The sequence below is a fragment of the Passer domesticus genome, chromosome 5 (genome assembly GCF_036417665.1).
Source record: "Passer domesticus isolate bPasDom1 chromosome 5, bPasDom1.hap1, whole genome shotgun sequence".
Lineage (NCBI taxonomy): Eukaryota > Metazoa > Chordata > Aves > Passeriformes > Passeridae > Passer > Passer domesticus.
Genome location: NC_087478.1, coordinates 73,415,107 through 73,703,464, shown reverse-complemented (window position 1 = coordinate 73,703,464; position 288,358 = coordinate 73,415,107). Strand labels below are relative to the sequence as shown.

The window sequence follows — 288,358 nt, the reverse complement described above, 5'->3', positions numbered from 1 at the left end:
CAGTGGTTCCAGGCAGCTATTTTTCCTGAATTCCCTGTAGTGGATTCTTTTTCTCTAGGCAGGAAACTCTAACAACTCTAGGTGAATGGGCCAAAGGAAAGCAGTGGTTTTGTACACTTCCCTAACATTCATGTGGCTTGGGCTGTTCCAGAGGCTTGGAAGTCTTGCTTGGGGACTCTGAAACTTGCATTTTCAGAGTACTCAACAGACATTTTGGATAGATGACAACTGCCTCTTTTCCCTGAAGTCCTTCATTATAACTTTTCCATTAATATTTACTTTTTCCAGTCACCACATCTCACTGAAGGGTTGGGAATTTTCATTCACTGCTAAAGCTGTCAGTCAAAATTGCTGGTTTTCTGGGCTGGTTGTTTTTTTGTTGGAGTTTTTATTTTTTTTTAGATTTTCTCGATACACAGAATTAAAGAATTAAAGTTCGTGACACAGTTCACATCATTCAAACACTTTTTTTTTAAATCTATTGTCTTTCTTGTGTGCAGTGTCTCCAGTACTGACATCTCCCCTTGAGGCAGTCAGATCTTTTTTACCTCACCTTCATTCTTTTTCATTGTTTCTTGCCTTCCACATCAAATTAGAGATCATTGTCTTCATTTTCATACCCCTATGGCAGGTAAGTGCTAACACACATAAACCTGGGGTGAAGCACCAAACACCACCAGCATGTTGGAAAGGAAGATCCTGGAGTAGTGGGACAGAGCAAAATGAACAAGAAGTCTTGGAAACTCTTCTTCAATACATCTGAATGTTATTCCAGCGTTCCCTCTCCTAATGTAAAATGTAATACATTTTTTTCCCAGGTTCTGTCTTCATTCCTTCTGTCCTGCAAGCAACATTTCTTCCTTAAGGAACTGGTGATTTAAAGAAAATATGTTCTGAGAATTAAATTTTTAAGGTTACCAGCCAATTAAGGATGCCTTCAGGCTTTCTCTATTTTTTATTTATTGAGCTGTGGTGGCCTGAACAGTATTGGTCTCAGTTCAATTTAAGATCATTTAAAAAATGAGAAGAAGAACACTGAGGACTGGGCCTTCAAATAAACCAGAAACCTTTTCTTTCTCTGTAAAAAGTAAGAGCAATTTAGAAGTCTCAATTCACGAAACCTTTCAAAAACTGTGACTAACACACCAAAATTATTAGCCTTAGTTTTGTCACGTTGCTTCACTCAAGTGCACTTGTATATGTCAGCTGGCTCAGTGTAACCTGTCTGGATCATGACCAGAAATCATTTGGGCACAACAGTCAAGTCTGTTTGGGAGGTGACCCCACCTTTGTTGAATGTGCTAATCCCTGAAAGGCCAGAGGATTGTGTAAAAGACTGGAAAATCAAAGATCATCATAAGACCAGTTCACAAAAGTTACATTTTCATTGTCCAAGAAAGGATTTATCTTCTCTCTGAACATTATTCCAGTGCAGATGTGTGGGAATACTTAAGCCACATGTAGCATCTGGTGAAAATAAAGATTTATTTTGGCTGAACTGGCTGTAGTAGCAGATAGAGATCCGGCTTTGAACTAGATCTTAGTTCATAGCCTGCTGCTGCCTTGGGATTAATTTCAGAATTTCTGTTTGTTTTTATTATGGAGAAATTACTTGCAGCTGATTTTTTAATGTCTTTGCATTCTTCAAACAGGCAAGCTACTGAAAAGAGATGGGAAAGTCAGAAAAGACTGGAAGTGACAGTAACTTCAGATGTTAACTCATCTCATGGAGACCAGTGATGAATGGTGTCCTGCAAGGGGTGGTACTGGGCTGAGACTGTTCCACAGCTCTGTCAGTGACGTGGACAATGGGATCAGTGCACCCCCAGCACCTTCTCTGAGGACACCAAGCTGTGTGGTGCAGTTGGCACGTTGGAGGGAAGGGATGGATCCAGAGGGACCTGGACAGGCAGGAGATGTGGGTCTGTGTGAACCTCCTGCAGTTCAACAAAGTGAAATTCAAGATCCTACACCTGTGTCAGGGTAATCCCCAACACACTGACAGGCTGGGCAAAGGCGTGAAGGAGAGCAGCCCTGGCAGAAGGACTTAGGGATGATGGTTGATGGAAAGCTCAGACCAGAAATCAACTGTGTCCTGGGCTGAGCCCCCAGCATGGGCAGTAGGGGAGGGGAAGGAGGGATTCTGCCCCTCTGCCCTGCTCAGGTGAGACCACCCCCAACCCTGCAGAGCTGCCTCCAGCTCTGGGCCCAGCACAGGAAGGACATGGAGCTGCTGGAGCCAGGCCAGAGCAGGGACACCAAGGGGATCAGAGGGATGGAACAGCTCTGCTGGGAGGAAAGGCTGAGGGAATTGGGATTGTTCAGCCTGGAGAAGAGAAGTCTCCAGGGGAACTTCATAGCAGCCTTCCAGTATCTGAAGAGGACCTATAGGGAAGCTGGAAAGGGACTCTTCATCAAGAACTGCAGAGGTAGAACGAGGAGTAATGGATGCAAGATGAAAGGGGGGGAATTTAGGTTGAGTATTAGAAGTAAGTTCTTTACTGTGAGGTTGGTGAGGCACTGGAACAGGCTGCCCAGGGAGGCTGTGGGTGTCCCACCCCTGGCAGGGTTGAAAGTCAGGTTAGCTAAAGCCTTGAGCAGCCTGGTTTGTGGGAGGTGTCCTTGTCTGTGGCAGAGAGGGCTGGGTTTAGGTGGTCTTTAAGGCCCCTTCCATTCACTAACATTCTGTGACATCACCTACAACATTTTTGTGTCAGTTTTAAGAAAGGGAGGGTAGTCCTAATCTTGCAGAAGCTTGTGTTGTCTTGACAGGAGCTGGGGTTCTGTGCATTTATTCTCACCATGCCGTTCCTTCACCAGAGAATGTTGTCTTGATTTCAGGACGTGTTTGGACTGCACCACTGCTCTCTGCTCAGTAGTGTCACTGACACTGCACAAACACATTTTCAGTCTGTGTCTCAATGTATTTTGATGTGACTCTCCTTCTCCAGGATAATGTTTGGACTTCTGGACCTTTTTTGCCTGACTTTAGGATGCAAAGTGAACACTTACAGAGGCAGAGAGATGGGCAGTGAGAGATCTAGTGTTGCCATTGATTGTTGCTGCTTTATTTCTGTTTTGAAGGTGTTTTGCTTTCAGTAGTGACAAGGAAAACACAGTGGGTGGTGGAGGAGGTTAGCAGGAGGATTTTGCACATAGAGGAGGGGAGCAGAGCAGACCTCCTTTGTTGGCACAATTCAGACTGGACAAGTTTCAGTGATGGAGAGTGAGACTTAAAATAGACTCTGGTTCTCATGCAAATGGGGCTGTAGTAGCCCAAGAACCTCTGCAGCACCTAGAATCATAGAACAGAGTATCCTGAGTTAGAAGGGACCCACAAGGATCACTGTAGTCCAGCTGCACAGCACAGCCACAAGAATCCCACCCATTTCTTACTCTGTGATATTGTTTGTTGTCTCTTCTGTGACTTTCCTGCACCTTGTAGACAAAGCTACAAAGGAAAAATACAATCTCCAAGTGCAATCCAGCAATGTTCCCTGTCCCCATTTGAAGTTTCCCTACTCCCAAATAATCCAATGCACATCACTGGATTAAAAAAAGCCCCAAGCGGACAAGCTGTGAGAATGCCTTTGCATCTTGGACACAGACAGTCACAGCTTCTGCTTCTCAAGGCTACTGTCTTCCCAACACATCTTCTGTCATGCAAGGAAAACAAGATTGACTACTGGCACAGAAAAAAAAGGAAATAAGTTTGCCTTTTCTCCACTGGAAGAAGGAGCTTGTGGGTGGACAGATGAGGTGGGAAATTAAAGTTATTTCTATGTCTTCACTCCATGTACAATATTCACACTGCAGTTGTTTTTATTCTGTTACTCAGGTCAAAGATTTCAAAGCTGTTTATTATGCATCCATTTCACAGCAGAATCTCTTCAGATCTAACAAACCGAGTATTTGTCACCGCTTGACCTCTTAAGCAAACTGCAGCATCCTGCAGAGAGGTGGTACTCACCACTAACATTAATGCCCAGGGATGTTATTAAGACAACAAAGCTTCCTGTTGGTTCCTTCTCTTGATTAAAATGTAGTATTTCAAGTACTGACCACAATTTACAACATCTTCTAAGCAAAGAGTCCAAGATGCTACCATTTTAATTGTAATTTGTCTACTTAGAGCTGACCCAAAGTTTTAATTGAACTAGGTTTGAAATTTCAGATATAATTTTCTGTAGTGCCCACTGAGCCCATTTCTCCACTGGAAAAGTAAAAAAAAAAAAAAAAAAAAAGTACAGAAAGAATCCTTTAAGATTTATCTGCCCTTATGCCAACAGTAACAGTTTGCTTCTCCAGTTCATCTCAGAGCCTACACCAGGTGATTTCACATGGAGGTATGTATCATGGAGTGCTACAGCACCCCTCTGAAGGAAAGGCAACATGGGAAAGGCCATGCAACCCACAACTGCTTTTTTTAAACCATTTTACATACTCCATTTAGTTCCACAGCCAAAAGGAAGTGAATCTGCAGAGACATCAGTCAACTCAATACTTCAAGAAGTAAGTGAACACTTATCCTTCTGAAAAAAATATAACATCTTTTACACCTGAAGCCACCCAGCACAGACTCAAGTCTCTTCTAAGGACTTATGAACCTGGTTTCTACTTTGTATTACCTTCAAATAATTGAGAAAAGTCTGTTTCTTGCCCCAGCTGAACTCTTAGCCCTGGGATTTTACCAGTCCATGCAGCCTCAGCCACCCTGTAACATACTTCACTTTTGACATGAATACAGCAATGTTGTGACTTGGGGGCTACACACAGATGTGACAAAGTTGTCTGATCCTTTCCAGGGCATATGTTCTGAGGGGACAGAAAGGGTAAATGGATTTATGTGGAAAAGTGTGAGATAATGGGGATATATTCAGGCCGTCATTTTAGAAAATCATCTTGAAATGCAAAAACTAGACTTGGTCTTGTTAGAGAACTGACCTGCCTGTCCATTGCTCCTGACTTGGCATCTTTCATCAATAATGTATTAATAGCACACTAAAATTAAAAATACTTTAAAGAAAGAAACTGGAAACGAAAGGGAAACAAGGCTTTCTGCTATTTACATGGCACTGTAGAGACAGACAAGGTGAAGAACTTTGGAGGAGGTCAGGTTTTAGAAGGTGTGGGAGGAATGGATTCTGTTTTGCCACTTTATATTGCTGGCTGCTTTGCTGCCTACAAATTACATCTAGATGGAGAGCAGCTTAAGTTCAAAAAGGCAGCAAGGTGCCTTATGTTATTTAAATCTAAGTATGCAAAATAAGACATCTACCATGTTCTTTTTCCCACTGAAAGAACTCTCACTAACAATTATTCAAAGCAACCAAACATACAAAATATTCCCTTCTCAGACTTAAAATCACAGCAGTTCATAATTTTTAAAACCAAGTAAAAAAACATCTAAGGGACTTGACAATTTACTTTTTTGTTCTCACTCCTAAAATGCTGAATCCATTTCAATCCCAGCTGGGGACAAGGACAGCCAACAACAACACATCACTCCTAGCAGGATACCTTTTTAGGTCCTCTTCTGGGATGCATCAAATGTTGATGACCAAATTATGACCCTTTCCACCTCCCTTACTGAAAGCATAGCATTTTTGCCAACAGTCATGAGCCAAGGTTTTGAAAAATATGAGGCACAGGACTATGCCTCAGTTATTAAAGCAGCTTCTCCACTATCAGGCAGGTAGGTTCTTAAGCAGTTTCATGTGATTCAAAGCTGTCAGGTACCTGTCATCTTAAAGATGATATAATATTAAAGATATGACTTAGGTAGTGGTACAGGTTGAGCACCTTGGTGACACCATCCTTCTCTCTGAAAACTTCAGGCTGGTGGCCTGAGCTCTGACACCCTTGACTTCTCTTACAGAAAGGTAGTGGCTTTTTTAAATAAGTGCCTCCTGTTTTCAACAACATTTTATCTGTGCAGGAGGTGCAGTGTAAAATTTTAATGTTATTATGGCACAGAGAGAATCTGGAGCAATCCTGTCTACTTTCCAAAATCATGGTGTGTGCTCGTGGCTTATCCAGTGATACACTTGATATTCCCTGAAGGAAAATGAGAGAGTGTGTGTCACTAAGGCTCATATAATTTGTACTGAGCCATTGGGATCTATTTCATTCTATTCTCCTAAGTGGGCAAACAGTGATAATGAACGACCTGACAAAGATTCATAGGTAGAGCTTAAGAACCATTGAAATAATTGTTTCAACAACTTTACAGTTTATTCAAGGCTTTCAGCCTTCCTTGTTCTGCAGAATTGTTTATGGGAGAAAACTTCCTCATGAGGTTAGGATCAAATTCTGCAGTAGCTGCTCCAGAAAAATCATCAAACTTTCTTCGCCCTTCTATTTTCAAAAATAGGCTGGACTAAGGAGCAGGACAGAGGTGGAAGGGTGCAACACAAACCTTCCTGAAAAGTAAGGTACATTGGGGGTTTTTTTCTACAGTCTTCATTCTCCCACTTATTCTGCTCCAGTCAGTTGTGAGAACATCTGTAAATCTAGATTTGTCTTCTCAAAAATTGATTAAGAAGCTGTATTGGGAACCTGATATGTGATCACTGAAAGAGACCTTTGAAGCACCTCAGAGGAATGCATTTTGATCATGGGGAAAAACCTGGAGTCCAGTAAAGTCCAGCAAAGTCCAGCAGCCTCTTGACAACTATCGTTAATACAACTTCACAGTGCTGACATCTCAATACACCTTTCCTTTACTTTAGACTTTCCCAGAACAGAACACAGAAGAAAAGCGCTCTCTACCCTTTGTACCTTTTGCAAGAGCTGCATAGGAAGAAAATGAAACAAATGAATGTTTAGTGTCTGGATAGTGCAAACATTATTTTTTACCAAGATATTAGTGTAGGCTGCTTTTTTCACTTTTGACCACATCTGCATCTGAGCAAAACCAGTAATGATGACAGCAAAATTTGATCAGCCACCATCATGAGGTGAAGTTCCTCGAATGACATGGATGTTTTGGCTACCAAAAAGTTACTGATTAAAATGACTCATTAATGAGGCACAGAATCATTCAAAGGATTTTGGAGTTATTCTTGATGAAATGGTTAATGATATTTTTTCTCCCTCAGCTGCTCTGTAAAAGCTCTTGGGAATCCTGAAACTTAAAATCTGTGTCTTATTTATAAATATTTTTATTTCAGTGGGGCATACGCACTGCTCCAGAAATAGTGAGTTGTTCCCAGCTGCTGTGCTCTCGTAACACTGTTCATGTGTGCTGCAGTAGAAGATCAGTTTGCTTTAGGGACTGGTTACATGTGCTGAGATACATGACACATTGGCTGGCACTGGTTTTGATTTTAAAATCATAACAGAGAAACCACTAACAACCTTTAGCAATGTCTCAACTATTAAGGCTGCATAATAAGGAATTACAGAAAATTTGTAAACTACACAAAACCCCAGTAAAATGTCAAAATTTATTACAGCTGTGGGACGAGGAGCCAACTAGTTGAACTGAAGAGACTTAAATTAACATGTTTTAATTAAGTTTAGATAAACTAATGACTTAAAAGCAGAAATCTATGATAATAATCCAATAAACTATCTGAAATAAATGTTGGCACAACCACCTTAAAGATCTTTTTTTTTTCCTTAGCATCATTATCATTAGCATAAAATATTGTGTTAAGAAATCTGAATAGAAAGTGCAAGAATGCATGGATAATATCTTAGTCTTTCCATTGGAGGGAGACTCACAATTCACAGGAGAAATAAATTGCCCAACAACATCCCTCATGACGCAGTTGAAAAATCAATGCCTGATTGATTACCCTGTCAATCAGATGTCCATCACTGGGTCATCAAACCAGCTTCTTTACCAGGCACTGAACTGCTTTCTTCAAACAGATTTATTTAAAATAATTTGACACCTCCTATCCCTGTGGTGTGTGTCCTCCTTTTGAGTGTGGTGTGTGGTTCTTTGCTTTGCATGGTCGGACAAAATTGCTTCTTTAACACATCCAGAGATGGCAGATTGAGATTGATCTTGTTTTACTTCACTACACTGAAGAGGATTAAAAAGAGTGAAAAAACTGGACTGAGCTACCGTCATCTTGAGTTCTGCTGCAGAGAAATATAATACCAGATCCTTTTATGAGAATGTATGTCAGATTCAAGAAACTCAACACACAGGCTGTGGCCTAAAACTAGTGTAGTCTGCTGTAACCGGGGGATAAACACAGCATAGAGCAGTGGATCCATCCTGTTTTTGGAGGATTTTATGGAAAACTATGGCACATTCCATTCCTTTCTGTAGGAGCTCACACAGACATAAGTAGTGATTATCTTCTTTGGACAGCTGAGCTACTTGACTCATGAAGTAAAAATTTCTGTGGCCCCCCTCCCACCCTTGTCTCATCCTCTCTTCTACTTCACTTCCCCATTTTCAAAATGGCATGTTGAACCACCTTCTGAAATGAAAGATACCTCTTATGAAAGACAGCAAAAGCAGGAAAGAGCCCTGCAGAATCAGGCATACAGTAAAGTATTCCAGGCTGCTGTTGACCAATTCATTTTGTTTGCTTAGAAGGTGGTGCAAACATTTGTAAGCTTTTCCTCAGGTGCAATCAGAAGGAAAATAACTATTCACTCAAAATCTGATTAAGGATATAAAGTCATCCAGTCATCCCACGCTAGACTGACTCAGCCTGGTCTGTAAAATCCATGTAAGAGCTTAAGGAAGCCACAGACTTACTAACACCCTAGTCTAACAGCTTTATCTAAAGAGAATGTAGTTTTGGTTTTCTAAAGCTGTTTCATCTTTTTTTCCTATTCCCTGTGAAGTATGAATTTCAGAGGAGAAGGCATTTCAGGGTAAGTGCTTGATCTAAAGGCCAGATCTAAAAGGCATTTAGCCCCCTAACATGATTTTGAGTAGTTTATTTCCACTGGGAAATTACTGTTCTACATGCTCTGAGTGGCATGCCAGTAAGAATACCAGTAGGAGAATTTCAAGTGACTTTTGTATGCACAGTTAGAACCTTGTATTGTTGTTTGTGGTTTTTGTTTTTTTGTTTTTTGCAAAGCCAATCTTCAGTAGTCAGCTTCCTTTTCTCCTAATCTGCAGCTGCTTCACTGACTATCCATCATCTTTATTACAGTGTCATTTCTCTACGTCATTCTCTTACACTAATCAGAAGCAGACCAAGTGGGAAAGAAATTACTCCACAGGGACGAGGTCTGGTGCTGTAAATGATACGCTGAACAAGACTGGAATTCAATGCAAGAGGCACTAGGCTTGTTTACACATGTTGAACTGATATCTTTTATCTGTGGGACACAGCGCAGCTCTTTGTTGCGGTCATTTGTGGCCATCCTCCAGCACCGCTCTGCAGCAAGCCTGTAAGCAGTGAACAGCCCCACTGCTGCCACTATTGTCATTAAGTAGCATAAAACAAATCACCCACCATGGCGTGGTGCTGAACTGGAGCCCAGCAGCCTGGAAACAGAAGCTGGTGTGTAAGCAGTAGGACTAATGAAACCTAAAGATTCTTTTTAATACATACCCAGTTATGCTCTATATCCTCACACTGTAGGAACCTTCCCCACTGCCCGGAAGAACTCTCCCAAAAGTGACAGTAACTCCTTCCACCTTTCCCAAACCACCCAATCCCACCTCATCTTCATCCCTTTTCACCTCCTGCATGCTTTTGGGAGCCTTGCCACCTCAGCAGGAGACGGGCAGTACAGTGAGAGTGCCATACTATGCCTTTCCTTGTCATTTGACTGACTGCTATTTCTTATTTGTGACATTCAACAGAGGCAGTGAGTGAAGGTTGAGTCCACCCTTTAGGGTTCTGTCAGGGAGTCTTTCTTTCTCCTGTCCCCAAAATATAAACTTTTTTTTCCCCCAAGTAATAACAGCTTATTCTTCCATTATGTCTATAATGAGACCATTATCACTGTCAGGTTTACTTGATGGATTCAGACCTGGGGTTCAAAGGTTGTCAAAAAGATAGTCCAAAAGGTATGATGGGTAAAGAAGTCTGTTTCCTTAGAAAACCAGGTTAGTTTATATTCTTAAGGTAAGACAGCCTTCACTGTAGTTGCTCCACCACTTTTGTGTTCAGAGCAAACTTTGTCACCTTATCAAATGCCTATCTTGCAAGACAGATGTTATTAATTAAGTGCTTGAGATATGTCACCACTCTGAGCAGCAATACTTGGAATCAGGAGAATTTTAAGAACACCATTTCTTCACTTTCAAGGTGTTGGTAAATGCAAGATCAGCATGACCCAGACAGAAAATTACTAAGGAACAAAAAGAAAAACCAATAAGGTTAAGGAAGTCAACTAAAAAGAAGTTATAACAAATATAAACAGACTAACAACCTTGAAAAAAAGAGAATAATTCTTTAGATTGTGGTTTCTCCTTGAGCCATTAACAGTCATCTGTCAGGTTTTAAGAATTAATTAGAATATTAAAAATAAGTAGGAGCTTAATATATATAAACACCAAATATGGTCTTCGTGGTTTGAATGAAACTGCACACCAAATAAAACGACAATGTTTTCAGCAGGACCCTCCAGTGTCTAAATGGAAGATATTCTGTGTAAACTCCAGACAGTATCAGAATTTTTATATCCTTATCAATGACTGGGTGACTTCAAAAGGGCAGCAGTGGTTATTCTAAACTCCCAGTCAAAAATGTAAACAAAGGTATGTAATTATATGCAATTATGCAAGTCTAATTTATATAGTTATAAACACACATATAAACACAGATAGAATACATAATCAAACATAATATGCAATGCTGCTGAAAGGCAGGCTGTGATCTGTGAATTAATTATGTGTGTTTTGCCACCCACTACAGATGCCAAACTTTTGAAGTCTTTTCACATACTAAGGCCTTAATTTTTCAGTAACTACCCAGCTGTTAAATGCTGATATTGCATTCATAAAGTCCACAGGACATTTGGATTGTTGATGCAGTTCAGAAGTTTAGTCCTGAAAAGCTGGATGCATTGGCAGTGATATCACCAAGATGTTGTCACTTAGTCACAAGGCTCCGATTCTGTCAGTCAGTTGCCGAGGATAACTCCTTATAAATAGGAAGATATTGGAAGGAGAAAAGAACTCAGAAACAAAAAGTGCACCGCTTTTCAAGTTGCCTGATGTCACAGTTTTTTCCTTGGGTATGAGTCCCATTCAAGATCATGTTGGGCACTTTGTCCAAAGCTATAAGGAAAGATACAGTTTGCCATTCTTTTCCAGGAGCAAAAGTAGAGAAGGAAGTTATGAGTAAAGAGAAACTCATAAAACACCTGCTGAGGGAAGGAGGCTGAGCAGCACCATGCCCTGAAGCCTGGGAGGCAGGACATTAGTCTTCTCATAGTGAAGAGAAAAGGAAATTACAGGTGTGAAGCTCAATAAAGAGAACCAAGAAAATAAGGGAGGATTTGCCTTCCTCCCATTTAGGTGATTCTCTCTTATTTGCATCAGAATCTGGGTAGATTTCTAGAAATCTCCAAACCCATTTTATTCCTAAACTTTGCCATCCTGGAGCACAGATTTTTAGTATTGATCCCGACACATATTGTTCTGAACTATCTAAAATATATTTAAAAGCTTAATTAAGATTTTCTTATCTTTCAAAATGGAAAACTTAATTTCTCTTTCATAATGGAGCTGAACAAAATCCCCATGATACCAGAAGCCAGTGTAGTGTTGCTTGACACTTTTGCTCCAGTACAATAGTGCTCGCTCCAAATTTTGTGAGTCCACAACACACTGAAGGACCAGGCCACCTGCATGGTTCCCCTTTTCCTAGCAAAACTAGGCTGTCTATGAAGCCCACATGTTTTCTTAATGGTGACTGTCCAGCAGCACAACAAACTTGCCCTCTTCTCCTCCGCACTTCCATTGCTGAATTCCTACTGAGTGACTCGCCTGAAGTGCTGCGAGTGCACGTCAGTCCTTGTGCTGCGGCTGCCAAGGAGCCTGAGAATGGTGCTTGTGGTTTCTGTAACGTGGACACCTGCCCCATAAAGTCTGGCCTGAGACCACCAGCTAATCCTGTGCTGGCCACCTGACAGAAACACACAGCCATTCACCCTCTTTTCAGAGCGTGTGCATGTGTGTGTCCGTGTGTGCATGTGAAAGGACATATTTCTTCTCTTTTATTGGTCTTTTTTGCACCTGCTGCCAGATAAACAGCATGGGTTAATAGTCTGCTTCATGCCTGACATAATTTTGGGTTTATTAACTTGCCATTCTTTTTACTCTTGATAGAACCTGACAGGCAAGCAGACAAATACCTAAATTAACTTAGCTCCCAACAGGCACCTAGACAGGCCAAGAATAACAGAGATAAAATGGAGGGGTTGAGGATGACTATGGAGTCAAAAAGGAGGGAGGGGGGGAGAGCATGAGAGAAGGGGAAAAAATGAACTTTGGACCAGAAAATTAAAAAAAAATTATTCAAAGCATAACAACATGAGAGAAGGCTGCCAGAAAAACCTCATCTGTGTGAGGAGGGCAGTGCATACTCAGTGGGAAAAATTCAGACACACATTTGCCTCTGGGACAACATAGATTTAATCGCAAGACAACTTCGTAAATGGAAATGAATGCAATGACCTCAGCTCAGGTCGCAAGAGAGTAGGAGCCCACCAGGTTATGAAACTACTGCAGAAATTAGCCATGTTTGGCAGCATGAGCTTTTGGGAGAGAACCAAGGATGAGCAAGTTCTGAGGATTTGATTTCTTTTCAAAGGAGGGTGGTCTTTCCATTTCAGGGTCAGCAGCAGGACAGTGCAGTGGGTGTAGAGGTGGAAAGGGAAGCACACAATTTGGCTGACTGTCACGACCTCTGGATAATGGGAGATTTAACTTTCCATGTCTCAACACTCCCCGAATCTTCCCACACAGGCCAAATCACCAAAATAATAGATGGAGGAAAATCTTGCTGGTGGGGGAAGGTACATAATAGGCATGTTATGACACTATTCCTTGTCACATGCCCTGTCACAACAGACACAAGCTATTAAAGTCTGTAGTACAAGGTGGGGGACTGCTGTTCACAACTGAAGCTGTATAGAGATAACATGTCAGACTGGAAGTACTTGGAGTGTGTGGGAAGAGGGTGCAGTGAGATTTGGTTAGGCTTGTAAAGAACAGCGAGTTATGTCTGGAGCAAAGGGGTGTGTGCACATGCACACGTACTTGGAGCCACAAGTTGTGTTTCAAATCCATCACAACTGCTTTGCAGTAATCATTACGACTCCATCCCATGACCTTTCATGATAAGGCAAGGCAAAAGCAGTGAGGGAAAGCAAAATCCACTGCACAGCCATCACTACAGGGTATGTGTGCCTACATCTAAAGTAAACAGAATGAAAAGCTTGTCATGCCGATCAGAAGCAAAACTCCCCCAAAAGCTCACAGAGGTTTGTCAAACAGGTTCAACACCGGGATGAAAAGAAGGCTTCAGAACTGTTCTCTTTTGCTTCACAAAAATTGTAATTTGGTAAGGTGGATAGTGAAAAGCAATAAACTTTAAAAATGCAGATAAATATATATCTGGAACATATATCTGGTGGTGGAATTCTACTTCTATGGAGAATAAGAGAAAAATGTCCTGGCCAAGCTTGTGAGTTTGCATTTGCAGGAATTGTATAAAGTACTGCCACTTTAAATGTTTTCTCAGGAGAAGTAAATATTTAATGTTATACTTAAATATCCTAAGTAATTACCCCTGTTCCTCTCAAAAAGTGCCCCACGGGGTGTCTCAAGACTGTTTCTTTCTGATAGACAGTAGCTCTGCAGAGAGGCAGCTCATGCTGACATCCTGTTTCAGGATCTGCCAGTGAGCTGAAGGGTGGAGCATGATTGCTACAGCAACAGCACGTCCAGCTGCAAATGTACGTGCTGCCATGAGTTTAAGCAGAGGACACATAGGTAGGCAAAAATACCTGTGGTGATAAATTACGCATGAAAAAATAAGTGGCCTCCTTCCTGCGGATGCTATCAAACTTACTTTGCCTGTGCCAGGGGCATATCGGGTATTTTAACATGCACAGAAGCACAAACTTACCAGTTGGATGCATGGTGCTTGGCCTTGGTTACTTGCTGAAGCGTGGAACCAGTCTTAAAAGACTTCATTGTGCTGTGTCAATGTTTCATGTCCCTCGAACTGAAGAAGTGGTATCACTGTTAAGGTAGAGTTTATAAGTAAGGCATTTCCAAAAAGTACTAATCTGTTTTGCACTGACTGCATTTTTGGGCTGGTGTTTTGCCCCATCTTTTCCCTCCTTCTTTCCCTACTAAAGAAATAAAAAGAAAAACAAACTTTTAGCTCTACGCTTTTCAAACTGGTTCAGAGTACTGAACTACAAGAAAACCAACAATGTTAGATGTCAGCATGGCTGGAATGATAGAATGGAATCCATATTTTAGAGTATTTGTTTGCTTGCCTTCTGTCTCCCCATTCCTGGGACATGGCTGTGCCTCAGAAATAGGTTGCCCATTGGTACCATGTGGTTATTTCCTATTCCAAGCACTGTGCTCACGATATATCTCCTTCTAATTCCACTGTGACTTACAAAGAGACAAATAAATTATTGCCCCTCAAGAGAATTCCTCTCAAATTTTCTACCAATTAAGCTCAAAGCTTGCTTGGGCAGGTCTTTGAGAGTTTAATTTTTGCAGTGTAAGAAATGATGCAGTGCAAACAGAACCATTTAATGCTTATGATGAAGTACCCACTACTCTATATCTTTGTTTTGATTTAAAGAGCTCTAAATAATCTAGGATGTGTACAATGCAGGGGGGTTGGCGAATTTCACTTCATTCTTTAACAGACAAATTTCTTCCTTATCCCCCTGGATATGAAGGAGGCATCAATAAAGTATCTGCTTTTCATTAGGTTCACCATAATATATAGAAGATTGGGGGGAAAAAGCTGATAATATGTTGCTTATTATATCAAAGGATTTAAAACTGTTGTGTTTTTATTGTTTATATATGGATAAATAATTATTCAGAAAGAAAACACATTTCATAGCAGCAATACATCCAGCTCCTAAAACAAGAGGACTGGATAGATAATAAATGCAGGTTTAGGTTTTAACTTCTGATCTAGACAAGAGATAAGGAAATCACATGTTTCATCCTGATGTTCCCTAATTCCTTCACTTTTCTTTCAGAGGAGGAATCAAAGAAAACCATGTTTTAGGGAATGAGGCTTAGTGGGCCTGATATAGCCCTTGTTGTATCATGACATTTGCTCCGGATTTTAAAGACCATGAAAATTTCTTTAGAGTGATCATTGACTGGTAATGAGCTTGGCTTGGCTAAGAAATAGAGTCCAGCTGGTCAACCAGATGAGGTTTGGCCATTCAGGCATTGTCATCCTAAGGTGTTGGATCAAAGTGAGCCATGCAGCAAAGCTTTGTGCATATCCAGGTTCCTACAACAGCTTGTTGTAGACAAGGACCTAAGGTCCTGTCAGGTATTGTTTTGTTTATTGGATAGTAGAAGACAGTGCTCTTGGCACTGTAGGAATAAGGAGACATTCATTCCCCTTGCCCTCCCCAAATCCATCATCTGGGTCTGGTGTAAAGTTCCTAGGAAATTACCCCAGTATGACTGGAGACTGAATGTGCCTTCCCTAAAAAAGCCAATGGACACACAAACGAGGAATAAGGTTTGGCTTTTTTGTTTTTCTTATTTCTGCAACTGATATATTAAAATGTTTTGAGCAAAGCTGTGAATAGAGGTAAAGCCTATATTAAATCTGACTCTGTATCTTAGACTGAAGTGTCATCTTTTCTGCTGCTCACCTCACTAAAACTTCTGCCCCACACTTAACAGCCACCTCAGCCATGCCCTGAAAACTACTTACCCCTAAATCAGGACAAATCTGTCTGAGTTTTGGCTTGACCTCAAGGATTCTCAGTGTCAAGTTGGGGCAGTTGTTTTGCCATCAAGCATATCTGTAGAAGCATATCTAGTTTTCATCCTCAACAACATTTACCTTCACACTTGATTAAAACTATTATGTTTTAATCACTGAAACATTCAGGCTCTACTGAGCCTCTTCTGCATTTTATAGATGTGGTTGGCTGAATTTACCAGTTCAGGACACAGTCTACTAACACAGCAATAAAAACCTGTGTAAGAAGGACACCAGCATAATTTCTCAGTTATTTCCATTAATTTACAAGAGTTTTGCTCCAGATATTGACTTGCTCTGTTTCAATATAGACACAAAGCAAGTGAAACTTGGGACATAAAACACCTTTCTCCCCATACCTGCTGAGTTAGAGTTTAGTCCTGGACCATTCAGGCAGCCAGGGTATCACCCAGATTTTAAATTTTCCATGACTGTTCCATCTGGAGAAAAGATGGAAACTTCTGTAACTGAAGGAGACAAACCTATGCAATGTTCTACTTTGTAATTCTACTGACTGATCCTTCACTTGCCTTTGGTCTAGTTTTCATTGTCTTATTGGCAAAAGACAATAAAAATTTCATTATTTTCTGTGACATTGTAAAATAGAGGAAAAACATGACAGATAAAGCACTGTTTAGGCAGGAAGAATGAAGTATAACTTCTATATGTTTAAAATATGTGTGTGAGCTCTTATGTGTGAAGGTGTAGAAAAGACAGCATAACACCCAGAATGGCTAGAGAAAGCATCAATTACTGTATGTATGAATATGCAAAAAGTTTTAAACATCTCATGGTAGAACAATGAGATGCAAATACGCTCAACCATTTCTCACTTTTTTTCCCTGTCATCTACCTCCCCAAATTTTATGTATTTTGCATGCTGTAGGAAAAGACATCTTTTTTCCTCTTCCTTCCTTCACTCAGTGCTCACTTCCATCAGGGTGCCTGGGGAGCTGTGGTGCATCACTGTCACTTCTGCTGGCAGTCTCTGCAGGACAAGCTGAGAGCTCCTGCATTCCCCACTGCCTCTGGCTCAGGAAACCTCTGTGCCACAAACTGCTGGAGATTTGGGAGGGTGTTCTGAGGAAGTGCCACTGCTTTGAGCTACTTCACTTTACTTGAGTTTCTTTACTTTTCTTTCTAGCATCCAGAGTGAACTGCTGGCTGAGACAAAGATAGGGAGCCAGCTGGCTGAGCTGCTGTGCCTGCTCTATTGTTCATCAAAATTCACAGAAACTCTTGGTTTATTTGATATTGCATAGGGTAATGAACAAAGGGGTAGACCACCCTGGCCATCAACATATCCAGGGGTATGCATCCATGAAAAAGGACAGACATGCTTTCTGCTTGTCCCCCGAAACCATCACTGTAGAGGGACTAATAAAGGGACAACAGCAGCCATAACAGCTTGGCTGCCCAGCTGAAAAGGGGCTGTGGCACAGATAGATGGATTGCAAAACCCTGGGGCAAGCAGAAAAGCAATCATGCAAGGCACTTACTCCATGTCTTATGCATGTTTGAAAACATTTAGGTCACAGAGCCTTTTTTGTGTGAGGTAAGAGATGGATGCTGGCCAGTGTTTTTCCATAGATGGATTGACAGGCAAATATGCCATGTGTAAAGGCTGGATGATGAAGCAAACCTGGTTGATGTAGCAATTGCACAACTGCAGGACAGTAGTCTGACTGTGAGAAAGAAAGAGACCTTGAATCTGTTTGTTTCAATGTGTGTCTCCATAATTATAATAAAGGCTGTATAAGAAAATCAGGCAATCTATTTAAACTGCCTTCATTCTGTACATTTAGTAATACTTTTGTCCAGAGTCATTTGTAAATGTCATTTTAGTGGCAACAATATTTTCCTTATTTCTCATCAGTCATTCCCAGCTGAATTTAGTCTTACTACTCCACAATGTAAGCCCTTTAAGTAATTTCTTTCTCTTCTAGTGCTTATATTTTTCAAGCTTCTGTAGGGTCTTACTTTTTTTTTCCCCTGGACCCCCTCCTTCCTCTGATCTACTTATTACCAAGCCAAATTGCAAACAAATGGTTGGTTGAATCCCTAAAGCAAGTTATGACAGACATGCATAAAACAAACACACGTACACACACCCTGAACTGCCCAGAGCATAGACAGCATGCAGCCAAGGCTCAGCAATTAGTGCTTCCCACTGCTCCAAACTTTGACACATAATAAGATTCTGTGACCTAGCTGGGAGTGTCTTGCTAATCCCAGAAATTTTTTTGTCTTTAAGTTGCAAAAATGCAAGAAGCTGCCACATCTCCAGGCTGTATTAAAATCTGGAGGAAACTAAGTAAGTAAGTAAGTAAGTAAGTAAGTAAGTAAGTAAGTAAGTAAGTAACTAACTAACTAACTAACTAACTAACTAACTAACAAAAACAAACAAACCAACAAAAAAAAAAGCCAAAAAAAAAAAACCACCACACACCAAAACGACAATAACAACAACAAAAAAAAAAATAAAAAGGAGAAAAAAACCCAACAAACAAAAAACTCTTAAAACTATTTTAAAAATATGTGTTTTGAATCTCACTGGGTCTGATTATTTCTTTGAGCAAGGAGTCAGATCTATGAAGTTTGGCAGAGATGTTTTAGACTTAGTATTTTCTAGAGATTTTTTAAATCAGTATTGCTGACACTGAAAAATGCAGGCACAGAGATACACATACACAAAGGTTTTTAAAGGTTCTGCTTCTTTGACAAATACAATGTCAGGAAAGAACTGGTTGTGGACTTGGGACACTTTTCTTTGCCTTGTTCTGCTTAATATTTTCTTCAAAATGGTAGTCAATTAATTTCAAGACAAATTGGGGGGGGTATCGTACAAAGTCACATAAATGTTGGCCAAGAAACATTTTCAAAGATGCCCATCTATCTAAATTTCAAAGCTGAGCACTTCTTAAAGATCCTATGCAAAATATGGTCTGAATGTCTTTTGGGAGCACTCTCCTTTCTCCCAAATAGAAAATAGGAATCATAAATTCTTTATTCAGAGTGTGGGAAGGGTGATGCAGAAATTAAATGAGAAAAGTGACTGAGAAAAAGAACAGCTTCTAATAAAGAACTGTTATGGAGAGATCTTTATCAAAAGTATTCTCTGTCATATTGGGACATCACAGAGTGCTCTTAATATTTTCTCTTTTCATCTCCATACAGTTATGACAATGCGTTCATCTTTTTTACTAAAAAGTCTTTCACTTCTTCAGCTGCAAGAATAAATCATGTGACAACAAAGGCCACCAGTGAAATCTGTGTACAGTGATGTATATGATGTGATGCTTTGCTGAGTCAGAAGTCTATGGGGAAGTGGCTTTGGGGCCATGTTTGTGAAATGAAAAAGCATTTCTACCCAAGGCCATTCTTTCTCTATGAACTGGAATTCATAGAATCCTCAAAGAACCACAGAATGGGTTGGGTTGGAAGGGAGCTTGAAGATCATCCAGTCCCACCTCCTGCAGGGACACCTTCCACAATCCCAGGCTGCTCCAAGCCCTGTCCAGCCTGGCTTTGGGCACTTCCAGGGATGGGGCAGCCAGAGTTTCTCTGGGCACCCTGTGCCAGGCCCTCACCCCCTCACAGGGAAGAATTTCTTCTTGATATCCAACCTAAACCTAATAACTGTCTGGTTGAAGCCATTCTCCCTTGTCCTACATCTGTATTGAACATCCCTGCTTGATATTTTTTCTATTCATGAAACAATTTCCCTTCCTCTTTTCTGGGTCCAGCAAGGTAGCTATCCCTGTTCAAATACAAAATCAGGTTCACCTCAAACCTTTTATCCACCATGGAAAATGATCCCTAGAAGAATTAAACTACCTTAAAATTGCTGGATTGTTAAATTTCTGTGTTTGGACCTGGCTGGCTGAGTACTGTCCTCAGGACCACCACTAGCAGTAACAGAGAACACAACTTTGTGCTTTCTTAGTAGCAAGACCTTTTAATTAATAGTATTTAGCTTCTAGGTTAAAAGGAGGTTCTAGATTTCAAATTCTCACACCAAAGAGATAAAGCGTGGAAGCAACAGGAATAAAACTGCTGAGTGAAGGAGGTGTCTGAAGAAAGAGTCAGTGTCTGCCTGATGTGGTGTTGTTGATTCTGTGTTGCTGTGTCCTACAGAAAGTTTCTAAGGTAAACATGGCCCTGGCAAGGTTTATCAGCAAAAGTGCCATCAAACACCACTTGGTGTGAATTTACCCACAGGCACTGTGGGTAATTCTTGCTCAGAACTTGCTCTTGAACCATAATGTTTGCTCTGCAGCATGACCCAATGCTTTGTGCACTCTCAGGGCCCTCTGATGTGAATGTGTCTTGCCCAAGGCTCAATCTGCCCGTGCCTGCCCAAATATACATGCTGGAGATGTATGCAATCGTAGTTGCATGTATGCTCAGAGAGCCCCTTGCTAGAAATAACCCCTCTCTTGTGAAAAGTGGGATAAAAGAGAATTTTTGTTGTTGTTGTTTTTGCAGAAAAAATTAAGATGTTTTCAGCAAACATTCCTGAAGTCTTTGTTGAGTTACTTTTTCAAAGAAATGTATTTTAAAAATATTATTGCGACTTTATGATCAACACTTTTATTTACTTGACATGAAGTTTTCCTTAAAATGGCTTGGGTGGAAAATATGTGATTTGTTCCACTCCCTGGAGGTAAAGTCCTGTGAAAATACTGACTGATCATCTGCTGTCTCCATCACCAGACCAAAAAAATCCTATGATCAGAATTCTCCTTTTTTTCTCCCTCTATGCATTCTTTCAAATATTCTATCAAGACCTAAAAAAGAGCTGATGAAAATATAACATTTCTTTAGACCTTATAGAAAATGGGATTTTGTTTAAAAAAAAATGAAAAAATATCAGTCTTAGTTTCTCTGGAACTAAAAACTATTACTTACATAGTCTTTTACAAGTATGAAATTGGCCTGCACAGTCTTTCAAAATTACCAAATCAAACTGGGGCAAAATTTACATGGAAAGTTTGAGATCTGAGCATAGCTGTTGACAAGAAAAGTTGAAGTCATAACAGCATTAAAGGTAATGGGAATTCTGCCACTAACTTCCCACAGTTTGAATTTAAGTTTTCTGCCCAGCAGCACTACTTCTTTTTACAGACTCCATGGGCCCTTTTTGACTGGCACCCACAAATCTGCTGCTCTGTTCTTCCCCTTTTCTCCTACATCTGCAGTGTCACAGAATAATCTCTAAAGAGAAGCAGTAGGTAAACACAATAGTTTAAAATGAATCTTGTTTTGTTAAATATAACAGCTAAAGAGAACATCTGCTCTGGTCAAGTTCTAACTCATTATTTTATTATTTTTCAGATGCTCATACATCTATTTTCTGAAATTGAAATTTTCAAAACTTTTACTCATGCCATAAAGAAATGTGGGTTTTTTTCCCTCATTCTTGAGTTCTCTCACACACACGCACGAAAAGGATAAAAAAAAAAGATTATCCTTTCACTGTGAAGAAGTTTGAGAGTAGTTGGAGCACAAATCTTCAAGGTATGTTACTTTATAAAGTCAAGCTTTATAAATAATGCCAAGTTTGAGATAATAGTTCAGTTATTATTAAATTAAGAGATTTAACTACCTACATGCATAGAGTAAGACATTTCTGTTCTTTATCCTTGATGCACTTTCTGAGGATTTTAATTAAATGGTACAAGCATTGAAGATTTTGTTGATTTTGTTTCTTCACATGACTGTGCAGTAATTAAGACTACTCTTTCCATACCATCTTATTTTTAAATCCCACTAACACTGATGAGCCAGATAGGTCTTCAAGTTGTCCAGTTCAGTTGTTTTTGAGTTTTAGCTTTCTAAATGAGCCCATAGCAGCCACAGCAAAGGAACCCACCATAAGGATACATGGATACCTGCAAAGCAAACACAGACTGGGAGTCTCACTCGGTCTCTGAGCTGCAGTTGTTCTTGTGTGCTAGAGCCTCCCACAGCTGCTTCCAAAAATTTCACACTGATGCTTTGTGGCCGTGGAGTGTCCTCACATGCTCCTTTCCAGGGAAGATGTCACAAAAGCAGTAATTAACAATCAGATTGAACACTTAATGATTTTCCAGATTTTTTGCCAGTCAAGTCAAGAACCAAGGAGCACTGTTTTAGTAATTCCTGCAGTTTCATCCCTGGGTATGCCTTCAGGTCTCCCTAAGGCATGGATATCACCTTTGTCCAACAGAAGCAGTTATTACATTTATGAATTCTATTTGAGCTGTACAGCTCAGGGAATATGCCCAGGTAGTTTGGCTTTTGTTCTTTACTGCCACAGTGCCTCAGGAGTGCTGTCCAAAAGTGAACTTATTGTGCACACAGGTGGATGCCTTGTTTTTCAGAGAACAGTCACAGGCATAGAAAGGCACAGAAGACAGGAAAATATTTGGCGTGAGGCTCGTCTCCAAACACATGGAGAGGACTGCATTCTAGGGCTATTTGTATCTTCTCTTCCAGTTTGTGTATCTGTTCTGTAAAGTCTTCCATCATTTGCCTAATCCCCAGAGAATGACTTTACCTGCAGCACTACCTTCCTTATATCTCCTTGACACTCACAAGTGGCATAGCATGGGATATCTGAGTTCTCTCATGACCATACTTTTCAAAGAAAACCTTCCCTGTCCTGCTTCGCCCTCATTAAAAAAAAAAACAAAAAAACTACAACCAACAACAACAAGAACAAAACCTGCCATTTCTTCTTTTTTTTGTAACTTATCGTTCATTTCTTAACCCAAGAGATATCAGAAATGGTTCTTTTTCCCATGATATTACTTAATTTTAGTTTATAATCTTAAGTGTGAGTTATCTATAATTTCTATGTGTGTCTATAGTTTCACATATGTAATTTCTATTAACTTGTTCTATTTCATTACAAAGATAAAACAGCTTTCTGTATAAACCATAAAAAAAATTATTTGCAGATTCCTGGTTAATTCTGGCTGTGAACAATTTGTCTGATGAATGTGAATCTTTGAGAGTCAAATCTCTTTGAGTTCTATTGTCTTTCTCCAAATACTGATCATTGCCTTGGAGTATTATGTGTGTCACAGATCTGTTTACTGATTTTTGTGACTTCTGACAAGCTCTGCAAGATATTCTGACATAAATCCCTGTTTCAACACTCCCCCAGGCCCATTTTTTACAGCTCTGGAGCTTTCCTTAGAGGAGTGAAACAACAAGTTTTATAGTTTTGTTTTTAAACCTTTTTGATTGTCCTACCCTTTCTCATGTTTTAATACCCTTCTGTAATGAAATAGCCAGAAACTGCTGAAAACAGCAAGCACATGAAAACAATCACTTTAAAAAATCAGATTATCATCTGGGGGTGTTCCTGATGTTGATGTCTTTTGTTCACATATACAGACTAATGTGCTGTTCCAAATATTATCTGTTGTTCTCCATACACCTAGGGAAGTTTGGCTTGACCAGAGTTGCTCTGCTTTGCAATTACTCTGTTAATTTTGCTGGTGATATTATACATTTTACACAGCATTGAGATGTTTTTCAAGTGCTATCTTACTGGCAGCACAAAATAAAAAATTCAGGTAGACTCTGAAAAAAATGTGGATCCCTGTGGCTGCTTTCTTGAATGGTGAATGTTGGAGGTTATAGCAGCAACCTTGAGAAACTGTAAGAAGTGAATGTTGAGAAGTTTTAAAAAGAGTAGAATTGCATTCCATGGTCTCTGAGATGCCTGTAGCAGAATTAAAACTGGGGAGATTTCCAAAATGTTTGGGTAGATTTTTCAAGACGCAGAATTGACATGACTGAAATTGAGAAACAGGAGATTTTAGCCTTTGCAGAGTCCATTCTGTGTCATCCCTCATTGCTTCAGCTGCCAGGAAAAGGACAGATAGGGATGAGTCACTGTCACTCTCCAGCAGAGCACTTGCCATGCCAATTATGACTTTCCAGAGCTCAATTTGGAGGCCAAAGGAACTAACAAAGAGCTCTCCTGCCTTTGCTCTGCTCTCACTTCAGACAAACCACCATGAAATCAATAAATGGAAACAGTTTGGTGACTTCCACGCTAAACAGCTTTAGGAGAATAAACAATTTTGTTCTGCCTTTAGAGCAGCTTGAAGTGGTGTATTAAAGAGGCTGCTCTTGGGTGATTTCACCCCCTTGGGTGTATGTATCATAACATGAGAAGCTCACATATTCTGTAAAGAAAATAATGAAAATAATGAAACAAGCCTTAGTCCCACTGACTGGCTCTATGCAGGACAGAAGTTCAGGCTTCATGCAAGCTTTAAAAATACTGTAGGAATAATTTCTTTTACCATTTGGGGAGAGAGGGAGGTGAGGAAAGATGAGTTTAAATATATAATTTAAACAGCTTCCAAGAAGAAATGGAGCCTTTCAGTGATGTTTGAGATGGAACTGCTTTTTTAATGCTATACTGGCATAGCAGTAATGGAAAATATGCCTCAGTGGAAAAAAAAAAAAGAAGGAGGTTTCATCATTAAAGGTGTGGCAAAAGGTTTTGTAAATTAAATCATAAATCAGTCAACTTTTAGTTCAATTAGCCCAGCCAAAAATACTCCTATTAAAAAAAGTCACTTCAGAGTTTAAGGAAAGCCATAAATCATTGCCTAATCACAGTTTTTAGTACCTTAGAATAAAGTACCCTCCCAGTACTGCCCACCATGCTGGCGTGTGAGTGGAGTTAATAGGGAGCTTGCCAAAAGTTTTGAAGTGAAAACCATAGGGGTTTTACTCTTTCATTCAAAAAGCACATTAGAGACCTTGGCTATAAATCTTAGCATGACCTGTGGCACTGTTTAATCAATTTACTTCATGCCCTCAAGGGAGATGGTGTATGTCTTAGCCTGTGGTCCCTTTCTGAACATACACAGCAGACCCCACCACCTCCCGACAAATCCAACTGCTAATTATTGAACAAATTCACTCTAGTGTTTTAATTAAAGCAGTATTTCTTATTCTAATTTGTGACACTGTGTCAGGTTACTCAGGGCTCTGTTTATAGTGTAGGGAACATGTGGAACAAGTCAAGATGTCACGGCAGGCGGCGAGCTCTAAGAAATAGAAGTTGGCTTCCTATCCATTTTGCAGTAATGTTGTGTACTATGGACACCAGCCTCGTGCATCTGATTCAGGGTAAAACTTACATGCCATTTTTCAGAGAAAATCATCCACCTGAGGTGGAATCTGGGAAGAGAACAATGGATGCATGCCAGATAACCTAAAACATCCTTTTTCTGAATCCACCTGATCCAGAGAGCAGGAAGTCATAGAAACACTGCAGAAAAAGTGACTCTGCTGTATCCTGGACCTCTGACTAGTGACAGAGAGGAGCATTCGGAGCCTCTGCTAGCACTGAGTGTCAGCTGCTCATGCAGGGAAGGAAGACTGACACAGCTAGAGCTACTCCTCATCCTCACAGCACCCAACAATTACCAGCTGCTCATTATCACCCAGCAATAAACTGCTGCTCTGCAGTCACTGCACAGCTGAACCGTGGTCATGTCCACTCCAGCCTAGCACAGATGAAGGATGAGCAAGGATTGGAGTCACATCATGGTGTCTACACAGCTGAGATTTTCCTCAGCATTCCATACAGGGTTTATCCCAGCCTTCTCCAGGTGAATAGATTTGTAATCAGGCTGACTTGAGGGTTTTTTTAAATGAGCTGTTCCTGTCTTTTCTCAGAATTGTAACGAGCAAAGTCTCTTTTTGTCACAAGCCTTGGGAACTGAAAGCATGTGTGTAATCCCATCATCCTGTTCTAAAGTTAGAGGGTGTTCCTGATGGCAGCAAAGATCCACTGTTCCTTACTACTTTCACAGCAAACATGAATAATTATCTACCTCTAAACCATCAAGAGATTTAGCTGATATTCATCTGAGCTCAGCAATTTTATAGGTTGAATGTGTTTAGGGGAAAAGAAGCTCTTCAAAAAACTGTCTCAAATTTGGTCTCAAAATTTTATGACTGTCTGCAACTTTGATTTTCCTCTGAAAGCCAAATATTTCTGACAACCCTCCCCCCACCAAAAAAACCAACCCCCCCCAAAAAAATCAAACAAACAAAAAAAAAAAAAACCAAACAAACAACAAAACAACATAACATCTATTCCATTTGCAACTGGGCAAAAAATACCTAAGGCCAGCCTAAATGTTTTCAAGACTAGTCATTATGATTCACTTAATACATGGCAATTCTGACTATTGTACATTTCCTATATCTAGCTATCTAATTTCCTTCAGGAAACCTGTAGTTAGTTGTAAACAGAACAAATCTAAGGCCTCAGTCTATATATTTTAAGCTTCATATTGAGTGACATTTTGTGGCCTCTTGCTGGCTGAAGATCCATGACTTATTATCTGTGGAAAGTCCAACAAACTCCTTCTGACTTTAACAACCACTAATCTTCAAAGCCCTCCATTGTTCAATATTCCCACAGGGCACAGAGCACTGTGGTCAGGACAAGCTCTGTGCTAGCAGAGGAGACTGCAAAGTTATTGTTTGGTTTTGGTTTAATTCCTCTTCTAACTTGTACGGTTTTCAGCATGCAGCCTGCTTTTTTTTCTCAGCTCTAGGGCTGGGTTTTCTTTTAGTCATTAATAACTTAATTCAGTTTTCCCCATTTTTCTTATACTTTTCCCTCTTTATGATACCATTGCCTGCTTCAAAGGGAATTGAATTTCTCTCATGGCATGTTTCTACTGTTGGATTTCTTTCACAGTATATTTTTTAAAGTTTATCAGCTCTGAATTTTTATTCTTTACAGCGGTTTGAAAAATGTATTTGCTGCTCGTGAAACGTACCAGACCATGACAGCACCAGAGACAGACATTTTCTCTTTCTGCTACCCTTAATGTACCTATTTGAACTCTACAGCACAAGGCACTTATAGAAACTTTTCCATCTTCACAAGTATCTCAAATAACATATAATCTTCCATGTGATAAAAAAAAATAAATGTATTTTACCTTCATGAAGAGAGTGTCTTGATTAAAGACAAAGCAACATTCAAAGCCTGTGTATGATCATTAAAGTTTTGCTAATGCTCTCTCAGGAGAGGCAATGAAGCAGAAAGGAAAGAATTTAAATGGGAAAAGAGAGGCTATATCCACTTTTCTGGCAGCAAAGGGGGGACCATTGCTGTAGCCACAAAGTGCAGTCAAAAGGATTTGTCTTGTCTTCTCAGGTAGGCATAGAGGACAGGACTAGATATGCTTTGCCTAGTAAACAGCTCTTGTCATTTTTCCACGTGTAATTTGGAAGAACTTGCTCCAGTAAGTTCTTAAAGCCATGATTACAGATCTCAGGGACCAGGCTGAGAGAACTCAAGGAGAAAATAGAACAAAGGGCCATGAGCAGTGGAACACAGCATGCTTGTGTTTGGAGACCCTGTGTCATTTTTCTGGCCAACACATTCTCCTTGTACCTAGTGTGTCATTGCTCAGCAGAAAGAGTTTTCCTTTCAGGGGGCTCAGACCACCCAGATGTTTAGGAAAGTACCTTGGGATACATGGCCACCTCAGGCTGAACAGGAGATTCCCTGCTGCTGCTGCTGAGAATTTAGTTCATACTCATAAAAGGGTCTCCAGGCAGCCAAGATGGGGAGACAGCCTTTCCAGGAGTTTCTTAGGACTCTCTTGTATAATTCCAGTTTCTGCTTACATACCACTGGTGAGTAAAGAGAAGCTGTTAAATTTTTCCTCCTGTGTGTGAGCAATAAAACCTCCTGATTTGCCTTGAAGCCCCTCAAATTGACTCCCCAACACTGCCAGGGGATCCCAGATAAACCTGCACTCTGCCTGCTTGAAAGCCAGCAGCAGCTTCAAGCATTGCAGGGCTTCCCAAGTCTGTGCGGTCACCCCATTCATTACTCATGAAAGAGACAGTGAAAGACCCAAATCTCAGTGGACCCTCTCATCTTTACTTTGTTTGTTTGCTCTGCCACAACACAAGCAGTCGCCCAGGCAGTCTCAGAGGAGCCCATGGCTCTTAAGACCAGGTTTTCTAGAAAGAGCATTCAACTTCTGGGTTTCCATGAGCCTTGGTTTTGAATTAGCTCAGCCAAAAAATTTTATCCCCTCCACCACTCCTTCTTTCTTAGCATGAAATCTAGAAGAGGCAAAATAAAAGTGTCTCCGTTTATTTGTTTAATACATAAAAATAATAATCTATACATAAATGAAAATGAAAGGTACTTCCTGTAAGTTTCTGAAAGCTCCCAAAATTTGTCTCAGGACTCAAACAAAATTAATACTGTTATGTAGCCATAGTTTCCATGAAAGTATCTGTACCTGGGTGTCTGTACAAGTAAAATTGTGCAAATAACTACAGGCTCTTTTCTGGCCAAAATCCTTAAACATCTCAACAAATGTGAACTCCTTTTCTTACTGGAAACATGGCAATAACCTTCTCTGTTTTTCTCAAAGAGCTCTTCAAAGCAGTGCTGATGCAGGGGGAAGTGTGATGTTTCATTAGCGTTCTGTGACTGTCGTGGTGTCTTCGGCGCAGCAGCCAGCTGCCTCTGCTCAGTTATCCCAGGCACAGACTCACGTGCATCGTGGCTTTCCCAGGCTGGGCCATCTGGCAGGGTTGGCTGCCAAGCAGAGGGAGTGGTGGGACAGGACAAATGTCTCTGGCTCAGACTTTTCATTGCAGGGTCCAATTAATTCAAGATTTCCTTCTCCTGGGTGCAATAGATTATCAGTGGAGATGATGCAAAGTAACTTGTAGCTCGTTGTTTTATCTCTGCCACAGAGCAGCAATGCCCTGTGTTGGGATGGGTCATCCACGGGAGAAGGAATAGCTCAAATTGCCAGAGCTTATGCCCAGGGGAATTTTCTGTCAGTGTCCAGAGACAGATGGGATAGTAAATTACTACAGAATGACATGAACTGCTCAAGATTTACAAAGAGCCTGTGGCTCCCAGAATATTGAAAAAGCAGCAGCACAGCAGTGTAGCTAGTGATGAGTTGCTCTAGAATGTGCTTTCTACTGAAAGTCCTGACAGGTGCTTGTTCTGCAGCCACTGTCCCCTGAAACTCCTGTCCCTCATCTGAACTACCATGGTCCCTCATTGTCAAATGACTTCACATCAGATAGAGTGAAAGCACATCAGTTTTCCAGGGTGCTCTCCTCTACTCAGAGAATACTGTGTATTCCTGCTCCCAGTCTTCCCCAGGATCATGCTAATGAGCATCCTGGAAGCCTGATTACTGATTAAGCTTAGCTTTTGTCTTGGGGAAAAAACATGATCTCAGGGCAAAATAAGCAGAAAGGGCAGTTTGTAAAGGTAACTCACCAGAAACAAATAGTGGTGGGTTATGTTTAGTAGGGAAGTTTTGGTGTTGTCACTGATCTTTGAAAGGCTCTTTTGGTAACTTCTGTCACCAGGAGAGTGGCATTTCTTCACTTCTTTTGTACTTCATTTTATAGATATGAGCAAATAAATAAATAAATCTCTCCAGCCAAATAGAAGCTCTTCCTCTCAACTGCTTTCATAAAAAAGTTAAGTAAACAGATGGGCCTCCTAGCATGTCTGAAGGCGATGCTGGATCATATTGCAGGCCATGGCTCTCTCTATCATCCAGCCGGGATTCACAGCTTTGATGTACGGAAGACAGCACTTAAGCTAAATCTCTGGGTAGCCGTGAAATCAAACACAGTTGGCTCAAAAATAGAGGCTGGGCTAACTACTTCCTCTTACACTGTACTGGCAGGTTTACATCCACGAGCCCCTCCTCAGTTCCCTGTGCATCGTCCAGGTCAAGAACATCTGGCAGCATTCACTCCCCAGGAATTAGGAGCTCCAGCCGCGGTGTTCAAAGACAATTACTGCTCCTTTCCAGCTGAGAGATCAACAGATTCTTGTGCAACGCTATCTCTCCCCTTACCACACAAGAAGAAAAAACCTCAGACATCCTAAAAATATCTTTGAAAATCTTTTGGGAAGATCAGGTCTCTTGTGATTCACATTTGAAGGTGCTCTCAGGCAGGCTTCAGGGCATAGATGCAGGAAGGAAGGTGCCACAGCTTGTCATTGCAATTTTCCTTCTAACACTGGAGACAACACAGACACTGGCATCTTTTTCTCACTTGAAGAACTTTCCAACACATAACTCAGTTACCAGGCAGTTATCCTGCAAAGATACTTACAGCAGGATACATAAGTTGAAAGCTAAAGGAAGCAAGAGGGGACACCAAGCTGTGTTCTCTATAGAAAGTGTTATTTTAAAAGAACAAAACATAAGCTAATTTTTTTTTCTGTCTTGCAACAGGAAGTTTCTGGTTTTGTCTGTTGGCAACTTATTATTCCAAGTACAAGACAGTCTTCCTTGGGGTATATCTTTTAGATGGAGTGGTTGGGCAACAGAAAGGAGAACTGCCTCTTTTCCTTGCCCTGACTGCTGGACAAGAGAGAAATTGGGAATATTGCTCCTTCCCTGGGAGAATCGGAACAAATAAATCCTGGGGTAGGGAGACAGCAAACATCAACTGTGAGTCAGGGAGAAAATCATGGCTTGCTGAGGAGAGCAGGCAGCAGGCACAAAGCCAGGCCTCCCAGGTGATGGGAAGAGAGGAGCTGTTCCCAGGGACCCAGAGAAGCCTGTACAGAGCTGTTATATCCCAGGAAGCACGTGGTGAACATCAAAATCCTGACATGCTATGAGCTAACCTGAGCAAAATTATCACTTCCTCCAATGGGCAGGGAGATTATTGTCAAATTCCTCTATTTTCATATTTGTTAACCTGAACACCTTCATTCTCTCTGTTGTAAAAAGCATTCCCTGCAATTTAGGTTCTCATAAACCTAGCTCTGGAGTTTTGGAATTCCTTTTGGTGTTCTAGGGGAATTCTTGCTATAAGGAAAATATACAAGCAAGTCTTCCTCAAACTTCTGTCTGCCTCAAGGTTCTGTAATAACCATTTTAATTCCAATCTTGGTCAGGCCTAAGTCTAAAGTAAAAGATTGTGGTATTTTTTACTAAAAGAGTGGGAAGAAATTGCTGTCTTCCAAAAACACATCAGCAAAAATATATGGCACTTTATATCTTAGCTTCAATTCCTTCTCCTTTTACAAAAGTTGTCCTGAAAATTCACTTCTCAGCTTTTAACTGTTCAAAGAGAAGTCTCTGGTGTAGACCATTCCTGAAGTTGGTAAATAGTGCTCTACAAAGATATGGAAAGTATTTATCTCTTTTATTTTTAATGTAAATTTGCAAAATTTGGAAATGGTGTGAATGAAATATACATCTAACAACCAAAAAAAAGGAACTGACAAAAAAGTATTTTGCTGCTGACTGAAAAACAAAGAGCCAACAACCCAACTCTCAAAAACCCAAAGAAATAAAACCAAAACCCAAAATGAAACAACGCACACACAGACACACAGAGTGATTTTGTAGCTTTGGCAATAAGAAAATGAGGCTGGCAATAAAGGTTCCTCAGGCCCCATATCTTGTCTCTGGCAGTGGAAATCATTATCCACTTACTAAAAAAAACATATAAGAAACAGGTGCCTATTTCTTCCAGGTGTGATCTTTCCCCTGGTATGCGGTCTCATCTTCTGGAAGCCAGTGATTTGGACAGTTCCAGATCAGAGGATGAATTGCTGGATAAATATCAGATTCATACCGTGGCTTTGTCCCAGAGTTTGTTCTGTTGACATTTTATTCACTGTGATGCCATAATTTGTAAATGAGTGCTACCAAGTAGTGGTGTCTGTTCGGCCATTGAGACACTGGATCAATTTAGAAGGAAATTACTGTATCATAAAAAATTTTTTAAAAAAAGGTATGAGAAAGCTGTCATGCAGATTTGACCTCCAGAAATTATTTTGCCTGATAGATGTGACTGCAACCTCCCTTCCTATTGGTTTCATTATTGTTCTAATCTCAGGTTGCAAATAGGTTCCTGAAATACATCAGCTTGAAGAGCCAGTGAAAGATAACTCTCTGCTGAGAGGAAATACTTCTCTGGCAGGTAAGTCAGTGACAACTGGAAAATATTTCTGAAGTATAATAGATTTGTTCCCCAAATTCCTTGGGAACTTGTAAATATGCTTTGAACACAGGAACCACAGCTATTGGGCAAGAGTATTTCACTTAACAGCAATCAGTGGTTGTGCTTCAGAAAATACAGAACATTCCCATGATGAATCTGTGGAGTGGGAAATAAGCAACTTCTTATTTAGTTTCCTTCTTTTACCACACATGGCCTGAGTTTGTTCTGGGAGGGAAAATGGGACATTCTGGGTACTTAGCTTAAAAAATAAATATAGCCAGTTTTTCTAGCATTTGTCATAAGAATTCTTAAACACATAATTAAACTACTTTTTCCTTTACTATATCTTATTGAACATAAAGACCACCCCAAATTTTGTAGGAATAGCAAAAAACAGATTGCATCTTTCAGCTGCTTTCTGGGTCTGATGCTAAAAAGGGAGATGTAGGTTTTTGTTAAGCATATGTTTGCTAATTACTTTCTTGTTGTTATACTTGAGACAAGAAGGAAGACAAGAAAGTGGGAGATGTGTCAGATGGACTGAAACAAGGAAGTATCAAGTGAAGAAGTGGACACCCACAGTTCCAAGATGAAAAGAAATTAGGTTCTTTTCCTGTTTCTCTGAATTTCAGTAGTAGTGTGAGGTCCTGGATCGACAAGCCCAGAGACTTGGGTCTTCTGTTTAGCCACAGAAACATACTGTGGGTTAACTTTCTGGGGTATTTAAAAAAAAATAAATTAAAAACCCCCAACAAAACAACAAAACAACAAACCAAAAACAAAACAGCCACAACACTAGAAAATTTGAAAATACTGAGCCAGGGGGGAAGGGGGTGAAAGGAGGGATGGAGAAGTAGTTGTGTACCAAAAGATTAACTAGACAGCATGGAACAATGGAAACCAAAGGAGGCAAGAGCAATCCCATGCAGTATTCCCAGCCACAGGATGAGAGAGGAGAGCAGCTGGAGTGTGCTCACCAAGGTGTTGAGCCGGCAGGAGGGCAGCCCGGGCTGCAGGGAGGGAGGGAGGGTGTGCTGCAGGACAGTTTGGGGGTCTCTGCCAGCACTCACTCCAGCGCTGGGTGAGACAGGTAGGACGGAGGCAGGGGGCCTTTTCAGGAGAGTGATTTCACCTGGGGTTTTGTGGGAGAGGGAGGGAGAGCCGGGTTTCTCCCTGCCCTCGGCAGTACTGCACTTTCTCAGCCCAGCTGACAGAAAGGAGCAGTTACACAGGAGACAGGCTGGTCCTTGGAGCAGAGCTACAAGTGATTAATTGTATCAAGAAAAAGAAACAGTGTCTCCTTGCTGAGCTTTGTAACGGGCTTCATATAAATTTGCGTGAAATATTATGTGGGATTACTGCAGCCAGCCAGGAGTTTGGCTGCAGGAGCCAAGAGGAGGATGGGAGCCCGGCCAACAGGAGAAGCAGGAGATGAAGTGGATCGTGTTTGCCAAGGCCAGGAGGACAGCCAAACCAGAGCTACAGTAGCATAGTAATGAGAAATGGGAATTGCATTCAGCATCGGTTCTTCTTCTTATTATGATCGTTAATGCTCTGCATCTAATTGTCCTGCCCTCCTCCCCAGCCTTGCTGCAGACCACAGCAGAATGGGGGACAACAATAGAAGGTAGAGAAAACAGCACAGAGGGGTTTAAACATAATCCTGCTGGGGCCCGCAGCTGGTGCTACATGAAACCATTTACCCCACCCACTGGAGCAGACCAGACGCTGTAACAGATGCTCCCTTCTTGAGCAGCAGAAAGGTGAGCAGGACAGAGGTGACACAAAATGCCATTTCCCAGGTATTTGACTCACAGCAGCGTGTTAAAGATGACTAGGGAGAATTGGGACTTCAGGGTGACATTTGTTTGGTCCTCCTGCTTTCTCCCACTTCTGCACAGTTTGTGCTCACTTTGGTTCCCATCTGGGTTCCCAATCCTCTCCAAAGCAGATCCTGTCCTTCAAAGCTGGAGAGGGCTGCAAGGCCACCTGGACCTCTGGCTCTTGTTCTATGCCTGCACCTGGGGAGATTCTGGTTGATTTAAGCAGAGATGTCTCACCTGGAGCTTTACATCTATGAACATATAATATGTGGCAAAAATTGATCTGCATATGTCACCCTTATTTCCTTTGGGGAAGAGATTGCACTCTCACACGTGAGATTTTCTCGAGAAATCTCGTTTTGGATCCAGACTTGGCATCCTCCATCTATAACAGCCTGAACTCAGCCTCTTCCCCCAGAAATAGTACAGATTTTGAACAACTTTGTGCTTTGGGACTCTTTCTAGGATTCCTGATTCTGTGCAAAAATACCTTGGCCTTCATGAAACCAATAACCGGCCACGAAAGCCCCAAGCACACTTTCCCAACATGCATATTCTCACAGCTGAGCTACACACTGAAGGTGCTCTGCAGGCAGCAGCCCCTCCTGGCAAGCCAAAGGGGAACCTTGTCATTAGCTGTGCCAAATGGAGCGGCACAAAGCCTGTCTCAGCCACACCTCATGCTCTGCCCACCTCTAAGGTCTTCACACCCAAAGATGTGCTGCTTTCCCTTGGGATCAAGACCTTCTTGGCAGGGCTGGGAAGTGGGGCACACTCAAACCATTGTGGAATAACCTACAGTCCCAGTATGTGTGTGCAGACAACCTCCAGCCTGGCTAAGGAAAAGGTGTGTTTTTTTCTCTATTTCCCTCCAGCTGGAATCAAATGTGAAATCTTCTCATAAACGCAAACTGAGAGATTCTTGTTTTCTCAAAGGACACAGGGCAAAGACTTGAATTTCTTCTCCCAGCCAACACTGAGGGAGTTCCCCTCCTGGAGGGAGGGTGCCTGCCAGCCTTGTGGGGTGTCAAAGTGCCTGGAAAAGGGCAGTGCTGACCAGGAGCACCATGTGCCTCTGATTCGGGATTCATCCCTTTGCTCTCCAGCAGACGTCACCACTGCTGCTGCTCCCCATTGTGTCACCTGGTCAGTGTGGCTTCTCACCAGTCCTTACTCGTGAGGAAAGGGACATCTGCTGTGTTGTGCCAATGCTAGTCTTAGCTCTAGGTTTCATTTGAGATTGCCACTGTCCAGAGAAGCTTTGGAAAAGGCCATCATGAGCAGCTTCCATTAAATGGTTCAGGAACTGTTACGTTCCCATGTGCATAGAAATATATGTTAAAAATATCATACATGTAGTCTCACTATGAGACATAAACTAAACACCGTATGTTTAGAAGAAAAACCCACCACTAAAGTAGCTCGTCTTCAAAAAAAAAAAAAAAAAAATTGAAAATGAACTGGTTTGAGGTTAAGTAAAAAGTTTTCCTGTAGAAGTAGACATCCTGAAAGAGTAGAATGTACACAGCTGGAATATCTCTCTTGTTTTGTTTTCATTTCCTTTTGCAGTCTTTTTGTATTTTAACAAGGTCATTTGGGCACTGTGAGCCAATGTTGGCTGTGCATCTATGCTCACTAGACTGCCTGGGGCTCTTCCCTTGCAGAAGTCAGGTCAGTACCAAGCCCTGTGCAGAACCACCCACAACCCCAGAGTGGTAGTTTTGCTTTGTTTTGTTCCTCAAACACTGTCCCTGTCACAGAAAACCATTTCTTAACTTGGTCTGAACTGAGACAGAGTGAAAAGTAAATTGTTTGTTCTTTCCCTTGAGGCTGAGCCCAGAGTTCTGTTTTCTTAAAGTGTTCAAATCAGCTTCAGGTTTTGTGTTGTGGCCAAATACCATGATCTGTGTTTCTCTTTTTCAACAAAAGCAAATTTTTGTTCACTCCTCATACCTCTTACTTCTGCTCAAGATAAATAGATGTATTTCTGTCTGTCAGCTGATGAACTCTGTTTCCATTTCCCTGAGCACCTTCTGAGCAGCCATCCAGCCTTCCTCTCTTTTGTCATCATATTTTGCAATCACATATGTAGGGTGTGAGGCAGAAGCCAGCACCTCTAGGTGACCCAGGTCTTTTATTTCATGGCTGGAATACAAGTAGCAAAGATCAACTCCTGTGTGCATGGTATCCCCTGACTCTTCTAGCTTTGTCCAAGAAGCAAAACCCTTCCAACTGCACCCATGAAGGCACCTTTGCATTTGACTACCAAAAAAAAAAAAAGATTAAGTGATCCTGTTTAGTTGGTTTTGCTGCCTTTTTTCACTCTGCATAGAGTGCCCTGATAAATAAACAGACATGTACAGACTCCACACCCTAGTAGGGAGGAGAGTCTTTACTCCTGGCAGGCAACAGCCTGATACAAGGTGAGATTAAGCAGCAGCAGGAACGCAGCAGAGATGTGATCTGAGCTAGAGAGAATTGGAGTTGAAAGCTGAGAAATAAGCCAGTTTATCTGGGCTCCTCCATAAAAGAGCTGCTGCTGTGACAGATACACAGCCTAATGGCACTTGAAGGGGTTAATACACCTGGAAAGTGAGTTTTCAAATGAACTCCTTTTCCTCTTGGCCTCAGCATAAGGCAGTGCTCTATTAGACTTGACCTGTCTTAATGTGAATTAGCAGCTCAGTGGAACAGGATCCAGAAGCCAGAGTCCCTTCCCTCTTCACATCCATGCATTAATGCAACAAAAGCAAAAAGGTGTCAGGAAGGCTAAGAATAACTGAACAGATCTTGTGCCAATTTGGAATAAAATATAGGACCCTCCAGAAGTGGAAGTAACTTGGTTGCTTCTGAACTCTAGGTGAGGCAGGCATTTTAACTTACCCACCTCCAAACCGCAAAAGAAAATGAAACATGGGCAGATTCAGGTACTGAATTTAAAATAAAAAATAAATAAAATAAAATGAAACTAGTCAGTTCATCATTTTGGTAGGACAAACAAGAGGAAATGCCAAATTATGTCTCTAGAATATAAATTACCTTTTTTCTCCTGAAACAGATCTGCTCAATGCCCTTCAATAAAAGTACTCCCTTGCCCCATTTCCACTGATTTCCTGGGAGGGTTTCCTCACCCATTCCCCTCGTTCAAAATGTTTCATCAATCTTGTCACCTTGGTTCTACCCTGTCTCATGAGGAAATGGATGGAGCCCAGCTAGACACGAAGATGTGCCATCCAGGAAACCAGACCAAAACTGGTATGTTTAAAAACGTGTTTGAAGAGAGCACACAACAACGGGGGGGGACGGGGGGGTGGAAAGGGAGCAAGGGATGTTTTTCAGCCAGTGCTTTACTTCCCCCCTTCTTCTCACAGACACTTGCTGTTGTCCAGCAGCCCAGGGAAATAATTTTGTTGTGTTTTTTTTTTTTTTTGGTGGGGGTAGGAACAAGCAATGACAACCAGATCCTCATGGCACATCTGTCTTTAGGTCCCTATGGGAGCCACAGCTGTGCAAAGAGGGGAGAGCGAGGCAAAAGCAGTAGAAGGGGGTGGTGTCCAACTTCAACTTTCTAGAGATGGAGTTATTTTAAGCAATATCTTTGAAACAAAAACCCGTGTGTTCTCCGTTCTGCAACGCGCTGGGCAAGGCTCAAACACCGGGCTGGGTTGCCCGGGGTCGCGGGCCCCGCCAAAAAAAACAGAGCTCTGAGGTGGGTCTGAGGCAAAGCTGGTCACCGGCGAGGAGCGGTGACGCGGCCAAGCCCAGGGAGCGTGCCCTGCTTGGTAAACAGGGCCCGCAGCGCCTGCGGCCCCTCCGGCATTTCCCTTCCCGCGCGCTCGGCCTGCGCTGCTCCCCACAAATGATCCGCGAGGCGTGGGGAGGGATGGGGGCACACCAGCCCCGTGTGCCTTTCAGCCCGGGCCTGGCTTTGGGTTGTTTTTCAGGTTTCGGTCCGGCCGGGCCCGGCCGGAGGCTGTGCCCGTGAGGGGAGCGTCACGCCGGCCCTCAGGCCCGGCCGGCCTCGGGGAGGCCGTGTCCATCCATGCTTCCCCAGAGGAGCTCCCACCACCACACCTCAGCCCCTGCACCCATAAAATCCCACACGCACTCAAAGGAAAGATTTTATTCACGACTCCACACCAAGCTTGGGTACGGGGGTAAACTTCCTCAAAGGCGGCATGTTGTGAGACAGGGCAGCATTGGTTGAAACACATCCTCAAAAGCCAGGTGTCACTGTTAATTGAGTTTTAAAAGCTGTCTCAGATCAGAAAGGCATTAAAGTCCATTTTCAGGTAGAAATAAACAAGCTGCTTTCCCAAGAAGCTCAAAGCTGTCACATTGGTTTTGTCCAACTGGGAAAATCACTCTCTTCTCCTCACATGAAGGAAAATGGGTACAAGGCAGAAGGATTCCAATCTGCCAGTGGGTTTTGGGGTGTGCTTACAGGCTGTTGAAGTTTTGGGACGCATATGAGAGAGAAGGAGAGACCCAAGGCCATCTTAGAGATATGAGAAAATAATGGCAAAATCATCACCCTATTTTCTTCCCTGTCTGCCTTCTTGGGAGCCAGACAATGACATTTTCATGGGTTGGGAGAACAATCAGAGAGGGAGAGAAGAGATGATCAGTACTTTAAAAATACTGTTAAGTATTTTAAGATACAGATCTCCAAATATGCAGATGCTACAGCAGTTAAGCTTTGTGGAATTTCTTATGGTTAAGGGCTTTTGCATTTGTGAAAATGCACAAATTGAGGAATAAAGACTAATTCAAATGCCCTTTGTTCACTAAATTATTATTTTCCATCTGAATTTGCTGAATGCCAACAACTCATAGTCAGTGGGGAGCAGAGGGTACTCAGCATTCCTGAGAACTAGCCCCAGGATGTATAAGTATTGCATTAAGTCTCCTTAACATTTCACAGATTTGGCTGATTTTCAAGATCTTTAAAGCATGACACCATACATTTGTCCCGTTTTTTTCTCCCTTTGGTGTGGGTGTGTGCCCATGGTGGGAGTGCTGGTATAGGATTTTATCTCAAAAAGCAATCTTTAAATCCAGCCTCTTGTTTTCCCAGGGGTATTTGTTTACATAAAAGGCTTTGTTGTGGCAGCAAGCACTAATGTGTTTGAAAATCTGTCAAGAGCAATTAATTTATCCTCATTGCACCAAGCTGTTGGATAAGTTAGCATTATCCCCATAATGTAGCAAGAAAAGCAAGAAACAGAAATTAACCCATGAGGGGACTAAGGAGACTGTCAGAGAGCCAGAAAAGGAACACAAATCTCAAGAATTAACAGGCTAATGCCTTAACCACATGAATATCCTTTCTAAGGTTTGATTTGTTGCCATATCCTTTTTCTGCTTGATCACTTAGGACAAAATGACCTGTCCCCAGATAACATTTTATATGTTGGAACTAAAAATAGGAATTCTCCTCTCCTACTCTTAAATTGTAGCATTGTAAGTGTACAGCATGGGAACTCGTGGGAAAAGAAAACCAGGGTTCAACAGGAAAAACAGATAAAGACCAAGTGTGGGAGAAGAAGAACACTACGGAGGGAAAGAACCTTTAGCAGAGTGTGCAAGGGATCCACCTCCAAATTCTTCTCACAATTTAAGGCTTTTCTTGCTGCCTCCTTCCATGCTGTTTGGAGAAATAAACATGGTATTGAAGGAGATTTATTTTAATCCTCATAAGTGATGTTCCTGTATGTGCAAAGGTTTGCCATGCTACTCCTTTAATAGGAATTCAGTCACCTAGTGGGAGAGGCACAGACCAAAAGCTGCACAAAACAATCAAATATCCTCCATTCACTTCCTTAGTTTTTTGTCCTTACCTTGAAACATAGCTTTGCATGAGTTTACAAGTGACCACAGAGCTGAAGAAAGCCTGAGGCTGGTGATTTTTCTGCTGTCTTTTTACTACAAAAAATACAAGATTCTTTAAACACAACACAGTCACCTCAAGTTAGTTTTCCAACAGCTTTGCAGTGCCAGTTCCAGACCTGCCAAGTCTCATAATCTCTGGTTGAAGATTCCCTCAGCTGTCTCCTGTCTCACAGTACATCAGTGCAGGGCTGGCACTCCACATAGCATCACATCACAGTTTCTCTTTGGCTCTGGGACCATCTCATGCTGCATGGCACCAAATTGTCTGCCACCCATCCACTCTGGCACCAGGGTTTCCAGATAAGAGGTGATTCATCTACTATGTCCTGCTGAGTTTAGCATCCTATTTTCTTCTGAGGAATCTGCATAGGGAAAAACCCTTTCTGTGCAGGATGTCTTTAGCCATGGCAAGAAAATCCTCTCCTACACCTCTCTTTCTGTTGTGCTTTCACATTGTGGGAACCTGGATAGTGTTTAGCATTGTTTCATTCAGCATTGCTTAGAGCCAGTGCCTGCTTTTGTTAAATAAGAGCTCCACAGAAGAATATATTCAAGCTAGAGTTATGTTCCTTAGAAAAAAATGTAGTTCCAAGTCACTTTGGGTCTTAAGGAAAAAGCTGCAACATGCTTAGGATGAGGGTTCCCAAAAGCCCTTGGCTCTGATAGAAGAGCAGGCAGCAGCTGTCACACATATGCACAAGCTGGACGATGCCTTTATCTGCTCACAGGGCATAAACATGCCACATCTTTGGGAAACTCAGCTCCAGAGCAAACTCCCTGCCATGTGCCTCACACTTCCTCCTTCCTACCACCATGGCTCTGGTGTAAGGTCTTTACAGAGCAGCCCCAGAGAAGCCAGAGACATTCAGCAGCAGTGTATTTTGGGTAGACATTTCTGACTGGTCATGCAACCAAAAGAAGCCAGGTGTTACCTTGATAAGGTCCTGTCTACACAGCCATAGAATCACAGGATCATTTAGGTTTGAAAAGACCTCAAATGTTGAGTTCAACCTTTGACTAAATACCAGCAGCAAGCTACACCAAAGAAGTGAGTCCAGTTGTTTCTTGAGCACCTCTATGGATGGGTTTTTTACAACCTCCCTGGGCAGCCTGTCCAATGTTTTACAACTCTTTCCAGGAAAAAAATATCCCCTGATGTCCAATCTGAACCTCCCCTGGTGCAGCTTGATGCCATTTCCCCTTGTCCTGCTGCTTGTGGTCTGGGAGAAGAGACCAACCTGACCTGGCTGCACTCTCCTCTCAAGAGAGTGAGAAGGTTCCTCCTGAACCTCCTTTTCTCCAGGCTGAGTCCTCCCAACTCCCTCAGCCAGTCCTCAGCAGGCTTGTGCTCCAAATAATTCCTCAGCTCCATTCCCTTCTCTGGACATGCTACAGCCCTCAATGTGCATCTTGCAGTGACGGGCCCAGAACTGGACGCAGGGTTTGAACTGTGGCCTCACCAGTGCCCAGCACAGAAGGACAATCACTGTCCTAGTCCTGCTAGCCACACCATTGCTGATCTAAGCCAGGTGCCATTGACCTTCTTGGCCATCTGACCACACCTGGCTCATCTTCAGCCACTGTTAACCAGCACCTCCAAGGCCTTTCCCACCAGGCACTTTCCAAGCACTCTGCCCCGTCCTGGAGCTGCAGGGGGTTGTTGTGACCAGGGTAGGCAGACAGACTTGGTGCCCTCTGTTTTCAGCATATTGATGACTGGCAGGCAGCACACCCAAGGTGGTACCTGTGCCCTGCAGCATAACTGAGTGCCAAAACTTCTCTTAACATCTGACCATGAGGTACAATTGCTACCTTTGCTCAAGAAAAAACGCTGTCTGTGGTTCTTGGAGGTTATTGCTGTGCTAACAGCTGTGATGTCATGGTTAAGGGTAGCTACAAGATATTTCCGCTTGAAGCCAAAGTGCTAATAAAAGTCTAAGCAGAATTAAATTAAAATGTAATTATAGGGTCCACCTAAGCCTTTAATAGGGATGTCTACATTCATCATTAAATTTAAGATAGACCTTTCTCTACTGTGCAGGAGGGAAATTAAATAGATCATGGAAGGCATTTAGTGTCCTTTGTTAGCACAGGATTTGTTATATTCAGAAATGCAGAAAATGCCTCACTTGGGCTATCAGATTCTAGTTGAATTCTTTTAGCTATGGGAAACAAGTCACTTGATTGTTATGTGTGAATATCCCAAGAAACGGCAAAGATGGGCAGGCCTTGGGATCATGCTGTGCCTGAACACTTTAAAGAGGAACATACATGTAGGTCCATGGTCACTTGGGAGGAGCCCAGCCAAGAACCTTCTGTGTCATTAAAAACAAACCCCCATGAGCTGCAAGCAATCTGAAGGAAGCAGGTAATACTGTCCTTCAGCAGGAACATAGTTAGTAAGATTGGAAAAATAGTGCATAATGAGTTTTTTGTGTCTGGGTGGATAATGAATGCTTTTTTAATGTCTACAGGGCTTTTACAGGTGAAATTTGAGCCAGCATTATGCCAAACCCAGATCAGCTACCCTCTAAAATTGGCTGCAAGGCACAATCATATTCTCTGTTCCTTCTCTCCCCTTTATCTCTTAAAAGGATAATTCCTGACAATTTACGTTAACAGGCAGATGTGGGTAGGGGGGCTTGCTTGCTTGCTTTCTGGAAAGTGCATAAGGTGGGTCTTCCATCTCCTCTAAGGAGCCATTTACTTGCACAAAGGGAGGTAGGATACAAAAGATCCTAATATTCCTTACTCTTTAATCTTCCTAAACAGGCTTAGTGCAGAGCTCAGCCCTTGCTGTGAGAGGCACAGCTCTGTTTTGCAGACTCACTGCTGAGCAGTTGACACCATGGGCAAAGCCAGAGGTGGAAGTGGTGATGTGGGGAAAGAAGTCCAGTGCTTTCCAGTGTCCCATTTCCAGCCAGGGACATTGTCAGTGCTCCTGGCTGATATCACATTCCTGTTGGACATGCAGCCAGGAGCAGTTCCTCCCTGGGACAGTCCCAGAAGAGGCTGCAGGCACAGTCTAGGTGGGAGGACTGCACACCCATGAATTAATGCATCCTGTAGGATATATATGACATTCTAGGCAGTGCTCCTAGTGCTCCCAGGGACTTGCAGGCCCTTTAAAGAACAACCTGGCAAGTACATGTCTGGAGAAGGCACTGCTCTGTTCTTGGTTCCTCTGGGAGAGCATGTGTGAGAGTGTGAAGGAGGTATTTTCTCTTTGCCAGTGAGCAAAGAAACCTCCTAGAAAACGACCCACTCACTGCCAGTGTTTCACAGTGAATGTTACCCACATTACACCTGGCACAGAGGCACAGCCAGCTTGGAAACAGACATTATGAAAGAAAAATAATGGCTCAGCATTTCAGCCCCGGTGGTACAATGGGTTTATTTTCACCGCGCCATGAAACGAACAGGAGAGCTGAGGCTGCTGAGCTGTACTTCTGGACCTGACCTAGTATCACAGAAAGGCTTTGTGCCATGTGCATATGCCAGCTTGACTGGAGCAACTTGGAACCTTCTGCCCTCTGCTGCTTTACCTGCTGCCGACATCAGCACTCACACTCAGTTTTACTCAGTCTCCTCTATACCTCTGCCCTTCCGCTTTTTCATTACAGCAGTAGCCTTCCCTGGCATAACAGCAGATAAAAAAGGGGTGTTTAAGCCTGGATTCTTTCTTTTCTACCAGTAGTTTTTACTTTTGGAAGTCTGTCCCAAAATTCAACCGCAACTTCTCTCTCATCTTTTACCAGAGGGTTTAAGCACCTCAAAGACACATTTATGAGATGGGTGGGTTCTTTTGTCTTTTTCTGGTTTTGAAATATCATTATAAATGGAACAGAGAAAAAGGCTGCTTTGAGACTGCTTCATTAGCAGGAAAATGAGCTGAACTTCTACCTCACATTAAAAAGTGAATATAACTAAGTTACTTTCTTCTTAGATCCTTGTAGGTTTCTGTCTATCAAAGAAATTAAACAGTTGGTAACCTCTGTGTAGGAAAGCCTCAGGCTTCAAAAACCAGGAGTTTTGTTATGCATTGGCAATGTTGAGTGCATCTCTGCACACAAACTAACCCAGGACTTTGACCAACTGTTATTCCAACCACTAATCCTTCACTTTCCTGTCCTAACTAATAAAAATCAGGCAATCCTCAGGCATGTCCACCTCTGGGAAGGATGCTGCCTTTGTGGTCTGAAAGACAGACAATTTTCTGTCAATATGGAAGGCATTTTACATGGATGAAAACACTGTTTCTGATTTCATGTGCCTGGTTCAGGAAGATTTTTGAACCAGGTCCCCCAGACAACCCGAATCACAGCTCAAAATTAATTACCTTCTGAAGTGTGTTATAAGAAATTTTTATTTAACCTCATTTGTCTCGGATCTCTGTGTCTCCCTCCTTGCATAATATGTTTTGGGGTTTTCTTTTATTCCTAGGGTAACCAGGAGATACAGAGCAAGTAAAGGAGCCAGCAAAACAGACAATCTGAAGTATCTGCTAACCTGTTGACTCACCATTTCCTGAATACTATGGTGACTTTAGAAACCAGAGATGGAAAAGCTCCATCACATTATCTTATCTATCCCACTGCCAAAGAAGGTTCAAGCATGGGACGTTATTTGCCAAGCTAATTTTCAGTTTCCACTTCTGAGTTGACCATATCTACATCAGATAGTCTAATGTTGTAAAAGCTAAAACATTTGCTTGGTTCTCCAGAGCCTTGTTTACTAAGTTCTGGGCAGAACTGAGCAGATGGTTGTGAATGATGAGCACTGTTCTTGCAAATAGGTGGTGCCCTGGACAGTGATCACAAAATCACAGAATACTTTGGATCAGATGGAATATTTAAAGGTCAGCTACTCCTCCCTTCCCTGCAATGAGCAGGGACATCTTCACCCACATCAGGTTGCTCAGAGCTCCATCCAACCTGGCCTTGAATTTTTCCAGGGATGAGGCATCCACCACCTCACTGGTTAACTTATTCCAGTGTTACCACCTTCATTGTAAAAGACTTCTTTCTCAAATCTAATCTAAATCACCTTTCTTCAGTTTAAAAACATCCTCCCTTGTCCTGCCTCAAAATACCTCGATAAAACCTTTGTCTCTGTCTTGGTTATAGGCCCCCTTTAAGTACTGAAAGGTGCCCTGGAGCCTTTCCTTCTCCAGGCACAACAATCCCAATTCTCACAGCAGAGCTGCTCCATCCCTCTGATCATCTTGGTGCTCCTCCTCTGGACTGGCTCCATGTCCTTCCTGTGCTGGGCCCTGGGGCTGGAGGCAGCTCTGTAGGGTGGGGGGTGGTCTCACCTGAGCAGGGCAGAGGGGCAGAATCCCCCCCTCCCTCCAGCTGCCCACGCAGGGGGCTCAGCCCACCACAGGGGGGTCCTGGGTCATAGCACACATGGCCAGCAGGGCCAGCTCTCAGCCACCAGCACCTCCAGGTCCTTCTGCCAGGGCTGCTCCATCTGCTCATACCCAGCCTGGATTGATCCCAGGGGTTGTCCTGACCCGGGTGCAGAACCTGCCCTTGTCCTTGTTAAACCTCATGGGATATCCATGGGCCACTTCTCAAGCTTGTCCAGGTCTCTCTGGATGTCTTTCAGGCGTGCCACTGCCCCCTCAGCTCAGTGTCACCTGCAAACCTGCTGGGGGGGCACTTGATATCCCTTTGTCCATGCCATTAAGGGAGACATCAAACAGTACGGTCCCAGTGCCACAGCTGCTACTGGTGAGTTTTACAGATAGCTGGCTGAGTATGAAAGCTGGAAATATTTTGAGAGGAGAAGCGAATAAGACACAAATACAATTTGATGTCTCAGCAGAAGCCAAATATGATGCTATGAGTTTGTGTTCATTTTTTACCAGCTAACCTTTGGGTTAAACCTGTCAGCAATACCATTCAAGTTTCAAAGCAGGGAAGATCACACTGGGAAAACAATTCTGGCTCCAAGGTCTAGAGATATTCAACATAGCGTAATTGTCCACATCATTCACATCAGTTTTGTTACACTTCTGGTGTTTGCCAGCAGGATCCAGGCTTTTCTGCTTGACATAATTTTATTTCACATGAATTTAGAGCTGTTGAAAGGTGCAGGCCTTTCTGTCTTAGATGCTGGCTTCTCTGTATATCTATGAGCTAGACAGCAGCTTGGCAAGTTGGATGTCCTGCTTATCCTGCCAGGACATCCTAGTCCTGAGGACAGAATTCCTTGCCCATGTCATTCACTCTCAAGCCTCCAGGTCAAAGATATGGTTTCACAGATCCTAGATGTAAGGCCCTGGAACAGTCATCTGAACACTTAGTCTTGTCATTTTCCATGCAGTGTTGTAGTGAAATTATAAAGGGGATACGACAACTTCTACACAGGTAGGTAGGCAGGATTTTTCTACCCCTTCCTCAACTCACCATTCCAGGCAGCAACAACAACAATTACAGTATAGTGTAATGATACAACATAAACACTACTGAGAAACTGAATATAAAAGTGATTGGTCATTAAAGGAGATCACCACCAGTTGTAGTCCAGTTTCATTCCAAGAGTGACAATACGCCATCATCAGGTACACCAGGGATGGAGACCTGACCAGGTTTTAGTCCACATAACACCTCCAGGAAGGGCAAAGCTTGTTGGGCATAGTCTGACAGCAAATGTACAGAGAATGTGTGAGAAGCCTTTCCTGGTGCCTTTGCAATTCAGAGGCATCTCAGGGACACATTTCCTCTGCGCTGGCACTTCCAGAGGAGGATGGTCCCCAAGGGAAACCTTAACTGATTACAGCAGATCATAAGGCAAAGCAAATGAGAAATAGGCACTCTTTGAACATCAGAGGTCATTCATAAACAGAACCTCATAAGTCTACCCAAGTCTTCTAAGCATCCCTGGGACAGAGTGTAGAAAGCTCTGGGTGGCCTTTTAAATTCACATAGGGAAAACAATTAACATGAAAAGGTCCCTTGGCAAAAAATAGAACCTTTACCCATCATGGGAAAACCAGAAGTGTTGCTATATAATTAGTTGCTTACCTGCCTGTGTAGAGGTGCTTGAAATGTCCTGCGTTTTTTTTTCAAGACCTGTGTGATTTGCCATTTTCTTACAGGCTGCACATGTAACTCTACTGACTTCAAGAAAAAATTATTCCAAAACATTTCTATGTAGACACTAGAGCAGCCTCAGTCAGAGTCAGGCCTGGTTCTGATGGACACCCAGATTAGGCTGTAGGACATGTGGTTTACACCTCTCTGAAATGGACAATGCAGTCTTAATTCTAGGGGGCAATGGGAACAAAACCAAAACATTATGAATTGACTCTGTAAGTCCCAAAGACTGGTCTTCTTTTTTATGGCAAGAAAAAATTATATCATCTACAGTGTTTCTTTGCCATTCATCTCAGTTTTCTTTTCACCCCTAGCCAGATATTAACATTTTTTTCTTCCTCCTTCTGTTGCATTTTGTTTTCTAGCTATAAATATAAGCTAGTTATATTTTCAGCCACCTGAAAATATAACAATGCTTAAAATAAATGTGCATTTAAATGAACAAACCACTTAAATTCACAAATGTGAATCAAAATATATTGTGTTCACTAACTGTTGTCACAATCCAGGAATAAGAGAGTATCCGGGATGTAAGTGGCTTTCATGCACTGTTTCCAATTTTGCACCAAAGTGAGAAGCTATTTTCACTTACTTGTTTCTGAGCCTGGTCCTGGGCAACAAACTCTGTATGATTTAGGCTTTTGTGCAATGTACTGGACATTTTGATTATGGCAAATTGCAGAGGACATCAGTCCCCCAATAGAAGCAGGTATATTAAACCCTGATAAAGGATCTCTTAGTGAGCAAAGCATCTCCTGCATGGAATTACAGACTGATATTCTGCTGAGTGGATTTTATTATTAAAAATACATGGTAAATCATAGGCCACATATGCTCCTGATTTCACTGATTTTAAAAATAGAAAGGGAAAGCTCCCAGCTGGGGGCACAGCTGCTGCTGAACACTGGTAGAAATCATAGCCAGGAGTGTCACTTGCAAATGCAGCAGCCTGAAACTGAAGCAGTGGGAGAGTTTGGTTTCTCCACAGCCTGCAGCTGAATCTTGGGGGTGGGGTGGGCTTTCTGCTTGAAGGGTCAACTGCTTCTTCTCTAAGGCAGATGCAGACAAGTTGAGCTGTAAGATTCTCAAATAGTGACAGTGCTTAGCCAACACTGTACTTTCAAGAACCTGATGTCATTGTTGCGATCTCTTTTTAAAATCATTCAAGTTTGAGCACTTAAAAAAATGCATCCATATGGATTGTCAGGATAGGGCTGGGATACAGGCTTCATGACACCAGGTACTGGTGAGGAAGAAGGAGGACATCTATTGAGGAGAGCTGATGGCAATTTTCATCATCTACAGAAACAGAGAAGGGAAGAGAAGGGAAGAGAGGAATGGAAAGTGGCTGTGTTGTGCCTTTTGTGCCAGCATCTCCCTCAAGCAATATCCTGATGCCTTTTAGATGGAAGGGTCTGCAGGAAGGAGGATATCATGTGCAGGTTATTGGGCTGGACAGCTGCAGAGATCAAGCATCTCCTCTTCCAGCACTGAGTCATTGCTGCCAACGTGACAGTAGAAAAACCTATCCAGTGCCTGATTGTACTTTATTTGGTTTGTTTAAAATGCACCTAGTTGTAAAGTCTTATAAATATCAGATACAGCTTCTTTCCCATATTCAGTACAAAGCAGAAGGGTTTTTGTAAAAATGGACTTTAAAATGCAAATGTAAACAGTCCTTTGGCTTCTTCCCTTTCAAAAGAAAGAAAGAATGAAACTGTGAAAAGTGGTTTTAGCCTGCTGGTGAGGCTCTCTGCAGGGTCTGTGTAATGAGAGACTCCAAGGAGAGCAGCTGCTGCCTCCTGATCTTTAATGTCTGCAGTACTCTTGACTCGTATAGCAGGGAAAATAAGTAATGCTATCTTGTTTAATCATGCTGTCTTCTACCTTGCTTAGCATTTACTAACTGGACTGGACCACCTAACTTGAAGACCTGCTTTAAAGGCAACCCTTTGATGGAAGAAACCCCAGACTGGGAAATTTTTGAAACAAGGGCACCCTCTAATGGAAATGAGAATGACAGAGCAACCACAAACATTTAAGATAGGGAACATACATTTTCTCTTCTCTGGGTATTTATGCTAAGCTTATGCAAGAATCAATCTCTCTCCTACTATCAAAGGAATAGCTATATATTCTGCCTTTTAAATGTAAAATGAAAAGGTTTTGGGTTTTTTTCATTGCAGATCAAAGCTTACCAAAAAAAAAAAACCAAACATATTTTGCACAGAACCCCTAACAACTTCACCAACCTGAAGACTAAAAAGCATCTTGGCAACTGGTGGTCCAAGCTGTAAATTAACACAGGAGCTCTGGCCACTGAGGCTGAAGACCACCTTGTTTAGATTGCTTCTGTTTACATTAACTATTTTTCCTGCTTCAAACTGCATCAGCAGCAAATGGGTTTTCCCTGAGCTGCTGCTGGTGTTATAAGAGAGCAGTAATTGTTCCACAGCATGGAAGGACACAGTAATTGCTATTCTGTGAGCACTTGTGTCCTGGTGCGACTTTATGATGCTTGTATCTCCATTCATCTGTTTAGCCCAGAAAAAAAGTTTTGCACCTTTTAGACTGGTTCTGAGAGCGAAGTGGGGAGAAGCACACAGTTTGTTTTCAGGAACTGCAGTTATTCCCCTGCATCCTCTCCTGGACTGTGCTGTCTGCAGCACGGACAGACAGCGGGACAGAGCTCTCCTTTGCTTTTGGTTAGTTTTTAGCCAGCTGAGGCAGAGAAGTTCCCTGGATTGTGGTTTTTCTTTTTCTTGGACCTGTTCAAAGCTGCTCTGCCCTGAGCACCAGCAGAGCAGCGGCAGCTCCACCTGTGGCCACCGGGCCGGGCTGGGCCGTGGCATTTCCAGCCCTGAGGGGCTGATCAGAGCCTGAGAGAGCTGAGCCACAGCCCACCCAGGGACTGGCTGGGTTTGGCATCTCTTCAGAATGGCAAGAGTTTTATTGTTTAATATTGTTCAATTTTTTTGTGCTGGTGGTGAATGCTTTGCCTGTTAAATAAACAGTTTTTTCCACTTTTCTCCAAGGAAATCTTTTCCCGAACCAGTTGGGAAGGGGCCGCTTGAATTTGCTTTCTAGAGGAACCTCTTTGGAGGTTTCCTCCCACATTTGCCCTAAATCAGGACAACTTGTCCTTGCACAATTAGGCTTCAGAGTTCTTCCATATGAAGCAGTGTGAGCTGCAATCCAGTGGTGAAGGCTGTGTTAGCAAACCTTCTCTTACCTATCAGCAGAAGTTTTTCACAGAGGGTGAAAAGCAAAATGGGAAGGCTACATTGCACATCCAGGATGATTCTAAATTATTTTGCTGCCTGCCTCTACAAGCAAGTTCTCTCCTGATTCTCATACAGAAGATGAATGACAGTGTCCCTGGAGAGGATTAAATTCCATAAGTGCTTAACCAAGTTTCTTGCCTTAGATTTGCTCCTTCTCATCCTCTGCAGCATCATGTGATTTCAGGGAGTGAACTGAGAGATGAGTTTGTCACAAAGGCTCTGATTTGTATGTTCTAATGGTATCAGAGGACTTCTGGAGGGTGCCACTGTATTTGCTTGCCATTTAATCATCAGCCAATTTCATTTTGCCCTGAGCGCCCACGAGCCTGTGTGATACAAAGGATGTGCAAGCCCTAGGAACCACATCAAACAGGAGAGGGGTGCTCTGTCCAGGCTTGCCGGCTGTACCTACTGAATGAAACACGCTCAAGCATTTCCTGAGAAAGTCTGGTGAGTCAAATCAGGCCAGGAGCACAACCCAGCTGTGTGCATCCTCTGTTTTTCTTGTGTTACTGGTCCATAAAATAACTAACACTGATTGCCTCAGCTTCAAAACTTGCGTGTGTAAATCAATGCTATGTCTGTACCATAGCACCCACATGGCTGTTGACGTAGTATTGTAGTTAAGGCTTCAAAACAGTTTTTATTCCAAGTCCAGTGTTTTCCCTTGCTCCTGAGTTTCTGAAAGGTTCTACTTTCTAGGCTGAAATTTTCCATCACTATGTTCAGCCAATGGCTTCTGGGAGAAAGTCTGAGGAAAATCCATTTTACCATTCTGTGAAACTGGAAAACAAAACAAAACTTCTCTGGAAAATTATTAAGGAATATATTAACTTGCACATCCAGTGAGAAAAACACGAGCAGAAAACACAGCTGGGCTTTGACAAGGAAGCTGATTAGAATATTTTTAAGATGTGATTCCCTGCAGATTTACTCTGATGCATCTCTCCTGATTTCACCCTTTGCTTCTACTGAGTTAGGTGACAATGGAGTTAGATAGCATTTTACCACAGCACTAGAGTTATCTTTTGGAATGTGCTGGAAATGCGAGTGTGTTGCTACTCAGAGGAATGTGAGGGTCACCACTGCGTAAGCAGCACGAACAGTCCCTACCCTGTGGCCTGTTCCATGAGGGGCAGGAGCTGCCCCATGTCAGGACAGACACCACAGCTCTGCTGTACAAGCTGTCCTCTTGCAAATGGCATTGAAATCCTGGAAATCCAGACACAAGGGAAAAAAAAATAATTCACCTTGGGTGAATTATATTCACTGCAGTGTTCTCACACTTGATTAAGTAAATATCATTTGGTATGTACTCCCTCTGTTGACATTTCTTGTACGTGCTTTTATTATTTCTAGTAGTGTGGGACACAAAAGGCAAAGATATATTCCTACAGGATAATACTATTATCAACACATTTCTACAAATCTCAATAACAGGCATACACACATATCCCCTCTTTTTTATCTGTATCTGACTCCAAGCAAAAATTTAATCTTCAGATGCCCCTCAGCATATAGGATGAATTTCTGCCACTTTTGTTTTGCACACAGTGCCTCTCTGGTTAGCCACAAAGCAAGGCCAGCAAGTGGCTGTGGATCAGGTCCTCAGTGAAACTTGACAGGGTAATGCTGATGAATTGCATCAGCTGGAAGTCTGGCTTGCTGGTGTTTGGGAACTGTGGTGAGGGAGGTGACTAATGTGTTGCAGTGTTTTTTAAGCTTTGAGACTGAACATCCTGAGGAAACTCTGATCTCAGAGCAAACCTTAAGGAAGTGCCTTGTGTATGTTGTGGGAGAGGAAGGCTAGGAGGATGGATGAGAAGGAAAGGATTTTTAGGGGATTTCTAATGCTCAAGACTTGGCAGAACCAGACCTTGGGACAAGCTCACATTAATAAATGGAGCTTGTTTTGCTGTGTCTAGAGAAAAACTGACTTAGTGAGAAAAACATTGAAAAGATCTTGTGTTAGAAGTTTTAAGATGTGCTAGAAATTTTCATACAGAAAAAGAAGGGAAAAAAGGGTAGAAGTTCACATTTCCACATCTCTTTTTTCTGCTCTTTATCTTCTAGCCTTTTCCAAAGAAGGCATTTAGTGTTTGCATCTTTGGACTGTAAACTGTTTTATTAAACCAGTGTGAGGTGCTAAACCTTTCTGTGAGGATTCTAGGTCAGAGCCTTTGTCACAGCTGAGCTCTCTTACCCCATGGGTAAACTGAACAGACCAGGGGGTTGTAGCATTCCTGGAACTCCTTCCTGATTCATTCAGCTGCTTCAGAGTGATCCAGATAGGTTAGTCCTGTCTGATAAGAAAACCAGGAAGATAAAGCAATTGCATTTGGTTAAGCTGGAGCAAAGAAATTGCTTCAGCCAGTGAAAGTAAATTAGGCAAATTCATTTTACAGGCCTCCATCATGTGGTTCTTGAAGAATATCATCCAAATTCCAATATTCTTGAAGAATATCAATCCAAATCATCACCAGGAGTTTAAGTTTGGAAATATTAGGAAATTATGAAGTCCAGGGGAACAGGGATATAATGGGACAGACATTGAGGGTGACCTTCAGTGTAACATAACCTGGTCATAGCAGCCACTGTGAGTGGCTCAAAGTACAACTGTTTGTTCCCTGGTATGTGTGAGCCAGACCTCCCTAGTGCTGAAAGGAGGAGGGAAGAGAAATAAAGCCCTTTGCATGCACTGCCAATGTGCTCCTCTCTGGAAACTTTAAACACGGGAGCCCTCCTATGGCAGTTCTTCAGAAGTGTGGGTTTTGTCAGAATGAAAGTGTCACCAGGAAAGTGCTGAAGTACCAGCAGAGAGAAACACAGCTGCAAGAGAAACCTGTGCGTGGTGGGTGTGACTGTGAGCGTACACAACCACTAAATGTCAGTGGGCAAGCCAACCACATGCAGCTTGTGTCGGGCAGATCACAAAACTTAACCTGACCAGCCCAATGACAACCCAGCTAATTAAGCCTAGCCTTGAACACTGAAACTGTTTACACCTGTGAGAGCCTGACAGGCTGCCTGCAAGTACAGAGCCTCTGCTCCTGTTTATTTGGGAGCTTTGATGGTAAGGGGTATCCTCCGTGCAGCCGGAGTGCCAAGGTGAGCCAGCCTGCAGGAGAAGGCTGAATGCAATACACAAAATTCCCTTCTCACAGCAGTGTGGCCTGGAGGTGATGGGTGACATGCAGGATTTATTTAAAGCCTCTAAGAGATACAGATGGCCTGGCTCGGTCTGAAGCCATCCCACACTGCTGGTCATGAGCTTGTAGGTGAGGCTGTGCAAGATCCACCACAGTGGCCATCTGTCCAGCAGGTCCCTGCCACGGGGCATCCATGCAGGGAGGCTCATGTGCTAACAAATGACAAAGGAGAGCAAAAGTCTCTCTGGGGTTCAGGGATCATCACCCACCCACACCCAGCTCACTCAGCACCCGCCAGAGTTACAGCTGGGATAAGTAACTAGGAGGGAGCTGGAGGGTGCTCGTGGGAGTCTCATTCTCTGCTGACCCCACGCTGGCTGTTTCTGTCACAGCCCCTGGTGTTCTGAGCTGCCGTGGGGACTCACAGGCCAGTCCCAGCAGATCACATTTGTCCACAGAGGATGAAAGAAATGCCAAAATAAGGACTCTTTTCTCAGGATTTGTGAGTGGAGGGAGGGCAGGGCTAACCCTTTTGGGAGCATCACACACTTAAAACCACATCAGCTGGTCATAAATTCACTCTTAAAGGGCAGTGGCTTCATGCCTGCCTTGGTATGCACTAATTGCTATAGTGGCTGTACCCTGTTAACAGACACGCTCAAACTGAAAAAGACATTTATTAATTATTGTCACTTCACTAAGAGGAGGATTACACAAGCATTTCCCTGATGTCTGAAGACAGTAAATTTGCATAATTTTGTTCAAAAGTACAAAACTATTGAGCCTTAATTGACAAACAAAAAGCCTTTTGAACAGAAGTAACACACGTTGCCACATACTGCAAATTGTACCCCTGGCTAACCAGCACCTACCCTTATGCAGGTTCCAGACCATGTTCTGAACCTCGCTTGGTTAAACTAGTGCTTAAACAAACTTCAGTTTGCTTATTCAAAGTAGCAGCATCCAAAGACTAAACCTCAGTGTAATTATTGTGTAAGAGGTGGTGTCCAGGAATTTTAATGCAAAGCACCTGCTTTTATCTTATGTGCTAGAATGTAATGCTGGTGTGCAGCACTAGAAGGTAATTAGATTGATTGAACAATTTCTCTAATCTTAGGGGCTATTTTAAAGACTATAGATTTTAATTCAGTCATAAAGAAACATTTTTAGAATATATTTTAATCTCTCTGGACAAATGAATTTTCATATTTGGTAACCATGCAAGTCAGTGATGTTAAGAAGGTCAGCTCTTGTTGGGGATAAACACATGTACAAATATGTTTGTACAGATACATAAATAAAAATTTCTCTAATGCTGTTTCCTTTTAATTATATTTTAATTTCATTTCTTTACATGTCTCTTTGCTGTTATGCTAACCTGTCTGGAAGAGAAGAACACATGGAAAAGGCCCAGGGATCAGTGATGTCAGAGGCTCAGTGAGACCTAACACTTGAGAGCCCAGTACTGGGGAATGACTGACCCACAGTGAGCTAATATGGTAAGTCTTGGTATTTTGAGACTGGCAAGTTAACAGTCACCTACTGTGCAAGCCCAGGACATTTTTTTCCCAAGCAGAATTTCACAGGGCTTCCTATTCTGAATTCACACATGCTAATAATGCAATCTCACGTCTTGTTTGTTGCTCCTGCCTAATTATAAAATATATTTTTTCCTCTCCTAACAGAAGAGGAAGTATAAATATTTTTATAAACATAAATCTTAATTATGGACATGGATATTTATAAAACTAAAGCTCATGCTGCCCTCGTGGAAGGACAATTTTCCATCATAAAACAAGCAGCAAACTAAAGTGGAAGATTGGGATGTGCTGTAACATTACAAAAGTTAAGGAAATCCTTTGAGGACACCACTGATTCTGAATGGGTTTGGCACAAGTCTAAGCAGGAGTGGTCCTGATTCCCTGGTCCAGACAAATTTTTTTCTGGAAAATATTTTTGCTGCATATGCTGGTTTTAAAATTCTTCTTAAACTGATCTTGGGTTTTGGGGGTTTTGTTTGTTGGTTTTGGTCAAGTTTTTGGTCAAGCTTTTTTTGTTTCAAAATTGAATAAAATATAAAAATGAAAAGCACAAGTCTTTAGAAGAGTCTAAGCCAGTTTTCCCTTTCACACAATATGTTGTAGTGATTTACATTTGACAAATGCTCTTTCTTTTATGTTTATACAACATCACCTTCTTCACTGTGTTCATGGATAATTGTAAAATGAAGCCTTGCCTTATAATTTTATCAGGGAATAATTACTTTATTGCTCTACTATAACCAGACATCACCTTGTCAACTGTAGAATAAAACCAGAAAAAGTCATCTGGCTTCCAGGAGAATAAGTTGTGTCACTCATACAAGTATCTTTAATAATATTTACTCAGAAATGTACATACTGGCAAAGAAAAATATAAAATGTTTTCCTTTCTGCATGTTTGTCCCAGCATGAAAATCCCTCTTTAATTACTTGTTACAGCTGCCAGTAAATGGTGGGGAGGGCAGGGGGAGCAGGTACACACAGAAGAGCTATTTTAAGGAGCTAGGAAAGGTTTTCAAGGCTCTTTTCCTATTATTGTTCTGCTGTGATTTTGCTCCTTGAGAGATTTTTTAGGTTGGATGGTCTAGGTTTAGCTCTCTGCTGTTCTGTGTGAGTTGGGTTTGTGCAGAAAGGAAGAGTCTCAGCCCAGCTTTAGCCTTGTGTTTCCTTCTCTTTACCTTCTCCTGGAGGCTCCAGAAGCTTCTCTAGATCTTGCCAGGTCTTTCTCCTACAGCCAGTGCTAAATTACCATGGCTGGGCAGATCCTGCAAAGTCCCTCAGTGCCATCAAAACTGCAGGATCTTTCAGAGTTTCAGTAACACTCTGTTCCCTTTAACGTGGCTTTGACAGGCTGTCGCTTCTTTTTGCACAACCTGTACTTTTAGAAGTAGTTAGGTATTTGTGGGTGTCTGGTGAAGGGATCTCAAAATCCCAGCCAGAATGTAAACAAAATACAGCTCTTCCATAAAATTCAATAAATATTGGCCAATATAAACCTGCAAAAAAAATCAGACTGTGCCACGCAACATTAAACCTCACGAGCTGCTGAAATCCCTCACCTTGAGCCTTTTTTTCAAAAGTACCAAGAAAAGTACAGTCTAATGTACATAAATACACAGGGACCATGTTAGGATGGTATGTAGAGGCTAGTTTGTGTATTTATTTCAGATTTTAGGAAGCAGCTTTTGAATGTCTCTGTGTATTCAGAAGACCCAGTATATAAACTCCAATTCTATTGTCAACAGTATTTTCTTTGGAAAATAAACTGCCTTGGCTAAATTTGGACCTGCTCCCAAATGCAACTTAGTGCTCACTTCCTGATAAATGGCAGTAGAAAATTTAGACCACCTAACATAAGCATTAGCATCTGTGTCCATGTATAGGAGGTATGTATAATAACAGTGGGTGGGTGGACGTCACTCAGTAATCCTGTAGGCCACTTAAATACTAGAATCCACTGTTTATTTATACAGCTCTGAAAGATGGGCCATGTGAAAAATCCAGCTAGGCTATAGAGCTGTGCTGCTCCAGTGGTACTTGCCTAATTCCAGACCAAAAGTATATTTTTCCCCATGGAGGCCTTATAATGTGGTCCATCCAAAATTCCTGCGGGAAGGCCTGCACTTCTGGTGTTTTTTGGTTTTTTGGTTTTTTTTAAGGAGCAGCTTGTGGTGCACAGGTGGGGTCCTAAGCTGGGGGGAAGGTACAAAGATTCAGACAGAGGCAGGGGTAACACCAGGAAAGCTTTAACAGCAGTTACTTGATACTGAAAGGATTACCCACCAGATAATTCTTCTCTGATGCTGAGGAGTTTGCTAGAGTGAAATGTAGGCCAGAAAATCAGAGCTGGAGTTCAAGTCCTCAACCCAAATATAGCTAGTTAATTCACATTGTCTTCAAAATGGAATAATGAGGTGACTAAGTATCACAGATCCATATTTGGGCTCTAATGTTTATTATTTGCATTTCCTTAACCATTGTATCTTTTTTATACCATTTAATTCTAAGAGAATGAAAAGAAAAAAAGCAATTTCATCTCTATTTCTTTTTCTTTTTTCTTTTATCATTCCCTGTTTATGACTAAGCAGACATTTTGTCTGCTTTGTTTTTTTAAGGAAGGGTCCACACATGCAAATTACTTGGGCAGATATTCTTTTCTATTTCTCTGCAGCCAGATTTTTTCTTCCCTTTCTCACAACTTTCTTATGCATTTAAAACAGCAGCAGTGACACAATGCAGGACTCTGCTAAACAAAGGTGAAGATAAAATTCACTGGTGTCTCTGTTCTCACTCATTAATGGTGTTTGGATATGCAAATCAAAGATGACTTCAAGCAAGTGTCTTGAAAATGGTTTAATTCCCTTGAAGTTTTATCATGGCCAACAGGAATTGGGTAAGTTGTGACATTTCCACACACCCTGGACATCAGTCCAAGTTGTTCTAGGTACACTAACAGCCAGGTCCCATGTGTCAAGCAGATCATGCACATGTGGAATTGGGATCACCCTCACCAAAACTAGCTGTGATACACCTTTTAATTTCCAGGGCACAAATGTCTTGAATGCCTTTTAGTGCCTCCAGAATGGAATAAAGGAGAAGGGACCAGAGGAATAAGTGATGGGAGTGATCACCTGGCTCCAGTCTGGGGCAGTAAGTGAAATCAGGAGTCATCTGTCCACATCTCGTCCCCAGTCAGACAAATTTTTCCATACTGCACACTCCTGGGATTCCTTCAGCCTGCTGGCTGTTGTTGCCAGAGTTTTAATTTCTGGGGAAGAGGGTGCTCTGGTCATTGTCTGGTTGATGCCCTTCTTTAGGACAGCAACCCTTTCCCAAGCCATCTTCCATGCAGTGCACAAACCATTGCTTCGTGTTCTGAAAGGCCTTTAGAGATATAAGAAGAAAGTATCAGATGTCAGCATTTAGCTCTTCCTGCTTTGCAGTCCAAAAACTCCAGGGATTTTACAAGTGAACAAGAATAAATGCAATCTGGGAAAGGATGAAATGAGACTGAAACAAGCCAAAGGCTATTTCAGAGACCAAGGAAAATACTATACTGAAGATAATTCCTGACCCTTCTTAACACTGTAATCACCAGCTCTGACAAGTTCTACTGAGGGGTCCAAAGCCACAGACTGGATGGATCCTTCATTTTTGTATTTGCTGCGTTCCCCAGAGTTGGAAGGAAATGATGAATCTGACTCCATGTTCTTAGAAGGCTAATTTATTATTTTATGGTATTATATAATATTAAAGAATACTGAACTATACTAAAAAATACAGAAAGGATAGAGACAGAAAGCTAGAAAGATTATTCATGAAAACTCGTGACTCTTTCCAGAGCCTCAACACAACTTGGCCGTCATTGGCCAATAAGTAAAAACAATTCACATGTTGGATAAACATTCTCCAACCACATTCCAAAGCAGCAAAACACAGGAGAAGCAAATGCGATAATATTGTTTTCCTTTTTCTCTGAAGCTTCTCAGCTTCCCAGGAGAGAAATCCTGGTGAAGGGATTTTTCCAGAAAATATGACAGTGACACTTTGGTGTGGTTGGTCTGAGCTCTTGGATGGAATTGATGGAGGTTCAGCTGATTCCCTGGCCCACTACTGAATGCATAAGGGAAATCAACTGAAGTGACAAAGTAAGTTTTAGCAATACCTCACTAGCCAACATGCCAGTGATGAAAATTTTCAATCAGAGAGCTCATCCATCATCATTCCGAACTGCTGTTCTGTATTTTCCCCTTAAGCTGCTCTGCACTGACATGACTGTGAGATGACTTAAGCTTTCACAAGGAATCAAAAAAATTCCTTGAACCAACACTGCTCATGAAATGGCCGCAGATATTGGTTTTATGATCTGTCAGAAGTTTTTTCCAAAACTAATGGGTCTGGAGGCTGAGGAAGTCACAGAGTTGCAAGACTTGGGGCAAACCAGTCAGGACTAAATGTATCATTTTTGAGTAGGCTTCCTCATCTGTGGTAAAAGAAGCAGCAAGAGCAGTGGCTGAAGAAAACAACGAAAATTGTTTAACCTTCCCACGAGTAAGAAGAACTGTGTGTGTGGTGGCTCTCTGCTGAGGAGCAGAAACTCACTAAAATATTTTGTAAAAAAGAAGGAAAGCTAACTCCTTTTTCTGGAGAAAACTGCAGTTTGGAGGGAGGTTACAATCTAGGTAGAATTGCAGTTGGCAAAAGGCTTTCCTGTGTAGGCATCTTATGGTAAATAACTGAGCCTCAGAAACTTATGGCACTGGTCTTTGAGGAAGATTTGGTGTTCAATTTGGTGTTTTTTGTTTAAAGGACCCTTTCAAACATTCTACAGTTCCTTGCTTCTAAGATTCCTGCTGTCATGGAAGGGGCTTGGCAGCCAGCTGCCTGAATGGCTTTGAGCCCAAGAAATCAAGGAAGGATTTTAATAAGGCCCTGCTCAGAGAAATACATTTATGTATTATTTTTGCCACCTAGTTCTGATTTTATCTGCTTTGCTTCCAATTTTATTTTTTTTTTAAATTCTTTGTTTCAAAGTGAATACAGATGAGCTGCTGAGTTTCAGCTAATTTACTGAAATGTTGAGTGGAGCTGAGAAGCTGTCTGGTGATGATTGCTACAATGAGCTCTTGATGGTACCACATCAGAATGGCTATAAATAAACTCCACACTTGTTTGTCTCTTACATAAACTTTGCCTACCAGCAAGTAAACCTAAATAACACAATGAGAGAACTACTAAGGCTGAGTACCTCTGGAGACTGCCTAATCCAAAGCCTTGCACAAAGCAGGGTCAGCCAGGCCAGGTTGCCAGGAAGATGTTGAATCCTGTTTCGCATATCCCAAGAAAAGAGACTCCATGACCTCTCTGGGAAATCTGTGCCTGTGCTCAATCACTCTTGTAGTAAAAGCACTTTGGTCTTCTGTTGAAATGCATTTTCATTTTTTCTTTTTCTTGCAATTTGTGCTGATTGTCTCCTGCCCATCACTGGGCAGTCCTGAGAAGAGCCTGGTTCTCAGCTGCCTCACCCTTCTGGCAAAACTCCTCCAAATGCAGCCCAGGGAATCTTTGCCCTGTGTGGCTGGAAATGCCCATTGCTCTCATGTTGGTCTTGTTAAGCGTGACCCACAATGGTTTTCTGCAGAGCTGCTGTTCCTGTGAGCAGCCCACAGCCTGAAGTGGTGCCTGGGGGAAGGCAGGGGGTGAGCACAGGAGCTTCTCTGTCCTCCTCTCCCCTTGGAGGTGGCCGGGGAGTTTCCGTGCTCCTCCCTTTTTGGGATGCCCGGGGGTGTCCACCTTCTCTCCCCTATGGGGGAGGCCTGGGTGGTCTCCATCCTCATCAGCCCTATGGGGGACCAGAGAACCTTCATCCACTCTCCTCTTTCGGGTGGCTTGGGGGTTCCCATACTCCTCCTCTTTTGGGGGAGGGATGGAGGGCATCTGCGTTTGTCCTTCACTTTGGCCGGGGGGCAGCGCCGAGAGGTTCTCCATCCTCCTCTCTTTTGGGGGAACCGGGGGCTTCCCTATCCTCACCTCGCCTTTGCAGTTGCCAGGAGGTCTCATCCTCCTCTTGCCTCGGGGGAGGGCTCAGGGGTCTCCCCGCTCCTTTCCCCTATGGGGGACCGGGGCACCTCTGTTCACCACTCCCCTGTGTGGTGGCTGGGGTTGTGTCCGCTCCCAAGGGGAGAGCCGGGGCTTTGCGATTTGTTTGCATTTTCATCACAAATGACTCGTTGGGAGAGCAAATATCAGTCAAAGCACTTGATGTGTTGTGAAGTTTCATTTCTGCCAGTTTTATTTTATCTGGTCCCCGGGGGGGGATGCTCGAGGGGTTTGTGTCCCTCGCGCCCCGGGGGATGCTCGGGGGTTTCTCCATTCTCCTCACCTTTGCCGGGCTGGGGGCGGTCTTGGTCCCTCTCAGCTTTCGGGAGCCCTCTGTGTCCATCCCACTCCAATATGGGGGGGGAGCCGGCGGTGTGTCTGTGCCCATGTGATTTAGGGGGACAGGGAGTAGTCGCTGCCCCCCTTCTGCTTTGGTGGGGAGCTGGCGCGGGTTCTCAGTCCCCCTCCAATTTGGGGGGCCTGGTTCTTTGTCCCCCTCTGATTTATGGGGGCAGCGCGGGCCCAGCCCTCCTCCAATTAGGGGAGCCAGGTTTAGTCTCTGCCCTGTACCGATTTAGTGGGGCCAGCGTGGGCTTTGTTCTCCTCTGATTTTGGGGGACCGGCCCCGGCTCCATCCCCCTCAGATTTGGGGCTGGCTCTTTGTCACCTCCGATTTGCAGGGGGCCGGTGCTGTCCTCACAGCCCCCAGCCATTCTCCGTCCTACTTACCTTTGCTGGGCTGGGGGTAGTCTCTGCCCCCCACCAATTTGGGGGCACTGGCCTGGGCTCCAACTGCTTCAGATTTGGGGTAGCCGGCTCTGCCTCCATCCCCCTGCGATTCTGGGGGGGCCAGCTCTGCCTCCATTCTGTAGCTATGATATTTTATGAAAAATCCTTTCCTAGGATTTTTCCCTCCTAAGGAGCTGGGAGCCCCAGGAAAGAAATGTAAACAGTAACTCTCTGCTGCTGTGGAATGCAACAGGTGCATCTTCCATTGGTCCATGTGGATTGTTTTCACTTGATGACCAATCACAGCCACCTGTGTCGAGGCTGTGAGCAGTCCCAAGATTTTGTTATGCATTGTGTTCTTTTTCTTTCAAGCCTTCTGATGATCTTTTCTCTCTGTTCTTTTAGTATAGATTTTTGTAGTATTTTAATATAATATATATCATAAGATAACAAACCAGCATTCTGAAATTGGAGTCAAGCCTCGCGTCTCTGCACATGGGGAGTTCCCAACACCATTTCCCTGCGACTTTGGCGGGGGTGGCTCTGGCTCCATCTCCCTCCGATTTGGGGTGCGGGCGCAGGTGCCCGGTAGCGGCGGTGGCACCGCTCCCAGCTCCCTCCAAAGCAGCCTTGCCCACCGCCCTAGCCCCGTGCCACAGGCTCCGGCACTGAGAGGTGGGGGCAGCCCCGAGGCTCCAGCGTGGCAAGGCCCAGGGCACGGAGCTCCACGGCTGCGTGCCCGCACTGCTGCTCCGCGCCGAGCCCACATTGAGTCAAAGCCCCCGGCAGCAGCTGGGCAGGAGACTTTGCAAGTGTTATAGGTAAAAAATTGATCCAGCCAATTTAATAAAAATTAAAATAGAGTTTATTCGCGACTGATATACAGTCCCGACAGTCAACAATCAAGGAACAGCACCGACCCCGGGATTGGAGCTGGGTGAACCGGAATCCGAGCTCACTAGCAGCAAATCCCCAGTGTTCACAAAAAGAGCCCAGTAGAGCCGGCTTAAATACAGTTTTTCTAGCCCGAGGCAGAGTCTCTTGTCTTCCATTCAGGACTGTCATCTTTTTTCAGGTTTTCCCATATTCATGTCATTTCTATTCTCTGTGCAAAAGTCCAACAAAGCTCATCCAGGAATTGATGTACTTTTGCTGCCGAGTTCCTGGAATATGTCTTTCAGATGTAAGTATCTGATAGCTCAGATTACCTTGGTCAGACACCTTCACGGGCCATCATCACTGGATGGCTCCTGGTTCATTCCAGAGAGAACACCCATCTCCTGTCTTGGCCAGTCTTTTTCATGTGTTAATTTGGATTCCTTTCCTCTGCTGCCAGCTGTGGTTTCCTCACTCCCTGTAGCAATTCCTTGTCTCTGGCTAGTGTGCCCTTCATGACTTGTTTTATTAGAAATCATACTATATCCTACATAATACTCATACCACATCTCACAGAATACTCATAATGTACAAATTATCAATATACACATACACATAGTCTCAATCAGCACGAATTACCAAAATACACATAACACAAGTGACCAGCCCTCTCTGGCTTCTCTCCCGGAGCGCCAACATCTGATCTGCTGGTGTTTGTCTGTTATAGATGGATAATGAGATGATGGGCTCTCACAATTAAAGGTATGACTATTGTGTGAATATTAAGAAAAGCTTTAGTGATGTATAGTTATGTTATTGTAGTTTAGATGTCCTCTGTTCTCCCCATAGTTCTGTTACAGGTAAAAATCAATCCAGCCAATTTAATAAAAATAAAAATTAATTTATTTTGCGACGAATACACAGTCCCGACAGCCAACAATCGAGGAACAGCACCGACCCTGGGATTGGAGCTGGGTGAACACAGACTCGGCCTGTATCACATCAAATCCCCCACAGTTCACAAATGCAGCTTGGCAGAGTCTGTTCTTATACCCTTTTTCTAGCCTGCAGCAGAGTCTCTTTGTCTCCTTTCAGGGTTCTTCATATTCATGTTGCTTCCGTTCTCTGTCCTGAGCTGGACAAAACTCTTGTCCGGGAACTGATGTGTGTTCATTCTAAGGTTACTGGAATCCAGTATTCAAGTGTATGTCTCTGATGGCTCCATTTATTTGAGATGAACATCTTCATGGTGTTCATCTGGTCATACCAGTGAGGACAACCATCTCCTGTGCCGGCCTAGGTTCTCTCCGTATGCTAATTGCATACCTCCTTCTTGGCTGCCAGCTGTGGTTTTGTCACCCTGAAGCAAATCCCTTTCCCGGCTAGTTTGTTTTAGGATTTTATATTTTAGACATATTTCACACATCTATATATATTCTCTACCAGCACGAATTACCATAATACATATAACAGTTCCCTTTTCCCCCTTCTGTATTGTTGCCATCAGACAGCCAAAGTTGTCTAGGACAGGTAAAAAGAAAGTGTGCACATGTGTCCCTTACTTGGGACAGTTGGGAATGGAAAAGCTTGTCACTTAGGGAGTGCAGCATAGCAACACCTGACCTCCAATTGAGGAATAGTGGATTTGTCTTTACAAACAAGCTGTAGGTCTGCTGATAGATAGAACTACACTGGGAGATAAAAGAAACAATGGGAAGTATTCCACTGATTGATGAATGGAAAAAGACATTTGCTTTTACAAATAAACTTTAGGTTTGCTGATAAATGAAATTAGACATTGAAAGATGAAAGAAACAATGGGGAAGAAAAAAACCCCTAAATTCTGTAAGAATTAAAAATTAAAGGGATAAATAAAGTTATACATTAGAGGGAATTCTTCGGTATCAGGCGTATTGGGAAGTCTGTATCTGTCAAGTACCTAAGCCAATGGGGAAGAGAGAAGGGAAATGCAGCCAGGAAATTGGGATGAAAAGGAGGCTGCGTCCTCCAAAAATTTGAGAGATCCCAGGGGAATGCCCCATGGCCTCTCCTTTTATTCGAATAAAGTCAAAAAGGACTCCTCTGTCTCCTTTTTGGACATAAACCAAAACCACCTCTGGTGTTTGCGGATTAATTTTCCTAACACAATCAAGGTACAAGAAAGAAGTCTCCACCAATAAATGACAAAGAAGAGCTGACTGACAGACTTTGGGAGGGACCGGGGCTGGTTGATACAACCCTCAGGGGTATAAAAGACTGAGCATCCATCTTGAAGATGATCCGGCCATGTGGTGTGCACAATGGGCAGTTCCCAGTGCTACAAATTGTTTTCCTTATGTAGTCCTTTTGTTGTACTTTTGCAAGGTTTAATAAACCTTTTTAAATTTCAAAGTGAGCATTGTTTCTCACTTTGTCTAAGCATCCTGCGGACAGGCCAGCGCTGGAGGAGAACTTGTGCCACCTTTGGGTGTAGGACAAGTGTCTTTGATGCCTGCTGGGGCCTCTGCAGCACCCTGTGTAGAGTCCCACACAGGAGTGAGGACCCAAAAAATAAAACAACAAAAAACCCATTCCAGGGTTTCAAGAGTGGTCCTTGTTAGCAACCTCAACTAAAGAAATATGGTGGGAAAAGGGGTAATCAGAGTGTTCCCTTCAGGCTTTGTCAAGTGTTCTATGCCTTTACTCCAGGATGGTATTTTGTGTCTTCAAGCTCTCCCAGATTGCGTGGCAAGATATATTCCATTTGCCATCTGTATGGCAGTTGTCTTCTGTTAAGTGAGCAATTGTCCTTATCTCTTCCACAACCACTCCTCCCTTGGGGGACACATCTGCTGATAACAGGCCATTGAATATCATTGCATGACTGATAAGAATTACAGCATCCCATTGGAAGATGCTCCGCCCAGAGGGAGGAGCCAAGCATTCTATCCAGACATAATCTGGAATTTCTGGAATACCAGCACAGCTTCTCCACTGGATCTCCCAGAGGAACAGCAGCTGCCTCTTCTTCCACTGGATCTTCAGAGGAAGACTACACCCTTCTACAGGATCCCTGCTCCAACAGAACCACACCTAACACTCCAGGCTGGCTGCAGCCACAGTCCAGCTGGATGCTACCAGCATCCTGACCAACAGGGTGTCAGGTTGTATGTTGACTGTCAGTGTTGTTTTAGTTTACTACATTGTTTATTTTATCCTTTTATTTTCTTCCCTATTAAATAATTGTTATTTCCTGCTCCCATATTTGTTGCCTGAGAACCCCTTAATTTAAATTTGATAGCAATTTGGGGGGAGATGGGTTCACATTCTCAATTTCAGGGGAAGCTCCTGCCTTCCTTAGCAGGCACCTGTCTTTCCAAACCAAGACACAAGCACAGGCTGTAGTACAGGCAGGAGGGGCTTTAACCAGCCAAGAACTGCAACAGTGAAACAGCAGCTGCCCTTTCGCACTGATGGGGCCACTTGGGGTCACCTGAAGTGACACGCAGCCTGTGTGTGCATTCCAAGGGCAAGTGGGTGGCAGGGACAGCAATGTTGCTCCACTGCCAAAGCTGTGAGAGGAACCAGAAGCATCTAAACATCATTTCAGGTCGAGCCCTGATGAACTCTTCCTCTTTCTTTGCCTCAAATGGGCAGCAGGCAAACACAGCATGGTCTGTGTCAATTCAGGGGACAGCAGCATCCAAAGGAGCTGTGTGGGGATGTGCAGGTGCCAAAAGGGACTCTAGGAAGGATGGACACGCTCCAGTGGGCTCAGCCTCCCGTGCTGGGGTGGGGAAAGTGTGTGAGGAGACCACCAGTGTGGAGGAAGGAGCCCCAGAGAAAGTGATCCCTAGGGACTCCAAGGGAAACCCCTGGTGTTGCATCTGCCTTATGTAATGGAGCTATTCTTGATAACTTTGTTGCATCCTGTAGCCCAGAGCTTTAGAACACTGGGTGGAAGGAATGGCATTTCTAGCCAGCTGCCTTCTAGAGACTTTGCTGTTCTAACACACAATCAATGAATGCCCATAGCACCCCCTGAGCAGCAAGGGAGAGCTCTCCCTGCAGCTGTGCACCCCAATACGGTATGCTTTTGTCAGCTCTGAATTTCCCCTTCTCCACCTTCGGGATATGAAAAAATCCTGACTTTGTCTCTTGGGTTTCCTGCTCATTCACAACTGAAAGTTGCAGAGATCCTGGACTTGCTGCCATGGTGTTGGGCCCATTGTGTTCCCCCCCAAAATATCTTCTTCTACCCTAAAAACAACCGCTGGAAATGGAAAGTACAGTAACTGGTCTGGTTACAGGAATGCACCCAGGTGCCAGCTACAAATCTGTGCCACCTTCTGTCTACTGCCCTGATGTAGGAAAAGAGGGTTTGGAAGAAAAAAAAGTGGGGGTTTTTTCATAAATGCAAATGCTCTTTCATTTTTTTTTTTTTTTTTTTAGGAGGGCTGCCAACCTTTTTGTACCCTGAATGGATCTCCAAGACTCTACCTTAAGGCCTGACCCAAGCTGTGATCCTTCCAGCAAGGACCCCACCGTGAGGGGATGGAGAGAGCTCTGTGTGTCAGCCCTGCTCTGGAGGCTGAGCTGGGAGTGATAATTATCCCATTTTTATGTCCTGTGAGCAGTGACTGCCAATTCTCCAAGGGCTGAGACACATTTTCCCCAGGAGCGCGATGTCCATTGTTACCAAGCTTCCATTTTTACAAAGGAAACGTTTTCAGTTCCATTTTCTCCCTGTAGTGGAAGAAGAAAATAATGTACAGTTACAATTGTAAATTAAAAAAAAAAAAAAAAAGCATTTCAGGCAGGTTTGTTAAGTAGAAAATTTTACTCCTCAGGCCATAGCCCGTCTCTTTTTACAAGGTTTCCTTTGAATGCAATGTGGAATTGAGTCAAGTTGGAACTGCTGGATGATGCTTACTGAGCCATAAGTAGCATTTCTTTAGGATGCAACTGCCTCCAGACTGGAGAAAATTGAAAAAATTATAAGTAATTTTTTTTTTTTTTCTCATGTAAGGTATGGAATGCCAGAGAGATGCAAAGAACTGGTAGAAGCAGGGTATGATGTTGGACAACCAGACAAAGAGAATGTGACTCCTCTTCACTGGGCAGCAATAAAAAACAGACTGGAGCTGGTGAAATGAGCTGGGAGTCCCTGTGACGGTAACAATGTACTCTGCCACTGGTACCTATAATGACTTTGTTGCTTTTGTACTTGAAGACAAAGGAATGCGCTGCTTGAGAAGAAAAGGGTAGAATTCAAATTTTAATTACCTTTGTGAAGATGTCACTGAAATTGAAAGTTAGCCCAGCTTCTTTATATATGAAATCATGTAGTACATGAAATCGTGAAATTTTTCTGGGTTTGCTTTTTTTTTTTTAACAAACTGTCCTATTTTAAAAGGAAAGCTGTCTGCTAAGGAAGGTGGGAAAGAGGACCCTACCATCCAAATCATTATAGCTACAAAAATTACGGGCCTTCCAAGCAAAAATGCAGGAAAAGGAGTAACAGTTGTTTGCTATACAATATGTACAGAAGAGAACAGAACAAACAAAAACACAGGAATTTCCCCCCGATGGGCACTGTTTGCCTTTTGGTGCAGTGATGACCGACCCCAGCAGGGGGCGCTGGTGGCTGCGGTGGGGGAGGAGGCGGGGCCAGGGTCCCTGGGGCCAGCAGGGGGCGCTCCCGTGCGCGCTCGGACCCTCACTGAGGGAGCGATGGCGGCTCAGAGAAAAGGGAGCGAAGGGAGTGAAAGGAGCAATTCCACCGGGCACTCGGCTGATGGCAGAGACTGCCCGGCTCCAGGTGGTGCACCAATCACCAGCTCTTCATTCCCGAGCGCCAGGGAGGCTGGCAAAGCAGGCAGATTCAATCACATTGCCCAGTGTAGCAAAGTTCCAAAGCCGAATGCACAACTACACATCCAACTGCCCCGATGCGCTGGTGGAAGGGGAGCAGGCAGTGTTACACCCCAGTTGCTGAATTGCAGGATTGAACCAAGGCTATTTTGCTCTAGGTAGACGCAAAGGAGAAAATCCCAGCCAGATATTCTCAAGAGGTAAAAAGCACACAAAAGTTTGCTGGTGACCTACAGAAAATTAAGGAATGTTGTCAAAAGAGTGAACACAACCTAACATCACTTATCACAGCATAGACTTAGCTCATTGAACATAGAAAACCTTTAAACTCGTTTGATGTTACCTTCTGTGAGAGAGCACAAGAAGAAAGAGAAATCCAGAAAGACAGGAAAGATAAGAAAAACAGACATATATTTACTGAGTCCTGGGTTCCAGTGATGCAAAACTCCAAGATGAAGATAGGAGTAAAGGACCATGTGCTTCCCTCATGGTGACCCTTTGTCCTTGTGGTGACCCTAACATTTTCACCCCATCCTGAGCCTTCCTCCCAGGAGGGACTTCTGGTCTCTTCTGGCCACTCGGGAATGGGGTTAGGCAAAACTCGGGCTGCCTCCAGTGTGCCATGACTGACAGACATTGCGGGGCAGAGCACTACCTCCCCACAGCAAGGTCGGATCCAGCCCTAGCAGACATTCCAAGCCCCTCAGGATGTCTCAAAAAAGATTACCTTTTCCAGTCTCTGACAGGCAGGACCCAACCCCCACAAAGTCTCGGGCAGAGCGTGCCCCTTTTGCATGATGTGCAACTGCCTAGGCAGCCTTTAAAACCACGTGCCCTGAAGCAAAACCCTCTGTCCTCCTCAAGGTTTCCCAGCTGCCAAATCCTAATGACACAGTGATGATCTTTTTGGCACAAAGAGTCATGGGATGGATAGATACTTTATCATTAGGAAACCCCCCCCAAGCCAGTATCCTTCCAGGGAGCTGGAGAAGGTTCTCCCTGAGCCTCCTTTCCCACAGACTGAGCCCTCATCTGCTTCTCATCTGACTTGTGCTCCAGAGCCTGCCCCAGCTCCGTTCCTTTCTTGGGACACACTCCAGCACCTCAAAGTCTTTCTTGTAGTGAGGAAGCCAAAACTGACTCCAGGATTCAAGGCGGGGCCTCAGTGGTGCCCCACCTTGCAGTCACTGCCCTGGCCGTGCTGGCCACAGTAGTACTGATGAAGGCCAGGATGCCATTGGCCTTTTTGGCCACCTGGACACACCTGGGCTCATCTTCGGCAGCTCTTGGCCAGCACCCCTGGGTCTTTTTCTGTGGGGCCACTGGAAATTGCACAGAATGGTCAGAGCAATGTGCAGAGTTTAGTAACAGCCCCACAGGGCCCAGTCCGACTGAGGGACTCTTGGGCCGCTTTGGTAACAAGACAAGTTGGCTCAGTTGCCAGCTTGCCTTGAACAGGAGTTGAAGCCTTTGATCAGGACTGCCGGCACCCTCAGATCAGTGGGCATCTGTAAGGTAGGAAGGATTCCCAGTCCCCAATCCAAGCAGCTGCTCATTCACAAGCACAGCCAGCTGTGTATGCTCTTGCTTCTTGGAAATGTAACCCGCAGCCGTGGGAGCTCATCTCCGAACATGGACATAAGCACTTTCCTAAATGTTCATTGTGGCAGGTTTCTGCAGAACACAAAGCGTTCTTTCTCCAAACAGCTTTGGAAGAACACACAACACGCTGCTGCTTGGCACTCCCCTTCTCAGCAAGAGGTGCTGTCCCATTTTTCAGTCTCACAACTCTCCTGACATCTTCAGCAGCTGCTCCCATAGCCATAGGCTGTAGAGGTAAAAGCCAGCCATGGGCTGCACCTTTCCCCTTGCGCCACATAAACCACCTCAAACTCACTCACTTGTGCAGCTGCCACAGAGCTCTCTGCATCTCGGAGCCTGAAGGAAGAGTGAGAATTTCCACGGAGGGCCGGAGGAGGACTAGCTAGGAGCACACAGAGGTGTCCATGAACTCCTTCCGTACGATTGCTAATGTGAACTCCACAGGCAGGGTAGTGGCAGCCGCCGTCCCCTCGCAGTCTGAAGGCTGCACACAAGCCGGTGCTTTGTGCCTTCGTTCTTCCCTCGGGAGCTGCCGCTCTCTGTCCCCGGGGCCGAAGGAGCGGCCCCTTCTGCACAGCTCTGCGGCGGCAGCGGAGCGCTCCGGGCGCTGCCTCTGCCCAAAGACACCGGCAGCGGCTCTCACCTCCGGAGCGCTCGCAGCCCCGCATTCTGCGTCTCTTGTCCTCTGCATCTTTGCGAAAAGCTTCTCTACTACATCTCACAAGGAAAAACTGTGCCAGGACAGCACAGTTGCCTGAAGCTTGCCCCTGAAACTTGTATTTGCTGCACATTCAAGGGGCACTCCTCTTTCCTAGGCAACCTGCAAACTGCTGTCAGATCGCCCTGCTCTCTGCCCGCTCCTCCCCAGCTCGAATGCCCGCAGGCACATTCCAGCCTCGCAAGAGATCCCGAGAGATGTCACAGTGCATATGCGTAGCACAGACGCTGAAAAGTGGCAAAGCTGAATGCCTTCACTGAGCTTCGGTTCTGGGCACATCTCAGTCATCTCTGGTGTGCGCTATTTCAAACCTCCTTGGTGAAGGAGGACTTTAAGGACACCTTGTGTTTAACAGAAATCTGCAGCAGTCAAGCTGTAATAAAAAGCTTATCTCCATGTTTTGTGATGACATCCCACAGCTGCAAGCGTATTCTCAGCTGACTGCTTGTGAATGAGCTGTTGCTGGACTTCTGCAATTCTGTACACTGCTCACACAAGTCCTGTGCGCTCCTGCTCCATTCTTCACCTTCTGTAATCCGGACAGCTGTGATGCCCAGCAAAGGCATTCAGATTTCCTGCTTTTTAGCGTGTATACTGCACACAACCACTGCGTGCTGTGCAAGGTTTTTTCTCAGCTCAGAGTACAGTTGAGCCTTTTTCTTTTTCCAGAGTCGAAACTGTCCATGTAGCTCTGTTGTAGGGAAAGAAGCCAGAAGAGAAGCACTTTTGCTGGATTAGTTGTTCTCTATTCAAGAGCGATAGAGCACAACATCCACCACAAGCTGGGTGATGAGAAGGGGACATAAGAACATCTTTTGTATTGACATGTGCTTTTCGGTTATCTATAGCTGCATAGCCTTTGCAGCAGTGAAGGTGTAAGAAAGTGCTTATCCCCACATTTTGTGATGAAGTCCCACAGCTACCAGCTTATTCTCACCTGACTCTGTGAACGAGCTCTTCCTCAACTTCTGCAATGAGGTACACTGCGCACAACATCCTGGTCCTCTGCTGCTTCATTCTGTGATCTGCTCAGTGAAGGCATTCATCTTTGCCACTTTTCAGCATCTGTGCTACACGAATGCACTGTGACATTCCTCCAGACCTTTTGTTCTTGTGAGGCTGGTACTTCAAGAAGCAGCGGGCAGAGAGCACTGCGATCTGATGCAGTTTGCAGGTTGTATAGGAAAGAGGAGTGCCCCTTGAATGTGGTGCAAATACAAATTTCCACCAGTTTCAGGGGTATGCTTCAGCCAGGCTTGTTGTCCTGGCACATTTTATCTCTGTGAAATGCTTTCCGATATGATTCAGATGGCAAGAGATGTAGAATACGGGGCTTCATAGTGCTGAGAATGTAAGTGCCTGGCCTGAGTGTCTTTTGGCAGAAGCAGTGCACTAGAGCCCTTCACTGCTGCCACGGTGATCTGTGTGAGAAGCAAATGCCTATTTCCCTCCAGGAGAGTAAAAGCAGGACAGGTTATAAGAGTTGAAGAACGAAGCTGCAGAGCACTGGGCTGGTGGCTGCAGCATACAGGCTGTAAAAGGAGCATGGCTGTTCCTGGCCTACCAACCAAATTCACGGTGGCAGTCATAAGGATTAAAGTTCAGCGAGAGCTACTTGTGCTGCTACCTGTGCCTCTTCCAACCCTTCTGTGGAAAAAACTGTGCTTACCTTTAGGTTCCAAGATCCAGAGAACACAGTGGTAGATGCAGTGGAGAAGGCAAGGACGGAGTGTACTGGTGAGTTTGATGTGGGGCACAGGGAAGGTGCAGCCCACGGCTCACTTTTATTTCTAGAGCCTCTTTCTATGCAAACAGCTGCTGGACGTTTGCAACAAAGACGTGAGAGTGAAAAAGTGACAGCAGGTCTATCTGGGAAAGAAGATACAGAGCATTGTGCACAGTTTAAAAGCTGTTAAGAAAAGGCAGTACTTTGAGAACATCTTCTGTCTTGACACTTCCATCTACGTGATCTCTAGCTGCTTGGACACGACGATAATGAAAGAATGTGAAAATATTTGTGCTGTGAATGTCAGTTTGCACAGGAAAGAGGGTAGGATGGCAAATGCCTTCTGTCCTGGCACATCTGTCAGTCAGAACTGCAGCTGAAAATGCTTCACTGTAACAATAGTCTCTGTCACTTTGAGAGAATGTGCCAATGCTATATATATGTAGTTGAGAAAGAACATGCGAATCACTAGTGTGTTTCATTTAGTTTACAGACTGCAAACTATTACGGCCAGCACTGCCTTTTTGTTGTAGGACTTTTTCTTTGAGAGCAGCTGCTGGACATTTTGGAGTGGTTTGGGATCTTCAAGAGTTAGAGTGCAAGAGTGAGGGAAAGTGCATATCTCCAGGGAGCTGGATGCAGTTCAGTGGGTGAAAATTACCTGTTGAGCAGCTGATGGCACAGAAAACATTCGAAAAGGAAGAGGCTGTGCTGCAATTGCCTTTTATTTTGAAGCTTATAAACTGCACAGCCAATAATTAAATGATTCCTCTTCCTTTTCTGCTACATGCAGGATCACATTCTGTCAGTGCCCAAGAGCCAGGATCCACAGGGGGCCGGGCTAGAAAAGCGCTTGTCTTTTTCTTGGGCACTGTCAGCGCTCATCGAAATAACCACACCACGGCGCTGTCGACTCACAAAAGAAGGGCACGCACCGACCCAGCTCTAAACCACCCCCAGGACACAGCTAAGTCAGAAACGTCCCTGCTCTCAAATCAACTGTGTCAGGACAAAAAGATTTAGCCCATCTTCCCCTTCCAAGTGGGTACTCTTCTTTGCACCACACTGAAAGGTCAACATGAACTCCTCTGCCCTAACAAACTTTTTCAGTCTTGCAGAGTCCAGTAACAAACTTGAAAACATCTGCCAAAAACAGAGCTCGCAAAACTGTCAGTGGAGGAAGCTCTTTGCTGCCTACAATTTTAACTGCAGCCATCAAACCACAAACACACACCGTGCTATCACCACTTTCCTTCTCAGCTCTAGGTACCACCGTAAGTCAGGATCCAAATGGAATGGCATCAGGGACTGCTCACACACTAAAGCTACAAGGGACAAAAACTTGTCCTGCAGAGACCTGGTCTCTGCATTCCCACTGACAGTTCACCAACTCTAACCCAGAGAACTGCCTATTGGGAAAAGCCTTTAAATTCACTGAGACCATTCAAAAGTGCCCATCCAAACTTGCTTTCTTTGCCAAAGAGAGGAACTAGATGCCCATCTCAAAAGAAATGGCATCCCCTCCTCCAAAATCCAAAACATCCAGGGCCTGATCCTATACAAAGGTGTCAGAGCACTGGTATTGGGCACTAGATCCGCTGCACACCAAGACCCAGTGCAGCTGCTTACCTTATTGACCAAAAGAAGTGTGCTGACAGAATTTCAAGAAGGCTGCCTCGAGGAAGTGGAAAACAATGCCAAAAGGATTCTTTCAGGAGGGTGACTGCATTGCAAACATGGATACCGACTCCATGATTTTACAAATTGAGTCAGTGCTTCCAAACCAAATATGCCAGGACAGAAAGTTGCTTCTGCCCTTAAGCTGCATGACACAGCTTCTTATCTGCACCTCCAACACTGGGGGCAAGTTCTTTCCTTCCCATGAGAAAGCATTGCTGTTCTCATTCAGGAACTTACCAAGCAAAAGTTGCATAAAACATCTGGTACTGACTATGTCCAACAATGGCCCCTAAAAGAAAAGGCCTCCAAAGGAATACTAAAATATTGATTAGGAAAAAAAAATTGATTAGGAAAAAAAAAATTCTAATTAATTTTGTAAAATCCATTTTTATATCAATGAAAAACCCTACTGCTCGTTGTATGTCCAAATTTACTTAAAAAGAATGACAAACCTTATTTTGGGATTGTGAAATGAATATTAAGGATAACAGCACCATTTTTTCCCTTACTAGACTAGTCTATACTGACCAGGTGCAGATGAGTCTAGCCAGGATATCACCTTGAGCAAGCCAGGTATACCTAAAGCAGAGCCTAGAAGCAAACTAAGGCCTAATCCTGAGCTTAACTGCAGCTCAGGAGCCAAAGAGCAGGAGGTGTGTGGGTGAAGCACAGACAAGCCTTTCCCAGCTGTTCTCACAGGACCCTGCTCCAGGTTACACAGCTGTGCTGCATCAGAGCATGTATTGAACACTGGCAGCTGAGGCTTTAGAGGAGGGAGGGTGCATGATGAGGGTTACAAAGGTTTTGTAGGGAAGTAAGGTTGCAGACTCCTCAAAGTAGTTATAGCCTTTTTGTGGGTCTGGGATTTTGGTTCTGAAATGTTTCCTTTTTTAAGTTAGGGGATAGTGAGATACACTGGCTGAGGTGCTCCAGCTATGCAGACAAATATGAAATCTCTCTTCTTACTGCTACTATGGGGTGAGTTCAGGAAACTCCAGTGGCTCCATGTACTTTTATCACTGTAAAAGCACCAGGTAACATGAGCAGCTTGGTAAGTGAGCTACTGGTTAATGTAGTGAAAAAGAAATGAAATATTTATTGATCAGGACAAAACTACTTTTTCTCTAGGATGTGTTAGTCTTCTCCACTGCAGTTGGTTTCCTGGTTCTAGAGTACACTAGTTGCAAAACTCCTCTTCAGGTCTTCTCTGTGTCATTAGACCATCCTTTCTGTTCCTGGACCAAATGATTTAACTGTTTCATGTGAAGTGGAGCAGCTTTAACAGGGATGAGTGACAATATCTGTTTTAGAATACTCAAGACTTCCTGTCCAGCTACTCTTCTCATGTGCTTTTAGCTTGGCATTTTTTAGTCATTATAAGAGCCGATTGATTTGACTCTGTTCTATATCTTGGTGTACAAGTGTTTAATCCATAGCTGCTTTGCTACCTTCTTGTATTGGGTGTTTTCTCATCTATGTTGTGTATTCTGAATTATAATATGGATTTGAAGGGTTGAATATAAAGAAGTAGTTTTGAGAATTTTTTTGACAATTCAATCTGTTTGTAGCCAAAAGGTTATGAAAATGCCTATAGGAATGATTATATAACAAAAGCAGACAATAATAAAATTTAAGATAGAGAAATAGACTTTGCATCTGACAAGATGCTGTGTCAGGTGAAATGCTGTCATGCCTGGCTCATTAAATCTACAGGGAAAGAAGGGGGAGTGAATCTTCTGCATTCTCTCAAAAGACAGAAACAAGAAAAAAAGGCTGAAATCTGCTATAATAGTTTTGTAACAAGTGACTCACAAGTTCTCCAGCTACAAGACCTAGACAATTCTAAGGAAATAAATGCTTTGCTGTGAGTTTTTATTAACACTATGCTAATGTACATTCTTTTAAAGAAGCAGCAGAATGCAGTGGATGGTGTAGTGAAAATATCAATCTGAAGAAACTAATGAAGTCTTTCAAAGGATTTGCAGTAGATTTTTAAGAACAAAAGCTTCTATGGTTTCAGATTTTCTGAGTAAGTTATATTTTAAGAATGATGTGTTTTAATAGATTTTGCTGTATTTCTTGAAATAGAATTTCAAAGACTTCCCTTATCTGAATATAGATCTGTCACTAGGTATCCAGATTTTTAAAATGTATAAGTGCTCAATAGGACATCAGAGTCAAATCTTCATCAACACTTCATACTCAGTCTGTACCCAACAATTCCTTGCTGTTAAGTGAGAGCTGCTTAGCCTTAAACAGTTCTAGAAACACTGCCTCTAGTAATTAACTCTTGGCTCAGTCCCAAGGAAACAGAGGCAAAACTTCTGTTGGTTTCAGATGTGCATGATAAAGTCTTATTGATAATACGAACACTTAACCATGTGTGTTACACTGCAATGAGAGATCTCTCATAATATAATGTACTGTTAGGTTATCATATTGATACTGAGTTTTTTCTGAACTCTCAAGTGCATGAGAAGTTTTCTTTATCTTCCAATTTTTATAAGGTTTTCTTCCAATTTTTATAAAGAGCTAGAGAAGGCAAGAAGATACTTTCAATTATTTGCCAAAAATTGATTTCTGTAAGAACTTCTTGAACTGTATACACTAGAAATGAAGGGTAGATTAGGAAGTATGATTCTTCATGTGGGATGAATTATCATTGATTTAAGAATGATGATGTTTCCTGAGAGGCTCATTAAAAATGTTTGTAGTGTTTAATTCATGCAAGATAGACACCAGGAACTTGCCAGGTGGCATAGTGCCACACTGGATGGCTATAATGTTATATTTCTTCTGTGTACAATTCTTAACAGTAAGAAGTTTCTAGAACAAACAGGATTATTAGCTTTATGGTGCGCAGTTCTTCAGGATATTGAGACTTCTTGGATGGGCATCTGCTGCTTAAAATATCAAAAATAAAGGGCAAAGACAAACATTTATTTAATTTTATATCAAACTGTAGAGATCATGAAAACCACTATAAATTAACTGTCTATTTACTCTGTATGAAATGACATAGTCTGAGCCTTTCTTCTGATAAAACTAATTACAGGGTTCAGAAATTACTCAAGACTGCAGACTCAAGCTGAACCAATTTTATCTGAGACATCACTGTAATTGCAGCAGCGAAGTGCCTGCAAATTCATGTTGCTTAGTAACATTATGGACAAAGTTTTGGGGATAGAGTCATCCTTTTACTGGCTTCTCTGTTGGAATGTCATTCACAACTTGCATATCACTATTTTAGCATTATGCCCTGGCAAGACACAGTTTGTGAGTCCTGTGTTCTTGGAGCTTGTGCCTATGAAGACCCCCCTCAGGGAATGAATTTGTGCAGTCAGGAGCTAAAACTCCAAGGAGATTCCTAAGTCAAGTGTATCCATAAATGTTTGCAGGCTCCAGACATGGTGTAATTATGCTAAACTTAGTTACAACCATGGTGCAATGCAATGGAATAGATTTTTAGTAATTTTCTAGTAATTAATTTCTTCCATATTTGTATTTTTTAAATTACTTCCTTTTATCTTCCAATATTTTGGGGTGAAGGATATTCACCTTTTTGCTTCTATGCAAGCTACATTTTGCATAGCAGGATGAATCCTTTATTTGGAGGTCAAGTACAGCTGGCAGAGTTTTCAAGCCATCTCAAGAAAAGTCAGGGCTATATATAAAGTGTTGAGTAATAAGTGACATATGATATGATCACGTCACCTAAATTTGTCTGTGAAGAAAATGATGGCTTTTGATAATTTGAAACCTTAATCTGTGACCTGGTGTAAGTGCTGAATTCCATAATTTTTTTTTTCCATTCTGCCATGTTGGGGATGAATTGTTGGACACATACTGAACCTGGGGATAGAAAACCCTCTGTTCTGGTGTAAGGCAGGATAAAATTGTGTCCTGACTCCTATGAATGTGATGCCCACATTTTGGGACTGCCTTGGCCAAGTCAGGGGTATATCTACATTTCTTTGGGCTGGTGCTTGATGTGTTAAGACCAAATTTCAATTACATGTAGTTAAGAGTGCCTGGTGGATTTGGTTTAGTCCAGGATGTTTTATGAGGGAGTGGTTGAGGATGGTGACAGGTGTTTAGGATGTGCTCCATCTTCCAGACGGTGTGATGGTTTCTTAGTGTGCTTCTTTTCATTTCCTGTCCATTGTGAATTTAAGTAAAGACACACTTGGCTGTTCCTGCTTTGCCAGCATTTTTGTTTTGAGATTTGGTATAAAATAATTCAGGGTTGCTTATTTTTAACCTTGCAGACTCAGAGTCTCCTTTGGACCAGATGCTAGCTAAGTGCTCACCTGTCACATAACGGGTAGCCTGTGCTGTTCTGGATGGTGTTAACAGAGAATAATGATGGGTTCTAACTCCTTTGCTAAGTTTGCTTCTAAGTGAATCTGTAGTTTAAAGCATATCTCGTGTGAAAAGACAGGTGGTCTGTTGCTGTTTTCTGGGGTTTTTTTTTGTTTTTTTTTTTTTTTTGTTTGTTTGTTTTTTGTGTTTTTTTTTTTTTTTTTGTTTTTGGGTTTTTTTTGTTTGTTTGGTTTTTTTTGTTTGTTTTTTGTTTTTTTAAATTGCCATTTAATCTTTTCAATTCACTCTTGGGCTGCAAAGCTAGGAAGTTGGGCAAAAGCAGTTACAGAACTTGCATCCCTATTTAGGATTGCTTGATATTGGTCCCTGGATGGGCCCTTCACTTAAGAGCTGGATTTGATGATCCTTTTTGAGTACCTTTCAATTCAGATTATTCTGTTATTACTGTATCTGTCTGTTGGTTGTGGTTTGTGCTTTGAGGTTTGTTTTTTTTTTTAAGTCTGTACAAACTGTGTACTATTTGAAATTGTATTAAAATATATTGAGAGTTTTGGCAAGTTTTTAGGATGTCTGATGTAGTGGATGGAATAATGTACGAGAATTCACACTCCAGGATGCCTGGCTAGTAAAATTGTGCCACTTCAGTTACCAGGAAATCTCATAAATTGTTTGGATTACACATTTTCTTCTGGGAGGAGGGACAGCTGACAAATGCTCGCCAGGCAGAACTAAATAGTCAGAATCTTCTCTACCCAGCTGTGTTGTGGAAGTGTAACACTGAAAGTATTCAGATCTGCTTTACATTGAAGTTTGCGAGGAACAGTGCAGGCACTAATATTTCTGATTTCAGTTGCTTTATTTCTCTGCTCTCATTTTAACCATGTGTTCATGTGCTTGGCTGATGTGCACTTACATTCTCTATTTTCCATGTCAGATGTGGCAAATTAATTTCAAATGATGTCTTATTATTATTGGAATAGAAGCAAAGAAAGCAAGTAAGTAGTTCAGGCAAAAAATAGTTAGATACTTTTACCAAATAGGTGCAAATGAACACAATTACACTTAAAGTATCAATACCAAAATGGAAAGCATATCAGATAAAAACAGAGGCAAAAATTTTCACATGAAAACATTTGTTAGAAATTACTCTTGCTAAAGGGACTATAAAAGAGTATGGTTTCCAAGAAGACTTGGGTTAATAGCATCTGATGGTTCTGTAAAAAAGCAAAATAATTTTTGCAAACACATTTAGGAAGGCTTACAAAAGCAGGAAATATAATAAAGATAAGGAAAATAACATACCTCAGATTCTTTTAAGGTGGTAAGAGACTGTTCTGTCTTTCTTTATTCTTTCACAGGAGGTTGTTTCTGTGCTGCCTTTGCCAATTCTCTGTCAGTCCAAGGTCATTCACCTCTGTGATAAATAACAATCTGACAGAATGTGTCCAATGGTTTTATTGCTTAGGAAGCTGTTCTCTTTGGAACACTGCACCACAGAAGCTGCAGTAAGACATTGTCAGCTTTCCCTGCAGTGCATTTTAATTTCATTTAATAGTGCTTTAATGAATTGCAGTATCTCTTAGCCTAGTCAGAGGCTTTAGATGAAGGCTGTACAAGCTGATTAGAAATACATCCTCAGTGACTTAAGTGCAGGAGTGTCTTCATTGGCCAAGTGGTTTGAGGTGTTGAGTGCTCTCAGTGATGCTCAGATGTGGGAAGGAGATGGCAGGGCTGAGCAGGCTGCAGGGAGGTTTGTGCGTTTTCCCTGTGTCAACAAAACTTTCAAACCAGAGAAATTAGATGTGGTGCCTGACCTGTCATCTGTAATATACATGAAACACTTAACAGGTTCTCAGAGGTATTTTATGTATGTACGTGCAGAGATCACATGACATCTGCCCTGAGCCTTCAGAAGTGCCACAGGAGCTGGTGTTTGTGAATGAGGATACTGTGTAGCCTCTCTCTGAATTACTGCTGGTCACAAAATTCAGCCAAAAGTGAAACAGTTCCTAAGTATTCCCTTTAGCTTGAAAGAAATCATGCTTATTATCTTCACTGAAGTCTTAGTTAATTCCACAGGCCATTAATAATAGTGGGATGCCAGATATAAATCAGTTTGTGTGGCATGTACATAACAAAACTCATGCCATTTTCCTTTTAGGCCTATGCTCTTTCTTATTCTGTAAGACAGCCCTCTGAGGTTCTTCTTTGGAAGGTAATTTTTCTGTGAAACTCTTTGTGCTGGGTGTGGGGTTTTCTTTTTACTTTTATTAATTGGCAGACATACCTAAACGCCTTTCAGTTTGCACCAAGTATCACAAGTGTGGTCAATGCTGGCAATAAAATGAGGGAAAGTCTGGGTTCTCTTGTGCATTGTGTCATCACAGTCATCTCTAGGATCACTCAGACTCATCTGATTAAAAGGTATTTCATGTAACATTAACCTGCAGGATTGTATTTCATGTTAAGTGCCATTTTAGAAAAGAATTCTTGAAGTTTACATCCTCTACTTCTGCATGTTCTCTACTGGTTAAATAAAAGCTAGTTTAAGTATTGGAAGAAGTGATGTGGACCCCAAATAAAGACAAATTAATTTCCACGTGTGCTCCTTCATACCAGTTTACATTATCACATATTTTCCAGTATTTGAGCCATTACTAGGAGACCAGCAGACACAGGAAAGAACAGAGTTGTCTGAAGTTGAGTTGTTTAACAACTTATTTTTAAACACCATTACCTCATGTTTTACTTCTGTCTCTAGTCTCACTGCTAACACTTAGGGATTAGTTTGATTTGTGAGAATAACTTGCTGGCAAAACACCCCATGGAAGTTGTCTTAGCTAACAGAATTACATATAGAAAACAACTTTTCTTTCTATTTGTATTGCATATATCAACCCTTAGAAAAACATATTGTCTGATATGTAGGGAGAATTATTATTTTTTTTTTAATTGGCTAGTCCTGGTTATCTGGGGACCTAAACTGCTTGCAGCAAAGATGGGATTTCTACCACCAATAATAGTTTGCACATCTAAGGTTCTGTCTTGCACATGCTTGCAGATGAAACAGAAGTATTAGCATTCTAGTCTGATAATATAAAAAAGAAATTAACGTGAAGATTTAAAGCCTTGAGGTTTCAAGGGATGACTGAGTGCTACAGAACACTGTACTGTCTTTTTCCAGATTTCTATTAGACTTTTCTAACCTTAATGTGGGTGTCATAATGAGGGAACATAAATCCCTGTCTCTGCAGTAGCCTCTTACTGCTTATGGCACAACAAACACCACCTGTGTCAACACATTGACTGCTGGAAATATCTTCTTCGTTACTACTCCTTGTATCATTCAGAGGAGTTCTTGTAATTCTTCCTTGAGAATGCCTCACCTACCAAAGTGGTTATTGTTCACAGTATTTATAATCTTAGGACTTGGAGACCAGGCTAAGCAGTGCTCAGGAGAACAATGAGACTTTTCTATTAATTTCAATTGAATTGCATATGGGATTAATTAACACATAGGCTGGATTAAAAAAGCTGTCCAGTTATTATACATTTTTGTTTTGCGGAAGGTGATGAAGAGTTGGGCTAAATACCCAACTCTACCTACAATACCCAAGAATACTGCAATACTCTAGAAATATGCCATAAATTCAAAATTATTTTTACCAAACTAACTTCACAGATGACTTAATTTTTTTTTTTTGTAGTTGTACATCAAAAATCTGATGCTGAAAGTTAAATGGGAGTTTTCATTTTTTCTGCTGCAAAAAATATTCTTACACTAGGAACATCAAAGAAGGCAAGCACCAGATTATAGTAATTCTCTAGGATGTTGTTTTTCATCTCACCTTCTCTGTTTTCTAAATATTGATGATCTTGTTCTCTCCTTGTTCCCAGAATTTATTGTGATGGATTTGTAGCGATGCTTACCAGAATCATACTGAAATGACAATGCAATTAACATAAAGGATAATGTAGGAACTTTGAAAGCTGTGTCTGGTCTCTACCAGTAACCAAGCCTGGGAAGTCCAAACCATATCAGACTTTTGGCAATCTCAATTGTAATAATTGTGCTGTCAAGAAAGCCTTGGTTGGAAGTACAGAACACATAGCTACTGACAGACACTTTGAAATCCAAAGTTGATTATTTTTCTTTCAGTTTGTCGTGGTTTTGCCTGTAAAAACAAGGTGAGAGTAATTCTTCGTTAAAAAAAAACAAATAGGATTTTGTCTGAAATCCTTCAGTTTTGTATAGGATTGCCTTTTTTTTTTTTTTTAGATGGATGGGGATGAAAGGCTGAGTAACTTGCAGAAGTAAGTGACAATGAGTTATGTAGATCTCCTTGAAATACGATCAATTGTATTCAATGTTTACTGTACTGGAAAAAGAATATGTTCCTTTTGTTGTAAAAAGTTTCTGAGCACATCAGGAATTCTGCATGTGGAGTTGTAACCAGTTCACCAGTTCACTGTGGCAGTGGTCTGGTTCTTCTTCATCCACTGCATAATCTATTTTTTTTTTTTTTAATTTTTTCTTCAAGTATAGTAGTTATGACTCAAATTCTTAGACTGCCAGGGTCTACAGCTATCTGTGGCCAGTGCTTCACATGGATATGAGGGTCTCAAAACAGCAATAGAACGTCTGTTTTTTTACTTGCAGCTTGTGTTTTGAGCTCGTTTTGTTACGGATGTAAGCAGGTGTACATAGTACCTCGGAAGTGCAAGCGGGTTGGAGTAGTAAATACGTGCTGTTGATGTGGTATTTGTGGTGAAAGAATCCCAGACAGCTCCGAGCACAGCAGAGATCTGAAGAGCAGCAGAGCCACGAGGTCGGGGTTTGTTCCCCAGGCAGCTCCCCTTGACCTTGCTCAGCAGCGCAGGTTAAACGCTGCCGGCGGTGCCGGTGGCTGGGGGGACGCTGCTTTCCCTGCTCGGGACGGCAGATGGGGGACGCGGGGCCCGGCGCACCGCCCGAGCCCGCGGGGCCGCACCGGCCGCGCTCCGCCTCAGGCACCGCTGCTGAGGGCATGAGCCCGGCCAAGCCCTGCCTCCCGCCGCTACCTGCGGGGCCGGGCCCGCCTCCCGGCCCGGGGCGGAGCCCAAGGAAGTGACTTCAGCCGGCGGCGGCGGCGGAGCGGCTCGGCGGGGCTGAGCGCGGAGCATGGCAGCGGTGGCGGCGCGGGCGCTGCTGGCGGCGGGCAGGGCGGGCGCGGGCGGGCGGCGGGGCCGCGTCCTGCCCGCCGCGGGCGCCGCTCCGCTCTGCACCGTGGCCCCGCAGCAGCAGCAGCAGCCGTCGCCCGACATGAAGAGCTACCTGTGGTCGCGCTACAAGGAGGCCAAGAGGGTCACCAAGGGTGAGCGGCTCTCCCTGGGCGGCCGAGCGGAGCCGTGGTGGCGGCTAGGAGCGGAGCAAGGGCGAAGCCTGTGGGGGAGCGGAAAGGGGCCGGGCGCCGAGGCGCGGTCCGTGCCGCAGCGGCTCCGGCGTCCGTGTGCGCTGCGCTGCCGTGCTGTGCCCAGCGCCGGGGAGAGCCTCGCCCGGTGGGTCCTGGGGCCCGGACAGCGGGGACACGGCTCTGGGGCTCGGCCCCTTCATCCTCCCCTCAGCGGGAGGGCCGAGCCCCTCGCACCATCGCCCGTCCGGGGCCGCGGCTCTCGGAGCGCCTTTGGTACGGCGCAGCTGCGGCCGGGCCAAGGGACAGGTTTTGGAGGCGTGTTGGGTGTAGGAAAGCAAATGCACAAAGAAAATCGAGAAGTTGGTCGTCTCATTGATGACTGTTATGTATATACACAACGCAACTGTTCTGAAATAGGCTGCTTTTCCAAAAATTTAAAATGCTGTGAAGTTTTGGATGGCTCTTTTAATTCATAACACTGTGCGAGGCATTATAAAATGCTCGCAGCACATACGTGACCCTGGGAAGCCCTGGTCTTCAGCCCAGCCAGGCAAAAAGCTAGAGGAAAAAGTAAGCAAAATGCTTGCTTCTGCCCTTGCTCCGATGGGAAGGGAATTACCAAGATAATACTTGCTTGAAAATGAAATTTTTTCTTTCTGAGAGCTGAAAGAAAAAGAGGCAGAGTGTGTTCTATAATGCCATGGGGAAGAGCGTGTCCTGTAGTGGCAATGGATAATGCTTTAGCTTGCATGTTTTGCCTATAAAGAAAGAAATTATTGTGTTTTCCTGCACTTAGGAGTCTTGAATGTGAACTGGGACTTCACAGCACTGAGTGCAAGCAAACCATTTGTGAATGTAGAATAACGTCAGCATTTCAGAAGTGAAATTAAAAGTCATGTTAGAGATCTCAAGAGAGGTCTGTGGGCTTTGGAGGGTGAGATAAGGGATAGGAAGAAGGGAAGTGTGTTCTATTTTGAATCTATTTTTTCTTTTCCTATTCTTGAAATTAACTTTCTCTTGTTCTAAACCACACCCAAATAATACTTAGGAGCTGAGGTAGGGTAATGTTGTGAGAAAATAAGTTGGTCAGTGGGTGTGAGCTGGCAAAACATGAGGCAACTGCTTCTAGAATATTTCAGGCTATTATATTACAGCTAAGTCACCCAATGGCTTCAAGTGTATGATATTTCAGTTAGTTATGATGTTGAGATGACAAGGCTACAAGGCTCTCCTGTTTTTTGACCCAAGGTTTACAGCACTTGTGATGCTGTCTGCTGGCCAGAATGTCTAATAGCTGCCAACTGTTCATACTGCCTGTTTTCAGACAGCCACCAGTCAAGCTAGTTTTCAGCTGAAGTGCCTTTTTATCTATATATAGCTACATAAATATCTTTATTTTTAAAGCAAGTGTTGACTCACCAAGCTGCACAATTGACATTTGAAAAAGTACTTTATAATACAGAAACGAGTGTTGTAATGTGATTTTGGAAGTTGATTAAAAACTGTGACTTCAAGTTAATTGAATGTTCCGTGGCCCTTTCTATAGAGGAATAGGAATCTAGTAGGAATATTTGCCTTAATCATAGCATGTCAAATTGTATTTGATTTGATTGCTGGGCTTTCTTTGAAGTTTGGAATTAAACTCAGTGAATTTTCTTTTTTCCCCTCTCTTAAAAATTAAAAGACTTGGGTGTCTGCATCTGAAGTCCCCACACCTACCTGCCTTGTTGAGATGTTTTCAGTGGTGGAGCATGTAGGGATCTGTCCTCAGAGCTGAGGGTTTTGAGAGAAGCTTGGTCAATTCCTTTTATCCCTATATGGAAAGTAACCAAACAAAAGCATATTCCCTTTAAACTCACCTTTCCAAGCACAGATTTAAGATGAATGTTATCCATTTTTTTCCACTGGTAGGGAAGTCTGGAGTATAAAGAAAGTATATGAGAAAAAAAGGAAGGAAGGAAAACATGCTCATGTTTTATCCTGCCAGGAGAGTAGCGTTTAACCTCCTAATGTTGCTCTTTAAAGTTTTGTAAACAAGAACTATAAACACTCTCAATGTTTAGTACTGACATTGGTGTTGGTCCTAGAGTTACTTATTATATCACAGTTTTAATTTCTCTGCCAGTGTACTTTTTCAGTCAAATATCAACAGAAACATACCCTTAAAAACAGAAGTGTTTTGCACACTCTGTATGTGTGTGTAGAAAATAAGGATAATATTTTTGGTTTTCTGATTCTTTAGGAGGTTAATCAGCATAACAATGTGTATGTAATAGTTGTTATGTACACAGTGACATATAGTTTATCCATGTGGGCTGAAATTAATAAATGTGATAACCTTGAAATGCTGAAGCAAAAATTAAAGCAATATCAAATTAGAACAATGTCAGTTCTGCTTCAGGGGCAGGAGCTGGACCAAGTAATGGGAGCAGAAGACTCCTAGACTAGTTGTAATAATAATATAATAATATTCTTCAACTACTAATTAATTTTCAAAAACATTGATAAATGTGTTAATGGAGTTAGCAAAAAATTATGTCTGGCGTTCTCTGATAAGCAAGATGCCAAAATGCATCTTCTCTTCAAACTTGGACTGCAGAGACAAGTGTGCTTCAAATAAAACCTATGGATCACCAAGACAAGTTAGGGACAGCATGTTCAATAGCATCATATTGTTAACAGCTAGATGGTTAGTGTGAATTAGTTTGATAGTTTCCATTATCATTTATCTGTATTTAACAATTGCTAATGGATTTCTGAGTCTTTATTGAAATAAAGGTACAAGGCTGGTATAACTTTTTTTCCTCTCCCCTGTTCACAGAGTTGGTTCCTTCAATCATGAGTAACATGCTGAACCCAGATGCTATTTTTTCAAACAATGAAATGAGCCTGTCAGACATTGAAATTTATGGGTTTGATTATGACTACACCTTGGTCTTTTATTCTAAACATCTGCACACGCTCATATTCAATGCTGCTCGAGATCTTCTTATTAATGAGCATCGGGTAAGTAAAATTAATGGAATAACAATACACTTATGAATAAAGGGTGTAATAAATAATTTTTGACTGAGAGGCATAAATCGTTTTTTCATGCCTCAGTCCTAGCTTGGCTTCCTTATAGCACATTTTGTACAGCAGCTACATATTCACAACAGAAGCCCTGTTTTATTCTCAGCTGCAATTTTGTGCAGAGAACAGTCTGTCAAGGAATACAGTTATATTTGTCTTATCTTTTAGTGTGGGTGTGCGGTTTGTTGTTTGTTCCTGATTGTCATTTATTGGAGTCACATTAATAAATAAGAAGCTTAAAAGTTACCATTACTGTGTTTCATCCCTTGCTGTGAGTGCAGTGATTCATTTCCCTATGAAATATTTTTAGCTGGACTTCACAGCAGGGCTTTGATTGCACTGAGGGCTTGTGATGTGCTCTGTGTGTACCTGGTATTTCGGCTGCCTTGGCTGAAGGGTGTGCAGTGGTCAGAGCCTGGGTACAGGGAAGTGTTCAGGTCAGAGCACTGCCCTCCTGCCTCTCCAAGCAGTGTTCTTGCATTGGTGACCACTTGACATGCAGGCAGTTTGGAGCTGCTTGTTGTCTAGTTTGGGGATGGGAAAAGCTCCCGTGTGTCAGGAAGTGGAGGGGGAGATGGGTAGCTGGGGAAACGGAAGGTATTTCTGGGATAAAGACTAAAAAAAAATCTGTGGACTAAAAGAACCAAAATTAGTTAAACTGTAGGACTTTCAGGAAAGGAAAAGACAGAAGGTCCATGGAGTATGTTAATAAAGCTGCTGGTGTATTTTTATACAACCTAAATCTGAATGCATGGTGTTATTCTACTTTCGTATTTGAATCTAAAGGTTAGGAGCTATTTATAAACACCTAAAAATATCCTTGGAAGAGCAAACAAAACTTCATGGGTGCTACAAGCATACACAGCTTTATACCCCTGCAATTTTGGCATGTCTTGGTAGCAGTTTCTGTGGGATGTGTAAATATACTTTATTAAAGCTATATGGTTCGTGGGAAAACCCATGTTACTGTAGGAGTCAAGATTAATTCTTGTAGACAAAAAATCTAATGGTGTTCTTCCTTTTCTATTTGAATGGATTTGGGTAGCAGTAGCTTTCCAATTTGTCTTGGTTAAAATCTCCTGAGTTCTACTAAACAAAGCTGTAATTACTTTTTGAGCCAGCTTGTTGAAATTATCTCCTTTTGGAATTTATCTGCTTATACTGTTAATATATTTTTTTGCCTTTACCATTAGCAAAGGACCCTGTAAACGGTATCCATTATGACTGTCACAGTGAAGCCAAAAGATGGCCAATTTTGCTCATGGCAGTGGGAGGTAATACATCAAAAATTGCAAAATGCAGTGTAGGAAGCAAGGAATTGTCCAAGAGAATAAACGTCAATTTAATGCTAATCACAGAGGTGGCAGCAGGTGTTCTGTGTAAGCTCTTCTTCCTGGGTTCTTTTTTTTCCTGAGGCACAGGCCTTGTGCTTTTCTATCAGGACTGCTGTTTCAGTCCAGTTACATTTGTCCCTACCAAAAGTGGGATAAGCAAACAGTACAATTTTTATAATTTCTTTGTTCGGTTTGCAAGGAAGCTTTGATTTATATGCCAGGGTAAGCTCATGTGTACTCCCATGTATCTGAAAAGACAACTTTCTAGTAGAATAAATTAAAGTGGCAAGTCAAGTATGTGGAAATTTGATGAAGTCAGAAATAAATTTCCTTGTACATGCTTGATGTGGTTGCTCTGGGGCACGTGCAGTGCATGGTATTTTTTAGTTGATCACATTCTGTATCATTCTCTGATGATTTCCCTTGTGTCTCTGCTTCATGTTCCCTGACCAAACCTGTGCCTCTTCCAAGCTGGAAGGCTTTTGATGCTGTTTTTCATTCAGATCAGTAGCCTGCCCCACGCTTTCTGGAAGTGCCAGTGTAGGGATGATAGGGCTGTTTTCTTTAACTGTAGATGCCTGTATTCAATACAAATGTAGTCCACAGCACTTTCAGAGCAAGTCCTCTTCAGCAAGACAAGAATTTTGGGGGGAAATGGCAGTTTATTTCTTATAAAGTAGCTAGAGGCGCTGTTGAAGCTGTCTAATGCCCTTTTTCACCTGAAGGCTTGTAAATTAGCTGTATATGTGTGGAAACTGTTGCAGAGAGGGTGAAAAACAATGTCTGGGTCTAAGGCTGCTGTAACCTGTGGGAGGAGAAGGAAGGTTTGCCTTTCAATGTCTTAATCAAAGAAATTATAGTTTTCTCAGGCCTTGTTGAAACTACTGAAGTATTTCACCCTTTAAAAACAAGCAAACAATGCACTTAGACATGCACCTAACATTTCTTTTCATGGCAACCTGTGTTTAAAGCAGAACACAATTACAGTTGACTGATAATGGGCTTGTACTGAAAAATGTTAGACTACAGCTTACACCATATAATGGTGTGAGCTACCTGCACTATATATAAAGAACTGAAGGGAAGAGTACATGACAGACATTCAGTTCATGTGGATCTCTAAATGAATTTTTTTAAATGTATTAAGAATATATTAAATTAACTTTTTTGAACCAGCGGCTAATGTTCAAAGGTAATCACTACAGACTACCTGGATGTCTGACTTCAGATACCAGGATGGCCTTAGATTTAAAACAATGACCTTGGACTTTGGAAAAATGTTTGACTTGTCTTGCAGGCATGTTCCTGCAAATCTCACCAGCCTATAAAAAATTCTCCTAAATGATTACAGCAAATGAGAAGCATAGAAAACTTAGACTTGTAAAATTCTGCAGAAACAATTTTTATTGTTTTGATTATGGTTTTAAAATCAAATAATTGCTCTCTTTTCTTAGTATCCTGCAGAAATAAGAAAATACGATTATGATCCCAATTTTGCCATCAGAGGGCTTCATTATGATGTGCACCGGGTATGTATAAATAACTTTGTGATGAGTTATGTAGTGTTGAGAACATAGCCAAAGAAAATAAAGAGAGCTTTTAAGCCTTTCAACTTTGCATTGATGTGTAAGGATTTTGTTTCATGTTTTTTTCTTTAATAGCAATCTTTATTATTTATTATTACTATTATTATTATTATTACTGTTATTAAAATCATCAATAAGAATAATATTATTTTCAAACGGCCCTTAAGTAGAACATGTTTTGGGTGTTTTGTCTTTATGGTGGGTGGGGAAAGACAACTTAGAGTGCAGCAGGATAGAACTAGGTAAAAGTCATTGATAAAAGTATTTTGGAAGCTGTGAAGGAGGTTGCAAGGAGAGTGCTTGGGTGTTCTTGAGGCAGAAAGGTTGTAGATAAAATTGCTTTGACTTTTGTAATTTCATCTCAAATAGTTGAAGTGATAAAAATTTTTTTTTTTTTTACTTGCAAGGCATTATTAATGAAGATCGATGCTTTTCATTATATTCAGCTGGGAACTGTTTACAGGTGGGTAAAGTTATTTTTTCTTTATAACAATGTATGCTTTTACTTTTATCTCTTTTAACTGCGTTTATTAGTGTACAGATTGGACTCTTACCAGGCTGACCACAGACATGAATGAGCATTGCAGCCTTGCTGGAAGGGCTTTTCTTTGCATCTCTGTGTGTACGCACAGATGTGTACACATCCAGCACAGCTGAGTCCCCAGATCAGCCCTGGGAGAATTGGCAGGCTGGTTGGTCACATAGTGCTGACTCACTTTGTTTCCGGCTGTTAAATTGTGCTGAAAGACATCCAAAAATACCCTGATTGCTTCTCTGCTGTTGCTTTCTATGTAAATAATTGTCACAGGGTACCTGATAGCATGGCTTTGGCGGGGTTGTGGAGACACTTGAGTGGTCCTGCTGTGTTTGCATAGAGCTTTTTAGTTTGGACACATCAGCCAAATCAAACTTGCACCACACTCAGTTCCAGACTTTAAATTAGACAAGAAGCCAGGCCACCTTTCTTAAAGTCATTGGACAGAAAGACTTTTACTCAGGTTTATTCTGTTACACTCTTAGTTGTGTTCCCCCACCCACCATGAGGATAGAACACCCAAATTTGGATTCAAAAGGGGATGTGACATAGAAATTATGGTTTTCATCAGACCTTCATGCTGTTTCCTCAAGCACCTGCACAGGGATGAGGGGAGGAAAAGAGGCTGAGGATCATGTGAGAGCTGCTGTCAGGATGATGTGTGGTTATACAGCTGCACTGTGAACTGTCAGGACTGTGAAACTTGTAGTAAAAGTAATCTGCAGCTTTGCCTAGGCAGTCATCTCCACTTTTCATATTGTCCTCTCTTGATCTGTGCTTAAGTAGCTGCTGATGCATGAGTGTTTTCTCGAGCAGTATTCAAATAGCACTTGGCACAGCTGTCTGCAGACCAGAAAGTGCCTCCTCAGTTCTGATGGTGTTACTTGGTATCTTGGTATTGAACTTGGTATTGAAAAGTTCACTAGGGAAATGACATATTTGATGTTACTCTTAATGATATTACAGGAACTGCCCAAATTGAGGATTTTCTGAGAATGCAGTAGAATAAATATGCCTCTTTTTTGACATAACAATTACTTAATTTTGTGCTGTAAAAATTCAAGGCAGCCTATGACATTACTGACCTTCACCTCGTCGCCTGTGAGGAAACACAGTGTATATTTTGGTTGCATTTCTTTGTGCTTGCTGCTGTGGAGGGGTTGATGCTGAGCTCTGTATGCTACAAACCCCAAGTATTATCTGCCCTGTTGGTGCACAAGACTGACTTGAATGCTGGAGTTCTGCCAGCAGCAGCTCAGAGTTGTGTCCCAGCTGGTGTGTGGAGACAGAACTGCAGTAAAATACCTGGTTAATGTAGGATTCTGCCATCACAGAAACCCTGAGGAAGTTCATGTATCGTGCCTTTCCACTGCAAAGCTGGTATGGACTCTAAGCACTGAAAGCACTAGGCTTGTAAATTAATTTATTTTTATTTTAATGCTGGCAACTCTTCTTGGTCGGACCAAGAAAGGGAGCCACTGAAATAATTGTCTGTCTTACAAGGCTGCAAAACATCATTAAGTAGGTTTGGAAAAAGAAGACCAGCTGACCTGGTTTGCATTAGTGGGTTTTTTTAATCCTCAGTAAAATATCAACACTTCTGTGGCCTCTGGTGAGGATGTTTGCATGCCTGCAGTCTTTTAGATGCTTGAGTGCAAGATGCTTGATGCTATAAACATTCAAAACCAAACTAAAGGCTGTACTCTCTTAATAGTTGATAAACTCTGGGGAAATGTTATCTCCTTCTTTCCCATTTGTTGTTTTGTTTGAATGTTGTAATTATCAACCATCCTTCAAGTAGTTTTAAATTTTGAGAAACTAAACTGTTCATACATTTAAAAAGAAATTCTTATTTAGTTATTTAGTTAAAGTTTGTATATATTTTTCACTCCCTTAAATCTTCAAGGTCATGCTGCAGAATAATCTGATTTAAGCACTATCATATCATCAGTGCTGTATAAAAGAAAAGGCAGCATGAGGAATTACTTTGCATTAAGAAACTGGAAGTTCTAACCACTTCTTAAAAAAAACCCCTGAGGCGTAGCTTTAATGGACACTAATAAGCTCTTTTCCCATAAGAAATTAGAAAGGACTTAAAATTGGAATGTGTTTTGTGTGCATGAGCCTGTTAAAATGTTACTTGTTTGGTAAGGATAGGTGCTGTTTTAACTTAAAACACAAATGTTCCTGTGACATTATTAGGGTTTTAATAAGATCCAAATCTAAGTGTTCATTTGTCAGGGTTTGGTGATTACTTGAAAATTTTAATCTGACTTTTGAACTAAAGCTAGTGTTTTTTTCCAGAGGCCTCAGTGTTGTCCCAGATGAAGAAGTCATTGCAATGTATGATGGTTCCCACGTCCCTTTAGAACAAATGAGTGACTTCTATGGAAAGGTAAAACCACAAACGAGTCTTAAAATTGGGTGAGGTTTTTTTTGGCATGAGGGCAGTGGTGTTTAAATTTTGTTCTCCTTATATATAAGTAGCAGTTATATTTTCTCAATATGTTATTGACTTCAGTTTAGTGCTGTATGTGAAGTTTGCCATCTAAAGTGACAAATTGCTTTTTTCTCTCCTGCATGCTGTAGTTTATTCTCTGACTGTTCCCTTACCAAGTCATACAGACAGAGTGGTGGAACACAGAAAACCAAGTGACTTGCTCATGTTGCACACAGATTCTGATAAAGGCTGGCAAATGAGCCATATCTGGTCATGTACTTTACTTTTTCTTAGTGGTCTGATGGCTTTGCTGGAATAACAACAAATAAATGTATGGAGGCAACTCCTGCATGCAGCCTGGCAGAGTCGGAGTAAAAAAGTCACAAAAGATGAGTGACAAAAGATGAAACTTCTATGTGAAATCTTAAACTTTGCCAATAAAGTTGATTGTTTCCTCTGGTGGGTTGCTTCCTCTTTCCCAAATGAAGGGTGAAGATGACTTTTTGCTAAAAAGCCAAGTTTATTTCACCCCTTTTAATGTACAGATGTTAATTTCGTGTTGACATGAAAAGTACTTCTTTGTGATACGGAACATTTTATTGTTCTTACACTTGTTCTTATTTTAAGGAGCTGAATTTAGAATTCCTGAATCTAGTCTCTGCAGCAGTTTGAATATCACTCTGGCATTCCCAGGGGGATGCCTTGATCTGTTTAGGTCCGTACTTTCTTTGATCTTGGAAAGGACAGTGGCAGGATGAGAGGCAAGGGACACACCTTGAAACTCAGGAGGTTTCCTCTGACCATCAGGAAATGCTTCCTTTGCTGTGAGGCTGCCCTAGCAGTGGCACAGGCTGGTTGCACAGGGGTCTGTGGGGTCTCTGTTGTTGGATACTCAGGAGCCACCTGGACAAGGTGCTGGGCAGCTGGCTCCAGGTGGCCCTGCTTGAGCAGGGGCTTGGACAGGATGATCTCCAGCAAAACCTTGCGACCTCTGCTCTTTGTTACTCTGAGCCTGAGCTTCTTGCCTTACCTCCCTTCTTAATGAGAGGTATTTGGGCTGTATTTGCTGTTATATAATGAGATTTTCTACTTCTGTGAAACATAACTATTGTTATTATAACAGCTTTTGCAGACTAGAAATCTCTTCCTCTGTTACTGCGCTAGTTATTTGAGATCATTATATCTTTTTATTATCTCATTTTGAGGAAGTAAATTGGTTTGCAATCCTAATTAGTATTCCACTTAATACAAACCCCATCAAACTAAGAAAATCTCCATCCCTCATCCATCAGTGCGTCTTGTTTGTGGAAGTGCAGACTTCTAGTGAAGGCCTTCTCTTGACTTTAACTGAGCACTGTCTTGTTTTAATGAATTAAAATATCACTCTTAAGAGTAATTATTTGTATTTATTTGAAGAATTAATCACAACACTTTTGTTGGACGTAACTTTATTGAAGGTCTTATTTGAAAAACAGTCTTTAGCCATTTGAAGAGGGATGGCAAAAGCTGAATATCTGCAACTAAGCTGAAATGTTTATACTGAACAAATTAAAGTATTCTAATCTGGGAAATGCCTGACTTTGTTTTTTCTTTCCTTGTCTTCCCATCACTGTAGAGCTCACAAGGAAATACTATGAAGCAATTCATGGATATATTTTCCTTGCCAGAAATGACACTCCTTTCCTGTGTGAATGAATATTTTCTGAAAAACAACATAGACTATGAACCTGTTCATCTGTACAAAGATGTCAAGGTAGGTGTCAAGCTTTGAAGATTTGGATAAACTTGAATATTTGGGTGTCTTTTCTGTGAGCACTTCAGGAAGCTTTCAGCTGCTGTGCTAGCCTCAGTGAAATACTTCACTTTAGGTTTTGTATGGAGTAATTATGGGCATGCAACTGTAAAAATGTAAGTAAAATTAAGGTAGAGTTTGGAAAAGAATAAACTGAAATTGATTTGAAAGCTGACATTCTAGGACTTTTGCTCTTTGGGGTGAATAGGGGAAAGTGATCATCTTGTAAGGTGATAAAAGTTCTTTTCATTGTTGTTGAGCATCTTTTTTCTTACTTTCAGGGATTTACTAGCTTATAGGGAATGTAAGAGGCTATAGGGAATTCCAGTTTGGAGCTTTCATTTTGGCTAGTGTACAATCATTTACTATCTATTTCCCTGTTTACCTCTCTTCCTCCTCCAGATAAGCTCTAGTACTAGTCTAGAGTAATTTGACCTTTTTGATTCCTCAGCATGTGTCCTGCAGAGGAGATAATCTTATGTCATGGTTATGTAACGTAGAGAAGACCAGTTCTTGTGGTTTCTCTGAAGCATGTAGAGAAATTTCTGTACTATTCAGCATTACAAGCAGTTTGGAAACCCTGTAGTGGTATTTTTTGAGGATTTTGGGGGCATACCCTGAGTAAGCAGCAAAATGACACTACTGCTGTTCTCAACAAAGCTGTCTGGTGCAGAGCTGGCTCAGGAGAGCTGTTAAATGCCTCCAGAGTGCCTTGTAAGTACTTTGTTCAAACGTTTAACTTCTTTCATCTGTTCATAAATTTCTTATGTAAATAATCAGGGCATTTGTGAGTGATTGTAATCTAAAATCTGTCAGATGTACGACTTTTTTTTTTTTTTTAAGGGGAAAGGAATGTGTTTGCTCCAAAGGTCACTGGAAATCTGTGATGACTCTGCTTCTGCAGAGGGCTTTCACCCCACTTCACCCTCCTGGGCAACCTTTCACAATTATGTAAAAGAGCCCCTCTGCTATATAGTTTTGTACTTCCCAAAATTATGAAGTTAATTTCTCAGAAGAGAAGCTTAGTCTTTGTCTAGTGGTGACATCATATATATATATATATATATATATATATATATATATACACACATACATACACACACACATATATATAATTATATTGAACATTACATGGCATTTCTGTAAAATTGGAAGTGTTGAGAAGTAAGTTGTTTTAAAAACAAATTGCTATTGCTATTTGGTGAACACTTGAAAAGATGAAGTTCTTTACTGCTCATTGCTTTCCTCACAGGATTCAATCAGGGATGTTCATATCAAAGGAATAATGTACAGAGCAATTGAAGCAGATATTGGTACGTACTAATGGTATAATCTATCAAAGCTTTTCTTAATGATAGTATATGATTTTTCTGGCTTCTGTATTTAAAGATTACAAATTCTAAATTTTTTAAGTCTGAAAGACTTATTCCCACTTGTCCAAAGTGTGTTTAAGTATAACCTTGTGTTCTGAGCTCTTGGTTAAATGCATACAAAGTTTTTCACAAGCGTTTTCTCAGTTAATGCTGTGTTTTCCCCAATCCTCACAGAAAAATACATCTGCTATGCTGAACAAACTCGTGCAGTGTTAGCAAAGCTGGCTGATCATGGCAAGAAGATGTTTCTCATCACAAACAGTCCCAGCAGCTTTGTGTACGTGAGCAGTTGTTTGCTGTTTAACTATGCATTTGTAAGGGATGGGGAAGATGAAGTTCTCTAGTATAATTCACTTTATTGCACAGGCAGCTGCACTTTGCTACAGTTAATTGTTAATATTCCTCTGTCCTTTTCAGGGACAAAGGCATGAAGTTCATCGTTGGCAAGGACTGGAGAGATCTCTTTGATGTGGTCATTGTCCAGGCTGAAAAACCAAACTTTTTCAATGATAAGCGAAGGTGGGTGTCCAGAAAGTAAAGAATGATTCAAGCAGCTCTTCCATATAAGGCCAGAGAGTGTGTTAGGAAATATTCTCCTTTGGCTGCAATGTAAAATGAAATCATATTTGATGAAATCCTGGGTAAGGTCATTACAAAATGCAGCAACACCCAATGCTGAAGTCTAAATATTTACCCTTTTTTGCCTAAGAAAGTTCTAGGTGCTGTCACAGGGGTACTGGAATGAATTATGGCCACAGAAGCCATTTTTAACTTCTTGTTTGCATGTTGGTGAAGTGTGCTTCTTTCCTAATAAACCTGGAAGGTCTTGATGCCTTTCAAATCAGACCCTTATCTGGAAATGTCTTCCATTGCTTCTGGGTTTGTTTTTTTTTTTTTTCATCACACATGATATTTAAAAGACATCTGGCTAGCTGACAGACTGGAATATTTGGACTAGTTGTGATTAAGTAAACACATCTCTAATGTGTGTGCCCTACTTTTACCCTTGAAGAAGACCTGTTCCTTTATGTGTGCTTATGATTTAAAAGTGAGATAGAAGGAGATAGGGTTATTTTCCCTTTACTTTTGGCATTTAATTTTAAAAAATCTTTGCTATATGTCTTGGCCCCAGTCCTGTGCTCTCTCATCTTCAATTGTCCAGGTGTGCAGACTGAGGAAAGATTCTTACACATCTATTTTTTTTGTGTTCTCTCCTCCTTAGTGGCAGACAACTCATGCTGTTTCTTCCCTTCTGCCTGGGGTCCCTGCCTTACTTCTCAGCAGTTGTTCTCAAACTGTGCTTATAAATGTCATAGGTATACTGGAAAGTTACATTGTGTTTCACTGGTTAAAGTGGAAGTTTTGGAGTTTTGCTTTTTCTCTTACAAAATTCAGATGCTAGAGATATTTTTTTCCTTTTCAGAGATGAATATTTTTAATGCTAATACATTAATTTCCTAAGAAGTGTCAGGATTCCTACAGCAACATAACAATTGCATTTCTATTCTAGACCATTTCGAAAGGTGAATGAAAGGGGAGTCTTGCTCTGGGACAAGATTCACAAGCTGCAGAAAGGCCAGATTTACAAACAGGTATGCTTTCAATAGACTCTTTCTATTGAAATTTCATACCTATTTCCTAGAATCCCAAGCTTCTTTGGATATAAAGGTTTCCAAAATGCAGATGCATTCTTTAAGAGAGTTATTTTAATGTCTGAAGTTGTACAAATTAATTGTTGGTATTGTATGTCATTGTCTCTTGGAGTGCTACTATCACTGAAATCACCTATAAAATTTGGGATTCTTAATGTATACACTGAGGACAAGATTTGTGCTGTGTAATATTTTTAGTGGTGTACTAAGTTCCTTTTTTGTGCCTGTGAAGGTGCAAGTCACATGCTGCTACAATGTCCATGTCATTATTTCTGCAGGGTAACTTGTATGAATTTTTGAAGCTTACTGGCTGGAGGGGCTCTAAGGTTCTCTACTTTGGTGACCACATATACAGTGATTTGGCAGTAAGTAGCTTGCTTTCCCAAAATTAGAGAAAAAATGAGGCTTTCTGTTAGTTTTTCTCTCTTCCTCTGCAGTTATTCAATGTAACACACTTTCATTTGAGATTTTAGAATACAACAAAATTTGGTTGTTAAGCCATATTGCTTTTTTTTTTTCAGCAAGGAACCTTGGTGCTGTAAAATGCCAACCATATTTTCCACCTGACTTGTAGCATTTAAGTTGTTTACTAACTGTGGTCAGGAATGTGTGAGGTTGTATTCCTGATCCTGATACTGATTGTGTCAGATGTTCTGGAGAGTAAACACAGATATCCAAATGTAGAGGATATGCCTGACTTGGATTACAGCTGAATGAAATACTGTTTTGAATGCAGGAGTCAATCTTCCTGTCACTAATTGTGAATGTTCTTCCCAAGATTGTGCTCTGATTTGTATCCCCACTCTCCAGGCATTTTTTTTTTTTGCCACTTTATGAACAAATGCTCTGTAAATTGTTACTTTGGGGTAAATGACCACCAGTTGGCTCTTTTGTAGTTGATTCCTATTGAATGCCTGGGTGTGACTTTTCCACTCCAAGCTTTTGTAACATGTTTCAGCAGCAGCAGCAGATGTTAACATTTTCCCCTCAGTCTGCTTTTAAAAAGAATGGTAACGTTGGATGCTTCAGCAGACTGAGGGCCAAGAGGAGGATGCAGCTCTGTTTCACTCTGCCACAATGCAGAGGAGAGCACAGGTGGCAGCTGCCTTGTGTTGTACCTGTCAGGAGCAGCTTGAATCGCTGGCACTCCTGGTTGTAGCCTTCTGTCAGCTGGGGGTGTGGGTGACCAGCACAAACCCAGCACACAGTTCCTCCAGGTACTGCTGGCAGCAGCAGAGCTCTCATCTACACAGGCATTTCCTGCTGTTTCTTTTAAACCTAATGAATTAGTGCTTATTTGCAAGAGCTTGTGTGTTCTTCATCTCTCTCTCTCTTCAAAAATGTAGGATTTGGTGCTTAATCTGAAATTAAATTCTATTGTCCATTGGCACAGTTAAGTCCCACTGTTTCATACTTCTATTTGTACATAAAAACCAATTAAATTAGTTCTGCTTTGGGATAAACAATAGTCAGATTCTTTTCTTTTAAGCAGTTCTTTTTAAGACTAATACCTGTATTTTGTAATTCTTGGTAAACAGGACTTGACCCTGAAGCATGGCTGGCGCACTGGTGCGATTATTCCAGAGCTACGATCGGAGATTAAAATCATGAACACAGAGAAGTACATTCAAACCATGACCTGGCTGCAAACCTTGACAGGATTATTGGAACACATGCAGGTTTGTGCCCTGTGTGTGTGTAATCAGCTCTGGAGAGCCAGAGGGATCCAGCCAGGTTTCTAAATGCTGGACATTGATGTTTGCAAGTGCTTTCAGTCTTGCTGAAGAGTTGGACTGTAGATAAATGCAATTGTTTGTGTGGGTAGTTAATAGGAGTTTTCTCAACATCTTGTCCCCTTTCTCCCCTGGTCAGCCTGGATCAATTCCTGCTTCTGGTTGTTTAAAATGCACGTGGATAAGTTCTGTGTAGTGATGTCTGAATTATTGCTCATGTCCTGTTAGCTGATAAGGGTTTATTAATAGAAAGGTTTATTTACAGACTTATCCTTAGTTACAGGTTATCCATACTTCACATTTCAGGTTCACCGTGATCCTGATTCCCAAATGATTTTAGAGGAATGGAAGAAGGAAAGAAAGGAAATGAGGTAAGACACAGGGCATGAAGAATTTGCAGTGTGCTTTGGTAGCCAAGGGTTCTATGCAATACCTTCCACAGGTTTCTTTTCAATTTCTTTCTATCCCTGGTTTACATTCCCTGGTAGTTACAGATATTATAAAATATTTTTGAAGCAATATTCTACCTGTCTCTTGTGCAGCTCTTCTCCCCTCTGACACTTTGTACATATGGACCCTTTTGCCTGTTCCCTGTCTTTAGAACAGATGTAACTTTTCTGTGTGAAAAGGTAACACCCTATCAAATCCCTTTCCCTCTCACCTTGATTGTACTGTCCCTCTGTGTTCAGCTGTTACTGTTGATGACACAGCTTCTGCACAAATAAAAACTGTATTTCTTTGTCAAGGCTTAGGTCACTTTACCAGGATTTTTATGTGATTTCTGCAGATTGATTGCAATACATCTTAGAATACATAGAAACTGAGATCTGCACTAGGTTGGATTTAGCATGGATTTATCACAAAGTTAGGTAATAGGGCTAGAAGTCCTAATAATCTGTTACTATGAAGGAGAAATCCCTAAATGCAGGGGGTGTGAAGTGCACAGTTTTCAAGGCCATCTGTACCACCAGCAGCCTTCTCCAGAAATGTGGTAATAAATGAAATGGGAATGATACTTGGCAGTGACTAATGCCCAGAACTTAATTCCAATAGGTATTTAAGCTTTTTGTGTGCATGAAGCCAAATCTTTGCTTTTCTTAAGAAGTCTCTTATCTTTGGATAAAGGCAAAAATCTTCTTTGACAATTCCTAGAAAAGAAGGCTTGAGATGTCATGTTTCTGATGTCAGAAGCAACTTATCTCTAGTGGGGGATGTGTGAAGCTCTTCACAACTGTGATTTCTAGACCTGGGTTGTACATGTGCAAGAGGTGAAAAACTTCTGTGGCACATTCTAGTATTTTGAAGAGCAATGGGAAGAGAATAATGCATAGAACAGGTTTTAGGATCTGCTTGCTTCAGGTTATGGGTGCCAGCTGGTGAAGAGATGTGTGCAGGTCTGCTCACTTTGCTGTCTTTGTTTTCTCTTTCTGGGGGACAGGGAGATGAACAGGAACTTCTTCAATGCACATTTTGGAAGCATATTCAGAACTGATGAGAATCCAACTTACTTCCTGAGACGTCTCTCTAGATTTGCAGATATCTACATGGCATCACTGAGCTGTCTCTTGAACTACGAGCCTGATTACACATTTTATCCAAGAAGGACTCCTTTGCAGCATGAACTTCCTGGCTGGTCAGACCAGCTGTGCACTGGTACATTCAGAATACCCTTCCTGCAAGAGACAGTTCAGATCAAATAAACTCTTGGTGGCTCTTCTCTAAAATGGACAAATATCTGTTGGTTTTCTTGAATGTACCTGTATTTTATTTAAGTCGCTTAAATCTGTTACCTTGGTTTATATGTATTTCATACTTATTCTCATAAGCTTTTTACCTGGTTTTCTCCTCTCCTGCTCAGACATGTGAAAATTCCTCTTGCACACAGAAGAGATGATGGACTGCCAAACTAGTAGTGGGCCAGGAGGGAGGGCACATTGGAGTGAGAGGACTGCTGCTGTTCTGGGGTGCTTGTTTCAGCTTGTTCATTGAAAACTTTGATCTGCAGCCTTGTGGTTTACAAAGAAATACCAGAACTCTCTCTTCTGGCCCTTTGCAGCACTCCAGCTGGAGCCTGCAATGGATTGTGGCATGGAAGAGCTTAAATCCAGTATTAGTAATTCAGTGATACAAGTTAGTACCCATCTTAGGGTGAGACTGAGAAGGAGGGGTCACACTTTTTACCTTTCCTTGCTGCTACAGACGGAGCCTTACCTGTGAGGGGCTGAGGGCTGGAGTGCCCTGGCTCTGCTGCACTGGGCTCAGGCTCCTGGGCTCTTTCTCCTGTCTGTGCAGTTTCTGTTCTTGCCATGTCTGTGCTGGGCTGCAGGTGGACCTGAGCCTAAAGTGGAAACTTGCAGTAGCTTGGGCTGCTTCAGCTTCCTTCTCTTAACTTTTAGGTACCCTTTTTTTGAGTTTCAGAACACTTCAAGTATCCACTCTCCAATAATAGTAGTTTCAAGAGGTTTTGCATTTCGAAGTGCAGACAGATCTTCTATCAAGCTTTAGTTTGATCCTAAATGCTGCTTTTAAAGATTTTAAACAGTGTCTTATTCCAGTGGTATGCAATGTGGCTTTGCTGTTTCCTAGGAGAGAATGTATTTTATATAGCCTTCAGTAATGGAGTTCTAGAGTCAAAAGTAAACACGCACAATGGGAAAAGGACTTAGAGGAAGAATTAAGAAATGAGAAACCCAGAGTTTTCTGGTGCTGTGTTTTTAGCTCAAGCCCTGAAAGCTAAATTAGGAGTAGTACGCATTTTGAATAAAGAATAATAGTTTTGGTATAGATTGAAGCTTTATTGAATTACTGATACTGAAGGTAATGTGTGAACACAAACTCTGGGTAGCATATGTGTTTCAAAGATTTGAGATGAAAAATGTCTATTTTGCACAAGGAAAACATCTGTTGATGTATTTCCTCAAAGAGGCACTTTATAGAACTGCTATATAGTTGTTTTTAAATAAGAGTTGTTTCCTTTCTCTGAATCCAAAGGAAATGTTTGTTTTTTAAAGTGGTGCTTCCCACCCCAGCCACTTTACAAGGCATAAGATAATTAATAATTTCAAATTTTAGTTATTAAAGGCTTGGTTTTTAAAAGCATGTGATTAACAAAACATATAGCATTTGGTGTTCATTTTGGGATATCACTTGCTTTCTATCATGATTGCAGGCAAACAAACTTTTGTTGACCAAAAGTTTTCTGGTTTGGTTTGTTTGTTTTTTAACCTGTCTGTATGTGCAAGTACCTGTATTGAATTTCATATACAGTGTATTTCATGTTTTTAAAAGCATGTTTTGCAAAGTAAAGAATGTACTGTAATTAAGCCTGCACAATTTTGTAAGTAGTTTTCCTGTATGCTTGAAATCAGTACAAAGTTCTCAGAAGTGGTTTAGATTTTATGATTTTCTTATACTCCTACTTCAAACTTTACTGAAGTGTGTGATTTAAACACCCCTGTGTTTAAACAGATGAATATACTTGAAATGAGTAAGTTCATCTGACTGCCCTGATGTTTTGCTAGAATAAAAAGGTAACGTGTTGCAGGAAGTCAGTTTGACTGCAATTCATCAGGAGTTGACTTGGTGGGGATGTGCAAGAAATATTTAGCATAACTTGATAATGAAATATGAAGATGGAAATATCCTGATTTGCCTTCAGTTCTTTAGCCTAATGCTCAGCTTCAACTGAACTTGGTGTTATGTGAGTGGAGCATCTTTCACGCTCCAGAGATTTCAATGCACTCTTTAAGAAAAAGACCCACCCAAACCACTGTACATTCATCCTGTGTTAAGCAGTCTGATTGGCTTGGATGGTTATATTATGCACATAATGCATGTTTTAGTTCAAGATTTTCTTCTCTCTCCCTTCCTTTCTCTTAAGTTTGATTTCTAACTTTTCTACCAAGCTATGTTGCAACAGCCAGCTGAAGTAAAATATTGTTTGTATTGCATGACTTGTTGAAATAAACAATGTTGCATGAAAAAAGTTAATTATTGAAGGGTTATGTTTCTTGAAAATAACCCAACTATATCTAATATAAATTAAAGAGAGAATATTCAAATGTATTATTTATTTCTCAGTGCTAAAGTGCTGCTTTGTAACTTTTAAAAATGTTTTGCATTTTTTTAATGATTTCACCTTGACACTCTCTGCATTGCTCATTTTAACCTTATGCTACTGATTTCAAAGAGATTTTTAGGCATGTTTAATGGTCAGTATCTCTGTACTAATTTTGGGAGTATGGTTCATTTGAACACCAAAGCAAGAAAAAGTTTTTGTTCTGGTCTTTCAAAAGCAAAGAGCTGAATAGCCAGTCAGTAAAAAAAGAGATTAATGAATCATGGAGCTTTTTTTTTTTTTTGGTGATACAAATATTTAATGATTATTACAAAAAAATAAATGCTTGGACTTTATCTTCTGGTCTCTGTGAGCTTTAATATTTTGATTGACTGGGGAGAAGGAAAGAACATGAGTTGTATCAATCGCAAAATTCTGTGGGGAAAACCCTCCTAGATGTGTGCGTTTAAGTGTGTTTGTGTTCTAAATTTTCTAAAGTCTGTGAAAACTAGGAGGCTTGTGTCGGGGGACAAGGGAAGGAGTTGAGGAAATTGACTGTATGTTTGTTTCATCCAGATAAATGTGTATTTACATGTTGTATTTCCTTCCTTGTGCTTAATAGCTGCATCAACAACACTGGATTTGCCCCCTGCCTTGTTCTGAGGGAATGTCTCCCAGGGTAATTCCCAGAGATAACTAAAGGTTCCCTGGGCTTCCCTCCTGCCCCTATAGACTGGGGGAATGTTACTGCTGCCAGAAAGAAAGCCTTGCTTTTCTTGCTGTTTTGTGTTTTTTTCATGTTCTCATTATGATGTTTAATATTTTGATGGGAGGAGGTGGCACTGAATCAAACTCAGGTTTGATCCATCTCTAAGGGTGTGTGGTGACAGGGGCAGCTGTTTCTGCTGTGCTTGGTAAAAACACACACTGTCTGAAGAACCTTCAGGCCTGAAGAACTGAAAGCAGACGTTGTATGGCCAGGGGCTGTTCATCTTCACAGTCCACTTTTCACAAAAATGGTTCCTTTGGACATACTCATATCACCTCAACTTCTTACTAAAGCTACCTTAATTACTGCTTCTCTTTGGTCAGTGAGGTGAGATGTAAAGCAAACACCAAGCCAAGGTTGAGGAAAGACAGAGAAGCTAGAAGAGGCAAGGGGGACAGTCAGGATGGCTGTGTTTCCTGCTGCTGACTATCTAACAGGAAAGTATACCAGCCAAAAAATCCCCTCTGTTTAAAAATAGACGTTTACCACATGCTCTGTTTCACACTTGCCTGTTCTAATTGTAACTGAGCCAAAATGAAAGCACAGGCCTGGAGTACTAGAAAATTTAGGATATTTGCCAAGTTAGCAGCCCTGTGTGCTTGTAGCCATTTTAGTCTGTAAAGAAAAAGAAAAGCAGTTAAATAGCAGGTGAGTGAAAAGCAGCTGCTTTTCCCAGAGAGGTGTCTGCTTCTGGGTAGGTTAGTTGAGACTCAATTTTGCTTTTAGCACTCACAGTTGGCACTGCTCAGATTCAGCCAACACTTCTAAAGTTGGTATCTCTGTGAGCTATATAGAAGGCATCTTAAACAAAGCTGTGCTCTTTTGATTTTTAATTTGTAACAAGATTTTATTCCCTGTAATGTAAGTGCTCTTTTTTTCACAATAAGTGTAAATAACAATGTATTTATTAGATGACTAATGCCAAATTCAGTTTTTAATTCTGATCGTAAGGACCACTCATCACAAGCTGTTGGTCATCTGAATCCTATAAAATAGAATAAAAAGAAAATCAGACTTGAACACTGCATTGAGAAACAAAAGTAACATTTTGGCAAATTTGTCCATACAGATGGCAGAGTTGGCACCTGACATTTCTGCACCAAACAAGTCCTTTTAGTAGATGCAAAATGGTGCATTTTGGTTTTAGACTCTGCATGTACATGAGGGTGCAATCCTTCTTTCCCTGAATTCCCAGCCCCCTCCCTGCTGGGTTTCAGGTTCTTTGGAGTGCTAGCATGGCTCTCAGCTGGGTCTGTAGCAAGGAGGCATGAAGACAAAATTAGAAGGCTTTTTAAGTTTTTATGGATGTGTCACTGTCATCCAGTGTTATTTGAAGTCCAGTTTAATTCAGCTGTCTTTGAAGATGGCCTTAAGATGCAGCTTTTGACCACAGCTTCAATTTTTCTAAAGGTGAGGCAACCCAATTTCAAGTAGGGGGAGACAGGAAAGCCAGAAACTCAAATGCTGGTTTCTTGAATTTATTTTTCTGTTCCAGCTAGACATTTTTTCTTTTATAAAGTCATTCCCTCTTACCATATATTAGTAGTGTCTCAATCTCAAATCAAAATGAATACTTACTGAGAAAAGATCATAAGTAGGCTCTGGTGAGGTCAGTGTTGAAGAACTTTCATATGAGGGGTTGGTGATATTTGAAGGCTGTGACTTGTCCAGTGGCGTTGTGTCAGTGTCATCTTTGGACTACACAAAAGCACACAAACTTGCTTAAATTTCATCCTCCTCCCCCAGTGCATTAAGTGGAGCACTTGAGCCTCCCTACCAGCTGGTGCACTGTTGTGATTCAACTGGCTTTATTGTCTAAATCTGTCTCTGGGCTTGAACTGTGGTTTTGGTTGTTGTTTTATCTCAGGTCACTTAACACTGGTATTTCTTTTCCTCTCCCTTCTTATTTTTAAGCCTCAGCAAAAAATGGGAGGGGAAATGTGACCCTGAAATGGTGCTTGGGGTAAAAAGTAGTTGGTTAGTCCTGAGGGCTCCCTTTGAAACTATTTAAAAATCTGTTTCCTTTGGCTCTTGGCTACTGGGTTTTGTTTCTACAAGATGATTCACATTACATGCAGGGACTAGAACAGGAAGGGACTTCTATTCCCTTCTAGGTAGACTTTCTTTTGGGTATGTTCTTGTATAAGTTGTAACATTTTTTTCCTCACCCCTTTAGCTTAGCTGTTGCTGACTGGTTTTGCATCTATGTGTTGCTAGCAAAATTGGTTAAGAGAAATCAAGCATGAAAGTGCATCAGTATGAAAACCTTCACTTTTCAATTCTACAGGCATTTTTCAGTTTGTTTGCTTGTTGGATCATTTTTTTCTTATGAAATGTTTCAACCTCCAGAACAACAAAATTGATAGTAATGGAGGAGGAGAACAGGTGCTCTTTCAGTGGTTGCAATTCCTACTTCCCTAAGGGTGACCTTTTCTGGGGAGGCAAGGACTTCTGCACAGCTGTGGTGCAGTTAAATCAGCTTTGGGCCAGTCCTTGGTGCTGGAAGTGTCTGTATGAGCTGACATTTGGGTGGAAGGGTCTGGGGCAAACATGAACTCATGTCCAAGGCAAGCGTGTGAGCCTTCCCCACTTTCTCTGTGTCTCAGTCTGAACAGTCTCAAGTGTGAAGTGATCAGGAATGTTTTTAGTTTAACCAAATGTATGGAAAAACTCCAAGTTATGAATCTGAGAAGTGCAGTTGTCCCTCCCCACTCCCCCCAGCTTCGTGTTCCCACCTACCTTGAAGTGCTGGAAGCTGATGTTTTTCTTCCTGAACCTGAGGTAAGAATATCCAATCAGAGCCACAATTCCAGTAAATAGACAGATGCCAAAGAATATTCCTGTCCCAGTACTGGCATGGAGAGGAGCCTGGAAGCAAGGGAAGAGGGCGAGTGAGCTCTGGATGGGCACTGGTCAGCTTACAGCACCCAAGTACACACAGTGTCCCTTTGATATATGCTCTGCTCCTGAGCTGTTCTTGTGCTTAGGTTTCCTAGGTTGGTGTTCCCTAAAGACATTTGAATGTGGCCTTTTGATAGAATCACAGAAAAGTTTATGTGGAAATAGATGATCAAATCCAGCTGTTCCCCCCAGCACTGCCAAGCCCATCTCAAAACCTTATGGATCAAGGAGACAGCTGGGTAACTGGGAGAATTTGCAGGAATTCATGCAAGCAAAAGATATCTACTTTCAAAACACTGTTTTGGATAGGAATGATTGCCAAGGCAAGAGTAAACAAAGTGCCTTAAAAGCTTGAAAGTGGAAGAACTAAATTTGAGCTTTTAAAAATCTGTTACACACATGAGCTCCATTATTTTACATACAGAAAACAAATTCATAACTGTGGGAAGAAATTGTTCAGACAAATTTTCAGTACCTTTTCAAATGATTTCAAATCATTGGTACCTTGGTTTTCAACTACTGATTCTCTTTGAAAGTAACCTTTTAAGCTGAAAACTGCATATATGTCAGGGAAACTGGGAATATAAATGTCAGCAATGAGTTTAGGGTAAAATAAGGCAGTTACCTCTCACCACCCCAAAATCCTGAATCACTATGCACTTACAGGTTCTGATGGAGCCTTTAAAGGCTCTGAAATGATGTGGATTATCCCATTGGAAGCAATTATATCCCACTCAACAATAGCACTTCTGTCCACATAGCGGATCTTGCTCTGCCGGGAAAAGAAGCAATGAGAGCTGAGCTTTGACCCTTCTCTCTTTGGCACTAAAATTTACATCAAGATGGTTTCTCCGCCTCAGTTGCTGAGTGCTCAGCTCACCAGAAAGAAACAACACATGGAAAAAAAACTACGAAAGTTACACTGCTGCCCCCCTGGACATCAGCCTGGGATGGCCCCTGGCTGGTCACGGTTCTCTTGTGCATGGAGTATCCATCATCATTACCTGCATGCTGCCTTCATGTTGCTCTGTCCTTTTTTTTTTTTTTTCCTTTCTTTCTAACTGAAGGTTTTTATGATCTTTGTGAAGTTGCAAAGCTCTGCCTAGAAGGGCAGTCATTCCTGAGTGCCAGGCAGCCACTTTCACTGCAGACAATGCCATTTGCCACTCAAGTTTGCTGGCTGGATTTTGCTTGCTGTGAGCAAGGCTGTGTTGGTGTCTCCCGCCTCTCCCAGAAAGTCACCAAGAAACTTTACAAATGCCAACATCTTTTTTTAATGACAAACTGCTGCTGTCATCTCTTTATCTATCACACAGCCATCTCCCATAATCCTACCAAGCTGAGAGGAGGGCAAAATGAAGCCCATATCCCAATTTTTCCATTCCTGAAAGCTACTTCAACAGCTTTCTTTGAGTTTTTCAGGTATGAGATGTCCATTTGCAAGCTGGTAAATTTGCAGTTTACCAGCTGCTATCCTGCAGTCTCTGGACAGGAAAGAGCCTTCTGAACTCAGTCTCTCTTTGCTGCCCACTCTAATCCTATCAAAGTGCCCTCCAGATCTGTGTATCACCTGATTACAGGGTATAGCATAAGAGGAGGAAAAGCACAAAGATGGGAAATCTATTACAGAGGTACCTGGTCAGCTGTAGGGACTTGATGTTCCTGGCCCCCCGTGCTTGTAATGAGGAGTTTTTTCCCTAGACGAGTGAGAAGGGTGGTTCCATTGGTCAAGTCCTCATAAAACATTATATTGGCATTAGATAAATGATACTCGATGTCTCTCCCAGAAAGGGTCTGCAAATGAGGGCAAAATACAAGGAGTGTTAATGGAGCTCATTAATCCTTTGGATTTACTAGTAAGTTGTGTGCCTGTGGCCTTTTTTCCCCTCTGCTGTTAAAGCTGCAAGTGCAGCAGCATTAGAGGTTATTGGGAAATCTGCATGGGAACAGTGGGACATTCTGTCCCTGCTGGCCTCTGATGGCTGCCTGCAGCAGGCAGGACCTTAACTCCAGCAGGACAAAGGATTTTACTCCTCTGTAGGATGACCTGAAGTGGTAAGACTCAGAGATACTCCAAACAGCTTGAAGAAATGAACCAATGAATAAACCCTTATGAATTGTTTGAAACAGTGTTTGACTGAAGGAAGAAAAGAAATAATAAAAAGGGGAAAGCACAGAAATGAAGTTATGAATGGGTACCTTTAATGTATTTGTAGGAAACACCAAAGCTTATGCTGCTTCCTTCAAATAACTGTGCTCCATGCTAAGGAGCCAGAACAGACTTCATTTCAGGCAGACTCCTTTGTACCAGGGTAACTAAAATCCCTGATGGAAAAGTCTCTGTTGTGACTTGAACACTCAATAACCTTGCACCCCTAACCATGGAAGGGAAATGGAAACAATGAATTCATGTCTTTTGTGAGCACAGTTTAAAGTCTGTGGCATTAAGCAGAAGCCACATCACACTAAGATTATTTTTCCAAACTTAAATTTCAATGGGATGCAGAAACCCATAGCTGTTGAAGAAGTGTTATTAGAACAAGGAAGTAAAAAAAAGAGAAAAACCCTGACCTCATTTTCCTTTAACCCACTGTCGTTGGGAGCAAAGAGAGTGGCTTGCACTGACAGGTCTGTGAGGTACTGCAGGAACTCTCTCCCCTTCCTGGAGGTGTTGGAGTAAGCCATGATGTCCTAAGCAGAAAGAAAATCCAGCTTTACTAGAGAGCAAATGTGCATTCCTGTGTGGAGAGTGCAAAAGATGACACTGTACAAATGACAAAAAGGAGCTCTCTTATTGGCCATGAAGCAGCTCTGGAGTGACTTTCCAAAGGAAGTTTGTATTCAAAACCCAGCTCCAGCTGCTGATTTGATGAGTACATATTAAACTGGTTTGCAGATGTTGGGCTTCTGTTGTCTTTGAGGCTGCTGATATACATAGTGCCCGAGTACTGACAAGAAAAGGACTCTTAACATTTTGTCTTTTCCCAGTAGTAATTCAATGAATTCCAAAGCACAGTGCCTCTTGCGATGCTTAAAAAGTTGTGCAGAGAGTCTCCTTTAAGCTAAAGCTGCACCAGACTTTTAATTCCAACTGAATTAAAAAAGTAATTAAAAAAGTAGTAACTAAGCTCACGTTTGGATTTAGACCAGATAGGTGCAGATTTAGACCACTCTGCCTTGCTTCACTGGTGTGTTTGATGGGCTAGCAAAGCAAACCCTGGGTACAACACTCGGGGCCTGCTTTGCTCCACTCCCACTCCAGCCTTTGTTCCTACCGAGAGGAAGTTTGTCAGCGTTGGGAAGGACATCAGCACTTGCAGCAAGTTCCCACTACAGGAGATGCCATCCCCCACATAGCCTGTCTTGCAGGTGCAGTTCACCTCTGAAAGGTACAAACAGAGAGAGCTGTATGGGCAAGCACCCTTTCCAGGAAAGCTTTAGGCTGCCCTGTGCCTGAAAAACTACTTGTAAGCAACAGGTTAGATTTTTTAAAAGTTAAAAAAAAGGCAGAATCTCTTGCAGTGTTATCTACCAGCCTGTGACTGATGGAAGGAACCAAAATCTGGGCTGCTGCTGTCATTTTCACAGAGGGATGAGGCAAAGGTCCCTCTTACCTTTCTCCCTGTAGCAGAAAACATCCCAGGTTTCGCTCAGGTTGACTCTTCTCCCGTAGTCCACGATGCCGACGTATCCGGAGCCGCAGTTTGGGGAGGAGAAGGCAGTGGGGTAGCCCACCCTCTCACCATCCAGCCAGCCAGCAGAGCACAGGTGGTACCTCGCCTGCAGCCAGCACAGCCAGAAGGGAAAACTCAGGGGAAAAGCCGGGTGGTGGGGCTGGGGAACTGCACGTGGAAGGCACAGAGCCCCCGGGGCACTCAGGCAGCCCCTGCCCTGCCAGCACTGGTCCAGCCTCACATTTTGCTAAAGGTGCCTCTAAACAGTGAGTGTCTTTCTTCCTTCCAGAGTTGGAAGGAGCCAGCAAGAGACAGTGAATCTGACCACTCTTCTAAACAAGTTTTGCAAAGCCAAGTTGGGATGCTCATAACACTGACATCAGCCATGTTTTGTCTATAACATGCTCAAGGGAGGCAATATGGAAATGGGTCTGTTAACAGCATTTGAGAAAAAGAATCCTGGAGACTTACTTTAAAGAAGTAAATTAAGCATAACTCTGAAGTGCACATTCCTTTAAGAGGTATTAATAATTAAAATCCCCTTGAAAATACTCTGAAAGTCTGACTACCTCTCACGCCAGCATCACTAGAAACAAGAACTTGGCAAATTATTTCAGTGTTGTGTGAGCATGTATAAGACCAATAAAAAGTCTGAAAATGCTCTCAGCCAAACATACCCTGGGCCACGGGCAAAGGAAAGGAGGGAAAATGATGCTTATTAGCACAGAGCAGCCCCCCTGCTCCTCCCTCTCCATTTACCCTTTGCCTGTCCTGTTTGGGGATGTCCTCCCTGGGAGAGGCCTCCTCACCTTCTGTGCATACAGCAGCTGGTCGTAGGTAGCCACGGTGGCCGACTCATTGGCACAGGCCTCCCTGGCCTGCTCGTAAGTCATCCTGTACTGCCCCACGGGGGACCGCAGGTGGAACACCCCGACCGTGGTGTCTGCAAAGAGAGACAAGGACCAGCTCTTCCTGAAGGGGCTTCCATGGGGCAGCGTTATCACCTTATTGCAAAAGCTCTAGACCTTCTTGGTGATTTCTCATAGGCAATGAGAACTGTAGTACTGACTCTTTCCTCACAACACACTAACAAACTCTAACTTCTCCATCACCTAACGTACTCTTTTACAATACCCATCATAATTGGATCTAGCTGTGGCCTATTAAGGGCAGGCCTGTTCCTAATTCTTGGTAATTAGTGCAGCTGTAACTCCTTAGGGGTGAAATTACCTTCATCACTATCTCTATTCTCCTACATTCCATCTGTCCACAGCGAAGAGCCAGCTGTGCCATACAAATACCCGTGGATTTTGTGAATTGTGATTAGAGCAGACTGATTCCTCAAGGGTAGCATTCCTGCCTGGACTGCCCTCACACATTGCTTCATGACAAATTCATGTTCATATGTAATTATTATCAAACATAACTTTTATAACCATTTATTGCTGGCTGGGGGCTGTGTACAAATTATGAATGGGATGGGACTACTAGGAACACGTTTTGAGCTGTTTTATTTTCCAGCATCAGTCTCATTACATGGTTATGACAAGGGGAAGATACCATCAGCTCACATCTCAGGTAGCAGACTAAGAACTTAATGTTACAACTTACTTTAAAAGCTTTTTGACCAATCGCACAAAGCAAAAGCATATTGACAGTAGCTATAAGCACACGTACCTTTGGATAAAACAATGCTTGCTTATTTTGAATACAATACCTGTTTGTTAGCCTTAAAACACAATGCACAGAGCTCCATTATTAAGCTTAGAACTTCCTAATATGCTGCTAGGTATACTTTTCTGCAGATTAGGGAGTTACTCCAGACAAGAGTTAATACAGAGACCATTGTTGTATTCTGTCCTTACTTTTCTACTTCTTACATAATTTATCTGCTGACCAATCAATGGCTACTGCTTAGCTCTAATCACAGTTCTGCTGCCTCTGAGGCCTGCCTTTTGCAGCTTTCCCCAAACCCTCTCATTTTAAGGATTCCCACAACGTTCCAGCTGTAACCTCATTGTTTCATGGGGACATTAAGTAGAGGCCTGAGTGAGCAGGGGGTGTCCTCCTCACCTTGGAAGTGCAGGTCGGCGCAGTCGGCGTCGGGGTGGCACTGCCCGTTGTCCTGCAGGCAGCGGTCAAGGGGCAGCTGCAGCACGGAGCAGTTCAGCCCATCACCAATGAAGCTGGGTTTGCATTCACACTTACGTCTGCCCTGCTCAGGGAGAGAAGGGAAAAGGCCAAGGTGAGCATTTAACTGACAATTCTGGTGTTTCAGGCAACATTCTGAACTGCTGGGGAAATTTCACTTGATATAAGCAGGAATGGACAAACAGAAAAGTTGCTACTAACAAGCAAGCCAAATATTTACACATGTACTTGGGTGCTTTGCTGAATTAACACCAGAGCATAATTTAATCCACAAAGTTAGTAACATGCACTGGAGGGTTATATTCACAAAAACGGATGGCAAACATATCAAAATGGTATTTAAATGACTGGGCATGGAAACAAGCATGGAATTTAACAGCCCACTGCTAGTAATAAATGAGAGCTATAAACCAAGCAGGAATTGGTGACATCCAGGGATTGCAATGATTGACAGCTGGAATGGATTGACAGCAAGACTTTTCCAGATCAGGAAGGCAGCTCAGGCAAGACACCAAAATGGAATGGAGAAGTGATCCTGCAAGCACCAGGACAAATGCTGGATCAAATCACCTGCACAGGTTTTCCTTAACCACACTGACTATGTGGATCATCATGAGGAATTTATATCATGTGGCTGCAGAAATTTTCAAGTTGAGTACAAGCAATCAACAAGTGACACTATTCTCCCACCTGTCCCTTTGTTTGGCTTCCAGAATGTGTTTAATTTTAATCCAAGAAATTTGTGTTGCAAATAGGATAGACAGGGAGAGCTAAGACTGGGACAGAAAGACTACATATGCAAAACATCCCAGCTTCTGTGTTACCCCATTCCCCAGAGCAAAGATGTTAAAATGTTTCTCAGCCTTCATCTGAGGCATACAAAACTGATGTGGAAAGCAGGCTGGAGCTAAGTAAAGGTTGTTTTGGAAAACAGAGATTTAGAGAGGCACAGGGTGTGATCCAGCCAGAGGAGACTTCTGCTGGCACCAGGGAGAAACTCCTCAGTCTTCCCTGCTGGGCACTGAAATAATTAGACTTACAGGCCCTGTGACAGTGCAGATGGCATGCTCGTGGCAGCCTCCGTTGAACCCATCAGCACAAGGGTTTATTGGCAGGCAGGTAAAGCCATCTCCCTTGTAGCCCTTCTGGCAGCTGCAGAAGACTTTCACCCCGTGCTGCGTGCATTCAGCTGCCTTGTGGCACCCACCATTGTTCTGTTTGCAAAGTTCTGCAGCTGCAGGGGAAAAATACAAATGAGTAAAGTCTGCTTTTAAAGAGGATGTTCTTCATAAAGACAAACCATCACCAGTCCTTTCACACTAAAAATACTAGAATACTTGTTGGGGGAAAAAAAAACTGTTTCCATTTCCTGAGGCATTACTGAATTTCTGTAAGTCTATCCCTTAGGGCTCAGACAGCCGTGTCAGGATGTTCTTGATTCAGGAGACGTGGTACCAACCTTCAGATTTCTGGCCAGGTTGACTTTGGAAGATGTAAGACACCTGCCTGAGAAAGAACAACTGTTTCTGTAGCAGTGTTACCAGGGAACTGCCTTGCCTATGGGCATAAAAAAAAAAATCATAGGATCATTTTTGTTGGAAAAGCCCTTTGATATCTTTGTAAGTCCTCTGAGGGAAACGCTGATGTCTTCAAAACTTGACTGAAGTGCACTTGCTGCCCATGCTCCTGCTTGGTAAAGTCTGGAGAAGTCTGATTTAGAAAAACCTGGACTCCATATATCCTAAACTTGTTTCACCCACTGCAAAGTGGAAGTTTTTAGGGTGGGCAGTAACTGCATTGCTGTGTGTGTGCAAGAGGGAGGAACCTGCCTTCTGGCCCTGACTGGGGGTGGGAGCTCACCTGTGCATGTGATTCCATCCCCATCATACAAGGGCTTGCACTGGCACGTGTTGTTCTCCGTGCAGACGGCGTTGGCCGAGCAGCTCGGGGAGCACACTGGTGGCAGAGCTGCAGGGAAGGTAAGACAGCTGGAATCAAACAGCTCTGGCACCACAATGCCCTCGTTTCATGCAGAAGGAGAGCCCTTAGTACCAGTCTGGCTAACTGGAAAATTTGTAAGAATTTTATTTTGCGACTGCCACAGCCCAAAGCCTCTCCACAGGGTAGGTAGGAACTCATATTGCCATATCACAAAAGAGGAGACAGTGGGGTGAAGGGACTTGTCCTCAGTCCAGAGAAGAGTCCCTAAGTGCTCTTATATGGCTCCTGACATTTATTAACCCTTTTTGCCTTATCTATGGAAACCTTCTGCTGAACTGCAAGTTGTTTCAGCCCATAGCTCCATGGACAGAGTGGTGAGAGCAGTCAGAGACCTAGCTTGGTTTCACACAGCCGGCCAGTCCATCCTGTTTCACAGAAACATCGTCCTGTCCCTGAGTATCCTTCATCGCACTGCCCGTTGTTCTTGCATTCACAAGCTGGAAAAGAAGCACAGAGATCACTTGCAGAGTGGGAGTCTTTCTCTAGAGAAACATCATCCTGTCAGTTTAATACGGTATTATCCAGAAATAATTTAAATGAGTCTACCTTCATGGTATTTCACCATGAGGCCAGTCAAGCAGAGGACCAGACTTTCCAGAGTGCTTGAGCAATCGTCATCCTTGGAGGTTTTCAAGTCCTGACAGGATAAGTCCTGTACAACATGAGCTCAGAACTGACCCTGTTTTGAGAAGGAGTTGGGCTTGAGACCTTGTGAAACCCCTTCCAATCTGAGTTAACCTGTGGTTCTGTGATTTTATAATTGGCATTTGTTCAATGTGCCTCTAAAAATGAAAATGAGTATTGACCTGCACATTGCAGTGGAGTAGTAAACTGCACAGAGAACTGTGGCAGGAGTTAACAGCTGAACTGAAGACCCAGACAAATCAGTCTTAATGAACAGCAGCTGTAAATTGTGGGGAAGCCAGTGAAAAAACCAAGGTGTGTTGAGGGATAGTGCTTGGCTGCTCTGTGGAAGAAGGTTCAGCTGAGTAAGGAAGCCAGATATGAGGTTAGTAAGGTTTTCTGTAAAATGGGGACAAGTTACCTATAATTTATTTTTTTAGGGTTTCAGATATTTTCATGACTAAAAGCGTTTGGATTCCTTCAGTTTCTTCTTAGGTGAGGCTTTGCTGCTTCTGCCCTCCAACCTGAGGTGTGATGGTCTGTTTAATCTATAGGTGATGTTTTTTCCTCTCCTCTTTGGGCCCTGCAATAACTTATGCGCTGAATCCTTCCTAAAGAATGACTCATGGCTCTCTGTTTTATAATGTTATGCTGAAGCATCCTTTATGGTCTTATCCTTCTTGAAATATTGTTGTTGTTTATAGAAGAAAATTATGTGGATTTGTGGAACTGATTTTTTTGCATACCTGTCCTGCTGAAAAGGAGCTTCACTTGTTGTTTTTTTCATTTCATTTGATTAGTTAATTTTTGTCTGACTTAAATCTACATCAAAAGGAAGGGGCTATAAACCTTTTTTCTCTTAAATTTCAGAACCTAGTTTCAAGGTAATGGCTCATAAGTTTTATGCTATGGTGTACCATAAAGTGGATGGATTGTAGGTAGTTATAATCTTGAGAATCTGTGTCCAAGCCTGTTGTCTTGCCTATAACCCCCCATCCTGTGTGCCTCAGGAGCAGCACAGGTGTACATGGTTAGGATGGAAGCATTAATGTTGTAACTTCTCATTGGAAAGGCTTTATGTCAGGAAAACATTTAAGTTTAAAGGGAGATATTGATCCTGCTCCCACCTAGTTTACATTTGAAGCCACAGAGAGGTGGGTTTTGTGAGCAGTTGCTTGGCTGTCCCTCATCACAAACAACCCTCACTTTGGTGTCCTTTTTCTTCTCTGTGGAAGTAGCACATTCCTTGAGGAGCCAGGTTACTAACATCCTGTCTTAAGCTTTATGGGGATGAAGGAGAAAGCTGTGCTGTAGCTAAAACCTCTTGTTGCTGGAGGCCCTGCTTCTGTTCTGTTACTGCTGTACTGTGTAAGAGTAGGAGGTCCTGTGCAGATGCAGCCCTGCAGCCTCTGCATGCCTTCTTCTCCTCCTCCCTTCTGAGACCCTGTGCCATGCCCAGCCATGAGGAGGCACTCAGGAAAAATACTGATGTTAAGAGGGAAGCTTTCCTTGGCTTACTCAGAAACTCCTTGCTGACAGAACAGCTTAGGCTTGTCGTGGGGCATGGAAGAGGAGAGGGAACTCAAACGTACGCCTGCAGGTGAAGCCGTATCTGCCTGGAGAGCACAGCTCGCACGAGGTCCCGTTGAAGCCGCCGCTGCAGTGGCACTCTCCTGTCCCTGTGTACCCGTCGTCGCAGGAACCATGGCCATTGCATGGGGTCTCTGGGCCCCCTGGGCAAGCTGAAAGGTGGGAAAAGAAAAGTGGCTCTTTAGCTCAGGTGCGCGTTTACTCATTGTCACTGTTGGTTCTCGTTCTGTAAAAATTGTCAAGCGGGGAATGCCTGTAAATGCATCGCTCCTGAGGTGTGTAAAAGTGGCTGTGACACAGGACTACTGTGAGCTCTTCCACAGCTCCTATCAGAAAGGTGCTGAGGATCAGCACTGACTTGTGGCTGCTGTTATCTGGCTGCTTGCTCATTCAGATTCATCTGTGAATGGCACTTCCAAAATCGAGCCTTTCTTGAGTGTCTCTGTGGGAGACTGCATGGGATCTGCATGTGTCTCTCTGTGAAACCGGGACAGAACAAGCTGGCAGAGTTTGTGTGGCTGGACCTATCTGCCAGCAGAGATCCTGACCTGGATTGTGCTGTGGTGGGGCACCTGTACTGCTCCTTGCAGGGCTGGCAGGTGAAGGAGGACAGTTTGTGTCTGCTAACAAACTGCTGAGATGGAGCCTCCCAAATCGTCTCCACCTGTTCAGAACTACAACTTCTCAGCTTACTCTGCTGATGAGTGCACTTTTCTGTGGCTGAGCAATTATGCACTGGTTCTCAGGTGTGTGCTGGTGTTGCTGTGTGAACCCAATCTGTGTTTAAAGCATATTCAGCTGGTGACCTGCTCAGCAGGACAGCCTTTACTCTCTGTAGCACCCACCTGCTGTTACTATGGAGTTTAAAACTTTCTCTAAATGAGAGGAGATAATCTGAATTGAAGAAGCACTTGACACCTTATGCTCTTCAGTTCCCTCATTTTGCAGCTGGTCTGTCCTCGTGCCCCTTATCCCAGTTCTCCCAGTTCTGCCTGCTGGGCACTACACAGTTGTACTGGGAAGGAGAGGGCACAGGATGGCTGGATGGGTGGGAATCCTACCTTGGCAGTCTGGCCCGAAGTAGCCCTTGCAGCACTTGGCTATCTGGATGACCATGGAGCAGTTCCTGCGGCACCCATCCCTCCGCAGCCCGTAGGACTCGTAGGTGCACCAGTGGGTTCCTCCCTACGTGGCAGCACAGAGAGAGGAGGGGGAGAACACAGGAGAATGAGTGCTGCATGGAGTTTGGTTTTTTCCTCTTTAAATAGTAATTTCTGGTGTAACACTGAACCAAAATGTGATGCGTGAAAAGGGCAGGTGGGAGACCCCCACCGTCTCTGATTGCTGACATGCTGAGCAGTGCTCCTGGGAGTGCAGGGGCTGCTCTGTCAGACCAGCAAGCATCCCCCACCAGCACCCTCATGTTTGCCCAGGGACAGCTTTGCCACTTAATAGTGTGGTAGCACTGTCAAAGGTTCTCTTTTTATTTATACTAAGAAACTTTTTCTAGTTTGCTGTTGTGAAAAGCATGTTAGTCTGCTTACATGTGAGGTTTGAATGTTTTACCTTTGGTTTTGTCCCTGGAGGGCATTTATAGTTACTGAAACAGCTAGCACAATGCCCCTGGAAAAGAGAAAAAAAAAAGTATATTAAAATAATGGCTACAAAAGACCATTTGACTTGGACAAAAAGTTTCTTTTATAAGAGCAGAAAAGATAAAGCTTATTGCGCTTAAAAATAATAGAAAACTGTGGAGGAGCAAGAGAGGAGAGTGACAACAAAGATGTTGCAATAGTTTAGTGCCACAAAAATGTACGAAAATAGTTTTGGTACTGCAATATAAGCTCTGGAAGAGGAAACTTGTCTGGATTTAAATAAGGAGGGAAGAGATAACAAATGTGCTTCAAACTAGTATTTATGTCATCTGTATTAGACCTGGATGTCTAATTTAGAGTACAGAAAAATGTTTGCTTTTCAGGAACTGCTTATGATATTTGAGGAAATGGTATCTGTTTAATTTAATTTAATGACATCATAAACAAAAGGCAACTTGAGCAGATGGGATATACACAATTGTTGGTTTTGTAACTGAAATACGTGTTCTGAGAAGCTTTTTTAAAGACTACCTGAAAGTTCTTTTACTTCCAGGAAATTTTTTAATACTTTCCAATTAAACTGAAGTAAACTTGGTCTTGAAACTGTTTGAAGATGACTTTCAAAAGTTCTCATTTGTGGGACCCATCAAAGTTCATGGAGGAAACTTCCTCCACGCTAACAGTGCCTGTTCAGGTGTGTAAAAAACAAGAAATGCCAGAGACTGAGACAGAGTAAGCAGTTATTTGTCTTGTGTCCTTCATACCATGAGCTGCTGGAGTAGCAATGCTGTTCTTTTTTTAATAGGGAACTTTGTAAATGTGATCTCTATGGACAAATCTGTAGCGTGAACTTCCACTAATTTAAAAGCTCGACAGAAAGATTTGTCCTTGCTCAAGTTTTTGCTTGCAAGCTTTTTTATGGTCTTCAGTGGAACCACTTGTCCTGTGTGCTGCTTTGAGTGGATACAGGATTTGTGTTGTGCACATGTGAGGCATTGTGCTGCACTTCTGAATCTCTCTCTAAGCAGTGCAGCAGATGCAGCCAGCCTGCAGCATCAGTGCCAGAGCTGCAGAAGTGTTACCCCAGTGAAAGTGGGCATCGGTGCCTGGGCTGTGTCTCTGTCAGGGTGGGGGACCCCAAGGGGCACTGACCATGAGCTCCATGCTGAGGAAGCTGTCACAGCAGCTCCCCAGGCTGGGCTCTGTCAGCAGGGACCCCGAGGGGCACTGACCATGAGCTCCATGGTGAGGAAGCTGTCGCAGCGGCCCCCCAGGCTGGGCTCTGTCAGCAGGCAGTTGATCCCGTAGGCGATGCCCCCATCGAACTCCAGCTGCCTCTGCACCACCTTGCACTGTCCGTCGTTCAGGAACAGGGCGCCCTGGGAGATGGGATGGGGAGAGGGGGACATGGCAGGTCATGAGCTGCTCCTCCTTGGGTTCCTGCTCTCTGTAGGAATGCTCTTGGGGCAAGGTGGAATGGCAAACTATCCTGTAAGTAAAACTGATGGCTATGGGGCTCAAATCCAGTTTTTGGGGCCTCTCTTCCTAAGGGCAGATGTGTGTCTGGAGTACTGTGTCCAGCTCTGGAGTTCCCAATACAGGAAGGCTGTGGACCTATTGGAGCAAGTCCAGAGGAGGGTCATGAAAATACTCAGAGGGCTGGAGCACCTCTCCTATGAAGATGGGCTGAGAGAATTTGGTGTGTTCAGCTGGGAGAAGCGAAGGCTTCAGGGAGACCCTAGAGCAGCTTCCAGTCCCTATGTGAGGATATGTGAGAGTTAGAGAAGGATTTTTAACAAGGGCATGCAATGATAAGACAAGGAATAATGGCTTTAAACTGAAAGTAAGTGGGTTTAGACTGGATTTTGGGAAGAAATTCTTTACTGTGAGGTTGGTGAGACGCTGGAAGAAGTTGCCCAGAGAGCTGTGGATGCCCCATCCCTGGAAGTGTTCATGGCCAGATGGAATGGGACTTTGAGTAACCTGGCCAAGTGTAAGGTGTCACTGCTCATAACAGGGGGCTTGGAACAAGATGATCTACAAGGTTCTTTCCAACCCAAATCATTCTATGATTCTATGATATCTTTCTTTTCTGAAGAGGACACAATATGCTAGTTCTGTGCTCACAGATTTATCTTATGTGTATTTAGGTTTAGATGCTTGCCAGGTATGACCTGATATATTTGCAAAGAAAAATGTGACATTGTTCTGGTTTATCAGGCTATGTGTGTGCCTGCAACCTTAGCTTGGAAGTGCCTACACACCAGAGTTTGCATGCAATGAAAAAAATTCATGGGGTTCAAAACCAGGCTGATCTTAGTGGTTTTGCACTCACATTGTAGAAGCTAAAATGTGCTGGTATTTCAGTTTCAAGATGACTGAGAGCTCTTTTGAACAAATAGCATCTTACAACAGAGCAAACGGCAGCTCCAAAAAGTCCTGCCGACCATACAGTTTGCTGAATCTGTTGGTGTGGCTCTTGGCATGCAGGGGTGATGACCAACGAGGTTTTGGTGCCACTGACCCTCCCTGGGGGCTGTGCCAAGGCAGAGTTTGGTCTGCAGGAGTTATCCTGCAGCAGGAGTGAGGAATAAATGCGCCAGCAGAGCCAACACTTACGATCTCCCCGTTATCCCCACAGCTCACGCTGAGGTTGGAGCCCTGCAGGGTCTTCAGTGGGGTGGAGCTGGGGAGCTGGTAGGCCAACACCTGGGGAAGAAAAAGCAAGCTGCACATGTCTGGCCTTGAGTGTTTTGCCTGTGGCAACGCTCCCAGAATGCAAGGGCTTACCGCAGCATCACGGACAATGTGGAATTTGAGGTACTGCACCAGTTTGTTGGTGTTGGATTTCTTGAAGAGGAAGTCCTGCTGCTCCTGTGGCAGGGCACGGATGGCTGTGTCAGTGGGCCAGAAGAGCGTGACGGGTTTGTGAATGGGATCGTCGATCAGCCCCAGCAGGTTGTTCTTCTGCAACACAGCAACAATTGGGGAAGAAGATTAATGCCCTGTCCAAAGTGCCACTGACCCTGTGGGGTGAATGTCAGGTGTTACTGGGGTGTGGTGCTCTGTGGGCTGCCTGCTCACCAGCCTGCACACACCTTGACTTTAAAAAGCAGATGTGTGAGTTGAACTTGATATACAGTAGGACAGAGCTGAGTGGGGAAGGGCAAGGTGGCTGTGGGTCTGCTTAACATCCCCAAGCTCTTAGGGAGTGTGACTGGTGGTGAGCAGGGTTTTTGTGTACTGTATGGTGAGCCCTTTGGTTCTCCTGAACAAAATCCTGCTGGTGATGACATGTTCTCTGTGTTTTTGTCTTTAAAAAAATTAATTTACAACCTTTTCCCAATGGCTCCTGTCCTGGTGTCCTTACCTCCAGCAAAGTGTTGAACAGAATGTACCCATGCTTGGCTGCAACCATTTTAAGACTTTCCTACAAAGAAGAAAAGTGAGTAATTTACCTAAGAAATACATTATTTGGTATTAAAAAAGCAGGTAAGAGCTTGCTTTTCCCTGTAAGTCACTTTTTGTTATAAAATCAAAGCTGCTGTAAAAACCCTCTACAGAAATCCTCTTATACTGTCATTACTTTAACTGTAATTCTGGTGAATTTGAAATACAATATTTAATTTATTTGTATAAGATCTTTTTAGAGTCACTTTTTTTGTTGACTTATATGATTTATATATCTGACAGTAACTGTGGAAAAGCCCTTCGGTTGGTAATGGTGATAAGCTGCACATACCTTCTTGAGGGGGAAATCCTGCATCTGTGAAGGGACCAGGATTTGGTTTATGACATGGATCACACCATTTGTGCCAACAACATCACTGAGTACAATTTCAGCTTTGTTGTTCAAAACCAGTGAGTTCTGGAAAGGCAACAAAAACATTTTTTCTGTGAAATCTTGTGGGAAAGTGAGGCTGATGCTGAATTGCTTTGATATCATAAGCTCAGATCATCTTTTCTTTGCAGCAAACAGTACTTTCAGCTTTAATAAATTGCCCTTTGCTTTTTCAAACTCTCCTCATGCTCATAAAGTCAGAGTCTGAGGATAAAATAGCTTGTGTCAACACAAGGGTTGTAGAACTCGACTCTTGAAATACCAAATAAGTGCTGAACTCTTCAGCTGCACAGGCAATCTTAGCTGAAAGTAATTATTTTTGTGCAGCAGAGGAGGAAAGGGAACCACTGATATTTTTAAAAAGGTAAATGAGAGTGGGCTGTTTTGCTGTTCTGTTCCCTGTCCCTCCAAGCTTGGTTACCTGAGAGTAGCTGATGTGTATGGGGTCACCGTGGAGAGAGGTGACGTTGGTGATGGCTGTCAGGTCCTTGTACAGCAGGTTGGCACAACCCACCACGTGGTGCCGGAGCACTTGAGCCATCACTCCTTTGGCAATCCAGTCCTTGACCTGCAGTGGGGAATGGAGGGGTTGAGAGGCAGCTGGGCAAGGCATCTGAAGAAAAAAAAAGCTCATTTGTACTGAGCCCTTTGACTTACTCGTGGGTCACTGTTCAGTATGTCTGTGTGAGGGACAAACAGGGTGAAAGGGCCGGGGCCTGAGAGATCACTGATGGACAAGACCTGCCAAATTGAAGAGGAAAGAGCAGCAATGAGTTAATGCATGTGATGCCACACAGTGACAGGGACTGCCCTGTGGAGGGCAAGGTGGTGCCTGCAGCTCCATTTCTGCCGTGTGTTGAGTTCCCTTCCCTGCAACACAAGGGTGAGAGAAATTCCTCATGTGGGCTTTGACTCCTGGCCTCATCTGTCACCTTTGCTCACAGGTATTAAATAGAAGATTTTGTCTTATAGCCATGTCTTTATCTCCTCTGCAAAAACAAACAGGAGATGAGGGAATTAAATTAATTACCCTTAGGAGCACAAATGGACCTGGGCTGTTGCAGGCACTACTGATAAGATGTCCTGGGGTGACTTTATGGTGCTTGTATCCCTAATTGAGAGGGATTGAGAGCTCCTAAAGCAAGAGGAAGCCACCTGTCTACCATGGTAGCAAAATTGAAACTGGATTATAGGTCTTTAGATTAACAGGCCAGTGTACAGGTCTGTGCTGCCCTGAGGCTTCTGGTAAACAGAGAATTGCTGTCACCAGTCTCCAAAAATCAGTGAGAGCTGACTGGCTGTCATGAAAGACACAGAGCACCCTGTGATGTTTCAGGGAGGCAACTGAAAATGTTGCCATTTGGAGATGCAGAAGGGGTAGGACATTAGTGGTATATTCTTGCTTCAGAATTCACAAGAGATGTGCTGTCAGATCTCAGTCTGTGAATAGGTTATGCCCAGTCTGGATGTAGCCACAGTTCTCTCCATAGAGAGCAGCAGGCATGACTTTCCCAGGCCTTTTCCTGGGGAAGGCTGTGAGAAGGTCAGAGAAAAGAATGAGAAACAAGTCTTCTCTCCACTTGCTGCCCCTGTTGTTGTGCACATGTGGAATGTGTTCAGGAGATTTGTTTGCCAAAGGGTGATTTCTTAATTGGCCACTGGTGATGGTGTTTGGATTGATTGGCCAATTGGATCAATCTATATTGGACTGACATATCAACAGATTCAGCAAACTGTGTGGTTTGCAGGACTTTTTGGAGCTGTCATTTGCTCTGTTGTAAGATGTTATTTGTTCAAAATAGCTCTCAGCTCATTGGATTGTCCCAGCTCATTGGAAGGGTGATGAGCTTCTTAATAAGTATAGTGCAATATAAGAATAATGAAGTAATGGATTAGCCTTCTGCAATCATGGAGTCAATGCTAATTATTACCCAGCTGGAGCCTGTGACAGCATCTGGAGGCCTTGCTTTTCTCTGGAACTTTGGTCTTGATCATTAATACTGTTTTAGTGACAGTTAATAGCTTACATTAGAGCATCTCAAGTACTAGTGACTGACAATCCAAATCCAGTCCCAATTACATTGCAGGAAGTTGGTGCATACCAGATTGTTGTCTGCTCTGCACTCTTGGAGAAAAAAAAGGGATGAGAACCCCCCCAACAAAAACCTAGCAACCCCCAACCACTCAACCTTTTCTTACCTTTAAGTGAAAATAAAACCTAGATGTTTTGGAGTTCCTGAGAAGTTCCTGCAATTAAGAAAAAGACTCTGTAACAATGCTGCAAATGTGAGGCAACATCTGTGGAGTGAAAACAAATGCAGCACTCAGACAAGAAAGGTTTGGAGTAAGTGCTGCATATCTGTATTGCTTCTGTTCTGTTCTTACCTTACTCTGCCAAACAGCAGGCTTCTTTGAAACCTAAAACTCCCTAATATTACAATCATAATGATTGTCCATTAGGGTTTTTGTTTGTTTTGGCAGTTAAGATTATATTGCAGCATCTTGTTCCTGGTTTCTTGGAGAGGGATAACTTCAAATTCTGGGCTACAACTTTGTCCAAGAAACAAGTGATGTGTTTCAACCATTGTATTAACTATGGGAAGAGAAATAGAGGACAGCAAACATGTGAAGCACTTTACCTGGAAGATGTTGCCTCGGCACATAAATCCATCCCCAATGTAGTTAGGTTTGCAGGTGCAGGTCCTGTCTGTCACCTCAGTGTCATTACAGATGGCAAATTCACTGCAGCCTCCATTATTCTTGTAATGGCAAAGTTTAAAATATATAATGCCTTCATTGCCAGGTGTATAAAACAATTCCAATTCACCCTTCTTCCCCCCGCTTATATAATTTAGAACAGTTTAATAGCAAGATCTTTTTGGAACCACATCTTCCTGGAACATCTGATGGCATATATTTTCTTCCAAAGTAAAAAGCATTTAGGATTTGTAAAAAATAAGTCTCCTTTTATGCAGAGTTTTTAGTTTTGATTCCCTCCTTAATGTATTTAGTTCATGAGGCTGCAAGGAAGCAAAATATTTGCATGCAAGTCTTACTCTGCACCTTAGGGATGAGTCTTAGATTTTCTTCCTAAGGAGAACTATTTAAACACTGTAAATCACGGGGATGGAGCCAGGAGCCTGAATTTATTGAGGAGCATAGCACAGGACTGTGTGATGGTCCAGGACAGCTGTAACAGGGACTTGCCTTGTCCTTGTTTCTAAAACATCTCCTGTCTGCACCTGAGTCCAATGCTGGGTTTGGAGCAGTGGATGCATCTCACCCAGCTGCCTGCCTCCAGAGAGCTCCCTGCACTAAATCAAGGTATTCCTCACTCAGGAGCAGCATGTTGGGGCTCAGAGCTCTGCTCAGTCACAACGAGGTGCTCTCCTGTTACCACCTTGGCTTGCAAATAAGTTTTTATCCTGGACGTGAGATCAAACTGGGGGAAATTGAAAAGCTTTCTTGTTTTTTCTTCAGGTACTTGCTTCATGGTGTCTTTTCTGTTGCTGATCATCTCAGGGATCCTTTCTCATGGGCCATGAGAGGGAGCAGAAACTCCTTTGGGAGCTGCCAGTGGGGCCTGCCTTGACGGGTCAGAGAGACACCTGGCTGCAAGGACTGCATTTGGGTGGATTTCCTGTGGATTTGGCTTGGCTTAGGCAGACTGTTGGCAGCCTTGGCTACCTGTGAAGCTTTGCTGCACAGAGGTTTGGTCATCATGGAGCCAGGTTAGCCATTGATGCTTCTCAAGATGATCTTTATTTTTAACACAAAGTTAGCCTGGATAATTAGTTAAGTGGAAGCAAAGCTGCTGGAACACAGCACAGGAAAAAGCAAGATAATTCAAAATCATAGGGAGCAATGGCTCAAAGCTTTAAACTCTCCTTCCTCCAGGTTGTGTTTTTACCCTTGCTCTTTCATCTCTGCAACCTTTCAAGGTCAGAGAAAGCTAGCTGAGAGGCCAGGCTGGGAGGGTGAGAATGAGAATTGTTATTGCTGTGCTCAGAGCACAGAGGATTAATGTACACAGAAGAGTGGATATGTCCCTGCTGCAGCTTGTCAAGAGACAGAGCAGTGCAGCTGGTGCACAGAACCACACTCATTGCCAATATGTGGCTTGCAGTGTGTGAGCCAGCTTGTGCTAAACAAATGTGGCTAATTTTTAGCCTGCAGTGACAAGTGAGGCACAGAATGGGTAGTGCCATGGCATGCCCAGGGCTGGGTGTTGTGGAAGGAAATGGTTTTGTTGGCTTTTTGTAGGAACTCTATATGATAAATAATTTGCTGACGTTGGTTTTGGCACTACACACCAGGGTCTGTTTCTCTGCATTGGATTTGAACTGAGTTATTTAAGACTCAATGATGAGTCCAGGCCCTCACTTATGTTTTATCCAGGTTGTGGTTGAGGAAAAGCCCTTCCTTCATTTTTTTTTTTTAGTTTCTCCCATAGTGACAGCACTAAAGCATGTACTGAACCAGAATACTTAAAGATTAGCCAAGTTAATGTAAATAGATTCTTAGCACACCTAACTAACAACCCCCAAAAGTGTAATGATTATAATGAGACCTGAAATTGTACTCTTAAATGGATACTCACTTGTAAACACATACTGATATACGTGCAGGTTTTGCCATCTCCAGAATATCCCTTCAGGCAATTACATACTGCCTACAAAGCAAAATCAGAAAACAAGCATACATTGAAAAATGCTTGAATTTTTTTCAGCACATAAATATACAGTTTACTTTTTTCCAGGTAATTTCATTGTGATATGATGTGGAATTTATTAATCTGAAAGTACATTATATCTCCCAGAGAAGTTTCTCGGCCAGTAACTATAGACTGAGATTGGGAAGTAATAATTTTCATTAGGCTCTATCTGCCTTTTTCCTGCCTATCCATCTCTGGTCTCCTCTCTGCTGTCCTGTTCATTTGAAATGACCCCTCTGACATCTGCACATTATTGTCTTCCTGACAAAACAGGCTAAACCCTTAATTTGTTTCCCTCATCTTTTTTGCTTGAGTTGGTATTCCCTTCTCATCCCTTTCCTTCCCCTGTGTTTTTTTTAAGTGATGAAAAGTAGCTTCAAAACTCACCTGGAATTGTGTGTTACTGGCAACTTGCCATGCAGTGGAAATATAGCTGACACTTTTTTATGGTTACTATATTTTAAATTTGCAGTTATCACAAAGATGAAAAATAGTTGCAAATAAATGAATTATATTCTCCAATTCACTGATAATTGTTCTGAAATTAGAATTTATATGTAGGAATTTGGAAATTCAGTGAGATTTCTGCAGCAGAAATAAAACTGGGAGGTAGTCTAATTGTAGTGTTTAGGTACCTCCTGGATAAGTGAAAGCCCTAGAGAAAGTAGATGTATTTCCATCCTATAAATTTGCCTTTGCAGAGCTGGGGTTTTGTAGTGGAGGTTGTTATTACTCTGATGTTAATTACATTCTTATAGGTAAGGAAGAATAAATAAACAGGTTGTAGCTACTTCTAGAGATCAGAAAAAGAGTGAGTGGACTGCAGAATGTTGTAACTCCTGTGCAAGAGTTATGGTTTAGGCCATTTTGTTTCCTTGTGGATACACTTGAACAGTGTGGGGAGAAGGATTAGTCTAAAATGGAATTTTTTCCATGGACAGTTTCTATAACAATAAAAGAAACATCATCTAGCAATACTTTCAAACTTACAGCTTTTCACATCAAAACCTCTCAAAGTAGAAAAACAACCACTTGAAATAGCAAAACACTGCCTTCCTCTGCAGTTTTGGATTTCTTTCACTGAAATAGATTTTTTTTTCCTGTTTATCTGCACTCCCCCTCAAATGCCTTTGTGAGGGAAGCATATACTTTTCAGAATTGTTATGAAATTCAGTTTTCTACTTAAAAACAAAGTTGACATGGGGAAATCCTTCTTTGCCCAACACTAAACATTTGACTAGGTCTATTTTTCTTCAGCAACAAAGTACTCACTTGATTGGGTCCAGTCTGTGTGCATTCTGCATTTCTATCACACCCACCATTGTTCTCCAGACAAGGGTTGATTTCTTTATAAAACAGAAACAGTGTAATAAAGAGAGAGTAATTCTGAAAACCCAAGAAGAATAAATTTTAAGCAAAAACATACTGGGAGTGCAGATTTATGACAAAATTCATTCCCTCAGTTACTCAGTACCTCAGTCTAGATCTTCAGTTGTCTTGGTGGAGGCTAAAGCAGCATTTCTGAAACCAAACCTGGGGAGGTGTGGTACAGTATCTAAAAGTCTGTGATGGTCAGAGGAGTGTGTGTGTATCAAGCTGCTGGAGATGGGGTCATCCTTGCTAGGGGTAGATGTTGTTTGGCAAGGTTTGGTGTCACACGGTTTGCCTAGTAGTATCAGCCGTGTGTCAAGAAAAGATGCCTTTGGCATCGGGGGATAGAATATCAGCAAGCTGCACTTCTGGGTCAGAGTGGGAGGAGGAGCATCCCCCTGGAGGAAACCCCTCTCCTGTGGTTTTCCTGTGAGTGGTGCAGGGGCAGGGTGTGTGCTCACCGAGGCAGACAATCCCATCCCCGGTGTAGCCGGCGCTGCAGACACAGGCTCTGTTTCCTGGTGTTGTTCTCCTGCACTCTGCCTTGGAGGAGCAGCCCCCATTGCTGTTCTCACAAGCATCAATAGCTGAACAGGGACAGCAGCAGAGATTAAACCAATGTGCTGGACTGGCTTCTTGCTTCTCATGATTATCTGTCTCCATTTTTAAAGGGATTTACTAACATTTTTGGAATGAGTCTTTCTGAATTAGGAGGCCACAGATTTCATTAGTGCTAGTTACTTAATACCTATTATTGTTTCCATATGGAAAGCTGAAATGGTGTTTCTAATCTGGAATGTTAGAATACATCCAGGATTGACTTTGAGTAATTCTGCCCATTTCAACAAAACACCAAAAAAAATTAAAAAAAAAGAAAAGAATGTTTGTGTTCATCTCTGGTTTAAATAGCCATTTAAGTGTTCCTTGAGCTTGACATTTTCTGCACACAGATCACATAACTTCTCTTGCAGGAGGTCTAGAGTATAATACCACCTAGCCCTCCTGTGACTGCAAGTCTGGGTTCTTATTCAGATGGATACTCATACTGTTTCGCCAACTCTGGATGAGCTGGATTCTCACAACTGGAGAGCAGAAAGGGAGCCTTGTCTGACCTTCAGTGTGATTCAAATCAGCCACAAAATTGCCTTAAATTTTGCTTCAAATGACCCTAAATAGCTCTTTCATAAATTTCAGACCAGGGAGTTAATTTTTTTCTGCAACTAGTTTTGCCCAGGAATCCTATATAGGGAGCAAGGAGAGTGCAGAGTCACTATGGGTGGCTTGTGTGACCCAGCTCTTCCTGCACATGGGGAATTTCCCCCCAACAGATTAAAGTTGATTTGTCTGTTTTGTGCCATAAGAGAAAATGAAAACAGGCCGAATAAGAGTGGCAAAATCTGAGATTAGGACACTGCCAGCCACTGTGAGTAAGTAGAAAAATAGGCTTCTGTCTGAAAAACATCAGTATTTTAATCAGTTAACTATTAAGAAAAATTATAACTAATTATGATTATTGTAGCTGGAAGGAGTCTGTTTTGGATAACCCAGATTTTTGGAGGAACACCGATTATCCCTTTCTGAAGGTCTCTTAAATCTCTCTAATCTAAAGAAATGGATTTTGCCACACCAGAAATCTGAGCGAGTTCAGAAAGCTGAGGAAATGGTTGAGCTAGACAGCTTCCAATAGCTGGAAGTGTTATTGTGCCTGAATTGGCCTCTCTTTGCTGGGCTTTGTTGGGAAAGGGAGTAAAAGTCACAAACCAGGTTTCATTACTCTGCAAACAATGGGGCTGGGGTTGTGCACAGCATGTTCCCTTTTCTCTGCTCCCTCTCAGCACAATGCCTCACAACTTGGAGACTTGGAGCCCTTTGTTTGCTATGAATCTGCACCTGTTGGGCTGCTGTTTGTTTTGAGGGAACTGGCAACAATTCCTGTTTTTTAACTGGTGCATAGGGAGCTGCTCATCTCTCACCAACTCTACTGTGACCAGAGAGTGCTTCAAGCATTCTTCTTTGGTTTCTTTTTTTAATGTGTTTTTTTTATTTTTATTTTTCAAAGGGAAGAAACAAAGTTCACTTGCCTGTGCAGAATGTCCCGTTCCCCTCAAAGCCAGCTGCACACTTGCAATAGGCAGTGCCATTCGATAGGAGGAGGCAGCTAATGAAATAAAAGGAGGGAGGCATCATTTAACAGAAAGGAAAAAAAAAATAATTGGTCAGGTCTTTTGTACAGCCCTTGTTTTTGTGAGTGTTTCTGAAGGTAATGTTGCATAGAAATAACAAGGCATTTAACCATACAGTAAGAGGTAGCTAGACCCATAAAAATGGACCTAGCTGGACCAAGCTTTTCAAATGTGTTTTTGATGTATTATTTTAGGTATTAGAATTCCATGCTTTGGTGTTTGAATATCCTATTTTTTTTTTTTGGTGCAGAACTACAAAATTTGTATGTCTGCTCACTCAAAAAGCTGTGCAAAATTTTTGTCTGTGTGCACCCAATTTATGGAGGGATGCAGCCAGCACAATTCATCACTGCCCCCTACTCCTTCCATGCCTGCACCTGTCCTCAGACGTACACGTGTATGTCAGTGGATGAAAAATACACAAGGGAGGAACAATCTGCTTGTGTCAGAAACACAGTTGTGATTCCAGAATGTGTGGGGTCCACATGAGCAAATCTGAGAGTGTAGTTTTGCCAAAAAAGCCTGGTAAAATATTGCTACTGTGAACTGAAGGTCATAAACACACAAGGGAGAGAATGACCTACATCTGGGAAAAAGGTGGTTTGCCCATCTGGTTTCTCAGCTCCTACAGAGCTGTGGCTGAAAATGAGGAGTCCTTCCAGCCAGTTTTCCTTGGATTTTTTTTGAGATGTTTTGACTAGTGTAAATCTTGCTGCCTGGTCAGTGGTGAGGGGACAGATGCACTTCAGTAAATGGTTCAGTGGGGCTCACTTGTTCCTCTGAAAACTAGTCAGTGTCCCAATATTGGTGCTGGACTGGTGAGAGCATTTTTTTTGTTGTTATTAGTATATTTTGACATGAAGTGAGGAGAGTTTTGAACTTTCTGGCCTCATCACCACATATATTAGATTGACATTGCTCCTTATCTCTGTGAGATATGCTGCTGAGAAGTCATGAGCAAGATGGATTTGATTTTTTGCCTTGCAAGAGGTCCCCTTTTTCTCCCCTCTCCTCTAAATGAGTACATTTCATACATACTTAGCACTGGTGTGGCACGAGGCATTGCATGCGTCATCTTTGATTTCTGCAAGTGGAAAAAAAATGAAGTAATGAAGTAGAACCTTTTGGGTCAACATCCTTCTAGATTCAGAGTCTTTTGTTCCCACCATGTGGAGCTGGAGGCTGAGTTCTGTGTTACACCACTGTGCTCTCAGTCTTGATAGAGACTCCACCTGTAGAGTCTATATAGATCAGTGGATATCACTTAAATTCATTTGTAAGGATGAGTTGTGTTATATTGTCAGGAAGACATTTCACCTGTTGTCATTTACCTGTATTTAGTCTGGTGAGTCACGTGTAATATTAGAATTATATAAGGGTAAGTTTTCTAAAGGAGCTGAAATTTTTCTCAGAGCATATATAGCAATATTCTTACAGAACTTACAAAATTTTTTTCCCTGGGAAAATTTAAAACTGATCTTGAATAGTCTTATAACACTTTTAAATTTTATGCTATTACAGCTAGAGTTTTAAAATAGTTACTGAGTGCATTTTAATTATGTATATATAGAATATAATTTGATTGGACATAGAAGCTGTATTAAGCCAGCACAAAATGATTTATTTGCTAATTATTTTTTATTGCATTAACAAGAACATAATTTAATATCTGGTGTTGTGTAGCTAAATCAACTTTTAGATGCACTTGAGAGGCTTTTGATCTGAGAGTCAAAATGTGCTGGGTAATCCTGCTCTGGAAAACATGTGGCTTTAATAAATGAGATGTTCTTTTGGGGCAGATAGAGGGTGACACAGGTAGAGAATTAGCTAAGTAAGTGTTTCAGTGTCATGAGTGGTGTCTCAACCAGCTCTCTAATAAAGCAGTAATTAATTGCCATGGCACAGGAATGTGACCCATATGTCACTGCATGTGGGAAGCTGCACTGGGATCTGATTGTGCAGTTCTGTCATTCTCTGAAATGCTCACCTTTTACCTCAGAAGAAAGGAGGCAGGACACTCACCAGTCTCACATGTCACTCCTCTCCAGCCAACGTCACATTCACAGGAGCCATCCCCATCGATCCCACTGCTGCATTTCCCATGGACACAAGTGCACACTGTGGGAGAGATGGGGGCAGGCCACTGTCCCTGGCAGTGTGGCAATGTGGGCAGCAAGGACAGCAGGGGTGGCCCAGACACCACCTGCTGATGGCACCTTCTGCTCTGGGCTATTTGAAGAAAGGCAATGTCTGGTGCCCTTTGGTTTCTAATTACACAATAACTCTGGATTCAAACTACGCTTATATTGCCTCTATTCCCAAATGCAGGGCCTGAAACTGTATTTTAATGGGAAAGAATTGGTGGAAAATAGCAGTACTACAGAGGATGGTTCTTCCTGGATGCTTTTCTGTGGTGTGACAGAGTAGAAAGCATTGTCTCCAGCCTAGGGATTAGAAGGAAAACCACATAATGGGGAAAGAAAAGGGGTTAATGATGTTTGTAAGACTGGCCTTATTAGGAAGTGCTAGAACCTGGACTGAACATGGTTAGAAGATAAAAGGGGAAGCCACTGTACGTGGAAGTGTGGCAATGTGGGCAGGAAGGACAGCAAGGCTGGCCCTGACACTACCTGCTAATGGAAGCACTGTCTCCAGCTTAGGGATTAGAAAGAAAACCCCATAACGGGGAAAGGAAAAGGGGTTACTGATGTTTTTAAGACTGGCCTATTAGGAAGTGCTCTATGTTTCTAGAATCTGGACTGAACATGGTTAGAAGATAAAAGGGGAAGCCACTGTCTGTGGAAGTGTGGCAATGTGGGTAGGAAGGACAGCAAGGGTGGCCCAGACACCACCTGCTGATGGAAGCACTGTCTCCAGCCTAGGGATTAGAAAGAAAACCATAATGGGGAAAGAAAAGGGGTTAATGATGTTTTCAAGCATGGCCTATTAGGAAGTGGTGTACCTTCCCAGAACCTGAATGTGGTTAGAAGACAAAAGGGGAAGGGTTGGGCCCCTGAGGGGCCGGCCAAGCTGCGGTGCGGTTTGGGGACGCTGGGTACCTTGGTCACAGCTGCGGCCGTATCTGCCCTGGCCGCAGCCCTCGCAGGCCGTGCCCACGAAGCCCTCCTCGCACTGGCAGCTGCCGGTGCCGTTGGTGCCATCCAGGCACACGCCGTTCCCAGAGCAGGCGCTCCCGGCCTTCCCTGGGCACGGCTGGCACTGCGGGCCGAAGAACCCCGCGCAGCACTCCTTGGTCTGCAAAGCCAGAAATGCTGTGCTGAGGGGCAGGGGGAACGAGAGAGCTGGGTTTTCTCAAGGGTTTTAGGGATAGGGAAAGAGGGGGGGTTTATATTGGATATTAAGAAAAAAGTATTTACTGTGGTGAGGCAGTGGAACAGGTTTCCCAGAGAAATTATGGGTGGACCCATGCCTGGATGTTCAAGGCACGGTGGTGGGGGCCATGAGAAACCTGGAGGGGGGATGTTTCTGCCAGTGGCAGGGTGGTTGGGACTAGATGAACTTTAAGGTCCCTTCCAACCCAAACTAGTCTTTGATTCTGTGATTTTTAGCAGCACATCAGCTCTGCTGGTCTGTGACCACACTCCTCGATGTGCCAGGTCACACGCTGCCACTGCACGTCCTTGGTGGGACCCAGGTGCCCTTCACCCCTTCAGGGAGAGGTGGGGAATTGCTAGGGACAGGCACAGGTTTATCCTTCCCAAAGCTGTGCTCCTTCTGCACCACAGGGACATGCTATCATCAGTCTTTAACCTTCCCATCTCTGTTGTATCCAGAATAAAGGTCAATAAATATACAGTCAGCAGCTGCCTTGACATGCTGTGTATGCTTAGCGGGAGTGATGAGGAGGATGAAGGTCGGGGAAGGGGGTTCCTGGTTTTTACCACGATAGAAGCAGTGAACTCACAATGATGGTTTTAGCACACTTGGGCTTGCAGCCAATCTGGATGGTGTACTGTCTCATGTGGTTTTCTGTGAGGACACAGTATTTCTTCACCCCTGCCTGAGCAAAGATTGGAGAAACAGATGCACTTCTGAATAATATTGATCAACTACTTTCAAATGTGTTAATACATGGGACATTAACTTTATGCATGCTGTGCACTGACTCACACATTCACAATTAAAATGAAGGAAATACTTTTAGAAATAAAAATGAACATATGATCAGTTTAACTCAGTGTCTTGTGGCGTTTTAAAGATGGCTAGAATTGCCTTTGCTCAGAACTGAACAGTTTCTATTCAAAAGTTTTATAAACTTTTTTTCATTTTTCACATTTTCTGATCTTTCTAATTCTTCTTGGAAAACCGAATTATGAAGTTGTGCAAAACAGCTGTTGAAAAATTATCTTCTAGGTCTGAATACAATTGGGGAAAGATAATTTGCTGAAGAAAGATTTTGATCTCAATGTACACTTGTGAGGAACTTGAGACAAGAATCCATCCAACTGTTCATTGTAAAAATGTTAATGAGTTTGATTTTTAGCCATGAGGAGTTAAATTTGGTTTTGCCAGTCAAGTACTTTGATGCAGTGGATGGGACTTAAGCTGCTTTGGAATACTAATACTGGCATAATTAATTTTTAAAAAATGATAAAGGAAAATATACTTTTGTAATCCCAATTGAGAGGTTTTCACAGCTAAGTTAGGCACCAAGAAACTCTAAATATCTGCAGTTCTCATGTGTGGGACCTGGGCATCCAAAGTCTCTCTAATCTCCCAACTTTCTTGTGACTATAGCTTACAGCATATTGCTGGGGATGGATTGACTTTGCCCTTTTGTACATTTCTGACTTGAAGGTCTAAAACTGGTGCTGTAATTCCTTCTGGAGCAGGCATACTCGAGACCACATTTCCCTCCCCTAATTTTGCATGGTGGAGGTAAACTTTGCAGTTTAAGGAGCCCTAGTTGTCCCAGTGCATGTGAGAAGCTGTCCTTGAAAGATAAAATTATCTTTAACTGCCCTTCTGTTGCCTTGATCCCAGGTAGATTTTTCAAAAAGAATCTCTGAGGTCAGGGTGGATTGAGTCTCTTGACTATAAGCAACGTAGGTAGCAGGCTAAGATAACTATTACGTATTTTGGTGAAACTGAGACAATTATATTTAAAAAATTATATTAAAAATAGGATTGAATGCATATATAGTCAGTTTTGATATAGAGAAACAAATAACCCTAGCATTAATGAGAAACTACTTACAATTTCTTTTGTTCCTGGGGGACAACTTGATGGTTGTGAACAAATTCTGCACTGCTCCTTATGCAACACAAATGAGAGGTAGTTAAGACTCTTAGACAGTTAAGACTGTACAGAGCTGCAGGCAAGTTGTTTCATAGAAAAAGAATGATTTCCAGACATTTCTAAATCTAGTGCTTGAGATACATTATCAGGGTGACCCCTTTGGTAAAGAGGGTGAGGGAAGCTGTCCTGCTCAGCAAGGAAGACTATCCCTAGGAGTGGCTCTGTGGGGACACTCTTCCCCAAGGGGAAGAAGGAAAGATCATTTGGTTATTTTTAATTTCCTCTTCTAAAGTGATACTTCACACATTATAAACAAGTGTTCTGGTTATGAAGATGTATTAGAATAATGCATTACTAATATTATCTGAATATTAGAGGTCAGCAATTTCTTATTATTGAGCCACTCTGACTACATTTTTTCCAGGCTGTCAGAACACTGATTTCAGGACCAACGTTGTCTTAAGAGTTGCTAAAACTCTGGTAGGAATATCCTTTGTGGAAAATGTGTGCAGTCCTATCTGGGAAGTAGCATCACATATCCTATACTTTTGAGCTTTGTTTGGCTGTAGATTTCTCTGAGGGGCTTTAAGGTTCTATATGAACTTCTGCCACTTACAATGATCACAGTATTATTAATATCACATCTGTTCTTCTGGATTTCCAGCACCTTTCCCAGTCCATGAATAATTCCTCTGTCTGTGGCAACATTTGCATAGCTGATAGGAGCATCATTTATGTATAGCTGCAAGAGACATGCAACCAGTTAGAGAGCAGCAGAGATGCTCCATGGCTCTGGGATAGCCTGAGCAGTAGGAGCTGGAAGAAAGAGAGAAATCCACAGGGGTCACGTCAGGAAAATCAGCAAAGGTAGTTAGCCTTGGACACTGGCTCATATTCCAGCTGCTGCCTTTAACTGCTTCACTGCCCTGGAGGGCATGGGAGGACTTGCAGCCTGTTAAAACTTCTGAGCAACAGGATTTGCCAGAGCAGCTTTTTCCAAGGGGTGTAAAGGCTATGGAGAAGGAGCCTAAGGTGTGCCAAAAGGTGGATTTCCTGTGTCTGGGGGATGTGGGGCTTCAAGAAAACCCTACCAGTAGCTGCTCTTTCAAGGAAGACTTCCATCATCTCTACCCCACATCCCATTGTGCCCTCAGCAGCAAGTCCCAGTGCAGGTGCTTTTTCAAAGCTCAGCTGTGGGCAGAGCCAAGAGCAGGGCTGAAACTCTGGGGGTGAGAAGCTTTCTGTCTTCCTTTGCCCACAGGGACTTCTGGGACAGAGAAGGAGGACGAAGCTCCCTTCCTGGCCCTGTCTTTTAATCTTGCTGTGCCTGACTTTTCCATGAGTGGTATTGAAAGGCAATTCATATTTGTTGCACAGTGCTTTGAATTCTTAGGATTGAAAGTGGAGTGAATCCACAGAAAATGGAAATAATGCTTTATAATTGAGGGCAGGTTTCTAACAACCCTTGGAAGTCTGATTAATGACTGCTTTGGAATTCAGGCTTGAAGCTGCTAGAGACAGATACCTAAAATTCAATTTTAATTGTGAACAGCACAGCTGAAATCAAATTCAATCAAAGATACCTTCAAGGGTGACTTTGAATTAAGCAGGTCTGAGACAGGCCTTGCATTTGAGTGACAACTTTCGTACTGTTGAGTCACAGAAGCTAATGAGGGGTGCACAGTTCCTTTTGACTCCATGCAAGTTTAAAGCTGAAGCTAGATTTGTAAAAAGCAGGAAACCTCTTTGTCCCAGCAAGTGCAGACAGCAGTACCTGGCTGTTGTGGAGGAAGAACCCAACCTGGTAGGAGAACCCCAGCATGGTCTCCCTGTGCATGCCATTGTGCAGGTTGTTCTTCAGGAGCTTCTCATCCAGCACAACGTGATAGCGGATTTGCCTTTCATCCTAACAACACAAAATTACATTCAGAATTATCTAATAAAGAATGAAAGCTTCCCAGGGAGAACATTTTCCAAAGGGTTTAAGCCAAACATAGATTGTCTGAATTTAAAGAGAAACTTCTTCAGTGGGTAGGTTATTTCATATTTCCTCCTTAAGTCAGCCTGCATTCTGGCCACAATGAAAATGTTGTTGACCATGGAGATGAAAGGTTATTGAACTGGGAGCACCAAGGTTTGCCTGAGCCTGTAGTGTGTTTCTGTACATAGGGCTGGCTGCTGAATTCAGGGAAATGCCAGATGATTTTTAGGACTCTAAACTTCATGGGTTCATTTTACATGAAGTGTTGCATATTCATGAGTGTTTTTATGGTCTTCCCATACCTATTCCTTATTTCTTTGAGAATCCCTGAATAACCTATAGGGGAATAAACTGTAGTGAATGTTTAGAGTAATTTTTGTATCTATCTATCTATGTTTTTATATCTAGATATATATAATCTTTAGGGGCATATTAAGTCCATAAAGACTGCTTTTAATTGTCTATAATTGAAAAGTTTTTTATGTCTGGTTGGTAGAGTATATTCATATTTCACGGTAAAGTGATGAAGTTACTCTTTATACATCAAAATTTTGTGTGGGTTTCCCAAGGCTTCTACATCATGTTCTGAAGCAAGAGACTCCCAGATCTCTTCCTGACTAGGAGGAGGAAGCAGAAGCAGGATGTGTTGGTGAGAGATTGTTCAATGTGAGAGAAGTTGGGGTGTTTGGGGAGTTTAGGAGCTGCCTAGCCAACAGACAGTGCTGCTGCCACTTTATTTGAAATGAAATGTGCTTGTGGGAAATCCTGTTGCTCACTGTCACCTTATTCTGAATGCCCATGCTGCTCCTGCTCTTCTGCTCCTTCAAAAGTGTGTGAAAGCATGAAGGTCTTCAGGATGTGAGATTTGTGAAGTGGCTTGGCTGTGCCCAGAGAGTAAAAGACATCTCTTAGGGCTGGCCTTGTTACACTGATTTGGCAAAAAATATTTGCAGATGAGAAAGTGGGAATCAAGATAGAGCTAACCTCCATCAGTGTCCAGCCCTATTTAATCTCTTGACTTTGATGAATTGGAGGAAAAGCTAACACTGATCCATCTTGGTTTCTGTCTTTAATCACCAGCAGAATTAGGACACCTTGCCCCATCAGGGCCAAGAAATGAGATCTTCTCCCTGTGCCAAACTCTTCACTCTGCAGCAGAATTCTCCCAAGTGTTTCACAAAGAGGTTAAGCCTCAGTCAGACTTAACCTTAAGGTTGTTTTTGGATTTTTTTTCTTTTCTCAGATTGCCACATCAGGCAAGGCTGGGAGGATGGAAGAAAGACTGAGGAAACATTGGTGAGTAGTGGAAATGAAAATGATTTCTCTGCATGTGTGTGTAATCCAGATCTACTGGGATTGATGTCTTATGTATCTCTCAAAGTTTTTATAAATTCTTCTTGTAGTGATGTGGAAATGATGATGTGTCAAGAAACAACTAAAATAGCATTCAAAAGTCATTTGAGCAGATGGAGCTTGATCACTTGTGAACATGGGACATTTGCCATGGGTCTGCTGTTGTTGGTAAATGGTTTGGGATGAGTCATTTGAGCCCTGTGCTCCTCAGCTTCCCGGCTGTAAATGGAGACCATAGAAGTGGGGATAGAGTGTGGATAAATATTTTTGGAAAAGACAGGGAAGAATTAAAGCCACTGGGTAAATCATGGGTGAAGCTTCCTCTGCAAGGTGTGTGGTTCTTGATATGTGCAATCTATAAAGCTGTTTCAAATTGGAGAAAATATGAAGAAAGTTGCTGAAATAAAGCAGAAAAAGGATAACTTATCTTGGGAGGAAACCAACAAGGCTGAGAAGGGGGTTTGAGCTTGTAAATATGTCAGGGTACAAATGCCAGAGAGAGTGTTGCTGCAGCATTCCTGCAGGAGTGACAAGGCCAGCATCTGGATATTTTTAAGAAAGACTCGCAATATTTCATGGCATTATTAATGATGGGGTATTAGTGATGTCAGGGGACTGGAGTTTGTTTACCTAAAAAACTCATTTCAGAGTTTTTTCTGGTCACTCCTGTAGTGACCTTCTTTACATAAAAGAAAACCTCTCTCAAAATCCCAAACAAACAAAAAAAAAGTCTACTGACAAGATGTCTTGAAAATTATCACCATGTTTTTAGTCTAGAGAAGGCCAAAACACAGAAGAAATAGCTAGGCTCTTTCTAGACTAACAAATAGCTAGGCAACTCAGGGCAGTACAGGTAGATCCATCCCATTTCAACTTTGATGTTACAAACAAAACCTAACATAATGGTATTTTTGGGAAACAAATCTCCCTATATCTGTGTCCTCATAACCCCCATCCACTTGAAACAAAGATGAAATACTGAGCTGTTAGGAGGAGCCTTGTGAGTAATACATACCAGAGTAGCAGATTTCTTATCCTTTAGGTAATTTTCTATGGCATCATTACTTGGGGCAAAGATTGTGTATGTGTTTGCTGCTTCTATTTCGTTAGCCAGGTTGTATTGCTGTTGTGAAACACATTAAAAAAAAAAAATCAGAATGACCACCGATAGTCTGAAATGCAAACAAAGCAGAGAGCTTCCTCTGCTCTGAAACACTGTGAGAATGGTGTGAAAGCTTACAATAATGTAGCCCTTGAACATGGAGTAGTCGGGCATTTGCTCCAGGCGGTCCAGCAGCCTCGGCAGGACAGCGCTGCGGAGCGGGGTCAGCACCTGCAGAGGAGCAGACACCCCACATCACCCGCAAGGATCGCATGCAGTGCAAGATGCTGCTCTGTGCACAGTGTTTTCCACAGGGGGCTCATAGGTTTGTGCTGCTCGTGGCGCAGAAGAGCAAATCCTGTTCAATACATTTGATACCTTGTCAATGACGTGGATGACCCCGTTTGTGGATGCGATGTCGCTGGCCACAAAGTGAGCGCCCTCGAGGGTCAGGTTCTGCAGAAGGGAGAGGAGAGAGGGCTTGCCTTTGACTTGGTGGGGTGCTGCTTGCCAGCAGCTCATCCTGTGGATTTCCACACCTCCCCAAATGCTTGCCTAGGGCTGTAGCATGGCACCACTGACTCACCCAGAGGGTTGGTGACCCACAGGGAATCACACACAGGGCACAGGGAAGGGGACTGGAGGACCCTTGGCTGCTCCCTGGGCTGGCTTGCACTGGAGGGGTTTGCTGAGCTTGGTGCACTCGCCTGCAGCACAGGGCAGGCTGAGCTCTGAGCTGATTCACACCTTCCCAGCTCTGTGCAGCTTTTTCGTAACTTTTCCTTTGGAGCATAGAGGTGGAGGAACTTCCCTCTCCCTTAACGGGGATGAAGTGCTTAAATGTGATTTGTGTATTTCTAGGAAATCCTCCTCAGAACATGGAATTTACCTGATAAAAAGGCTAAGGGGGAAGGGCTGTAACTTATTTGCCATTAAAAATACCCTCAGGTGGTTTAGAACTATCAAGTTGCGCATGTGGAGATGTGTGTTATCACTGCTTCCTCCTACCTTCCCTGTTCCCCAAATTAAGTTCTTCCTCCTACCTTCCCCAAATTAAGTTATTTTGTTTCCTTCATGCTCTTTCATTAATTTAGCTCACGCAATCTGCTCCAGGCAAGGACTGCCATTCTGTTTGGTTACAGCTGTCCAGTGTTTGTAGCAGCTACTGGGGTATTAGAAAAAATTAATATTGTGGACAAATTTCAGTGATGTAAAGGGTGGAGAAAAACAAACTAATGTTTCTCCCAGAGGGCCCCATATAATTGAACTATGCCTTTAATTTTATGGCATGTATTTTAGAAAGAAATACATAAAATAGATGTGGTTTTGTAATACGAGAAAGTCAGTGGCAGTGATGGCCAGGGTTTGGTGTATGATACCACAGTGGTTTGCAGGTCATCTCACCCCATTTTCTTTAGACAAGTGTAGGAATTTGCTCTGTAGCGATGTTGGCAGCATGTCAGAGGACGATAAATTCTGGAAATCAGCAAAGCTGTAAGCTCCTGTCAGTACATGATACCTAAAGGAAATTAACTGGATTTGAAGATTTTGTATTTTCTCCCTTTTTTCTTTGTCTTATTTCAGATAAACATGCTTAGTGTGTCTCAAATGGTAGTTTTAAGCAGGAATTGCTTCTACAACGCCTTGTTCAGCCATGTTTTCATCTTACTTCAACCTTTAAACATTTCTGACATAACATAAATAATCCTTTTTTTTTCCAGTGGCCTTGCTACAGAGATTTATATGCCACTGGAACTAGAAGGGGAATACTATGCCCTTTCTTTAAAATCAAAATACCTGTCTTGCTCTAGTGGCTTCAAACCAAAGACTCATTTAGCACAAAAACAGTTAATTTAAAAAGCCAAACCCCCAAACCATGAACGTACTTAAGGAGAGTTGGAATGTTACTTTTTGTCATCCAAAAGGCTTTCTCATCTTCATCCATGCTCTCAATTGCTTGCAGAGAAGGCACAAGGACAGTCAGGTTTGAGGTGGTGGACAACACCGAGTTTATCTTGGCCTCCTGCATGGAAGTAAAGAGGGTAAAATAATTAATTATAAGGATGGGCTATAAATAGTAGCTGGTGACATTTTAAGCAAGGTGGAATATGTGACGTGCTTTGTGACCAGCCTGGAAAGGGAAAAACTATTATACTGAGCAATGACTTGAACAATGGCACTCAGAGCTGTACAAAAATGGTAAACGAGTGTCTATTTTTTGCAGAATAGATTGCCAGCATTTAAAGGGCAGAGATAATGTCCAGGTCAGAATTGTTTTTTATGATGACATACATAACTTGACCCCCACAAAAGTTAGCCCGTCTCATAGGTTTCATATTAGGCACTTGAATGTTTAAAAAAAAAACTAGTGGTGATAAATGGAGGTGAAAAATGCCAGTGGTTATTGATAAATTCATGTAATTTTCTCTTACAGAGCACTCCATGCTGTTCAATAGATAGGACTATGAACCATGATATAAGAAACTCCCATGACACAGTGTTTCCATCTGGAAGAAGACTATTTAACATGGCTGGGATTTTTTTCAAGATGTCCAAGAGTTATCTGTGTCCACTAGCACTGCAGTGGAGCTTGCTGCTGACAGCTCTAATTTTAGATGGAGATTGTGAGATCTGTAGCATTCATGACTTAATTAATCTTCTATGTTTTTATCTGCCTTAAGGATGGAAAGAGTTTCCACTGGAGAGGATTTTTCCAGTTGTGTGGATTTTTTTTTTTGAGTGAAAAATGGAAAGCTAAATATTTACATGTGATATTGCTGAAGATGGGGTTCTCCAAGTTTTTCACAGGCTCCACAACTTGCCATTTTTGATACTGCCAAACTTGAGGGAGCAATATGAGCTTGGGGTCTACCTTTTTGCAGCTGGTATGCTGCCTGGAAGCTGTTTTGGATAGTCCTTCATTACCCATCTTGGGTTCTGAATCAAGAAGGGAATCAGCTCCCTTAAATAGCTGGGAATTTTGTCTGTGTTAAGATCATCTTTCTTCCTAGCCATCATCCCTATCACCTTCCAAATATTTAAATATAGAAAGAGCAACAAACTTCCCCTTCTCATCCTTCCTGAGCAGCAAGAAAAAAATTTAGTTATGAAAAGTGGTAAACATCACATTCCTGCTCAAGTACAAAGTTAAAAACCCACAGATGGATATGCCTCCCTATTTTGCTCGTGTTTGTAGTTACCAGTGTTTATTTTAAGTGATAGCATTTCTCTGAAGTGTAGCAGAAATTTCCACATCTGTTTCAAGAGATTGTACAGACTCTTCCCTCTGATTTGTTCCCTCATTATCTAATGAGCATATTAGCAGGACAACAGCATTTCTTATTTCTTCCTGTGCCCTTTCCTTTAAATTCTTTAGTTTCTCTATACAGGGTCCAGTGCCACAATCTCAGCTCGGGGCCAGGCAGACAGCTGGCCTGAATGAGCCACATGGAGCTCTCTTGAGAAGCTCCCTGAGGTGCTCCTTGCCATTATGATGATGCAATGATCCCCAAGCCATTCAACTTTGAAAAGCTTTAAAGCAACTGATGTGCTGTGACTTCTGCTTCTGGTGCTAGTCATTAACACAGCACTGTCTTTTCTTGTTCACCATGTATTTGCTGAACACTTCTTATATTTAGGGTTTAAGTTCTTGTGGGAGCACCAGTTTTGTTCTTTATTCATACAGTTCCAATCACAGTGGGGTAAAACCTTAATGTTACTGCTGCTCCAGCAATAAATGATAGTATGTGAAAGTAGAAAGTAGATTTTGACAACCTGTATATCCAGAACTTTGGGATTTGAAACCTACTTTGGTGCTTCTTCCATAACCTGGAGCCAAACAAGTTAATCTTTCCTCACTGAGGTTGTTCAGCCTGGAGAAAAGACTCCAGGGAGACCTTTTGTGGCCTTTCGGTACTTACAGGGAGCTTGTAAGAAAGGTGGGGCAGAATTTTTAGTGGGACCTTTTGCAAAAGAATAAGGGACAATGAAAACTGAAAAATAATAGATTTAGGTTTGATATAAGAAAGAATTTTTAATCTTTTTTAACAATGAGGGTGATGAAACACTGAAGAGGTTGCTCAGGGGTGTGATGGATGACCCATCCCTGGAGACATTCAGGATCAGGCTGGGCAGGACTCTGAGAAACCTGACCTAGTTGAAGATGTCCCTGCTTATGGCAGGGAGATTGGACCAGATGGACTTTAATGGTCCTTTTCTACTCAAACCTTTCTATGATTCTGTTTCCTGCACCTCAGCCAGGCCTGCACAGACTGAGCTTTTTCCTACTCTCTTGCTATGGCAGCAGCACACTGTCCAGCCACACACTTGGATTTTCCTGCCATGGGGCATGTGGAAATGGGGGGGAAGGGCATTGCCTTCCCTTCCCACTTGTCATTTTATTGAATGAGAGAAGTTGAGACACCTGGGGTCATGTTCAGTCTCTGCTCACACCCTGCTGCTGCTCACCTGGGCTGCAGTGTGTTTTCATGCAGAACTAGTCATGGCTTATGTAGCTCCTTGCCTCAGAGAGCAGGCTTGGAACTAGCTCTGCTGCTTGTGGAGCTTCCTTACTCGCTGGATTTGGGTTCAGAAGTTGTTTTTCAGATGATCAGCCCCCCCCCCCCCCCTCCCCCCCAACAGGTGAGAAAGGCATCTGATATCTCTCCAGATTTTCAGCTTCCTCTCTCTGGTGGAAATATTGCTGTGAGGCTCCCATTTCTAAACTCCGCAAGGCTCATGTATTTCTGCAAACTTGAACATAACTACAGAAATCAACCACCAAGTATACTTACATTAACCCACTGGTTAAAAGCAGCTGCTTCTGACAGGGTGGATAGCTCCTGATGAGAAAGAAGAGAGATCAATGAGTTTGTAAGCTATAATTAGCTGTATCAAAGTGCTCTTGACTGTGGGGCCACCCACTGTGTCTGGCCTGGCTGATGTGACATGGAGGAAGAGGAGGTTTTCAGTGTGTGTGAAAAGGGATGGCATTAATGGTTTTTGGGGTTTTTAAAAATATTTTCTGGTAATAGGAAAGGTGAATTATCAATTCTTGAAAATCAGGCTATGGATTGCTTAGGTGTGTACCCCACCTTGGTATGTATTGTGTACTGGCTAAGCATTAATTTCCTGTGACTTTAAACTTAATTCTTCTCTTAACTCCATGCAAAATTGATTGAAACATATGTTGTTTTAGCTGATATTTGTACAGCATCTTACACATCACCCAGCCCTTATTCTGCCAGAGTACTTAGAACAGAGATAGATGATGGTATAAGCAGAGGTGGCAGATAGTGCTGAGAGCCATGCAAGATTATTGCCAGGAGCTGAGACTGAGGACACTTTCATTTTTCCTGTGCTGTTAAATGCATATTGATTTCACCAATTGACTCGCTTTGGTTTTATCTGCCTGTGGGTCAGCACAGTTTGTTTCAACATGATAAATTGATCATTTCCACTGAGAGAGAGACTGCAGGGCAAAACTTCAGAAGAGTTGACTGCTTGGTGCTCCCAGCTGGGAGGTGAGTGCTTAGCACTTCTGTAGGTTTGGACTCTGTTTTTCAATTTGTTTTCAGTTTCAAATTTTCAATTAGTTTGAAGCCAGAAACATGCTCTGCTCCCTTAGGCCCCTTCCCAAGCCATGTTTTGAAACACAACAAATAATTTATGTATCAGGCAAGTGTTCCCACTGGAACATCCTTTGCAGAGGTCACTGGTGGGCACCATATTTTTCTGACTGTTTGTAAAAGCTTTGCCATCCTCTCTGGTTAAGGTGCAGGGTGGGACCCGTGCAGCAGGTGCTGTGCCCAGAGGCAGTGACCCAGTACTTACATCTGCAGCATTTCCATAGCACATCCTGCCGTCCCCCTCGTAGCCCTCGGGGCACACACACTCCCAGCCACGGGAAGACTCAAACTGACAGGTTGCCTTTGAACCAGAAAGAGAGAATTCATCAAATACTCAGGAGACCACTCCAGCACGGATAGATTGTGAAACCTCTTACTAGGACCTGTTTATATATAAGCATAAGCTTACAAAGGAGTTTTTACCATCTTCCATGGGTGTTCTCACCTTCCTGTAGACACACTCCATCAGCCCAGGGCACTAACTTCCTTCCCTACCCACCATGCACTAAGTCTATAGGAATCTAAACCCTTGCTCCACCTTTTTGTTTCCTCCCTACAGGTCCTATTCTTTCACCTGACTATGGCAGATCCATCCTCTGCTCCCCAGAGCTCCTCACCTCAGCTCTGTGCCCCACCTGAACTACAGGGCACACCAGAGCACATGCAGCTACTCATAAAGCTGATAGATGCCTGGGAAGAGATTGACTTGGGTAGCTGTCCCAACAGGACAGTGGATCCAAGTTGTAGTTGCTGGTAGAAAAACAGCATTTATTTATTCCAGGCTTGAGACAGCCCTTCTGTACTGGCAGATTTGGAAACAGCCCTTGCAGTCCATCCTCAGCTTGTGTACCATACTGATGTACACAGTTTTTGGTGCTTGTAGAACTGCTTTGGAAAGTGCTTTCTCCAAAGGAAATTGCAGGCTTGAAATGTCAAATAAATTCTATGGTGTGCGCAGGAGGCCACGTGTGATATAAATCTGAACACTTTGTTCAGGGAGTGATTAATTACTCACCAGATGATGGCATTTTCCATTTTGTTCCAGGCATGAGTTTATGGGTGTGCATTCAATTCCATTCCCCTGAAATCCATCCTTACACTTACAGTCATTCTGTCATTTCAATAAAACACAGCAATTCATTAAAATTATTAAAATAGTGTTCATATTCTAGACATGGTGAATTAGTTTCTCTGTGTTTCTATATCTTGGCATTGACTTTAATGGAATGAGACTGACTAATATCTGCAGAAGACCTTCATACCTGACATCTACTAATGCACTTTCTAAAAATGTATTTGCTGCCAGAGCACCACCACGTAGAAAGGAGGGAACACTGGGACTGGAATTTAGGGAGACTGTTTTCCATAGAGAGTACCATGTGGAAATAACATTGTGGTTGTGAGGGAGAGGAGGATTTGGGGAAGAAAACAAAGTCTGAAGACAAAGCTCTGGCAGATCAAAGTGGTTGAGGACAGGCAATGAAGGTGACATTGAACGTCAGGACCTACCTGACCTGGCCTGATGTATATGCAGGTGGCATTCTGGTGGCACCGTGCCGTGGTGGGCAGCAGGCAGGTGTTGATGGCTGAGCAGTCCCTCCCATCGCCTGTCCAGCCTGCCTGGCAGACACACCTGTGCTCCTCTGGGCCTGTCTGAACACACTCAGCCTAGGGGAAGATGCAGAGGCAGCCATTCAGGACTCCCAGGGGACATCTGCCTTTAGCCATGAGGCTTGTCCAAGCTCTGCAGTGGTATCTGGGGAAAGAGCCTGGAACTCCAATGAAAACCGTGACTCTTGTGCAGAAGTTTCTGGCCAAACCTTCCTCTCTGCGTGCCTTACTGTTGGAAAAGCAAGTACTTACATTGATATTGCAGCCACCAGGGTTTAAAACAGCACAAGGATCAACTTTGCTGCAGCTCAAGCCATCTCCCTCATAGCCAGGTTTGCAAACACAGCTACAGAGACAAGAGGAGGAAGGAGGCGTTACACGTGACAGGACAGCTCTAAAATAAAGTGATTGTTTTCCACTGCAATGTGCTATTTATAGGCAGCTTAAAATTGGTAACCTTGGATTCGTGATGCAAGTAGCTCAAGTGTGTACTTTATGGGGTTTTTTTTCCAAAATAATGACTGGGTTAATTGAGTCAAATCAGGGATCCATTCTCTGCATATGAGACAGGGAGTGAAATTAATTCCAAGCTGATGTTATCATTGCAAAGCTGAGCTAACAGCTCTAAAATATTTATGGGCTGGCTGTGCTCTCTCTCAGTTACACAGAAGATGCTCTATCCCTGAAATGTGTGTGAGACAATGAGCCCTCCTGTTTCCCTGGGTCCCACCCCAGGATTAACCTATATTGGAGGGAATTCCTTGAGCACTCAGGTTCTGCAGCATCCCCCATTGTGCTGGTCGTGACTCATTATGGATACACTGCAGCAGGAGGCAAACTTGCTGCATGTGAGGGGGAGCTTGAGGCAGTGAGGGCAGCTGAAGCAGTAACAGAGTTTTGTGGCCAGTCCTGGCAGGACTGGGGAACCTGTGCTGAAGTCTGTGGTGTGCAAAACTTACCTGGCCTGACCAGAGTGAGATATCCATCCTCAAACTGTTGAGAATTGCATTCTTTTTCAGCAAGTCTTAAACTCCTAAATCAGTAAGGGGTGGTTTGAAAGAAGAGCTTCCTAAAAGCTTCTGTAGGTGTTAGTAGGAAGGGATGCTTTTAATCAAGGATCAGCTCTGTCTGCAACTATCAGTGGTAAATATATAAGTAGAGGGTATTGAGAACTCATAATTATTATCTTGCAATGCAAGGTTGATGTGGTGCATGCTTGTTTGCTGCATAGCAGGGTTGCAGTGGCGGCTGGCAGGGATTGTTTTGGTCAGGCAAACAGGAAAAGCTGCAGCACAGTGAATATTAATGGGATGCAGGCTGCTGACTTACCTCACTGTGCCATCGCTGAGCTGACAGTCTGCATGTGCATGGCAGAGCTGTAGGGAGGGCTCACAGGGAACAATCTGCTTCTCACAGAGCTTCCCTGTGTATCCAGCTCTGCAGGATCCAGGCAGACAGCTCCCATCGCTGTCTATCCGGTTATCACACTTCCCATTAATGCAGAGGCACTCTACCAGAGATAAACTACAATGGGCAATTCCACAGTGGAAAAAGGCATTTATACTCACATAGCATTTCTTACGAATCAGTTCTTCCTTTCTTCTTTTTTTTTTTTTTTCAAGAATCTAAACTTTTGTATTTTTTAATCTCACTCTGATGGGGGACTTTTCTTAATCACAGCCATGTCTCTTCAGGCGTGTTTTATGGGTAACTATTTAAAACCTGTTGTATTTTTACTCTGCTCTTATCAATGAATTTCGAAGTGCTTCAGAGAAGTAGAAAATGCCATGTCCTAGACTATTAAAGTTTTTCATTGCATGACTTTTGCTGTGCTTTCAGTGACAGGGTAAGCCTTTAAACATTGAGCCCACAGATCCTCCAGGTTGCACTGAGCATCAGCACAGACCTACCAGCACATTGCTAGGACTGGGTGGATTAAGGCTGCTGGAGGCACAGCAATGTGCCCAAGGGACACAGCAGGAAAGCTTTGTGCATTCCAAAGAAGTGTCAGTGACTAGTCAAGCAAACACTTATTATTTTGGTGGGACTGAAGTTTAGGCTTTACCACAATTCCTTACGGAATTTGTGTCTCAGCTTTTGTCCATGTACCTTTGAACCTTCAAGGAAGCTTTGCTTCATGAATGGCAGGCTATTTCATAACAAAAAGGACTAAAAATGGTTTTGTAGATGAGGAATGTGTGTATGTTTGATGTTGTACATGCTGTAGACTCTCAAATGTATTATGGTTTGGCTTAGTAGGATTAAATCTGTCGGTGAAGAACTGTAAGCTATAAAATAGATCAGAAATTATTCAGTAAGGGTAGTTAAGTGACCTAAACACAACCTGTTTATAGATCTAGTTGTTCTTAGATTACATATGTTTGTCATTTCAGGCAGAATCTGTTCTGTTGTGGGCAACAGCAGATGGGAACAGAATAGCAAGAATTTTCTTTTCAATTACTTGTGTGAGGGAGACAGAAATCAAAAGAACAATGAATTGGTACAAAACAAGCTATGCCCCCTGCAAAAAGTCATTTAGAGTGTTTACACTGACCCTGGCCTTATGATGTGTCCATTTGAAATAGGAAATGAAAATACCCTAGTAAAATATTGCTCATCCTCCACAGGGACTGTTTGGCAACCATTTAACTCCTGCCTGAACACCACTAGGGTCCAAAAGACCCTATGGGGCTGTTGCTCACACTCTGGTGCTGAGGCTGTAGAGCTGCACTCACCTTTGTCACACTGAGGTCCATATTTGCCAGGGTCTGAGCAGAACTGGCAGCTCAAACCTTGAAATGCCTCAGAGCAAACACAAGTGCCATTTCCATCCAGGCCATCCATACACTGTGATATAGAAGGGAGGTGATGGTTATGTATGAATTCAAACAAGTCTTTACCCTAGAAAAGAGGCTACATGCCCATCCATATTTTGTGACTCTGATAGACTCTCAGGAAGGACTCCAGCTTTGCTGAGACAGGTGTTTCAAAGAAAAACTTTGTTTATGCTTTTTCTTTGCTGCTATATATTCCACCTTTCTTTGTAGTTTTATGTGAGAATAGTGAGCTGAGGGGGTCATTAGTGCTGTGCAAATTAAAAGTATGAGAATGGGTCACTTAGCTTTCCCTGTGTGTTGGAACCCTAGAAATGTGACATTTGGACATCTGAGAGGTGACAGATTCCCTTTCCCTCCTACCAATAACTGAACCTGAAATCCACAGCCATCACTGAACACAGATTAAGGGGGCAGCCCTTGTGGAGCCCAACATTCCTGTTGTGTAGAAAAGCTCCAGGGGCTTTTGGGACACAGCTCCTCCTTCCCCCCTGGAGTGCAGGGTGCTGATGGATGCTCTGCTTACCTGCCCATTCCCTGAGCAGGGTTTGGAGAAACCTCCTGGACATGGTCTGCAGTTAGGGCCAAAGAAGCCTTTGCAACACTTTTGTTCCTGCAAAATAAAGAAAACATCCTCTTTTTCAGTGCTTTAGGGCAGAGGCAGTGCATAAAGGCCGAACCTTTGTTGTGTTTTGGCCCTCTGAGAAATGCCTGCATGGATAACTGTCTCTGAAAAGCCTTGTGTTCAACCAGAACCAGCTCTGCAATGGCCTGGTTAAAAACCAGGAGGGGTGTTGGCAGTTCAGTAAGGGATGCACAAACCACCAGATACTGCCCTTGTTCTTATCAGCGCTAGAAATCCTCATCCTGTCCCCACTTATGAACCTGCCAGTGGGTATCTGCACATATTGTGTGCAGTCTCTTATTTGCCAGTGGGAGTGCAGTGGAATTAGGATGCAGGCAGTTTCCTTGGAATCTGAGATCAGGAACCTAAGGCTGTTTCACCCCAGGGAGATGCTGTGACAGGCAGACGTGCTGCTTTGATCCTCCTCCTTCCCCTCTGCACCAGGGTGGGATTTACTGAATGGCCTTTTCATTTGTATGTTGTTTTATTTGTGCAATGCCTTCTTGATCTGTTTATTTATAAAGAGAAAGTGTATTAGAAAAGACTGATTTGCATGTGTGATTCTAGAGAACTAGGAATCAGCAAAAGGCTTACAAAGCTTACAGTTTTTAGACCTATCTGCCTGTCACTAAGTGGTGCTCATGAAGGGCAGAAGCTTATTTAGGAGCCCCAGAAGGGGCTAGTGACTTCTGCAAGAACTGGACTTCCCAAGCAATTATTGGGGTCTGGTTCTCATGGCTGTTCCCCACTCATTGTTATCCAGTATCATGGGAAGTCCTGGGACAGGAGTGGCTGGGACCAGGAGAGGATGAGTTGTCCTGTTCTCCATGGGTGAAGCTCTATGGGAAAATGAAGGCTCCTGGGCTTGGAGCTTCGTGTGAAAACTCCTGCATGGCAGAGCATAAGTGTGCTGTTTTCAATAACACAGGACAGCTAATCTGTGTTTCCCCTGATATTTACCTCTGAGATGTACACCAGCTGCTCTCAGCCTGGTGTTGAAGTGCATGGAAACTACATGGACATGTCCAAACATTTCTGAACTCCAAGAGGAAAGTTCATCTTGTATAAGAGAATATTTTGGAAAACTTTTACAAACATTTCACCTTAATGAGCTGTAATTTTATAGCTTTGCTGTTGTATTGCAGGCTCTAGCACAGCCAATATTTTGAAAGGTTGGGCATTCAATAATGCATCTCTGTTTTGAGAAAGGCTGGAACATGCACAAAAGGGAAGCATTAGCATTTCTAAGCTAGGTAGAGTTCTGTCTTAATATCAGTCTTAATATCACAGCATAATTTACCTGAAGAACAGAAAGCATCTTGCTGGTATTGCATTTAAAAATTTTGTTAAGTTATGTATTTTTTACTATATGAACTTTCTTTTCATTGTTTCTGACTACTGATTTACAGAACTATTATTGGTGGATTTTTATAATATGGGGAATAACATTCCTGTGGTAGCTAGACTTGAATTTTGTATGTGGAGAAATATGCAGCTAAATTTGCATCTCTTAGATACAAAGCAGATGGGAGATCTTCAATCCTTCCTGAACCTGTGTCTGCAGACTGTTTCTTCAGGGAGGATGCTTAATCAAAAGGAAATTTTTAACAGATGTGAGGTGTATTTTAAATGTATTCAGTTTATTAACTCTCAAAGCATCATCATAGTGATTCTTATTCTTCACATCTCCTCTCTGCTGAAAGAGGACTTGCTTCACCTGAGAAACAAGAGCTCCTATGAAGGATACAGGGAATTTTGCAACAGCAAATAAAATAATGCTGAAATTGTCAGATGATTCAGTCATTGCCAAAAAGAGATAAAAGTACCATCTATATTTGTATTTTTTATGCAGTCTCCTGTTTCCATGTGTGGTTCTTTTGCTCTCTATATTGGCAGAGCATTAACCAAAATATGGGCATACCTTCCCCCTATGCCTTTTGTACAACTGGTGAGTCTGCTGGGAAATGTCTCAGGATGGTTTTAGGATGGGCTGTGCATCCTGGGAACAGGGAGGCAGTGCATGCTGTAAACAGCCTGCACACACACCCTAGATGGAAACAGTAGAGACAGGGATTTGAAAAGGTGTTATACCAACTGCTGAGATGCATACTTATAGATTACTGTAAATTTTGAGTACCTCTGTTTTACAACTTCTAAGTGTTCCAGCATGAATCTGCAACCAAAGCACAGCACCAGGGCTATATCTGCTGGCTCTGATTTTTGAAGAATTGTTGTTCATTTCTACACTCTCCTTTCTTTCCCCATTTTTCCTTCCCTCACTCCCTTCTTTTAATGAACACGAAGCTTCCTCAACAGAAGAAAACAAGGACATGAATGCACTGGTGTCCTAGACTCAGTATAATGTATTAACTAATATTGTCTGAGAGTCCAGTGAAGTCTACACATTTAACTTCTATGAGAATATATTATTTTTTTTCCTGGAAAAACACAGATTAATTGAGTCTAGAATGCAGGCACTGTGAACAGAAATTTGTCTTGTATATAGGTGGCAAAGAGAAAAATATTCTTTGCTTCCATGTGGTAGATGATTATGATCCAGTGGTACATAGATATTTTTTGTCTTCACCCTTTGGTTGCTTTTCCTGGCTAGCTAATTTATCACCATGTGGTGGTGACAGAGTCTGGCAATTACATTACTGAGGAGATATAAACTCCATTGGCAGTTTTAAAGGTGAATTCTCTACATGCAATAACATCTGAGAGGCCGAACTTTCCAGAGTGTGGATATGGAGTTTGTCAAAGCTGTTGTCCTTGTGACTGTCAATGTCTTGTTTTTCAGTCAAGTTAGCATAAATCCTAGAGCCAGTATCCATTGTGTTACGTGCCTCTGGTTTGTAGCCATTGGACAGGAGACCATAAACCTGAATTATGGCACTTCTCCCACAGATTTATCACTGGGGTTGTGTGGAAAGAGTCAGGTACTGGTTTGGATTTAGTTGTCCCTCATGTTGTACAGGACTTAAAGGAATAAAGGATCAGAATTACAAAAGCATTTGTACAGCAAATAGCTGAGGTACCAATACCACTACGATGCTTTAAAGGCCTGTGGGTCAGGTATATATATTTTGGCAAATACACTATTTTTAATAATGTTATTATAAAAGCCCTTTTGTGAGCTGCATAATCATGTCTGAAGCTGATATAGGGTCTTGCCTTTGTACTTCTGAAAATTCCTGTAAGTGTGCCTTTACCCCTTTAGAACCTAAAAATCTGGCTGATTGTTGTGGGCAATATTTCCCGCTGTTGATGCTCAGAGAGTGATGGGAATGCTTGGTGCAGAGTAAAAATTGCAAAAGCCATTGTTCCTTTGTGTTTTCCTGGCTAGCTGTGCTCTGCTTAAATCTTGGAATATATAACTATATTTTTAACTATGCAAGAAGCTTTCAAGGCTGACAGAAGTTCCTAACTTAAATTTGGGGAATAATTTTTGTGACCAACAGCGTTTGCTTTGTCTTGAAATATTTTTTTGTCTGTTGCTTTAGAATAGATTGATGTTGGACATAATTTTTAGGTAGGATTTTGGTAAGGAATTCAGATTAGTGGAGTGTTCTGGGTGTGGATTGCTTTTTGCATCAGAGATTGCTGCTTGGAGCTCTGCCTGGTTTATGATTATATTGCACATACAGCACTCTGCAGTTACTGCCAGAGGTGGTAGATCTTTACTGCCAGTGTTTTCTTCATTACATTTTGAGGCTGTCCAGCTCTGCTGGGAACCTCTTTGCAGGCTGTGGCTCTGGACTGTTGTAAGCTAAGACATTAAATGTTTTCCTTTTGTACCGGAACTGTTACTGGCCCAGATGTGGGCTTGAACGTGGTCCAGAGGCAGCTTGCTGGGGCTGTGCTTACTCCAAGGGAAATTTTGGTCTGACATTCAGCCTCTTACCAGAAATAGCATCTGAATGTTACCAAGGCCTGTAATGTGTTACCTAAGTGAGCTAGCTTTGTCAGAATCCACCCTTTTAAGTGGAAGAAGTTTTGTTTCTGGAGGAAAGCAGGGCTAGGGGAAATTGTGGCTGCTGAAAATTGCATGTTTCTAATATATAAATACAAAATTATTATGTTAATATTTTAACTTGCTGTTTCCTTTCCCTGCATGTTTAGTAGAAATTAAAATATTGGTCTGGAGAAGTTTCTCTGGGAAGCAGGGAGTAGTTTTCCCTGAGAACATGACACTTGTAAATTCCCACTTGTATGCACAGATGGGATCCAGGAACAGGATGAAAGAGTTGGACAGAAGAGACAAAGGGTATTTCAAAGGGTTAATGAAACAATGAAACAACTAGATTTTTTTAAGCTGGTATAGGATGTTTTCATGTGAGCTCCCTGTTTGTAGCACTCTGCTAGGCTGGTGGCCATTGATTGATTTATTTCCAAAAATACCTCTTTCAAATGGATGATATCAGAGAAAGTTAGTAAAGTGAAGAGGAAGCTGGAATGCCTTCTTTGGAAGAGCTGGAGACATAGATTTTCATGATTCTCTTACCTTTGTGACCTGACTTGTCTCGTCACACCAATGTGGTAGGATTGGAACAATTGTGGGTGGGATGAGAACCCCCTCAAGGATATAAATGCGACCATTTTTAGCAACAATATCTGTTTCTTCCATTTTTTCTCCATTCACCAAGACTTGTCCCTATGAAACAATAAATTAATATTAACAACAAAGTGTTTTTAGCTCCTCAGTTTCTGTTGATTTAATTTTTAAATGTTTAAAATTACTTTCTAGTCATATTTCTTTTGAATTTGCTATCTAATTTTTATTATGCTTGTTTATGCAAGAAGCACACATTTATTGTGTATTCTCTGGTCTTCAACAAAGGCATCTAAAGTTTTTCTATAAATCTGCTCTGTCAGACTGTGTAAGTGGTAAATAAGAGACTGGCCAAAATGGGAAGACTGCTGATGACTTCAGGCACTGATTTCAGTGGGTTTAAGCATACCTTGGTGTTCCCTTTGACAGAGGAGGGGAAAAGTGAGGGAGAGTCTGGGATCTATCCAAATTCACAGGAGAGAGGAAAAAAAAAGTATTTTTTCTGCATTTACTCTTGCAGCAGCTCTGCCCTTGCAAGAATTTTTATAGGTGCATCTCTACTCCAGGAGAGAAGGAAGCTAATCTAACAGATCAGCTTGGTTTTGCACAAGTCCTGATGAATTAACACTTTTAAAAATATGTTCATTGGGTACATCAGTATAATATTACAGAGAGAAAAAATATTTTTGTGTGCACTAATAAATGTTTAAAATTACTAAAATATGTAACAGAATGATTTTAAATATTTTAAATAGATATATTTTTTTAAATAAGGCAGAGCATGAATGAGGAACATTCTTGGACTGTGAATGAGCATAAGGACAAAACCCCTGTGGTCTGTCCTTGCATCCCAATCATTTTCTCTGCATCCTTCACAATATTAATGTTAACAGTAGGTGGGAATGAGAAATTGAAAATTCCTGCCTCATCACAGCAAGAAATTCCTCTGCTAATGCCTCCCCTTGTCCCATTTTACTGCCCCTGCATGCAAAGCTGCCTTTGTCAGAGCGAGCTGCTCCCAGGTAAGGGCTGTGACTCACAGTGCTGGTGCTGTTAAAGTGAATGAACTGCTCTGCCATGGTCCTGATGTGCTCTATGGAGACAAGGCTGGCAACCTCTAGCTGAAATGAATAGAAGTTGGTTGAGACAAGTGTAATATCAATACTCTTCAAATCCTGGCAGATTTCACAAGAAAAGCTTTCTTTGGGGTGAGGAAATCATTATCAATGTGACAATTGTTATCAGTTGACAAACCAGCTTGTGTAACAATGTGAATGCCATCAAATCATGACTGAGCATGCTGGTTCCTGCAGGTGAGGACCTTATTGCTCAAAAGAACATTAATTTTTCTTACAATTATAACAATCAGTCTGGTTAATGTTAACACTTTTCTCTAAAAATAGCCCTGTTTGCATCCATATCCCATTGTGGTGGTGCTGGTACCATGAAGGTCCACGTGGTTCTCATGTTCCCTCTGTTCCCACTCTCTGTGCTGGGAGTGACATCAGATTACATAAACTGAGCCTTTCATTAAGGATCCAGCCCCTTCTTTTCTTCTTTTCTTCTTTTCTTCTTTTCTTCTTTTCTTCTTTTCTTCTTTTCTTCTTTTCTTCTTTTCTTCTTTTCTTCTTTTCGTCTTTTCTTCTTTTCTTCTTTTCTTCTTTTCTCCTTTTCCTTTTCCTTTTCCTTCCCTTTCCCTCCCCACAACAGAGGCTGGGGTGGGGATGAACTTCCCCCTACCCAAGAAAAACAGGGGGCTTGTTTAGAGTATGGAAAAACCCCTCTTTCTGAAAAACAGGAGGCTGATTTTAGCAGAATAGGCTCAGAGGTAGCTCGGTTTCAATGGCAGAAAGTCCTTTTCCTTCTCCTCATGCCTGCAGTCCTGACAATACCCCTGACAGTGGCTCTTGCTCCTGCACTCTGGGCTGGCAGAGCAGCTGTGCTCACCTCAGTGTTGGAGACAAAGTGATATCGGACCAGCTCCAGCAGCTTCCAGGAACCCTGCCAGTGCAGAAAAGAGGCTGTTTTAGCCCAAAATGAGCTCAGAAACCCAATCTGGCTTGTAGAATGGACATGGGGATGAGAACAGCATCACTGGCTGGTGCACCAAAAACCTCTGGGGCAGTGGTGGTGCTCAGCTTGTGGCAGGCACCCTGGCATTGCATGCCCTCATCCCTACACCTCTTTTATTTTGACATGGGCCTGTCACGGCATGCATCTGTTTGGGACAGGCAGGAGGTGTCCAGGGGACAGGATACTAGTATCCACCTCCAGCAGTGACTCCCAATCCAGTGGGACCCTTGTGGCAGCTGCTTCCCTTGACTGTTCCTACCAAGGGTGGTGCATTTCAGGGGAGGTTTTGGGGCTGTGCCATGTGCCTGTCCAGGCTGGGATGTCTGGGCAAAGGCAGAGGACTGGGGGCCTGGTGTAGAGGAACTTCATCCCTACATGTGATGGGAGACTCCAGATCCTCTTCCTCTCTAGGTGTTGTCTTGATCTTTAATTCTTAGAGATGGCTTTCAACCTTGATTATAGGAGCTAATTTAGATGAACACTGGAAAATGCATGTATGAATCTCCTATCTATCTCCTGTCTGAGAAGGATTTGCTTTAAAGAAAGACTGTACCTCTGCAGACAGCAGGTAATCCAGAACCTCAGCCTTCATATTACTCAGGGCCTTGTTACTTGGAACAAAGACTGTGTAAGCCTGGTTGTCCTGCTGTAAATCCATTCCTAGGCCAGTTTTCTGTTTTGGTTTAAAAATAAAAGTGAAATTACATATTAATGTTGAAGAACATCTGAAAGTAGCCTTATGTAATTGCTTTAATGGATCCTTACCTCTATCAGAGATGTAAATTTGCTGTATCTTCCGTCAGCTTGAAGTAATGACATTATAGTTTTCTGAAATAGGATAAAAGTAAGATTTGTTTTAGCTGGGAATATGAAATAATTGCCAGCTCTTATGAGACATTTCTTGACTTATTGCATGAGTCTCAGTTGTTACAGATTGAATACATTTCATCTGGGGGGCTGGTGGTTCTTGGAAATGACTGAGATGGCAGCACTTTTTTCCTGGTGCTATGCTGGTTTATTGTTAGATTTTGTCAATTTCCTGAAATACTGGGTGGTCACAGGAAACACAGCTGTGTATGTATGGGGATAGGGTTTTTATCTCTTTATCCCCAGTAAAAAAAAAAAAAAAAAAAAGGTAGAGGAGTAAAAAATTTGAAAAATACAACATAAGAAAGGACCTTTTATGCTGGGCACCAAAAACCCAAAGCATTTAAAATCTTTTTTTTTTTTTTTTATATTAACCTTTTGTGGGGAGGAATTGAAACTTTGAGTACAAGTCTTGGCTGGTATCTGTACAGATGTCCCTCCTTTTAGTGTGTGATTCTGGCATTCAGTGAAATTCACTGATCATGGCTGACAATTTTCCAAGGAACCAATCAGATGCAGTGAGAACATCCAAACCCTCCATGGTCCAGCTTGGCAGAAGGGTGAATGTCTGTTTTCTGTGGAAACTGTGCCATTACCTTTCACTTTGAATATTGCTTCTGTGAGCTGATGGGCAATGGCTCAGTAGAGTTTGTTTAGTTTCTGTCAGTCACCCTCCTTCACATTCACCTCTATTTAAAGAGGAAGATTGACATTGCAAGTCTGTAACTTATGACTCACCTCTTTGCTGCTCTCAAATGTTGGCCCCACATTGTCCATGGCTTTGTCAATAATGTGCAAAATTCCATTGGAAGCAATAATATCTCCCTGCAAAATTTTTCCTTTCCCCCTTCCTCCTTGGATTCTGATCCTTAATTGATTATCCTGAAAGAAACCAGGCAATGGATAGTGAATTCTTTATTAGGAAATGACAGCAGAGTGTGTACACAGGTTGAATGTACTCTAGGACCCCCTTCCTGTTGCCAACACCTAAACAATTCAAATCTGGGGAGGCTAAAGATTGCTTCCAATGCTTATCAAGGAAATGGGTAAAAATTCCTTTGGATCGGGACTATGTTCTTTTGCTTCAGGACAACAAAATTCAGAAGGGAAATAGAGACAGGCCCTGAGGGGAATTCAGTGTGCCTGAAAGCATTGTGGTGACTGTTAATCATAAAAATCTGCCAGGAAATTATTCAAAATATTGTTGTACTGGAAAGGTCCTCTCCTATAATCTTATGGGAATCTAACCCATTTCCTTATATTCGATGAATATTTAAAACAACAAAATGTTGCTGATTCTGCACTGTCCTGAAGCCTTCAGGAAACAAACAGGGTTCAGACAGCAATGATATTTTCCTGTTACAAATGGAGTGTGTACTCACTGAACATACAAAATAGATATCTCTGCCCAGATGCCACTGATTTACTGCAAAACATCAGAAGTACTTGATTTCAGTCTCCACATAGGCCCAGTCCATCAAGAAACACATAATGGGCCAAGACCAATAATTCCAGATTATAAAATCTAGTGTATCATCCACAGAGAACAAGTTTTTTTAAACCAGACTGCCCTGATGATTACTGATGTTGGGTAATCTGGGCTAACACTGAGCTTTGCTATATATTTCCCATGGTTAATTGCCCTGTGCTCTCTCTCTGCTGGGATTCCATCTGCTGCCTCCTTCCAGGGCTCACTGGGAGGTGGGATCTGCAGCTCAGCCAGTGCCTGCTCCATGTGAGCAGCATTCACAGGTTTCCAGCATAAACTCTGTGTTTTTTTGTCCCCCTGCCACCTCTTACTTCACCTGGGCTCTCTTAACATCCCTCCCCTGTCCCCCCGCCAGCTCTGTTGGTTGAGCAGATTTAAGATAACATCATTTTAGCAAACATTTAAACCAGTCTGTGTTAGTTTGCCAAGTCACTCAGTGTTGATACATGACTAAAGCAACTTTTTTTTTTGCTGGATTTGGTGGGAACTTTGATGCCAGTGAGGTTTCAAGTTTGGCTTGAACTCCTTGTAGTACCTGGCCATGGCTGTGGATTTTCCTAATCCAACAGTTATCTTCGCCCTGATGTCTCCCTGCAGAAAGAGCTTTCCTGCTCCTCGTGGAGGGAGCAGAGAGCACTATCCTTGCTGTGGGAGGCTGAAAGGCCACTTACCTTTTCTCCCTTTGACACCTCTCCTGACTTGCCAGTCAAAGTATATATTACATTAGCATTGTTCAAGCTACTGGTGTTCAATTGACCTGCAATAACATGGAGTTTAATGAAGTACTGGGCTTTCTGTTTATTTTTCAGGAGATCCTTTACCTAGAAAAGCAGAGGAACAGAGATTTATTTCAATGCTGGCTTTATCTAAAAAAAAAACAAAAACCATGGTGAATACTTTTTTGGTCTCTTTAGTTCTTACTCTGAATTACATCTTTGACCCTGAAGTGAGGTGATGGAGCCTGAAAAAAGTGGAGACCTCTCTTGGTTTTGGTTCAGCTCACATTGTACCCTTACATCCCTGCATAAGCAGCAGGTGCCTCCAGAATTGTCCTGATGTCAGTGGAAGGTGATAGTTACATGTCAATCTCTTTTTTTGTTTTTTTGTTTGTTTTTTTTTTCACTAAAGCCATTATTTTTTTTATCCCCCTTATGTACAAGGTGACCTGCAGGCCTCGCTGCTGAAAATTCTGATCTTAGTTCAACCCCTGGCTCAGCTGAGTGGAAAGACTTTGAGCATGGCCATGTAAGACAGTCCAAAACTTAGCTTGCGGTGTGACAGTGTTCCACCCTAACTCACCAAGTTATTTTGTTTTCCTTTAAAGTGGGAAAATGCAGTCTGTGGCCCTAGATTTAAATGTGACTGGAAGTGTACCAGAGCAAATTATTTGTATCTGCTGAATCAAAACACTTACAACACAGATGAGATTTCTGTAGAAGCCAAATCCCCCAAATGTGAAACTTTTTCTTTTGTTTACTTACATTTGTGCCTTTGAGTCCCCTGTTTGTTGGTACAAGCACAGTAAATGGTCCCAGACTGCTCAGCTGCCATTCATAGGTATTTTCTTATGAGAAGAGGGAATAAAAAAAAGTTTAAATGCCTATTGAAAACCTCATTTGCCAAAGGGAGTGTGCAAAGCTGTGAAGGGAGAATAAGCAATAATAGTATCTGATTATTAAATATTAAGATTCTAAAGTAGAAGCCATTAAAAGAAGGGAGACAGATGGGATGTGAAATCCAGGTGCTGCTGTATATTTGACACAAAATGAGGCAAAACATTCAGGATGCTTCTGGCAGCCTGGATTCTGTGGCATACAGGCCAGAGCAAGGACACAAAACCAGCAGCTTCTTTGGGGATGTGTCCTTACAGGAAGACAGCCTTCTGATTTAAATCAATTCAGTCTCTATGGGGTCTGAAATATGCAGCTGATAACCTGCTGGTACTGCAAATATCAGCAACCACACGATTGGTAATCAAAACTGGATGCACTGAAAGTTAATTAGAATTCATTTACTACCCAGAGGCTATTTCTGTATCCAAGGCAGCAGCATGAGAGACCACTGGTTCTGCAGCTGAAGGCATTAAACATTTCTGATATTCAGCTCTTTTTCTAGAGGTATAAAATCAGAACTGGAAAAAATCTTTACAGGTGTATTGTGCAGAGAATCTCAAAATTAATATGCTGTCCTACAAAACATCTATAAATTAGCTTTTGAAAAACAGCAGTGTGGAGTGAACATATTTGAAGTTAACCTGATTAGTGGTTAATGCGTCGTTGTAGCTTCTGGCAAGTAGATCATATGGCACATTTATGTCCAAAACTTAACCAAAGCACATGAAATCTGGGTTGTTGTTAACTCAACATGCTGGGCACTTTTCAGACATGTGAGGAGAAATGCATAGAGAAACTGCAGCTGAACTCTCAGTGCTGAGGCAATGGATATTGATCTTCAGTGCTGAGTATGAAAGTCTCTGCCAGGTTTTGACCTTGGCCAGCTATGGGGGATTCTTATTCCTTCTGTTCAGGAGTTCATGGTCTTTATTTTAATTTCTGGGCTCTGTGGGACTGAGCAAATTATATTAAAGAGAAGGATTTTTTCCCCCCACGTTTACAAGTTAAAGTCAAATATCCAGCTCAATTCTAGCAGTGTTTGTTCATGCCTCAAATTTTTGGCCATAGAGAAGATGATGAAGGCTGTTAGGTTGTTCAGTTCACCGGGTAACTGGGAATGCCAGTGTTTTTGATGGACTAGTGTGGGTCATTCTAGGCCAAATCCCATTTGTCCAAAACAGTGGGGGCAGGGAGAAGTGGGGTAACCCCACTTGTTACACTGTGGGGCAAAATCCACTGGTGATGTTAAATGATGTGTGAGTGGTTGTGGAAGAGGTTTAGCACTTCTGTCTGGCAGTCCTTGCAGTCTGCAAGAACTTTTCATGGTGTGAGGAGCAGAGCCTCACACCACACTCATGATGTGAGGAGCAGAGCAGCCTCAGATGGTCTGAGGGGCTTTGCCGTGGGCAGCACGTGTGCTGTCGTGCTGTGGGTGGCACTTCCCTCTAGCAGGGGCTGTGGGGGAAGACAGGGCAGGATCAGCCCCCTGGGCTCTGCTTGTGTTCAGCTACTCACCCATGAGCAGGAGGCTGGATGTCAGCTTGCCCTGCCACTGTCCTCCCACTTCTGCATTCAGCTCCTGGAGGCGCTCCACGATGTTCCCGTAGCACACAAACCCGTTCCCCACGGAGCCCCCCTGGCACGTGCACCTGGCAAGGGATTGGGATTTTAGCTGTGCCTCTCAAGAAACTGGCACCTATTGCTCCTCTGAAGGCATTTCCAGGAAGCACTGGTGCACTGTGGTTAATTCTCTGCCTCTGCATGCTGTGAAATGTGTCAGGGTGTGGGGCAGCCTGATGCTGCTTGCCTCACATGGTGGACTCTTGTTAGCTGGGCCAGGAGACAGCAGTGTCTGTCCTGCAGGACATTTGAAGAGAGGCTATGTGCAGCCTCTGCTCCCAAAAGTGTTGTGGCTGCTGGAGCCCAGAAATCTACAGAACCTACTCTGTTTGTGAGGAGAGAGCAGAGCACAAATGTCTCAGGTGTGACTCCTGCAGCAGGGAGTCTGTTTTGTGAAGAGCTCACTCATGACATGGGATTTGGCAGGATTAGTGGTAGTTAAGGGAGGTGATAGCATCTCATCAGTCCTTGGAAGAGCTGCATTGGTTTTGTAGAAAAAGATTTTTCCTTTCAACAAACCAAAGTGGTGTTTTGTTACCCTGCCCTTTAAGTAATGCCACCATTGTGGGAATTAATACTTGTACTTTTAACATTATCCTATTTTCTTTTTTCTTTTCTGCTGCAGCACAAAATCTTGTGCTTTTTTAGATGCATGTGTTGCTGCTGCTGTCTCTCTTCTGGAAATAGCATCTCATATGTAACAACACCTTGTCTGTCTCCTGAGAACTCCATCCTGTGGGAGATGCCAGTGAGTTGTGCCTGGCCCAGTACTCTGGGTGTCTAAAGCACTCAGTCACAGTGCCCATGAGATGGACAGACAGACACTGGATTAATAGTACCCTTCCCAATTAAGTCTGCAGCACGTTCAATATTCACATAAGCTCTAACCACAATGGTTCATCTCTCTGGATATTTTTTTCCTAATGGCTTTACTGGAGAAGGAACATTACTTCATGTCAGCAAAAGATGTCCTTTCTATAATTGCTCATTTGCATGTGCTGGTTGTTAGGAACACAGCCCTGCCACTAACACCCCACAGTGGTCCCAGCCAGATACCAGACCCTCTCCTTTTTCCCATGGATGGTCTCTGCTGCAGCTGTTTCTCCAGTGAGAGCAATATTATTGGAAAGTCCCCACAAGTCCCTGCAATCTGGGGAGCTGCACACAGGCTCAGAGGAATGTTGAGATTTTGGCCAAGAGTCTCAAGCTTTGACTCTGGTCCTAGGTAAAAATGGCAGTCTAAAAGCAACCTAAATTTTTAGGATGCTATTCTGAGCGTGAATCCACTTCTTTCTAAGGGGATCTCTTGAGCAGAGAGAGCGTGACTGTGGAGCCTGGATGAAGGGTTTACAGCTGGGAGAGAGGAACAGCTGCTCCTTGGGAGCTGATCCATTTTTTCTGGTGGTGCAAATATTGCTGAATTGCTGTAGGTAGCTCCCTTCCACTTCTGAATAGAGAAAAAAGTAACTGAGGCTTCAAAGGAGCTCAGGAATAGCAAAGTAGAAAAAAGGAACTACCCTTGAAATATGGCACAAATCAGATGCAGGTTTCAAAATAAAGCTCTCCTCTCTTTTTCATCCAATTTTCATAAAGAAGCAGGCGTTTAAACATAATAACTTTTTGGCTATCATTTTTGGGGGCACAGTGAACTGCAGAAATGCCTGCATGGTTTGAAATTTCTCTCCTGAGGACAATATTGCTCATAACTGAGTGGGCATCCAAGTGACATCATTTGGATTTGTGTGTCAAAGTAAAGCATTGAGCAATTACAGATTTGCACCTATTGCAGGGGATTGAACACTTCAACCTGTGTGCTTCCTCAATCCTTCTGATGGAGGAATTGATTTTATGTGTGTGGGCATGAGGAATACCAGGACTGGAAAAGATGGGAATTGTCACTACTTCAGCTTATTCAGGGAAGAAAAACTCTATCTCCCTAGAAGAGGAAAGCTCAGCTTTCTGTCTCCTTTTTACCAAAACCCTCTATAACAGAGTTTTGGTTTATGAAGCTACTAATTTCGACTTTGAAGGCCTAGAGGAAAAAGAAGAGTGGCATTAAGAGAAAATAATAGAGTTTAACTGACAGTAGGGCAGCTCTCCTTGGAAACCAGAGAGGTTTGTGATCAAATATGCAGTGTAATTCTGCACTGGTTGGAGCTTCATAGCTCCTGGGCAAGGCTGAACATGATTACTGTGCTGAAGCTACATCAGAGAAAGTGTCAGCACTCATTCAGGAAAAATCTACATGGGAACATAAGACAAAGGCAATTGTGATTTTTGAGGAGGTTGCTGTGTTATATTCACAAATCAAATGTTTGGGTTTTTTACATCTTTGCCTGTAAGAGAGATTTATTCCTGTACAAATAATTTGGTTCTGGAGAAAGTAGAATGGTGTGAGGAAAGCTAATAGCACAACTGCATCCTTAAAAAAAAACAAACCAAAACAAAAATAGAAAGGAAACGATGCAGTTTTGTGGCCTCTGTTACACCTGTGCGTTTTAGAAAACAAACAAACAAAAACAACCAAAAAAGCCTTCCCAAAATACATTTAAAATCTGAGATGCAGCCAAAATATAGTGTCATTTATGAGAATCTATTTTTTGAGCCCACATTTACAAATTAATGCTTTTCTTTTTAAAGTTCCTCTTTCATAAAAGGATTTTCCTTACCTCAAGTTTTATTTCAAGCCCACTCTATTCTTCTGGTTTTTTTTGTTAAATATCATTAAATGAATGATGTGCAGAGAATTTTTATTGTTCTTTTCCATCCCCAGTAATACATTTTTAATTTTCTAATTCTAAGATTCTCAAAACTTCTCAGCTTTCAGAAATTGTTTTACAATGGTGAAACAGTGACTAATTCGGGGAAAAAGCTCCTGATTTGGAATTTCATTTCAAAATTTCAGCTGCTGTTGTGCAGTATAGTAGTACTCAACACTGAGAGTTGTGTGAGTCTGCAGTAAGCAGTTTGAGTAGCACACTATGGTGCAGAAGAGAGCCAGGGGATATTCTAGATAAATTTCTTTGAAATGCACAATAGCTGATGAAGAAGTGATGCTGGTATTACCCTGCCAGGGAAAGCTGCATGATGGCACAAGCACTGGCAATGGGAATACTCTCCTGAGTGAATGCTTTCTGCCTATGGATCTAGGTGAATATTTGTTCCTAACTTACAATAAATGTCCTGTATTGTCCTTCATGTTCAAGCTCTCAGCTCCCAAAAACTGTTATTTCAGGCACAGCTCTTTAACCCAGTACCTGCCCTCACTGGGCTATGGAAATGCATAAGCCAAATTCTGTGGTTTAAGAGACCATTCTAGAGTTTAGTGCCATCTGTGCCTTTTTCCTAACATCCATGTAGCATATTTCTGTACAGCAAAAGCCAAGTCTGCCAGAGGTTTTCCAGTTTGCCCCTTGTTTGACTCGAGGTTTTAAGGCATCTGCTGGGGCTGGTGTTGGTTTCACAGCTTGGGGGGCAGATTCCCTGGTTGTGTCTGAATTAGTACACTCAGAAGAGGCAGGGCTCCAGTGCTATCCCATAATTAATGCTGATTAATTTTCAGCATGCTGCCTGGCGTGTTTCTGGCCCACACCAAGGAGTACTTTCCCTGGCAGTGACCAGGCACAGCTGAAGGGAGAGCATGTGCCAGGGACTGCTGCCAAGAGGCAGTTACTCTGTTTTGGAAGAGACTTTAGCTGTGAGACAGACAATGCTGCTTGCCCTGAGGAAGAGAAAAGAGGTTGTGGTCCCTTTTATTTACTAGTATAGAAATGACCTCTGAGTGCTTTAAAAGTAAAACTTAATAGGTATTAGCAAATGGCCTGCTGAAATCTATCACTGTGTTAATTGGCTGACCCTAACCCCATTAAATCTTGTGATTTGTCCTTGGTAAAGAAGCTATTAAAGATAACTTCAGGAGGTGTCCATCTACAGGATTTGTTTTAGTAGCCTGTTTACTAGGGAAGGAGGGAGAAACTGTGGGAAAATTTCATAAGAAAAAAGACTCACGTAATCTGTCCCGGTGCAACTGTTAAGCATTTGGCTTTTTTGTGGCAGGTGTTGTTTGTTTCACAGCTGTCCGTCATGCTGCAGCCTTTCCCAGGTACAAAGTTGGTATAATGCTCCTTGCATTCACAGTGGGACTAAATCAGAAGGACGTGAGAGGGGAGAGAAAATTAGCTGTGCACAAATTGTGGATTTCAGCATAATTTCTGAAACTAGGGCTTGAACACAGTGTCTTAGTTAACCACCTGGTGAGCTCAGACACAAATATAAAGCTTATATTTGTACACACCAGCCTGTGTTTCAGCCATGTGCACTTCACTGAGACATGACCATGAACTGCAAAAGAACCTGGAATGATCAAGTCCCTTTTTGGCTCTTCAGGGTGTCCAAGCAAACCAGCCCTTTTGAAGCCCTGCTTTTTTGATGGTGTGAGTTTTTCACACAGAAATTGGAGCCAGTTCCCAACACCATGAGTAATATGTAGTCTTTGTAAAGTGCTGTTCATTGATTGTTTTCAAAGACTCAGATTGCTTCTTTCCTAAATAAACTAAATTTAGACATGTTTATGTGGTACCAGTATAAGAACCCTGCTGGTTCTACAAGTCCCCTGTGTCAGACAGAAAAAATTTAACTGTGAGAAGATTTATTTCAGTTGCCTCTATTTTGGGGAGGCAAATCAAAGCCAAAATAGTCCCAGAAAAACCAAAAACACCATTGCCATTCCAATTTTCAGAGAGGAGCTAAAAGGACTCCCTACTGGTCAACAGCAGGACTTATGGTAAAGGTGGGAATAGCATGTGATTTCCTTGGGAGCTGTTTCCATTACCCCCATGGCTTCTTTTAGGAGAGAGAGCATTATTTCCTCTTGGGTAGTTACACTGACCTTTCCTGGGCCGTCGTAGATGCAGATGCTGGACTGTGCAGGGCAGCTGCCGTGTGCTGCCTGACAAGGGTCTATGGGCAGGCAGATCTGACCATCCCCTGTGTAACCCTCTCCACAGGTGCATTTGTGCTGGTTTGGCCCGAGGTAAACACAGTCGGCATGAGGACCACAGACCTTTTTGGAGCACGGGTTGATAGCTTGTGAAAAAAGGAGTGAAGTAAATGAATCATTGCCCACAGTTCTAAAATTGAAGAGAAGGATTTACCAGAGCACCTCCGTGACAAACAAAGCCTGGGCAGACTAAACTTTTCATAACAGCCAAGTCTGAAGTACTGTGGCCGCGTGGAGATGGAAGGGAGGAATGTGTTTATGCTAACATAGCAACCAAGCGTTTGCTTTTGAGCAGAAATGATCTCTTAACTTGGCAAATCGAGCTATAAACAGATTAAAGCATGTAACGTGCTCATTAAAATATCACAACTATTTCCTTGTTCTATGGTGGATTTTAACTAGAGAAGGTCAGGTGGGAGGTATGAGGTCCATGCAAGCTTCAAGCACATGTTAGATCAGTTGGAAAATATTTCTCAATACAATAGGCCTTCACTGTTTTCTTTCCGGTAGTTAAACAATATAATGTCATCGGTTCAGCTGTATGGAAAACTGTCCAGCAAGTGCTTTGGTCTTCCACACTCTTCTGCTTTCAGGATAGCACCAGAAGTTCACTAGTTATTTCCATGAACCATTTTTTTGAGGCAATAACATTACTTGTTCTTTTTCAAGACCAAGCAGTGCTTGGAGAGCATCTTCTCACGCCTTTGTGTCCACGTTAGGTTATGGTTAAGCAAATGTTGTATCTAGAAGATGGCATGCCCTGGAGACACCTAAAAAGTGGTGCTTCTAACTGTTTTCTCCTCTTTTCTCCCTTGATTTCCCCTCAGCTAAGACTGATCTGAGCCAACCTCTTCTAAATTGTGCTTTCAGCACCAGATGAAACAATATTCTTTGTTGCAATTAGTCTAGAAAGAAGGACTGGTACTATAAGACATAAAGTGAGTAGGGAAAAGAAAATCTGGACTCTTACACAATTAATTTGGGCATGGAAGTTGAATCTATGAAGACACCTCCCAGTGTCTTTATGATGATGATACTGGCAGTGTTGAACTTGAATGGCAAGTTGAGTCTATAAAGACACATCTAAGGTAGAGTTTACCTGTAGCTGAGATGCTATCAGCTTTGTTTCATGATAAACAGGAAAGCTAAAATGGACTTTACTTGCCTGTAGAGTTTGTGCTTGCTGATGGAACCGAGCTGTCACATGATGGATGCTGAATAAATATAAGCCCTTGGTTGCTGTTGTTATGGAAGCAAGATTTGAGGCTGAACTGTGCCAAGCAGAGGGATATGACAGCAGTGGATTTGTAAGCACTGATGACCCAGTACCCACCTAATGTGTTTTGAGGGTGTTGACTAGCTTTAGTCTGATTGCATGGACTGTAACTTGTTAGCAATTGGATGGATGGGCTTCTGAAGCACATTTTAGGATTTTGTTTCCTCCTGAAGGAATCTAGTTTGTGCTTTGGGATATGAACCCAAAAGAAAAATGAGATGGTGAGATGTGGCTCAAAAACACATTCCATGTCTGAACTATAACACTGGTGGTGGTGTATTTAAGGAACTGGGGCAGACGTGGAAATTACTCACGTTCGCATCGCGTACTGTCCCCGTGGAAGCCGGGCAGACACGTGCATTGCAGCTCTCCTCCATCCTCCCCTGAGGCAGCACACCTGGAGTGTACGGGGCACCGCAGCGCCTGGCACTCGGCTATGGCTGGGGGACAGAGGGGGACAGGTTAAGCTGTGCCTGCACGCTCTCAGGCTTTGAGGTGCTGTGGAAACCCAGGGCACCGGGAATATTTCTCTCTCTGGGATGTCCTGACCCCCAGTGGAGTGTCACCATGATATTTTATGAAAATCCCTTTGCCAGGATTTTTTCTCCTGAGAAGCCTTAGAGGGAAAGAAAAACAATAATTATCTGCTGCTGTGGAATGCAACAGGTGCATCTTTCATTGATCCATGTGGATTGTTTTTACTTAATGACCAATTGCAGTCCAGCTGTGTCAGGACTCTGGTCTGTCACGGGTTTTTGTTATTCATTCCATTCCTTTCTAGCTTTCTGATGCATCCTTTCTCTCTATTCTTTTTAGTATAGTTTTAGTATAGCATTTTAATATAATCTAATATCAAAATATAATAAATCAGCCTTCTGAAACATGGAGTCAAGATTCTCATCTCTTCCCTCATCCAGGGGACCCTCAAACACAGTCACAGGGGGGAGCACTGACTTTGACTTTCATCCATGGAGAAAGTTTCCTAGACTTCAAGATAGACTAGAATCCACAAAAGTGTGAAATAGATTAGAGAAAGTAGTGTAAGTGTATCACTTGGTGAGAAATTTAGGTTTTGGGGTTTTTAGTAGGTTGTGCATGGAAACAAGATGGAGGGCACAGGGCGTTGTCCTGGGTTTTTTCTTCATGCTTCTTCTTCCTTCTTCTTCTTAGGTTTGGGTGGCATTTTGTAATTGGGCAGAAAAGTCTGCACTGTGGGCTTTTTGGGATCAGTTATTGGGTTAAAAGGGAAAATAATCTAGGTGTCAGTTCTTAATTGAATAGTTTAGTCTTAAAAGACCTTGTAACAAGAGACAGTTAGCCATTTTGTGCCTTGCTGCCAAACTCACAGTAGTGAGACTGTTTTACTGATGAGAAATAATAAACAGCTGAGTCCAAACATGAACTACTGTCTCAAGTGCCTTCAACCCAGACCCAGAGAAATGATAAGGTTCAGCCTAGGTTTGCTTGCTCTTGCATGACTAACCTGAGATCAGTTCATCCTCACCAATTCCACCTGTATCACAGCTGTTGAATGCATTTCCTGAGGAAAATGCCACTTACGCTGGTCACAGTGGAGCCCTTTGTATCCAGACAGGCACGTGCAGCTCCCATCCCCTGCAATGCCACTGTTGCACACTCCATGGACGCAGTCACAAACTGCAGGGAGAAATGGATTTGCTTTGCTGAACAAGGATGGTGCTTGGAAAGCCATCATTACTCATAGCAAGGTGTGTCCTAGCCAGCAGCTTTGGCCAAACCAAGCTCCAGTGTGAGGGCCTGAATTTGTAGGTGAGATGATCAGCACTTGCAGTTGCATGTCAGGAAATAACACATGAAGTTTTGAAGGCTGTTAAGAGCCCCAAGTCTGAAAATCTGCAGAACACACACTGTAAACACCAAACTGACTTGTTGCTAATGTCATAAAACTTGCAAAATTTGACAAACAGTCTGAAGCCAAAATTGGATGTAATGTGCAACACAGACCTCTTTAGTAACAGTTAACCTATTGCTTGGTTTTGCTTCAACTCTGTATCTCTCATGAACCTCAAGAAGAGATGAGATTTAAGACCTTTTTTTCTCCTCCCTAAACAGAATTTATTTAGTTAAAAGCATAATTAATCACTGTAGAGGTCTCAGACTTCTCTCTTCCTATAGTCTCTCATTTCTGGTTATATTCTGGTTATAAACCCAGTGACAATATGCACAGAAGATGATGCATTCACAGTCCAGACAGCTAAGAGACTCTTTAAAAATAGTTTTTGAAGCCTTAAGTATTCTGAAAAAGCTTTAAAGTTATAACTGTTTGAATTATGGCAATGATGCTTTTGAAAAAGGACATTTAGAGTTACACTTGGAAAAGTCCAAAAAAGGTGCAGAATTGTATTGCTGACTTCATGTTTAAGCTGCAGTGATGTAGCATATCCCCTCCCCCCTAAAAACATAGCTTGTGTTCATGCAAATGACCTGCACTAATTAATTAACAACTTCCTACCTATGTTAATAGTCATAATATAAAAATCAGGAATGTCGAAGGTATTACTGAAAAGCAGCCACAAATAGACATTGTTTATATCTTATTTATTTTAGAACACTTGGAGGAGCTCAAATGTCTGACAGCTGAAGTGTAAAATATTGTTTAAATTAATATGTAATTGAATCCTCCAGTAACTTCTTGGGAAATAATTACATTTATAATTTCAAATGCATTCAATTATCCTACTTTCCTGAAAATGCTGGCTCAGTTACATTTCTGTGTATCAACACTGGCATCCAGTGGACAGCTGGTAGAAAAAGGGCCTTTGAGCCAGCAGTGGTGTAGGATTAGTGTAGAAAGGCTGACACAGATTATTTAAATTGAGACCATTTGAAATGCCTCAAAAGTAACATTATATAGATCTTGAAGGAGGAGTTTTACTTTGAGATAAGCAACTATTACCACTTAAGAATAAGACTATTTACATTTTTTTTCAGGCAGTTTTGTGGTTTTTCAGTGTAATTTTCAGCAAGGGTCAGAAAGGTAAAATAGTAGAGACCATTAAGAAGCAGGAAAAGTGGAAAATGTTATATGTATTTATACACTTGTGATACATAAACAATTTAGAAAGTGTACATGGCTGTGCTTGCTCCTTCAGACTTCCACATCTGATAGATGTATTAATCAGTGAATTAATCAACCATCCAAACCCCAAAACTAAAGTAAACACATCTTATCACACTTTCGACAGAACTGTGTATCTCCCTGGCACCAAATAGAGCAAAGAGCTCTCTTTCCTTTTCCCACTGTGTTCTCTGAGGAAGACAGCAGCTCTTACTGGGAACTCTTTGGGCCCTCTGCCCATTTCACTGTGATTTCTTAGAGTCTCAATACAAATTTGACTCCCTTCTTTTCCCTAATCAAATAAAGCAAGTTCAAATTTACCTGATGTGCAGTCAGGACCGAATAAATTGTCTTCAGCACATTTTTCACAGGCTGTTCCACCAAATCCTTCCTGTGAATTACACAATGGAAATCAAAACTTAAGTTTCTCATCTATCTCTATACAGACAAATATATGCTTAGCAGGCTGAAAACAGCAGCTTTTGCTGCCAAAAGAAAATAACATGACAGTTTCAATCAATAGCTACCACAATCTAGAAAACACTGTCTTTTGAACAATCTCGGCCCCACATATATTTAAAAAATAATTTGTAGATCTTCAAATCAGATGTTCTAAATATCAAAGTTACAACAATAAAGTACAATAATCAAGCCTAATGTCCAAATCAGGCTTACAGTTGTTGGGTTGTATTTTCTGGCTGCTTCTACCTCTGTCTCTTTTTCCTATCTCCCCAGAAGAGTATTTTTGATGTAAAGTGAGGATGAACCAGTAGAGGGGGATGTAAAAAAAGAGAATAATTTGAATTTTTTATTAAAAGTTTATTCACCTGAGGTTAAGCACTACACCTTGTACTCTCAGCAAAGGAGCAATGTATGGAGAGTATAGCCCCATGCATAAGTTCTTTCTATTTAGGGAAAAATGTCACAAGTTTAAAAATTAAAAAACAGAGGAACAGAGCACAATTTAAAAACTAGAGGAACTCAAAAGACATGTCTCAGGAAGGCAAGGTGAAAGAATTCCTTAATAATTCCACCCAAATATGCTTAAGTCTGGAGAAATAATAGTGTGAAGATTAATGAAGTCCAAGCAAAAAATGAACTCCAAGCTGATCGCCATTGTTGTTTCTGGAATATTTTCCTTTAATCTATTTTTAGAGTAGAACATACATTACTCCTCAGGACAGCTTACCTGCTATTGTTGCATTTGTTTTCCATTTAAAGAGAGGACGTACCTGACAAGCGCATGTTCCCTTCCCAGCTATGCCCTGTGAGCAGCGTCCTCTCCCGCTGCATGGCGATGCAGCTCCTCCTGGGCAGGCTGGAAATGACAATGTTTGAGCATTAGCCACCTTGCTCTGAGCCTTGTGCTCCCCTTGCACCTTGGCAGCTGCAGGGTTTTGGGCCAAGCAGGAGCTCTGGGGGACAGCTGCTGTTTTGCAGCTGCCTGAATCTCTTTGCTAGAATCTTAGCATCAGCACACACCACCACCCTCTCTTTTCTGGGAACTTAGACTAGTGACTGTAGTCAAAGGATTGAAGAAAAAATATTTCTCTTATTCTAAAGTACCATATGGTTTTGTTCCTGCTGATCCACCTCTGTCTGCAACACCCTAAGCTGTTGGCTTTTCTGGCATAAGTGGAGCTTGCCTGAGCACTCCTGTGTGTTGATGTAACTCTGATGGATTGATAATTTGCTCTCAGTCAGGATTTTATTTGATGCTAAGTTAGGGTTTAATAAGCTTTTTTTTCCCCCCACCAAAAATTGCATTTTCTTTACGTGAGAAATTTTTCTTTTTCCCTGCTACCTTCATAAGACTGTCATAATTTATTCAAATGATCTTGGAAAATGAAATATCTCACAAGCAAATCCTGTCCAAGGGGATATGGTCACTAATCAAACATGTGTGCCAAAGGTGTGTTATTCTCTTCAGTGCCTCTGGTGCTAAAACCATGGTTACAGGCAGCAGTATAGAAGGTGAGACAGTCTGAAAAAAACCCCAGCCAGCAGGATGAGATAAGAAAAAAATTACCATATTTATAATAAAAATAGACTAATTGTTTTGTCTGAAAGGTTTCAAGATTCAAGTCTTTACTGAAAAGTTGTCTACAGGAAGTGTATATTACAGTGGTTTTTAGTCAGATCATTCTGTCAGGTTTTCTCTCCTGTAGGGATACCTTTATTTTCCACAATTGTCCTGCCCCTCCTTGGAAATGATGTATTAACTCTCTTCCATAAGCCTTTCCTTCCTGTAATTAGAATTCCCATTAAGTACCATAATTTTGATGCAGGTGGTATCTAAATGTATCAAACTCCTGCTGGCATCACAGGTACTCTGCTGCACCTTACTAGTGGATTTATTACCTGTAAAGAGTCTCAGAGTTTGTTCTGTGTGGGTGGGGATGGGCAGCATTTGATTTATGCTCCCCTGCCTAAGTTAATCCTGATTTAGAGTATTTAGGAAATGTGGAAGTTTTAGTAAGAATTAATTTGATTTGGACAGAGTGATGAGCAAATAAGTGGATGTGCATATGTGTACACTTAATTCCACTGAAAGCTCTGGCTTTATACTAGTTGTTAATATTTCTTAATTTATTCCTTAATGTAGTCTGAGATCTACTGCATCTGCCTAAGCGTCTTTTGAAAAAAACAATAAATTTAAAGATTAAAATTTAAGTGCTTTTTATCTCTTACATGCTGAAATAATAAGATGTTTTAAGAATTTAGGTTACTAAATAACTACATATGAGGGAAAGTAATAAATACATATCCTTTAATCTTTAAAGTGGCTTTTAGTGAATCTTGTTTTCTGCCTACCGTAAGACAACTAAATCTTAAAGATTCATGACAAATGTTTAATAGTTGCACAGAATAGAAAAAAATATATTTGCATTGATGCCTTTGTTGAATGTGCAAGTATAAAGAAAACTCAGAGTTCATGGTATAATTCCTATGAAAAGTTACTTTGAAATTGTTGGCAAAGCAGGTTTTATTTTTGCCCTCGGCATTCATTACACTCCTTGTCTTCACTGCATCTTGTCTCTTGTTTTGATACCAGCACCAAGGGACAGTTTTATCAGCAGTGGGGTAAATTACCAGATTGTTGAACAAGTTTGTCCAGGCAGATAAAAGGCTTCCTGCAACCAGCAGGGCCACGGGAGGCAGTGCTGGGACACTGGAGCAGAGCTGGCACAGTCCCCTGCTGCCACCCTGGGGAGAGGCCAGACCTCTTCTTTTATTGAGGATGCTTTTTGAAAAGCAGTAAGGAAGAGAAGCTCTTGCTTATCTCTTAACAGCAGTCAGAGTGTGAAGGCCAAATCTTTGAATCTAAGCCAAAAGAACCTAAATCTATCAGCATTTTTTCCCTTTCATGGACTTTAATTCAGCACTTTCCAAGTGTTATCAAATAGAGCCTCTTAAAATACTTCTCTTTACCCAATTCCCTGTGAGGCTGAAGCAGTGAAGTACTTGAAAAGAAGTATTTGGAACCATATAATTTGATAGCATTAAATTTAGTATCTTTACTCTTGGCCTTTACTTTTTCTTTTATACATTTTCCGCCCCTTTATTCTTACAGTCCTTTCTATCTAGTTGGCCATGCCATACACCTTTCAGCTGGTATCCAGGCTTTTCTTAGGAGCTTTTCTGGAAATATTTGCCCAGAATGGGAACTTGTGCTGGGGTAGGGAGCAGCTCCTGCTGCACCTGAGCCCCACCAGCTGTAGTACCTGCAGCTGGATGATACTGGCAGTGTTGAAAGGCTGTGCTCTTTCCCCCTGGATCTTTTCTGATCCTGTGCTTTTCTCTTTTTGACTTTATGACTTTTTGCAGAGGGGATGGTGCGCAGTTGAATGGCTTGGTCTGCTTCGTGGGGAGGGAAGGTGACAAAAGATCTTTCATTCACAGTGTGTGTTTCAGCATGTGCTATCATTTAAGGAAGTCAGAGTGCTATTTAAGACCTAATTTTGTCCGTGCCATCAGATGATAAATGTAAAGCAAACCCCTAGTCAGGGATTTTTGCCCAGCCTCAGGAAGGACTGTTTTTCCTCCAAATACTACAACTTGTGCTGTATTCTATTACAGAGGTTGTGATAATGTAGAGATAACTATTTTTTTTCCCTCCAAATGAAACAATGCTGAGACCTTGATTCTTTGCTTTTTGGGGTCAGGAAGTTTGTCCAAAGGAAGAGAGGGTTTCCTTGCCTTGGCAGCCTCCTTCACACAGTGGTGCAGGCAGGGCTCTGGCTCTGGGGCAGGGGGCTCTGCCCCACTCCAGAAATACTGCTGCCCCTTGTGTGGCTGCCCAGAGCACCCTGATAAAGGCAGGATGAGCTCTTGGGCTGCACTTGGGGTTGGGGAGGTGAAACCACCCCACAAGTGACTCTCTTCAGAAGACATGGCCACTCACTGTGCACTCAGCTCTTTGTCTGGCTTTTCTCTTGAAGCTGCTGTGAGCTGCAGTTTGACTGCTTTCCTATAGTAGATAAATCACTGGTGTGACTTATCCATTCATCTACTGTTTGCCTTTAGTAGATAAATCATTGGTGTTTAAATAATAGCTTGGGCTAAAATTATAAATTTTTAAAAATCTGTTTTGTGGACAAAGGACTTCACAGTCATTGAAACAGACCTCGAGGCCATCAGCTAAAGGAGGAAACACTCTGGCTGGGCAGGGAAACTTCCTCTGTGGGTCTGGATGCCTATCTTGGTAGCCTGAGGTTTGATGCATTTGTGGAGATGCTGAAAAGCTTTTCCTAAGAAAAGGGGCAGCAGGAGGGGAGGCACTCCTGATTCTCTTGATTCAGTATTGGCCTTCAGCATTCACAGGCAGTTAAAGAAATAGTTTCAAGTGGAGTTAAAAGAAAAGATCCTCCCTGCACGAGAAAATCAAGAATTAAAGAGATTTGGAAATATTTCAGATGCAGATGAAGGTGGTTTTGACCTAAAATGAAACATTTAATTTGTGGTTTGAAAATCTTAATTTTTTAAAATCCATTTTGGTGGTCCTCCTGAATGAAATAATTTTGCAAGCACTGACTGCAATGATTTGTTTTGAAAATCTCAAAATCTAGGAGGTTTTCTGAGGCTCTTTACATTTTTCTATGAATTTTTCTTTTTAAATGAAAATTTGAATATCTATTTTTCATTCAAATCCCCTAAATTTTAGCTGAAAACTGCTATTTATTTCTACTTTTATAACAAGCTCTGAAGAACAAACTTCTCACAGCAATCGTTTCTGAAAAGAAGAAAGGTTGCTACTTTATTTCTGTTCAAATTCTGTAGGAAAATAAAACCCCAAAGCCCAAAACAACTCACCCATGCAGTCTGGGCCCCAGTGTCCCTGGCAGCACTCAGGTTGTTCAAATTCCTTCACACAACGGTGCCGACAGCCCGGAAAAGAAAGTGTGAGTGTTTTAATTTCCAGGTAATACCTGTGGAAAAAAAAGTTAGAGCTGTTTAAAGTACTTAAAAGCCTCCTGTGGGAGAAAACAAAATTCTTAAGTTCTTTTCCTTTCAGTGGCAGACAAGAGAACTTTAAGCTTGGTTATATAATTTTTTTTCTTCTTCCTTAAAACATGCATTGAATGTCAAGGTCTGAAAAGATCCTTGGAGCTGTTTCTTTTGAACAGTGTATTTATCTTCCCGTCCCAGCCTAAATATAGCAAATTTCTCTAATTTTTGATTTGAAACAGTATTTTAAAAATTGTTTAATATCAAGGTTCTTTAAATTCTAAGTAAGCTCAAAATAGTTACATTTTTCTAAAGTACTTATATTTTCTCTAAAAAACTGCTTTTTCCCCCCAGTCGGAATGGCAAGATGTCAAATAGGTTTTGAACTATCTCTTCCTGCCCTTCACCCCCACAACTCCCTGATCTAGAAGTGTGAAAAATACTTTATTTATATGATATAAAGATTACCACCTAAATACAATATATAAATTTATAATATATTTTTGTATCATTCATATCTAGTATGCAGAATAAATATAAAAGAGACTATGATTTTATTCAAGAGAAAATCTGTTAGATCATCAATAGCAATGTTTATTTTCCTCTTACATCACTTGCTGTTTAACTTCAAGCATGAAATACCCTGAATGCAGTTTGAGTTCTAGAGTTGGTGAAACCAATGGTAAATGTTTGTAAGAAAATTGCACAGACTAGAGAATTTTTGATGTGTATTAATATTTTATAATTAATATTATAAACAATAGTAATATTAATATTAGAAAATCAATGTTAAATACAGTATTAATATTATTGATATTAAAATTATAAAAAATAATATTCATTAATATTACTTGATATTAGAAAACAATATTAATGAGAAAAGCTCTGACAGAGGAGATACCTGCAGTCTGGTGTCCCAGTCCCGTTGGTAATTTTGGTGTAACCAGCAGGGCACTGGGTGTCAAGGTTTAAAGAGCAAGGTACACATTTGGTTTTCATTCTAATGAGCAGCTTTTGATCACATTGCTTCTTCACCTGCAACAGGAGCAGAATAATTAACAAGAAGGAAAGACACTACCCCAAGCGACATTGCTGAAAAATGACAAGTTTAACTCAGCTTTGTGCTCACTCACAGCTTTTTCTGTTCAGCAGGAGCTCCTTGTTTTGGAGCTAAACTAGGAAATAGACCACATATCAGTGCAGCGCAGGGCTTTGTCTGCACAAAATATGTGCAACCACTGCAGGATAAACCCTTCTAAGTGTAATATTTTTCCTAACAGCGCTTTATCAACAAATGCTAAGTTTGTCAGACTTAAAAGCCAAGTTACAGAGACAGCATCAGCCTAGAGAGCGTTAGTTCCAAAGCTGCTGACAAGTGCCTTCCCCACTCAAAGGCAAAATTAAACAAGGTGTGGAGGAGGCACAATTAAATCAGAACCTCCATACTGATCTAAAGGGCTATGGCTGGTGTTTTCAGACTGGTGTCAAAGAATGACATCTTGCTTTGCATTCAGATCTGGTGGAGATTTTGGGCCTGACCCTGCCACAGCACCCAGAGAAGAGCAGCCTCATTCTGGTTGTTTGTTTGTTTTTAACTTGTTTTTATGTGTCTATTTTAAAGCAATAAGTCCTTGCTGAACTGCATCTAATGTTGGCTTTATCTTCCTTCTTATTGGTGTTTGTAGAAGCAAGTTCCTCATTCACGAATGGTGAGAAATTACCCAATTTGGAGTATGGTTTTTAAAAACCAGCAACATAACCCTGTGCAGTCCAGAGGGTCCTGGACCTTCTGGGCACTCATGGGATGCTGCAGCCTCTGCAGAACCTCACAGCTGGTCTGGGTGGGGACCCTGGCACCTTGGGCAGGATTTCTACATGTCCCATGGTGGTCCTGGATGAAGCCCTCACTCAGCAGTTTCTCAGATTTACAGCTGGACATTTCAGCAGCAAAGGGTGTGAGGATGGATCACAGACACTGAAAAGGAGATTTAGCTTCATAACCTCTGAGCCACTCTATGTGATTGCCACCACCCACAAGCAAGCACATTTCAACATCTATTCAGTTGTCAAATTTTAGTTTTCATAAGTGCACTGTTGAAATCTGGTCTGGGTAACATTGAAATATTTGTGCAGTGAAACCCTTTTGTTGTGTAGATTCTTTTCAGGTGTCTTTGCATTAAAAATGTGACCTTTTCCCAGATATGAGCATAATGTGAATACAGCTTGAAAAGAAATTTGCTTTTCATCAAAAAGTCATTCCACAAAATTTCATTTTTGGAGCAATAAAATTCATTGAGTGTTTTGAAAAGGAAAAATTTAAATAAAAATAGCTTTTACCCTTTCTCTACCACCAGCTGTAAAACACTATTTGTTTTGGAATGTGAACACTATTTCTACTTTCTTGCAATTTCTTATTTTCCCTTTTTGTTTTTAGAGAAAATGGAAGAAAGTTGACTTTTCAGTGACTCTTCTTTTAGTTTTTTTGGGTTTTTTTTTCCAGAAAAAACGTATATGCCAGTACTTTTTGTACATTTCAATGTATGTTTCTATTTAAAAACTGCAGCCAATCCACAACACAACACCTGAGTGTTTTCCCCCTTCCAATTCCTCTCTGTCTTTTTGTTTCCTCTTCTAAATCTGTTGTGCCTCTCTACAAGGGTGGTGAAAACAGATGTTGTGAAATTCCACAGATTCACAGTATTTGTACATGACAAATGCAACACTTCCCCAAAGGTCTACAAACCCCTTAATTATGTTTATAACTTTGTGTTATTACTTTACATAGCTGAATTCCTTTGATTTTTTTATCCCTTACCTGTCTAAAATAGCTTTTCCTCCTCATAGTTAGTAGGAACAGATGATTTTCGCTATAGAAAAATTTCTGCTTTCGTCTTCTGACTTACCAAAAATCCCAATCAATTTCTTTTGATAAATGCATAATTTACAGTCTTTTACCACATATGCCAGTTTAGAGACTTTTTCAGCGTACTCATGCTATCTAGCTTGAGCCAAATTCTCATACAGAATAAACAGATGCATTTCTGTTATTTCAGAGGACTGAATTACAGAGCTTTCAGGTTATAATTCATTGTCATATGTACCAGTGACTATCAAAGTGAGTTTTTCTGCCATAAGATGCAGTATCTGATAACCTCTCTCTATGACACAGAGTAATACAGACAAAAAAATCCATTATGTAAAAAGCTGCTTCTTACCTCATCTTGGAGTAGTGATGTCAAACATAGTTTCATTGCAACCAAAAAAGCAAAAAAGAATAAAAATCCTGGACTTTTTTCCATTGTGAATTGGACTTTTTTCTTTCAGAGTCGTCCAAGCATGAAAATTCAAATTCTGACATGAAATGGTTGTTAGAGGTGCTGTTTTTTCTGCATTCTCAGGCAAATACTTTTAACAGGACTCTTGTCTTCCCCAAGGTAAATGAGTGAAGGATAAGGCATGCAGAGCTTGCCTAGGCAGGAGAGATTCCAAAATGCAGGGTATTTGCTGAAAGCTGTCACTGGAAAGCTGAATAAAGCCTCTCTCACTGAATGACAGGATATCCTGACAGGGCTCCCATCATTTATTCCTCTCTCTGGAGCTGCTGATAGTACAAAACCAAGGACACTGAACTATTATGACAGAAGATGATTCTAGGTGAGCATGGATAGGGGGCTGGAAGAGCTACTGGGCTTATTATAATAGTTATTTAACTAATCTAAGGGAGAGCAAGGGATCTCTGGAAGTTGGCTTATCAGCCCTGATAACATAAGGATAGGTCACCCCAATGGGATTCTGGGAGAAATACTATGGATTTTGTCTCAGGAGGCCAAAAGAACTTCTTCCAGATTTGCTTATCTAGATAAAAAGGGGCATATTTTTCTCCCTTTTTTCTATTTTTGTTAAATCATTTTGAGTGATTTTCTGGAGCTAAGCAGAGGAAAATTGACTCAGCTATATTACTTGAGTGTGGTTGGGAGAGATGAATATTCAGATTTTGCCATTTTTATTTGCCAAAAGCAAGACTTTTTCTTTCTTCTCAGAGTTTTTCAGCCATTTCTGGTGCTGCTCTTTGCCACTGCTCTGGTCAGCCCTGTGCAGGTTTTCTCATGTCTCAAATACCCAATAATGTGACTCCTTTCAGTTTTTCATCTTTGCCTGGTCCCCCAACCTTAGAATTTTTTTTCTGTCATTAGAAGGTGCTCCTTATACAAAGCTGTGTTTCATAACACCCTATCTTTAAATCTGTGTGGTTTTGCTAAAGAACTGAGTGGTCATAAACATGCGACATAATGTACGAATCCATCTACTTTTGTTCCATGCTCTAAAAGAACTCTGCAAAATCACTGGGATGGCAGGGCAAGGTGTTTCCTGTACACTCATCAAATCCTGTTCCTTTCTCTATATGATGAGGAAAGTAAATCATTCCTTGTTTATGCAGACATGATAGCAGCCAGGGTTGTGATGGACATGCTGTCAGTAGGTACGTTCCTTAGAAGGGCTGTTTCTTCTTTCTGAGGTCAAGGGATATTTGCAATGTACAATGTAAAAATTTGCAAATTTGCAATTGTACAATGTGCAATCTGGCCTGGAGGAAGGGATGGCTCAGGTTTTACTCCAAAAGCAGAATCCTGGAGGATCTCCTCTTCAGGGTGGTGATAGCCCACAGCCGCACCCCATTCTTTGTGGGAGTTTTGGGAGTGCAATTCACCCTCCCAAATCTGCAGAGTGGCTGTCTGGGCAGGATCAGTGCCAGCTGGGCAAAGCACATCTGCCTGGTCCCTGTGTGGGTGCTGGCAGGCGCTGGCAGCTCCTTCAGCAGCTTGGGGTCGGCTAGCTGGGTCTCTCGCCTGTCACCGCTTCGGGCAGCGCGGTGGTGAAAGGAGCTGTAAATCAAGCATGTCCCTTTCCTGCCCTGTGGGCTGAGATAAAAAGTAACAGCATCAGCACTCTTGTTATCTGCTCTTGCCTCTTGTATAGGCATTTGCGTGAAGTAAACTATTTTTTTCCTTTCCTTCCTTTCCCTTCTCATCAGGCCATGGCCTCCTCACTAACTGCTACGGTGACTGCTTTCCTTGTTCCAGAGCGACCAGCCACCCTTTCCTCCTGTTCCTGATGGGCATTTTTCTTTTTCATGGAGGTTACAGACTCTGCCAGGCTCTGAACAGCACTACAACCCTGCCTGGCTGGCTCCTGCCCCACTTTGGGCAGAAATTCAGACTAAAAGATCACCTGGCACCCAGGGTGTGTCCCTGGGGGTGGGAAGGTGTCACCTCAGTGCTTGAAGCAGCCTGTGCAGGGTGACAGGGTGTCTCCTGAAAGCTGGGATCAGTTTGGCATGGGGAGCCCAGCCAAGCCTCCCTCCTCAGATTGCCCTGTGTCTCAGCTTCTAGTCACCCTTGTGCCTCTGAAAATTTTTAGGCTGCAAGCAGCCTGGTGAAAAAGAGTATTAAGAGTCACTGTGTGTACTTTAATACTGCAAATACCACGTGCTGGGGCATTCCCTTCTGCATGTCACAGTTTTGCTCTGCTTTGCTATTGCATTCCTGGACTGGGTGCTCCTACTTTAGGTAATTATGAACTAGTTGTCCTTTTGCTTTCTTCATCCACCTGCTGCCTCTCCCCATGTTACTGCTTCTATTTCTGTGCTGTAAATATCAACCAACCAGAGAAAATAATGATGGCTCATTTATTAGATGTTTTTGAAAATAATGTTTGTGCTTATTTCAGCATCACCACGAGGTAGTTGCTCTTTCTCGGAGCCAGGTTCATGAGGTCAGTCCAAAAGCAAATTAAAATCAGCAGAGATACAGACATGATGGTTGCAGCGCTTGCTTTGTTCTACAAAGTTTTGATGGCTACTCAACTTCCTGCATTTAAAAAGTTTTTGATTGAATACCGACCCCATAGCCTGCATTGTATTTTGTTCTCCTTAACTTTCTGAATGTGAAGCTCACTCAACCAGAGGTGACTGAACTTCACATGATAAGGTCTCAGAGACTCATACAAAGCTAAGCTATCTCACAGTCATACTGCCAAAGCACCATTTCAGAGGAAGAAATAAGAAAGAGACAAGACTACATTGAAAGAAAGCCTGAACATTTGTGAACTCCACATGATAAAAGCTGATATTGCTTTCCTGGTACGTTCTACCCCACCTGCAGCTCAGCTCCTCTCCCAGTGCTGCAGTCTATTTAGTGAGATCTTAGAGTGCCAAGGGTGAGGGCAGTATTGAGCTAAATTTTATATTCTTACTTGGTAATTTGGAAGTAAGCAGAAGAAAATCAATGAATTATTGTTTTTTACTGTATGTGGCTTCTGTTTTAGAGCCAGTCACAGCAGGAAAACTGTCACAGGGGTGTTTGAATACAGTTGGAGGCTCCACATGTCTGAGGGAAGTCACTTTGCTCTTTGTTTGGAAACTGGCTAAAGCACCTTGCAGAGGGATAGGGAAATATAAAATGTGTTCATAAGAAGAAAGCTTCCTAGGGGGAGGGAGGCTTTGGATCTGCTGAGAGAAACGTCTGAATGCTAATTGTAGGTGGGAGGAAGGGGGGTACAAACCATCGAGTTGCCTAGGAAGAGGCTTGGGGAAAGGAGGGGGGGGAATATTTGGGAAATACTGCCTTTGATTAACACAGACTTAATTGGAACATAACAAAGAGATATAAACAAAAAGGGTTTGGCAAGTTAAATCTTTCCAGTGCCATACATCTGAGGAAGGCAACGGTGGCCTACGGAGAGCCTGAATGGGCAATGTGGAAAATGCCAGGGGTGTGTAATTTTATCTGCGGGGTTATGACAGCCATCATTTTGAAACACGGTGACTATCAGAACTAATTAATTCTCCAGGCCCAGAGGATGCACTGGGCTGGAGCTGCAGCTGGTATGCTGAGGAATGCCGCGCACCCGGCCGCGCCAGCGCCTTTATCCATGCTAATGAGGGAGAAGGCACCGACAGCTGATCTAAGCCCCAATGTGCTCACCATGCATACAGCTGATGGCAATGCAGACTGCCAGGCAAGGGGTGGTCTTAGCCATAGATTAGATCCTCATAGTGGCCTCTTCAGCTTTCTTTCTTTCCCTTCTGGGGTTTTTTTGGGGGTTTTTTTTGTGTTCTCAAAAGAGCCTTTCAGCTGGTGAAATTGTAAACAAAAGGCATTCTAGCTGAAGCCGTGGCGAGAGGGCTTTGCTAGGGAGCCATGAGGAGAGCGGTGTGTGTGGTGCTAACTTGGACTTTGATATTTACCACAAATTTTCAGGGCTGGCTTGGGCTGGGGAGCTGTAATTCTGAGCTTAGAACCAGTATCGTAGTCTAAAACTGAACTATCACAAAATCAGAAGCTGCTCACAGGCACCTCTGCAACCCTTTCACGTTATTTGTAATTGCATACTGCGTAAAAAAGTGGAAGTCATTCTCGAGGAATGGCTAAAGTCCCAGGTTGTGTAGGTTCTGTAGGGTACAGGAGTTATTGGTAAGTCCCCAGTTTCTTGGAAGTGTTCTCCACGTACAGCTGTGAGACAGATGTACAAGGGGATGAATCTACTGGGTTCCTGGGCAGCAGTGCCATGGGGCAGGGGAAAGGACTTAGTAACCTAGATCTGGAAGTGCAGGTGGCTTACAGGTATATTAAAATCATCTTTGTGTCCCTGTCTCTGCTTTCCATCTACTGCCTTGTCATTCTTGATAGACCATGCACAGACTCTGATCCCATGTTGCTTCCAGCCAGTGGTGTGATCAATGGAGGAGGTACAAAAATCTCAATTTTCTTTGAACACTGTGGCTTTTCCTGGTGGTATTACACACTTCAGAATAATTAAATTTCATGTTTAATGGAGTTTAAATAGAGCATGTATTCCTTGCAGAGATTTGAAATAAAATTAATTGCAATTCTGAACTGCTGGGTAAATACACTAAATTTGTAGTTTGAGTTAACTAACATCTGGCTGTGTAATGCCAGCATGTAAGGAGCTTCAGCTTTAAGATGTGATCAAAGAATATTGGAAGCTAGGAACCAATAATGGGCTTTCAAAGCTGGCTTAAATGGATCTTTATGGCATTTCTCTAGCAAACATATTTTGCAGTTTATAAACATGCAGGAAGGATGGTGGATTTTTTTGGTATGTCTTCGCCTACAGTTCTGCTAAGGTTGCAGTATGTAAAGGAAACATATGAGGAAAACCCAGAGATTCCAGGATTTGGGATGGGTAGAGGGATGTACAGCATGGATTTCTGGTGCTGTAAATTTTACATTGATTTTTCTAACCCTGTGGTAGAGAAGCAAGATGGAGAGTGGCACATACATTTCAGATTTTAGCAGGTAGATGTGGTAGGACTGGGGATGTTTGGGAAATCCAGGTACCACAAGTTAAGGGATTTTGTGGAGCTGAGGAAGGAGCAGAGGCTGTGTTTTTCCTGCAACGTAACTGCAATGTAATAAATGTTTACTGCAATGTACTAAATGTTTACTGCAATGTAAACCTGACGACTTCCTTCCTCACACTAGATAATGCAGAGAGCTTGCTTTAATTTTAGCCTATGTAGAACTTGTCTGCTCTCATATTTTTGTAATATTTTTGTTTTGTCTAGTCAGACTTAAAGCTAAATTAATATAGTTAATAATTCACTACAAATGGAACTGAATTGCAGATACTGATATGGAGCAATCAACCCTTGTTCAGCTTTTTATTTTTCTTCTTCTCTTCTTTTTAAATGCAGCCTTTATAGTATTATCCAAATTTGCTTGTTTGTGGCTATAGCGGATTGATTTCAGCCAATTATCTTGTCTAGGAAAAGCTATCCTCAAATCTGATTGAGAAAGCAAATTGTGCAGAAAACAATGTGACATGATTCCCACAAATAGAATAGTAACACAATGTTATTTTTCGTTGTCTTCCTCCTCATCATGTGTAAACTTGTCATGGCTTACATCAAGTTACAGGGCTGTGTGATGTGCTGTGCTGGTTGGGTAACCCAGAATGGGAATGCAGAACGGGAATCCCTAAGCCAAGGCTGGCCACAGGGACACCTGGCATTGCTGGGCAGAGCCAAGCGTGGTGTTCCTGGCGTGGGGAAGGGGGCTGCAGGCCAGCAGAGACTGTGAGCTTCTGCCACAGCAGACAGAGCTGGACTGGGGAGTAGGAAGACCAGGCTCTGGTTTTGGCTCTGTTATTAAAAGATGTGGACAAGCCACTCTCCCTTCTGCCTTGGCCATGCCTCTCGATAGTTTGTCTGTGTCAGCGCCTCCAGAGGCGACCCTCGAGGCGAGGATGCTCCTGGCGAGCAAATCTCCACCAGCATCCTCCGTCCCGCTCCAGATCAGTGCGCAGGACCATGGAATGCTCCGGGACGGAGGGGACCCCGAGCGTGACCCCGTGCGGGACCCTCGGCGGGGCCACCGGAGGGCAGCAGAGCCCAAGGCACGGCTCCGAGCGCCGGGAAGCGGCTCCAAGAGCCCCGCGGAGCGGGAATGCGCTCGCAAGACTGCGCTGGTTTCCCAAAATTGGTCTGAGAGCACGTGGGGGATAGAGAAATATAGAAAAGAAATAGGGATTAAAATATATGATGGTGGTTTCCCAAAATTAGTCTGAGAGCACGTGGGGATAAAGAAATATAGAAAAGAAATAGGGATTAAAATGTATGATGCGTAGTAAGCATACAGAAAACAAATCAGTGAAAGGAAAATATAAAAATAAATATGTAAACTATAGATATTATTATAAAATATATAAAACGTAAGAGACAAATACATAAAATATATGAAATAAATATTTAAAGGTATAAAATAAACATAAATATCTAATACATCTATAAAATAAATAGAAATCATATATAATAAAGATATAGAAATACAATTATGTCAATATCAAAATGATGCATGTTTTCATGATATGTATATATATAACATGAAAACATGCATCATAAAAACATGCATCATATTTCCAAATATATATATATATATATACACACACATATATATTTGGAAATAGTCATCTGTTGAAAAGAGTACAAAGTACGTGAGGTAGAAGAGAGAGGAAACAGTCAGATACCTGCACAAACATATGCTGCATCTCAGAAAAATGAGCAGCCAGGGAACTGTTCACATTCCCCTGACTCACACAAAGTTATTTATACACTATGAGTAAGAAATTTGAATGATTTCAAATACACAGGAGCATCTGCTGAAGAGTCATCCAAAAGATTCTGCTCTGTTGAAGACTAAACTTTGTTACAAAGTTAACTTGGGTTTGGTGCGGGGTTTTGTTTGTTTGTTTGTTTTATGGTGATGAAGTAAACATACAAGGATTCTTTCCAGTTGTACAAAAGCTATGCTAAAAGGGCTAAACTTTGTGGTAAACACGCTGGAAAGTCTAAATAAACAGAAAAATGTAGAGGCAATGTTACTGGCACTGAGATTAGGCTGAGAACATGCAGAAAACCTCTTCAAAGGCTCACCTATGTGTAGCAAGGTTCTTTACAGGAGGCACTTTGAAAGGACTGTGCAAAGTCCTCTCCTACAAACAGATAAGTTTTGGATATGTCTAATGTAAAACAAAAGAGCTACAATTTTAAAATCTTTGATGAAGAAATCAAGTATTTAAGCTGAGAACTAGAGTCCAGAATTAAATGTCCTCCCCAAGGCTGTTATTCACTTTAGCAGTTAGACAATATCATGAAGTAGTCCTTTGAAGAGAAGAAAAAAGTAGAAGAGGAAAAGCTTAAGTAGAGGTTCTAAAATAGAAACTTTCTACTTTGTTTTTGAGTTCTTGTCTTATTTTCAAATTTAAAAAATAGAAATGTTATTTTTAATTTTTTTATTTCTGCAGCTTTTATTTCTGTGGTTGTTGTTTGGTTGGTTGGGGTTTTTAAAAATTTTTTTGGAAATGTTATCAACTAAAATATTAAAAAAAGAAAAAAACAAACCCACCTGTAAATAAAGTTTCAATGCAGTTATTTCAAATCCACAGATTATTAGCTACAGAAACAAGACTGATGACAGGAAGCTCTAAGGAGAGGTAATTTACATCTTTGGGCCCAGTACCAACACTGGTATTTTCAAATGCATCTCTTCCTGGAACTGCCAAATACTCTTCCAAGACTCTCATCCAGCAGCATCTCTCTCTTTCTGTGATTGCAGAGTGTATTTTAATATCATTTAACATGAGCAATGTTAAAGCAGTGTAAAAGCATATAATTTCACATTCACAACTTTTTATTAGCATCCTCCCTTTGCCCATCATCATCAATGACACTGAACCAACCAGAACCCCAAAGCCCCTGTAAGTGTCCAAACATGACAAATGCTGACTGGCTGCTCACAGGTTTTTAGGGATAAGGAATGGCACTGTAGGACAGTGAAATTTAAACCTCAAGTTATCATTTGTTTGGTTTGTTTGTTTTTGGTTTTGTTTTTTTTTTTTTTTTTTTTAATTTTGACCCACAGCTGTGAATAAAAATGTCAGGAATCATTTGGGAAAGTTACTTTATTGATCTCTTGGGGGGAAGCAACATGTACTTCCTAGAAGAAAACCAAACAAATCATTAAAAATATGGCCTGAATATTTTAATGAGAGAGATTCTCTTCATTTTTCTTCTGACTCTAATTTCCATGAAAAATATAGAAAGATCTGGAAGGATCTGGAGAATGAAAATGGCAGAAATTAGAACATTAGGAAGTGATAAATGTCCGTGTGGAGTAGGTAGAAAATTAAAAAGGGATAAAATGAATAGAGGTATTGTGTGTGTAGAAATCATAAATAGGTTATTCTTGTTTTTTCTTATTCTACAGTAAGATTTTCTTTGAAAGAATTGCCTTTAAAAAACAACAACAGAAGAAAAGCTGTTTCTTTGTAAATAAGAGGTGAAAGAGCTTTCAGCCATTTCTGCTAATGCAACTTCTCTCTTCCTTATTGTGTAATTATAGGTAGGTAACTCTTCACTTCTTAGAAGTTTGTGGTTTAAAATTGTTTCACAGACATGCAGCATTTAGCTGTATAAGAAGTAAACTCTTTTTTCTTGTAGAAAGTATTTGGAATAACTTTTTGGTTAAAAAATTTTACTGAAGGAAAAACATGAATGTTCACCTTTCTTGCCTCAGTTGCTGGATAAAACATTTGCCTGGCACACTGGACTCCTCAAAGGTGTGGTAGCTTGTCTCAAACTTTGTTGAGGAGCAATTCAAGTGCCTAAACACTGGCATCTAGTTCTGCTTTAGATGTCTTTGGTACTAGTGAGTGCTGTGACTTCCTGGAGTAGTATCTGGCAGCCACATGAGATAGCAGGAGGCCTCAAAAACAGCCCTAGGCAACTAAAACACATCCTGGGGGTATAAGGACTCCAAGGAACTAGAAACCTGAAAGCATCAAGGGCTGCAGAGTTAGTCTGGCTACTGAGGGCTGGGTGTAGGATGACCACATATATCTCCTTTCCAAGTCCCATCAGGCAAACATCTATAGAATCACAATTTTTAAGATGCAGATTTCCCTCTTTGTCACTTGTGAATCCAGAAATCAGGAAGCAGTGGCTGCCTGGATGTCTTGAGAACTGCAGTGCATGGAACCAGTGTTCTGAGGGGAAATCAAGCTCATTCCTGGAATCAATACCTTCCTTCATAAAAGGTCTTTTTGCAATCCAGGATTTTTGTTGGGACATCAATATAACAGAAAAGTCACAACTTGTTGTTTATCTGATGGAGGCTGCACTCAGAGGGTAGAGTAGATACTCACCTGTTCCCATCAACCACTGCTGAGTATTTCAAGAGGTGTTATGAAGCAAGTTTTCTGTCTGAGATCCAGCTCTCACTGGCTTGGCACTCTCAGCTGCTGACTAGTTTTCCAAAAGAACTCAGTTCTCTTTGTGACTACAGGTTTTCAAAAGATTTCAACAGACTGAGCTCCTTTGAAAATGTCCTAATAACTATTTAGGTGAGTAAATAGCATCTGACTCTGGTTCTAAAAGCTGATTTTTTCTGGAAAGTCCAACCACTCAGTGGTGCATATTATCAATTTTTCATGTTCCTTGTGTATGATTTGCTTTTATATATTTTCAGCATTTGGGCTGTCGTAGATGCAGAATTTCTGCAAATTAGTATAGCAGAGCAGCCATTAGATTGCAATTATTGCATAGGGTGCAATAATTCAGGATCAATGAAATGCAGCCTTCCTACTGATGGGTTGATCACATTAAAACTTGAATGCTATTATTGATCAAAGTTTCCTGAGTTGCTGATAAGTAGCAAGAAAGGATATGGTAGAAGAGTGAGGGTGAATTCTTCACTCAGTGTTAATAGACCAAAGTCTAGGGTGAAAAGAGACAGTGCTGATGGCAGTCTTGCCTCTAAGGATGACAGCACTGGGGAAAGCAGTGAAGCTTTTTAACACTGTGTCCATTGCAAAGTTGGGATTAACTAATTCCTGTCACAGTGCTTAAGAGGCAAAATGCCCAAATTTGTGTTCTTGGCAAAGCTCCTGAGTGAGCATGGTATTCTGAATTTAACCCTTGAGATATGTCAGAGGGCAAGAACATAGCAACACGCCATGTAAAATCAAAGACTCATTTGATGTTCTCTTCTTGATAGTGCTCAGTACTGGAGGTCGAGCAAAAGAGTATAAGAAACAGGCCAAATGCAGCATAATGCTCTCAAAGTACTTTTTCAGGATTCTGCCACTAACAAGTTATTTTTATCTGGTTTGTATCATTTCTTTTACATCCATGGCATCTTGTGGCCGTGACTTCAACAGTGCAGTTGCACTCTGTGAAAAAGCTTGTCTCTTTTATTTCAAACCTTCTATCAGATCCTGGAGTGTGAGAAACAGCTAATACTCTATGACTTTGTAAAATTGTACCATTCCTCCAAACTCTGCTCCTATTAGTTTTTTTCCAGGTACAAGTGCTATGGTTGATGTAGTTTCCCCTCATAAGTGAATCTCCGTGGATCTCTGACCTGAGTTCTCTGAGCTAAAAACCTCTTCTGGTTCATCTCTGTAGCTTTGGAAATGGGAAGATCTAAGCTGCCTACAGCAGTCAAGATGTTTATGCCTTATAGATTTCTCTTGCTATATAACAGTATTTATTCTTCTTCATTCTCAATTCACCTAAAAAATCTCAGCATCGAGTAAGTTTTTCTGTCTACTCTTAAAAATGGACTGATAGTACAGAGAGGGAGGCACAAGGGTGCCATATTTTATTTATGGGGTGTGGATACTGGTTTGAGGACAGTTCTTGGGTCATGGTTATTTTTTCCATGCATGAGTGCATTAATGCAGGATTTCATTTGCTGCTCATCCCCCTGGCTTCTTGTGAAATGCTCTTGCATCTCCCCAGTCAGTTAGTTTTACAATCAACCTCTCTGAGCATTTACATAGCATGTTATGTTTTGTTGCCTCATTAACAGCTCCATTTTCAACTATGATTTCAGCATACTAATGCATCTCACTTCCCAGCCAGTATTTTCTCTCTACTGTGAAAATCACCTTTCCCTAATTTCCTATATTTCAGTTAGCTGCTAAACCACTTGAGGAGCTTCTTTCCATAACCACTTCCATTTCATCTAATGTTTTTTATCCAAAAGCCAGGTGTTGGTACAGACATGTGCTCCCACTTTCTTTTACTCTTTGAGGCAGAGAAATGAGAATAGTTTGGTCGTTTGGGACTTGTGCAGAAGTATGGCAGTGATATTGTAAAGTGAAATATTTATTATTTTTGTTTCAAAATGGGTAAGAATACCTAAACTATATAATGTTGGTTTCATGAAAACTGGCCAGTGAACAGTATATTGTTCTGTGCTTTGAAAGCAAAGGTGGTGCAAAAGATAGAATTACAGGATTATTTTGAGCAGTCTTTGAATAACTTGTTTTCTGACTGGCTTGTTGCTATAACCTCATGCTACCCCCAGTGTATTGTCTTTGGTTGGAAATTAGATACCTGCACAGAGCTGCAAACATCATCTGCACAACATGAAATAGAAAATCTCAAATGTATTTGGAGTGAGACTGCCCTATATATTAGATACAAAGAAGTGTACTTTGAGACATGATGTTGTGGAAGTTGTATTTTCTTCTTTCAATTATTTAAACCACTTGAGCTTGTCTCTCAAACTTAATAACACCATGAAAATCCCCTGGTGAAGCTACAGTTTTATGATACCAGGTAGGGTGTATTTTATTTTCTATTTCCTAAATTATTATTTGTCAGCACTCTAGATTGCTTTTCTGTAATTGCCTTCCATGTGATAGGTGCTCAAAGATGTTTTGTCTCTTAGACTCTTGGTCATGGAGAGCCCTTCACAAAAGAAATCTCTCTCATTCTGGTTATTGCTGACTTCAGAAGGGTTTTGGTTTTTTTTTCTCTTTGCTGTGTCAATGTTTAGAAAGTGCCTGGATGTTTGCAAAGCACTTCTTTACCTAAATCCCATGTAATATTTATGGAAATCAGAATAATTTTAGTAAAATACTTTTTTATTTTAGGAATATAAAGCATAATTTTGTTTTTTTCATGAAAAAAATTTCATATTGATGTTGTTGGTCTAAAATGATCAGTCCAAATATTTTGCCTGCTTCTAATATGAGCATTGGCAATTATGAATTCTGGAACTAACACAGAGAAAATAACATAGGTTTAACTTTTATTGATATAAGAAAATAATTGCCACAACCAACTAATGAAAATGTCCTAATGTTAAAATGTAGTTTTTGGAAAATGTGTCTTTATGCAAGAGATTAAAAAGGTTAAGTCTGTTTAATTAAACAAACCCAATAATAACTGGTGTCAAAAGCACTAGGTAGTACCTCTACAATAAAGGCAGTAATAAAGGAGGAAAACAAAGCTTAATAATTTCAGAAGAGAAAAATATTGCATATTCTTATAGTTGAGGCAATTAGTCCAGATAACTATCTGCTGGAGTGAGCTGCATTCTCCAAGCACCGAAGGAAGATTTTGAGGTATCTTTCAAAGCAGATGTTAGTTTTATGAGTAGTTATGAGCAGGACTTAGTGCTGTGCCAGAGGGTTTAGGCTGGATTGTGAGGACTGGTCTGTAACTTCCGCCCTACAGAAGTTGTGCTTTGGGGCTTTAGCCTTTTTGTAAATTTTGGCTGAGGTGTATGTTTGAATTCTGACTGGACAGGATGGCTCCTTTCACTTAAACCACCTGATTTTGGGTTGTTATGAGAGAGATGCTAATGGTGCCAAAGCTGAATTAGGTTGGATAGTCATTGCAGCCCCAAAATGTGGCATCAGAGCAGAGAAATCATCCCTGCTTGCAACTGAAATGTTTTCAGAAGAAGGAGAGAAAAGCTGATTTGTGACTTAAGAAGATATTTCCAAAATCCATTCAGGAACAGCTAGAAATGAGACAGCTAGTTGTAAGAAAAGCAGCAATTTAAAAAGGGGGAGTAGGTTGTTCACTCTGGTCAGTTGGTCTGTCATAGGTAGGACCCCAACAATAATTAACATTGTGTCAATTGCTCTGAAAATCAACAGCAAAATACAGAAAATACACACAAGCTGCACAGTGGTGTGATGCAGCTTGGGATGGATCTGGGAAGAAATCCTGTTGCAAACTTACGGGCAGTTATCCCTATATGCTCCGTCTTGCAGCAGGACTCTTGTGAGACCTGAAAATTCCTTATCCAGACCAAAGCTACAGGAAAACTGGGATGTGCTACTGTCTAATTTCAGTCTTGGCTAAACCTTCCATTAAAGTCATGATTTTCCTGTGTGGAGATAGCAAAACATATTAATAATACAATTCATGAGAATGTAAAAACTTTCAGAGACTGGTTTGGGAGTCAGACTTAGCAGGAAGAATGCATAGAATGGTTTAGACCCTGCTGGATGGGAGGTCCAGCAGCACTGTTGCTTCCTCTCAAGTGACAGAGGTATGTGTTTTGGTTTCAAGGACATGAAATTCATCCTCTGGCATCCTGTGTGGTATGGACCACTGTAAATCCCTCTCAAAACTTTCATTTAGAAAGAAGTGCTGGAGTCTGTCCACAAAAGCTAACATTCTGTTTTCCCCAGTGATAAATTACCGCAACATTTGATAAACACAGTATGCCATAAGAGGGTATATCAGCCACTGTTATCAAAAGTTAATTTTCTAGACTAAATATTCATTTGGATCATTAGAGCTATTAAATCCTGTGTCAGGTTTTAAGGAGCTGGCTGTGCCTGAGTGCTAGAAGGAGCCTGAAAAGAATCATATCCTGTCAAGATAAATGATTGAACTGTTCAATGAACTCTTTGACTGGCATTGGTTCCAGTCATGCCAGCTGAAGCTCAATTCCTCTTTGTCTGTGTGGTCTTGTTTTCACCTTGCCTGTGGGGTGAAAGCAGTTTGATGTGACCCCCTTGCAGACAGAGGCATGAGCCTAACCTCTATTTACACCCTGTCATAATGGGGAGCTGGCAAACACTGCTGCTTGCTGCTGCTCTCCTCCTTTTCCCTGCTTTTTTTTTTTGTCAAATAGTTAGAAGTTGTGCATTCTAATAATAACCTAATTAGCATAGTAGGCTTATAACATCTTGTTTATGTTGTCTACTCTATTTTGAACAGAAAGAAGCAAAGAAAATATGCTCTTTTGTATAGCTCAAGTACTGCCTTAGGGACGGCATATGACGTGGAGCAATAAGGTGACTGGGTAATGTAGTAGAATTTTGTCCTTTTGAAATTAAAATTTGAGATGTGAGCTAATTCAGTGGTGTTCAAAGCCCGAGGCTCACATTCTGATTTGAAATTTGCTGTATGACACTCGATACCTGATTTATTTTTTGGTCTTCAGCAAACCTCCTAACAAGTTGAGTTTGTTGATAGCGCTGTATGTTTGCACTGACTCTAAACTCATTTATTTTCTATAACAGTAAAACTATTGCCCAGCCCTTTTTGTTTATGCCCAGACTTTCTGTGTCACCTACTGCCTCCTGCTTCCTCCCTCCTTTTCCCTCTGGTTCAGTGATTGTTTCTTGGACCAGACTTGGAATGTCAACACAGCCAAGGACCCCAAGGTCTCCCTACCCCACGCTCTCACAGTGACTGACCTGGAGCACTGGGGATCCCACAGAATTCAAAGGAAACATGCATGTGCCCTGGGAAATAAAAGTGAGGAAAAACTTGCTAGGGAATCTTCTGGAAAATAACTGTGTGGATCTCAGGATTTTCAGGTGAAGTGAGACACTGCAGGTCCACTTGAATGTATTGTTGCATTATTGTGGGGCAGGGCCTTGGTTTACTCTACAGTGACTACCTCCTGACAGTGATTTATCACCATAATATGTAAAAAGTTTGTGACCTACAGCAGTGACTGATAGCTCCCTGAGAATTCACAAAAGGGAAGAAAAGAAGCCTTATTTAAAACTACAAAGGAAAGAGATGATTCTAAAAAGAAAGGGAGGAAGGAAGGAAAAATGTGCTGATGGATCTCCTTTGCATTTTGAGGGATCATTTCTGTCTCTACAAAGAGATAAGTTATAAATAGAACAACAAATATATAGCATTATTTTATGACTACATTAAAGGGAAATCATGGAAATGACATAGAACAACTTGTGGAGACAGCTAGAAACCTCTCGGATAATATATGCAAATATAATGTTAGGAAATAAAGAGTCCCTTTGTAAGTAATAGAAAAAGAAAACAGAAGATTTTTAATGTATTCAATCTATAATTAAGATTGTTAAATTGTTTTGAATGTAAATCCTGATTTGAGGAAAGAGAGCAGGGACAAGTTGTGTTAGTTCCTCTTGAGCAATTACACATGTGTCCCTCCCGGAGGGGAGATCCAATGACAGTCGAGTGACAGCACTGCTGCTACTATGCAGCAGGTTGAAGAAAGCTCCTACATTTGAGGCTGTGCAGAATACACTAAATGAAACCATCGGAAAGGATAAAAATCATTGTCCTCTCAGGGTGCTGATGGAAATGGAGGAGATGTGTGGGAGGAATCTTTGGTAATGCTCAGAGGGAGCCTTAGCAACTCCTTCCCCATGTGCCCAATCTCTGCCCTCCAGGTCCAGGAGTTGAGGAGTGATTTAGATGATCATGTGTCTGACCACTGAGACCAGCAGGTCTCTCTTCATATCTCTTCTTACACTGTAACACCTCAGAGAGGAAAACTCTCCCTTGTCTTCCCTCATCCTGTTTGTATTAATCCTGGAAGGTAAAAATATGCAAATTAGTCTATGGCTTTTAAACCTGTTTCAGACCTGTTGTCATGTAAGGTAGTAAGGTGTTGCATGCACTGTAACACTTCACTTTTTGGGTCCAAAGATTGCTTCTGCTGTCATGAGTCATTAGTGAGAGTGAGCTGTGGGAAAGTGGCACTTCTGCTGTGCCACAGCTGTCCTGTACCACTAGTCCTGAGTGACTCAAGCATGCCATGAGGGACACCTGGAGTCAGCTGGGGATGGGTGTACGTGTAATAGAGATAGACACCCCCAGAAATGTTCTCTTTTCCTGTGAGATGATACCTAGTCACAGAAAAGACTTTTCAGGGAAGAACATATCTCAACATTTTCTAGATAAAATTTTTCTTCTTCTGGTTTGGCACACTCAAAATTATCAAAAGAAAACATTCCAGATGGACTTCCTCTTATTTCTCCCTGTACAGCTATTGATTTGCAAACCTTTTCAGGATTTTGGCTTTTTGTTCCATTGAGAATAGGAAGGGTTTGGATCCTCGGATTGGCAGCAGGGAGGAAGGCTGCCCAGCGTGGCTCTCACACCCCGTGGTGTGGTTGTAAGGATTCATGCACATCAGCAAAGCCTTGCAGTGTGATACCCTGGCTGCCTTCTGGTCCTGAGTGGGGCTCCAGCATGGAGCAGCAGCTCATGGCAGAGAAGTTCCATGCTAAAGCCCTTTCTCAGAGCAGCTTTGCATGCACAGCAAAGCCTTTTTACTTGTGCTTTCCTCAGCAGCTTGGGGTTTGTCCCCTACATTGCGATGAGCACCGTGCTTCCAGAGGCTGCTTGGTTTTGGAGTAAGCCATGAACTTAGAGCACCAATTGCATTAATTGCTTTCACGCCAGCGTATTTCCATTGTGGCTGCCATTATAGTTGTGTAATGTTTCTTCTCTCTCTTCTTTCATGGCTTTCTTTGCCTTGACAGGCTCAGTCAGATTCCCTCATTCACATCTGCTAATGTGAGGGCTGAATAGAATAAATCTATGCAACATGGCTTCAGAAAAGACGGGAGGAGGATGGTGGAGGGAGAGATGTAATAATCTCAAAAAATAATTTCTACTTAATAAGTGCCATTTAAAAAAAAAAAATCAGTCAGTTTGTCCCAAGAAAGATGCCTGTGGTATGAGTAGTAACAGGGCCCCCAATCAAAAAGTTTTATCACCCCCCTGTTCCTTTTTTCCTCAGCTTAAAAGTCACCCAAGCGAAGGAATAGACAATGCACAGATTACTTTATTTGGCTTCATCAGGTTTGCCAGGAGAGGAGAATGCTGCCAAGCTCCCCAAGACAAGCTATGCTGGGTGCTTGCCCCTGTGCCAGTGTGAAGACAAAAAAAAATCAGGAGCCTTGAAAAGAAGCTGGTGCAGCACATGGCTCTTTCCCACTCCTCACAAATGATGGCTGTTGTGCTCGTTAACCTCTTCTGGGGCTCAGTCAGTTCACGCTGTGCAGCAGCGGAGCGCTGAATGAAATGAAAGGCTCGCAGGACCCATAGAAACGCCATAACTCCTTCATTCCCAACACGCAGGCGAAGGCCACCTTCCCCGTGGAATACCAAGTGCCTCTCGTCAAACTCTTAATAAGTCAATCCTGGCTCCATGTGGCGGTGACAGCTCAGATTCCTGCACAGGCCCGGCTCCTGATTTACCCCACCGGCTTTGGCAAGGCACCTCAGGCTCGTGCTCGGCTCCGCTCTGCCCGCACGCTCAAACGAGTCTGAGTCTTCAGCAGACCTGGGTTCAGTTTAGTTAAACCAGCCCTGTCTCTGTGCAAAGCCTAGCCCCGCTCAGATCTCTAGCAGGGATCTAAAAGGAGACGTGTAATGAGCTTTTAGCTTATAAGATCATTAAATAACTCCATAACATCCCTCATAAAAAAATGTCTTTTTTATCCAAGTGGCTACAGTTCTGATAAAGAAAAGAGAATCTCTTCTTTGTGCTTATAAATGAACAAAGGGGACTGTACAGGCTGATCCAAGGCCCTTAGAAATGAAAGGAAAACCAAAGACTTCAAGGCACTTCAAATGTAGGCTCTTCTAACTAGTAGCCTTTGATTTTAAGGATTTTTATCTCAAACTGAAGAGGACAAAGCTACTGTATAAAAGGAACTATGAGCAGTTGAAGGGCATGATAAACTCCCATCCGAGTCTCCCATATGAGCTCTGATATTTAAAACAAAAGGGAAGAAAATTTGCAACAAAGCCTAGAGCTAATTAGGAAAACCTCAGAAAACATACCAAGAAAAATAAGAAGCTGTAGTAATTTGAATGATACAGGGAAAGCACATTGAATTCAGCACAACCGATTTTTTTCCTTTAACATTTTCCACCTGAGTTTATATATCAAAGGGTACAGTACGCAGAAAAAAAAAGGAAGAAAATGCCAATGCAACAAAATGTACTTTAAAATGTGAAATATATTTAATGGTGTAATATTATTGTATTGCCTTGGATGTCAAATTACAATATTATCCAGTGCTTCTTAGATGTCAGTCAATGCAGGATGAAGAGCTGCTTTCCATGTCCTGTGATTCTGTTGCCTTTCTGGATGAGGAACTATTGCTGGATCACCCTTTTCTTTTTTTACCCACCCCAGATCCAATTCATTCAATGGATCAATCCAATGATTCACTGAATTCTGTGAGTTTTTTGATGGTGCCCCTTCTGATGAGTCAGTGGATACTTCATTTTGCTGTCAGACACTGAAGGATCTGTTCCCCTGATTCCTTGGTCAAGCTGAGAAAGCTTTCTAGGCTCACCATGCCGTGAAAAATAACCAGATCAGGAGCTTATATAATAGCAATTTTCAATTTGAAAACTACTTAAAAAGATTTTTTTAAATAATCCTGTATATCTTTAAAGGAAATAGCATCAGAAAGTTTATAGCTTGTCTGACTTAACTTTGGGGAGAAGCATGTAATCGAATTTACTTTTGTTTCATTTCAGTTTAAATCCATGAATGTCTGTGTGTTGGTCTTATGCTTGGTATGTAAAAACCAGAAAGCAAAGCCTAGTTAAGAGAAGCAACAGCAAAATGGTATGAGTGTTTCCAAGGGATGAAAAGTGTGTGGTCTTCATTCAGATTTCAAACTGGTTTGACCCCATGTCATCCCATTGGCTTTAGTTATTGTCCTGATTTATGTTAGCACAGACAAGAGCAGGATTAGATATAAATGTGGTAGTCCATTGTTTAGATAAAACATGTTTGTTTTTCACAGCAGCATTCAGAGAAGTTGACTAGAACGAAATAATTTTTTAAAAAATATATTTTTTTAGAAAGAATGTGTCTAAACCCTTCTGTATGCCCATTTTATGCAAAATTAGAATTAGATATTGAAACATTTAAAAACCCTCTAGTCCTAAATCATTAGCAAAGCACTTTTAGACATATTTCTATCCTGTTTTTCAGTAATTAATACAGATGAAAAGATGAAGTTTTTAAATGAACTACAAATTTTATCATCTGCTGTTGCTGAGATTATACTTTCAGTGAGTTGTACCAAATTAACTTAAAATTTATTTAAAATGTGCTGTTTGCCTTTTCATGCATACCTCACTTGCCAGAACATTGCACTGTTACTAAGGTTCACCTGAGTATGCATATTCTTATAATGAGCAGCTCTTCAGAAAAGAGAGTAATTGCTTGTGAGCTGAACATAACATAAGGCTGGCTTAACTTGGCTGACTTTTTGAGTTTTAATATAGTTAGGGGAAAGATGTCTTCACTTGTGTACCACTCTACAGCCACTGGGACAAGGTAGAGCCTACTGAGTGTAGAATGTAGCCCTGATTTAAAAGTCTAACATGGCTTAAAGTTAGAAACCAGTAAGAATAATACATATAATGTATTATTAAGCTGAGCTGGTGAAACCTGGTGGACCAGCAGCAGGGAATGGAGAGCACTCAGCTGTATGGGGCACTGGAAAACAGGAAGAGGCCAATGGAGCACGGCAGCAGGTCAAGAAAATGTTGGAGCATGAAGACAGGCATGAAATCCATGGAAAAGAGATCTCTTTAAAAGGCAGGTATCCAGTCTAAACCTGATAAGTATCAGGTTTAGATTGGATACCAGAAAAAATGTCTTCATTTAAAGGTTTGTCTTCTTTGGAACAGGTTGCCCAGGGAAGTGGAAGAGTCACCATCCCTGGAAGTTAAAGATGTGTAGATGGTGGAGCTTAGGGACATGGTTTAGTGGTGAACTTGGCATTGCTTGGCATTTCTGGACTTGGCATACTTGGCAGTTTATGGTTTGAGTAGACGATCCTAAAGGTCTTTTCCAACCTCAATGATTCTGTGACTATATACTGGCTTGAGGCTATATTTCGTGACCTTGAGCTTGTGATGTGGTCCCAATAAACAAACCTTTGTGGAGTCTTCCTCTCAGAATGATGTGGAACAGTGATGAAATGAAGCTATCTTCTTTGTGCTATCTCTTTCCCATAAAATATAATTGGAGAAATTGAACATGATACTGTGTTGAAGATACGGCTTGTCAGATAATTGTGCCCCTGGGATTTATACTTCTGTTCCTAATTTTGTGTAAGCTGTTTTAAAATGCCACATCAAATTATGCTGAGAACATAAACATTGTGAAAAAGATGTTTAAGAGTTAAGAAACACTGCAATTGAATCACCTTCAGCAATCTCCTGCAGGATATATGTTATCATACAGCTTTTAATTGAAGAATGACACTCAGGCTTGCAAAAGAGTGCCACTAAAAGTTGAACAGACCATTTTAGAAAAGATTTTTAAGAACACTTGTAATTTTGTTTGGTTTTGCTTAAAAAAAATTTAAAAAATAGGTGAACTAGAAACCATGCTCCTATGGTACTTAGTGTGGCTAAATTGTGATGCAGCAGTGTGAATGCTCTTCTGGACACACAGTGGAGCTGCCTCTCAACCTGCTGCAGTGTTACTATTGCCACGTAGCTGTAGCAGTGTGCTCTCAGCATGACAGAAGAAATGATCATTTATCCAGATTCTTTGTGAACTTTGGAGCTTGTATTGTGCTTTGTGCTGCTGAAGCCTGGGTGGTTTTAGTGCCTGAAGTAGCACGTTAGCGTCAAACTCCGTGGTGACCTGCAAGCACTGCCTGCAGGGTAAAGGCAGCCCCACTGCCAATCACTGAACTTGAACTTCATGTTCATAATGAAGCTTCCTAGAGATGATTCCCTCTCTGGCTTAAGAATTGCATGTATAGAAGGATAGCCTCTAGCTCTACCTCCCATTACTGTAGGAGGAAAATAGATGGGTGTTCTGGTATTTTGGAGTCCCTTGAGGATGCAGTTTTTTGGGAAAAAATAAAAAAGGTAGGTGCTACAAAGATTGTGCCTTTGTGTTAGGAATCAGGTGTGTGCCTTTGTGTTAGGAATCAGATTGATTAATACAGAGCTTTTTCAGGCATAGTCATGTTCCCAAAAACCACAATGTGCCAGAAAGAAAAGCAATGAAGAGAATAGCAAATAAATGCTCTGCCAGTGTGAAATTCTCTGAAGTATGTGAAGCCTTAAATGAAGCACCATTTTTTTTTTTGTGCGTCTGAGCAATGTGGGCTTGTAAAAGACAGCTGCACAAAAAGTCTCATTATTTCTGCAGGTGATAGTTAGCTCCATATTCTGGCATGTTTCAGTAGTTTCAGTTAAATCTGGCCGGGCAGACTTGGTGTGAAACTGTGCTGAGGAATGTAACACCAAATCTGTATCAGAAACCAAAGTGAAAGATGAAGCATTTTTGAGTGATCTTTCATCATTGTGAGAGGCAAGTAATTTTTTGAGGGTTAGTTTGTGACTGCATCTCAAAGCTGAACACCTCACAAAGTTGAGCAATTCAGAAATAATGCCAAACAGCATAGCTAGATTTTGCCAATCCAAGAATTATCCTTTTCAGGAGGGTATATTAAAGGATCAACAGTTCCCTGAAACATGGTTTGTTGGATTTGCAGTCAGAACATCAAGAAAGAGAGCTGACACTAAAACCATTAGGAAAGGTAGAGGATTAATCAGAGCTCCCTCTGATTGAAAGAAGATTGAAAATACTTATTGAGTCTCCTTCCTTGCTGCATGATTCCCAAAACAATGTGCTAAGCAGGGTCTCTTATAAAGAGAGAATTACTGGGTTATGTGTGCTAATTGGGCTTCTGATAGACATTGTCTATTGATTTGTCTATCAGCCTCCTGATTAACATTCATATTTCTCCATGAAGAAAAGCACTGAAAGATAGCTTGACTCTTTTTTTCCTGCTGTCAGCTGCCTGAGCAAAGAGAGGAAACCATTGCTATGGGTGCCTGCCTGGCTCCTGGGTGTTTCCATGTTTGAATTTCCTGCTTGTGACAACATAATGTGATTTGTCTTTTCTTCGCCATGTTTACAAACTTTTCTATTATCTGAGGAATCAAGCACAATACTCATCTATGGCTGCTTGTGATGAGTTATTAATCTCAGGGCACTCTGACAGAAGGTTGCTCAAGGCATTGTCATGGACAGAAAAAAAAGGAAATCCAGCCTACAGATTTTAGAACATATGAATTTAAATACAAAGCAATTACTTACGAAGACAAATATTACTGTAGGTTTGCTCATCACCAGCTTAGTATTGATCATTGATGCCAAAGTGCTAAGATGCAGTCCTTGCCCTCCTTGGTAACAGAGATTTCTAGAGTTTATTTTTTGTAGTTAGAAGAAAAGAAGAGGCATAGAAAACTATGGTGTTTTTTTTATTTTATTTGTTTTTGACAGTGTCACTTTAGAAAAACTTTTCCCCTTTAAATAAAATTTCCCTTGCTGTCAGCTTATTTCTCTACATTATTTTAATTCTATCTTATAGTAAAGAAAAAGTAAATGGAGTTTTGCTAATTCTATGGCATTGGTAGCAATGCAGGGAAGAAAACCTATGCAACGAGCAAATGCAGGATAGGTGGAGAATACTTTAGAGCAGAATGATGAACAAATGTAGAGTAAATAAGAAAGACAAGTTAATGGCAGAGACAAAGACTCTGAAATTAAACCCTAGATAAACTGTGCTAAGAAACCAAACCTGCAAGTTCAAATATCCCAGCTATCTTAGATTTGTGAAAGATGCAATGGGCAGTCAGTCCTGTTTTCCATTTTCACTTTGTCTTCCTTGGAAAGGCTACTGTTATTTTTCCCGCTAGCACTGATCAATGCAATGGAAAGCCTGTCTTCAAATAAGATCATTTATCAGAGGATTTTAAAAATGGAGCTTAGTTAAGGAAGTGTGGGCACTGTTATTGAATGTGTGACCATGGGAGGTAGGAGAACGCAATAAAAAGAGGCCATGTTAATAGACTGCAGTATCCAAAAAACTCTTCTGTATTTAGCTGTCTCCAAGATGCTTTTGATAAGACACACCATAAAGGGAGAAAAACTGTTTATTGGTAAAGGTCACTGTATATTTGCTATCCTGGATTAAATGACTGTACACACAAGTCACTACAACTCATGCTAGGCTCTGGAACTGAAGTGCTGCAATTCAAGAGACTTAGAAAAAGAGCTTCTAGCTTCCTTTACCACACCCATGCAGAACTGCTGTGTTAACATTAGACCTCTTATTGTAATTTCTCCCATGCACTCACCTGCATTTATATTCCTTCTCTGCAAATGGAGGGCAGGTGGTACTTGATCTTTGCTTAAAAGGAGGCAGACATCATCCCCTTCTACAACCTCTCTTTAGCTCCTGTTCCTCTACCCTGAGCAGTGACTGTGATTCTTAAAGCCACTGAGAAATCTGTCGAACTCAGAGAAATAATCTGAAATTTGTATTTGTTAAAAATGCCTTTTTGGTTTTGAAATGGGACATAGGCCATAAAAGACATGTTTGTATCAGCTCTATCCTTACATCTCTAGAGATTATTTTCACAGGCATTGCAGACCAGCTGGGCTCCATTTACATCTCTTCTCTTAAAGACAGGAGATGATGTCAAGTGATTCTACAGAGTTCTGGGGCACACTGAATGTTATAACTGGATACATTAAAACATTGATATTGCAGTCTCATCCATTCTCTCTCACACTTGCACACAGAAATACTGAATTGGGATTGTATGTTCTCACCCAAAACAATGAGTTCAGATGTGTATTGAAAAAATTGGGGGACTGGCTGACAGTATGAAACATCAGACCCACATAGCAAATACAGTGCATTTGTCAGTTCACAATAAATCATTTCATTGTCGTGTAACAGACAGCATGGAGCATGTTAGTCCACATGAACATCCAATTTGCCTACTTGTAATGAAAATGCTGTTTTCTGGGAATGCTGCTGCACTCTTTTACATGCTCTCTTGCTCACATGCACATGTTATATGAAATGATGCTCTTTTCATAACTGAAAAATATCACTGGAGAATAGGCAGTTTTATTAAAAGTGTGTCTCCTGCTGACAGTTTACATATTTTGACAACCTCTTGGAGAGCAGCAATAATCAGCTTGAGGCCATGCTGTGTATGGCCTCAGTGATGCATGGCAGGAGCGCAGAGACCCAGCTCCGCATCCCGCCCGTGCTCACCCCCGGTGTGCTGGAGTGGAATTCCAAGGGCAGCTCTGCATTCATTACCACCTCATTATCTGCCTCAACGTCTTTCAAAGTCATTTTTCCTCACGACTAAACTTGGTCAAAATATTTTTATTTACCTGTGCTGGCAAATTTTCATGTGTGAAGGAGTTTTTATCGTCTCAGTTTGCATTGCCTCAGTTGGAGCTCATGGCTCCGGTCACAGCAGAGGTGGCACTGGCGTATCAGACTAAAGTCACTTGGGGACACAAGGTTGCTCTGCTTTCAGCTTATCAGCCACAGGTAATTTTACAAAAAGGGGAATAAGTTCCAGGCTCCCCTCTCCATATTCTAGTACAATTTGAACCATCGCTTGCATAAAATTAATTCTCTTTTTTTCTCCCCCACCCGCCAAAAATAATTTATAGCAAATTCTTGACCACGGAGTAAAGGCAGTAAGAGGGTGACAGCACAGATCTGTCAAAAGGAACAGTAGGTTGGCTTCTACATGGACAAGCTGTTATCTTTCCAGTGCTTAATTTTTAGAAATTAAACTGTTAAAAGAAGGCCTTTATTATTACATGCTTTATCTATTGCTTACAGGTGGATCCTTTGAGTGTAAATGAGAATAAGCACCACAGTGTTTTTGTGTTGTGGTGGTGGGGGGGAAAAAAAAGTTGCATTTTATGGATTTATTAGTGATTTGTAGATAATTATATGGAACTTTTAGAGCAACAAACTTCCAAGACATGGTAGTAGAGGGGATGGAATCAGTTTTGAAAATAAGGATAGCCTGTCTCACACACAGTTGCACAGACTGTAGCTGTGGTCAATGGGATTTAAAAAAAAAATAAATAAAAAAAAAAGAAAGAAAATTGTTGTGACCTGTAGTTTCAGAACTGCTGCCTGTACCATAGTGGTATATTTTGGCTTTTAGATGTTGCTCAGTTTTCATCTATGTGTGAACACAGTGGACCCATTCTGGTAAATTCCACAGTAGAGCAAACAAGGGTCTAACCTACATATCATTGATATCAGCTGGAAACCAGCTAAAGATATATATCCCTGAAACATGTTGTTCAGAGGGTTTGCTTGGAAAGCCTAAATAGCCATAATGGGTGGCAGAAGCCAGTACTGGAGAGTACTGAATATGGAAAGTAGAAAAAATTCTCCTCTCTAGATACTGACCACTATGACCTGGTATATAGTATCCATGATCCTCACATAGGATTTTTGAAATCTATGGTCATTTAGGCTCCAATTAATAGAGGAAAGAAGGATATACTGTTGCTAGTCCCTGATTATCTCTAGAGATCTCACTAAAATTTTCTACCTGGCATTGCATGCATAGAATATGGCTTTTGGATAACAGGGGTCAGAAAAAAATTATTATGTCTACAGGCAATCCCAAATGGAAGGACCTCTTGCAAACCTGTGTGACTACATGACCTCCACAAGAAAGGCTTTCTTTTTCTCTGATGAAAAGGAGCCCAAATTTAGAGATAAACTTTCTGCCCATGGCTTTAGCACAGGTTGCCTCTGGTCGGATCCAGTACTCAGCACAATTTCTTAAACAGAAGAGTCTTACTCTCCATGGCTAGAGAGGTTTCAAAAAATACCTTGCCAAAACCTTCCTTCAAGCTTTACTGTGTTTTTCATTTGTCCTTCCCCTTGGTCTCTCTGGGGTGGCTCTCTGATGTGTCTCAGGGAGACAGGCCACTCTTTCCAGTCTACACTGCTGAAACTTTCACCCAAGCCTTCACTTGCAGATTAATTTCTGTAACATCCTGAACGTCTGACCCATCCAGTGTACGTGCTTAGGTGCTCCTTTTGCATCCCATAGATAACCATCATGCTGGAGTAATTTCTCCATATTTAATATATTGATTGATTTTGTTTCTTAGTTTTACTTTGTCTTCTGCAACATCCCTATTTAATGTATTTTCACTACTTTTCAAAGACACCTAAAGTCCCGTTCATTTTATTTAATGAAGACAAATGGTTTATCCATTCCAAGTTACACTTTATCTACTACTGCTGTTGCTGATTGTTCTAGGTCAGGACCCAACCTTTTCTTTGTTGAAAATACTAGCTGAGAGCAAATGATCATTAATTCATATGGGTGACAACCTGCATATATCTGGCTGGAGAAACTAAGAAATCTTACTGATGTTACCTACATCTGTTTCTGTTGACCATTTTAGTATTTGTTCCTTTTTCTAAGGTATACTGCTTTAGGGAATACAAAAATTTTTTGATCAGTTGTCCTTCTTTTCAGAAATTTGCTGATAATAGTATCCAAGGGAGAACTGGTATTACATGGGGCCCTGAATCCTAATTTAGTATAAACAATGAAACTCCTGATAAAGGTGAATAAGTTTCTACATTTTTAGAAGGAAATGTGGGATAATTCCTGTTTTGTAGCTGGTGCTATCAGCAGGATGTCCTGCTGAGCCTGGTGACAGGACAAGAGACAATGTGCACAAACTGAAGCACATGAAATTCCATCCCACAAGTAAGTACCTTACACAAGGAGGTACTTACTGTTCTTGTTGGGGAGAGGCTGTAGAGCTTCTGTCTGTGAAGATACTCAGCTCCATCTGGACACACTGCTGAGCAGGCTGCTTAAGGAGGTTGAACCAGGTGATCTAAGAAGGTCCCTTCCAGTTTTGATTTGGGACTTTTGTGATGACTTATGGTTCAAAGAGTGAATCTTTGTTTATGTTATCTAACGCATGTCACTTTCATTCTACACAATGCTGGTTTTCCTGATGGTGCCAGGGTCTGTTAACTTATCCACAGAAATGTTCACTTTGTTTCTCTTGTGTAGGCTAGGTCTTGATGTTCTGAATTCTAAGATTCAGACTGGAAAAGATGTTCAGGATATCACGTCCTACTACATGGAGTCTAAATGCCTTACTGAATCTCTGCCTAAGACAGCAAAAGAATAACAGAAACCCTTTATTAATATAAACCACAATGTTTCTTTGGTTTTCTTGTTCTGATGCTTTGCATCTCAAATTGTAAACAATTAATTATTTGAAATACTCTTTCTTGGAAAAAAAAGTGGGAAAACAAGCTAGCACTGGAGATACAAACAACTTCCTCAATAGTTTGGCTAAGGAGATCACAAAAGTTTTACTTTAGACAACATCATGAGATGTGTGCTTGACCTTTGTTTCTCAGTATTAGTTATCCATATATTGATTTTAATTTTCCTAGAAGTGATTCTTTCAGCTTCTTCCACATTTATTTATAATTGATGAAGCAACCTTTTGTTGACTTAGAAGTATATATACTTTCAAATGCAAGCTAAATCCAGAATTCAAATACTCCATACTCCTCCCATGAGGATTGCTCTGAACTATGTGGTAGTTAAAAGAATAATATTCTGAGAAAAAATATGCCATCTTTAGGAGTCTGGTTTCTTCTTATTGATTCATGTAAGCACTGAGGTCTGATTCTTGCTTATATCTGCTTGGTTATAGCTTTGGAAAGCACAACATCATTCAAATTCAGTGTTTGTAATGAATTTTGCTTCTAGGTTTTCATCTGAGAAATCTGCTCCCTGAGGAGTGATTTGCAGAGAGGAAAACTCTGCAGGGCTAAGAGTTTAACTTGGCTTCTCTTACACTCCTGTTTATAAACCCCTCATCACTGCCTGGACCTTCCATTTGGGGCTAGAAATAAAAAAAAATGGCTAATGAGAAACTCAGCAGACTGCCAAGATTTGCCAAGGGTTTTGCCCATTTGTTTATGAGGCAGTAGAGTGTGACATTGTCCTAAAATACCTGTTGTTGACTTAGAAGTGTAACTCCATGTGGATCTTCAGTGATTCCACTGAATGGGGGAGGAACCTCAGCCTGCTCTTGGGAGAAGCTGCTTCACAGGTGATGATGTTTGAAACCAAATGCCTGAACACGGTGAGCATTGGGACTGGCTGTGGTGCAGCTGTAAAACACGGAGAGCAGGCACTGCTTTGGCAATGGTGCAAAAAAAAAAAAAAGCATATGAGAGGATGACGTCTTGTGAGAGGATGATGAGTGTGTAGGGGCAAACATGCCCATATACAAGTACATGAATCTCTGTGTATGGATACATAACCTGGCCCCGGTCAGTGCAGTTGTACACAGCACAGAACGTGCAGCTGGAGCAGAGATGCCCCTGTGGCCAGTGCAGGGAAGAGCAGGAGGCAGCCAAAGCCCAGGGTACCACACCTGCAACACTTTATCTCCTCTGACAGTTTCTGAGGGACTGGTTAAGTGCTTTGATACTGCCAGTCTGGGGTCCAGGGAGCTGTAATTTAACTGCTTGTTAAGTGGCCGGTGTTTAATCTCAAACATGTCCAAAATTATCAAAAAAACAAATAATTTTGGGTCTGATGATATACAGACTCAGCATTTTATTTGCATTTGTTACTGTACAACATCTGAGAGTTTTTCATTCTTTTTGTCCCTTACATTAAACCTGTGTACATGCACTGAATTTGTGGTGCTATTAAAATAACAAAATATTAGTGCTATTTCCATATCTTCTTCCAGAACGTTTTCTTCTGGGCTTGAGGGAATTCGAGAGCGCTGTGCGTTGTTTTCCTTCTGTGGCTGTGGCCGTGAAGTGCCTGGCTTTGTGGGGACCCCTCGGCTGCCCTTTCTTCCCTGCGTGTCCATTGTGGCGGGCTCACTCATGCATCCCTAAATCCAGCGTGTGCAGCAAAACGCTGACTTCCAGGGGCAGGAAGGGCCTTCCTGAAACCGCCCCGCTGGCTCAAAATGCTGCATTTTGTTTTACGTCCCCCCGTGGAAACAGCGGAGCCCGCTCGGCTTCCCACCTCCGCCGGTGCCTGCCCCACACGGGGAGCGGCCCCCGGCTGGGCCCCCGGCCCCCTTAATCCCCCCGCCCGCGTTGCCCGGCCAACAGGCCAGACAAGCAGGTGATGCATTGACAGGGAGCAGATGGTCTCCCGCCGAGGTAAGCGGGGCTCAACAATGAAACCATATTGATCATATTGCTCCTTTTATCTCCTTCGGCTTCAACTTCGGTCTTGAGGTTTCTCCGCTAATAACGCGCGCCCTGCCGCCGGCCCCCCGGCCCGCCCCCTGCCCCGGCGGCATCGCGGCCTTCCTTCCACAGCTTCTGGGGAGAGAGGAGCCTTGATCCTGCCCACCCGCCTCCAGCTCTGTTTCCTCTCCTGCTGGAAGGAGGGAGGGCCAAAGGGTGCCCACCATTTCCCTACTCCCCGTGACCCTTCAGTCTTGTCTCCCTTGTACCCCTCTCCCTCCTGCCCTCTTTCCCATTTAGCAGAGGGGTGAGGAGACTGTGAGACCCCTCTGCCCCAGCCTGACCACTGAGGCACAACATCCCTCACTGCCTCATTGGGCACCTCTGTCTTCCTCTCCCTTTGGCCCCCTTAACCTTGTTTATGTTTGTGTGTGTATAAAACATGATGGAGAGATGTCTCACTTGCTCCCACCTGCCCTGTGCAGGAGAGCGCCAGGAGCCCACTCTCCATTTGCTGTCCTCTCCTGTTCTGTGCCTGTGGTCACAACTCCTTCAGGCTGCTCAAGCGGGTTTAGATGGAAGCAAATCTGATGCCTTTCAGTCCCTGTCCCTGTCACGTCCTCTCCTTGACTTCACATCCTTCTTCAACAAACATCCAGAAACATGCCCAGTCTGTCTTGGTGCTCACGTCTTGCCCTTTCTCCTTCAGCATGCAGGGCCATCAGGACGAGAAGGAGCCCTGGAGCTTGCATCCTGCTCCTTCCATCGTGTGCCCCCCCTCAGACGCTGGTGTACAGATAAACAAGAGAGAGAAGCCAGGCCCTCCACCTGCCTCCCCCCTTGCTCCCCTCCCTTTCAGCAGCCCCAGCCCGCATTCACTGCTGTGTGAAGATGCTAAACACCGAGGGCTCGAGCACTGTTAGCCACTATTCACAATTTTAATACTTGCTTCATAGCTGTCACATAAATTCATTGCTGACTGCAGGCTTAGAATAGCAAGAGGGAACTTTAAAATAAAGAAAAAGAAGGAGCATGTAAGGAAAAAGAAAAAAGAAATCCTAAGGGCACTTTGCTATGGTATCTGCACTTGTTTGCAGGTGGTTTTGGAAACTATAACTACTGTAACTCCACACAGTGTTCTCTAAAGTAGCTGTCACATTGTGTTGTTTTTTTTTAATCTATTACGCCAGCACACATGAGCTTTTTTTTACAGTAGATAAAAATGCCTATAAAGGCTTCACCCCTCTCTTTTTTTATAAGGGAAAAAAAAAAAGAAAAAAAAAGAAAAGCAAAGAAAGAAGCTTGTGAATGAATGAAAAACAATGCAGGGTCACAAAGCTGTCGCAAGCAATGTCATAGTGGTGCTGCTGGGCAGGCTTACAGAGGACTTCTTGTTCCTTGATTTTTATGGTGATCGGTAGAACGCATGTAGCACTTTGCGAACAGGTTCAGGACAAGTGGCAAAGAAAAGGCTCCTCACAATAAACTCTTTTCTGCAGCACTGGGAGCATTATGCCTGCAAACACCTGTAGTTTTCAAAGAAGGTGCTGTAAAAGACACAAACAAACAACAAAAAAAAAAAAATAACAAGGCAAGACAAGTTGCACTGCATGGCACAATTGGCACAATGGTGTTTTTTTAAACTCATTTGACACCGTGAAGTTTAAAAAAGCTACAGAAATATTATTGATTACCAGTCCCAGTATTCAGAGGTGCTGAGCTTGGGGAACAGAGAAATGAGACGAAAAGAGAAATGGAAGGTTCAGCCTAGTGATCTGGCAGGTTATCAGTACTGCTCTGCGATGGTCCTGCAGGAACCAAGAGCCTGCTGTTCCTTCTGAAGCATGTCCTTGAAATGGCCTCCAAATCCCTGTGATGCCAGGGTCTGTCCTGAAGTCCAAGGGGCATCCTTACATATGCCACTCAGCCCAAAGGCTCGGTAGTACAGTCCAGACTTTTTTGTCTAGGTACTAGACACTAGTTAAATATGACTGCTTTACACAGTAAAAAGACATTTATCTTCCTCTTCAGTGTTGGGATAAACTAACAAAATATCATTAAGAAGGACATATAAAAAAGGGTCCCTGGCTTAACTGAATCTAAGGTTGATGAAGGGAATATCTCCTGACCCCAAGATTCCTCATTCCAGTAGATGTATTGTGATGCAGGTCCCCAGTTCTTCTTGGGTGAGCACGCCAGTTCATGTCAGAGTAGGCAGCTATGTTTTTTAAAAACCAGTAACAGAGGTCCTTACTAGCATCCAGGAGAGCTCTGCCCAGAGCGAAACATCTTTTCGCTTCAGAGCAGCCAAAGTGGTTTAATATTTCACAAAATTAAAATTTTATATGAAGCAGAATTTTCTTCATTTGAAAAAAACTAATATAACTCATTATGATTCTCTATATCCTTCGCTGTGCCCCTTTCCTTTTCTGTCCCAAATTTTTCTTTGGGATTCAATTCGTTAGGACTCCTGCAGTCTTAAATTTACCGAAACCTTTTATTTTGATAAAGTTATAAAAACCCAACATTCATCCTCTTGATTTTTTCTGTTGCTAGCAACTTTGTTTAAAAAAGGTAAGAAAAAACTCCTCAATTGCCCCCAAACTTCATCCTACCTCTTCCTACATTTTTTCAATTATAAATGCAACTGCATGCAACTTAGTGGATTGAAATATGGTATGTTCAAAGCAGAGAAGATTGCTGCATGTTTTATTTGGAAATTGATCTGATATTTTCTTGGGGATATTAATCAAAGGTGGGGAACTAAAAGCATGGTCACCAATCCATCACATGACACTCCTCAGTGCCTTGAACTATCACCTCTTGTTTCATAGGGGAGTCTCTGGACTCAAGCATAACTTATTGAACTGGTGCACATATACCAGGTTTCGGTATGATTTGAGAGAGGGTTGCATTTCTGAGTGACCCACAGAAGTAAACTAATGCTTGGCATTTTTAGATCACTAGCCTGCTATCTGCAACTCCTCTGTACAACTTTCCTAACAAATTGGAATAAGATGGAAGCTACTGTGGTAAAGTCTAAACTGAAAAAATATGATCTATTTTATCTTAATAAATGAAATAATCATGTCTGTTCCCTATTTAAAAACAATTTAAATATGCTTTAGTAAAAATTGATAATTTTCCTCTTTTTTTTTTTTTTAAGATGGTTTGAAGACTTTTGGCTATATCTAAGAACCCTGAAGATACTTGCACAAGAAGATTGTAGTATGAAAATTTTAGAGCTGCAATGTAATCTCATAGGTGTCTAACTTATCCTATTAAACATACAGTTTAAAGTGGTTCAGAATACTGTTTCCTAGAGCAAACCTCCTTCTTTTCTAGTAGTTATCTATTGTATTAAGATGACAGGAATAAATGGTTTTTTGCTCCTTAGATAGACCTCGACTGTAGAGTTGGATCAAAGGACAATAAATTTTTCTGTTGGCCTCAGGCAGCTTTGGCTCATTTAAAACTTCATTGAAATGGCTGTGTAGGGCCATGTTACACTGATTCTCTGAGCTTTTACCCCTTTCAACAAGTCTAACCAGAGCAGTAAGTGTATTGCATCTGGGAATTTCAAATGTACATCCATGTATTCCTGTCCTGGTGGGAGTTAGGTGTGCTAATCTTAGAACTAATTTTCCTGTGTTAAACAGCAATCTGTTATCTTTGACTAAAGCATAACCAATTTTTTTTCCCTTAGGACATGGTTTGGGATATTTTGTGAAAACTTGATTCTGTCTTGGTGTGCTGGTGATATCATCAGTGTTAGACCTTAGCACACAGCAGCAGGTGGGATGGAGGAGCTATTGCTGTTCCCAGTTTGTGTGGGCTTTGCCACAACAGCATTGAGAATAATTGTCATTTTCCTTGTAAATCGAAAGATGTTCCAGTGCTGTGTGCAGTCTGGGATTTTAGCACCTTAATTGTGTTAGCGGCAGAACTGTGGTTCCCTAATTCCTCTGGAAATGCTGATGTGCTTACCTGCCCTTTGTTATAATGGGGTTAAATAAGTTCAGTGTGACTAGCAGTGATTTACTAGATTTACTAGAGTTCTTACTAGCCTGTAAGAACTTGTGACTGGGAGCTTGATTGTGTAGGTTAGATCTGCTTTCTGTATGCTTTGTTAGTTGTTGCTTCAGCATGGACTGAGATTAAGATATTTTCTTTGCCTTTGGATCTATTCCAGACACTTTTTTGGACATCTCTGGATTGTTCATCTTTCAGAAGTCCAAAGAGATGTATACTATGGCCTATTTTGGTCAACTTGAAGCTGATCAGACAATGAAACTCATATTCAAATGGGTATTGGCTAGGACAATTGCAGCATAATTAATTATCGCAATTTATCACTTTGTAAATCTACTCTGCAGCCTTATCCAGCTTTACAGCTTTGTATAGTTCTGTTATTACCAATGAAGAGTGAAATCATGAGGCCAAGACCTTTTGAGATTATCCATCTGAATACTTTCATATATAAATAATTACTGAAGTTGATGGGACTAGCTAGAAGTATAAAAGTATGGAAATTGTTGCAGCAGTGATCTGAAATGTGCCTTTGTTCATTAAAAATAGCTTGGTTTAATTTGTTATCTCTGCAAATACCTTCAGACATGTATATTTATATATGTGCTTATGCTTGTAAGCAAAGTTTATCTTCTCTACCAGCAGTGCCAAAGTAGAACTTTCTTGACCATAAAGCAAAGAATGAGTCAAGATTTTTGAAAATAGCTCAATACTATTATTTGTACTGTTATTTAGTTTTGCAATATCTGTAGTCATGCTTTTTTGCCATTCTGTTTGGCTCTTAGGAGTTTGCTGACTGTGGAAAGACTATTCTCTTTGAGATAAAGTCTTCCTGACACTCAGAATATACTCTTTGACCTATATCCTCTATTTCTGCTTTCTCATATGCACGCTCTTCCTTTTGTTCATGGCTAGGAAACAGATTAAAGAGATAGCAGGCAGTGTGAATTTTCAGCTCTAACAGGGCCTTGAAGCATCATCAAATAAGATTATTATTTGAGAAGGGCAAGGAGGGTGCTTGGCTCAGCAGCCTGACAGCTTTTATTGACTTGTTCTTAAAGGTGCTCTCCTGGGCAAGAGTTGGTACCAGTGAGCTGAATATATCTGAGCTGAATGTATCCGCTGGAGTGGATGCCATGGTGTTATCCACTACACAGCTTTTCAGTTCAATAGGGTTACTCTAACAGGGTTTGTGCCTTAACAGTATTTTAACTTTCAAATGCTTCAAAATCTAGCTCTGCCACGTCCCTGGTAACTGCAGTCATTGGTTTCTGCACTGTGGCAGCAGTCTGATTGTGTGAAGCAAACTGAGGGACAGGATCCCAAGTTTCCTAATTGTTTCCTGACTGCACAGAGCAGGGAGCCTATGAAAGAGTTGGGATTAAATCTGCATCTGAGCAAAACAAACAGGTCCCATTTATTGTAAGCTGAAAGAGGCAGACTGGCTATAGTTTCTGGCTTGTGCATTATTGTCCCCATGCTACGAACACCATGGCTGCTTCCTTCGTGCTGACAATTGAAAACTCCAATATTCCATACCTTAAAAATCTAGTGTTATAGTTTGTTGCATGGTTTTCCACTCATTCATGTTGCTCCTCAGTAACTTAGCAATGACCAGTCGAGATATGCACACACCATATTGTTTTACGTGTTTGACTAGAACACTGACAGATTAATAGGAAGGGTAAATAGCTCCGCACTCTGTGGTGGCTCAGTGTGGGCTGGCAGGATTGACTGCTGCCAGACTTTGTTGTATTTGCACAGAGGAAGCCGCAGCAAAAGCCTGCTGGGGCAAGGTGACGTGGGTCATGGGTATTTGTTTCTCATCTCTATAGAAAACAATTGTCCTCTCAATGGAAGACAGCTTTTGGAAACTACGTGGTTCCACTAGTGGGCAGGCATTTGTACTTCCAGAGCGCTAAATAAAATGAAGCTATAGAGTGGCAGATGTGTTAAGTGTCTGCAATACCCTGCATATCAGGCAGGAGACTTTGTGTTCATACACTGATAAATTATTTGCCTCTATTTCTTTGACTTGCTCAGTTTAAAAGAGAGTATTGCTCAGATTTTCATAGGTATTTTCCTGAAAATTTCTTCTGTGCTGAATACTTTTCTAAGACGTGATCTTAGGAAGAGCACAAGGACTCAGTTTTTCCCTGATATAGCTGATATATAGCTATATATATATAGCTATATCTGATATAGCTTTTTGGTTATTGCAAAAGAACATTATTTTAACAATTGCTAGAGCATCACCTTGGAAGGCCATCTGAGACCTCATCTTTACAGAAGAAGATACCATAAAAATTTGCAGAGACACTGAGCTTTTAAATTGATCATACACTTATAAAGCATCTAAAGTAGTATTTTTTCCTCTAGTTTCCACTGTGAGGTGCATCACAAAGCCAGTTTTTGACAGGTTGACATACAGGTCTGAGGTCCAGAGTCAAGATCACAGCTTCTTCAGCTGTGCAGGTTCTGGAAGGGCAAACTGAGGTGCCCAGGTTCCTTGTTTTGGTTGCCTCTTGAAGAGCTGAAAGTCCTTGTGAAGGATGCATGAGCATGGATCACCTGGATGTGTGTTGGGTAGTTTGGGTGCTGCTGGTGGTGATGTTGTGGAAGTACAGACTGTTGGAATAAACCCCCTGAGAGTTCCCTTGTGCTGGTTCCCAGGCTGCCCCTCCTGGCCCCACCAAGTACCTAAGCTGGGTGCTTGGCCCTACACTGGGGGTGCATCTGCACTCAGTACAGCTGGGTTATCAGGCAAACCAGATGCTGTCTCCAAAGGTCACACAGAGGGCCTTGCCCACAGGAATTTTAAGGCATAATTTCTGAAACTCAATCTTGTGCCATGACCTTCCTCTTTTCCTGAGTTACCCTTGAGGATACACTCTTTTTTGCCACATACTGCAAAGGTGCAGAGACTTCCCACTGTCTGACCCCCACAGAGTGTTGATTAAACATCGTTAGGAACTTTTCTGTGTCTAGAGGTTTGTGTGATGTTCCCTCATGAGTTGTCCTGCTGTCCATTTCCTAGATGTGGTTTTATTCTAGGTAGGGCAGTGGCTGCATGCAGTGTGTGAAGAGTGTAAGCCTCATGCAGTGCAGACATATGCCCACTGGAATATTGTTTTGTCTTACATTCATTAAGTTCATTTCCTTGAGGAAAAAAAAAAAAAACCTCAGTCAAAACCAAACCAATAAAATACCTGAATGGCTTTAATTTAAATAATTTTTGATTTCATGAGACTCACTTAAAATAAACAGTGGTGGATAGAGAACCTATTCACTGCTAATGTATAACTCTCAGCAATGTTGACAGCCCACAAGAAAACCAGTGTGGGAATCAACCCCCTATTGTCAGGATAATGTAAACACATGACAAAGGTCCTTAACTCCAAAAAGAGAGGAAACAAGCCATTCCTCTCCTTCCTTCCTGCAGTGTGTTTTACCCTTTCTCTTTTCTGGGGTAATTATTTGCACTGTAGGGAGGTGGCCATAAAGTGTTATCACCCTGAAAGTGGTGGCATGAGCAGATTGCTGGGGTGGGGTGTGAACTTGCAGAGCCTCAGACACTGTGTGGTGACTTTTCTTGTTTCAGCACAAGCTGCAAAAGCCACTTTGCATTGCTCACTGGATAAAAAAATCCTGTGTGGGGGCTGTATACAGTAATATACTACATATTCAAGCTCTAATTTGCCTCACTGTATTTGTTTTGTATAGAGGTAATCTGATGTGGTGATGTTTTACAGTAGCTTTGTTGAAATTACTGCAACAGATCTAAGGATCCAGACTGAGCCCCAGACTTTATTTTTTCTCCTCAAGTAGAATATTTGAATAGGTTAATGGCCACAATAAACCTGTGGACAGTCTTGAACCACATCATGATGTGACAGTGATTAGTTACTGCTGTTTGGTAATGGAGACAAGACTCTCTTTTTCCCTCATTTACAATGACCTTGCCAGCTGTCACTGCATCTTTTCAGCATATGCAGAGACACTGTGAGGCCTCCACGCAATGGAAGAGGGTTCTGGATTTTGGCTGTAGTGAGTTTCAGTAAAGCTTCAAATGTTCTTGGACTCTATATATGTGTAGTTTACATAGAAACTATAGGCATATAAAATTTCAGGCAGTACAGTCATGGAGAAATTAAATATATCACTCCCCTGAAATTTATCTTTCAAGGTTTCTGGGCTTGCCACCGATATTTTCAATTTGTGTGATGTTAAAGGCATGATACAACTACAGCACAAAGAATCTTTACTTTTATCCCTGTGTGCTGGTCTGTGAAGTCTGTAGAGTCAAAAGGAGAAGAAACATATAAAATAAACATTAGTGTCAAATATGGAGACTTAATAACTTCCTAACATAATTCTGCTACATGGCTTTATACATCAATATTTAGAGGAGTCTTTACAGAGACTTCCCATGAATTTAGGATGAAATTTTATGTTCTTTCGGAAGACTTTTGCTACGAGGGTTTGGTGCTGGCCCACCACAAAAGGGGTGGTATTTTCATCCCAAATATTCTAGTCTTTCAAATGGATCTGTTCCAGCACAAATATGCCATGCAGAAACTGCTCTGGCCAAAGCACTAGCTTAGATTTGGGCAAAGAAGTTACTCCTGTGGCCTTACAGCCCTAATAATTTCCTCTTGCAAAGGAGTTGGCTGTGAGGGTAGAAGGAGTGAAAAGATACATGTGGTAACTGGAATGTGAACAAATATACAGGAGGTCTGAGAGTGTAGGGAAATTGGGATTCTTAGAGAGATCATATCCTCCCTTCCTGGTGTGACTTTTAGCTGGTCGGATCTGTACAGCATAATGGAAGAGATGTTTTCCATTGGTATCCATCATATTATTGATGGTTCTTCATCTGAATTTTGCATGGTAGTATCCATCAACAGCTGTACATTTAGCATTGATAAAAATAAAGTAAACAAAACTTGTATCAAATTTTACTCCTACTCCTTGGGTTTTCTTTACAGGGTGCCTGCTGAAAAGTTAATTGTTTTTAATGGTTTTAATATTACCATTTGTTATTTTAAATATTTGAGGCATTGCTTCACTGGAGATATTGAAGAACACGTTGGATGCAGTTCTGTGCCATATTCTTTAGGCTGACCCTGCTTGAGTAGGAACGTAGGACCAGATGACTCAATGTGGTCCCTTTCAAACCTTACTCATTCTGTGATTCTGTGGTTGTGTTGCTGAAACAGGTGACATAAACTGATATTGACAAAAATGTCACTGAGAGTTAGGCACCCAGACCCCAAGGACCTCAAATAAAATGGTGCAGGAAGGTTGTCTCCTGGTTCATATAAGTATATTGCCATGTAGTACAATAAAAAAATGAATAAGCAGTCACCAGTTTACCTTCTTTAATGAACTCACAGCCAGCAACAGCGCAGGCAGCATGAAGGGTACAAAATGCTGCAGCACACATGCAGTATAGCTGCTTTCTGTTGTATGTTTAACAATTTAAAGTCAGTAAAATACCTTGATAGACACCGACTAACTCTGGAAGTAACCAGGCAGACATTGGTTAGTTATGAGGACTAAAATCATAATGTTAGTTCAATTAATTTATTGTTAATTTGCTGGTTTTTCCTGCTCCTTGCCAGGAAGGAGAGGAATGTAAAGTTGCTAACTTACTTTCCTTTAAAAGCATTCACAGGAGTAGAGCATTCCACAGCATATTTCAGTACCCCCCAGCTTGCCTGAGCCCATGTCAGAGGAGTCACTGTGTGGCACAGGGGCTGAATTTTGACCCAGTCAGTGACAGAGGGCACAGGAGAGGTACGAGCCCAGTTGTTGTAGGAATTAGCCCTGATCACCAGCATGGCTTGGAAGTTTCAGAACTGGGAAAGGTGTATCACATTTGAAAACAATTCTGGTATCTTCCAAATGCTATTAACAAGGCGGGTGGTTAAACCCCCCAGGAGTATGTTGTGTATTTGCTACTTTTACTGACAGTGGTTCTTATTTAATTGTAGTTAATACAACAGAAAGGGGGTCTGGAATCTGGAGTTCTCTTCAAATGTATGACAGAAAGACCTCTATAACATGCATTACACCTAAATGGTCCCACAATTAAAACTAAAAAGAAAAAGAAAAAGAAAAAGGTGAAATGTAGAATCCAGCAGCAGAGTGGCCGTAGAAGTACAAAAGGAACTTGAGTAAACCTGTCAGGTAAGAAAGCCTTGCAGAGAGGAGGGCTGGTCCCACTGCAGCATGAACTATTTGGCAGTGTTGTCACCTTTCCAAGCTGTTGGGAAATGTCTGAGCTCAGGTGGAAGTCTGTAGTTCTGGATCTCCAACCCAGTTCTTGAGCCTGCTAACAGAGGTGTATCCATTCTCATTCAGGCTCTGTGAGCTTTCCCTCTCTCCTTGACTTACAGTGCTCCTGGCTCTGGGTTGCACATAAATAATCCTTGAGTCATCACCCTGCCCTTTCTGTCAATACGATGGCAAATGCTGACAGCAAAAGCACTCGTTCCTGGAGCGCTGGCTCCTAAAAGGCTGTGACTAACCCCACTCTTCTCCTGCAGAGCAAACATTATTGATAGTTTTCTACCACAGTACAAGTCCTGGAAAAAAGTCAAGATTTTTGAAGAGGATGGGTTACTCCTGTTGCCACTTCAGGAGATATCTTTTAGGAATTTCATTTTTTGCAATATGTCCTAAGCTGAGAGGCAGGACAGGCTGTTTTTTTTTTTTTTGGAGGACCTACTTGCTATCTACTGCCCCTCATTGCTGCAAAGTTCTCCTGATCTGCAAGGAGTGGAGTGAAGAAACCCCTGTGGTTAGAGGGAAATTGCAGCCATGGGCATTGAATTTGGATTTCTGCATGGAACTCACTCTACAATTATTAACATAAAATTTTGAATCATGATATTGAGGTTCATTCAGGCTGAAATTTAATGGAAGCAAAGTTGCAATTGGGAAGTCCATTGGTTTTGTGATTAGGGATTTTTTTCCCTTCTTTTCACAAAAATGTCTTGAGAATTCATGTTAGTTTTGAGCTGGTTGGATTTTATTTTTTTCTGGTGGATGGTAATTTGTTTTTCTTGAAAATACAGATAAACCACACAGCACCATTCACAGTGCTTATAAAGGCCAAGATGTAAGATTTCTTTATTTGCTGTGCCATATTATCCTACTGGTCTTGCAATGAGCAGGAGGGGTCAGTTTTACGTGGCCGTATTGTGGATCAGTGGCATTGTCTGGTGGCTGTGGAGACAGCAGTCAACTTATATGCTATCAAATTAGCTCCTGCAGAATTTAATTAAAGAGGTCTGTCTGCAGCAGCACTTTTTCTGGGTAGCGTTTTGGAAAACTCTTCCTTCACATAAAAATAACTTGTCTCCTCTGTGTCTCTATTCCATTTTGGGTGTTTTTTTAATCAAAGCTTCTGCTGCATTAGAAACCTGCCTCACGTACAAGCTCACTATGAAGTTTGTAACTGATGGGAGCTCATTTCAGAGACAGAAGTGCTACTGGAAACATCCATGTTTTTGTGAAACAAACTCCTTTTGACAACTAGCAGCTTCTTTCAAAATCCAAACATTTTGCTCTTCTGCCACTAATTTGTTTGATTATTGGAATTTCAGAATATCAATTTGTTCCTTCAAGTACAGCTAACTTTTCAAAAGACAAATGTGGTGGGAGTTTCCCCTAAGCTTAGAATCCATTTTCTTTTTGAAGTGAACAAGCAGTACAACAGAGTCCATTTGCTTATCGTGCTCCAGCTCTTCACTGGGAAGCAGGACCAAGGGCTCTGTGTGAGTGAGAGCTGTGAGGCTGAGCTAGCTGTACATTTTCCCTCTGCTAAATTTCCACATGGAGGGTGTTTGTGGCCCTCCAAGACCAACTGCCTGAATACCAGGCGTGATGGCAGCCTGGTGCCTCACACGTCCAAGTCCTTCAGCTCCCGCCGCTGGAAGCGCATCACGTATGAAGGAGAAGCAAAACACAAAGAACAATTATAGATCTTTGACAGGTTTCTGATGCTGGAAGGGCCCAATCAAAATTTCTCATCTGACTGTCCTGAAGAGACGAAAAACACTTTCTTAAAGATTCACGATCTGAGAGCCTGATAGGATCTGCCGTTTCCATAGAGCTGGGCCCTAGATTTCCCTTTAATGTAATTAAGCCTGAAGATTTATGAATACAACAGGCCAGAACTTGATCCATGTTCATTTTCAATTACTGGAGTGAAAGGCCTCCATCCAGATGTCTCTATTTACAGCATTCACACAGGCAGGACCGGGGGCTGGGGGAGGAGGGACCGCAAATTGTCACACTTGTTAATTCTTCACTGAGGACACTCAGCAGAGGTCTTGGCTTTGACCCCGTGACAAAAGGCAGGGGTCTGCTGGAGCAAGTGCATCAATGATGAGGGGGCTGACCCGCCGACCTGCCAGGGTCACTCCCTCTGCTTTGTAGGTATTTGGGTAATAATGGGGGTTCATTCCTTATTTTTATTTCTGTTACAGTGCCAGGGCAGGGAAAGAAAGAGAGGAGCTCTGATGTGAAAGACAAACATACATAATGAGAGGATCAAGCTTCCCCTGGCAACAGTAACGACTATGAAATGCTACAGGGGAAATACACAGTACTTAGTGACCCACATAATCAGGCCTATTTTAGCAGCATTGTTTTATTTTTCTTTTGAACGTTTCTTTTTTTTTTTTTTTTTCCTTCTCATATTCCCAGAGCCATATCTTAGTGCAATGAGCAGTATTTGGGCATAGCATCTTTTTTCCATGAGCAGCCCTAACCTGGTGCTAGATAGGCTTTTCATCAGGCAAGTGGTGGCTGTTGCAATACCAAGTGTTGTACTGTCTGTCTGTGTTTTCATTCCAGTTCTTCAAAGCTCTTGACAGACTCATGCTAGATGCTGTTTTCCCCATTTTAAAAATTCTTTAAGCAGAATAACTGAAGTGTCTGTAAAAGAAAACTGTACCTTTTAGCCATCTACACAGAGCTCAGGGCTTGTTCATCTTTGACAAAGCTGGTGAAACACTGTGAAATCCTAAAAGCAGCAGTTTCTCTCTCATAATGGCATTTCTATTTTCACAACACAGGGAGCAAAGCTGTGACAGGGCAATATTGTTTTCACTGAGCTATAATTACGTCATAAATTAAAATATCTTCATTAGAGCAAGCCCCTTTACAAATTTTCCAAAAGGATAGATTATTTCTTGAAATGGCAGAAAGTATTCCACTCCATTAGCATTTCAAAGACATTTATTTCTTTCGCCTTCTGAAGCTGTACCTTTTTGACTTGCAGATAGGCTTTGTGGTTTTAAAGGGATTTGAACAAACTTTGCCAAATGTGAAATTATGAGCAAAACCAGAAGCCCAAAACATCCTTTCCATTTTCAGGCAGTGAATAAAATCTGCATAACTATTGCCCAGGAATGGCTATTGTATAAAGCTATTTGGAAAAGAAAAAAAAAAAAAAAAAAAAAGAAAAAAGGAGGAATGAACACCTGATGTTATCAAAACCAACACATTTTTTATCATTGAGATGAAATTCAGAAGTTCCTGAAAGAAATAACTGAAAACAACCCAGGAGGAGTGGGTGCCAGTAATCAGAATGGCCATAGAAACATTGATTCATGTAGGTTTGAAAGGAGCTTTTAGATCATGGAGTCCAGCCATTGTAAACTGTGTCTCTGTTGTAATCAGTTGGCTACAGGGTTAAGAATCTGAATGTGATTTATACTCAGCTATTGCTCACACCATGAGGTATCTTGTAGCTTTAGGCTTAAGACCTGTTTGAGCTTTAGGCTCGCATGTTTTCTAGCAGAGATTTCACCTGGGACTTGCTAAGCCTTGTGGCTCTAGGTTTCAGTGTAGGGTGTTTATTGGATGAGGCTCCTTGTTGCCACAGGGGGTCTGCAGTTCTGCCTGGGAGAGCAATCATTTCAGAGTCTCCACACAGGGTGTGTGGTTCTTGCCCATCCGTTTTGGGGTAGAATGCTCTTGTAACGCTCCTGGCCTCCCTTTCCCCCTAGTCACTCTTGACAAAAGCTGAGGAATGTGGCCACAGGTTATAAGGAAGGATCTGCTGTTCAAAAGACTGGTCAACAAAAGAGAAAAGCAGCTAAAAATGTTTTGATTAAAAATATATTTCTGTTATTTATGTCTAGGATGAGAAGCTAAGAATCCTCAAAACTTGTGTAAAATTGATCCCAAACCATCATGATAAAAGGGATGGGGAGGGAGTGGTAAGAAGAAGTAAGGGAAGCATCTTTCTTCTCATTGACCATGGTGTGATCACAGCCAGGTTTTTTTCAGCTGCAATTTATAACCTTTTTTTTATAAGAAACAACCATTATACTTGCACACAGAAAGACAAGGATTTATTTTAGAAAATAATTAGTGAAGTTGGGGCTATGTGGCTTGATCTCATTGTACTAACCTGTAAAACTCTTGCTTGTCTTATGGTCAGAAGAAAGGATCAGCCAGTGATGGCAATGCTTTTCATTATCTTAAATAACCTCTGATTGTGTCTTACAGAGTAGTCTGTGATGGCCCACTGAAAATTGGACCAACATGGAGCATTTCGGAAAACCCCACCTGCAATGGCCTGTGATCAACATTACAGGGGTAGAAAAATTGGTTCAAATACCCACTTCCAGTTTCCACGCTATATTGCTCAATTGGAGCTTGTATTCTGTTTTATTCTGAATGTTATCCTGAACAAACTTTGTAGAGTTTTGTTTTTTGTGATCATAGAAACTCATAATTTTTGTTGTGTCTGATTAAAGAACATTGACAAACCTCCAGAAAAAAAAAAAAAACAACCAAAAGAAAAACAAACAAAAAACCAGTTTGAATGAAAATTGTGATGTGAATATGTTGGAAAAGAATGTATGTTATTTATAAGATTTTTCCTAGTAGAGAATACTTTAACTTTGTATTATTTAATGTCATAGTTGAACATGCTTACATCTTGACTGCGGGAAGTAAAAAGGACCCACAATTTACATTCATTCCCTTAGGGAGAAGAGATTTTTCTCAAACAGGGAGCTGAGGCAGAGCAGTTCAAGCTCCACTTTGATGGAGGAGGGATTTGAAGCCCACAGTGTAGACACCAGATATCAAATTGCATGGCAACCCTCAGGGGTTTCTCTCTGCCCAGGATTCACTTATGTCAATATTCAAACTGAAGTTTTATAGCAGGTTCTCACAGAAGCAAGGCTCTGCTAGGGTTGATAGAGATGTGCTGATTTAAATCAGTCATTTTTTCTTCTTCTGCAGTTAACAATGGTCTCATGTTCCAGGACTTCAAAATATATGTTCCAAAGCTTGACATTCAGAAAGTTGCATATTTTTTTATTAGGAGCTGAATGTGAACTTTTACTAGAATGTAATTACAAGGAATAAGTACTTTGTTGATTCTTATAATTTTATTTTCATGACATTTCAAAACACTTTTTCCTTCTTTTTGTATTATTTTTCTACCTTTTCAAAGAATTTATTCTGAAATATATTACTCCTGTGTATTTGAATTTTAAATACTTTAGTAGGGAACATGTTTAGTTTTCTCTGCCCTGCCCTTGGTGGAGGGGTAGGAGTTCAGCTGAGGCAGGGTTTCCAAGGTCAAACATGCTAAAACAAGAAAATTTGAAAAAACAGCTTGTCAGTTGGGTAAAACTTGGCAGAAAATAAGTGGTGGGTGCTAGTTTGTGAAGGCGGTTGTCATGGGTGACAGACACTGTGGCTGACAGGTGTGACATTGCTTCTAGACTTGCATAGTTTTGGTGACTAACGAAGCCCAGGATTCTGGATGTTTGAGGACCTGGTATCTCCCTCACCTGGAAGAGCAATGCAAACCTGCCAACTCTCCAAAAGGGGACACTGGTTCCACTGCCTCTCCTTCCACAGGCAGCACTGGCATTTGGGACCTCTGTGGTACTGATCCATCTCACCCGTGCCCTTAGGGAGGGTTCTGAATTTGACTTGGATTCTTCAGAGAAGGCTTTGGGGTAAAAAACAGGAAAGGGACAGTGTGCATGAGGTGTGAGGAAGCCTGGTATCTGAGGATATACCAATATAATTCTGGTGCCCTCACCAATATCCTTTTCTGCAGTGGAGATAGCTGTGATTGCCAGGGTTCCCAGATTGTTCCCATTCCATTTGCCCAGATTTTATGCTTGTGTTTAAACCTGGATTTATTTGGTTAGACATTGGGACCATTCTTGATACAGGTGTGGTTGCACATATTCTTTGCAGATTCAGACTCAAAGCTAATAGGTCCATAATCACATCTCTTCCTTACACAGTTAAATTTTCCACTTGGCAAAGTGATCTGAGGTGATGTAAGCTGTTTTATTAATGAGGCATAACCCTGCCTTTCTCCCATACTCTCTTGAATGCTGCTCCAGGGATAACTGAGTTTATCCTAGATAATCTCAGCAATGAGATTTGGTTCTTTTACTCTCCTTGGAAAGATAGTGTGAAGGCCTGAGAGGTCTCAGAAATCACGATTTTCTGCCAGCATCTCTGACTAATGATAGTACACAGTCTTTTTTTCAAGTGTTCCTATATCTTTATGAGTGACACACAGTACTTTTTCTACGCATGAACTTTCATACACTGGCCAAGTTTGATCTATTCTACAAAATGTTAGCTCAAGTCTTATTGTTATTTGTCCTTTGAACAGCCAGCCTTTGTGCCTGTAATTGCATTTATGGGCTTTCATCAGATCTCAGGAGTGTAAGTTCCTCCTTTAACTTATAATTTACATGATGAGCTGACGAACTCATACCTGAAAATACCTGTGAAAAACCACTTGGCTTAGACTAGCATTAAGGTAAACTTCCCCTGTCACTGTAGTGACTCTCTTTGAAGATTTTGGGCATCACATCTTGAGCCACAGCACAGAAGGTTAAGATACACTTATGCAGTCATTTGAAGCACCAGCAAACATATATTTTGCTTTCTCACAGAAATTAGGTCAAATAATTTGCTTTATATCTGAAGTATAAATTAGTTTCTATTACAGGGAAGAGGAAAGATATGTTCTTTTAAGAGGGACAAGAAAAATCCTAAAATGACCAGTGGCTCAATATGGCAGCTTGGTCACTTGTTTCAGAAAAATATTATGAGCAAGTGATACTAAAGAACTCTATTTAAAACAAAGTGTGGCAGGAAGATGGTGCTCACTTACTGTCTCTAAGTCTTCTGAGGGCCAAGATATTTGTAAACCCCTTTAAAATAGCCTCTAATTCAGTATCATAAAAGCATGGAAAGTATTTTCTTAACCTCTACTGAACTATGCAGAGATATAAAGGACTGATCAAGCTTTCTGAAGAGGTTTTTTTCCTGAGCTGTATGAAGCTCAGATGATGAGCTGCATTTGTTTGGGTTTTTGATGTTTGGGGGTTTTTTTTGTTCAAAATGTGCTTTTTATTAAAAACACCTGATACAGTAGGTGGAATCAGAATTTCTGCCGTTCATCCAAACTAATTGCTGTTGTGGAAATGGTTTACCTTGTTATCTGAATAGAGTCAGGAGTTTGTGGTCACACTGGTGTGTTACAGTGCTCCCTTCAGTATTCCATTGTTTTATGAAAGTAAGAGCTGGAAAATTAAAGTATTGAAGTTGAAAATCCCCAGTGCAACTTCATTTTAAGTGAGATGCTGTTGCTCACTTGTATTTTGTTTTTCTCCTTGCAAGTTTGATAAATGAGGCACTTGCCACACCAGTAGAAATTTCAAACTGCATATTTTGCTGTGAGGTTTCAGATGAAGTTTATTTGCTGCCTAGGTAACAAATCCAGATGTGGCACTTGTCTGTGTATTTTACTGAATTATATGAACCAAGCTGAGAACAAACACAGGAGACTGTACTCAGTTAAAGTATATGCTGTGGTATCCCCGTTTGTGTTACTAGGGAAAACAAATATTGTATCCTTTTCATTTGGATTTGTCTGGAAGTGAAACCATGAGCTTGGCATTTAGACACAAATAACTGCCTGTATGATTTTCATTATCTTTAGCTGAGCTAAGATTGTTTTACTTTAGAAAGTAATTGCTTGCTTATTGATTAAAGCCTCATGACTACAGTATTTCAACAGAGAAGAAAATTCAAGCAGATCAATGAACAAGACTGATTCCTGCTACAGAAATCTAATAGTAGCTTGTGTCTTTTATTCTATCATAACTTTAATCTTGGAGCTGGTTTTCTAATTTTGATTGACTTTAAAATGTATGTTTCTGAACAGCAAAACTCATCTTGAAACTGGAATTAATGCAGCTATCAATAATAATTTTTTACATCAGTGCAGTACAGAGATAATCCTTCTTGGAAGACCAACTGCATTTTCTAGAGACCAATTCACCTGGCAAACAAAACCACTAATACTTTGCTGCTAAAGGGATTTACTGAGGAAAAAAACAGGGTCCTGCTGTAACATATCAAACACTCTGTGCTGCTTAACATGGTAATGGCCTGAGATTCAATATTATATACATTTAGAACGTATAAAAGTTATTTTCTGTATTTCTTGAAGTTGCAAATTAAAGTAACATTGACAGTACAGATGTATTGAGTTCCTAATGTACCTTGAACTGTTCCGATTTCAGTGGGAGATTTTGCAGTTTTATAGCCAATTATCCTCTTGTTACTTGACCTCTCTTCAACCCAAAATGAATGTGACCCAACAAGGGGGTAGAATCATCCCCCTTTATTTTGGTGAATGGCTCAATTGCTAAGAACAAACAGGGGTTAGCAGCCTGAGTGGTTTTGGTCACTGTGGTCTCAGGCTCCCTCTCTGGGCTGAGACTGCCCCTGCTTCAAGCCTTTACAGCTCTGCCTTGGCTTTGGGAGCAGGGTTGAGCTGATCATATTTCAGAAGGGCTAATGGACAAGGAGAGAGGCAGAGCTTGATTTTGAGCAAAGAGCTGTGATCAGTCCTGCCTTCACTGAAGTCTGTGTGGGTTTTGATGTGGACTTGGATAAGGTCAGGCTTTGGTGTGACATGATAAGGGCATTTATCAGCAGGGCTACAGATGCCATCCCATGCTGCACCTCAAGAAAGCTCCTGAAAAGATTCCTATGATGGATATAATCAAAGAATGGAGTTTGCTGGGCAGCAATGAGACAGGGAAATAATCATGAGAGACAGCAACTGAAGAGACTGGAAATAGTTAAAAAAATATAAATCAACCCACCACTCAACTTGTATCTTCTCAGCCAGTGACAGAAATGGATTCTAATATCTTTAAAATTATACAGAAAAATTTTGCGGCCAATAGCCTCCATTTTACCTTATCCTCATAACTAAATTTCGGAGGAAATGTCACTAATATTGATGGAATGCTATAAAGTTATGATCAGGTTAGCAGTATAATAATTAATGTCCTGAAATCTTTGGAGTTATAGTGACTTTTTGCTTGGAACCTTCTGGAGAACTCCTGAAGGGATCCTGTCTCTTTTGCACATTTTGATAATCACAGAGACTGTAGGAACATTTGCTGTGACCAGAGTCACCTGGAGGAGATTGCTGAGAGTGTTGTGTCAACCTCCTCAGTAGTTTCACTTACTCTGTGAGTGGTTTAAATGTGGATTTGTACATCTATGTTGATAGCTTCTCTATGTACAGTGGCTCAGAGAAGTATTCCAAACACATGATATATTCAACATGGATCTGAATTATCTCCCATTTTAAAAGTCAGTTGTTTCACTTAACAGTAGTGTTTTTGAGAGGCTCTGTAAAGTAATACTAAATTTCAAAAAAGTGCACATCTGTCAGCTTTTGACAGTAATGAATCTTAAGTAGGTTTGCAAGTTATTTATGGGTATCAAAGTGATGTTCCTATTGTAGATCAAGAGCCATAGTGTGCTTCCCCTCTCTCCTGCTTTCCCCCTTGCAGTGCTGTAAATCTAACTTCTGCCCATCCCATTGTTGGAAGAAAAGCAGCCATATTGTGCTGATTGCTATTAAATTAAAGCAGAAAGGGAGGGAAACAAATGCAGAAGCCAATCTTACCAGCAGGGATACCACTATCTTTTATTTTGCCTTTTGGGGGTCACAAAGTCATGGCAGGCAGCTGACCTCTGATAACCTTTTCAGTGCCACAGCATGCAGTTTCTTTCGGAAGAACTTAATTAAACACAACTGAAGTTCCTGGCTAACATTTGTTGTGAAAAGAGTTGCCTTTGATTGGTGTTTTCTGCTGGGGGGACAACAGAGATCAAGCTTTTGTTCGGGGGAGAAAAGTTAGCATATGTTAGTTAAGGATTTGTGGTTTCCTATAGTGGTGCTGAGTCTTTCTGAAAATTCACTGGGGTTCCCAGCTAGCACTGAAGCACCACAGCAGTGCTTCTGTTGTTTCAAACTCATTTAAATGAGTTTTTCTCTTTAAAGAAATAAGTCTAAAAGTCATTTTCAATGAGGCTACTCCTACTAATTCATGTGCAGTGTGGTCCAAAGTAAATAAAGTTATGTTCTCCCTAGAGAGCTGGTGATGTTGGTGGATCATATCTTTGATATGAGCCATGCAGTGTCAAGCATGTATCCACCAAGGCTTCGCTGTGAGCCCCAGCAAGATTAGTTGGAGCAAGGTAAGATTTATTTAGTTCTGTTGTGAGAATGTGCTTGTAACACAGGAGAGAATAAGCAGTTTTTATGGCATAGTTTATAAATCCAGAGCACTGAACAACTATAGTTAGCAGCTACAAGGTAAAGTGTGTAAAGCTCTTTTAGTTGGAGAAATGCACAGATATAAGTAATCTTCTGTATGGTTTTGTAAGTGTGATCAGATTGACCCTTTGTAAGTGCAACCAATGAGAGAACATTTGCCTAGAGAGAAAGACTGTTAATAACTCATGGAAATGCAACTGTGTTGTGTACTTAATGATTGCAGAATCCTTTTGAAACAGGAAACACTACCCATGGGTCTCTTGATCTAACTCAGGATGTGAGTGTCTGCATGAGCCTTTGATGGAGACAAGCTTAAAATTCTAGATTTTCCCTAGTAGCAACAGGCAGGGGAAAGACCTTTCCTTTTCTTGGTGGCATGTTTTGGGAGTTTGCAGCACTTAGGTCCTTGTTTTGGGCAGGGAAAACTCTCTGACAGAAGAACTGATGTCCTGACAGGGGCGTAGCTCTCATCAGCTTCTGCCTGCTGCCATAGCACAAGGGGGCTGGCAGTGTCTGACTTTGTTGCCTGGGACTCTCCATCAGCTGAGGTCCTGCTCTGCTGGCAGTCCTTTCTCAGTGGGACAGGAGCTCCCTGTGAGCTCTCAGGGCAGCCAGGAGCACGGCAGCAGCTCCTGCACTTGAGGATTGTCCTGGATGTTGCCATGGGAGGCGAAATGGCACTGCTTCACTGAGAGCTGTGGGCTGGGCTGTTGGAGAGCCTGGGGAAAGGAACACAATGTGCCATGGGAGATGCCTTCTCCTTTGCTACAGGACATTCACTTCAGCAAATACCAGCTAAGCAAAAAACTTCCCCATTTTTTGCTCTGCAGCCTTCTCTTTCTGATATTGCAAAAGAGATGTGTGGAAAATGTTTGTTGAGGTTGTGTCTCCTTCCTTGTAGTTACTAAGTCTCTGTGCAGGCAAAGGCTCTGGAAAGCATCTGTTTTTGGGGTTGGGGCCACACTGCAGAAATGATACTGGCAAAACTGCCTGGGAAGATCAGGTTACCAGCTCATTAGAGGGAATGTGTCCTGGTAGCTGTAAAATGAGCTTCCATATTCCCTCATTTCTAGCATCTAATTTGCTAGGTGGTTTCATTTATTAGCATACATTCAAGTGTGTGGGCACTTGTATGGCTCTTTCTTTAAGAAACAAAAACATTAACCCTCTAGTACACCACCTGTTTGCACTTCATTGTCAACTGTGAGGGGTTATTTTATTGGCTTCATTGTTTTGCTTCTCATGATTTTTTTGTTATTAACATGCAGGCTGCAATCTGATTTCTTTTGCTAGAAATGGACTTTGTTTGTCATTAATACCACACTTCTGGCTGTATTTCTTTATTTAAAAGAAATAAAGCTTTTCTTTTATATCTAGTCTTTATATCTATCCTTGGTCTGCGCCTCTGTCCTAGTGGCTTTCCAAATGTACTTGATTTAGCTTTTCAATATGTAATTAATGCCAAACAAGTTAATTACTTTACAAGTGTCCAAAATTCCCTCGTTTCATTTCTATTCATTTATAAACCTTCATTATACAGCCACTGTTCCACATAAACACAAATGATTGTTAATGAATGCCTAATGTCGTATTCATTAGAAAATCAGGTTAATGGCTAGTAATGAATATCTGAGCTACTTGTTACTTTCAAGTATTTTTTCCCCTTGTTGATTACAATACTTTTTAATCTACAAAGACATCATACCTGTGTGTTAGGCCAACTGAAACATGATGAGGTCAAAACTTTGCAAAAGCCCCCAGCCGTTCCCATATTACAGATGCTTTCTCTTGAGGTGGAGTGCTAGATATATTTGACAAAGACAGTCAAGCTGTAACTGCTAGTTTATCCTCAGTTTGTGATTAGTAGACTTGGGAGGACTGCTAATGTTATTAAAACCATTTTATGCTAATCAAGGTGACAAAGATCATTCCTAGATACCTTTCTATTGTCATGAGAAAGTTAATGGTTGGACTTGATGATCCTAGAGGTCTTTTCCAACCTTTATGGTTATGATTATGCAGGATTTTTATCTGTAGCTGGCACGTACTGAGACATATAGTCATTCTAAGAAAGAACATTTATCATAGTGAGAGTATGGGTGCAAACTCTAATGCTTCCACATAGTTCTGCAAGCAATTAATCAATTAATGTTCAAGACAGGTGAGCACTCAAACTGAAAGCAGTGATGTTTTATACTACCTAAATTTTGACTACGTAGTCAAAAGCATCTATATATTCATGTGCTGTTAACATCAGTGGGAATGAGCAGGTCTTAAATGGTTTAAACCACAGAGCCTTAGCTGCTGTCTGTTGTCTCACCCCATGAGGATGATCTGCTCCCATGAACTTCTAGAGCAGCATTGGAAGAACATATCTGTACAGCTGTAAACCCTGCTATCATAGCTGAAGTTGCGTGGAATTCTTCTGGGAAGTGATCTGCTTTACTGTAGTTCTGGACATGGAAATACAGTTCTGCTCTGAATGTAGGATAGGACCTAGGACCTTCAGAAAATATGCTTTGGGAAAGATCTTTGAATCAAAGGTAAAATTGGGTCCTGACTTTTTCTGTAGTTCAAATTCCACTTGAATTTATCCCAGAACAGACATGAGATCCTGTCCTGACCAAATTGCTTTCTAGCTATCAGCATTCTTTAGTCCCTCCCAGAGCAGTGCATTTATACTTGAGGTCTTTACCGCTGTTGTATGCTGTTAACTCATTGGCATGGTTGCCATCTCCTACCCCTGTTCTGGTTGTGTTTTGGTGGATGAAGAAACTCCTAGAGCTTGGCTATAGTGACTTTGACCTAGAAAGTGTCAGTAACCCTTATGCTAGATTATCCAAATGTAAACATGTGTACATACATGCACGTGCAGTGTCTTTTCCTAGATATGTAGAGAAAAATAAGATTGAATAATATCTCTTGCCTTGCTTTATAAGGACTGCCTGCCAAAAAAAAAAAAAAATTAGCTATTTGAAGTTATATATCTGTAATAACTGGGCTATATTTCATATTTTGTTTTATAAAGTGTTGGCTCATTTTTGTTTGCTATTGCTTCTGCCATGGTAACCTGAAGGCCTGGAGATCCTACAAGCATTAAAGCTGAAGCTATAGCTCTTCTGAGAACTCATTTTTGCATTGATGTCCACCAACAGCCCTCCTGTTTTTCCTTATTAGACCTTTAAGCAACTTCATAAACTGATTGAGCACTGCTGGTGATGAACATGGTCCCTCTGGACACCCCAACCACAATGGCTCTTTACAGTTATAAAGAAATTACTCCTTATTAGTAACTAAACCTTAAAAGAACACATTTGTCCTGATTATAAATAGTGTGAAAAAGAATCCCCAGAGTAACTCTGCAGACTGCTGTTTAGATAATTTAAAAGAGAAAAAGAAATATGATACAGTTAAAATGTGATTGATCTTTATAATGTTCCTGTCAAACAAATTACAACAGGAAATAAGATGAGAGAATTTCTGCAGTGAAAGACAGTAAACTGTATTTATTACTTAGTGAAAGTATGTAAGTTACAGTGCTTATTAGAGAGCATTATCTGCTTGCAGTTAATGTTGGTAGTTTGTTAGTAACCCCATTCAGGATTAGAGTCCCACATCAGCACCACAGCTGAGGGTGTTACATGTGTTGTTTGATCTCTAGCAGGAATGGTGCTTACTATCTGAGTCATTCACAAGGGTGAATCAACACAACATCATATCATTAAAGTCAAACATGAGCTGTGGGATTTTTCTGAATAATTTCTACTGGCATCTCAGATTTGATCAGCCCCCTCTGTCTGCTTAGCACTTTGCATGACTGAGCTTTAATGAAAGTGCCAAAATGTAGGCATTGCTGGCATTGTTTATTAGGCAAAGACAGCTTGGAATGGCTTCAAGATGCAGCATGGAAGAGCATGGTGGTACCTCTAGGCAAGTGTTTTGTGCATGACTTTAGAACACATGTGATGGGTTTCTGGGTTTGGCCTGGAAAAGGAAAGGTGAGCAATTGTTACTGACACAGGGCTTCAATCTGCTATAAGAATAGCAGTGAGTTAAGTCACAAGTATCTGATTTTATTCATTTATTTATTTATGGTTATTTTGAGTGGGTCAAAAATATCAGGCAATATAAAATGGAGAAATCTCATGCTTTGTCTCTCAGAGCACCCTGCCATACTGCAAACTCACACTAGGTAAGACTAAAACATCAGATAAAATTTGTGACACCTGAGAGCCTCCTCAGATCTGTTGCATGTTTGAAATCTGCTTGATAAAATCTTTTCTAGAAGTGGTGTGCTGAGCCTGAAAAACCAGAATAAAAGTAAACCACACTACTCATTAAGTACATGGCAGTCTGTTCCTTGTTGCACAGCCCTTGTGAATGAACTGTCAAGGGCTGGAGACATTTGCTGCTGTGCTTTACCTATAGTCTCATACAGGCTCCCTTTTCCACCCACAAAGTTAACTGCTTTTTATCCCATTATTTAATAAGCACTTATTCTACATCAGTAGCATACAGCATATCAAAAATTCTCATCATATCTGTGGGAGATGGCTTTGCTTATTTTTTGTGTGTATACTTCATTTCTCATGTGTTTTTTAGGAATTTATGTTCTGATCATGCTTGGAACAAGTGTTCTTATACTGTTGGATAGCTCTTGATCTTCTGACTGATTAAATAACCCCTTTTCCACACAAGGATTATAAAGCAACACAAAACAACAACAAATAAAACCTCGTTTGGTATAATCTCTAGTAATATTCTAGTACTATCACCTTCTGCATTTAATGCACTGTTCAGATGCCCTGTGAAGAATATTTTAGGAATGCATAGATGTTGAAGCATTGATTTTATTATTCATCTGCTGTATAAGAATCAAAATCAGCTTTATAGGTGCAATTTTCTCTTTACTAGAGGTACAAAGACCAAAAATTACAAGAATAATTTCATCTTTCTCTTTCAAATAAAAATAAATAGATGAGTTCATCAAGGAAATTGCTGACCTGTTATATTTTTTTCTTTCATTTGCTAATGATCTCCTTTTTCAGTGAATGGAGCTTGAGCCTGGTGATTTTTCCTGCCATGTGTACATGTATATCTGGTAAATCAATGGCAGTGTGCTGGGGAAGATGGTAGCCATAGGCCAAGGCTTTCTGTTGCCATGGATCCATTGCAGGCCCCTCTGATTGTAGCTTGTTAGGGCTTTGTTTAAACAAGTGGGGAATGGGGAGAAAAAAAAAAAGGTTTTCAGCTATTTCTGTCATTTACATTTTAACTGTTCTAATTGTCCTAATTTCCTTCCTACTTACAATGAATGGTGAAAGGAGTAAGCCTTCAGTGGTGACCACCACACTCTTCAAACTCAGGCCACACACTCTGTCCATGTTTTTTTTCCCCGTGCTGTTGTGCCATGGAGAGGATTTAGCCTGGCTGGACGTGCTTGTGGGACACAACATGCTGTACATATGTACATACTCATATTGTGTGAGAACTGAGAGTGCTTTGGGCCTCAGTTTTATAAAACAGTGCTTAAATGCGCCTTGGGGGAGTGATGCACCATAGCACTTAAATTCACCAGTGTTTTAAACAGAGAGAAACACTCTTTAATATTGTGCACGGCTGTTTGTATTGAGCCCAGGCTCGTGCTGAACACAAGGTGCCTTGTGCAGGTACCAACTGTGCTGCAGCCACCACTGCTGTGCCAGTTTGGGGCACTGCCATGGTGGCAAAATATCAGTGGGCAGCTGGCCTTCCACAGGCAGGAATAAAACATCTGTGTGCAAACATGTCTCCCAGTGTAGCCTTCCTATGTGTACTGCAGTAAAAGAGGGGAAATGTGTGAAATTCTACCAGGATCTGAAGAATCAGAATTTCGGGATTTAGTCTGCTCTGATCTGAACTTCACTTCCCCTGCAGGACTAGTTATCTCCACATATTCCCTCTCAGGGGCCATGGCAGCCATGCCTGTGCAGAAGTGCTTTCCCTCTCTTTCTACAGATCTTCTCCTGCATCAACAAAGAATTACTGTGAATCAGAAGAGCTGCTAGACCTTGTTCTCATTGCAACTAAAGTCCTTTTTACTCTGGAAAATTAGGAAAATGTCAAGTGACTTCAAGTGATGTAAATCCAGTTTACTGTTATGTTAAAAATAATTTTTACTCATCAAGAGGGAGCATTTGCTTTAATGTGGATGAATCCAGTTTGTTTCTAGGTTGAAAAGATTTTACCCTGAGGATGAGTATTGCAACTGTGCTGTGGCTGGAGATGCTTAAGGCTGTTCCACTTAGAAGCAATATTTAGTAATGGTGCCAAAATAATATAGGTAATTATTACCAATTTACTATGCAGAATTATATGATTATTAATGGTGCTAATAATAAAAGCCAACTTGTTGGCTGGCTCTCATTTACCCAAGTCTGTGTGAACTGGAAAGTGGGACCCAATCTCTCTCGATTATTTTGTTTCGCTGTAATACGCATCTCACTCAATGACAGCATCTAAGCTTTTAAAGGTTGCATGTAACCCAAAACACTCAGTCTGGCCTCAGATAATGATCCAGTGAAATGTCCTAACAGTGTAGAAGAAGGAGGCAGGATTAGGGCTGCAGTTACTCAATTTTCTAACTCTTTTCTCACTACACTCCCAACCTATAGTCCTTTTCTGCATTTCTTCAGCCCTGAGGTTTTTAGGGCAGAGGCAGTTGGGAAGTAAAGCTGGTGGAACAGCTGATGAAAAATCACAAAAGCTGCTATTCCTCTATCTTTGTGAACTCTGCTGTTCCCATTTCTTGTGACAGTGCTGGAACAGTAGTTGTTCCTGGCCTCTTGGCTTTGTGCTCCTTCATCTCAGGCACAGGCCTTTCTCCCTGACTCTGCTGTCCAGTTATGCTGTGAGTTTTTTGGGGCAGGACCTGACAGTTGTGTTCTGTGCAGTGTTTCACATGGTAGATCTTGGCTCTTCTTGTTTGCCAAGCTGTGTAGTTATAAAAATCATGCCAGTCTCTCTGGGAGGAGGAGGAGGAAAGGAGGTGGTCTGATAAAATTTATCCTAAGGAATTGCCTAGTCAATGTCTGCCTATATGAATACAGATCATTATTCCAGTGGGCTCATGCTTTTATTTGCCCAACATACGGAAGATTCCCTACTTGTGTTTCTGTCACCACAATTTTTTTCCCTTGCAGTACAAATAATCCAAGCATTTGTGTCAGCTTCTTTACATTGTGTTTTCCTCTGTTATAAATGGCTCTTAAAGGAAGACATATAAGTTTCATTTTTTCTCCTAAAGCACACACAAAAGTAAATTCCATGGTCTTACAGCCTTGAGGTGTGCAATGTGCTGCTGGAGTCAGCAGCCTGTGTGTGTAGAGGTCTGCAGGGCTGCCCTGGTAGTTGAAGTCCTGGCTCTCTAAAGCACCTAGAACTAAATAGTTTATTGCTGGAAACTAAATAGTTTCTTGCAGGAGCTTGCAAACTCTTGGTGCATGTCTCTGCACTGCAGAAGCTCAGGAATGTCCCTCTGACCAGCTGCAGAGCTGTGGCAGCGATGATGGGCAAAATGAGCTGGATTTGGTGCAAATTCTGAGCCTGCAAATATTGGTGCAGAGGGAAGCGTGGAGGCAGCGCTGGTGCGCCTGTGGCAGCATAGACATTCTGGTAATACCCTCTAGTGGAGACAAGAGGTCTGCCAGCAAGAGGAGGGGGTTTGCCAGCAAAATTAAACACCAACTTGAACAGCTTCAGGACAGCTTTATCACATTCTGTACAGCTGCTGTAGGATTGTGTAGAAAACAATTTGCTTGTACATTTGTGATGGTCAGGGAATATGATTTATTTCCATGTCGCCTAGCCACTGTTACCAGGCAGGCAGAACTCTCTAGCATGGACCAGTGTTTTGCTGCATCATTCTTAGTACATATGGGGGTAAAGTAAGTAATTAACTCTCAGTTTGTAATGGATAGCTACACAGAATAGATGTATGACCACCTTTTTTAATACTTTTTTTTTAATTGTGCTTTCCTGATGACTGCAAGTAACAGACAGGAGCATTTGTTGTGTGGTCTTTCTTGCTGCTGTTATTCTTCCACATCTCTGAAAACTCCATGGGAACACTGGAATTTCTGCTGCTCAAATAGATAGGGAAATATGGGGATTTGGTTGAATAAATAAGTAAACAGTAGAACAAAAAACATATTCCCCCCTCCTTTCCCCCAGTCATTTGCAAGTGTAAAGTTACATGGTATTTTATCAAGATTTATAGCAATGTTATACTGGGGTGATTTGATATTTTTCAGTAATTAATACTCTGGCATATCTACTGCTTCTTTTATAACCCACATTAATTTCAGTGGGAACTGAAAGCAACTAAGATATGTTGCTCTTCTGTGATGCCTCTCTTTTGTTATGAGATAATATCAGTGTCATGGAAAAGCTCAAGAAAGGGCTAATATACATGAACCAGAAAATCTCTAGTCTTCACCTTGAATAATTTATCAGTTAAGTAAAGGATATTACTTTAAACTGGAATATGTTATCTTGGAGGAAGAAAATATATTGGAAGTCTATAATATTTGGCTTCTTGAGAAATTTTACAATTCAGCTTTCACTCACAAAAAACTATATGAGAAATTGTTTCTTTAATAACAGAATAGGCATAATTTGATATTATTTTATAAGATTTTTATCAGTATTGCAAGTAGAGAAACATTTCCCCATAAAATATACCAGTGATTATATTATTTTAGAAAAAAAAGAAAAACAAACTGCTATAGGTATGGCAGAAGCAAAAATAAATGGAAGAAGTCGATGCTGATCCTCTAGTATCCATACCTAACATATCAATGTTTATCCTGTTTTTATGCTTTTCTTTTGATTATCTAGTTAAGTGATAAAATTTTCCATGATTTCTAATTTTGTGTGCAAAAACCAACACTTTTTCTGATTCTGATAATTTATTTTTTTTGCAAACAACTGGAAAGGTTATTAAGCATGATCTTATTGTTCACACCCTAGGACAGTTCAGCGATCTACAATTTCTTTTGCCCACAGTGAAGGTACCCAGGGTTCAGGTGGGACCTGCTGTAATTTTGCTGACTTCTGAGGAGTAGATCCACGTTTACACCTCTGAAAGTAGCAAACTTAATTAGACCTTTTGGGTTGCCTGCTCCAATTCCTATGGACCCAGATTTTAACATTGCTTCGTAGGCTCTCAGTCAGGCTCCGATAGGGTGAAATTTAAAGCAAATGCTTAGTGTAAGCTTTCAATCAAGTGAAGTTTTGAAAACCCCATCAGCACTGTCTGATTGCCAGAGCCAACATGACTATGCATAACTGCACTGGCGCACCAGGTTCAGCATCTGAAATTTGTGTGAATGCAACATAAAACCAGCAGTCAAGTTTACCTTCTGAACAGCGTGAAATAGTTGTATTGGTTTAAGGTGCATGGATTAAACATCCTGCTGAATGAGATAATGGCACACTGCTGGAGCCACTCTGGGGTGATGAACTCCATGATGACTTACTTATTTTTTACTTACTTGTTTTCTGTGGAAAACATCCAGGGAAAATCACTCCTCTAAAGATAAAATTAGATGAAATTACAATTTAGAATTTTGTGAGGCTATTACATATCAGGTATGTAATAAGGTGTGAGGGGGATAGATGGTGGGAAAAAAGAGATGCAGTGGTAAAACTGTAATCTAATTTCTGTATATAAGCAACTTAAATTCATCTGCCAGGTGAATTTAAGGTATTGAGACATTCCCATTCATGGTTGGCTCTGAAGGGAATTATTTCAACTGTGACCTGAAAGGCAGCCAGCCTGCAAGGTTTCAGCATGCTAGTTTACATGTTTTCATCACAGATGTCTAGAGAGCTTTTTGCATTATTTTTAATAAGAACTGCAGAACAAACCTCACAACCCTGAAATCAGAGGATATTGGCAAGCAGGTGTAAAATATTTGCTTATTTCTCATTTACCATTTTGAAAGGGACTCCTTTTTCATCTAGAACTATACTACTTGTTAAGCTCAGATAGAATATGAAGAATTAATCTGCTGTGACTTTTTTTTTTTAAAGCTGTTAGAAAATCAAATTATGAATAGAAGATGAAAGTTATTTCAGTTTTTACTGGAGCAGCTGTTTTGTTTGCCCTGAATACCTGGACTGAGCAGTCATGGCCATGAGCAGAATCAAAGGGTGGAAATGTGGGACCACTGCTCTCTTCTGGGCAGGACATCACCCTCATATCCCTAGTCCAGAAAACACAGATACTGCAACAAAAATTGTGAAACAAACTGCAATATATTATTCCAGCCAAGACACAAGAATAGCTCCAAATCCCTCTTTCTTTATTTAAAATCCTGGAGGAGTGGCAACCCATGTTTTGCATGATGTGAGATGTAGAGAGCAAAATGCAGTAGGTTCTCCCACTGGTTTTTTTCTATGTATAGAAAGGTATGTTTTATCTAACAAGAACAGTCTAAATATTCCATTAATGCCTATGTGCATTGTTAGCAAAACCCCTTTCAGGATAGATTACAGTATTTTGATTCATTACTCGTCAGTATGTATAATTATCGTTTAACAATGTTATGAAGGACTGATGAAGGGAAGCAGGTGTTTAAACATGCTGTACCAGGAGTTTGACACAGTATTTAATTCTCCTTATTTGTGCTTTTTAAAGACATTTATTCAAAGAGAGAACACAGTGAGGCACCTTATAGCCATGAGTGTTTGCAAGAGAAAGAAAAAAGATGTTTAATCAATTTTCAGAGCAAGTATTTTTTAATTAATAACAGTGAGCTTTTTAACAGCACTATAACATTATATGAAGATAGTGAAAGTAATGAGATGTGTTACAGTTTTAGATAGGAAAAAATTTATGTCTCTCAACGGGCTTTAGAACCATAAAGTGTTCCTGGGTAACATGTCCATGAAGTGTTCATGGTAATGGAAACTAAAACTAAAAAGCCTGGTTTGATTTTGAAGTTCACACACTGGAGGGTGCCGATTCCAGGGTTTGTTTCCCAGGACCATGAGGAAGGCCAGTGCAGCCACATGGGTGACATGCACCCTGCCTGGCCCACGCTGGGCTTAGCTTTGTCCATTGTCTCCAAGACATCAACATCCTTGCTGGAGAACCTGGGGGTGAGGGCTGTTTGTTCAGAACTGCAGGAAGTTAGGATATCCAGGGCCAAAGAGTCCTGTGAACTCTCTGCTTGAATGAGAAGGCTCCTATTTACCTCCAGGTAATCCTGTCTGGGAAGAAGAGCTTGCAAACCTCCATGCTTAAGAGCTAGTCTTTGCCAGGAGCAGTAGCCTCCCTGATCACTGCAGTTTACCTTATCATACTAATTATTATCTAGCTACCAAGTGTAAATTAATAGAAACTAATAGAACCTTTTAAAGTAAGCCTTATTTGGGTTAAAAAGATGTGCCCTGCCTTATGGTGAAAGTCATTCTAAATCATCCTAATGATCCCTGTCAACTGCAAAATGTACACATAAAAAATAAACACAGGTTGGTGTTTCATGATTACACCTGTTTCTCATTGCCTGATAATTTTGTTTTCTTTGAATGATATTCTAATATTAATGAAAATAGCATCTTTTTAAAGTGATTTACTTTATAGGAAAAGTAGTTTTTCTTTTCCTCTGTTTATTTTGTCTTCTAATTGCTGTTTCATGTCATTAACAAGGAGGCTGATGGGCCAAATAAGCTGCCTTTTTTTCTCTCATTTCTGATTGATCACCTTGTTCAAATGAGCATAGATCACCTTGTTCATCTCAGCATGCTTTACAGGTATAGAAATCTTCCAGTTTGCTTGTGCTTTGCTTTCATTAGAAAAAATTATTTATAATTTCAAGGGTAATGATTAGAGTGATCAGAATTGTAACTTTCAGCAGGTGTGGCTGTATGTACTGAATCAGGCTCTGGGCAGAGCCAGTTTGAAGAACCTTCTTGTTTGCCTTGCATACTCATCTTTCCTGCCTTTTAGCAGGCAAATGAGCAAGGTGTTGTTCTGCTCAGCAATCAGTCCCTTCAGCTTTCCATGAGTTCAGTGCAAATCCCCAACAAGTGAGGGTGTAAGACTACAGTTTTCTTTACAATAGGGTCTCCACCCTGGTCTGACCCTGTCAGAAGTCAAAAGAAGTAAATCTAACAGTGTAGGTTATCCATGTTTTATACATGTATCTTAGTTTTTAAGGACTTTCCTGTTTTAATCTCTGTGTCAAATGCTTTCATCAGGGGATTTTTTTCCCCTGCACATGCTGTTGCTTCACTTCTCACCTCTAGTGTACATCAGGCCTAATCAAGTCTTTCAGCTACCTTAAAGCACTGTGCAGAATTTGCAATCGTCGTTGGCTGTGTAAATGCCAACTCCTTTAAAGGCTGTGTTTGAGCTAAGGAAGGAGTTTGGGGTTAAATACAGGGGGTCAGTAATGGCTTTGTCCAAGGCACCTACCTCCTGGCTCTTCAGGTGGATGCTGCTTGTGGTTTGGCCATTTGTGCTTTTCACTGAACTTTCTTCTATTTTTCAGTGGCAATTTGTTGTCTCAAAGATCATATTCCTAAGGACCTCAGGATTGGTAGCTGGCCTGTTATTTCCTGGGATAGATGGGTCCTTGCTGCTGCTGCTGCTGCTGCCTCACAGGGTCACCCCTGACCTGTGAGGGTCATATCCAAAAAGTGCTCAGCAGAGGGTGGTTTTAAGGAAGCAGCTGCTGCAGTTTTAAGTGTATAAATCAGGTCTCTGCTCTGGATTGTCTGCCAGGGACAATTTGCCTTGTATCATAGGGTTTGGCAGCTGAGCCTCCCTATTTAGCCATCTAAATGTGTACTTGCTGCTCTGTTTCCTGAGCTCTGTGTCAAAGATAGATCCCTGTTGCAGGACCCCAGCAGGGATGGTGTGGCTTCCAGCTCCCTCCCTGGGGTGCCCTGCTGCCTGCAGTGCCTGTACCCACCGTGCTGCCAGCACCTCCCGGCCAAGGGGCTTCTCCTTCACCCCCAGTCCTTCCAACCTGTTGAGACAGAGTGTCAGTTCAGCTCCTTCCTTCAGGTGAGATCTGCCTGGTGCCATAAGTTATCAGGACACAGAGCTTGTTTGACACACCATGTCAGTGATGTGATACCCAGGAAAGCACAAGCTTTTATGATGAAATATTAGCATTTTGTCAGAGAGCTTCAACACTTAAAAGTTAGCCAGGCTGACTTCAGTGTGAGCAGAGAGTTTTGGGCACCCTGCAGACAGTCAGCCCAAAGAGCAGATCCTGCAGCAATGGGCCTGAGGTCATTTTAATGTGGCTTTGTTGTCTTCATAAAAAAAATACAACTTCTGGTGTTACTTGCATGAGAGTTGATGTTTAACGTTTTGGCCTTTAAGAAATTATAGTTTGACATGAATTTTAACTTTCCTGGCTAATAAAATTATCATGATGGAACAGCCCAAGTAAATAATAGATACAATAACTCTTCTTTGCCTATTGTGTGCTTTTACTATTCATAATTTTTAGGACCATAGATATTAGATACACTTACGTAAGACTTAACGAACAGTAATTATCTTTTGGCTAAAGCAAAAGCCCAAACGAATGCTAAGCTGCATTATCACTTGGCTTCTGACATGAGCTGATAATCAGATTTTCTTGCTTAAATCCATGGTGCTTGAACAATGCTACCCACTGTCTGTCCTTCCCGATATTACCCTTAATTAGAAAGAACAGAAACACAAATCTGAATTATTTCAAAATCTGGTTTCCATGGTCAGTGGTTGGAAGGGCTTAACTTTATTACAAATAAACCTGGCTTTATTTACTAATGAAATCTGAAATGCTGGGCCTGTAATAGTAGATAGTCTAATAGTATGGTGTTTACATGCTGAAAAATCTTGTGTGGGCAAAGTATTTTGTAATAAATCGTTAAGTAATTGAATTATGATTCTTTTATCCAATTAATAAAGCAGAAAAAGAGACCCATAGGAAGCCCTATACCATAGCTTAGGCCAAGTAATGACACATTGTTCTCTAGCCTTGTTCTTTGTATGTAGGACTTCCTTCTAAGATGCATTTGGCAAATGCCTGTTTCTGTCTTTCCAAACACTAGAGACTTGAATTTGTCTTTTTTTTCCTAATCCTCTGTATTTACTGGCTCTGTGTTTCTGAACTTTTAACGCACTAAAAGCTTTTTTTTTTTTTAATGTATAACAGGGGAAATGATTGTATTTAGCTCTTTTTACTTGTTTAGAGGCCTGGAAGCCCCTTTTCCACCACTAAATACAATCTTTTAATTTGCAGTGATAACTTTTATTCTCTGTAGAAAGCCAGAAATATTATCTTATGATACTTGATCTCTCTAACTCCACTCTGATGTAATTGCAAATATACTTTTATTGTAACTGTTGTAGTAAAGTATAACTTTACCAAATGAGCTTTAAGTCTACCAAAAAAGCAGAAGATTGAGTACATAAATTATTTATTTTGTGAATGCTTTTTGTGTCATAGCATACATATGTGTAGCTCTTGTTAATGTACCAGAATACATATGACCTTATACAAATAATTGGAGTTTTATTCAGCATTTTCAAGTTACCTTCTTTTTCTAGTAAAATATTGTTCATCTTTAATAGATATTTTGTGCATAATAAATAGCTATTTAAGGGAAAAGCCAGGAAGAAAACCTCAGTGTTCTTGGCAATTAAACAATTGAAAAGTACAGGTGCTAGGAGAGGGTATAGACCTAAAGTAAATAGTTAGTTGTTTGGTTTTTTTTAATCAAAAGAAGGTACCTTTCATTCTGAGAAATTTATTTCTTTTAAATATTTGCAGTCCACAGCTGATAGCACATAATGCCACTTTTCTTTCTTCCTTTACAAAGGGAATAGCTTTTGGTAACAAGCAGATGCTTGAGTGGGCTGTGTGGCATGAGGTGTACCATCAGCCAAGAAAATCAATATTTACTGTTCTAGTATCTTTGCGGTGTGTGAGTTTGCCTTGTTTAAAAAGTGGATTGTGTATAACATATAAGGCCTTGCTTCTAGTTGACCAGAAGAGGGGTGTTATTGAAAAGGGCATGTTCTCTGCAATGAGTTACACTTAACCCTCCATGTCCTATAGTCTGGTCATTTATTACACAAACCAAAATCAGCTGAATGGTGAGATCTGAGAGCTGCTTTCAGTCCTTCTCGTCCTTGAAGTATTTGTTTGGACATCATCAGCATGATTAATAACAACAGTAAAACAGTAATTTGTTCAGCAGCAGAGTGAGTCCCCAGCCCCCAGCAGAGACCCTCAGACCGCTGCCTCCTCATGGCTTGCAGGAGTGGAGTTCCCTTGGCAGTGATTGCAGCGAGGGCTGGTGGGGGAGGCATCAAATCTGCATTTCACTGTGTGGAGAAATACAGGTCTATGCACTACTTGGGGAAATAAACTTTTTTCTCTCAAGGAAATATTCCTATTGAATAAGACAGCTAAGATATCTGAGAAGCAGTTTCTCGGTAATAATGGTTCACTTTCTGAGAATGCATTTTGCTGGAAAGTCTTGGATCTTTGTTTTACATTGATTTCCCCCTCCCTCACTTACATTATAAAAAGAGAGTACCATCCATTGCAACAAATTCTCATGCTACCTTTCCTGCACTGAGCCTTTCATTGTAATTTTTTAATCCACAGTGGTGGAGCATAAATGAGAAAAAGAGATGCTGAAAACAGGTGTAGGGAAGCCATGAAGTTTGCGAGCCAATTTGGTGAAATGGGAAGGCACTCATGGAATGGAAGTGATTGCTCATTTCACTGTTCAGCTTTGCTCTTCTCTCTCTTCTTCCTTGGTTTGTTAGGCAGATACTATTTAAAATGCCACACTTCAAATGATTATGAGTCTCAGTGATGCAGAAGCATAAACCTCTACTCTGTAAAACTCTTGATCCTGGGCAAGGCTCTTGACTGTGTCAGCAGCTATGAGTGCTTCTTTAGTGGAGAACTGGAGTGGTGAAGAGTTTAAGGGTTCCAAAGTTCCCTTGCTGCTATTCAGTGCACTTGCTTTTGTCATCTTTGCCAGGATTTGAGAATCCAGAGGGAAAGAGAGAATCTGCATGCAAATAAGCAATGGAAATGGTTTTGAACATTTTATGCACTGACAGCCTACAGAGAAGGGTGCCAAAGGTGCATGTTCAGTCTCCTGGGAAGCTGCAGGAGGCGCAAGTCCTGCTCTTGGCTCAAAGACCAAGGCTTGGCTTTGGAGGCTGGTGGAAGGATGTCTCCCCACAAGCCTTACCTCCTGTTACTGCCAAAATCTCCTCCCTTGCACTTTCCTGGTCTCTGGCTTACCCAAGACATTGGGTTAAATGCCCAGGGTGTAAACTGTAGGGCTGGCATACATAATGTAGAAAAACAATTATTTCAGTCATTTAGGTCTCTCTTGACAGCCAGAGGGTTGAAAAACATGGAGGGATGCAGAGGGGAACTGGAATGTCTGGCATGCTCAGGAGACTGGTCAAGGTCACGGATGCTCACATATGTCCTAAAGCTGTGGGGGAAGAATTCAGTGAGAGCTGCTGCAAACACAAGAGGGCTGACATGCCAAGGTAAATGCACAGGTTACTGTGCATTTTATAAACATTAGCTTTGCATAAACCAGAACAGTAGTAGTCTCCAGTAGTCTCCAGACTACTGGAGACTACTACTGATCTGCAGTAGTCAATATGCTGTGAGGTTTAATTGGTCTCTGTGTAACTTTTGGAAATCTGTGGGCCTTATCTTGCCCAGTTTCTGATGCTTAGACCTTAAAAGCTCATCTTAAAATAAGAAATTGAAGTTATTTGTTTAAAAATGAATGTGAGATAAGAAGTGAAGATGACTGGAAAAACCTGTCTGATTTTCAAACTGTATCAAAACGATATCTACTTCTTTCTCTTAATAAACTCTTCTAATGCCTAAAATTTTAAAAAGGCAGAATTTGCTAGAAAATACTTCTTATTCCTCCACTTCAGTGTCGTTTGTCCAGGGTAGAAGTACAGTGTCTCATGCAACACACAGAGAGACCTGTGTAACCTCACTGGTGTTTTACGTTATAGAGAACTCAGAAGTCTTCCCTGCCTGACCCTGGATTTGTGGTTCTGCTGAGACTGTTGTGTTCTCTTGGTCTCAGCACCAAGTTCCAGGGCAATCTAGCTAAACAGGGGAGTAAAACCTGGAAGAGCTTCCCCTTCTCAGAAAAATATGTGTGGGCACATAAGCACATTGTGTACAGAACCCTTCGGGGATTAGTTTCCAATAAGACTCAAAGTGAAGAGGAATTATTTACTATAACTATACTTGTGTGGTGAAATTATTCTTGCATTGTGTGTGGCAGCATCCTCTTGTGACATAGACATACAGTAGAATCAAACCACATGCCATCTTTAGGGTAATTTTAAAATTTTCGACAACTGCAAATGGCTAAATCATCTATGGCAATTAATTTCTATTTCTTGCTTGTTATTAGCAGTATAAAAGCACCATGTGTTTATTGCGCTGTTTTCTTGCAGTCCTTGTCTTTTTAAAAATGAGAGTCATAATTTGCCTGAAGATACCAGTAGTTTCTTTTCATGCTAACAAGAACTATTTCAATAATTTGGCTTAATCTTCCTCTTACTCTAGAGCAGATCACCTGGTGGATGGCAGTATCATTGAAACAGAGTAGTTCAATCTCCATTTTAAGGGCTCTCAGTAGTGAAGACACTGCTGTATTTCTGCCAAACCAACTCTTCCAACAGCTACATCATTGTCAGCACCTTTTGCTTTTCTGTCCACCTTCCCACTTTTGGGGGGAAACACTGTGTATTTATTGTTCTCGCAAAGATAGTCACCTTCTAGATAATTCTTGCAACTAAAAATGTTGGCCTTTTTCTCCTGCCATGATGCAGTCCATCGGCGAAGAAAGCTTTCATTGCAGTTTCTCTTTTCCATATGACTGACACAAAGTTCCATTTTTTTCCAAGATGGGCTGGAAGTGCAGCAGAAACATGTCATACTGAGTTCCAGTATGGAAATACCATATTCTGTGTTTTGGAAAGAGCCACGATGACACCTCGGCATGCAGAACCTACTTAGGAATATTGCCTTGAGTTGTTAGGGCTCAGCAGGAGGGACTGTGTCACCTTTTAGCTTACCCTGAAAAGTGGAAGGTCCAGTTTGTTTCTTCCCAGTAGTCTAGGGTCAAATGTTTGCTCTGCAGGGAGCAAGAGGTTTTCTGTATGGTTTCCAGCTTCAGAGAAAAATGCCAAGTGCTTTAGAAATTTCTTCTGGTAGTCTAAGGGCTACAGTTTATTTCAAAATACTTCCAAGAGAGGGCAGAGATTCATAAAGGAAGTTGTGATAAGGCTCAAATTCAGGGACTCAGTCAAATCCTTAGCAGTAAGGTGTTTGGACACATATGCTGAGAACAGGAGAGGACTTTCTTGATTTAGCAAGTCTGCTGTTTCCTTAAGATAAATTTGGATTTTTATGTCTTCTAGACTGACAGCTGTAAAAATCTTCTGAAGTGCATTTTGAAAGTGATGGAGCAAGTGTGACCTATGCATACAAGCTTCAGTAACATATAGGGCAAAATAAAAATGCGCTTTTTGTGTTAGGTTGCAAGGTTGTTTAGCATTAATTCACAGTGTGTTAAAGTGCACCCAGACTGCCTCTATGTATAGATTGCAAGTTGAATGTCTGACATAAGGAGAAAACTGACAGATATGAAAAGCAGTTGATGCATGGTCATCAAGAAGATATTGGGAAGACAGACAAGCTGGAGCATTCTGAGTGGTTTTCAACTTCTTATATAAACTAACTCCAAATTTATGTGAGTGTGTAAATAGGCTGTAATACCTAGAAAAAGAGGGAAAAGGTTTTGTTGATGTATTGGTTATGAGACATTGCTTCTGCAATTTGTAATCTTTATTTGTAATAGCAGGTATGGACATCCTACTATTTAGGTTTTGTGTTATCAGTGGTGGAAAGCAACAAGGAGACATTACCAAATTTTAACTTCTCAGGTTTAATTTTTTTTGTTATAATTTCTGTCAGCCTTAGACAGTCTTGTCTTTTTAACAGTTTCAGTTGAAGATACTCATGCTGCTTCTGAGAAGTGTCAGGGAAAACTTTGCTTGGCTTTAGGGGGGAAGAGTGAAAGTATTTCTTTGAGAAACACTGGAGTTCCTTGGGAGAAGGGACTAGATTCAAGCAAGATTTACGCCTCTGTCCAGATTTTGCCTTTTGCCAGAGACCTGAACTTTGCAAAGAGTATAGTTATTTATATGTTATTGTTTAGAGCTACATTAACAGAACTTCTCCTTTTGGTGTAGCCTGGTCAAGTTAGCCTTCGTATTTGATAGCATGTGGAGATTTTTCCCTTGTTCTAAGCGTAAGAAGGATGACAGTGGGACAATTTCCCAAGAAAAAGTTCACCTTGATTAAACCCAGCAAGATTAGGGAGTTGTAGGGAGACTCTAGATCCAAGAGGTAGGAGAGAAGCCATTCAGAAGTGAAAGAAGAGTGTACAAAGAAGCCTGAAAGTAAAATTTGGAAATAGATGTAGACTGCTTGTGGTTTTAGAGAATGGCAATACAGAATTTAGACACTACCATAGAAAATGAGCTTCTACAATACTGGAGGACTTTATAAACTCTTTTATGCTTTTCCCAAGGTGCTTAGCAAATAAGTGGTCCTCTAAATGTAATTGGGATGGCTCACTAGAAATCAGATGCTGAATTTTTTTTGTCAGGTTGAAGGGTTGTCCCTTACACCTGATTTAGTTATAACCAAATTTGCTGTTGCAGGTCACTCTCAGTTCAAGCAAGTGGAAATTCAGGCTCTCTACAGGAAAGCATCTGAGCACAAAAAAACCTTAAATGCAGAGCAGTCTGGATTTAAACCTAAGCATAAACTTAAGTATTTTGTCCAGTCCCATGTATGATGCCTGAATCCTTTGCTTTGCCAGAAAGAAGTCAGCTGAATTGTGTTGTGGTTTTTTTCCTCTCCTCCAACATAAATTTCAAATGTAGCCAGTGATTCTAATTATTGTCTGGTTACTTTACACAGGTATGTCCTGATTTATAGAAAGCTTGCTTAGCAGCACAACTGTCATTCAGGATTTGCAGAAACAGCCTTCTATTATTTGGTAGTGGTTTGGTTTCTGAAGGGCAGGCTGTAGACACAAACAAGAGACGTAGCCCTCAGAAACATTCATGCAGCATCCTTCAGGAAGGGAGGGGAGGTTATCCAAGTCTCCATGCTGCTGTACTCATATAAATGCTCCCTCTTTTGTTGCTGCTGGACTCCAAAGAATAAAACCAAAACACAAAGCGAAGGCAGCACCACTGAGCAAATGCCACAGTGTTCCCTTAATCCATGTGGATCAAAAAACATGAATGTTTTGATTCTGTAAAGAATCTTCCTCAGCATGCTGGATTAATCACATGGATTAATAAAACACTGTTGCACTCACTCAGTGGTGCCTCTTCTGCTTTGTGTTTTCTTTTATTATTCTTAGGAGCCCTGCAGGAACAAAAGACAGCGTGTTTATGAGAGTACCATAGGCACTGGGAATTCTATAAACCTCTCTCTCTATAAGATATGCTTCTTGAATTTTTCCCCATGGATCATACACTGCAGATTTGTCTGCATATTAAAACCTGTGCTACTGTCCCTATCTGCCTGAAATACACTCAGTTTAAACCCAGTGGTTTTTTCTTTCATTGTTCTTCTCTTTAGTCCTGCAGAGTGTGGCAGGGAGCACATGTGGAATGCTCTCATCTAGCTGCTTTTGTGGAGCAAATACTTTTGTGTATCATTTCAGTCACTGGCTGGAGAGTAGAGCTGGTGGGCAGGGGCAGCTTCAGAGAAACACACAATTCTAGCAGCTCTCAGGAAGTACAAACTCACAATTTTCATTAATATATACTCTCACATGAAAATACATGCTAATGCTAGCCTTTGGCAAGCTGGGTGATGAGCAGCCAGCATCCAGCACCTGACTGTTAAACTTTCTCTCTGTACACTGATTCCAGTTCTCTGTATTTTTTTAATGACCTCTGCTTTCCAAAAAGCATTCTTTTCTGCCTCATAGATGAAGGCTGACCCCTTCCTCTGCCGTAGGCCCCAACTCCTTTTCATCAGTGCAGAACGTAGGATGAGTAGTAATCAATCTTGTGGTATAGATAGGTTAAAGGTCTGAAATTTCAGGGTTTTGCAGAGCTAAAATTGAAGCATTAACCCTTAAAATGAGGATGTACTGTGGTCCTTAGATGCCCCTAATGGAGTTATTTTCAAAGGTGCAAAATAACTTATTTTTTGTGAGTAGAATATTCTTGAAGATTTTTCATGTGCTTATCAGTCATTGGGTTGGGTATACAGCAATCAAAAAGAAAGAGTCCTAATAAAAAGTACTTTGAAGGCTTTCAAAAATATTCTGTTCATGACTTGCATATCCATGTTTTATCGACATATATGCCTGTGTTTATTGTTATCCACTGTAATTAGCGATTCTGGCCTTTGTCTGTTAGTTTGGTCTCACAGCCATTCTTCCTTTCAGGACATCTGGGTTACATTGAACCTAACAAATTATAGTGTCATGGTTTCTTACAGAAACTTAACATGCATATGAGCTGATATCCCCTATCCTAGGCTTTCTGGAAGATCTGTTCTAAAGGATGTAGGTGCCATAGCAAATCAGTCCAGCAGAGTACTTTTCTCAAACAGTGAGTTTCTGTATCTTCTTGGAGATGGGCATTTTTTCACAGGTGCAGGGAAGCTTCTTCCTTCCTTCCTTCCTTCCTTCCTTCCTTCCTTCCTTCCTTCCTTCCTTCCTTCCTTCCTTCCTTCCTTCCTTCCTTCCTTCCTTCCTTCCTTCCTTCCTTCCTTCCTTCCTTCCTTCCTTCCTTCCTTCCTTCCTTCCTTCCTTCCTTCCTTCCTTCCTTCCTTCCTTCCTTCCTTCCTTCCTTCCTTCCTTCCTTCCTTCCTTCCTTCCTTCCTTCCTTCCTTCCTTCCTTCCTTCCTTCCTTCCTTCCTTCCTTCCTTCCTTCCTTCCTTCCTTCCTTCCTTCCTTCCTTCCTTCCTTCCTTCCTTCCTTCCTTCCTTCCTTCCTTCCTTCCTTCCTTCCTTCCTTCCTTCCTTCCTTCCTTCCTTCCTTCCTTCCTTCCTTCCTTCCTTCCTTCCTTCCTTCCTTCCTTCCTTCCTTCCTTCCTTCCTTCCTTCCTTCCTTCCTTCCTTCCTTCCTTCCTTCCTTCCTTCCTTCCTTCCTTCCTTCCTTCCTTCCTTCCTTCCTTCCTTCCTTCCTTCCTTCCTTCCTTCCTTCCTTCCTTCCTTCCTTCCTTCCTTCCTTCCTTCCTTCCTTCCTTCCTTCCTTCCTTCCTTCCTTCCTTCCTTCCTTCCTTCCTTCCTTCCTTCCTTCCTTCCTTCCTTCCTTCCTTCCTTCCTTCCTTCCTTCCTTCCTTCCTTCCTTCCTTCCTTCCTTCCTTCCTTCCTTCCTTCCTTCCTTCTTCCCTTCCCTTCCCTTCCCTTCCTTCCCTCCTTCCCATTCCTTCAGTGCTGGGTGTCCGTCATATTGCACCCACCACCTACAGAATGCTCCAGGCTCCAGCCCCACTGGTTTCAGTCCTACAGCCCCATTGAATGTCACAGGACACAGACCTTCAGGCTCCTTTTCTCTCTGTGCCACGGTTTACTCTTGCTAAATCCAGCTTTCCTTCCCTCTGGCAGAGATGGGAACTTGATTGACTGGAGCCTTAAACCAGCAGTGGCCTGACTTTTTCTTTTCAAATGCTGCTCTGAAAATGAATCTCTTTCAGGCTGATAAGGCCAATTTCAAGCAGCAGGACATCCTGCAGTGAGCTCCTCCTTCACTTTCATAGTATATCTGATTTGCCCAGGATTCCCTTCTTTGTAGCCTGCTTTATTCTTGGAGTTTTAGAAATTCTCCTACAAATCATGTTGTACAATTGATTGTACATAATCACTTTTCTACCATGGATTGCAGAAACTGTGGCACTTTTTTTCTGCAATTTTAATTGTGCTGAGCACCTTCTTCTGCTATCACGTTTTGTAGCCAAAAATGTTAAAATATTGTTTGAGACTATTATCTATTGGTGATGTGTGATTCCAGGGTTGTGCAGCATAATTTTCAGGATAGAAATTCTAAAAGCAATGGGTAATGACTTGAGTAGAGCTGCTCAATAAACAGAATTTTAAAGAGATAGGGCATAAGATTTTCCATTTTGTGGTAAGTGCCATTCATTAATGATGAATGTAGAAACACAGGTCCCTACAGACCGGTGTCACATCCACTATGAAGTCTTTTACATCTTCCCCTTCATCCCTTAGGTGCTGACCAAAATCCTGTGGTGAAAGGAGAAGCAATGTGTCTGATAAAATGTAAAGGCTGCTGACATATGTGATGTGTTGCAGGGGAATCAGATATGATATCTAAATATAGATTGCTACTACTGCCAACGTGAGAAACAACTGTACAGTTGCATTGCTCAAAGTGGGACCCATCACTGCTGGGTACTGCAGTAGTGTTTCTTTGTTCAAAGGCATCTTTTATCCACAAAATTGGAAAATAACAAAAACAATTCCCTCTCCCAAGTGTTTTTGTCATAAACAAAATGTATTCCTTTCTGTTGCAGGATGGGAAGTGTTGAGCTTTGAGAGCAGCTGATGTGGCAGTACTCCCCATAGCAACCAGAGAATTGTAGCCTAGGTTATTCTAGAAGGGACTTGGTGCCGAACTGACTACTCAGGTATTCAACCTGATGAACAGCTACACTTTGCAGTGGTGGTGATAAGTTGGGATGCCTTGTCAAACTCTGTGCAAACACTGTCTGCACTCCTCAGGCCTGGTCGCTGGAGTGTTTTGTTCACTGCGGCTGCAGATTGTAGGAGAGATGTTGTGCCCGTTTTGGAGCAGAAAAGATGATAAGACTCTTGGCAAATCAGGGAAGAGTCTTTAAGAACATGAAAGGTTGTTGCAAAGAAGAAGGGAGTAATGTTTTTCTTCCTGTCCATGACTGGGCAAGACCTAGTACTTTTAAACTACAGCTTTAGAATTTAGTTTGGATTATTTTTTTTTTAATGGCAAAGATACATACTTTGAGTGCTCATAATTTCTCGGAATAACTTTGGCAGAAATCAGGGCTAGGACACATAATGCTGATCCTGCCTTGGAACAGGGGATGGAATAGATGAAATCTGTAGTCTTCTGTGGTCCTGTACAGATGCATGTAGAAGTGTTTCTCTTGTTGCTGTCACCACATTTTCCACCAGGAATGGAGTAGGCATTCTACCTCTCATCAAGAAAAGCCTTATAAATCCAAGATTTCATGTTTTGTTGAAATAGGGCTTCTTTAAAGACGTGAGGTCTAAATAAAGTTATTTATTTAACTGACCACCTTGGGTTAGGTTCTAAATCTGTATTTCATCATCTGACAAAGACATCGTTCACACCTGTTGAGTGTTTACCAGTTTACAAGAGACATAAAGGTTTTATTCTAACATATTCTAACATATTTATTCTAACATACATTTCTGGGTGAGCTAGGGAGCAGTGATATAATTTTTGTTTGATTTTTTTCAATAATAATTTGATGCATCATTGTAGTTGAAAGGACCAATAGCAAAATCGTTTGTCTCCAGTCCATCCATGCAGTGTTTTTCTTTGTTCTTGTTGCCTGAAATTAAAAGTTCATGTACTTAAGCACAGAAGAAACAATGTAAGTCAGCTTTAGGTCTGTCTCATCTCCTAAAACTGAAAAGGCAGTCAGTTAATACTGGCTTCACAGGTTCCCAAATTATTTCCTCACTCCCAGATGCATTACCTTCTGAATTTTAGATCTGGGGTTTTTTTGTGTGCTACAAGGCATTTGTCTGCTGGTCCAGGACAGTAAATATATGGTTAGTTATTTATGCATTTTTGGTGCCTGTATGATGTATAATCTGTGGATTATTTTCTGCAAAATTACTACAATCAAGGTTTGCTCTGGCTATCCTGGTAACTTGTAAATGAAAGGATATGTGCTTTTTGTTCCGGCTGTGGAGGATTTCTGCAGTGTTTTGAGAGAGGGAGATGCTCCAGAACCTAGGGTATTTTGTGGGCCAGCAGAGGGAGAGCCCTCCAGTACCCTGCAGCAGCCATGGCCCAAGCTCTGCACCACAGAAAACAGGGCAGAAGCATCAGTTCAGTAAGGGGAGGTAAAAAAAGTATCTGCCTGTCTGTAGAGAAATATGGACTAACTGCAGACACCAGTGTGCGTTTGTGCCTATTCCTTGAAGAGGCCCATAAGAAAATGGGATAGTGGAAATCAGGGTTTCCTTCGTCTTGTTCCATTAATTTCTCTGCACGTGTTATTTTCCCTTCCTGGATTTTAGCTATCTAGAAGTCAGACAACTCATCTGAATTAATCTACTTGTCCAGACTTTTTTTATATACAGGAGAGAATGACAAGCACTTTCTCAGGTGATCCCAGCTCTCTGCTTCTTAGATATTACCTTAGAAACAGGAGTACAGGGCTCTGCCCAGTGACCCTGCATGGCTGTCTTGTCCTGCATCTTCAGTTGGGTTCAGAAATTACAGAGAAGTAGCAATGATTTATTGCAAGGTCAAACAAGATTTGGGTGTCTGGTTAGGGTGGACTAAAGCTATTGCAGACTGGGATATGCCAAAAAGATAAGAAGATAGAGGGGAGTGAAAAGCCTCAGCCTAAGTCACAGATAAGAGGAGTGTTCCTTTCATAAAGAAGAAGCCTCACAGCCTCTGTAACACACGGTTAAAGTGTGCTATTGACCACACTGTAAATGGCCCTTACTGGAGCAGTGATTGTTTTCAGTGCAACAACCAGCCCTAGAAAAGCTAATTGCTACAGCCAGGAAAGGAAGAGAAGAGTGTGATTTTGCCAAGACTTCGTACTGAGACAATGTGTGTTACAGGAGTAAGGAACCAACCCAACCTCCTGAAGAGTTGTGGGAAGTTCAAACTGAGGGTAAATACAACTGGCTGATAATACCAGGTCTGGTTATTGATAATTCAGATTGTCTGTGTGCATTTAGCTTCTTGTGATGTACTTTCACAGGTTTTTACATTTTTGGGAGTCAGCTCACCATTGTGTTGGATGAGGAGTATGATGAAAACCTAAAGCAATGTGTCTTTCTTCCCTTACGAGTCATAACAATAGTATGTATTAAATTGAGATATCACACAAACACATCAGTTAGACATCTTGTAGAAATCTTGATAATAACATCAAGATGTTATTTTATATCAAGAGCATGAAATCCTGTCAATATGATCAAACTAATAATAAACTGATGCAATTTTTCAAGAGTTGTTCAGAGCAGATGTGCAAGCATCCTGTATCCAGCTCCAGTGATTCATGTGGTCCTGAGCCATACAACCATGTGTTGATGGTGACAACAAGTAATGACTAGGAGGAGCTTTTTCAGGCCCTGATTAAAGAATTTTTAAGTGCTTTTAAGGACGCGTTGAGTTGTATTCTTTTCCAGGAGGGTATTTGAATGGGATTTAATCCTATGCTCAAGCACTTTTTCTGAAAGTGGTTGTCTTCTGGAATCAACTCTCCTTTCCATTTGTGGTTTAGTGACAGCCCCCACCTGGGTTTGAAATGAGGTCATTTGGCCTGAAAGGTGGGGGTAAAGGTATCTAAGTAGCTTTCATGGAGACTTACTCTGTTGCCTATAGCTACTTTCATCTTAAATAAGGAAGTGTGGCATGTTTGTATTCACAAATCCCGTTGTGCAATGTTCTGTCTCAATTGGGGCTGTCTGTGTCTCCATATTAATTCTCAGGGCAGCTGCAATTTCCTCCATTTCATGCAAATTAGCTTCAGCCTTAAAGCTCCTGGCAGGTCGCCAGCATAACCCTCTTTGGCAAAATTTGGATTCATCAGTGGAAGGGTATTAGCCTTTTTGCTTTAAAGGCCTTTGTTTAGGCAAGTATTTCACTATTTTAAAGGCAAATACTTAAGAAAATCTCTATCTTTTAGCCAGATGCATTCTTTACCCAGTGGAACTGTCCTAAAGCTAGTTAGATAAACCACAAATAACTAAAATAATGGTATACATTCATACTGCTTATCTTAAACATTGCTATAAATGCCAGTGCACCAGTGGCATTAAAATGCATGTCAGGAATTTTCCTTGACTGCCTCTATGCAGCCTTTTAAGATTATTTAACTACATAATGACTTTTAAAGATATTCTTTTTTAAATTGAAGGGGTTTTTTTCCAAAGCCTAGCTGAAAAAGGTATTCCACAGATTTTCAATGCAATATCTTAATTCCATCTCTGTATTTTGAAAACTTAAACTTTTTAGTTTGAACAATGATTTTGTGGGTTTGTTTGTCCTGAAATTATTCTGAGAATATTTTTTACCTTTTGCACCATTATGAATACTCTCACAGTTTTTTGTGTTGTTCTGAATATATGCTAACTTTTTAGTTTGAGCAATGATTTAGTGGTTTTGTGTGTCCTGCAATTATTCTGAGAATATTTTTACCTTTTGCACTATAATGAATAGTTTTTTGTGTTATTCTGAATATATGCTATTCTTGTTAAAAGTCAGATTTTTTTTTTTTCTGTAATGATAATAAGGGTATTTAATTCTTCCTCCTTCTATTCTTCTCACAAGAACCACATTTCAAGATTTCCCAGGAACCCATTATTAAAATTCTAGTTCTACCTGAACAGTGACAATAAAACAGCATGAAAGGTTCTTGGTTCATGGTGTGACACTGACTTTGAATTTAATTAGGTAGCAAATAATATTTATATTTTCCAGGTATCACTGCCATATAGTTTCTTGAAACTTGTTGAGATTCAAGATATGTTTGTCCTGTGTCATCAATAGAAGTAGAAATCCTGCAGAAGAAAAACAGGTCTGTGGTTCAACTTGTGCAAACATGTTATTTTTGCCTGGTACTCTCATGTCCACAAACCATCAAAGGCACAGTGGAGTTCCACAGATATTACCAAAACGACCATCTCAAGGCTCTGTTGATCATTGGAATGAGTGAGAATTCTTATTATTGTTGACATGCAAGATGATATGATCCCAGGCTGCTTGTAATAACTGAAGTGTTTTCCATGGCTACTATTTAGGGAAAAATCACCATATTTGCATTCTGGTAACTGGAAGAACTTTGCAACTGACTGTCTCCTTGTTCCTGCAGATGTTGAACAAACCCCCATAAAAGCTCCCGATTTTTAGGCCATCTATTGTTTTATACACTTTAATCATATCTGTTGTTATTTCCTCTCAAAGACAAACTGTGACAATAATTTCATTCTTTTTTAGTCTGTGGCCTTCTCTGAGTCTCTGTAGTTTCTTACTGTCCCTGCTCAGCCATGGAGAGCCCTCTCTGCACACAGGAGTGATGGCACCTGGTCTGCCTTGAGATGGTCCTGGGTTACAGAGGAATTAGATAGGTATTAATTCTTTGGGGGTAGATTGAAATGTTGAGATTAATACAGGAAAGCATGGCTTTTTGTTCAGCAAAATATGGTTAGCTTTTGTAGCTGCTGTGGCTTGTCTCCTGGCTGGATGCTCCTGGTGGTTGGATTTTTAGAAACATTTCAATGATGGTGGGCAGGGAGTAGTTTTACTTGTGCTGCAAAATTAGTTATTTATCTCTTCATAAAATGGATAGATAAACATACCAACTTTTTAGGGACACTGAAATACCCATTGTGATCAGTCACAGGCAACAAATATCACATCCACAAGGTGATGGATGTATCTCTTTGAACAATTTAAAAGAGGCTGAAAACTTTTGTTGTGTTATTTGAGATCTTGTAACTCTAAGAAGCATACTGCTGCCTGTGCAAGAGAAGAATTTGATTGGAAGTACTATCTCAACCAAAATCAAAGCTGGCAGATCATAAACTCTTTGAAGGTTTACCTTCTTTAAATCACAATGTGTTTTTAAATGGGTATTTGCTTACCGGGCAAATGATTTTACAGGGAATTAGGTAGGAGCTTGGGTCCAAATGATATAACTTTGATTACAAAGTATCAGAATTTGATTTTAATAAAACCCACAATTTCTCAGACCTGAAACACAATTGTTGATGTGGTTTCTCATTGTATTTTGTGCACGTAAAAATCTTACTAATGTAAATCCTATTAATGTAAAGAATTGAATAATTTCCTAAGGCTTTGGCCAAATATTGTTATTATGCATATCTATTGGTACAACTAACCTTTATTTTGAATGCTGGGACTTTGCACAGTACAAATACTCCCCCAACTAGTTACTGTTTGGAGTGAAGTTCCAAGGCATTTTGGTTTTTTTTTAAAGTTACCTTTTTAACACAACATTTCTACAATCAGGCATATGGGGGGATGTGGTAGAAACAGTCTGAAGGCAGTAGCACAGATAAGCACAGAGGACAGGAGTGTCTTAAAGCAGCTTTGCCTGCAAGTTTGAGAGTCATGAAACTGTATCCTGGAGTTTGACCTAACTTGATCTCAGGCTGGGCCTGGCTACTGGAGCAGAGCTCCACACCAGAGTCCTGGCACTCCAGCTCTTGTTGTGTAGACATAATTCTGCCCTGTGCTCTTTGTATGTCATTGCTGCTTATTAATCAAAATTAAAATACTGTCCCCTGAATGTCCAAACCACTCAGATCCACTGAAAGAAGCTGGTCATGTCTAAAAAAGCTGAGTGTTTGCCATAGGGAGCTTATGGCATCAGCTGGATTTAACTTTACAATTCTGTGGTCCTTTTCTCCTGTAAATTTGAATCTCCTGCAGGTAGTAAATTTTACTTTTCAGTAGGCAATACCACTATTTTAACTAAACTAGGGGGTACTCTTGCCTGTGCTGACTGTTATCAGCAAGGCTTAGTGGAACATTCGGCTGTCAGATGATAATTTCTTGTTTTGATACTCTCACACAAATTAAATGGGTCACTCAGTGCTTGAGACTGCACCAAATGGAGTTAAATCTGCAACCACCTTCTGTTAATAAGAAAAACTCAGACCCATCAGCACTGCCTGTGCATGTTAGCTATGTCCAAAATTTGGGATCGTCTGGGGAAGAAAATGCTGGACTAATAGACAGGCTTAATACATGATAAAATAACAAGTGCAGATACTGATTTCAAGACCTGCCTGCTAGTCAGGTCTTGAAAGTCAGGCCACACATATGTACAGCTGCCTTTCATGATCCAATTGGCTTCTTCTTGCTTCTGAGCTATTTGTTTAGCCAAAAAGGTGCTTTGGGGAGGGAGTTGGGTACCACAGGTACAGTGGTTTAGCTGGGCCATGTGGCACAGAAACATGAATGACTTGCCCAAAATTTTGCCAGTGACAGCAACAAGATCTGGTCAGGGATTATGCTCTACACCTGGCTCTGTGCCTTTCACCATTGAATCTATATGAAGGAAACTAAGGTGTCTTGGCAACCTGTAATGTTCCCTGTCTTCTGAAGAATGGCTTTCATCTAATATATAGCTATAATAGTGATGCTTATTAAAACATCTCTACACACAAAATATATGTGCCAGAGTTGTAGTTGTCCCTGAGACAAGCAGTTGTTTCCCAACAAGTCTCTTTGTAAATAGTTGCTTTTATTTTAAAATGTCTCTGGGCTGCATTTGGAACTCTCCTAATGACAGGCAAAAATCAGAACCATCGGCTTTCCTGAATGTGATCATTAATTTATGATGTCTGCACCATATGGGGATATTTCATCCTACATAAGAATGTAGGGAAGATCTCTTTTTAATTAGAGGGCTAGGGAAAAAAATCACTTCATGGAGCAGAGTGTACTTAGAGGTTTTAGCTGAGCTTTTAAGTCCATTTGATGGAACCATCAGACATATTTACCAGCCATGGTCCTTGGAGGTGAGTGTTTGCTCAGAGGTCTGGGGCTGACTCCTCAAGGGGCTTGCACACTGCAGGTACTCAGTATAAATTCATATGCATCAAGCCCTCAGACAAAAAGTTGTGTGGAGGAACCTGTGTCCCGGGTATTTGCACAATGCACCTCAATTGCCTGAGAACAGAGGAGGTTTGTTTGAGAGCTTTGCATTTCCAATCCTTTACGTGGCTGGAATTGATCATTTTAAGAAAGGGAGCGGCAAGATGAGAGGAGTGGGATGGTTTTCTGCAAAGTTCCTTTAGTGTTTGAAAAATGGAGAAATTTGGATGAATTGCACTTTTCAGCCAGGACTTGCTGCCATCCATCTCTCAGTTCCTTAAGAGTAGCTAGGATTTGTGCAGTGAGTGCAGCTTGCTGCCAGAAAATCTCAACTTTTGTTAATGTATAAGCATTCATCATCTGCTGTTCATTAACACACATATTGCTAATGCCTGGCAATGGAGCGAACATTTTTCTAGAGTGGGGTCGAAAAACTAATTATTCACCATATGGTGGCCGGCTCAGCAACAATTGCTGAAGCCATGGAAGCAAAAGGAAGTTGGCTGGTTGATTTCTTTGGACAGTTTGCACAGTGATGACTCTCTTGACACATGCCATTCATGTGGCCGCTGCATAACAGATGGGCTGAGGCTGGGAACTGTGGAAAAATCATGGCAGAGATCTGGTGGCAGCCTCTGTCTTTTTATCCTTCAGAATGACTTTGGGTCACATGGGCTGTGAAAATAACAAGTAGGGGATTGTGCTCTAAGGATTTCCCTGCTTCTTTCATAAAGCCAGAGCGTAATTTTGACTGCCTTTTCGTATTTTGTTTATTAAAGGGATCAGGGTTTTAGATGAAAGAGATTACTTGGTTTGTGGTAGGGGGCTGTGCTGTGCCCATGACACTCAGCTCATTGTTAGCAGGAAAAATGCTGGCAGTTTGATAAGGGATAAGAAAATGGAGGGGTTTTAAATTAAAATTTAAATTACTCCTTATTTGTTCTTTTCTCATTTGTAAATCTCACATAGGCAAGTTTAGATAAGAGCTGTTTTAGATTCTGAATACTCAAACCTGAAATGAGTTAGTGTTTTTTTCCAGAGGAGCTTAGTATGGGAGGGTAAGATTAATTTGAGCATGCTGCCTTTACAACTTGTGTGCTTTCTGGATTTCATATCATCCAGACAGTGCCTGAAAGGGGGAAGGCACTAAAAGTTTTCATGCAGAGATTTTTTGAGCTTTAGTGTCATTCAAAATTAAATTGGATGGGTTTGAACTATCTGCAAATTAAATTTTAATTGATTACAGCAAATTGTGTCAGTTGAGAATTTTCTCATGTCTTCTTTCACAGGAGTTAGGAAGAAGAGTTGACAAGCAATGAAGGTATTGCCAGATCCCTTCTGAAGCTGCACAGCCTTCCCAGAAGGATGCTGGAAATACTGCTTGCAGAACATGAAGGATGGGAAAGGAAAAGTGAAGTGAAAGATTGTTCATGAAACTGCCCAGCAAGAGGGAGAGCTTGCAGGTGAACCATTCACAGTCATTTGGGATTTGTCAGGAGCAGCACACAAAGTTTCTCAGGTGAAATGTGATATGCAAGGTCTTGACTCAGGATTATTATCGTAATGCAAGCATTTATCACTATCATATTTTGCATAAACATACACAGGACCTCCTCTCCCCCTGCTGCCCCATCCTCTTCCCCCTCTCTCCAAAAATAATATCAGAAGGAAATGAAGATGCCTTATAAAGACATCTTCAAGCAATATTTTAAAATTCACTGGGTTTGAAATTTCTCTTTATAAGCAGAAAGATGCATATGCCTTGTTGCAGCACTACACTCTTGTCTGCTCACAATCACCACTGTCTTTTCTGTGTCTGTGTGCCACAGAGGTAACATGATGACACAGAAACACAGAATATTCTGAGTTGGAAGGGACTCTCAAGGTTCATCAAGTCCAACTCTGAAGTGAGCAGCCCATATGTCAAACTCATGACCTCAGCATTGCTGGTCAGGCTGTCATGTGAACACCAACCATGTGGCTTCCAGGGTCCTTCCATCAACTCCCATTTTTCATTCTTATGTATCAAAACCAGGCCTGTTGATTCCAGAGGTGGGATCTGCTGCTCTTGCAGTGCTGACCACAGAGAGCCTCTGCACAGGCTGATGTTTGATTCAGCTGTGCAAGTGCACACAGAAGAGACTGAGCAAAAAGAAAATAATGGGTTTTTCTCTTGAATTATCCTGTTGCTATTTTCTGCAGATGAGGCAATAAATAGCACTATTTTTCATTAGGGCATGACACTTTTTCATAGATGAGCAGGGGAACACTTTTTATTGTCTCTCTCTCCTTTGTGAGAAGGAAGTTCCTTAGCCCATAATGCTGCCAGCAGTGATTATATCATCTGGAGAAAGGAGTAAGCCAGTGTGTTTTATGTGATGAACATCCCAATCAGCTTTTTTGCCCTGCAGTGGTCTGAGCAAGCACATTGCCCTTGGTCCTGTCTTGCATTACCTGTATTTCAGGGCTCTTGTGATCCCCTTGGTTCACGATGGCTGGTCTTTTGCTCAATCAGTGCATATCCCACTTCTCCTCAGTGATTTCCCTATCTGTGTCAAAGACAAGGAATGCTTCTGTTTTTAGCAAGAAGTCAGTCCAGCAGATTAGGACAACTATCCAGCAGATGCTGCAGGACATCTCCATCTCAGTGCACTACTAGTGTTAGACTGCTAGACAGAGGGCTGGATTTTCAGGTCACTGCTTCTCCTTAGCCTTTGGGGGTAATGCCAAACATCCAGTGCCTCTTCAGGTGTTCCTCTGTATATGCTCCACCTGCTGCCCATCTGAGGCTGCAGAGCTCTCTGCTCACCTTGAAAATGTCCCTCCCATTTTGAGCAGAGATTTGAAAAGAGTCCTCATAAGTGCAATTTACAACCGTGAATGTCTGCCAGACATAATGGCCAACAGTCTCTTTTTCCGTGAGAAAAATCCATATGGGGATAAATGGTTATTAGGAAACTTTAAGAGAATTCCTAAAGCCTCATGTGAGGTACTAAAGGCATTTTGCAAAATGGGAGAGAGGAGAAGGTGGCATGAAAATGTGTCTGTATACACATTTACACTTACAGATGCATACACACTGCCATGCTGTTTTCCAGATGAAGATATAAAAGGATAACAAAATAATTTATTTTTAAAAGGAAAGGTACATATTAACAGTACTGTGTCACAAAGAACTAAGATAAGGAACCTAAGTGTAAGAGCAGTCCTTTCTTAGAACACCAGATGTTGTCCTAAGACAATGATGGAGAAATATGACAAACTAATTTCTTCATAAAGTGCTTCTAATCCAGAAGATGATTTTAAAGTAATTTTCCCATGGACAACTACTCATCTCATTGTCTATTCTTAGACTCTTCCATGAGTGTTTATTAAAAGTATGTTTTATTATTTTATAGTGCATTTAGTAAATTGCAATCTGTTCCTCATCTGATTTTGAAATACATATAGCATGTAAGACAGTCTTTAGACTTTAAAATCTCAAAAATGGTTTGGAATGAATGAGGTAAACAGCCCAAGTATTGGTGTCCCAGATTATGTTCCAGTTGCAAAAGACATAAATTAGTTCATCTCTGTGTTAATAACTAATTAAATTTCAAATGATACATTTTTTCTTTTTTTGAAGTTCTCATAAGATTGGTATTTGGCAAAAATATTCCTCAAATCAAAATTTGCTGTTGATTATTCAGGTTCCTACATGAGCTAGAGAATGGAGGTGGGTTGTACATTTCCTTGTTCAAAAGTTAATTTGTTTCTGTGCTTTGGTACTTCTGCTGCTCACAGTACAGTTTTGGGTTTAAAGTGTGTTTCACAAGAACGTTATCAAAGTGTTCAGATGATGATGGATGAGCATGATTTGGTTTATGAATGAAGACCAGTTGTAGGGAAAAGTTTTGAGGGCTTTTTTTGTTGAACTAAATTACAAACACACAGACATTGAAATGTAGGGTTTAACTTTAGCTTTTGATTAGCTCCTTCTTATGTAACTAGCCAGATAAAACCTTTGAAGCCCCAAATACAATAAAAAGTTTTCTTTTTTTTGTCAAGGCACAAGATCTGCCTTGGCCTTCATACTGGGAACTGGTGAATACTTGCCTGGCAAGAAAAAAGTCTCTATAAATGTCAAAAATTATGGTTACAGAGCAATGGAGACATTTCTGGCTGTGCCCTGGAGCCCAGATATTTCTACTTCATCCAGTTCTCCTAAATCACGGCACAATCCTTTGCTGAGCTGATGGACCCACACCTTTGGATAGGATATACTCTTTATTCTATTGCTAGGGTAAAATGCAACTCACTTTAAGAGCAGCTGATTTGTGTTGCTCTCACCCTTGTTTAATAAACATCTTATGTAGATTATATGAACCAAATTTGCTTAAATGGGAGATTAATGAGGGATATGTGGTGATCCTATGTGCCAATAAATGTTAGGTTGTGTATTTATAATCTTGCTGTATATATTTTTTCTACCTCCATTCACATAGAGAGTAATAAATCCTTACTCAGAATATAGGGATTTTTTTTCCCTGAGTAAAACATATTAAATGCTTTTGGAATTAGGCTTGTTTCAGCTCTGTCAGCCTTGTTCGCTAAATCATCACAAATGTTTATTGGATGTTTTGGCTTTGCTACCATCTCCAACATGCTGAAGTGGGCCACAAACTCAGTAGAGTTTTGGGAGATACCCTACTGCCATTCTCCTGTCACATTAGGAGTTTCAGGGTCAAAAAAAATAAAAGGGTAAATAAAATTTTTTTTTTCCCACTTTTTTATTTACTCTGGATTTTATTTTTCTCTAGCAGTTATGTTCAAGCAGATGGCTTAAATGGGAGATTAAGCAAGGACTTTACAGCCCCTTCCTTCAGGAATCTCATGCAAAACTCCTGTTCATCTCCCAGGAAGTTAATCAATCTGAATTTTATTTTAATTAGGTTAATGTTAGAGAGCAAACTCCCTGCTGTTAGTTACCATTTTTCTCAGAAGAAAATTTATCACAAAACTAACACTAACCACTGAATTTCAGATAGTCAGAAGAGACCTCAGGGTGTCTGGCATAGATGTATATATTATATTATATTATATTATATTATATTATATTATATTATATTATATTATATTATATTATATTATATTATATTATATTATATTATATTATATTATATTATATTATATTATATTATATTATATTATATTATATTATATTATATTATATTATATTATATTATATATAAAATATAACACATATGTGTATGTACATATTATATACATGTATTATGCAATTATATATGTAATATATAACATTTTCTATAATTTATGTACTTGTATATTAATCCTGACTAATCTGTCTCATGGGCTGGTGGAGGCCTGCAGAGGCAGGGTCTCTGCAACCCCCTCAGGCACTGTAACCCCATTGCACATACCCTTATTGCATGGGGCTGTTTCATGGGTTTACTGCTGCACTTGAAGGTGGTTCAGCTTGGAGCCCTGCAGGACCTTTGGGCTGCAGGCAGCAGTCTGGCAGTCAGAGCTCAGAGCATGCTGCTTCAGATTAGCTGAAGCACAAGTAGGAGAAGAGTCCCTGCTCCTCAAATAGGGTTAATCTCTTTACTGTGCTGTCACACCTCTGTGGTCTTATAAACCTATGCTCCCCCAAATGCCACCAAACCACTTCCTTGTTATTTGAACTGGTCACCCCTACACATATTTAATTTGATATCTCTGTCAGCTTTTTGTATCATTTTGTCAAGTCTACCTAAGGAAGATCGATGATAAAGAGGTCTTGTGCTTTCTTCTATTTGCCAGGGACTGTGCAATACCATTCCATTTACAGTAACATTCTCTGCATTTTGCAAAGACTGGGTGATGAATTAGCTGTGGATATAACCAGCTTATAACCATAACCAACTTATGCTCTATGATTCCTTGTGATCATGTGCTTCAATGTTGCTGAAAGTTGACAAAAACAGAAGCAGAAAGACTGGGGAGCAGATTCGCTATGATAAGAGGAAGGGTATCAGAAAAAATGTCAGATGGTTTTATAGATAGCTTGAATGTAGATCTATATATATCCACCAATAAAATAGAAGTGCTTATGGTAGATTGATTTTATTTATTGTGTAGACAAACTTTCCAAACACACGTTGGACACTGGGATTGACAAAAATGACAGAAGTGATAGCAGTGACAAAAGCAGAGGTATATTGAATTTCCTAATAGTCTAAATGACAGTGGTACACATATGGTGCAGCAGAATGAGAATCTAAGTATTTGTGCTCTGCATGTTTTGCATATAAAAAGACTCAGTTTTGGCCCATCACTGTTTAGCCAACACACATCTCTTTTTTTTTCTTTTTTTTTTCTTTTTTTCCATGTAGCTTAGTTCTCATGCAACTTACAACACTCAGTCCTCGAAACTTTACTTGCATGGCCAGATACAAGCATGTAGATTTCATAAGTATCAGTAAATTCTGAGCCTATTGGTAAAACTGTGTGATATGGCTGAAGTTGTGAGACAGGAACCTAATTTTTTCTGGTCACTTAGCGCAGATGACAATTTTCCATAATCTAAATGTTGTGTCTGGGACTTACTATCTCCTTGGAAATCCTCATGAACTGTAATGTAGGGGAAAAAGTCAAATAAACAAGAAACTTTAAAAAACTGTGATTTTGAAGGCAGCAAATACTTCTTCCCTATCCTACTAATGAAGACTTTGCATGCTTTTGTTTTTTTCAAAATATGCAGCTTTTTTTGGAGGTAGAAATCAATCTTTCTCAAAAAATTAGAAGGTGTATGTTGACAACTGGGATGTGTGGACACAGTGGTGCTTCTGTGTAGTTATCTAATTTTTGTCCTGAGAATGTTACACGAAGTCAGGCACTCACTAATCCACCAAAGGACCCAATGCCAAAGCAAATTCCATCTTTTAACATGCAATCAGTTCTGTGGCTCAAACAGGGAAGTAATTTATGCCTAGGTTTGTTTTCCATGCACATTTGTCTACTTGGCTGCTCCTTCAGTCTTTGAACAAGTGCTGTCTTGCAGTCAATGGAGAATCTGACCCCATCATTGTAATAATATTGGAAGTATCTGTGGCATGGGATGTTTGGGTTTGCATCTGGGTTTTTATTAATGTGAGTGAAGGCCTCTTGCGTGGTTTTGTTGACTGGCAGGTGGATGTCCACTTGAAATGTAGGTGGGAGCCTTGTTTGTGGTGGCAGGGACCAGTGACCTCTGCTTGCAGCCATGGAGTGTGGGATGAGCTGTCATCAGGGGTGGATTGAGAAGGTAGTGACCAAACCTGTCCTGGCAGGCACCCAGGGAGGTAAGAACAGTAATGCCCAGGAGCAACTGGGTTTTGGAGAGAGCTTTTGGAAACAGGGAGCCATAAGAAAAGTCTCAGAGAAGCATTTCTGGACTCAGGGAGCTCAGCCATGCATCCAGGGACTGTCACAAAGTGGTAGGCATTTATCTGCTGCTAAATCAGCACTGCTGAGGAAGCCTCCAGGAGCCTCACTGCTGCCAGCCCCTTGCTGGAGGGGCTTGGGGCATCAGCCAGCTTCAGCCTTGCTCACACAAAATGCTTGTGAGTATTGCAGTGTTGTTCCTCTTCATTGTTGCTCTGTTAAATAAATTGTCTTCCCAAATTAAAAAAAAATTATAGAAATTTAAAATTCAGATTTTCCTTTTGAACATGTATCTATACAATTCTGTTGCACATTGAGCAGTTAATGAAACCAAAATGACCAATAAATAATGTTTCTGACTTCTAACTGTTTAGTGGGGCAGAAAATTATTGGGAAGCCAGTATTTGTTCAGTGAACAAAGGAGTTAAACTATTTAATTTACCTAAGTGAATGAACACCGATAATGGAATTTTCCTGTCATCTATTAATTTTTCTAAAAAGACCTCTAAAAATGATTGTAACAGTTTTGTCCCTTCCATGCCATCTAAGGGTCAGACTGTGAATGTCATATACTGAGAAAAAGTTGCTGATATAAGTAATATGACTGACATTTAGTTAATATAACCTCACTGGCATTATTCTCCTGACTACTGAAGGATCAGTCAGATTTCAGCCGGCTGCATTATATCCTTTTTATTTCAATTTTCAGATGCTTTCACGAGTGAGCCTCAAAACTGGAGCGCTGCTAACTACTCATTAGTAGTTAGTCAGTATTTGTGGAGCTCTAATTTAAAGGAAGAACTGCTGTTCAACCTAATTATTACAGATTATTAAATTAATTTTTTTAATTGAGCAGCCTAATTAAAGTACTTCCCCTACTTGCAGTTAGAAGACTATATCTATTATCGTCTAGTCTTTCTCCACTGCCCCTGTAGAGAATTGCTGAGGAGGAGGAGGAGAACTGTTCAAAGTGGTCACTGCACTTGTATCAGTTGCCAGCTTTGAGGCCTATTCTGAAAATACCGTGTTTTGACAGATTTTTTAAAGCATTTTGCCCCCTGTTTTGGGAGATGATGGATGCACCATACAGATGACCTTAACACACGGCCGCACGCTAATACTCAGAACCGTGCTTTTGTTTGTCTGCAACAATGGCTGTCATTAAGAAAGCTGAGTTTGCCAATATGCCCCCCTGTCCCAGAGCTGGACCCTTCCTGATTGGGCACCGGGAAGCATCATGTGCCTTTGACTGAAATGACATGGAAGATGTATGGTCTGAGTGCTGTCCTCAGCACCACTGCTGTGATGCGAAGAAAACCACGCTGACCCAAACAGACCTGTGCTCAAACAATGTCACACCAAACCAAGACAACATATTGGGAAGAAAAATGCTTGTAAACTGTGTGTGCTGGAAGATGTATTGGCCAGGCGGCCATAGGGCAATCTTTGAACTATTGAAATCTTTAGAAATATTGTTTAGTTCTTGAAGAATACTTACAAACGTAATTAATCAAGCATAGATGGTTATTTTCACTCTTTACATACTGCTTCATTTTGGGACAAGAATAGGGCTGTCACATTTGTTTTGCTGACCACTTCCCAGGTGCTTGCTGGCAAAACCAGAGTTTGAACATACATTTCCACAGCAATCCACAAATATCAGACTTAAGAGAGCTCCTGGCCTTCCCCTAACCCTTAATATGCTTCAAAACCTCCTGAGTGTTTCCATTTTTCTGTTTGTGCACATCTTGGGCTACAACATTTCATTTTTTTTGGTTTGACAAAACAGAACAGTATTTTAAACCTGACTGAAATCAATGAGTGATGGAGCAGCTAATGGTTTAATTTTAATGTCAAATCAATGGTATATGTTCCTCTCAAGAGATGTCTGGATAAGAAGTTCTGTATGAAACCTGTTATTACTGTTTGGTTTTTGTTTTTGTTTTTTTTTTCTTTAAAAGCTTCTAGTACAGTCTTGTGGAAGCTGTTGGGAAATGCTCTCACCACGAATTCCTCTTGAATTGCACATAAGCTGAGGACTACAATATCTGATCAAAAGTCTGATTCTTTGGGAAAAAACCATCCTACTGGGTTCTAAATTCTGGTATCTCTACATTTAGGTTATTTTTTTTATAATAAATGTTTACTGGTTTCAATTTTTTTTCTACATATACTATGTGGCTAAAGCCATCTACAGTACTTTAAATAACTTCTTTTTTAAATTATTATAAAAATTTGTCATTATCTTCAGTAAGGCTTGAAAATAATTTTTACAGGCAGTAAACAATTTATGAATATGTTAGAAGCTTTAAAATTTGCCTTGAGCTAAAATATACAGCAAGAACCATAAAATATTGCCTCTTGTTATAATTAAAATCACTGAAACAGCATTTTAATAGTTTAATTCCTATTATTTAAATACATTTAATACAAATTATAATTTTATACATATTTTAATGTAATATACAGTAGTATATTTTATTGTATTGTAACATAATGTAATAGCATATTATATCACACCCAACATGGAATTATTCCTGGGGTTGTCCAGTGCCAGGAGGTGGACTTAAGTAATCCTTGTGAGTTCATTCCAACTCAGCATATGATATGATTCAATAGCTAGAATATAGTAATTTAATACAAATTACTATTCTTATATGCTTTATAACATAACAATCACAGTAATATGCTCAGGTGGTCTGCTAAAATAAGCTATCATTCAAAAGAAAAGATATTTTAAATCCAATCTTGGACTTTACTTTAAATGAAGTTAAAAGCATGTGTTTGAACTGCCTTCAAAGGCAATATTGTCCTGATTAAGAGATTACTTACTACAGAAATGAGAATCCTTAAGAACATTCTTCAATGTATTTGAAGGCAATGCAGTGAGAAAATATGGAACTGTTCAATGCACCCAGGAACTTTTGTGCAGTTCTAAGAGCACAGAGTCATTAATATAAATTGCAAGTTTGCTGTGACCTTTTTTTAAAGCACTGTTTGTAGCTTACCCCCCTAGTAATATAATGTATGTATGTTGAACATAATAAACTGTCCATACAAAAGCATGTCCCTCCCAGCCAGGCTAGAGGAGGTGTGGGAAAATATTCAGCCGTTGCTTGTCAAGGTCTAGTGCACAGGAAACAGGAGCTTTGACTGCTAGGAATCTTCCCATTTTCAGAAGCGAGTTGAAGTAAACCATACAAACCCCCTGTTTTGATCAGGCTTGAAACACTGAACTCACCCAAAATTAAAAGCAAGTGGAAAACACACAGACTGGGTGGGGAGTTAAACTGTTGCCAGTAAATAGTCTAAATGAGGAGAAGGCAAATTAAATTAAGAACATATGCAGGCTATTATTCTGTCTGGATCTTCAGGGTTTCTGCATACAACCTGATTTTTAAGTAAGAGTAGCTGTGTGGGTATATGGGCTAATCTTAAACATTCTTCTGGATTGAAGCAGGCAGCATTTCTCTCTCTCAGCACTCAGAAATCCCCCTCTTGGCATTTAGAAATTCATGTTCTTTCATCTACGAGTACTGGAAAGGCAGTGTTTTCATGTAAAAGGAAAGATAGTTACTAACTTTAGATTGGTGGTTGTTGCACTCCTGTATAATATTTGGGTTTTCTTCTCCACCTGTTTCAGTCTGTTTTAGAGGAGATGATAAATGGGTTGTGTCATTGTGCCCAGGCCATTTCCAAGTCACCCCCACCCGGGGGGTCTTCCCTTCCAGGCTGAGGACAAGAAGTGACCCAAATCTCATACCCTGGGGGCCAGGACTGGCACTGGATGAAAATGCTGCTGCATTTGGTGCAAAAGCAAAGCTTCAGGAGGCTGTGGCTTGGTGAGAGCAGAGGTGAGCTGCTCCCTGGGGTGTGGTGGGGCATTGCCCAGGTTAATCAGCTGTTGAGAGAGCATCTGCTGAGCCAGGGACAAATTGTTCTGTGTTAACTCTCCTTCCTTGAATGGACTCATGAAAGATTGATCTTTCAATCTTATCTTCAACAGCACCAAACTGAGCCTGTTTGAGATTTCTTTATATCAGCTAATATTCTGTTGCGTATTTCAGAAGCCAGTAACCCCATTCATCACATTTTAAATGCAAATGAAAGACCTATCTTTAGAGTGCATTTCCCAAAGCTTGGAGCTCCTCTCTCTTTCCTCCAACATCAATTTAAATACTGATTGCACTGGAAAATGAGAATTTCTATCATAAGGAAGCTTATATTGAGGTTAATGCAAAAGAAGAGGAACTGAGCTGTAACCCTCAGCAGTTTGATTCTGAGACGTTACTCTGGCTTTTCGATGGCATAAGATGTTCAGGTCCCAGTGACCTTATAAGTCAAATGAAGTTTTGGTCACTGGCTCACTACATCCACCTTCAGATTAGGATGGAGGTGACTTTCTGGCCTCACTATGATAGGAAGATGATCTTCCTTTGTGTCAGGTGGCACAAAGGAAGCACCATTTCAGAATATAGACACCATTTCATTGGCCTCTACTGCCCATACCAGCTGCACAGGTTTTATGTATTTCTGTGGTCCTACAGTGAGAATAAGAAGTCTTTCTGTTTCTTTGTGTGTGTGTGTATGCCATAGCTGCTGAGATAAATCCTCAGTTATGTTTATCTTCCCAGGAATTTGCTTAGCTTTTTCCACATTTGCCAGTGTCCTCTCAGCCACAGGTGAGGAAGGGGGCAGGAGCAGCATCCAAACCTGGCAACCTGAGCATCATGCAGTCTGTGTGTCTGGGTGGCCAAGGGTGGTGGCACTGCTGGCAGCCTGAGAAGCCCCAGTTTCCATGGCACTGAAGACATTCTCCAGCCTTTTTCATATTCCACAAAAAAAAAAAAAAAAAAAAAAAAAAAAAAAAAAAAAAAAGCTCGGGGTAAACACCTTCTTTTGCAGAAATTTGGCATGACCATCTCCTTCGCTGCTTGCCTGTTCTTCCACCCATCTTCCCACAAAGAGGTTAATAAATGTTTACTTTTTTTCTTGTTTCCATATGGTTTGTTCACAGGCTTTTGCTTGTGTGTGTGTATGAATGCTCACTTGCATTGACTGCTGTGAGGGAATTGTTCTACTAATGCTGGCCATCTTCAAATCAATGCCTGCACATAACAACAGAAAGTGCCTCAGATGTAGTGGTTTCCACAGGACTATTGTTAGGCCTTTGTTAGGCATTTTTGAACCTAATAAATAATGTCAAAAGTCTCTATCCTAGCCAAAAATGTTCTCTTTGAAACAGTTCTAATAGTATTTTTGTTCTGCAATGTCTCCCAGTGTTGTGAAGAATTTGTGCTTCACAATAGGAATCTGGTCTATCGCGTGCCGCTTTTTTTTTCTTTTTTTAAATTTATTTTAAGATATGAACCCTTCTTTCCTGAGTAGGCACTCCTAATTCTTTACATAAATGTTGTTTTTTCTTGAGTAACTATACGACTTGGAACTTCAGTGCTGTAAATGCTACTAAATTTGACGAACTACAGGAATAACAAATCTTAATAATGATGGAATGACGGGGAGGAAAACAAATCATTGAACTTAATTATAGGCTATTTCAGTGAACCTCCTTTTTGTTTTGTTGCATAACTCATAATTAAATTATATCTAAAGTAAGGTTTTAACAATTGATTTATGCACTGAAAAGCAATGATAACAATGGTCAAAGATCATCACAGTAGTTCCCTCTGGCTGTAATATCTATTAATCTAGACCATAATGACTATTTATTCTGGAAAAAACTCTAATTGGAGACTCTCTGTGATTCATTATGCCTTATATAGCACATATTAGCAATACATTTCATCTGTCCTTAATATCAAGTATAACTTGTGGATAATATTCCCATTTCAGTGGTGCAGTAGTGTGTAGCAAATCAAGCTAGGATAAACATATTTGCTAGACATATTTTATTTCTGTGCATTTTACTTTGCTTATTTTAATTGGGCTCTGGGGAAAAATGTCAAAACCCACATTTCCCTGCATTCATTTTCTCTGTGGCACCAAAGCTGTTGGGTGCTATCTGTATTAAAATAACTATTTATATTGTGGGATTTTATTTAGTTATCTCATTTCACCTTAGAGATAAAAGAGACACTTTAACTTGTTTTTTCACTATGGTAGAAATAAATGTTCAATCTACAGTTGGAACTGCTTATTTGTGGTTGTTACATGGGTCTTAAACAAATTTTACTTCTATAATTGTAATAGGGAATGAAACTCACTTGGGGCTTGATAAATCAAGCTTCTAATACTCCCAGTGGTAGTTCAGTGGACTTAGATCTGTGCTCATTTCTTTACAGCTGATGTTAGCAAAATAGCTGCCTTGGACTTCCAGAGGGCAGACTGTGGCCTGCTTAGGAGCATCTTTGGCAGAGCCCATTGGGAGGCAGTCCTGAAGAGCAAAGGAGTCCAGGAAGGATGGATGTCCTCCAAGAAAGAGATCTTAAAGGTACAGAAGCAGTTTGTCCTCACATGCTGGAAGACAAGTAGGTGAGGAAGAAGATATAGTGACAAAGGCGGCAGAAATTGGAGGGATTTAGTGTTTTCTTTGCCTCAGTCTTCAACAGTAAGATGAGTTTTTCTCTAGGTCCCAAGCCCCTGAACTGAAATACAGGGTCAGGGAGCAGAATGAAACCCCTGTGATTGATCACGAGTCAGGCAAAGGAGGTGTTTTCCTGCTCTGCTCACACCGGTGTGGTCCCGTCTTGAGCGTTGTGTGCAGTTTTGGGCACCACTGTATAAAAAAGGCATTGAGCTCTTAGGGAGTGTCCAAAGGAGGGCCATGAGGATGGTGAAGGGTCTTCAGGGGAGGCTGCATGAGAAGTGGCTGAAGACACTTGGTCTGTTCAGCCTGGAGGAGACTGAGGGGAGGCCTCACCATGGCCTACAACTGCCTTGTGAGGGGAAGAGAAGGAGCAGGTACCAATTTCTTCACTCTTGTGGCCAGCATCAGGACTCAAGGAAACGGCCTGAAGTTGTGTCAGAGGAGATTTAGGTTGGATATCAGGAAAAGGCTCTACACCCAGAGGGTGGTTAGGCACTGGAACGGGCTCCCCAGGAAAATGGTCACAGCACGAAGCCTGATGGAGTGATAGAAGCATTTGGACAACACTCTGAGGCACATGGTGTGACTCTTGAGGTGTTCTGTGCAGGGCCAGGAGTTAGACTCAACGATTCTTGTGGGTCCCTTCCAATTTAGCATAGTCTTATGAATCTAGGAAGGGGAAATGATCAGTGACCTTCTAAACCACTTAGACACACACAAGCCTATAAGGCCAGATGGAATCCACTCCAGGGTACTAAGGGAGCTTGTAGAAGAGCCCACCAAGCCACTTTCCATCATCTACCAGCAGTCCTGACTAACTGGGGAGGTCCCAGGTGACTGGAGGTTAGCTGAAGTGAGGTCAATCTACAAGAAAGTAAAGGAAGATCTGGGGAGCTACAGGCCTGTTGGCCTGAGCATGGTACCAGGAAATATCTTGGAGCAGATCATCTTGAGTGCCATCAAACAGGCACGTACAGGACAACCAGATGGTCAGACCAACCATCATGGGTTTGTAAAAGGTAGGTTCTGCTTGACCAGCCTCCTCTCCTTCTATGACAGTCACCCACTTAGTAGATAGGGAAGGGCTGTGGATGTTGTCTGCCAGGACTTTAGTCCACCTTGTCACTGTTTCCCATTGCATTACCCTGAAGAAACTGGGTGCTCATGACTTGCATGGATCTACTGTTCAATGTGTAGAAAACTGTCTGGATGGCCAGGCCCAGAGAGAGGCAGTGACCAGAGCTACATCCAGCTGATGGCTGGTGAGTAGAGGTGTTCCCAAGGGCTCAGCACTAGGGCCAGTCCTGTTGAATGTCTTTATCTATGGTCTGGATGAGGGGATCCAATGTACCTTAGTCAGTGTGCCAGTGACACCGTGTTGGCTGGGAGCATTGATCTGCTGGAGGAAGACATGATCCAGTGTCTGCCTTTCCCATGCAGGGTCAGGAGCTGTGTCCTGCTGATGTCTCTGCTCTCAAGAGCAAGGGAAGACTTAACCACAGTTCACCTGGAGGCACGGAGGATGGATGAGTATGAGCTTGCTTTAATATAGTCAGTGTCGCCCTGATTTTTTAAGATTTTCTAAGCCTTCTGATGTTTACCTTCTTGTAACGACCAGATGTTAAGATAACACATGAAATATCACAACGCGGACATGCTGCTGCTCTCAAGGTAAAAAAGGGGCAGTTTTTTTTCTGACTTCAACATTTATAGATTTCCAAAAGTGACAGTGGATTGGAGGGTGAAAGTGCCACCTCTCCAATGACACTTTACAAACCAACAGTCCATCAAATTTCTCCTCCTCCATAAAAGAATGCAAAACAATAAGTTATTTACAGAAAGCTTGTGAGAAAGTTTGTTACAAGAATGTAAACATCAGAAGGCTTAGAAAATCTTAAAAAATCAGGGCGACAGTCAGCTTCAGAAATGTGCTGTAAAATGGGTTCCAGTAAGTGTTTGGGCAGGTAGCCCATGCTGGAGCTGTGTTTCATTGGTACTTCAGGTGGCTATCCTGACTTGAACACGTGGATCTCTGTGTACAGTCATTAATCCCCAAGGTACCTTAAGTCTCTGCTGCTTTCTTGCTCAGTTCCATGGCTAACAGTTCTTGTTTTCTGAGTTCACATTTCTTTACTGTCAGTGAACACATGAACACAGCCCTGAGGAGCTGCTGCTGGTGCTGCAGGGGCTCCAGTGGTGGCGGGCTGGCTGGGCCTGAGCTGGCCAGGCAGGTGGCCAGAGCTCTCCTCTGGCAGCAGAACAGGAGCTACATGAAACTCAGCCAGGAGCTTGGCTGGTGTTCTGCATCTGCTCTTGGCTGTGTGCTTGTCATGCCCCTGCTGCTGGGGCTTGGCTGGCAGGACTTTGACATGTGCACCTGGCTCTGCTGCCTTTTGGACCTAGCTTTGGGGGGAATTATTTGGAAAGACAAGAAGGAGACTGTGTGATTCCTTGTTCTCTTTGGTAGACAGAAACAAAAAATCCTAAAAAATTCTGAATTATTAATTTATCTAGTCAAATTAATGGTGACACATGAAAATAGAACAAAGTTGTAGTTGTTTTTCTAGTGACAGAATTGAATTGCGTCGTGACAGTCAGGTACACACTCCTGAGATCAGATGAAACAGGCTTTTTTAGTGAGGAAAACCAATAATATCTTATGAAAACACAGAAAAAACTATCCAAAGGGGACTTTTAAAAAAAATTTCTCATCTTCAGAAGTATATCTGAAGTGCACTAGTTGGCTAAATGATTCATTGCAATTACATTATCGGGTGGATTTAGCACTTTTGCTCTTTAGTCATTAGTTAAAAGACTTTGAATTTTTGAATATATTTACTACCTGCAAAAACTTAAATTTCTTTCAGAAAACTTACACCTGTGTTTTTTGTGAAGTGTTCTTTCTGATCCACTGCTAGTAATTATTAATGAACTATAATTGCTTTTTTAAAGTTACACATGATTTTCTCCTTCCTCTAATGTAGGGATTGGTCTTTCTATAAAGAAGGATAATGATCTGTGATTAAAGCTTGTTCTTGGTCACATGTTCATACATGAGTACAGGAGAATGGTCAGTATTGGAGATAACATCTACCTTTACACTGTACAGACACACATGACAAACACATGATTGTAGCCAAATAAGAAAAAAAACAACAAATTTGGTGCTTGTCAGCTGCCTTTCACAGAGACACACCAGCAGAAAAATTGACCCAGCATTTTTGTGTTATCTACAGAGTGCTATCAATCACAGGGATATATAAATCCTAATTATATTCTAATTAGAAAAAAAAACATAAACTCAAACTCACATTTGTCATGAAAAGTCTTTGTACTTGATACTGAATTTTTAGTTTATTCAATTTATGGTGCTATTAGTGATGTCTATCCACATTCATCATCGCAATTTTTTTCCATTTGCACCACTTAGCCAAGCTAATATTAAAGCTGATTTTTCTTTTGCCAGGTTGCCAGGTGTCAATGTTAGGATAAAGCATTTTGGAAAATTTCAGCAGGCATTGTTTGTCAATGTCCTCTAACAGAAATAGATATGAGCAGGATATTTTTTTTTTTTTCAATGAGAAAAATGTATGTGATCATGATAATAAATTGAAAAGGGGGAAAAAAGATCATGTCTATATCTATAGTTAGAACTTTATACAGAACATGAGTTTAGTTTCAGTCTTAGATTATGCAAGTAAGGATTTTCCCATGTGTACTGTAGCTCTGTTAAGAGTTTAGCATTTCATTCTCTTGAGCTGTCACTGACCCTGAGCACACAGAAGTTTCACACATCCTGAGAAGGAAACTGTGAGTGTGGCATCCCCATTTCACCACCTCAAACACTGCTTTCCTTCTCTTTTGCTTCTGATGCAGCAGCCTGCTCTCATCTCCAATGTCAAAACCCATCAAGGGGACAATGATTCCCTTGTTCTTTGGGACATGGTCTCCTGTGACTCATGAGCTGTGCAGGGGGAGATGTCACCTGAAGGAAATGCAGTGAGTGGGGAGCATGGTGTTGTGGAGGATAGTGGAAGAATATGAGAGGAAGTGCATGATGGAGAAGGAAAACCAGAATAATGACATAACCTGAGTTGCCTCACACTGCGGGTGGGGCAGTTCTGTATTTGACCCCTGTCAGACATTTCTTGTGGAGCTGGTTTAGCCATATTTGTCTAAATTACAGCATGCACTATAGGCTTTGTAATTATCATTTTCATCACTGTTTTGAGTGGTCTGGTTCAAGACAGCTTTTGCAGCAACCCTAAAAATCTTGAAAATAGTTAATTTTGAAAGAGGCATTGATAATGCTACTTTGACCCCCATGACATTTTAGGACTGGGTAATAATTTCCATGAGGCTATAAAAGGCTACTGAAAAAACAAGTTTGAAATTCAGAGGAAAAGGGCGTGAAGTGTCAAGGATAAGTCTATGGGGCTTTCAACTCAGCTTATGTCAATAGACAGATTTGGTGCTGCTTGAACACTGAGACATCAATATTTTTGAGTATTTAATTTTTCCTCTTTGAAAGCACTATGTTGATGTGAGGTATGGAAAGAAAGGAGATATAAAAAGGGATTTCCTCATATCTCGAAAAACTGACCAGGGCTTGTTACAAGACAAGTTTCCAATGTTATTTGAGTTGAAATTCCCTGTCAATAAGACAGCTCAAAGAGATTTTACACTGAAAAAATGACTTTGCAAACTCTTGAAAATTTTGATCTTCAATTAGCATTTAACCTTTATAAGGGAAAAAACATTATAGAAGTTACAGGTGATTGAAGATGCTTTTTTTTAATGGGAGGGATAATAATGGTAAATAGTGTTATGTCCATTATTTCACAGTCCTGAAGAAATGACCCTTCAGTGCATCAGATACAGCATCACCAGCCAAGCGAGGGAGGGGATTGTCCCTCTCTGCTCTGCACTGGGGTGGCCTCACCTCTAGTGCTGGGAGCAGTTTTGGATGCCACAATATAATGGAGATCTAAAGTTCTTAGTGTCCAAAGTGGGGCCCTGGAGATGGTGAGGTGTCTAGAGGGGAAACCATATGAAGAGTGGCTGAGGTCACTTGGTCTGTTCAGCCTGGAGGAGACTGAGGGGGGACCTCATTGCAGTCTGTAACTTCCTCATCAGGGGAAGAGGAGGGACAGACAATGATCTCTTCTCTGTGGTGACCAGTGGCAGGACCTAAGGGGACTCCATGAAGTTGTGTCAGGGCAGATTTATATAGATTTATATAATAGGAAGAGGTTCTGCACCCAGTGGGTGACTGGGGACTGGAACACGTTCTCCAGAGAAGTGGGAACGACACCAAGTTTGACAGAGTTCAAGGAGCACTTGGACAATTCTTTCAGGCACATGCTGGAAATTGTGGTTCTTGCAGGGCTGGACTCAATGATCCTTGTGGGTCCCTTGGGACTCCTGCTATTCTGTGGTTCTGTAGCCATTGATGTATTTCAGAGGTGCAAGTTTGCAAAAACAGAACTGACTCCTTGCCTGCTGTGGAGTTGGAAGTTTTGCTACTACCTTCAACAGAACTGAACTTTCAGGCATTTTTCTTGTCTGAAGCTGCTCATAATGGAGTGGCCCTTTGCTACAAATGCAGATGCAAATGAATATGATTCATGGCTAGCTCTGCTGAGCTGAGGCTTTTTCAGACTTGGTGACTATATTCGTATGCAATGCTGCACTTAAGAATCAAAAACAAATCAAAATTTGATTAACAGAGAAATTAGACTTCTAATAATAAAAATGAGAATTGGGTTTGGATAAATAAATGGCTTTAGATGAATCCTTTATTTCATGGAAGATTTACCTAGCAATTAGATTTGTGTAAATTAAGTCTAGAAGCTTTTATAAAATGGCAGTTTCTGTGTTACATGTAAACATGAAGAGAACATGCATACTCAAAGAGGCTCAGGAAGCTGTATAAGTATTGATTTAGATAATCTGCATAAGAGCAAAAATATTTTCCACCTTTTTTCCCTTAAAGCAGCTGTTATATACAAATAAGTAAGTGCATTTCAGTACCTAAGATGTACCCATTGCATCTAGCTGTGCAGCATACAGTGATTCCAAAGGCATATTGTGAGAATTGGAAGCAGACAAATGAAAAGTTGTGGAAAAATGACATCTAATTCTGTCGGAGTTGCTGTTGGTTTTCTCTTTGTTAGTCAATTTGTCTATCTCTTGCCTTTACTGTGCTTTGGATGTATGTTGCTAAGAACTGACTTATCTACTGAAATTTAATTTTACCATTTGCACTGATAAGGTTTTTTATCTCCATTTCACTATGACATTACGTCAGCATTTTCTGTGTGCTCCCCCATACTTCCCCAGCTTAAAGATGTGCTCTTTTAGATTTTTTTGTGTGTGTGACTTTAACAATGTTCTGTTCACATTTCCTTGGATAGACCCAACAATTGCTTGTTGACCCATTTTAACCCCTTTTGAGCATCATCTTCAAAGTGTAACTGTCCTTGACAATGAAAGAGACCTTCCTATTGTCTGGTCCTTCCAGGCAATCTTTAGCATTGAGTTAAATGGCTTTCAGATGGAGGAGTTGGCTGGAAGGAAGGAGACAAAGTGGCCTGTTGTTTCTGAGTGACTTTGCTAGAGTTTCCCTTTTTTCTTTTAGAATGGTGCATTTCTATAGAAGATGACAGACGTTTTGACAGGTGCAATATGCTTTGAACTGTTGTGTCAGATAATTCTTTTGTCTTGGTTTTTCCCAGCATAGTGGTACATCTCCTTAGGATGCTGATATGCATATTGTTTGCTTTTCATTTAGTGTGGTGAAGCCTTCCATCCTCCTTTTCTCTCTCCCTCCCTAACTTTTTAATGGCTTTTTGCATATATGTAGCTGACCCAGATGGGAAGGCGGAGTGACCATGACTTAAACCTCTCTCTCCAAACTTTTGATCATGATAACTGACACTCAAAACTCAGGAAATTATAATGGTAATAGAGAAAGAGCTGGCAAAGACACATAAAAGCACAACCTCAAATAAAATCATGCTAAAATCTCATCTCCGATTGCAATGCACTATGCTTGGGTGAACGACGTGGTTTCAGGGTTCTTGAGATGAGGAAATATTTAGGTTTGTTCATCTGAAAACTGGCCTAGGTGAAAACAAACTGTAGTTTTGTTCTATCACATAATCAAAACAGGTTTGAGAGGAAAAGCTGAACTCCAAGCTGAATTTTTAATACTTACATTTGTCTTCTTGTATGGATGTTTTATTTCTTTCTTAATACTCTTGCTGCAGAAAATATTTCTCAAACAGGTGGATTAATTTATTTGGAGTATGCAGAACATGTTCTATGTTTGTAGCCAATGTTTTTTAACATTGCTACACCCCCATCAGCTCTGGGGGTTTTTGGTCCTGCTATGAATTATTGTATTGTAAATAGCAGCACTGGTAAACTGGTCATGCAGAGAACATATTGGGATTTGGGCCTGATGCTATCTTTCTGCGTCAGTCCCTGCTTCTGCCTGCTGCCTTCCTGCCTGTTTTTTACTTAAACAGAGTTTTTTACTATTACCTTTGATGTTTTCTTTTTATTTTCAGAGTTAACATCGCTTCTTTTAGTGGCCTGTGTATGACTCTCATTCATTGTGTCATGAATGACATCCGTGTTACTGAAAGACAATCTGACCCTGAAAAATTGAAAACAAGATCTTCTTTTGCAGTTGCTTCACATGGCACAAACTCAATGGGGTAGAGAGCTTTAAAGGCTGCCAATCAAACAGAGGAATGGACAACATAATTTACTGTAACAGGGAGAGGTGACTTGGAAAGTGCTGCTTTATGAATCCCGGTGGAATATCTGAGAACTCCATTTAATAGATCATGGTATACGTGTTTAAAATATTTATACCTTTTTTTTTTTTAATTGAGGACTAGTGGCTAAATCTCTGTCAAGCATAGTTGGCTGACCTGGTGGCCTGATTTCTGAAAAGGGCAAGAAAACATCAAACCGTGTTTTTCACAGTCAGAGTGAAAGTATCTCACTCTAGGGTTTTAGCCTACAACACAATTTTAAACTTTTGTGTGTTATTATGGTATATAGAGGGTAATCTTGAATAAAAAAATATATATTATTACTTTTTCTAAATGATATCTTTTCTGGAGATTTAAAATGGTGCTTATGATAGGCCAAACAGTGAATAGTTGTATTTTTCTGTTTACTAGTAAATACCTCTACTAGTGCTGAAAAGAGTTCTACAGCAATACTTAAGCATTTGAGACCATGGTTCTGAAACACATGGGTGAAACATTGTTTGAAATTCATTCTGCTGCCATAGAAGGGTGCTAGTAATTGTTATACTTGACTGTAAAAGTGCTTCTTTGGGATGATTGTAATTTTCAGCCTCTACAGTTACCTTTTCTTCAAGTAATTCCTGTTTACATTCCAACTTTACTTTTGTGAGTCACTCATACAAACAAGTTAGCTGAAAACACAGTATTTTTTGCCATCTCTGTTCCATGCTCACCTGTTACCGTAGTCTCTGGTTGTAGATTTATTTAGTTATGATACTGATAACTTGTTCAAACTCCTTGTCTCTAAACAGTAGAAAATTTATTCACAACACCAGAAATTTCTAAACTGATTCTTGTAGTTATCTATTGTAGTTTTCGGTAGACAGCTAAGAACAGGTTCTCATGAAGATCGTTGGATGGTTTTAACAAGGGGTCTATTTACTGACACCAACTCTAATTGGAGTGTGTCATGGGAAGCTCTTCTCTCAGGAGATCTGACATTGTTCCAGGAAGAACCAAGCAGATCCAATGTTAAATTGTATCAGACTCTTTTGCAAAGTAGAGCATTTCTGAAGCTGGGAGAATTTTGCCAAGGGACTCACAGGGCATGAATTTCTTGGGATGATGTGCATCACATTCAGTTTTATGGTTTCCCTTTCACTGTTTGAGGACATTGCAGAGCTGAATAGATTGAAGGGGAACCCACGCCTTTTTCACAGGAGTCTAGTGTAAGCATGGCAGAGTCCTTGTTATGCTCATCAGTGAGATGGGTATTTATTACTTGATCAGGATCTGAAATTTCCATAGAGTTCTCATAAACAAAATGAAGGTAGTTGCTCTTTTGATCAGGTCTAGTAGGAAAATATGCAGAGTTCTCACAGGCTGCTGATGTCTCAAAATATGTCCACTGTAACAATTCACAGGCTATACAAACTTCATGGTTGTCAAGTGTTCTGCTTGCCCTTGCCATATAGACGTCATGGTTGTCACTGGAGATAGAGCGCTGTACCTTCTGCTCCAGGCACATGGGCTCCTGCTCTCAGGGTTGGTATCGTGTTGCAAGCATGGGGAGACTATGCAAATTGGATAACATAATGCTGCTCATATGGGAGCTGACTGTGCTAATTCCCACGTTAATCCTGTGAGCGAGTGCAGTATTAACAAGACGCTCACCCCAAGGCTGGCTATGGCCAAGCCATGTGTTCCTACCACTGAGAAAAGCTGGAGGTGCTCTCCAGGTAATCAACTGGACTCCCGAGTCCTCACTAAAAAGTACAGCTACCGCCTGATAGCATCTTCTGTTATCCTAGAAGTGTTGAGTGTGGAATAATCTGTGAGGAATGCACTGGTGAAAAGACATTTAACATCAACTCTGAATCTTTCCACCAATTTGCTAAAATTTGGGTTGCATGGTCAGCGAGAAGGCCAGGTTGGGCTTGCCTTTGTCACAGAATAGTTTCACTTATCTGGCAAAATAACAACAGATTGATGCGGCTTTCTTGGAGTGATAGAATGTGAGAAATAGCACTTTTTCCCTGTTTGAGGTTCAGGAATCATTCTAGGCTCGTGGGATGGGAAAGAATCCATTACTGAGTTGAGCAGTTGATAATAGTTCTAAGTCCCTTTCAGTTGAAAATATTCTATTCTATTCTATTCTATTCTATTCTATTCTATTCTATTCTATTCTATTCTATTCTATTCTATTCTATTCTATTCTATTCTATTCTATTCCATTCCATTCCATTCCATTCCATTCCATTCCATTCCATTCCATTCCATTCCATTCCTGTTCTACTCTACTCTGTCATAATGATGATGTTTAACCATTGAGGTGTTTCATTTATGGGGGATTTCTGTCACATAGGAATTTAAAGAATAATTGAAAGATATAATGCACAGAGGCTACTCAAAGTTGTTTTGATTCCTACTGAAATATTTTATGTAGGATTTAGATGGTTTCTAAAATGTTTCTGAATTACTTTGCTCTTTCTATTTCAGCTGTTTCCTGCTTTAATGTATTTTTCTTTTACAAAATATTGATTTTAGAACAACAGTATGTGTCCCAAATTCATACTGGTTTTATCACAATGTTTAATAAAAATTCCAAATTTTTTTTTCTTTTTGAGTTCAAACTACTTTGTTCCATGTTTTCTTACTTATCTGTATTTTGTAATTTATGCTACAAGATAAGAAAAAAGGGAATATGAACCATAACCATGAAATATTTGATGATGTCAAAACAAGGTCAGGTCCATCACTGTATAGATCTCTGCAATAAAATGTTTGAATCTACTTCCATGGGAAATATCAACATAATGTATTTTAAGTTAGATAAGCATAATTAAGCATAATAGGTGCTGCCCATCACTTTTCCTTTAAGTTTTTCTTTTCAGGTTTCCCAGAGTTGAATATGAAAGCCAATACACAAGCAGCTGCTGCTTTTTCTTTCCACTGAGTTTAATGTGCAGATTGCTATTTCAGGATTTTTTGTTCTTCTTCCTTGACTGAGAGTTGAAACCAATCACTTGGCTTGGGTTTAATCTTCCCATTTGAAGTCTTGAAGGTCTCAAGTGTGACCACTAGTATTAGTAGGGTAAGTGAAGGAAGAAAGTTTTTTTTTATTATTTAACTGAGACTTATATTAATAATGTCATTCATTTAAATGAATGCTGGTTTGGGTCACCTGATCTTGGAACATGACTGTTATGCCCTGGCTGAGGGGTTGAGGTTTCTATTAATAGATTGGGGAAGATTAGAGTGAAATAACACTAAATTACTGGTGTGTATATATGTATGTGTATATATATATATATATATATATATATATATACACACACGTAGGGTTTATTTGGTTGCAATGGAAATGAGGTGTTTGTTGGGTTATTATTGTCTATAGTACTACAGCAGTATAAAAGGATTTCAGACTTCAACTGTAAAGAAAAGGATCACAGAAGGCATTATAGTGCTGTGTTGCAAAAGGAATTTTATAGCAGTATTCCAATTACTGCAAAAAAGAGAAATACACATGCAAAAAGGCAATGGAAAATCTGGATGCTATGTTTTATGTTTATAAATATTTTATATTTATTCTTTAACCCCTGGTTTACTGTAATTTAATATTGTGACACTTTTTCTTTCTTTTTCTCTTAAGAAGTCAGAACAGAAAGGATATTTCTTAGAATTCTCTTAGCCATTCACAAAAAAAAAGCCCCAGCAAATAACTTTAGCACATCAGAAAATATCAGCATAATTAATAGCATTGTTTACCCCTTATGAACTGTTTTTTGAGTATTGGTTATGTTTGCAAGAATGAATACATGACTGGATAGCATCAACTTTCTCTACTGAAGCACCAGAAATAGGAAAAGCTACACCACAAAAGTATTATTAAAATGATTTAGGAAGAAAGAAAAATTTCCAAAGATCTTGCAGAATATAAGAGGCAAAATATTATTGAACCTACTCCCTGCAATCTACTGTTGAACCTAAATGGCAGGAAGACATGTCAATGGGACATAACTTTGAAGTAAATCTAATCTTCAATTGGACAGCAATTAAAATATTTGCCTGTAAATCTGCTAAATCTAACTATCTGGCAGGATTCACACAAGGCCTGTGTGAACTGTACCAATCTACAGAGACCAAGAATGTTTTCACTGAGCTCAGATGTACCTT

At 41.3% G+C, this 288,358-nt stretch overlaps 2 protein-coding genes and 5 long non-coding RNA genes across 11 annotated transcripts; 3 read left to right on the top strand and 4 right to left on the bottom strand.

The window, feature by feature from the left end:
• Positions 1–13,038: 13,038 nt before the first annotated feature.
• Positions 13,039–13,542, top strand: LOC135301399 (uncharacterized). Its single transcript, XR_010363165.1, has 3 exons — positions 13,039–13,133; positions 13,245–13,338; positions 13,436–13,542. It is a non-coding gene; the product is annotated as an uncharacterized LOC135301399 (long non-coding RNA).
• A 36,084-nt stretch (positions 13,543–49,626) lies between these two features.
• On the top strand, positions 49,627–67,187 carry LOC135300978 (uncharacterized). 2 transcript variants are annotated; one of them, XR_010362721.1, is made up of 3 exons: positions 49,627–50,492; positions 54,586–54,690; positions 66,868–67,187. It is a non-coding gene; the product is annotated as an uncharacterized LOC135300978 (long non-coding RNA). The 2 variants fall into 2 exon arrangements; XR_010362722.1 differs by lacking the exon at positions 49,627–50,492 and adding an exon at positions 53,108–53,150 and having other exon boundaries at positions 54,581–54,690.
• Positions 63,317–83,310, bottom strand: LOC135300974 (uncharacterized). Its single transcript, XR_010362716.1, has 2 exons — positions 79,641–83,310; positions 63,317–67,161 (listed from the first exon to the last, which is right to left on the bottom strand). It is a non-coding gene; the product is annotated as an uncharacterized LOC135300974 (long non-coding RNA).
• LOC135300976 (uncharacterized) lies at positions 73,863–74,738 on the bottom strand. Its single transcript, XR_010362719.1, has 3 exons — positions 74,468–74,738; positions 74,253–74,331; positions 73,863–74,058 (listed from the first exon to the last, which is right to left on the bottom strand). It is a non-coding gene; the product is annotated as an uncharacterized LOC135300976 (long non-coding RNA).
• On the top strand, positions 74,807–103,661 carry NT5DC3 (5'-nucleotidase domain containing 3). 3 transcript variants are annotated; one of them, XM_064421064.1, is made up of 15 exons: positions 74,853–74,993; positions 75,923–76,044; positions 86,553–86,737; positions 89,592–89,666; positions 90,131–90,186; positions 92,563–92,653; positions 94,314–94,451; positions 95,743–95,803; positions 96,038–96,140; positions 96,281–96,382; positions 97,374–97,455; positions 97,794–97,880; positions 99,054–99,194; positions 99,555–99,619; positions 100,687–103,661. In XM_064421064.1, exons 2-15 carry the CDS (start codon positions 76,026–76,028, stop codon positions 100,946–100,948), a joined length of 1,467 nt encoding a protein of 488 aa, XP_064277134.1. In that variant the 5' UTR covers positions 74,853–74,993; positions 75,923–76,025; the 3' UTR covers positions 100,949–103,661. The 3 variants fall into 3 exon arrangements, with proteins under 3 accessions (XP_064277133.1, XP_064277134.1, XP_064277132.1); XM_064421063.1 differs by lacking the exon at positions 75,923–76,044 and having other exon boundaries at positions 74,807–74,993; XM_064421062.1 differs by lacking the exons at positions 74,853–74,993; positions 75,923–76,044 and adding an exon at positions 83,454–83,692.
• Positions 103,662–104,957: 1,296 nt separating this feature from the next.
• On the bottom strand, positions 104,958–181,912 carry STAB2 (stabilin 2). Its single transcript, XM_064421069.1, has 67 exons — positions 181,362–181,912; positions 179,048–179,181; positions 178,012–178,127; positions 173,931–174,016; positions 173,020–173,089; positions 171,162–171,257; positions 169,916–170,041; positions 168,215–168,411; positions 167,335–167,468; positions 163,222–163,355; positions 161,575–161,657; positions 160,765–160,914; positions 159,343–159,486; positions 158,503–158,565; positions 158,291–158,410; positions 157,612–157,665; positions 156,705–156,785; positions 155,617–155,766; positions 151,014–151,100; positions 150,389–150,500; positions 148,983–149,163; positions 147,906–147,999; positions 147,552–147,710; positions 147,058–147,153; positions 146,248–146,343; positions 145,209–145,256; positions 142,302–142,438; positions 141,820–141,934; positions 140,794–140,871; positions 140,554–140,646; positions 140,329–140,436; positions 137,754–137,885; positions 136,596–136,721; positions 135,938–135,994; positions 134,645–134,740; positions 133,779–133,974; positions 132,742–132,837; positions 131,758–131,803; positions 130,618–130,694; positions 128,998–129,123; positions 128,438–128,511; positions 127,052–127,123; positions 125,091–125,210; positions 124,651–124,698; positions 123,109–123,192; positions 122,873–123,019; positions 122,353–122,478; positions 121,981–122,040; positions 121,401–121,577; positions 121,230–121,319; positions 119,843–119,989; positions 118,582–118,638; positions 118,077–118,200; positions 117,018–117,167; positions 115,134–115,238; positions 114,661–114,768; positions 113,841–114,034; positions 112,723–112,864; positions 111,459–111,592; positions 110,590–110,755; positions 110,251–110,357; positions 109,547–109,666; positions 108,611–108,769; positions 107,640–107,747; positions 106,814–106,942; positions 105,653–105,772; positions 104,958–105,059 (listed from the first exon to the last, which is right to left on the bottom strand). Exons 1-67 carry the CDS (start codon positions 181,443–181,445, stop codon positions 105,009–105,011), a joined length of 7,497 nt encoding a protein of 2,498 aa, XP_064277139.1. The 5' UTR covers positions 181,446–181,912; the 3' UTR covers positions 104,958–105,008.
• Positions 181,913–197,053: 15,141 nt separating this feature from the next.
• On the bottom strand, positions 197,054–211,664 carry LOC135300975 (uncharacterized). Of its 2 annotated transcripts, none has more exons than XR_010362718.1 (3): positions 209,619–210,689; positions 204,911–208,758; positions 197,054–197,290 (listed from the first exon to the last, which is right to left on the bottom strand). It is a non-coding gene; the product is annotated as an uncharacterized LOC135300975 (long non-coding RNA). The 2 variants fall into 2 exon arrangements; XR_010362717.1 differs by lacking the exon at positions 197,054–197,290 and adding an exon at positions 211,298–211,664 and having other exon boundaries at positions 204,038–208,758; positions 209,619–209,778.
• Between the last annotated feature and the right edge of the window lie 76,694 nt (positions 211,665–288,358).

What these genes read in the sequence shown, in the direction of transcription:
- NT5DC3 (XM_064421062.1), top strand. Translation starts at nt 83,500, where the DNA reads ATGGCAGCGGTGGCGGCGCGGGCGCTGCTGGCGGCGGGCAGGGCGGGC. An exon ending in ATCTGTACAAAGATGTCAAG is followed by an intron (nt 94,452 to 95,742) that starts GTAGGTGTCAAG and finishes CTTTCCTCACAG; the next exon opens with GATTCAATCAGGGATGTTCA. An exon ending in AAGGAAAGAAAGGAAATGAG is followed by an intron (nt 99,620 to 100,686) that starts GTAAGACACAGG and finishes TCTGGGGGACAG; the next exon opens with GGAGATGAACAGGAACTTCT.
- STAB2 (XM_064421069.1), bottom strand. Translation starts at nt 181,445, where the DNA reads ATGGAAAAAAGTCCAGGATTTTTATTCTTTTTTGCTTTTTTGGTTGCA. An exon ending in GCCGAGGCAACATCTTCCAG is followed by an intron (nt 124,699 to 125,090) that starts GTAAAGTGCTTC and finishes TCTTAATTGCAG; the next exon opens with GAACTTCTCAGGAACTCCAA. An exon ending in TGTTCAACACTTTGCTGGAG is followed by an intron (nt 121,578 to 121,980) that starts GTAAGGACACCA and finishes GCTGTGTTGCAG; the next exon opens with AAGAACAACCTGCTGGGGCT.